Below are 247,585 nucleotides of genomic sequence, written 5' to 3'. Positions count from 1 at the left end.
CTATGAGAGGACGAAGAGCAAGAAAAAAGGAAAGAAGCACATATTACGTACAATGTTGACAACAGAACAGTTGAATGTACGTGCAAAATGTTTGAATTCAAATGTATTTTATGTTGTCATGCATTAAAGATACTTAATGAAGAGAAGATATACGAAATACCTGAGTCATATGTAATGCGAAGATGGATGAGACAAACAAATATTGAATTATTGGATACAAATAATGTCAGTCCATCGGGTGTTGATGAGAAGTGCCATATAGTCTCCCGTTACCAGCAACTATGTAGGTCACTTATGAATGTTGCAGATTTGACATCAAAAAGTGAAGAAGCCTATGTATGTATGAGAAAAGTGTCAAGGAAATTACTTAAAAAAGTGTAGTTAATTCATCATGAGTCTGTTGCAGCTCATGAAGACCAATATCAGAAAACGGGATCGAACAACGTAGGTGAAAATCACGCTTCCCTTGACCCTTATGATAAGTTGCACTGAATCGTCAACTTCATCTTCGACAGGCCAGGAGTAAACCTTGTAGATTATGATGAAAATATTCACCTAGCGAAGGGTATCAAAAGGAAACCTGCCGCTGATCACAGTCATTGAAGGACAAAGGGTGCACTGGAATTGGTTTGCAAGAAAATATGTAAGAAACAACCAACCCCTAAACAACCAAGCCTTCGCATAAATAGGTATGTAATACAGTATATTGTCTCTCATGTAAATTGTATTACGTGCAACTTATCAATATCTAACTTGTGTAATTTCCAGCATGCAGCAATACCCTACAAACGTACATTATAACGTTGGAACCTGCAATCCCCCCACCTGTTTGAGTGGAATGATGACATGAGTTTGACAAGTCTTTTGGTATGTAACAATTTTGGGAGGATGTTTGCATTTCTTATTGAATTTAATGTAATTCCTGATATTGTTCTGTTTAATGACAGGCTCGGTTCAATTCAAAAGTGAGCAACGCAACACAAGAATCGCGTGTGGATTCTTCAACTACAAAATAGTTGTAGCATTTAACTTTCATTAGTGTAAATCCTTGTAATATTTAGAATTCTATAATTCTCTGTTGTAAATCGATAATTCTTTGTCTTTTGGTATGTAACAATTTTGGGAGGATGTTTGCATTTCTTATTGAATTTAATGTAATTCCTGATATTGTTCTGTTTAATGACAAGCTCAGTTCAATTCAAAAGTGAGCAACGCAACACAAGAATCGCGTGTGGATTCTTCAACTACAAAATAGTTGTAGCATTTAACTTTCATTAGTGTAAATCGTTGTAATATTTAGAATTTTATAATTCTTTGTTGTAAATCGATAATTCTTTGTTGTAATGTTATAGTTTTTTGTTGTAATTCTACAATAAAAACCATACTACAAATACCATAAAACTCGTCCCTAGAAAACACATAATATCTTACAAATCGATGTACAACAATTACGCATAATATATTACAAATCGATATACGACAATTCAACATAATAGCTTACAAATCGATATTAACAAACAAAACAATATTTCACAAAAATCGACACTAGAAAATACTTAATATGTTACAAATCTATATACGGCAATTCAACATAATAAATAAGAATTTATATATCGATTTAAGATATTATTCTAGTTTTTAATATCGATTTATATGTTGATTCTTAACATCAATTTAAGATATTGTTTTGATTCTTAATATCGATTTCTATGTTGATTCTTAATATCTATTTTAAGCTATCAATAGAAATTTACATATCGATTTAAGATATTGTTTTGATTCTTAGTATTGATTTATATGTTGATTCCTAATATTGATTTAAGATATTGTTTTGATTCTTAATATCGATTTATATGTTGATTCTTAACATCGATTTTCAGATATTGATTCCTACATTATGGCAATCAGAAAAGCATTGGGTCATATACGTGTTGGATGTACGAAAACAAAAAATATGGTTATACAACTCCTTAGACTATAACATTGGTGTAGACTGTTACATTGTGCATTTGGTAATTTTCTATCTATAAGATTACCATATCTTCTTTCGTGTATAGAAATTACTTGCTTTTACATAAACCACATGTTGGATTTTTCAGAGACATGTTGGGTGTCGACATTCGCTCGTGGAGGCTTCACGTCGCAGAGGATGCACCTTTACAAAATAATGGCATCGATTGTGGCATCTTTATAATAAAGTATATTGAAGCAATATACTATGGATGAGTATCAGAATTCACCGTTGTATGTTGTACACTTAAACATGTTTTATTGTCCTATATTATTGCTGACTACATTTCTATATTGGTCTGACTTTCATTTTTTTTAGGGTGATATTCTTGGATTCCGCACAGAACTATGCAAAAAATTGATGGATTTTCTAATTGTGAAAGATACAAAACCCCATACTACAAGATTACCTAAAAAGTAATGAAGGATGCGAGACCCACAGAAATAAGAGGAAGTCATTTTAAACGTCTACCTGTTCTCAAGGATAACGTGAAGAGGGTTACGTTCTACTGCTGAGAGAGAGAGAGAGCAATTTTTGGTTCAACATTCAATTTTCCGAACATGACAAATTTGTTGTGTACAAACATTTGTAACACATTTTGTAGACTGTGTATACAAATTTTGTAAGACTGTGTACAAAATTCACATTGATCCATAAACCAAAATTATGCACCTGGCACACGTGTATTGAATACGCAAATTGCCACCTCAAGCACGCAAATCACAACAATGTCAATTCTGTAGGCACACGTTTCAAAATCATAATACAAATATCTTACAAATCGACACATCTTACAAATCGATATAATATTGCATAATATATTACAAATCGATTTTTAATATCGATTTATATTTTGATTCTTAATAACGATTTGTAAGCTATTAATAGGAATTTCCCTCTCGATTTTTATGATATTTTATCATCGCTTTGCAGATATTGCTTCCTAACACGATGTCTATTATAAATTTATAGGATATTATATTGATTTTTGTGAGATATTGTTTTGTTTGTTAATATCAATTTTTAATATATTATGTTGAATTTATATATCGATTTGTAAGATATTATATGTTTTCTAGTGTCAATTTATGAGATGTTGTTCTGTTTGTAAATATCGATTTGTAATATATTATGTTGAATTGCCATATATCGATTTGTAAGATGTTATGTATTTTCTAGTGTCGATTTGTGAGATTGTTTTGTTTGTTAATATCGATTTATAATATATTATGTTGAATTGTCGTATATTGATTTATAAGATATTGTGTTTTCTAGTGTCGATTTGTGAGATATTATTTTGATTTTTAATATTGATTTATAATATATTATGTTGAATTGTCGTATATAGATTTGGAAGATATTATGCTGAATTGTCGTAAATCGATTTGTAAGTTATCAAGCCAAAGAGAAGTGAAAATTCTTACCAGCTTTCTTAGAAATGGGAACTTCAGGATCATTAATTGATAAAATAGGGAAAGGTTTATCAGCGGGTTCAATCTTTGGCTTCTTAATGTTAGTCTGATTACTGTTTTTGTCAGCACACCCTCTCTTTTCTTGAGCAAATGAATGAGGTGAAACCACCTCCGCAACCCACCTTTTTTAGAACGGAGCTTCCTGATATGGCAGGCACAGAAGTGATGCTGATGGTAAACGCTTCATCTAGAAGTTCATATGCATACCGTCTTTGATTTATAAATAAACCTTTTGAAAACTTGTGAACTTTTATGCCAAGAAAAAATTGAAGCAACTCAAAATCTTTCATGTTGAACTCCTTACTTACTATGTCAACAAATTCTTGAAGAAAAGGTGAAATTGTTCCTTGTAAGAATGATATCATTAACATATAAAAGGAGAATAATGATTCCTTTGTTATTCTATCATATAAACTTCTTGAAATCAACAAAACCTAGTGGTTACTCGATAAACATTGTTTGATTTAAATTAGCCATAAAAATGTATTGTTGACATCAAGTTGTTGGATTTCACATTTATGAACCAAAGTCATGGTAAGCACTATTTTGATTGTAGTTGGTTTGATGACAGGAGAAAATGATTATGCAAAATCTATTCCTAGGATTTGATTGAAATCCCTTGCGACCAACCTTGTCTTTAAACATTCTAAATTTCTATCACTTTTGAGCTTGGTTTTATAGACCCACTTAGTGCCAATAATATTCATATTTGTTATCTTAGGTACAAGATTTCATATGTCATTTTGACTAAGAGCTTCCAATTCATCTTTCATGGTTTGAACTCATCTTAGGTGCTTCAAGCTTCCTTGGCAGTTCTAGGCTCAAGGGGAATAATTAAAGTCAAGAAGTACTTAAAATTGGGTTTGACAATCCTATCTTTTGACCAAGTAACCATTGAATGAGAGTTTTCAACAAGAGCACCATGATCACAGTGGTTGGAATGAATAGGATCAACATGATCCAAAAATTCAGGTTGTTGGTCCGACGTGTTTTCCTGATAAGCTTTTTTATCTAATTGAGAACCAGCATTAGAAAAAACATGAAAAACTAGTTGTTGATCAGATTGATCCTTATGAATCATGTCATGAGACATATTTTGAAAAGTTTGAGAATGATTCACAATATCATGGCAGTTATTCACTCTCGTATTATCTTGATCTTCCTAGGTGTCATTCACATTATTCTTGAATGCTTCTTCCTTGAAAAAATTAGATTGATCTCCATTTTCTCATTCTTTAAAGCCAACCACTTCTCTGTTATTGTGAACCTACAGGAAAAAGTTTCCTAGGATTCTTATAGGAAAAGATAGACTCATCAAAAACAATGTGTCTTTAGATGAAGACACATCTAATGGGAGAATAAAGATATCTATATCCCTTACATGTGTCATTATACCCCAAAAATACACATGGAACCGATTTTGGCTCAAATTTATTTTTGATGTAGTCCTTTAAAAATGAAAAACTCCTACACCCAAAAGTTTTTTGGTTGTTGTAATTAGGTATTTTTTGATATAGAATCTCAAAAAGAGACTTCATTTGAATGTTGGGAGAAGGTAGCCAGTTTATCAACCAACAAGCTATAGTGAAAGCTTCAACGCAAAACTGAGTAGGAACCCCACTAAGAAAGAACATAGTTAAACCAAATTCAGTGATGGTCTTGTGTTTTCTTTCGGCCATCCCATTTTGTTTGAGTCTTAGGACATGTTTTTTTATGAGGAATCCCATTTTCTTTGTCATGGATTTCAAATTCCCTACTATTATGTTCACCCCCTTCATTAGTTTGAAAGATTTTGATATTTTCTTCAAACTGATTTTTTATCAATTTATGAAGTTCCACAAATTTTGAAAAAAATATGATTTGTTGTGTTAACGAATAGATCCAAGAATATCAAGACATTTCATCTACAAAGACAACATAAAAAAAAATCATTGAAATGATTGGGGTTGGCCCTCACAAATCACAATGAACTTTTTCAAAGAGTTCATCGCATTGGTCTTCAACATGAATGAAAAGAAGTCTACACATCTTCCCCATTTGACAACTAACACACATAGATGTCTTGCTACCCATAGGGTTTATTGAAATAAATTTGCTTTTATTCAAAAGTCAATTGCTTGCATGTGGGGATGTCCAAGATGTTGGTGACATACCTCCTTATTGATTAAACGAAGTCTAGTGGAGAATAACACTTCCTTGGTTGCTAGACTAGATCTATAGAGTTCCTCTATTCTACAGCCTGTCATTATCACATTTATGTTGTCCTTGTCCTTAAAAAAAACCATTAGATGAGAACTCAACAATATATGGCATATTTGTGGTTAACTGACTAATAGAGATGAGATTTTATTTTCATTTCAAGAACGATAAGCATATTTTTCAAAACTAAAGACTTATCACCACATCTTAGGTTAGCCGACCCAACATATGTGTTGTCTAACTTACCTTCATCACCTATTATTATTTTTTCGGACCTTGAATACTTATGCAATTTATAGAGTTTACCTAGATCAAATATAACATGAGTAGACACAATTGAATCTCGGAAGCATGTGCGATCTTGACCTATTGAAACCTTTATTGCTGCTAGGGTTTGCAGAATATCGTCATCTTGAAAGGCCTAATTGTAAGATCTGCAAAATTTTCTGAAAACAACATTGTTTGCTTATAGTTGAAGTGTGTACTTTCGTATGTTATGACTATAGCACGTAATTAAGTATAAATTGACTATGCTTTGTATTTCGGTTCATTATGCGCGAGACCCGAAATCGCGTAAGTACACTATATGAGTAAGAAGAGCCCAATTCTGGATGAATTAATCTCTGAAAAATTAAGGGTAAGTTTATAATATATTTGTATGGTTTGTTCTAGAATTTGGTACCTATACGACGAAAAACTCCGTCAGTGCATGTGAATTACGAGAATTGCTTAACGATAGTACGCGAGTTGTAACAAGCATATTTCTTGCAAACGAAGAGAAATTTCTTTAAGAAGCTATGAATATTTTATGTCAATTAAGATTGTGAAAATGAGTACTTGATTTATTGAAGTCAATTTTATTTTTAAAGGCATTAAATGAGCATTTATTTTAAACAGTGCATTATCGATTTGGATTTGGATCAACTAGAGGTGGTCCAAACCCATGTGACGCCCCTCTAGTGGACGTTTTTGACCATGGTGGACCAGCTGGTCAATAGTTGACCAGCTGGGTGGTGGCATTCTTGCAAAAGAATGCATGGCTTGAAAAGGGAGGGCCACTATTGGCCATGCCCTTGATTCAAGACCTCATGATGAGGCTTGAGGCTTCATCATGTGGGGCGATTTTCCAAGAAGGAAGGCATGCGGCTGCGCCCCATGGCCTTTTGGTTATTGTTTTGAACATTTTCAAATAGCAAGAGACAGTTGGCTGGAAAGGGCGGCAACCTTGGGGCTCCCATTGCAATTTTTCAGAACTTTAATGGCATTTCAAAACCCCTTTTTAATGGCATTTTTGAAAAGAGTTTCAAATATTTCAAAAAGAAGATTTCTATTGGCCATGGAGGGGCGTGTTTCACCCCAGCCCTCCATCCTCTTTAAACAAATCCTAACCCTATGTTTTTAAAACCCTAAGTATTTAAGGCATGAAGGAAGAGAGAGAAAGCCCAAAAAGGGACGATTTTCCCTCTCTCCTCTCTTGCTCTCCTCTCTCTTCTTCTCCAAGTCGTGTAAGATAGTGAGAGTGGGTGCTAAGCACCACTTAAGTTGAAGCTCCACAACCCTAGCACCCTTTCCACCGTTTTTGAAAGCCTCGGAGGTGAGGTTTCGACCGTTTCTCCATTTGCTTATCTTCTTGTTTTCGTTAAAAAGGACATGTAGGTTGGTTCTTTCCTTCTTGATAGCATGAAATCAAATACCTAGTATGCATTGTTATGCATATAGGTTTTTCATTTGGTGGATTAGATGTATTGCATGTTTGGGCTACGATTTCTTTTGAATGAGCATCTTTTTCCCTTTTATCGTTTTAGAAGTTTGGATTCTCGTTTTCTTTATTTGACGATTTGGGGTTGGGTGTGGTCTGCTGTGTTGCAGCCACCACGCTTGGTGAAAGGGCCGACAATGACCCTGCCCCCTTTCCATTTTGTGGGTGCGAGCGATGGTTGGGCTCGCACATAGCCCAAACCCATCGTTTCTCTCTCTCTCTCTCTCTCGTTTTTGTCTCAGTCTGAACCAAGTTGGTTCAGACTGGACATTGGCTTCCCAGGTCTAAGCATGGGCTCAGACGAGCTGGGATGGCTTTCGTGTGCCCAGGACACGGCGAGTGCTAGCAGAGCACTCGGGTGGTTCTGGTGGCGTTGGCGCCCATGCACCATGCGCTGGCGCCCTTGGCACTGGCCCTCTTTTGGCAGGCGCTGGCTGCAGCGCCCTGCCCTTTCCTGTTTGGTGCGACCTGCACTTCTGCTAGTCTGAACACCTCTGTCCAGACCAGTGCACAGGACCCCCCGTGATGGACCCAGGCATGTACCAGGCTTGAGTGAATCGGCTGTTGCACCTGAACCAAATTTGGTTCAGGTGGCATGCTTGGCGTGCATGCGGGCAAGTCTGGACCAAATGTCCAGACTTGATGTTAGCATTCTGGCTCTTTGGAGTGGGTCCAGGTCTGTACCAGACCTGTAACCAACCCTATTGCACCTGAACCAATCTCGGTTCAGGTGGTGCGTCGTGGACGCGGACTTGAGCAAGTCTGGACCGAATGTCCAGACTTGCTGCCAAGTGTTTCGGGACCCCATGGTCCAGCTGTCTGGGGTCTGGACCTTGGTCCAGACCAGTGGCCTGTGTGGCCTGCATGGCAGCAACACCCAGTGAGGTTAGTGTGTAGTGACTACAGTTGTATTGTTGCATATACCCGTTCGGGCAAGTCTGGACCGAATGTCCAGACTTGCCACCGAGTCTTTAGGGACCCCATGGTCCAGCTGCATGGGTCTGGACCTTTGTCTAGACCAGTGGGCCGCTATATATTGTGTGGCTGCAACATTATCAACGAGGTTTGGGGAAGCATCACTCCCGAGTAGTGCGGTTGCGGCTCTTTGGCTGCGGAATGTGATTGGTGTGTTGCAGTTTTGGGGCCAAGGCATGGCCTTAGTTGCAACTGGTTTATGAGGCTGCTGCAGCAGTTTGGGGCAGCAAGTGGTCGGGTCCCACCCTTGTGGTTTCACGGTTTTTCGTGTAGTATAATTGTTTGGTTAGCCGCACATCTCAAATGCACAACAAAGTTGCCACATAATCTTTTTGCAAATGATCCTCCTTGACACCGCCATGGTAGCAAAAGGATATAGTTAGATATATATATTTATCATGCGTATGATGACATTCTGCTTATGTCGCGTACGTACATCATAGTTAGCACCTTACGCAATTATGTGGTTCACAAATATATAAAGCAAATTAACACTTATGAAATGATTTGATTCAATGAAAAACAAGGAAAGCCGCATGCTTATTGGCTCTTGCACGAAATCAGAATTATTAGAACACACTGGTTCGACAATTCGAACGCTACGTCTCTCTTTAAGTGTTTATGACACTTGGCAGTTTCACCTTCCCGATACACATGGCTCTTGTTATATAGTTATGGAAATTCTTGAATTTAAGAGTTAGCTTTGGGAAAAGGCACGTGACTATGACGGAGTATGTGTTAAACATGATAATAATTCGTGTATCCATGTCGTAGAACTTCTTGGCGAGTTATTTCGGGCTATAAACCCACCTCATGAGGCGAGCTCATTAATGATAACAACGTAATGTTATTCGCACTCTTCTTGCTAAAGTGCACCTCGTGCGTTGCATGTTCTAAAGAGGCTTTGCCTTAGTTAATCAGTTGACGAAGTGTTCTTTATTGCAAGTACGCTTGGTTCCTCTCTTTAAATAAACAAAATTGTATCACTGCAATACATGTATGCATACCCTGTTTGAGTTAGTTTACCGTAATTAAATGTTTCTAATTGTCTCATCATGATGCACCTTGTTTCATAATATTGCATTGCTTGTTTACGTACTTGCCGCAGAATGCACATGTATGTTCACACACACTTGTGTTTTACTTGCTTAACTCATTTAATTGCATTTAATTATAAAGCATGCTATCACTTGACTGTTGTCAATTATTGTTTCATACGTACTCTTTACTGCCTCTTACTTGCTTATGTTATGCTTGTTCAATTATTGCAAATAAATGATGATGCTATGAATTATTGCAAATGGATTGTCGTGGTTGATTTCTCACCAGCTCGCAAGAGTACTGACCCCGTATTATGGGGATACAAGTGTTGCTTCTAGGCGTGCGATGGAGTTCGATGTGCGGCAGAGGACTCAACCCACTCTTCTAAAACATCAAGGATCTTGGCAGAGTTTTTGTAAAAAAAGAATGGTTGTACTAATTGTAAAATGTAATAAATAAAAGTTCTTTCTTATCATTGTTGTTTCGCCCTGTGACCCGCCCAGAGTTTTTCACTTGTTTTCCCTTTTGGTACTTCCGCACTTGCGCAAATGTTTTTCAAAAAAAAAAGTTTACCCTAAAAATCCAAAAGATTTTTATTTTTCAAAGTCGGAAATTCTGGGGAGCCACACTAATTGAACCTATGCCAGCCATTAATGGTTTGATTTTACAGTTTGTTGCAGATTTGACAAATGACGCCCTTATCTTTGTTGGGTTTTGGTATGGATCTAGTCTGATTGTTTTTAGAATCGGGTTTTGATCCAATATTGTTATTGTTCCTTCTAGTCGACTACCCAGCTTACGTGAACTCACACTCTTTTAAGCTGAATTACTAATTTTTATTCGAGAACTGATTTTTTTTATTTTTCACTCATTGCCCTATGAAGGTAGAGTGATGATCGATGCCTTCTTCTTTAACATGAGTGTTGCATCTAGTCTCATGGTTTTGAAGCAATGCAACAACCTTATCATAAGGTTGTCTCGAGGGTTTGATCATGGCAGCCACAAATGATTCATATATTAAACCAAGACCATTTAACAACCAAAAGACTCCTGCGCTTGGATCGTCATGTTCGACATAGGGTACTCTCCATCAATGAATCCAACCATGTCTTGTCTCTCAATGAGTCCATGCATCTGAGTTTGTCACAACAGAAAATTTATATGGTTGAGTTTGATCGATATAAAATTGGCAACATTGAAATTGTAGGAGTATGGATACTTTGAGGCCATTGGAAACATGATACCACAACTACCAAGAATGGAGCTCTGATACCATAAAACAAGCACACCATAGAGAGAGAAAACACAAGTTTACGTGGTTTAGTGTATTTTTCACCTACGTTCATGGAACACCTTAAAATAACTCACCCCTGTACACGAGGTGTTGTATTATTTATAGTGTTATGTACACATTTGAGAAGAGGCCTCCCTTCCATAGAGTCTCCTTGATCATAGGAATTGCTTAAAATATTATTATATTTAGAGATGGTAAAAATATCTTCTTTGCTATTTTTTATTTTTTCCTCAGCTGAACTTTCCTTAACGTAGGGATGTTGAAAATCCTTTCTATCTTCATGAGGATCATTATGTGCATTAGGACCTTTATCGTTATCACTCACCTTTTTAGGTGGGAACTCTAATTCCCTCTCGTATCCATTCTATCTTTTCCCCCTTCACTCAGCCGATCAACCTTCTATCTCAATGATCTTTCAACCAATCACCTTACTGGAGCACTACCAACAGCTATTAAGCAAAATTCGACCATTCCTTGGTGAGATCTAACTTTCATAATTCTGATGTAGCTTGGTGAATTCAGACTTAGATGAGGTTATGAACATCTTCTGGTGTCCCTAGAAGCAATTCAATCATCTTTTCGTCAGTTGGACCACAAGGTTGTCTGATCAAGCTGAATTGAATCTAAGCACAAATTCACTATCGACTAGCTGTTCCAGACTATCTGGTGCATTTCCAGGTTTATATATATATATATATATATATATATATATATATATATATATATATATATATGAGAACTGAAAATATGAGAACTAATGTGTGAACCATAATTTTTATGAATTTTTTATTCTTTCTTCTTGAATCTAACCATGCGGATGTGATCTACATGCTTTGTTTTATAAGAACATGCTCTTGGATCATCTCTGATTTTGATGCATAAATACGACTTTTTTTGTAATAACCTAGTTTTTGTTTGATAATTATTAGAATTTTTTTATATATAATGTGTAATTTGTTTGATTTGGGTCTGGGATCCAGGTTTCCGATCCAAGATCCATAAAGGGGTCTATATATATATAATTAATATCATATATATTTATATGTATATTAGAAAAAAATACCAATCTAACTCTAGGATCCATAGTTGGATCCATTTGGACCCAACTTGTGGGTCCACATCACTTGACTGAGGCACGGACCCAACTCGGGGTTGGCTTCTGTGTCTCGGGTCCGAACCTGGGCCGCGCTCTGTGAAAAAAATTAAAATAAAAGGGGGTTCAACCGCTACAGAGCTGAACCCTATATTGGAAAGGGAAAAGTGTTAGGGTTCAAAACCCTAATGCTGTGCGAATCAGGGTGGGGTGCGAGGCCACCAGAGGGAAAGGGGGGAAAGCTTATACCCTCATTCCTTTTCGAGGGTCACCCTTCTTTAAATGGGGGTCCTGAACTCCTTCGCTTGCACCCTCTCGTTCTCCCTCTCAACTCCTTATCGCTCTCCCTCCCGATCGCCTCTTTGCGGCAACACTGTCGAGGCTCGACCGACCTCCCACTCGCAGCAACCGCCTCTAAAGCGCGAATTTTTGAGGTATGGGTTCTTTTGTTGTGAATGAGAACAAAGGCATGGATTTGTATTCCATGCGATTATTTGATAAAAATACATGGGGAAAGGAGTAAATCAAGAGATTTACCCTAATAAGAGTTTGATTACCATCTTTTTTGGAGTTTATTCATGAGAAAATGTATATTTACGTAATCATGATTGTGAATCTCCAAAACTGGACAGATTTGCTATGTTTAGGACATGCCTCATCCAGGTTTAATACATGTATATTCTTCATAATGGGGTGCGAGAATGGGTAGTTTTTTTTACCTTTGCAATTTAATTGTTGTGTGTACTCGTTCTTCAAAAGTCCCTTTTGTGTTCTTTAATTAATTTCTTTGGCTGATAGCAAGTTCGACAAATCCTGTATTGGAGTTATTATTTGGTTTTGAAATGTCAAACCAACTTCACAATCATACAATCATCATATTTGTGGATGTGTTGCCAAATATTCATCATTTATCTGTTGCTCTGTGTTGGTTTTATGAGTAAGAGCACTTACAAACTTGTCAAAAAGGCCATAATTTTTCTGAAATCTTTTGTTCTTACATCCATGCTGGAATCCATGAAAAGATCTCTGACCATGCTCGTGGCATAGTTGCCTTGCTTTACATTTACATCTGCTTCTGACAAATATGTTTAAGGTGTGGAGTGGTTCTGCTAAGAGCAAAATTTTGAATTGTAAGAATGATATAACTAACCAATAAAGTTGATTATTGTACAAGTTTTTAATCTTTTTATTTTTATTTTTTTCATGATCTTAATTATAATGGAAGAGACAATTAGAGGAAAACATGTATTATCAGTTGGGGATATTATATTTACAACATATACCATATGAGGTGATATATGAGTGGAATGTCCCTTGATAAGAAAATTGTCCCTTAAATTTTTAATCCATACTGAAATGTTGTTTGACACACTAAATGCATTAAAAGAACAAACCAAGTTACTCTGTTGTTCAGTTTTATGTGCATTGAGTTTCAAATGGTAATTTTGGGTTGAGTTCCTTTCTGGATTAAGATGTGGAAAACCAAAATGAGGTCTGGCCTGTTTGGCTACTCAGGATGTGAATGGGCTTTGCTGAATCTCGGTAAAACAACACTCAGTTAGTTGGGTTTTTGGAACATATGCAATCTATTCTCACCTGTGTGGTACTAACATGCTCCTCTTAGTGTCACATCAAGGGTGCTAACATTATGTTTAGGGTCTAATATTTGACTGAACCATACCTGTTTACTCAGGTTTTTGGTACATGGTAACATGAATCCATTTTAAAACATTTGTTTTTCAATAAACCATCTGAGAAAAAGTAATTATATTTTTCTGAGAATTCTGGCAACAAACTCAAGCTTTGTTGTTTCTTGGATGCTGGCCTGTCTGCCCTACAGGTTAATAAAAAAAATGCATTATATATATATATATATGTTAGTCCAGAATTGCACAGGTTACATTGATTTCTATACATATATACACTTGTGTTTAAGTGTTTAATTGATTGTTTAGTTGTATACATGATCATCGTTTATGCATCATGTCATGCCTATTTACAATGTGATCAAAATGCATATGCCATGTAAAGTTGTTAGGCATGCATCAATGTAATCAACATGGCAAAAATGTTATGAGTGCTACGATGATTTAGCTAAACATGTAATCGTCCTTGGTTGCCGTCGTATAAGCTGTTTCCAATGCTTAAACTGAATATTATATGTTGAGTTAAAATGTGTTAACACATGGTGGTTTACTTATACATGAGCATACAGGGAATTGATGTGGAATTACCTGTAAGTGACTGCATGATGTGTTCACAAGTTTGCTTAAAGTAAATTGTAAGTGAACAGTTGACATGAATCCAGGTATTAAATGAGATTGTGTTGGACATGAACTTTTGTACTAAATGAGAACATGCAATAGACTTAAACATGTACATTACATGAAAACATGCACTTACCACTATCATATGAATTGAATATAAACATGTGGAAATTTGCATATATGAATTTGCACATAAAAAGCATGTGATTTATTTCATATATGGCATGTTATGGTTTTTGCAGATGGTGCATCGATGGTCTAAATGAATAATCGTGGGTCAGGTGGACCTCGACCAGTGGTTTGCTCCTTTATTTATTTTAAACACATCGCAAAAAGCATATTAATAGCTTGCATTATATTGCATTGTTTTATGTGTTTTCACGGGCGGGAGTCCTGTGATGGCTCTCGCAGGGGTAGATGGGAGTTGTTGCCTTTGTTTGTATGCTGAATTTGTAAATTAAAGAAATGAGATAATAATAAATTAATAAAAATAAAAGAACAGTGTAATGTATTTTTTAAGATGTCTCGTTGAGAGTACAAGACTCTTGGAATTGTGGTTTTTGAAAAAACCAAAAGGATACAAAAACTTTGTGTGCATTATTGTTGCCTTTGAACCCGATATTGTGGTTCTTCTTCTTGCCATGGTTTTAGGGAGAGTCCGCCACTTTTTTGGGGGGTGGTGTGTAGACACTAACTGTTATTTTGATATACCAAGAAAGTAGCACATGTGGGCATGAAGGGTCCCTAGTGTTCTGACATTAGATATAGAGGTCTAATATTCTGAAGGTGATTCGGTAGAGGGCTAAGTTTGGAACCCAGTAATAAAATAACAGTTGTGTGCTAAGTTACCCTGTGAACCTTACTTGACCTCAGAAAATTTTACCCGTTTGATGTATCCGCGAACAACGGTAATTAAAAAGAGAAACTTAAATTGTATGTATTTAATTGGGCATGCATATGAAAAAGGAAACTTTAAGGAAAGATAATAAAGTGTTCATGATTATACATAAACTATGCATATTCCTGCTATACATTAGAAATGCATATTTTATTTGTTCCCTTAATTATTACATGTTGGTGAATGTGTGATGTTTAATTTCTAATGCATGTTAAATATCTTGTTTACTTAAGTTGTGATCCCTGCTATTACCTAAATGTTCCTTCATGCTTAGAAAATTGTTCATTGTTACCTGAATGCTAAATTAAACTATGTGATTGTCATAATCGTATTTCTCTGAATTATTACATAAAATTTTATTTGTATTCTTTATGCTCATTTATTTCATTAGAGGAATTTGTATGCAGAATTCTTCAGATTTCTTACACTCTCTATTTGTGATTTTTTGCAGCCGCTGAAGACCAGCGAAGCAACTAGCTTCTGGTAGAGTTACAAGTGTCACATTTTTGCTGGACAGTTCACAGAGGGACAACATGACTCCATTTTTTTCTTTATTTACTTTTATGTCATTAAAATAACTCTGATTTGTCCTTTATAATTAATGTTAGATACTCTTTCTTTCATGATTAATAAATAATGAGTTGCTATGATTTGGGATGATAAATGTAAGCTCTATTGTGGTTGATTGTTTTATCCAATTGGGAGTAGAACTGTAAAGGGCCCAGGTTTTTGGAAAGATTTTCGCAATGGTTTTAAAAAAAATCTGCATTTTCAAGAGGTATGAGTTGGGGTCGTTACATTTTTAAGGCTTTAAAATCAATGACTCATATTCTTCATAAATATTCAGGCATTCAAAAATCATATTTTTTCATAAAAAATACACGATCCAATGGTTGATTCCTAGCAAATTCATCATGCCAAGCGCATTCACATGGTTGGATTAGCACAAAAAGTGTTGGAAATACCCATATTTCCAGTTCTCATGTTTCAGTTCTCATATTCTAGTGATTATATATATAATCTAGATTTGCTATTATCTTTTCTTTTGACTACTAATTCAAATCTAACTAGATTGGATAAAGTCAAATTTAATAATGTTTATATCCAAATTAACTGAGTATGATCCATTTATGCTAGTATATCTTCTTTTTTTGGAAACCTTAATCCAAAAGAACAAGAACTCTCATATTGATTCCATGATAAAAAAAATAATATGAATTCTCAAAGAAAAGAAATGAGAAAGTTCCAGTTATCCAAATGCTAGAAATCTAGAGATTGAGAATTCTCCTTCTTGATAATTCTTTAGATTGAGAATTCACTTTTTCATGAGAATTCTCTTCCAAAGTATCCAAACACAAACCCTTTACTTCTAAAAACAAATTTGTTGCCTAAGGTAACTGGGGTAACTTAATAAATAATGTATGCATGTTGCCTAAAAGAGGCGTGGGTAGCATCGAGGCTTAAGTTTTGAGGCCCAACGCATGTAAGATCGTGTTTGGAATCAACTCGTTTTTACATTTTCTTCGTAAACTGATATGTTTTACCACTTTGGCAAATCCAGAAACATACAAGTCAGGTCCTAATTAATCAGATTTGAGACTTTAGTATGAGATTGACTCAGGCACAAATCTAGATCCAGACCCACTACTCAGAAGACAGATCGTGACCAGCCTGACCCGACTCATATCTAATTAATCCACTTGTATCCTGACAAAATATCTTCAACATTTATTTCAAATGAGCTGCTTTAAAAAGCATAAAGAAATAGGAGGCAACCTCAATCCCGGTTCGATTCAAGCAGGCGCTACACCCTTGAGTAAGCCTATGCCCAGCATAAACCCTGGGCACAAGGGTCCTTGCACCATCAGAGTTTTATGTCATCGGGACGATGACTATGCCTCTGTAGGGGTGTCAACTGGGCGGTTTTACCAGGACCAAAACTTATAGGGTCCGGGTATGGTGAAAAATAAGAAGACGCGATTAAGATCCGGGTCTGAACATGAAGGTCCAATTAATACATGAACCTGGTTATAGTTTGTGAAATTTTATACCATACCCAGGCCCGACCCTAGCTCCGATTAAGACCCTTAAATTTTCAATGTAAAAATGATAAAATATATTATTTTACTGGTCTGGTTCATGTAGTTTTTATTGGGTCCGGGTATGGTTTCTCTTTTGTAGACCCGAGTCCAGACCCGATACCATACCCAAAAATCTGGTCCAAGTCTGGTTTCACCTGGATCCGAACCAAACCCGACCGTTGACACCACTATGTCTATGTGCCTGGTGCGGTTTCTCCAGGTTATACATGAAAAAGAAAACCTAACGTGATAAGTTTTTTTTTTCAATTTACTCAATAATAAAATCCCTTATTTTTTATTCTTCTTTTATATTCTATTTGACAAAGAGTAGCCCCTGTTTATTTGGGATTATGGCCAAAAGTTTGAGAGGTATCCGGAATTTATTAAATGACTTTAAGGTTTAAAATTTAGCTCGAAGTACAGTGGGAAAAATGCAAATCTCACTATTTTAGATGGAGTAAGAAGCTTTAATTCTAGAATAGCATGCTACATTAGGGTCTAACGAGACAGATGGATGGTTATATATCACAATCATAACCAGATTCTCCTAGGTGCTATGCCCCAGTTTGCTTATTGAAAAAAACTCATTTTCCTTCAATTCCTAAGCTCATATCGTTATAAAGACCGGTTAATCAATGTGAAATAATATCGTCAAATGGTATTGGTGATGTTTAGATTACTAATTATGACTAAAGGGTTTGTTGAATTGAAGAAAGCCACTTTTTTGACTCATAAAATTTTGACACGTTATCGGCCGTTGCTTTTCAAAGTTCATGAAAGACCAGCATGCATATTATAATCACATGACCCCGAAACTCATATTTTGTTAAAACACTGTCTGTACTTTATCATATATGCAGAACTTTATTGAGAAAAGAACTGAAGACCTATAAAAAGATTAGTCTCTAGGTACACCTAGTGCACCCTATCATTACTATTTATTTACAACTTTAAACTTGAGATTTGCAATTTGCCAATAAGTTGGAAAACAGGTATCATGAAACTCATATTTTGTTAAAACACTGTCTGTACTTTATCATATATGCAGAACTTTATTGAGAAAAGAACTCAAGACCTATAAAAAGATTAGTCTCTAGGTACACCTCGTGCACCCTATCATTACTATTTATTTACAACTTTAAACTTGAGATTTGCAATTTGCCCATAAGAGTTGGAAAATAGGTATCATCGTCACTCTTGAGTGCAAAGCATTGTACTTTTTCAATTGTATGGCAGGCAATCTTTCAACATAATGAAGACATGGAAAAGGTTCCTTTGTTGTTTATAGCAAGCTTCCTTCTGAAACAAAAGTGAATAAACTCAAAGTGGAGGTTGTCACTACTTACATGATGGAAACTACCAGCTTGCTCAATATTCTTTAAGATGAGCACTGTCCCAGTTGCTTTTTCATTCCAGATGCTTCTTTCCATAGCAATTTAAAATTATATTCCTTTAGCATATGTCCGACAGTTGCATGATCACTGTTGTCAACATCATCAGACAAAATTTAGATTGCAATAAAAAGGAAGGTCATGAGCAAAGGTGACAGGGCAGAGAGCCCTTAATTAATTCAACCTAGAACGTCAACTTTCAAATATTAAAAGAAAATGAAAATGAAAAGGCAAGGTGATGTCTAACATTCTAGTATAGGAAAAGTGTTATTATATAGTTTATGTTTAAACAGAAGTTTTTTTTGAGGGAAAGATCAATTCACTAACGTAGTAATAAGCAATAAAGTGTTGAGGTATCATCCTGCTACAGAAATTTAACAGTAAGAACAAAGGAAGCTGAGGACAATCCTTCTTTTGATTTTACAGAGTTCCTTCAATGAAAACTCTGTTTTTCCCAATCCATCCCAAGTCTTGACCAGGCCATTTGTGTCACGCACGTTGCGTTATTTCCCATTTCAGTTGGTCCAGCAGTCTCGTGAGGTCACTGTGTCGGCCATTGACGATGCGCTGATTCCGTTCATGCCACAGCAACCTCCAAGCAATAAGTATCCAAAGCCTCCAAATAAATTTCCATCGTGACCCTTTGGAGGCCAAGTGATCTGCAACCAGCATACTCCTGGGAAAGTGAAAATCGTCTCAGGTCAAACACAGATCTCCCCATGCATAGTTGAGAAGTGCACGTACGAAGGAGCACTCCCAAAATAGATGGGCTAGTGATTATTGGTGATGGCAGCACAAGCTGCATCTGCTGGCCATTTGAATGCCGCAACGGTTGAAGCGCATCTCTGTGTCAACCCTCCCGTTCAGGATAAGCCTGCCCATGAGTGACCATCTTGGTGGAAGCCCATTTTTTTGGCAGCCAGCAAGGTGCCGGGTTGGCGAGCGCCCTGTAAAGAGAGGACGCAGCGCAAGCACCATCATTGGACAGAGACCACTTTACCCTGACTTCGCGCTGCACTAGCAAGAAATTCATAAGCAAGCTAATGAGAGTTGCCCATTGTTGGAAGGCCAACACAGGGTTGTCTTCTCAAGATGATATTGTTGGCTTATGCTTCACGAGTGCTAATTTAACACATACCAATAGACCCCATAGTCGATGCGAGGTACGGGTGCTCGGCATTCTCCTCAGCCTATCGATGCCCACAATGAGCTTAGGCCTTGAAGCCGATGGTGAGCAAGACCCTGAACACAAATGAAAATTATGAGAACACAGGCAATAGGCTTTCACCTGTGCTCAGATCATGTAGCCAAGCCTCATATTTATAGTGGAGGATAAAGGGGGGCGGGGGGAACTCATAATGTGAACCCCTTCACATTCTTGTAAACCCTACCCTACTAAATCCCACTAATAGTCCACTGACCCCTCATTAGTGTCAAACTGGGTCACACTATGGGTTAGACCCAAACTCAAATGTCCAACAAATATTCCAAGAATGATCCTAGACATCAATGACTGTACAATATTTTCAACGAACAACTTTGTAGAGGTCAGGAAATGTATCCTTTAAAATCTGATCACCCGACCATTTATCATGCTAGAAAAGAGTTGATTGACCATCCCCCCACCTCGATGGTAATGGCATGAGAAAAAATATCTATAATTGTGATCCATCCCTTCCAAATATTGGACCCGTCTCCACTTATGAAAGGTCATATTTTTCCTTAAACATCAATACTATGCTTTATATCCATTTTGTTAAGAGAGCTACGATAAATTCTTGCAAGTTATGTCTACCCAACCCGCCGATGTCAAGAGGTTGGGACAAGGTCCCCTAACCCACTTTTGCCTCTAAGAGGTCATCTAGTTTGCCATTTCATATGAATCGCTGAAAAGTGGTGTTTATATGCTTTTCCACCTTTGTTGGGATTTGAAGATTTGTAGAAAATGCATCACTGAGCATGATATATTAAAACAAACTAAATCGACTCTTCACATCTTCAACAAAAGTCATGATGCACATGATTGTGCCTTGTCTAGTACCAAGTCCTCTACTTGACTCCAATGAAGCTCCCACGAGACCCCTAAATGTAAGTGAAGGCCTAGGTTATAAAAACATGTTTTTCGTTGAAAAAACATGATCCAAGAGTCGATTCCCACTAAATCGATCATGCTAAACACATTTAACAATTAAGATATATTATAAAACACTTAAACCTATAGGGCATAATGATAAATGAGGCCTAATATGTTCAGTTCTCATATATATATTGACAAATCTGATCATATAGATGTGATCAACATGGTTGAAAATATATGAATAGACTCTTGTATCATTTTTTTTTTACGTGTACAAAGGATTTTTCAAGGTTCCAAAACTCATGGGTTTTGAAATTTTTGAAATTTTTCATCTTATAAAGTCTAAATTGCCACCAAAAAGTTAGAGACACATGTTTGCCAGTTCTATATATGCTATTTTCTTGTCTATGTTATTTTCTTGTCATCTGTACCAAAAATCTGAAAAAAACAAAACAAAAAAGACAAATTGAGATGTTAACTTTTCATTGTCACCAATATAATCTTGATTTGATAAGCGACTGAAAAAAAACATCATCTGAAAGATAGATTGTTCTTCATAAACATGCAAACAACCAACATAAGCAAGGATGAGGAGATCCACATAAAATATATACATACTTGAGAAATTTTGCATAAAATATAAGAAAATTTGAGAAAGTCTGTATATATTTTATGCAAACTTGAGGAAGTCTGCATATATTTTATGTGGACTTGACGTAGGACTTGAGAAAATCTACATAAAATATATGCGAACTTTCTCAAGTCCACATAAAATATATGAGAACTTAAGGAAGTCCGCATAAAATATATGCAGACTTCTTCATTTGTTCGAGCTTGATAGGATGTTCACAACTATTATTACACAAACTTTGTGAAGTCCGCAAAAAAAAATGTGTGTATCTCATTTTAAGTGAGTATGCGGTACCTAATGAACATAATGACATTTTTTGCAACTTCATGAGTTTTGCTCATTTGAAGGGTAAAAAAGATATTTCAAAGCTGGATATTTGTGATTTTGGGCAGAGGGAGAATATAAAAAATTGTTGGTCATTTCGAAAAATGTGTCAAATTACCCCTACAATACAATCTTTTTTCATTTTATTTGTATGGTTATATTTAAAAAATAAAGTTTAACATTTGCTATAGGAGCAATGAGAGGGAATGATGCAACAAAAATATTTTGCGTCATAAATACTTTTAAAATAAGTTAAACTAGTTTTAAATGTCTTTTTGAAGATTGTTAAAACATTAGATAGATAGATAAGAGCAACGCGAGGCAATGATGCACACAAATATTTTGCTTTATAAATTTTTTAAAATGACACAGGTTAAACTAGTTTTAAATGCCTTTTTGAAGATTGTTAAACCATTGTCACAATATGCCGACACAGAGAGAGAGAGAGAGAGAGAGAGAGAGAGAGAGAGAGAGAGAGAGAGAGTAGGAAACTACTTGCATGGGATCCTATAGCGATGTTAAAGAGAGAGATATTAGGAAACTGGTGTGTTTGACTGTGGTGGATAAAGTTATCACTAACGGCTTTTTCTCCTTGGAGAAAAAAAGAGAAAAAATCTCTCCCATTGCAAAAAAACAGGGAGTTTTATATTCTCTATTTGATAGCATGAGTGGGCTGCACACAAAAACCGTTCGATGCCATCAAATGCCCCCTTAAAAGTCTGCATGTTGGTAAATTTCAATCAATATGGTAGGATTTTCTTAATCTCTCTCTTAAACTTAATAATAGATTATTTATTTATCGAAGTCAACCAAATTATAGATAGTTTTTCAAGTTAGAGAGGAAGAGTGTGTGCACGCATGCGCATGTGCCCGTTCATAAGAATAGGTTGTTTCCTAGTAATAGTAATGGTACATTGCTTTAGGAGCATCTACTCCAACTAGAAGCTATGGGTATAGGTTGGATATTCTCAATCTGACCTCATAGGTGTATTCAATATAGTTTGGTTTATAAGAAAAATATCTTGAATCATGTTTCTTTGACATAAAAATACAAGATTTTCAGTTATGAAGTTTTGGTACATTGTGAACTATTGATTTTAGAAGATTATAAAAAACTTACATATGCATCACAATTAGATGTTCCAATATTTTTTTTCCATTAATAGATACATGTAGATCATATTTGTATGGTTTGATGAACAAAAAATTAAAAGTTATGATAAATTATGGTTTCTACTATGTGGGTATAGGTGTTCCTGCAACGCAGATACATATACACATGCCCGCCCGCCCACCAACAAACACGCGTAGTGCTTTTATTGTGTTACCCAATCACAATAACTTATAATAGAACACTTTTTGTTTATATAAATTTAATCAATAAATGCAAAAACTAACCATTGAATCTTGTTTAACAAGTTTTAATTACTAATTTTGTATGTTGCAGTTGACTCCAGCATTGATAATTTGAGGCATTTTAAACCATCCTCATTTTTATGACTCGTGAGCCTTTGATCTTTCACTATCTTGAAAGATGAATGTTACGGTGCACTTTAGATAATTAAACCACTAACAGAAATATATCTATATAGAGCCAGCATAAGAACAATAGTGTGCACCACTAACCACAATAAATTTTCTCATATGTGAGGCTACACTGTACTTTGTAGTAGAACGATTGGTTCATTCACATTTTTTTGATAGATATATCAAAAGTCCAATAAATCATGATTTACTTAGATGTCATATGCTTTTGATCAACGGTCTATAATATGCTAATTTTTTTTTAATTAAAATTATTTTTACATTGAAACCACTATATCCAAGACATAATTCTTTGTTATCTGTTAAAATGGTGGAGAGCAAAATATGGAAACAGTAAAATGAGAGACCGAGTACATTTTCCTTTTGATGATGATCACGTATGAAGAAGGATACATAGATGGGTACAACCTCAACTTCTCTTGATTCTAGCTAACTCTCCCTTGATATTAGGGAACAACCCTAGAATTATGTGAGGCATATCTTTACAACAATCAAGATAACTGTTACAATATTTTACAGCAACTCTTTACAAATTTACTCCTAATGTACGTAATTGACCACTCAAATTCAATATGGTAATTCCAACACTCCCCCTCAAGGCGGAGTGTGGGGATCCAACACGCCCAACTTGTTCTTCAGTTTCAATAATTGTTCACGCTCCCATGCTTTTGTGAAAACATCCACGCATTGCAATGAGGTGGCCACGAACTTAGTTTGGATCAATGCATTTTGGATCTTCTCATGAACAATATGGCAGTCAATCACAATGTGTTTGGTGCATCTGTGAAGAACAAGATTAGCAGCAATGTGAAGGTTGCCTGTGATTATCATAGAATAGAATCATGGGTTGTGAGTGATGAAATTCTGAGATCATTTAACAAATATTATACCAACGTTATAACCTCACAATTTGTGTCCATGAATCAATATTCTGCTTTCGTTGAGGATCTGAATATTGTTGTTTGTTTCTTGGGTTTTCATGATATTGGACTATGTCCTAGTGCAACCGTGCAATACCCTGATGTTGAGCGGTCTAGTCATTGGGTATGCGGACTAATTTGAATTACAGTAACCAAAAACTTGTAATTTACTAATTCAAGACAACATAATAACTTGGTCGAGAGTGCCTTTGAGATATCACAATAGGTGCAATGTTTCATTCATATATGGTTGGCGAGGCTAACTCATAAATTGGTTGAGTATGTGTATTGCAACTATGCCTGCGTGAGTCCATCTCAGCTGAGCCAACTCATGCTTAATTAGTCTAGGTCTAGATCACTTGTCTGACCTAGCCTTGTAGAGCCTGCACTTAATTGGAGTGTTGTCAGAGCCTCTGCTCGTCATAGGCAAGGGCTACCCATATTTGTTCATGTTTTTTCCCGAGCCTTGGTAGGGAATTACACTATCAATCTCGTTTCTTTTATAGGACCTATAAATGAATTACAACTAATCGTAAGCTACAAGCATGATATTAAAGATTTTGAGCTCCTGATGCAGTTGATCCCTACTTAGCGGAGGAGGAAAGTCGGACAAGAACCTCACAATTCTCTTATCTTATATTCGGATCTAGTTTTTTGATGAATATTTTTTCAAATAAAACCCATCTTTTTTTTCAAAATTTGAGGATCAACAATAATTGACCACCCATACTCAATATAGTAATTCCAACATTATCAGATTAATATTGAATACATCTGTGAGGTTAGAGTGATTGGATAAAGCTTACACTGTAATGAGAGAGAGAGAGAGAGAGAGAGAGAGAGAGAGAGAGAGCATTGTGGTATGTCAACTGATCAGTTATGACAGATTATGTGTATCCGAAAGGACTTGGGTTTGGGTATAATGAAATAGGTCCCATTATCTATTCGGGTTGGATTCACGGGGTTGACTAGTATATTGACCTGGATATGGTATGTGAAATTTCATATGAGGCTCAGGTCCAACTTGCAAGACCTGGACAGGTTTTGCCTATGCAAGATCCGGTTGGAACCGAACCTATACCTTACCAGCACATGAGGGTTGGATCTGGGACCATATGCGGTTGGGTACGGTGGATTTCTGATCTGTTGACAGCTTCTGGCCCACAACTCTTATATGCCAACTTGCACATAAAAATGTCAGTGAGGCTAGGCTTGAGCCAATGCCCCTACGGACTTTACCAATAACATTTATACCCATTAAAAAAAATGGTTAAAAAAACACGATGGAATTTGGATCATGCATATCTCATTCGGTTTGCCAATCTTTCCTTTCAAGTAAAGACCAGAAAGGCAAGATCCAATCATTTAATACGATTTAGTTCCACCTAGAAAAGTCCAAATTCGACTCCAATCCAAATCATTATAACTAATTGAATTTGGTTCCTAATTCAGTTAAACCCTATACCCTAATTGGATCTTAACCTGGATCCACCATGTTTCAACTCATTGCCAACCATAATAAGTACATGAACTCTATATATGCCAAAAGTAAAAGGGTTATTACCACGTAACATACTAATTATATATTTATTACTACAAAATTTTTTAAATTTCTGCTCGGGCTATGCTCCTTTCGTAGTGACTACTCGTGAATGTTACCAAGTTGACGGGACGTCACAAGTTCGAAACCTCGAGTGGCATCTCCTGTAACAAGGTCGAACCTGGAGTAATGAGTTTTTTCCTTAGATTATCCAAAAAAATAATAATTATGCAGGTGGACCGAGGATAGTTCACTAAAGACGGTATCAAACAAACCCTATAGTTTATGATATTTATGATGGTTGTTTTATTCAACTCATGATTGCATTATATTAAATAGAGATGCTGACAAGAAATGTGGGGATTAGAGAAAGGGACAGCTTTGGTGGGTTCATAAAAGAAACAGAAGAGGGTGGGCAGTGTGATTAGGAAAGAAGTTTACATGGTTACTCGGCATCCTTTTCTTTTGTAGACTCCTTTTTCTCATAAGAAAAGAGGCAAAGAGTGATGAAAAAGCATCCAATTTCTGCGGCCAATGCAAAGGGCTCATCTTCCCACGAACATTCTGCCTCTTTCTCTTCCTCCACTTATTCCAAATCTCCCTCTCTGTAATCGGACGGTCAGGAGCAATTGGTCACTGCATCCAAATTTGTGTTTTGAACCGTACCCTTTTGTTCTCTTAATCATGTTGATGACTGATGAGTCTCATTAGTTCGATTATTCCCTCCTCACTCTGAAACGAGTTTTTGTTTTTCTTCCTTCTTCAAAACTTCTTCCCTTTTGCAGAGGGAGAGAGAGAGAGAGCGACATACAGAATCACGCTCATAAGGAATTTTAGTTGTTCTTTCTCATTCTTATCCGGAAACTTTCTTCTTGTTTTGCTTATTTATCGAGAGAGAGAGAGAGAGAGAGAGAGAGAGAGAGAGAGAGAGAGAGAGAGAGAGATGGCTTGTGAAGAATGGGTGAAGGAGAAGGTGGGTTGGTTCAGATCTAGATTAACGTTGGTCGCCCTGATTCTGGGGCAGATTGTCGCCCTCCTCATCACCTCCACTGGTTTTGCGTCGTCGGAGCTAGCCAGAAGAGGTAAGCCTACTCTCTCTCTCTCAATTCTGTAATATGGATTAGATTTTTTTTTTCATGTGGGTTGTTGAAATACAAGGGATCAGTGCACCAACGTCGCAATCGTTTCTGAACTACGTGCTTCTGGGAGTAGTATACGGAGGCATTGCGCTTCATCGAAAGAAAGGACTCCATGTAATCGCTGCTTCTCCTTTTCTCCTTTATTTGCTTCCTGCCTCTCTCTTTCTTTCTCATTGGTTTAATGTGCAGAAGCTGAATTTGCCCATGCATGCCGTTGTGGTGTTATTACTTTTGATAGTAATATTAATGATTACTTTTAGAATTTTTGTTCCCAAATTTTTATGGGTATTGCCAGATTTTTGATGGAGAGATTGTTTGTCCTACTGAAATTATGGTGGTTGTCTCTTCAGGTGATCGTCTCAATTCAATGTCATATTGAACTCTGTATGTGTGTGTGGGCAGATTTATTTGCAGGCATCTGTGCATGCATGCATGCTTGTTGTTAATCTGTGTACGGTAAAACTTCCAGGTGAGCTTTTCCTATGCATTGTTTTTTATTGAGAAATAGCGGTAAAAATAAAAGAGCGAAAGAATTAAATATCAAAATGCTTAATAAGCAAAATATAGAAATTCTCCTTACTCTCTGGAAGTTTCCCTATATATATATATATATATATCAACAAGACATTTCTTAGGGTAATCTATAAAAAAGCTTTTTGCAGGAAGATATTGGCAATTAAAAAACTTAAGAAAATAAAAGAATTGTTTTTTATTACAGATGATTAAATGAATATATTAATATTATCTCCCAGTCTTTCCCTGACCATCTCAAATGACGTTCCTTGGCTTTTTATTTTATTTAGGGCTTCTACTAAACTTTGTCAGATATATTTATTCTTGAATGTGTTTTTTAGCCATCTAGAGGTCTATTTCATCTTGCAACCACATGTATTAACTTTTTATTGCTTCTCCCTCATTCAATAGTTTGCACTATATAATGGTGTAGTGCCTTGGAGCTTACTATTGCCCTTTGATTGAAGAGGAACCTACTTATTGGCACAGCATGGAGCTGGCTTGTGTTCACTTCATATATGCTGCTGCAATCCTATTAGCGGCTGCATACTTAGGACTGACTTTTTATTTAATCTACAGTATGTAAAATAGTTATCTTGATGAAGGTTAGATATTTGGAGTGCTCCTACAGTCCAGTTCTCACGTACATTATTAAAAAACTTCATTTGGTTCCTCACCATAAAAGATTGTGGATTTAGAAATACCTCCAGTAATGGTGTATGCATGATAAGTTTTGGGCATAATGGCAGTCATATTCGAAAAGACATGATTCTTTCATGAGAATTGAATCAAAGTCCAAATATAGGCTTGAGGGTTACCATATTTTGAGCAATTGGATCCTTTATTCTTTAGTCTTTAGAGGTATTTCAATTATACTTAATCTTGCTTAAACAAACTATTTGAGACTTTTAGCTAAAAGATGTCACATTTTTTTGTTAGGTTGTAGCACTAGTCTTTCCTTCTCCAGTTTGCATAGAATTGGATTGGATATAAATAACTGGACCCACTATAGTTGCAGTCTTGCACTATCCTGAAAGGATCTCAGGTTTGAGTCCTGTTGGGGCTATCCCTCAACTTGACTATTGAACAATCAAAATTTTACAGAGAATGTAAGGATTGCTGAGTTAAAGTAATTTGGTTATTTCACATGATTCATAGAATCTTCCTATTCTTGTTCATCAATTTGTTGGGTGATCAACTTGCTAACCACTTGGTGTCTTTTTGGCATAGTTTAAGTGTAATGAAATGGTCGTCTTCCACGAATGAACTTGAATCTCTTAAAAGAAAGTATCTAAAAGATACTTTAGACAAGACCCATAAAAGGGTATAGATGAAAAAACACTAAATAAATAACACACTTTATTTATGAGAACAAATGCTTACAAAGCATTGGAGATCATTGAATTACATAAGGGGATGCACCCCTATTTATACAAGAGAAAGGAGGAGAGCTCATAAGGAGCTCTCCTCTCTAGCCGTTGGAACTAGTCCAATGGCTAGAATTCTAGCCGTTGGACTAGTTCCAACGGCTAGAGCTTTGGTCAAGTTCCAACCGGAACTTGACCAAAACATTATTATCTAGTTCAATTTGAACTAGATTAAAAATAGAAAAAATATATAATAATAATATAATAATAATATATTATTATTATTATATAAATGTGTATTTTATATTTTAACAATCCCCCTCAAACTTACTGTACAAGAAGCGAAAGTTTGTCTAAGAGGAAGTGAAATCTGGGAGCTGGGAGAAGTTTGGTGAAGAAGTCTGCTAATTAGTATTCCAACGTAACATATGGCAGATCAATGGTTCCATGTAAGTACTCATCTCTGACATAGTGACAATCCATCTCAATGTATTTGGTGCGTTCATAGAAAGTCCAATTTCTTGCAATGTAGATTGCACTCTTGTTGTCACAACACATTCGTGAGGCTTGTGTTGCTTCAGCTCCCATATCAGCAAGCAGTCGCCTGAGCCAAACGACTTCCATTGTGGTGGTTGTCATGGCTCTATATTCAGCTTCAGTAGAGAAAAGAGAAACCTTCTGTTGCTTCTTGTACCTCCACGATATTAGAGATTCACCTAAAAACACACAGAAACCAGTGGTTAAGTGCTTATGATTATGATCAACTCCCCAATCAGCACGAATATAAGCCATTAAATCTAATGATGATGATGCAAACAAAAGGAGTTCTCGTGAGAGAGAGCTCTTTAAATATCTAATAATACGTAAAACCGCTCCCATGTGAACAGAAGTGGGAGCATGCTGAAACTGACTAGCTGTGTGTACAACATGTGCTATGTCTGGCCGAGTGATGGATAGATTGGAAAGTGCTCCAAAAAACTGTCTGAACGAAGTAGGATCATCAAGACGCTCTCCATCATCAATTTTCATTTTAACATTGACCACTTCTGGAGTGTCCACCTTTTTATCATCTGTAATACCAAACTTGAAAACAATGTCAAAAGCAAATTTAGATTGAGATATCAAATACCCTCGAGGGGAATAAGCAACTTCAATTCCTAAAAAATATCTCAATAATCTTAAGTCAGACATTTCAAAATGAGTTTTAAGAATAGTTTTGATATCGGCAACTCCCTGTTTGTCGCCTCCAGTGATGATCATATCATCCACATAAAAAAGAAGAATGATAATACCTGCATCAGATTTCTTAATAAACAAGGCAGTGTCAGTCAAGCAAGAATGAAATCTAATATCAATCATGACATGACTAAATCTGTCATACCAGGCTTTTGGTGTCTGTTTGAGGCCATAAAGGGCCTTCTCAAGGCGAAGAGTTTTACCATTAGAGATACTAATTCCTGACGGGGCTTCCATGTAAACTTCTTCAACGAGATTCCCATTTAAGAAAGCATTTTTGACATCCATTTGAAATATGAAACATTTTTTTATAGAAGCCAAAGCAATGAGAGTTCTAATAGTGGTCATATGGGCCACAGGGGCAAAGGTTTCTTCGTAGTCAATGCCATACTCTTGAGCATAACCTTTGGCTATTAGACGTGCCTTGTATCTTTTTAGGGTCCCATCACTTTTGATTTTGACTTTATAGACCCATCTACAGCCTATTGGTTTCTTTCCTAGGGGAATGTCTTGGATAGACCAAGTGTTGGCCTTTACTAATGCATCCAATTCTGTTTTCATGGCTTCAATCCACTCTTTATGATTTTTGGCTTCAGAATAGGCTGAAGGTTCAACATAGGATTGGATTAATGCTATAGCTGCCCTATATGTGGATGACAAAGATTCGTAGGAGACAAATTTTTCAGGAGGTCTAGAGATTCTAGAAGTCCTTCCAGTGGGGGCTTCATAAAACTTCTTTAATGCACATGGAGGATATTGCAGACCAAGTCGGTTTGGTCTTCGCTATTATTTTCAATAATAGGACTTTGATCATTGTCAAAAAGGAATATTCAGAAATATCCTTGGATTTTTCACTTTCAAAAAAACTTTCTTTTTCTAGAAAAGACACATTTCTTGTTACATATAATTTTTCATTTTGAAGTTCATATCATCTGTAGCCTTTTTGATTTTCAGCATATCCTAAGAAGGCACATGGGATTGCGCGAGGGGAGAATTTATCATTTCTGTTTGTAAATACAAAACATTTACAGCTAAAGACTCTTAGACTAAAGTAATCTGGAGCTAAATCATAAGGTTTTTTAATTGGTGAAATATTTTTTAAAGAGGAAGATGACATTCTATTAATGAGATAGCTGGCAGTTAGAGCGGTTTCAACCCAAAACCCTTTTGGAACTTGACTTGCAATCATCAAAGTCTGAGATGTTTTCATAATGTGTCGATGCTTGCGTTCCGCAAAACCATTTTGTTGTGGGGTGTGTGGACATGATCGTTGATGTGTAATGCCATATAAATCAAGATAGTCTTTGAATTCTCTAGACATAAATTCTCCCCTTGAATCTGTGCGAAAAATGAAAATATTACTTTGAAATTTGTTTGTAACTATCTTATAAAATATTTGAAACTGTGCAAAAACTTTGGATTTATGTTTAAGAAAATAAATCCAAGTGTGTCTAGAAAAGTCATCAACAAAGATGACATAATACACATAGCCACCTTTAGAGATAACTGGTGCGGGTCCCAAACACCCGAATGTATTAACTCAAGAGGTTTTGTAGAGACAAAAGTTCTACTAGAAAAATGTAATCTTTTCATTTTACCAAGAATGCAGTCTTTCCAAGCAAAATTTTTAGGATTACAAAATTTTCCCAAACTTGGGAAGTATTGGATTTTAAACATATGAGGATGGCCAAGTCTCTTGTTACATAACTTTGTTTCTAATTTCTGAACATTTAAACAAAATTCATTCTTGGGTAGTTCCAAAAAGTCTATGTAACACAGTCCTCCTTCTCTATGACCTTCCCCAATTAGCTTCCCTGACTGGCGATCTTGTATCCAGCAACCATCAGCAAACATCCGTAATTCAAATTTAATTTTGGGATGTATCTAACTCCTAGAATAATTTTTTTTTTGGATTTTTGAAAACTTTCAAAACATCTTACTCCTTTTATTTCAAGAGATGTTCCATCCGCTGTAAAAACCTTTGATATACTTGAGTTATTTTTAAGACATTCGGATAAACATTTAGCATTTGGGGTCATATGAAATAAGGCATCAGAATCTAAAAACCAAGGAAAGTTACTTGGACCGAACACAGTTGTGACTGCCTCTCCAGTTGAGGTCTCAATTGAAGAAGATACTCCTTTGAGAAGAGGTTGAAGAATCTCCATCAGTTGTGCCATGGAAATATGTGCATCTTGATCTTTTGACTCGGTTTCAACAGATGCAACCCTCTTTTCGTCTCTCCTTTTTAGCTTAGGACATTGAGGCCTATAGTGCCCCGGTTTATGACAGTGATACCAAATAACTTTTCTTTTGTCAAACTCACCATTCTGTCTCCCGAAATGAGGCGGCCTATAAGTACGAGTATGATTCTTTGGTCTAGACACAACTAGAATGAAATCATCATCAACTTTTTGAGTACTCTTTCTAAGTCGATTTTCCTCCATAGTTAGTTCTTCAATAGTATCCACAATTGTAGGAATTTTACCACGGTGAAGAAGAGTCGATTTGGTGGATTCAAACTCCGGCCTTAATCCATTCACAAACCGGTAAAAGTGTTCCATATCGAGTTATTTTTTGCGAAGCTCGATATCCTCAGCACAATGCTATTTTGACTCTAAAAGAGTCAATTCTTCTCAAAGTTCGGACAACTCATTATAATATTCACGAATAGATTTGTCACTTTGAGTTAATGTCCGAACTTTCTCTTGAAGATTGCACACATGTGCAATATCTTTAAGGGAATACATATTTTTAAGGTATTCCCATACCTTATCGTCATGTTCAAACTTAGCAAGGCTAAAACATTTTTTAATGTCAACGCTATTAATAAGCCATGACATTGTCTTTGCATGTTTCATCCTCTATTCTTTTCATTTTTTTTCATATGAGGCTAGAGCCTTATTTTTCTCCTTTTCCGTTAGAGGAACTTCTTTATCATCCTCTTTCTTGATGAGGGATAGTTTAGGTTCCGAATCTGAACGATCCACTATTCCCCATAAGCCTTTTCCCCATATGCGGTGCTTCATAATTGAAGCCCATATCACATAATTAGTGTCATTCAATTTTATGGGTATGATGGTGACCTTATCATTGTCATCCATCATTTAGCTAGGAGAAGAAATAGAGAGAATGGAGGAAGAAATACAATACAATACAATGTTGTTGCTCAAGTCCTCTCCAAATGAATCCTTGATAGTGAAGTGATAAAACACTCTTTTGGCAAGTGATGAAACACTCCTTTGTAAGAACAAGGTGATAACACACCTTTGCACAAGAAGCACAAAAATCGAGGCAAAAGTTTTTCAAGATCTAAGAATTCCGTAGCTCTGATACCGTGTAATGAAATGGTTGTCTTCCACGAATGAACTTGAATCTCTTAAAAGGAAGTATCTAAAAGATACTTTAGACAAGACCCATAAAAGGGTATAGATGAAAAAACACTAAATAAATAACACACTTTATTTATGAGAACAAATGCTTACAAAGCATTGGTGCACCCCTATTTATACAAGAGAAAGGAGGAGAGCTCATAAGGAGCTCTCCTCTCTAGCCATTGGAACTAGTCCAACGGCTAGAATTCTAGCTGTTGGACTAGTTCTAACGGCTAGAGCTTTGGTCAAAACATTATTATCTAGTTCAATTTGAACTAGATAAAAAACAGGATAAAAATATAAAAAATAAAAATATAAAAAATGTATACAAATTTATATAATAATAATATAATAATAATATTGTTATATAAATGTGTATTTTACATTTTAACATTAAGAACCTGATTTTGACCAATCGAGTTTATCAAATGAGTTTCAAGATATGTCTATTTCACTCAGTGAACCTTCAAGCTATTAGAGTACCTTCTATTTCAAGCTAAAAGGAATTATGGGAACTTCAAAAGTGACTTGAGCCTGATACTTTGAAGACTTGATATCATGAACAGCAACCTCATCCTGGAAAATATCTTGACCTTATGATAAATAATAGCTTTCCTTGTAAATCCTGTTACATTGGTGTTTCTTTAAAAAAAGTTATATATGTTAGGCTGATCTGTTTACCTTTTTTGCTACATGAGTTTTGTTCAGAAGATAAGTACATTGGATTGGCTTAATGTCGCTGTCCTTTTAAAGATGGCAAAAATTAAAAGTTACACATGGCACAGTTGGTACCTTGTGTGAAGTTCTTACATTTTGGTGGTCAAGGGAAGTTGTGGGGGAAGGGGAAAGAATGAAGGCACTATAAGAGATGAGATGTAAGATCTTAGAGGAAGATGGGTTAGAAGGGGAGCAAAAGAAAAAGCTACACGAGTAATATGTATAGTTGCCTTTCCTTTCGTTCACATAAATTAAAAAACATTGCATCACTAAAAAGACGACTATGCTCTTGCATGCATTGATTATTAACCAACAACAAAATAATGCAGTGAGGAGCTAATAATAATTTCTTGAAGAAAAGACAAACCTTATTAAAACTTTAATAAAAAGAAAAATGGTCAAGTAATGAGAGGTCACTCAAGCACAATGGAGAAAATGCCTAGCAAAACAAAGGTTAACAATTGTGACCCAAACCTATTTGGTCAGATCCAACCCAAGAGATTCCTTCATTTCCCCACTTATCCCTCCTGAGTAGTCATAGATAATGTTGTACTTTCCTATGTACTACTTCCGGTTCACATGATGTGTCCTCAAAAAGCCTTGTTTCCTCTCTTTCCAAATCAACCACCAGGTTTCAAACAGCCAGGTTTTGCCTTGCCTAATGCCACCTTTTGCTTCTTTTCCTTGCCCAAGCTACCAATATTAGCCCTCTAACAGACATGGTCTTCTGGCCTGTGATCTTCCAATTTGATCAAGCCAATTTGTGACAACCTTTTAAAAAATTTACAGCCAGCAAACATGTGTATGATATCCTCCCCTGCGCTCCTACATAAAGCACATATGCTGGCCATCTGAAATCCCCTCAACTGTAAAAAACTTTGGGTTGAGATTGGAGAGGTATTATTTTGACTGTACTAAGGAATATATTCTGGTTGAGATCCAAAGCTTAAAAATACATCATTCACAGCTTTTGGGGATATTTGGCTTCTGTTTAGCTTAGTGTATGGAGAGAGTTTTGTCAATGCTACTAGTAGGGTTCAGACTAGGGCAAGGTCCAACTGTCAGGACTGAATTTGTCAAGGACCTATCTTAAAGAAAACGCGACTCTTTAGTCCATCTGCTTAAGTCCGCATTTGTAATTCTGCACTGCCCCTGATCCATCCTACACCAAGTCTGAATTTTTCCAATGCTTGATTCACTTTTATCACTTTGCTCAATGTACATTAGGCTTAAAAAACCTTGGCTGGAGCTTCACCAGCAAACTGTCCATATGTTAAAAAGATAAGGCCTGATGAATGGTAGTCCATGTGTTAGGTTAACCATTTTCCTAAAACATGCATAGTCCATTCTGCTGGCCTAGCACATTCACACAGACTGGTGAGGTATTGTCTTGGGTAAAGAAATGGTTTGTTTTTTCTTTCTCTGTTTCTCATCTCAATAAGGCGATATTTCTTCGTCTTTCTTAAAAAAAGTCGTCTTATTCATCTCGCTTCATGGAGAAGTGCAATGTACACTCATGCAAATGAAGCTTCACTTCTAGTAGCTTTTTTTTTCTTCAAAAATATTTCACTTCAATTGCCTGACTGCCGTTTGCTTTTTTACATTTTCATCTGATTCTCATTTGTAGTTGTGTTCTGTCATTTTTTTTCTGTATCTTTGTTGTATTTTTTCCTTTTCCCTGTCTTACCTCTGCAATTAATAGATCACAGAAGCTTGAACGAACCTTTAGCAATCTCTTATATTTATATCTCGTGGATATCCTTCTTGTAACTGTTTATTAGTCTTGCTTTATGCTTGGTATGGTTTTCACTGTGATTTAACCTTTCTCTTGTCCATTTTCCTTTTATGCAGGCCAAATGGTATTGCTATTTAATGCTTGCATGTGTTGATGTTGAAGCTAATTACCTTGGTATGTGTGTCCGCATGTGCTTATGTACAGTTTTTAATGAATTTTTTTTCATATATCATAAGCTGATTGGCCATCTTTATATTTGAGAACTGGTTTAAGAAGCAGGTTGGACTTTTATGGTCATAGACTATGTCACATGGGTGCGGGTGCGGGTGCGGGGGGGTGCGGCAGGGGCAAAAATGTAAATATATATATATATATATATATCATGTATAGTGTATATGTATGAATGTATGGTAGCTGTTAAGGTCCATGACATTTATGCCCAACTTACTTTTTACCATTTTTTTATCTTATATGGTTGTCCCCAAAGATGAACGTGATGAGTTGTGGAGCCTGATTCATTGTTTTTGCACTTGCAGGAAGGGGGGGTCCGGGGGCTCCCCCTGGCGCGGGTCCCATTGCGCGGTCAGCGGGCGGGGGTCCAGGGGGGGCCACCCCTGGCGGGGGGGGGGTCCCAAAGATTTTTTTTAAAATTCCGCAGCCCATTTCATACGGCAAAAAAAATTAAAAAAAAAAAAATCCAAAAAAATGGACAAAAATGACCCTTGGTGCGGTCAACGCATCCAGTGTCGGGTTGACCGCACCCGCACCCGCGTCGAGTCGCGTCGACGCGGGTGCGGCACCCTGCTAGCCGAATCCCTGTGACATAGGTCATAGAAAATTGAGATTATGAGCTTGTTGCGAAGGAACTCACTCAAGATGAGTTTAAAGCAATTGTAGTTTTCTTTTTGGGGTCCATCCGTCTAGTGGGTAAATGAAACTCTAACCCAATCAAGAAAACCAGACCATACACCGTCATGTTTTTCTCGTAGATTCGCTCACAACCAGGCGGTCCTCTTTTAGAGGAAATAGCCAGCTGAAACTATTCCTGGCACAAGGCTGTCTAAATACTGAATACTGGCTCTTATATTTAATGGAAAAATAAGAAGTGATATGTAAGGGTGGGGAGAGAGCCCCCATGAAGCTCCACTTTTCTTGTTTCATAAGTAGCCACCCAGAGCATGACATATAACAGTGGTCAGAAACATTTCAAAGCAGCTCAAAATGGGTTTCATTTGACCCTACACCGTGTTTCTCCTTTTCTGCATCCTTTTTGTAAACTCTTTATACTTTTTCGTTTAAAATATTGATTTATTATGCCCTGTTAACCCTGTTTCTCCTGCTTGTAATTTTTGCTTTGTGGTTCTTCTCTTCTGTTTCTGAATGCTGTTATTTGATGCATTTTTCTAATGCAGTGGTGAAGGCATATCAGTATACATCTCTAACAAGTGTAATGCTGCTGGATTGCTGGACAATTCCTTGTGTCATATTCCTAACCTGGATGTTCCTGAAGGCTCGATATGGCCTAATGAAGTTTGCTGGTGTGGCTATTTGTGTTGTCGGACTTGTTATGGTCGTGTTTTCAGATGTCCATGCAAATGATAGAGCAAGTAATGACTAGATTGTTATGGATTAGTCTTCTTTTATCTTTCACAGCTGTTGATAATTGTTGCATATCCAATTATGTCTACACCTCTCTTGCATTCACATTGTTCTCTTAATGGAATAGTATTGGGAGCTTAGAATATCTTGGATCTAATTGGGGGTGGTGGGGGCGAACAGACAAGGGGTGAGGGAATTCATTTCAGATTCTGAGATCCCTGGATTCTGGGTGATCCAAGCATCTTGATTCCCCAGTTCTGAGGGGATTTGATACCCATATTTGAATGCATCAGGGATCTCGCATGGGGCCCACACTGAGATCCATCCATGGAATGTATCTGAGGCATCTATAATTTCAAGTGACCCACATAACTATTGCTATCCAAATCTTCTCTTTCTAAGTTGAACCATGTCTGAGTTGGAAGGTGTTGGTGTTATTCTATCCACCTATGTGCGTTCTCTTATTATAGATCTGTATAATTATTATTCCCTTAATTTTATAGATTTACGTTAGCTTTTTAAAATGTTAGTGGTGGAGGCAACACAATCTACCCATATGATGTGGCATAAATCTCTAGAATAAATACAAAAATTGAAGGAAAAATGGGGAAAACAAAATAGAAGTTGGGAACGATGAATATAAAAGGAATGAAAGTCTGCGGGAACATAGTATAATGAATTATGATGTGCAGAACAATGTATATCGAATCACAAGCTGGGTATTTAACATGTCTTCAACTATCCACTATGTATAGTGAATTATGAGGTGCAGAACAATGTTCATGAAATCATGAACTGAGTACGAAACATGTCCAGCTATCCACTATCATATAAGAACTGCTAGTTGCTGTGAAAATGTCTTCAAAGAGACTATGTGCACAAAGGCACTAGATTCTCAATATAAAATGTATGCACAAAGACACAAGATGAACACTCACAAAAGGCTGCAAATGTAGAAAGGCATAAAAATAAAGAGAACTTTTATTGAATAAGAGAGCTTTACCAAAAGCTTAAGCTTATAAAGGGGGAAATCACCTATTTATAATACATTGAGGATCCTTAGAGGGACTCCCTCATAAGAACTGCTAGTTGCTGTGAAAATGTCTTCAAAGAGACTATGTGCACAAAGGCACTAGATTCTCAATATAAAATGTATGCACAAAGACACAAGATGAACACTCACAAAAGGATGCAAGTGTAGAAAGGCATAAAAATAAAGAGAACTTTTATTGAATAAGAGAGAGCTTTACCAAAAGCTTAAGCTTATAAAGGGGGAAATCACCTATTTACAATACATTGAGGACCCTTAGAGGGACTCCCTCATATGGACATTGGAGCCCCTCCAACGATCATATTATTGACCGTTGGAGGGGCCCAACGTCTATATGATGTGGGGCCCTCCATGGCTAAATGCCAAAAAAGTAAAAAGAATAAAAAATAAAAATAAATAAATAAAGAAATACAAAAAAGAAAAACATTCAAAAGGAATATGCTTGAAAAGAGGAGAAGACTGTTTTACCCCTAGTGGGTATTACAATGAATTTATATATATATATATATATATATATATATATATATATATATATATATATATATAAATTACATTTTAACATCTCCCCTCAAACTTACGGTGTAATGACTAAAAGTTTGCCAAGAAGAAAATTGAATCTAGGGGAACAGAGTACCTTAGTAAAAAAGTCTGCCAGTTGATATTCTGATGTTATATAAGGTAGATCTATGACTTTCTTCAGATATTCTTCTCTAACATAGTGGCAGTCCATCTCGATATGCGTCGTGCGCTCATGAAAAGTGTGGTTCTTGGCAATGTATATTGCACTCTTATTATCGTAACACAACTTCGTGGGTCCTTGAACATGAACCTCCATATCTTCCAGCAGTCGTCGAATCCAAACTATCTCCATGGTCGTAGTTGTCATGAATCGGTATTCAGCCTCAGTAGATGACAAAGACGTTTTTTGTTGCTTCTTGCATCTCCAAGAAACTAATGATTCACCTAAGAACACACAAAAACCAGTGGTGGAATGACGGTTATTTGGATCACCTCTCTAATCAAAGTCAGTATAAGCAATTAAATTTAATTTAGAAGATGAAGATAAAAATACTTCCTTGTTTATGGACCCCTTCATATATCTGATAATTCGAAGGATGACACTCATATGAACTGATGTAGGAGTGTGCTGAAATTGACTTACAACATGTACAACATGAGAGATATCGGGTCTAGTGATGCTAAGATACATCAAAGATCCAACAAGTTGCCTGTAAGGGCAAGTTTAGTTTGAGACAAAAAATAACCCCTCTGAGAGTAGGCAACTTCAATGCTTAAAAATTTATCAGAAAACCTAAGTCTGACATTTCAAATCTTTCTATCAAGGTGGACTTGATACTCTTAATCCCTTTAGCATATCATCAACATAAATTAACAAGATTACAATTACTGCATTAGATTTCTTGACAAACAAGGCAGTGTCAGTATAACATGAAGAAAAACCATTTTCTATCATTAAATTATTAAACCGATCATATCAAGCCTTGGGAGCTTGTTTTAAACTATAGAGAGCTTTTTGTAGACGAAGAATTTTTCCTTTAAGAACATCCATACCTGGAGGAACATCGATATAGACTTCTTCATTTAGGTCTCCATTTAAAAATGCATTTTTAACATCCATTTGATATATATTTCATTTTTTAATGGAGACAATAGTAATAAGACACCTAATAGTGACCATACGCCTAATGGGAGCAAAAGTTTCATTGTAATCTATTCCATATTCTTGACTATACCCTTTAGCAACGAGACAAACTTTATATCTTTCAAGAGACCCGTCACTTTTAGTTTTGACCTTAAAAATCCTCCTACATCCTATTGTCTTCTTACTTTTAGGTAGATCTTGAAATTCTCAAGTTTTGGCTTTTCTAAGAGCTTTAAGTTCACTTTCCATCGCATCCCTCCATTCTACAATTTTCTTGGCTTCTTCAAAATTTTTAGGTTCCACATATGAATGAATAACACTAAGGCATGCTCTATGTTTAGGCGAGAAAGATTTGTAGGATATAAATCTAGAAGGAATTCTTCTCGCTCTTCTGGTCCTATGATGATTTATATTATTTGTGGAAGTAGGTTCACTAGATTCACTATACTTTTCAATTGCACTTCTAAAAGTGTTTCTATCTCTATGGGTATAGGTAGGGGTGGCAATCGGGTCGGGTTGGCGGGTCAGCATACCTCAACACGAACCCAACCCGTTTATTAAATGGGTCGACTGTGGCAAACACTAACCCGACCCATTTATTAAACAGGTAACCCGACACAACATGGTTAACCCGTTTAATAAACAGGTCGGGTCGGGTAAATGGGTTGGCGGGCTGGTTGGCGGGTCAGGTTCGTGTTAGCGGGCGGGTTAGCGGGTGGGTTGGTGGGTTGAGTAAACGGGTTGACCAGCCCGCCTAACCCGTTTATTAAACGGGTCAGTCGGGTTGGCATACCCCTAACACGAACCCGACCCGTTTAATAAACGGGTTAGGCGGGTCGACCCATTTACGACACGAACCCGTTTAAGTCAAACCCGCCTAAGAAACGGGTTGGCGGGTCGTGTCAGATTTTGCCACCCCCAGGTATAGGTAATAGGTTCATTGGATGTTCCTATTTCTGTAGGTTGTTCAAGAATTTGAAAATGAGAATTGTTGCTCTCTTGTATATTTTCATCATTACTAGGAACATCATATATCATTTCATCATCACTAGAAATATCATCATTTCTAGATAACAATTCAAACAAAAAAGAATAATCCATATTATCTCCAAGAGGTTTATATTCTTCAAAACCACTAATATTTTCTAAAAAGGTTACATTTCTAGAAACATACAGTTTCAGAATATCCAAGAAATGCACAAGGAATAGCTTTTGGTGAAAGTTTATTATTTTTATCGATAAGAACAAAACATTTGCAACCAAAAACTCTTAACCTATTGTAGTCGGGTTCTTTTTGATATATAATTTCAAAAGGTGAGATTTTATTTAATTTTTTTGAGGGAAGACGATTTATGAGTAAACGGATGCAAGAGCCGCCTCGGCCTAAAATCTTTTAAGAATTTTTTGAGAAATAAGCAAGGTTTTAGTGGTTTCAACTATGTGTTTATGTTTCTTTCGGCTAAATCATTTTATTAAGGTGTTTTGGGACACAATTTTTGATGAACAATTCCATTAATTTAAAGATAATTTTTAAATTCATTTAAAAGATATTCTCCTCCGGAGTCGGTTCTAAGGATCTTTAGGTTACTATTAAATTTATTCTTAATCATCATGTGGTATATCTTGAATGATGCAAACACCTCATGTTTATGCTTAAGAAAGTATATCCAACAATATTTAGAGTAGTCATAAAAAAATGACATAATAAAAGAATCCTCCTTTAGATATAACGGGTGCCGGTCCCCACACATCCGAATGCACAAGTTCAAAAGGTTTGGTTGTGAACATAGATCTTTGATCAAACGGCAAGCTTCTCATTTTTTCAAGAATACAATCATTACAAGTGAAATCTCTTTTACAAAGATCTTTGACAAAATGTAAATAAGAGAACTTGGTAATATTGGGATGCCCAAGACGTTTATGCAAAACATTTATATCTTTATGTTGGGCAATGTTACAAAAAGAGTGTTTTGGAATTTGAAGAAATTCCATGTAGTATAGATCTCCCTTCTTAGAGCATTCTCCAATCAACTTCCCAGACCGACGATCTTGTATCCAACATTTATTTGATGAGAATTTGACATCACACCCATAATCCGAGAGTTGAGAGACTGAAAACAAATTTAAATTTAATTCTGGTATAAATCTAATTTTGGGAATAAAAAATCCTTGATTTTTAAAATTTTCAATCCCTTTGATTTCAAGAGAAACACTATCCGCGGTTGAAACAAAAGAAAGAAATATATTTTTTGTGTATTCGGAAAGAGCAAAAGAATTTGGAGTCATATGAAAGGAGGCACCCGAATCTAAAAGTCAAGAAGTCTTACTGATGGGAGAGAAGGTTGACATGGCGACTCCGGAAATGGAACCCTTGAGAAGAGGTTAAAGAGCCTCCATAATTTGACTTAGCAACAACACTCCATTGTTGGAAGTAGATGGTCCCTCCTCCTTATGTGGTTGAAATGTTGTAGACATGGCCACCTTCTTCTTCCATTTTGGACAAATCAGTTTAATGTGCCCCGGTTCTTTGCAAAAATGACATGATTTTACTATAATCTCTTCCTTGGTATCTTCCATTTTGGCCACTATTTTGACCACCATCTTCTCTTGCTTCTTGATTTTGATTTTGAAATTTATTGAAGTGAGGAGGTTTATAAGTTTTCAGATTATTCTCCGATCTAAAAATGGCATAAGCTCCTTCATTCTCATCTTTGTTTGGAGGCATAGCAAGAACACTTGGATTGCTTTTACTCATTCCCAATCGAGTTTCTTCTTTACTTAGCTTAGTAAGAACATCTTCAAAATGTGGAGAAGTGAAAGAAGATAGAAGGGAAGATCTTATTTAGTCGAATTCGGGTCTAAGCCCATTCAAAAAATTAAAAAACCGATCTTCTTCCAATTGTTTGTGTCGAAGCTCAATGGCTTCTCCACTCCATTTTGGTTCAAGCATAGCAAGCTTATCTCAAATAGATGACACTTCGGCGAAATATTCTCTAATAGTCAATTCGCCTTGTTGAAGGGTCAAAGCCCTTTTTTGGTGATAATACCTGTAGGATAAATCTCTCGAGGTATACATCCTCTCAAGATATTCCCAAACTTGAGATACTTTTTTAAATTTCAAAATATCTGCTTTGATTCTAGGCTCAACCGAAGAAAAAATCCATAAGAGAATTTTGTAATTTTTTATTTTCCATTCTTCATGTTTTTTGTTATATTCTTCAAATGCTTTTGCTCTCTCCTCTCCGTCGAAAACTTTTATTTTTTCTTTTTCAACTATAGTGATTTTTTGCTCGGGTTCCGGAATCGTACCTTGGATGTAACCCCAAAGTCCCTTACCTTTGATGTGAGACTCATATTGCCGGCCCAAACATGATAGTTTGACCCATTGAGTTTGAAACCAAGAGAAAAGTGAAAGTCTTTTTCCGTCATTGAGGAGCTTTTATGAGAGACAAAAGAGTCTTCAAAAAATAGAACACTTACCACAACGGGTCTTCTTTAAGCTTACTTGATGTAGTGTGTCTCACTAGAAGTAGATTGCAAGAGCTTTCTACGCCAAAATACAAGAATGAAGTATGAGCACGATTTTTGAAGTGACCACCGTGATGATGCAATACACAAGCTCTGATACCATGTGAAAATGTCTTCAAAGAGACTATGTGCACAAATGCACTAGATTCTCTGTATGAAATGTGTGCACAAAGGCACTAGATTCTCAGTATGAAATGTGTGCACAAAGGCACAAGATGAACACTCACAAAAGGATACCAATGCACAAAGGCATAAAAATAAAGAGAACTTTTATTGAATAAGAGTGAGAGCTTTACCAAAAGCTTAAGCTTAGAAAGGGGGAAATCCCCTATTTATAATACATTGAGGACCCTTGGAGGGGCTCCCTCATATGGACGTTGGAGCCCCTCCAACGGTCATATTATTGACCGTTGGAGGGGCCCAACGTCTATATGATGTGGGCCCCTCCATGGCTAACAGCCAAAAAAGTAAAAAGAATAAAAAATAAAAAATAAAAAATAAAAACTAAAAAATAAAAAACACATTCAAAAGGAATATGCGTGAAAAGAGGAAAAAACTGTTTTACCCCTAGTGGGTATTACAATGAGTTATATATATATAGATACATAGACATATATATAAGATATATATGTATATGTATCTCTCTCTCTATATAGATTACATTTTAACAGTTGCAACACTTATAAGCCATCATGTATACTTTAGACTAGTTAATGAATGGCAAGTTAGCAACTAATACTTAATATTTCCTAAGTTTGAGTGTCTTAATTAACAAGCAAGTAAACATGTAAATACTGCAATGATCAAGTAATCTGTTTTTAAAGAAATAAAAGGATACACACAGTCATTGTTTGTTTGGTCAATTTTTGCAGGATGCCCTGTGTTTTAGACCAGGTCAATTGGACCTTTTCCACTATAGATTGGGAAGGATGACGTTTTGTTTCTAAGAACTTGGAAATCCAGTAGAAAAAAGATGCTGTACTGGAAAATACTTGGTTGGGTTGAGGGATGTCTTGCCTGTCACTTTGTTTACTTTTTCCATATATTATAATTTTGCTTTTCATCATATAAAGCCATATATCATGTACCCCATTGTTGAATACTTTGCATTAACTGTAGATAAAAAACTACATTCAAAATTATTCTGAAATTGATTCTCCGTGCGATTTTTGTTGCAGTATATTTCTAACAGCTACTTACCTTCAGATAATGCTCTGTGACAATGGATAATCTGATACCTGCTTTATTCATCTTTTATATGCACTCATAAATTCATTTATATCTCAGATATAAATCATATTGCTTCTGGAAGCAATCCAATGAATGGAGATGTGTTTGTTATGAACAATTTTGTTTTCATGTTAGCTGGTGTTGAACTATAGTATTTATACCTGTTTTCTCATATTAACTTTGGATTGGCCTTTCTTTGTAGTTTTATTTTTTTACTTATATTTTTATACCTGCTTTCTTCATCTTCCACATGTTAAACAGTTCATCTATGTCTAAAAGATTACCACTTTTTTGCTTTTAGGAGGAAGCAACCCAATCAAAGGAGATATGCTTGTCATAGGAGGTTCCATGCTTTATGGAATTAGCAATGTTAGTGAGGTATGTGATTTTTCTCATTGATTTAGTTGGCAGTTGCGATACAAATCCGTATCTTTCATATGTGCTTTTTGTTTCAAACATCATTACATGCATGGTTCTGTCAGTTTTTTCATTTTTGAATTCTAAGCAGCAACATTGGGTGTTTCAGTGAGGTATTCTAGAAATTTTAAATTTTAAGTTAATAGCATAACATATCTTTGGTCGAGGCATAGAAATCCTAGTGATATTGATGCAAACTTGATATCATGTATGTTTGAGACAAACTAGTAACGTAATATGAGAACAGAATGTACGTTGAAGAAATATATGTGATATTATAAATTCTTTGTGGCCTGTGCATCTGGAAGAAAGATCACCTCTGTACCATTGTTGTGGTAGAATGACGTTAAAGTATGGCAATCTTTAGCAGAATGTTTCATTAGTTGGATCTTTGCAGATCTTTATCTCACATATGTACAAAGCCATCTCAAGCATAGGAGAAGATACAAGCAAGAGAAGGATGAGAAGAGGAAACGTGAAACTTGAGATACAACATATAGGGGCCGACCCCCTTTGGTTACACAACTAAGCAAATCTGGACCAAAACAGCCCTCATACATTGACCACAAGTTGAAAGCTAAAATACAAAACTACCCCTAACTTACATAATAATACATAAGTGGGTATTACCCAACACTAATGATATATCACATTCCTTAACAACATAAAATGCTGTTATTTCTTTTCAGGATTTTTAAATTGAACAGCTTGAGTTTGGGCCCTAAAATGTCTTTGGCTATGACAATTTTCATACTTCTACTTTTATGACAGATAATTTGTCAGCGCTAAAGCCCTTAACATATATGTTGGTTACAAAAGCATCAAAGTTGTAGACATCATGTTTCATGATATTAGGGCTAGAGTGTTTTCTAGGAGTATGTCAAAACATCAGGCTGTGATGCTTAGGTGTGGGGAGGGGTCTTGACCATTGCAACAGGTTTCTGAAAAGTCGGAAAAAGATAATATTAATATCAAATAAAGATAGAAGAACATGAGCACCACAGTACAATCAGAGAAAGGGAAAAAGATCGAGGTCCCATAAAAGGCTTTAACCACTGAATGTCAGAGTTACCTCATTTCACTTTAATGTATAAGATAGCATCACTTGTAATTGACAAATGTATGTTAGAGATGCTGCTTCGATTTCCATTAAAGGTACGACAGTTCATCTCCTTCCAAATAGTCTACCAAGTTACCTGAAGCCAATATTGTAATGAAAAGAGGCGGAAGCATAAATAGAGCAAAAGGCACTCTTAAAGAGTGACCACAAGAGTCAAGAACACAAGCACTAAAAGTGCACACACAAAACTCTCAAAAGTGAAAATGACTTAAAGTCATAAGTTGGATATTATTGAAGAAGGAAAGAGAAGGGTGAAAAACCCATACATTTACAAGGGGGAGCCTCCTCTTTATATAGAGGAGGAGAGCATAAAGGAGGACCATAAAGGGGGCTCCCTTCTAGTCGTTGGGAGCCCCAACGGTCATAAATATGACTGTTGGGGTCCCAACGACTAGATAGGTGGGGCCCCTTATGGTCCTAAAAGTCAAAAACTGAAAAAGGAAAAAGTAAAAAGAAAAAGGGGAAAAAGAAAGGAAAAAGGAAAAAGGAAAAAGGTAAAAGTACAGGTGAAATTACCAAAACACCCTTATCGGGTTTTTGGTTTATACAAAACAGAAAAAGCTATATTATGTATATATATATATATATACACGTATATATATACGAATGTATATATATAAGTATATGTATATATATATATTTATATATACATAATTTAACATGCCCCCTCAATCTTTACGGGGAGAAGACCGAAAGTTTGCCAAGAAGAAACATGAATCGTGGAGTTGGGAGCGCCTTGGTGAAGAAGTCAGCCAGTTGATACTCTGAAGTGACATATGGCAATGTGATGGTTCCTTTGAGATATTCGTCTCGAACATAATAGCAATCCATTTCGATATGCTTGGTCCGCTCATGAAAGGTGTGATTGCTGGCAATGTATATCGCACTTTTGTTATCACAACAGAGCTTGGTGGGAGTGAAAATGAGAACGCCCATGTCACCAAGGAGACTTCTGAGCCACACAATTTCCATGGTTGTCATCGCCATAGCCTGATATTCAGCTTCAGTAGATGATAATGAGACCTTCTGCTGCTTCTTGCATCTCCACGAGATGAGAGATTCACCTAAAAAAATGCAAAGACCCGTAATTGAGATACGATCATTGGGATTTCCTCCCCAGTCAGCATCAGTAAAAACAGTTAATTCAAGGGATGAGGAAGAGGATAAGAAGAGTCCCTTGGAGATGGTATGTTTGATATATCGCACAATTCTCATTACGGCCGCCATATGAACCGAAGTAGGTGCATGCTGAAACTGGCTCGCTGCATGAACCGCATGAGCTATGTCTGGACGTGTGATGGATAGATAGGTGAGGGATCCGATTAATTGACGGTAGGAGGTTGGATCTTCAAGGAGAACACCATCTTCAAGTCTTAGTTTCGAATTGATAACTTCGGGAGTCTCAACTTTCTTTTCATCGGATATTCCTGATTTGATACAAATTTTTGCAGCTAATTTCATTTGAGATAAGATGTATCCACGCGCGGAATAAGCCACTTCAATTCCTAAAAAATATCTCAGAAAACCAAGATCAGACATATCAAAAGTATCTTTTAACATAGACTTAACATCATTTACTCCCTTTTTGTCATTCCCAGTGATGGTCATATCATCAACATACAGCAGAAGCATAATAATGGAGTCACCTGTCCTTTTAACAAAAAGAGCAGTGTCAGTATAGCAAGAAGAAAAACCTAAATTGATTAGTACATTACTAAACCTGTCATACCAAGCTTTAGGAGCTTGCTTAAGTCCATATAAGGCCTTTTTTAATTTCAAAATTTTTCCATCTAAATTCATACCTGGAGGCGGTTCCATATAAACTTCTTCATTTAAATTACCATTCAAAAAGGAATTTTTGACATCAAGTTGAAAGATTGACCATTTTTTAACAGAGGCTATAGCAATAAGGGCTCGAACACTAGTCATTCGAGCAACTGGGGCAAAAGTTTCATCATAATCTACCCCATACTTTTGGGCATATCCCTTGGTTACCAACCTAGCTTTATATCTTTCTAATGAACCATCACTCTTAGTTTTTACCTTAAAAACCCATCTACATCCAATGGGTTTCTTGCCATTGGGAGGATCAATGATTTCCCAAGTTTATGCCTTTTTAAGGGCATTAAGTTCAAGTTCCATAGCTTCATTCCAATGAGCATATTGTTTAGCATCATTGTAATGAGATGGTTCATGAAAGGAGTGAAGAGCAAGTAGGCATGCTCGAAAATTAGGAGAAAAAGAGTCATAAGAAACAAATCTATTTGGTATCTTGGGAATACGATTTGATTTTCTTTGAGCGGTCTCTTCGATCGACTCACTTTGAGAGAAATTTTCAAGGGCACAAGGTGGATTTCTTTCATTCCTTCTAGAGTAGACTTGTATTTGTCTTGAAACATTTTCTTCTAAGTTTTGATTATTATTTGGATGTTCAAAAAGATCTTCATTAAGAGGTTCACTAGGATCAACATGATCATCTATGATGTTTTCTTGAGGTAACAAGTCAAATAAGAAGGAATAGTCAATATTTTCATTTGGTTGGTGCGAAAAACCATTTTCTTCTTCGAGGAATGTGACATCTTTTGAGATATAAAGTTTATTCTTAAGCATTCGATATCCTTTTTGTTTTTCGCCATATCCTAAGAAAATACATTCAATAGCTCTAGGAGAAAGTTTATCATTTTTGCGAGTTAGAACAAAGCATTTACATCCAAAAATTCTTAATCTTTTATAATCGGGAGACATATTGTAAAGTTTTTCAAATGGAGAAAGATTTTTCAAAGAGGATGAGGGGGTTCTATTGATGAGATATGTGGAGGTTAGAACCGCTTCGGCTCAAAAGGATTTTGGGATATTTTTTGAAATCAATAACGTTCTTGTAGTTTCTATTATGTGCCTATGCTTTCTTTCCGCAAGACCATTTTGTTGCGGAGTGTTAGGACAAGAACGTTGATGACAAATTCCATTTTCTTTTAAATAGCTTTGAAAATCATTAGACATATATTCACCTCCTGAATCGGATCTAAGAATAGATAGATTTCCCAAAAATTGATTTTTAACCATTGCATGAAATTCTTTAAAGAAGGAGAAGACTTCGGATTTGCGACTTAGGAAGTATATTCACGTAAATCGAGTGAAGTCATCAATAAAGACCACATAACACGAAAAACCTCCTTTAGACAAAATAGGGGAGGGTCCCCACACATCGGAATGAACAAGCTCAAATGGCCGAGTGGTAAAGTAACTTCTTTGAGGAAATGGACTAGCTTTAGATTTCCCAAAAATGCAATCTTTACAAGTCATATGATTGTCTTTACAAGTATTGTTCAAAAACGGAAAAAGAGACATTTTTACAAAATTTGGATGACCAAGTCTCTCATGCCAAATTCCAATACTTTTGTCTTTTACAAGATTGCAAGATGACTTAGATGGAAGCGTCAAAAAGTCCATAAAATAGAGATCACCCATTCTATGGCCTTGCCCAATCAGCTTCCCTGACTGGAGATCCTGCACGGTGCAATCTTTAGGTGAGAAAGAGACTTGGCATCCATGATCGGTGATTTGGGAAACGGAAAAAAGATTTAAATTAATTTTTGGAACGATTCTAACTTTAGGAACAAAAAAGTTTTGAGAATTTTTTGAAGTCAAGTGTTCCAATACTTTCAATTTTCAATGATGTTCCATCGGCCGTTGAAACATAAGAGGACATGGGTTCGGAAAAAACATTTGAAAGAGAGTTTTTATGAGATGTCATATGAAAAGAAGCACCGGAGTCTAGTATCCACATACCTGGAGGTGATGAAGAGTAGGCGATGGCGGCTCCGGATGTTGAAGGAGAAGTCTTGAGAAGATGTTGGAGAACTTCGGAGATGTGATTTAGAGTTTCTTTGATATCTCCCTCTTTGGTACCTTCTTTCTTCTTTGGAGAATTTTCTCCAACTGCGGCTACCTTTCCTTTAAGTTTTGGACAAACCGGTCTAATGTGTCCCGGTTCATTACAATAATGGCATATTATTCCCTTTCTAGGCCCATTACTATTTTTGTTAAAATGGGGAGGTGAGAATTTTCTCCAACCGCGACTACCTTTCCTTTAAGTTTTGGACAAACCGGTCTAATGTGTCTCGGTTCATTACAATAATGACATATTATTCCCTTTCTAGGCCCATTACTATTTTTGTTAAAATGGGGAGGTCTATATGCTTTAACATTCGATCCGGGCCTAGTAACAGCTAACACTTCATCACTCTTAATGCTCAAGCCAAGTCGAGTTTCTTCTTGACATATCTCGGCAAGGGCATCTTCAATAGGTAGGGCTTTGCTTCTATGGAGAAGAGATGCCCTAACCTGTTCAAATTTCGGGCGAAGTCCACGAAGAAATTGAAAAAAGTGCTCCTTTTCAATTTGTTCCCTTCTTAACTCAATATCTTGTGGAGCTACCCATTTAGGCTCAAGAAGGGTAAGTTCATCCCAAAGAGGGGTTAGAGAGCTAAAATAGTCCCGGACACTCATATCCATTTGTTTGGTGGAACGGATTTTTTCTTGACAAAAAAATTGTCGAGCAAGATCCTTTTGGGTATTCATACCCTTAAGGAAAAACCAAGCCTCATTGGCCCTTCTAAATTTGACAATATTAGCACAATTTTTAAGGTCAACATTGTTCATAAACCATGCCAAAATTTTGGCATGGTTACTTTCCCAATCCTCAACTTTGGATTGATGGTCATTGATAACTTTGATGCGCTCATCGCCATCTAAAGCTTTTTCAATCTCATTTTCGATTTTAGTGAGAACAAGGGAGGGTTCGGGAGTAGTTCCCATAACAAAACCCCAAAGTTTCTTACCTCTTAGATGATTTTCCATAGCGGAGGCCCACATGAGATAGTTGGACCCATTTAGCTTAAAAGAAAGCTCCATTTTAGAGTCACGTTCCATCGGCACCAAATATACTTCCTTTCTTCAAAAACTTTGAGAGGCACGCGTCCCAAGATAGCAAAAGAGAAGCCCAATCACCAACCGAGCTCTGATACCATGTAATGAAAAGAGGCGGAAGCACAAATAAAGCAAAAGGCACTCTTAAAGAGTGACCACAAGAGTCAAGAACACAAGCACTAAAAGTGCACACAAAACTCTCAAAAGTGAAAATGACTTAAAGTCATAAGTTGGATATTATTGAAGAAGGAAAGAGAAGGGTGAAAAACCCATACATTTACAAGGGGGAGCCTCCTCTTTATATAGAGGAGGAGAGCATAAAGGAGGACCATAAAGGGGGCTCCCTTCTAGTCGTTGGGAGCCCCAACGACTAGATAGGTGGGGCCCCTTATGGTCCTAAAAGTCAAAAACTGAAAAAGGAAAAAGTAAAAAGAAAAAAGGGAAAAAGAAAGAAAAAAGGAAAAAGGTAAAAAGGAAAAAGTACAGGTGAAATTACCAAAACACCCTTATCGGGTTTTTGGTTTATACAAAACAGAAAAAAGCTATATTATGTATATATATATACATATATATACTTATATATATACGAATGTATATATATAAGTATATGTATATATATATTTATATATACATAATTTAACAAATATCCCTACTCATACCTCCATCTCTTGCTTTTCCTCAACAGGTCAGATCCTGAAAAGTCTTCATTGGGAGAGATCTCACTAAGGGCGTGTTTCTATACCCTGGTTATCAGAACTGGGTATTCTTTGAGAGCTATGCGTGCTTAAGATTTTCAAACACACCCTAGTAGAAATCTGCAGTTTGGGCCAAGACTATTCTTTGATTCTTTCAAAGAAACTGCATGACTGAAAAAGGTGAGTAATTGATTTCTCAACACTCTCAGACAAACAACATCTAGAAGGCTAGTTTCCTCTTCTCAAAAGGCATACCTAGGTACAGACTCATCGCTCCTGGAGGGGGGCTTGAAATGGTATTCTTTGGCACGACCTGCATATCTGGTTCAAACTACAATTGGAGATATGAGGCAACTGAAAACATGCAGTTTGACTTGCAACACCAGGAAGCACTGTTTTTTTTAAATCTTTGATGAGTTTAATTGATTCTAATGTTGCCATCAGCTGCGACCAATCGTTCAACTCAGCGTCTTTGAGCTTTTTGATGCCCCAGCCATTGGGTGGAGTGCAGCAGTCAACCAAGCGATTTGGAGATGTAAGATTGTAGAGTGCCAGATAAACACATATAGTTGTTCCTTATTGAGCCAAATGTCTATCCATGATCTTATAGAATCCCTGCTTCTAAGCCTTTATGTAACTAACCTGTAGATCTTATAAAAAGAGCAGTGTCAGTATAACATGATCTAAAACCAAGATCCAACATAGTCCTATTGAACCTATCATACCATGCTTGTGGGGCTTATTTAAGCCCATGCAATGCTTTACGAAGACGGAAAATTATACCCTTCTCATTACTCAAACCCTGAGGATCCATGTTTACATCAAATTGGTGTACGAGTCAATTCCTAATAGATGCTACCGCAACTAGAGTCCTTACAGTGGTCATTCGGGCCACTGGAGCAAAAGCTTCTTCGTAGTCTATACCTAGGAGTATCCTTTTGCAACTAACCTAGCTTTGTATCTTTTTAATGAACCATCACTCTTTGTCTTGATTTTAAACACCCACTTACATCCTATAATTATTTTTTTCTTTGGTAGTGGTTGTATTTCCCAAGTATTAACTTTATTTAAGGCATCTAGTTCTAAATTCATCAACCCATTCTTTTATGTTTGGCTTCCCTATAGTTTAAAGGTTAATGATATGAATGTATAGCTATAAGACGAGATTTATAATTTGGTGAATAAGATTCATAAGAAACAAGCATATTAGGTGTTTTAGAAATGCGTTCTGACTTCCTAAGACTAGGTTCTATTTCAAGTAATTAACTATATTTATCAAGCGCATAAGGATGATCCCCACCATCACGTCTAGAATAACATTGACTTTCACGAGTAGGTTCTCTATCAACACGTGGTATAACGACCCCAACCCATACCTGTTGAAAAGTGACAATATATATATATATATATATATTTAAAACAATTGCGAAAACATTCCCAGAGACCCGGGGCCTTTACAGTTGTAACACAACCACAAGGGATCTTATATTACCATCGTCTAAAACAAACCAACTTTATTAATTGAATTTATATAGTCTGAAGACATATGCAAAAGAATGTAAATAAAGCAAAATCATAGAGTCACACTATCCCAAGAAAAGTCTGTAAAGTAGTCGCGTAGTCCTCGTAGCTCCTCGCAAAAGCAAGTCCCTTCACTGGGCCTCAGAGAGTGTAAAAACAAAAAAATAGGGGTGTCAAAATTCAAAGATCCTGCATACAGGTCCTTCTAATGAATCAAATAAATTAAAAGAAAATAAATAAGAATCATGCAATATTTAAGAGGGATGCAATTATGACAAATTTATAATTCAAATAATCATTCAAGCAATAAGGAACAATTGCTAAACAAGAGGGTATAATTATTATCCATAGAGAACATCAATTAAGCAATAAAGACATTTATCATGTAATAAGGAGCAAATATCATGCAATCACCTATACATCACAAGTAAATGAACAAGTAAATATGTATGATCTAATGCATAATAGGAATATGTATGATTTCAATGCATATGCATGAATAATTTATTATCTTTTATGATAGTTTTCTTTTATAAGCATGTCACTATTAAATGCACACAAACTTTAGTTACTCTTTTTATTACTGTTGCCTGCAGATATTCAAAACGGGTAAAAATTTTTGAGGTCAAGTTAGGTTCCCAATTATAGCTTAACACACAATTTGTATTTTATTACTGAGTTTCACACTCAGCCCTCGACCGATATCAGGAATCAACACCATCTATCGAAACATTAAAAATCATATAATGTGGGGACATTATGGAAATACATCCAGTAATGCCACTTTTTTTAGTATACCAAAACAACAACTATGTCTATATACTACCCTCAGGCAAATTGGCGGAATCTCCCTAAAACCGTGGTCGGGAAAAGAACCTTCGGGTTCAGGGGCACAACAACGCACACGAAGTCTTAGTATCCTCACGGTTCTCCAAAACCATAATGTCCAGGATTCTTATACTATAGAAGGGACATCGAGAAAGCGTAGATTAATTCTTTTATCTTGTTATTAATTCAACATACAAAATTAATAACATTGGTTCGCAAATCAACATGCGAAACTCATCACAGGACCACAACCCGTGGCAACATGGAATAATGCAACTAGAACAAAGTTTGATTTTTGCCATGCACAAAAAATCTAAATAAAGAGCAATACATGATCAAGGCTCACACAACCTACGATGCATTCATATGCAAAAATCATAAATAGCATGCCACTATGCATTAATTTTACATGCTTTTTAATGCACAATCATGTATGCTAATTTAGAGATATGCATGAAACAACAATATTTATATGCATGTGTTCACGTAATCATGTCAAATACATGCTTTCATTCATGAATCATCTTAATTAAAACATGTGAACACTCATGCAATTATGTACATAAAGCAACTTTGCAATAATGTTGTGACTAAGCATGATATACTAAGTGCAAACATGTGAAAGTTTAATTTTTCTTGCATGCATAAGGCCATCTCTAATTTAATTAACTAATCTGAAAATTTACAAATCAAACTGAGTTCTATTCAAGCTATAACAGGTAGAAGCAATATGCATGATCAATTTTTTTTTGTTGAAAGATTATCTGCATACCCAACCAACTGGCACTCAGCTGGGATTCTAAAACCCACGCAGACACCCTGCACAGGCTGGACATGTGCAGGTCTGCCAGGGCCTGGCAGGCCAGCCGAGTCATGCCGGGTATGACTCGGCTGGGCTGCCAGCCAGCCCAACAATGTTTTTTTCAGAACCTTCCCAGCCGAGCCCACTCGGCAGGGCCCAACAGGCTCGGCAGGCCAGGCCAGCTGAACTTAGTTCAGCGGGGCTTGACAGGCCTGTCAGCACGTGGCCAGGTCTGGCCAGCCGAGCTGATTGGCTGGGCCAGACCAGCCCTTGCCTGACCGATTGGCTGGGCCTGGCGGGGCCGGACTTTGCCCAACCGAGCCCAACTCAGTTGGGCTGCCAGCCAGGCCAGCACAACTATATAAAAAAAATATTTCTAACATGCGAAAACCCACACATTTAATTTTGATTATGCATGCATATGCAAATGTATATACAAATCTCATCTCTCAAGTATACATAATTTCACTTAGTTTTGCATGCATGTACAGACTCATGTTTCAAGTGTGCATTTATATGCTTAATCATAAATTAAGAATATACACATGTTCAGATTTGCATAGATTCGTAAACCAATAAACCATGCTTATGCAGATAGTCAGTTAGGTATGCATGTACAAACAAATTCATTCTCATGAATATATGCATATACTTATTTTTACATCCATTTTTTTTCAAGATCTTACATGCACTAAATTTGGGCCAGATTTGCGCATGTTTACATGGCAAATCTGTCCCGATTTAGGGATCCACGACACATAATAGGGTATGTATATATACAAATACAAGCATTGATATATATATTTTTCCCAAAATAAACCTCAGAAAAGAGAAACATTAATCCTCTACTAGAGTAAATATTCAGGTAGGTTTACTCTTTTCCTATGGATTTTCACTAAAATCTTGCATGAAAATCCAATCCATGCTCTTTTTCTTATTCGAAACAAGAGAAAGACCCGTACCTTAAGCGTAGATCGAAAGAAAACTAAGGATCGATGGTTGAAAACACTGGACAACTGGAGATGAAACGATCTCCTTCTCTCTCTCTCTTTCTCTTGGAGTTGACATTTTTTTTTATCAATATAAAGGCTAAAAGGGGGGTGACCCCCCCCCCCCTCTCCAGCTCCTTCTAGAGAGAGCCTACACCTTAAGGACTCTCACTCTTTCTCATTTTTCCAAAATTTTAAAACTCTTTAAGTTGGCTTTTCAAAATTTTCTTTCTAATTCAATTAGACTTTCTCAAACCTTCTTTAGCTTTCTAAAGACCATTTAGGATTCTACTAAGGAGTCCTAATCAACTAACAAAAGCGAATTTCGGAATTAATTAAATTTAATTAATTAATTAATTAAATTTAATTAATTAATTAATTATTAATAATTAAATATCCAGAAACTTTCAGAGGGTACCTTATCCCTCTGGGAGTTTTTTTAACTCTAAATAACCTCAATTTAAATATAATAAGTGAATTTAAAGTTGGAATTTCATTGGGCATGGGTTTTGAATCTGGATCTGAATCTAAGATCCAAATCCATATCCAAAATCCAATCGGGTCTTGGGATGAATCAATTTCAGATTAATATGGGTCTTGGATAGAGTCTAGATCCATATTAATTTGGATCAAATACATTGGATCCAGTCCGATCCAAATCCAGACTGGGCTCGTCGAAGCGATCCTTTAAAAATGCGATTTTCGGATCAACCGTAACTCGAATTCAGAAAAATAAAATATCGTTACGCTCAAAATTTTGAAACGCATCCAACGATATATAACTCGAACTTTGCTTCTGAATTTTGCCCAAAAATAATCTGAATTTTGCTTGAATTTAAAGGTTGAAAATAAAACTTTTTCTCACGTTCTAAGTGGCTCGTTTAGGCCTTGTCGATGAGACTTGGGCCAAGCTCAGACTTAAAAGCCTCGACCTAAAATCAAGAATCTACCGATTTTTCCAAATTTTTGAAAAATCTCAAAATTACTAAGTATGAAAATATGCGATATTACATCCCTATCCCCTTAAAAGAATTTCGTCCACGAAATTAGAACGTACCGAATAGGTGTAGATAGTGGTGATGCATATCTGCCTCAGGCTCCCAAGTGCACTCGTCTAGTCTGTGATGTTGCCAGCGCACCTTCACGAAAGGGATCGTCCTACTACGAAGCATCTCCTAGCGATCCACAATCTTGACTGGCCTCATCTCTATCGTCAATTCAGGTTGCACCTCGATCACCTCATAGTGAATCACATGTGAGGGGTCAGGTACATACTTCATCAACATCGAGACATGAAAAACGTTGTGGATCAGCGAAAATTGAGGAAGAAGTGTCACGATATGCGGTCTCCCCAACCCGCTCAAGGATCTCAAAGGGTCCCACATACTGAGGACTCAACTTCTCCTTCTTCCCGAATCGGAAGACACTCTTCGTAGGAGAGATCCGTATGAACACGTGATCGCTTACGTCGGAACTGAGCTCCCTACGACATTGATCGGCATAGCTCTTTTCTCTGCTCTGCGCTGCAACTAACCTCTGTCGGATCAAACACACCTGGTTCACTTAATGCTGGATGATCTCTAGAGACTCCACTGCTCTCACTCCAACCTCATCCCAACATACATGGGATCTACATGGTCTACCATATAGAGCTTCGTACGGGGTTATACCAATACTGGCATGAAAGTTGTTATTGTTGATGCAACTTTTTCAATAAAGTATTTTTAAAAGATATTTTTCAGAAAAAGTGTCTGTGTAAACAATGCATCAAATCATAAAAACCGACTCACACTAGTGGTGAAGTCCGGGTCGAACTCAGAAAATGGGTTTAATCACTTTTGTACCCCACACAAGATGAATTTTGTTGCCTTTTAATAAAAATAAAAAGAGTAATTAACTAATTACAAGAGTTACCCTTTGTAGAGGGCTCAAAGAATAAAATGGCCTTATTACAACCCAATTAATTAAAATAGCCCTCTAGCCCCCAAAAAAATAAAAATAAGAAAAGTAAAAATTACATAGCTTCTTTTCCAAGCACTTTAGCCTTCTTCTCTTAATGCGTGCACAGTTCCTCACTATCGCGCTTTTGTCCCTCAATGTTGAGCCCTCCTGCAAGACACAAACACAAAACACACGAACTACTCGACTGCCTAATCTAGTGTTAGTTGCAAAATAACAACGGAAACAAAATCCAAAAATCAAGAATCTATATGTATCTAATCCTACAAAAAAAATCTAAAACTATATGCACTGCTTAAGGTCTATCAGACTATCAAGCATCAAATAATTAAGGAAAGACACACAAACTGGCCGCAATTGCAATCAGCAATACTTAATGATTTTGTGCAATAAATTTTTTAATTAAGTTACTGCTCAAACATGCAGCCCGGCTAACATAAACAAATCGGCTGTAGGCTGGCCGAATCTGATATGGATAATGCAAACAGCAGCCAACCCGATTTGTCTTTGAAAGCCCAAAAAATTTTCAGTTTCAATCTCGGCAAGCCCCGATTTGTTTCACCACTCTGTAATCACCTAAATCTTGCCCAGTCAGACTGTCCAGAATAATGGAATCAAGTCTGGACCATGCACACCGTGTGATCAGATTGTCAGTAAATCCAAGAAAAAAATTGCTTTATGCTGTTCAGCCTTGTTGGGTCTGACCTGACCTGATAGCTCACAGGTCGGCTCAGATCTACGGCAGTTTCACGCTGAATCAGCAATGCTGTGTGGGCCAGAATACAATACTTTTTGCACCAGTGATTGACTCAGTTATGAAAAAAATTGAGTTGTGATTTTTGGTCGTTGGATTGAGCACCGCTGGGCCTGGTTCGGGCCTGGTCAGGATCAGGCTGAACTGCGTGGGTCTGATTAAGGGACCCTGGCCAGATCTGCGTGCACACGCTGATCACGCCGGTCTAGTCAATGGAACTTGATTAGATCCTTGTGGCTGCGTGTTCTTTCAAAAAGAATAAAACTGAACTGACTAAAAAGAACAAACTATATGCTGACTAACTTTAATTTTTCTAAACTATATGCGACCTGTTACAATTGTGCAATATGCTATGCTGAAAAGAAATAAACCTAACCTAACCTACAGCACATGACTTATTATGCTAGATGCTAGATGATGCGTGAAACCGAACTCTATTTTAACTAGTTATGATGAATATGCAACGATCAAACTACGCTATATGCATTAACCTAATGTGAAGTGGGGAAGAAGAGACTTACCGAATGGCTCGCCTCCGACGGACGGGTTGAGAAGAAAAGCGGTCTTCCGTAGTGATCACATGCGGCTCCCCGACAAAAAAGAAAGAAGGTACCAGCGAAGAGATGGGCTAGAAAAGAGAAGAAAAGGGAGAAGGTAGAAGAGAAGAAGGCAAGAGGAATCGGTAGAGAGAGAGGGAGAAGAGGTAGAGGAGAGAGATAGGGGGCGTGAGCTTCAAGATGGGAAAGACGCCCCCCTCTTTCTCAAGCCTATTATTTATAACCCATAATTAGGGTTAATTAGATTTTTTAAGAAAAATTTCAAAAAGAGTCCACAAGGTTTTCTAAAATTTCAAAAGACTCCCTTTTCAAAAATTATTTTCTAACTTATTTAATTTTGCTAAAAGACTCAAAGAAGACTCTAATTTGCTCAATTTACAATTTTAATTGAAATCAATGAAACTACTAACAAACAAACATTTTTAATTATTTTTCACACGTAATCATGCATGTAAAGAGGTCGGGGTAGGCCTAGGAAGACTTGGATGGAGATGATAGGAAAGGATATGAATGCTTTGAACCTCACCGAGGACATGTCATTGGATAGAAATGATTGGAGGAGAAGGATTCTTGTGGAAGACTCAGAATGATTTTCTTTGTTGGTTCATATCGCCGACCCCAATTGTTTTGGGATGAAGGCGTAGTTGTTGTTGTTGTTTGTTGTTTGTAATCATGCATGTAAATATGTAAAAACTATGCATGATCAAATTCTCCTATGCTTATCGTTTGCTAGTCCTCGAGCAAACTGACTCTGAACAGAAAGCAAAGGACAAACTAAGCAAAAACCTAACTCACTTTCGTAGGAATCACGACTGCATTTAGCGCATGCAACAAGCCCTTTAAAACCTTGGGTTACCTCAGTAGACGAGTAAGGTCTCGTAAGGGTTTGTATTGATGCTACCCACAAACATCTCTATCATGTATGCATAAAGATTTAAATTTAAGAACATTAGGAAACTAAGGAGTTTGTTTTTACGAATATTTCATGTCATTACACTTTCAAGAAATATTTAGAGTCTTTATATGTCACTACACAGTAAAAATTTTTTCTTTTACTTTTTAAAGAAAAATTATAATCATTTATGCTTTATTCCCAGAAAGTCAAATAAACACATCTCATTGTTTATTTATCCTCACTTATATGTTTTCTGCACAGGTTTCTAAAAAATTATTCCTAAGCAGTGAACTTTATCTTTATACTCTTGATTTTCTTTCTTTTTCTTTTTTCAGTTTTTTCATTTTTTTTACACTTTTTCTTTCTTTTATTGAACACTATATCAGATTTCTAGTTTTTGCTACCCATATAACGAGTTTTGGGTCAGTGACTTCCAGGTCAGACGACCTTAGGGCACCAGATACAAAGTATCCCTTGAACTTAATTGCTCGAGTCACTAGACTTTCAATTTTCATAGTTTTACGTATAACTTGTTTCTTGTCATGTGCAATGTCAACATCTATTAGGCTCTCTATAAAGTCCATGTAACGGGCTTTCAAGCTACTTGCAATGTAGTGAATGTCCTGTCGTTTCTGTTTTTCTCACTCTTTTCGTGTCTTTGGCCAGTGGCTACTTGCACCTTCTCTTAATAAGAGTTCTCTTTCCCTAAGAAAAACGAAGAATTGGGAAATGTGACATACTTTTAGTGAAAGTGTATTTTGTTATGCCATGAGGAGAATCTTAGAAAATCCTAGATTCATAGTATCTGTCTCATTTATTAGTTAGTTTTGGTGTTTTCATTAGTTCATTTTGTTTTGCTTTAGGGTATTTATTGTTTTGTGTTTTATGATTAAAATTGATAATTTAGTGAGAAACCAATGTTTTTAGATAGAAAACTTGTTCTAGTGTTTTACCTGCACTATTGTATATTTCCCCCAAAAATATGTGCCTCCTTTCTTCCCTAATTGCTAGGCAATCTAAATTATCATTTTCCTTCATAGGCATAGAAAAAATGAAGTTGAAGAATTATGCCAGCCCAAATGTTTCTGGCTCTTTTTTTGCTCTTAAAGTTCAGGAACCTGTTGTGCTGATAAAAATCTATGGCATTGCAATTTCTCCATTTTTCATATTGTATTTCTTCATACCATCTGTCTGTCCTTTAGTTCTTTTCATTTTGGTGCTCTTTTCTACATTTGTCATTTTATCCTGCAATGGCAAAACTTTAGGTGAGTATGTAGTCATATTCCGGCAACTCTATGCCATTGCCTTGCTCAAGTATCTTGTATCGATTGTCCTGTACTCTTTGAACAATATATAAAACTGGCAATAAATTTGTAATGATGAAACATCCTTCTGATCTTTGTTTGTTGTCTATGCGTAATTTTCATTTTTATATATTTTTTGTCCAGGAGTTTCTGGTAAAAAATGCTGATAGGATTGAACTTATGGCAATGTTGGGAACCTTTGGAGCTCTGGTCAGTGCATGCCAAATGTATCCTGAATTTATTAAAACTTATTTTAATAACTTCTAATGATGTTTACTTTTTTCTAAGCAGCATTTGGATTTGCACATATGATAATTGTTATGCTATTATGTCTTAAATGGTGAATTGAATTTGCATATAAAATGATAATTGTTTTGTTATTATGTCTTGAACGGCTTTCATGTCTTATGACCGAATCTGCATGATATTAATGCAAGATACTGTTAGTATTGGACTTGCTGGAACACGACATCACATTTCTAAAACCTTATTTGTGCTACCATACTCAGAGACACTAATGCATGTTGGCCTGATTTCCTTTTCGTAAGAGTTTTTAAGTTTATGGTTGGTTGGTTGGCATTTGCATTTGTTTCGTAAAGATAATTGTTTTTTTGATGTGCCATTTCTCTTGGATGGTTGTAGTGTATTGCTAATTAGCCATCTTTAGGGCAAGTTCCATGAGAATTAGGATTCTTGGGATAAATGTCGAGGTTGCAGAAAATTTGAAGATTTTGTTTTACAACATTCACGGGTAGAAACACTACTGTATGCTTTGATAATTGCATTATATTTATTCTATTCTTGCCTGGAGCATCGAAATAGTTGCTGTATGCACTACTGAATTAGGAAAAAAATGAAAAAAAACATGCCCAGTATTCTTTCCACAAATGGGTCAGGAATGTAGAAACAGTCCTTTGCATGTGTAGAACTGCTTGATTCCTTGATGAATTAATAGGACCAGAGTTTCTCAGGGAAATTTTGATTGGGCGCTAGTAGGTGTTTGTTTGTCAATGACATAAAATTTGATTTATTGTTTATGATTTCGTGTTTCCACTTCATATTCAATGTTTTAATAGTTATTATTGTCATTTGCATTGAAATTCCTATTAAAGCTTTGATTTTTGCAGAGCATGTTTATCCATGTATTTAAGGAATTCACTGTGAGAACCAGATAGATATTTGATTATTAAACAAAATTGTTTGCACTAGAGTAGACATCTTACTGCAATCAGGAACCCCAGTCCTGAACTTATAAAATTGAAAGATCTCAGTTCATCATTTTTGTTCTTGTCGCGACTTGAATGAGGAGCACACGAACCGAGGCAGAGGAGAGAGAGAGAGAGAGAGAGAGAGAGAGAGAGAGAGAGAGAGAGAGAGAGAGAGAGAGAGAGAGAGAGCTCGTTCATATGATTAGGGCTAATCTCTATGTTAAATAGAGAGAGGCCAATGTAAAAATTTACACTCAAGTCCCTCATTAAACACTAAATATCAAATAACCTCTAGTTTAAGAAAACTTAAACTTAAAACCTCTTAATCTCAACACTCCCCCTCAAGTTGGAGCATAGATATCAATCATGCTCAACTTGTCACAACATTTTGAGAAATTTGGTCTAGCAAGAGGCTTTGTAAACATGTCTGCAACTTGGTCCTCCGACTTTAGATATTTGGTAGTGATATGACCAGATTGAACCATATCTCTTACATAGTGGCAATCAACCTCAATGTGCTTTGTTCTCTCATGAAAGACATGATTGTTCGCTATATATGTGGCAGCCTTGTTATCACACATCATGGTCATAGGAGAGGAAACCTTCACCTGAAGATCATAAAGAACGGTACAGACCCACATTAATTCAGAAGCTGTTTGGGCCATAGCCCTATATTCTGATTCTGCACTCGACCTAGAAACCACATTTTGCTTCTTACTTCTCCATGAAATTAAGTTGTCTCCCAAAAACACACAGAATCCTGTGGTAGATTTTCTATCCACTACAGATCCTGCATAGTCAGCATCAGAGTAGGCCACTATCTCCAGAGTTCCACTTTTTCTGAATAATAACCCTTTTCCAAGAGAAGATTTTAAATACCTGAGAATCATTATAGTTGCATTCCAATGTACCTCAGTTGGTTTATCCATAAATTGGCTAACTTTGCTTACTGCTAAAGCAATATCCGGCCTGGTCACAGTTACATAAAGTAGCTTTCCTACTAGTGAGCGATAACTTTTGCTATCAATCGGTTTTGACCCTTCTTCAAACAACTGAACTTTATGATCCATGAGAATATTTGCTGGTTTAGCTCTCAACATTCCAGTTTCCTTTAATAAGTCAAGAACATAATTCCGTTGAGACAAAACCATCCCTTCACGGCTCCTGGCAACTTCTATACCCAGAAAATATCTAAGTGAACCAAGGTCTTTTGTAACAAAGTGTTTTTGAAGATGAGCCTTTGTGGCTTCAATAGCTTTCACATCATCTCATGTAAGAATGATGTCATCCACATATACCACCATAACAACTATGCCTGAGTTAGTTTTCTTGATAAATAGTGTATGATCTGCCGCTGACCTATTAAAGCCAAAGTGTGACATCACTTCAAACAACTTTTGAAACCATGTACGCGGACTTTGTTTCAAGCCATAAATCACCTTTCTCAACCTACACACCTTCTGACACTCCCCCTCAACCTCGAATCTTGGAGGTTGTTGCATGTAAACTGTCTCAGATAGATCCCCATATAGAAATGCATTTTCACATCTAATTGACACAAGCTCCAACCATGATGAACAACTACTGAGAGAACAAGACGAATGGTGCCCATCCGTGCAACAGGAGAAAATTTTTCAAAGAAATCAATACCATAAGTCTGAGTATACCCTTTTGCTACTAATCTGGCCTTGTACCTTTCAATAGAACCATCCGATTTGTACTTTATGGTATATACCCATTTGCATCCAACAATGTCAGCATCCACTAGGGAATCAATTAGATCCCATGTATGCTTAGACAATAAAGCATCCATTTCTTCCTGCATAGCCAGCTTCCACCGGTTATCTAGCTCTGCCTGTTGATAGTTCAGAGGAATAGCTTCAACAGATAAGGCTGAAACAAAAGTCTTCATCTGATTTCCAATTCTAACATCAGAGACAAAATGAGATATGGGATATAAGGTACATTGTCGTGTCCCCTATCGTAGAGCGATAGGCCTGTTATCATCATCATGAAGATCACTATTGTCAGTAGTACTTACCTCAGGAGAAGAAGTGGATGGAGACACTTGCGGAGGTGAGGCTCTATGCACATATACCAATGGAGGATTATGAAATTGTGAAGAGGATGAAGTTTGGTTCGGTAATGGGGGCATAAATTCCAAAGGAAAATGAGGTATAGGTAATGGAAAAGACTCAGCTGGATCAACCTGCAGCGGGGAACCAGTACTAGAGTAATATGGAATGGATACCAAGAAAGATACATCCGCACTGACATACTCTCGGTGAGAAATAGGATCATAACATCGATATCCCTTTTGATTTTTTGGATAACCTATAAATATGCATTTTGTAGCTTGAGCAATTAATTTATCACGGTCAGGGCCAAGTTTGTGTACAAAACAAACACATCCAAATTTTTTTGGTGAGAAAGAAAAGAGTGGGGCATTAGGTTTTAGGATATGTAATGGAATTTGATCACCCACAGAAGATGAAGGCATGCGGTTGATCAGATAACAAGCAGTGCTAATCGCATCACCCCAATATAGCGCAGGAACATTGGATTGAATCATAAGGGTCCGGGCAACATCAAGCAGGTGCCAGTGTTTGCGCTCAGCCACCCCATTTTGTTGAGATGAATAGGCACATGTAGTTTGGGGTTGAATGCCATGATCTTGGTAAAATTGTAATAGAACTTTTGATTTAAACTCAAGAGCATTATCAGTGCGAACAATCTTGACAACAGATTCAAACTGAGTTTTTATTTCAAGAATTAAGGATTTGATTATACTTGGAACTTCAGATCGTTCTTTTATTAAAAATACCCACGACAACTTAGAAAAATCATCAACAATAACAAGATAATATCGACACTGAGTCCTAGTAGGAATCTTACTAGGACCCCATACATCTGCATGAAGAAGTTCAAAAACTTTATGACTAGACTGACTCTGACTCGAAGGGAACGAACTTCGATGATGCTTGCTCAACTGACATGCTTTACACTGAAATGATGTAGTAGAAGGAATTTGAGGAAAGACATAACGAAGCTTTGACAATGAAGGATGACCAAGACGACGATGCCACTGAACATGACTGTATGAGTGTTCCACTGCAGCATAAACCTTACCCACTGGATGATGTAGGTAGTAGACTCCATTTTCTTCATAGCCTCCACCAATCTTCTTCCCCGTCAGCAAATCCTGAAAATGACAACCCATCGGATCAAATATCACTCTACAGTTTAGTTCTTTTGTAAGACAACTATCAGAGAGTAAACTTTGAGGAAAGTTGGGAGCATGAAGAACATTTTTCAACTGTAAGGTGGAGGATATAGAAATATTTCCCTGACCAACAACTGGTGAGGAACTCCCATCGGCTAATAAGACTCCTCGATGAACAATAATATCCTTTAGATTTGAAAAAACAAGTGAATTTCCACACAAATGTCTGGATGCGCCAGAGTCAATAATCCACTTACTATCATTCAGATGAAGATGATTCCCTGTTGAGTAGGCAACACCGGCTGCAGGAGAGGTGGAACTCGAAGGTCGAAGAGCTATCAACTCATCATATTCTGTTCGACTGAGGGTGATACTGTCACTTGCAGAGGTATTATCATGTGCATTTATTGCCTCTAGTGTAGTAACATTTGCTTTTGGAGCATATGACTTTGATGAAGAAGAGGTTGGCCGACCATGCTTATCCCAGCAACGATCTTCTAAATGTCCAGATTTTCCATAGAATGTACATTGAAATTTTCCTATGCCTCCCATACCTCTCCCACGACCTCGTCCTCTGATATTCTGAATATTTTCACGCCCATAACCAGATGAGACAACTAGAGCAGATGACTGGGACACAGGATGAGATTGTGGAAGAGAGATCGCAAGTCTACTCAGACGATTGTATGCATGAGCAAGAGTAGGTACATCTGATCCAGTCAACATTTGGACTTTTGCAACAGAGAATTCTGAAGATAAACCTGTAAGAAACCGAGCAACCATAGTCTGTTCTTGATGATCCTTTTGCTTCGAACAACAAAGAGGCCTGTGAGCATTGAGTCTTTCAAACGCAGCTTTGACGGAGGCATAGTACTGGGCCAAGGTCTGATCTCCCTGCTGTAAATTATATATCTCCTGTTCAACTTGCAGGATACGACTCACATTAGTCTCTTGTGAGTACGTATCTCGAAGATTGTCCCACATCTGTTTGGCTGTATTATAGTAAATTAAACCATCTGCAATATAGGGTTTGAGACTATTCATGATCCATGACATAACGATGTCATTATCTTCGTCCCAAGTAACGTATTTTCCCACCTTTTCATTTGGTTCATCTTCCAACAAAATATGTTTTCTACGATGTCCAGATACTGACATCATAAAAGTTCTGGACCACCTGGCATAGTTGGTTTCATTCAACCTTACAGAGGAACTTATACTCCCCAATATGTTCAATTTTGGAATCACATTTTGAAGTTTCACCCATACTGAATATTTGATGCTATTGCAGCTGCCACAAAAAATCAGATTCACTCGCTTGAATATCATGTTTTATAATCACACGTCAGTCAAGTCCACGACTACACAAAGTTTGCCACACCTGAAATAAAAATCACAACATACTACAATTGACACAGAAAGAAGCGTGTTCCACAATCACGCATCAGCCAATACCACGACCTACTTGCACCTGACTATTCAACCCACGTCAGATACAATAGGTAAACACCTCAGAAATATAGATCTGAGAAAGCCAGAACAGTGTCCAACATGACGACTTGTTCATGGTCAGATTTTAGCACTTTCCACAAAGCAGGGAATCACGTCTGCTGCTTCCACGACACAGAAAAACATAGTAATAACATGCTGCTTCCACGACACACATGCTGCTAAAAAAAAATCCACGAAAAGCAGTTTGCCACGATAGTAGATAAAAGCTTCCAACAAAAAAAAACTTTCCACAAAGCAAGGAATCACGACTGCAGCTTCCACGACACAGAAATGAAAAAAAATTGATTAACAGGCTGCTACTATTGCACAAAACTCACGCCTGAGAAGAGAAAAAGCTTTCCACGACACATAAAAGCACGCCTGCTCTTCCGTAACTCCCAGCTGCAATCAATCTGTAGACCTGATTACAGATCTGTGTCATGACGTGAGTCAGACATCAAATCTGTGATCAGATCTATGTAATTATTGAGAAAAAAACCCCACACCTGTTTACGATTTGGTGTAGAACAGTCACATTTTCAGGCTCCAGAGATTCATGGCTCTGATACCATGTCGCGACTTGAATGAGGAGCACCCGAACCGAGGCAGAGGAGAGAGAGAGAGAGAGAGAGAGAGAGAGAGAGAGAGAGAGAGAGAGAGAGAGAGAGAGAGAGAGAGAGAGAACTCGTTCATATGATTAGGGCTAATCTCTATGTTAAATAGAGAGAGGCCAATGTAAAAATTTACACTCAAGTCCCTCATTAAACACTAAATATCAAATAACCTCTAGTTTAAGAAAACTTAAACTTAAAACCTCTTAATCTCAACAGTTCTCATTTGGAATATAGCGCATTTGAAATTTTGAATGTACTTGGAATTCGGAATGCCTGTGAAAGAAACAATCTGTGCATCATTGAGTTATTATTTCTTTTTATGTTTTTGCTCACTTTAATATGTTTAAATAAGCCTCTTTTTTTTTGTCACCAGTTGCTGACTCATTTTAGAATAATTTGTTTAAGCATGTGAAAATGATTTTTGTGGTTAGGTCTGTCAATAGGTTGGATTGTGGTTGTATAATGATGGCCCTTATTCTGATTGAAATTACAATTTAGGTCTGGATTTGGATCAGACTGACCATGTCACCGATCTAGGTTTTGAATCCTGAATTCAAATCTTTAATCAGATTCTCATTTTCAACCAAATCTGATTGAAAATTAGTTCTTTGAACAGGTGTCTAATAAGATCATATGGGTTCTGGAGTGCATTTTGTAACACAGATTGATGTTGTGGTTGAATTCTTTTTGCAAGTATTTCCAGTTAACCACAGGCACAAACATTGTAATGATATGAGTCCGGTCATATTGGTTCATATTGGGTACTTGATCCATTTAGACTGGATCAGGAGGTGGAGAAAAATGAAAACCAGAATTGAAGTCCAATTGGGTCTAAAAAACTTGAAATTATGATTAATCCATCCCTTTTGTCATCTTTAAACTTGAATCTGACCCTTTGATAACTCTATGTTTGGTGGATGGTGGACTACCTTGTCTTTCTTCTGAAGTGGATGCATGGATTTCCTGTTACCTATTGAACATATGTCACAACCATATGCTTATTGTAACTCTAGCTAGATTCCTAAAATAGTGTGGCTATGATTATCACTTGGAATCTTTGACCTCTCAAATAGAAGCATACTAGAGCGTCACGAACTGCAATCAATTCATTGGACTACTGGTGCTGTAAGTTTCTCTTTCTTGTTGCTCTTGCTAATTGTTTCCTTAGCTATTGATATATGGTGCTTTTCTCATGCTATTGCATTTATGATTCTACAAATGATCCTAAAACAACTTTAGTGTTATACTCATATAGTTACTAACAATTGCTATGTGAATTAGGCGACAACTAAAATTTCTAATATACTTAATAGCCAAAGCAAAACACAAGGGTGAATATCATGCATACTAAAACTAGATCATAGAAAATTAATTTATGAAAATGAGTTTAATCCATAAGCTTATGCTTCATTTTTTTTTCATCATCAATCACATCAAAAGGAGGGACAAAATCATAAAAATCATGTTCCCCTTCTTAGTCGAACTCTTTCAAGTTGGCATCCCAAAATGTGGTTGATCCATGCCAAGTCATGTTCCCCTTCTTAGTTGAGTTTTTTCATTGTCACAATGATGGATGCAAAATGAGTCTCAACAATCTTCAACAGGTTAAGATCAACATGCCTATTATAAATGACAAGTGCATGATGGTGATTGACAATCTTTTTCTAATTCTCAATCTACTAACTCATAAGCATGTGGATCTTGTTCCTCGCTTGGTGAGTTTCATATGATCTTGAGAGCCAAATTCAAACTATGTGCCAAACACAAAGTCAAAAAAGTGGGAAGATGTTTTCCAAACTAAACCTTGCACGGCTGCTTAGTGGAGCATTATTTGTGATGATTTGCACTATTGTTTCATCACCTACTTCCTATATCGTTTTTAAGAATAACCCTTTCAAATACTTGTCCTCCTTATATTCACCATATCCATCTATTATTTTTAAAAAAGTTTCCAGAGGGCTCTCGCCTTGAGGACAAGGCGGATTTGAGAGGGTGGATTGTTAGGAACTGTCCCAGATCCGATCCCGAGAAGCCGTTCTAGATCTAGATCTGTTCAAGAGACCCAATCTGATAGGTACTGAAGGATCCCCTTTCCTATTTTGATTCTTATTTTTGGTCTTTTATTTTTTTTAGGACTCTTAGGTCGACTCTATAAATAAGTATTATTATTCTTGATTAATTATGAATGAAATTAGTGGATTATTTTCCTTTGTGTTCTTCCTTTCTTTACCTATTTGTGTTTAAGATGCGCCCTTTTGTTGCCCTCTCAAAGCCCTTTTGTAGAATCCATTCCTTCTTAGGGCCAAGTTCTAACACCATCCATCAAAAACAATGAAAACTTCACCTTCTTCCCACAAAAACTTCTTGTATTCAAGTAGCTATTTGACATTCGCCCTCTACTTGGCAAGATTTTGTATGTATTCAAGTAACTAAATTACAATTTGCAAGTGGGGTAACCAAATCCTTCCAATAAGTATTCCTAGTTGCATTAGGTGCACGTTGGGTTGGATCATTCTGATTTACTTTCTCATTTGAATGAGAAAGTGAATCTGATTTGTATAAGCAGTCGAACATAAAGGGTTAAGTTGTGAGAAAGTGACTCTCATTTGCCTTTGCAAATGAGAGTCACTTTCTAATTTGCTTGAGATTCAAAATTACATGAGACCCCATGTGATTCTGAATCTCAAGCAAATTAGAAAGTGATTCTGAATCATGTTTGTTGAAAGGAGCAGCCGAACGTACCCTAAATGGGATTGAACTTGAAGAAAAGAACCTCCCTGTTTTTTATGCATTTCTTTCCATGTATGTTACATGATCATTGCATTGTTTTTTCTTAATTGTCACGTCCATATTTCTCTTTCTCTTTATAACTAGAAAGAGGTGTTGATCCCACTAGAGTTCATCATACTCTCTCTTATAAGCCACATCTTATTCCTTTCTAGCTGTTTGTGCAATGATTCATTGACTTGACAACATGCCTTAATGCCATGATTGTGAATTTCAGCAAATGCACTTTAAGTCTTGTGTATGACCCAGTGAATGAAACCTTCCATATGTTGCAAACAGACACTATGTTGGCACCACCTCCTATTGCTTTTCCCATCCTTATCACATGGGCGGCTATAGTGGTTGATAATCATCCAATGCAATAGAATCAACACAACTACTAGAGCTTGAAGCAAGACAAAAGCAACGCCTTTTCTTTTCTCTTTATCAATCATACTATTTAATTTTAATATATATATATATATATATTACAATACAAGTTTACATATTTACAAATTAAAATACATCTCAATATTTACAAGAAAAAAATATACAAAAGGGCTCTGATCTGGTAGACCTTGATCAGTCCCATGTCTGATAAAACCCCCAAGTGTATAGGTAAGCCTACATCAACCCTGTTCAAACCCAGTTCTGATCACACGGTATTAGGGTCTGATCTAACCTTGTTGAGAGAAAATTAGAGGGAGAGAGAGAGAGAGAGGTGGTGGTCTGGTGGCCCTACTCAGGCCCAATTTCTATTGTTTCTGGGCTTGAACAAGTGATTCAAGTCCAATTGGACCAAGGCCCTAGCATCTGATAAAACCCACAAGGAGAGAGAGAGAGAGAGAGAGAGAGAGAGAGAGAGAGAGAGAGAGAGAGAGAGAGAGAGAGAGAGAGAGAGAGTCCTGGAGGTCGCTGTTGGTAGGAAGGGACGTCATTGGTAATTAGTGGCCACAAGAAGGTTGCTACAGTGAGTAGGTAAGAAGGGAGGAAATTTAAAGCTACCTAGTGCAAATAAATGGTTTGGTGCATGTTGACCACACCCCACTACACGGAGTGCCATGCCCATGATGCACCCCTATTGACATGGGTGTGTTGGGTCTTCAGAAGCACCGCGTTATGTAGTTGTGATATTAGTGTCTTGGACATGTCTACAGTACAGTTTAATGTCATTATATTGACTTGGGAATTCATGTAATGAGAAATTTTCCACTGTGTATTTGTGAAGGCAGCTGTTGAGATAAAAATCATGATTTTGTTCATCTTCTGAACTCATATCACTGCTTTCTTTGTGTTCAGCTTACTCCATCATGGTTAACTTTTGTTTTCCACCAATCTTCTTGGTGTGCAGCCATTTTAGTTTTTTTGATGTCCTTATTCTTTGTGTATTGCATATTCATCTCCAAGTGAGATGATTAAGATAAAGAAGAAACATATCTGCACTCCAAGTTCTATCCCCATCTTTAACAATTGCCCATTAGTGGAACATCTTCAATTTTTGTACCACAATCACTTTCTTTTAACATTGTCATTTTGAATACCAATAAACTGCTTTTTCTTTTTGTGATTTTGAGTACCAAGTAAACTACTAATTTTTTGTTCTATGTACCTGGTACACTTCTTAGTGCTGTCTAAACAATTTCACCTAAACTGTTGTTCTTATACATTTCTTTCATTCCTCCTAAATATAGCCTTCAATGTTCATATATCTGTCAATTTTGGAAAAACATGTAATAGATGAATTCATGTGAACTTACTTTGATTCCATATTACCTTAAACTTACATTTCTTGACTATCATATTTTGTTGCAGGTGCTGCCCTTTGTTGGATTTGCTTTGGCAATGTTCTTATTTTACACTTTGGTCCCCATCTTGCTTAAGGTAGACTACAAGTTTTTGGAACTTATCGTCTATTCTACTTGGTACACAAACTGTGATATTATTCTTAGAATAAAACTATGTTGGAAAAATCACCTTTTTTTTTAAATTAGGTGACTTGTAGCATGTGGTTCAATGCCTCATGCAATCACATATGCAGGAAATTTTAGCCTTTGGATACTGACATTTTCTTGCTTCTGGCTGTTATCATTATCGAAAAAAGTTAAACTATACATCTTGCAATATGTGACATGAAAGTATCATGTTGCATCAAGGAAATAAGTAGTGCTTTTCAGGCCAAAGGAGATACTCCCTAATTGCATTCAGGATGTATGAATACCAAATGTTTCTAGACGTTATCTGTTAATATTTGTCACAGCATGATATTTGTATGACATTTATCAAAATAAAAGAATTCCTTAAATGTCTACATTCTCAAAATGTCATTAGTTTTAAGAAATGCAATATATTCATGAGATTATCTTGATATCAGCTGCAAACTTGTAAACAGCCAACCTTTTTGTTTTCACTTTTTTCCTTTTTAATTACACTCTAGGTATATTCCTGAGCAAACTATTTGTTTTTTTAATCAACTAAGACACTTTTTGTTAATAAATTTGAGAAACATTATTTGTGATGTGGGTCAGTTAAATTCACATACCTGTGAATTTTATGAGATTTTTCTTTATGATATGTACTTTTCTCATCTATCTTAACTTCAAGATTTAGATGAGGCCAAAGTTTAGATATTCTCTGCACCAACGTAGTTGAATTGAATAATATGCTTGTTTATGTGCTCAGTAAATGATTATGTTGGTTCTCTTGATTGATCTCTATCTATTGTATGACAATGATCATATTCTGCCTCATATCTGTTGCAAACATTTTTTTGGATGCTTAGCCAATGTATGATAAATGTTTTCATATGATCCTTATAAGGCCCACCCTTATATATCTGACCTGTCATTCTTTCAGCCTCATGATCATTGCATTTCTGTATGTTTAGCTAGTTTAATCTCTCTTTCTACTAGCCTTTTGAGCATGTTAGCTTTCATTTATGCTAAGAATCTAAAAAAAACCCATTTTTCACATGCGCGCAAATTTTCTTGTATTTTTACACACCTCTAATCTGATTACTTCAAGATCATGCCTTGACTAGAACTTTTGAGGAAACTACAGCCTTCTATTTATTTGAAAATATTTCCAAATTTTATTTGTCATCAGCATGTTTTTTGTTCATGCCTTTTATATAGTTACACAAAGAAGGATTTTCTTTGGTTTGATTGCATTTTATAGATTAGATGTCCTTACAATTGAACCTTTAGTTTGGATCTACTCGTACATTATAGACATGGAGACATATTTGTATACTTGAAAGCTGAAAATTCTTTGCCTGGCTGCTGCTAAGAATAAAACTGAATGGACTATGATTATTTTCAAATATAAAAAGTATATGGATGGAAGTTAGGCTTCATGAGCAGCAAAACAATGTTCAACAGTAGGAGGTGTTCAGTAACTTCAAAAATATGTTTCTTAATTTTCAGATCTGAAATACTGATTCAAGGTTATATATCTGGACAGTGGATACATGTTTTTTTATAGTGGTGTGGACCAATAAGCTTCCAAATGGCTAAGTTAATAGTAGAATCAATAGGATTTCAAATTAGTATCTGTGAAATCCTTAATTCAGCTCAAATGATGATGAAAACAGTAAGAATGCTCAGAATTTCAATTGCTTTGATGGAAGTGGTCACATAGACTGATGTATTGTACATATATTACTGTTTCAAACTCTAAAATTTTGATGTGGAATTAGAAATATGGAAGACTTCAGTCTCTGTAATCAAAATTGAAGGCCGTTAGTGATTGGGTCCGCAAAAATAAACATATATACTTATACACATAAATGGGCATGCAATGACTAAAATGTCCACTAAAAAGATTTTAGCATACATTTCTAACAACAATGTCTGCTTTTCCAAATCTTATATTTCCTCAAATCTGAATATATGGCTTATCCTTTCGGATGTCCAAAACATGAGGAAGTGAGTTTGTTACTGCCCATGCCACCCTGAGTTTCAATAATCAACTGCCATTTAAATAGTTAATCTTATGCAATTAATATCCAGATTAGAATCTACATTTGATTTCCAAATGCGCATCTAAGCTTCAATAATTCAAATGGCAATGGAATTGAATTTTCTTGCGAAAATTATTTGTCAAAGACTCAAAATGTCCTTTATCTTTTTTTCTTCCTGCTGCTTCTAAACAATATTTTTTTCTCCAGCATTAATCGAATTTTTCCTTCCAAATGTGACAGCCACTTTATTTCTAATATCATTAAGCAAATTCTTTATTTTTCTATTTTCATTATTTTCTGCAGAGTGCATGAATAGTTGATGGTAACTTTATCCTGATTTTAATGTGACACAAGCATCCTTCAGGTTAAAATAAAGAAATCTCTTGGATATATGAGATGTGAAATATTAATTATTCAACACTGTTTAGGTGTTTACCACCAGACTTCGCTTTGTTCTGCTGCTAATTTGTTTCTAGCTCCCTGATATTCAAACATGCATGTTCCAACATTGAGATTTTCCATGAACATTGTGGTACTCCTTTTTGAGCTGCCTTTACTACTATTGATAATAATTATCTCAGCCATAAGAACAATACATATATGACAAGGTGATTAACGCTGCATGCCAATCTTAAAAGTAATTCTGCATTTTGGCTAACTAGCTGAATATCTGTTAACTTTAAGGATCTTCATATTTGCTAATTGGTCAACCTCACTATTCACTAATGGCATCAGAGAAGTCTTATGACTGTCATTCTTGTCTGCAATGGATGGCCTTGTTGACATTAATGTAAAATAAGAGCTTTAATGTTTCTATTCTTGTTTTCTCATGCAGATAAGTGGAGCTACAATGCTAAACCTTTCTTTGCTGACATCAGATATGTGGGCTGTTCTAATTCGCATCCTTGCATATCATGAACGGGTTGGCTTCCACAAATGTTTATGTTTTAGTTTGAAATACATCAGATTAAAATATCGGTGGCCTATCTTTGACCATCTCATGAAATGATTCCCTGCAGGTTGACTGGATGTATTTCATTGCTTTCTTTATGGTTGTTGTTGGACTGGTAGTGTATTCATGGTATGCCGTCATCTGTTTTGATTATCATTCTTTCAAACACTTTCTGTTGCATATCGTTGGTGATTAGTGTGATGAGGATCGCGTTATGAAACAGGGCTTCTGGGAACAAAGATAAGGTAGCAGCAGATGATGGCCAAAGCAGCAATCTGCAATATAGTGGAAGAGGAGATGAGGAGGCTGTTCTTCAAAATGCAGAGAGTTGTGCACAACAACCTGCAGTTGGGATGTCTAAAAGATGATCACCACCGTCTATGATTCCTCTCGCAATGAGTTATCTCCATGGTTACACATAAAGTTGTAGAAGGTAATGACACTAGAAAGAAGTGAAAAACCAAAATAACATGGAGGAATAAAAAAACATGATTGTGCAAGTTCAGTCTTTGTGCTATGCTAAACTCCATGATCCTGTGTGTTTCTGCAGTAATGGTTGTGGAGTTCATGTATTTCTGTATCATTAGGCCCCGTTTGTTGCAAGGTGAAGGATGGGAAGGAGAAATCATACGAAGGGGCTCAATTTTCAGGGGACGTTTGTTCAGCCCCTAACCATGGGAAGCCACTTCCCTTGAAAAGGATGCTTTGAAAAATGATTCTCCGAGGTGTTGACCCCGTTTTGATAGAAAAAAAAAGGCCTTTTTGCATTTATTATGTAGGTTCCACTACATATTTCCCATGAAGATGTTTGCTTCACCCCCATGTATGAAAAGGGTCTCTTTCATGGGAAAGTGCATGAAACAAGCAGAATCTCAGGAAAATCATGCTGCCCTGTCATTTTCCCCTGAAACACCTTCCAAGGATGATGTGAACTGACTTCCATGGGAAACATGGGAAAAGCTGGGGCCTACAACTACCAGTGTGGATTTTTCTCTCTTTGTTTGGGTGTTTTTTCTACTAGGTTGAAAAAACCTGCAGCCAAACACGTCAGTTAGACTTTTTATATGAAAAGTGGGGTTGTTTCCTTGCGGCAAATCGGCCTAATATAGATGAGAGAACACAGTTTTCTTGGCAGCAAACACGAACTCAGCAATAGGTCTTGACATGTGCATGTGCTTTTTGCACCCCTAGCGTTGGTAAGTCAACCGTGGTGATCACAACTCAACCTGGTTTGACCTGGTAATGACTATGTTTGAGCTCCTAAAATAGGCTGATAGTTAACTTGAGCTTATTTCACGAGTCTGTTTTGTCTAACAAACAAGCTAAGCGTAAAGGTGTATAATAAGCTCAAGCGAAAATATTGGTTACCCTTCAGTTCCAAACCCATGAACCAAAAAAACGCTTTACTTTTATTAATTTTCTTGTTCCCTTTTGAATTGGATCCTTCATGTGTTCTACATGCTTGGTTGAGTACGGACTGGCCTTTACATGATTTTCCAGCATGTGTTCCAGAAAAGTTCAAAAAACAACAGCTTACAGTGTATCACAATTTCATTCTTTAAAAATTTTATGTTCATGTTAAAAGGTACAATAACAGGTTTGATTCTACTAAGTCCAACACATCTATGAGGCCAGATTTGTTTCACATCGTCTTCCCTTATCGGTTCCAACTAAAGTGTTTGGAACCCACGCATTTTTCTTAAAGATTGTAAAAATGAATGTATATTTTTGGCAGGATGCATATCTTATAATCATATGTATAAGACAATTAGAAGTTTAAATTCTTGAAAAATGACCGTATTGTCTTTATAAAATGGCATAATTTTGAAAATGCCTCAATTTTTTGAAATCCTTCTCCTTTAACGTTTTAGGATATGTTTACCCTTTGCACAAGCAAACTTGTTGATGTTCGTGCGATAGATATGTATGCTGTTTGAAGGTCACATCTCAATAAAAAAAAGATTTGCATGAACATTTGAAATTTGCATAAAGTATTTGCATGAACATTTGAAGCTCAAACATGTTAACTTGAATCACAACATAGGAGATTTGCATCTTAAATGCACTAATCTTTTAAGATTCATAAGCCTGATGTGATCCTTTTAGAATATAAAAGTTTGAGCTCGACAGGTTCATTCCATACATTTGCGGCAGTCTTAACATTTGCGTAAATGTCATTCGAACCTCCTTTAACTAAAAATTCGCTTAAAACAAGGATGTACGTCCTCAAATATATGTTAGACCTTCATAAATGTCTATTGCAAATGTTCTTAATGACGCATGTTTTCTTATTTGAGCTTGGCAGGTTTATGTCACACATTTGCGGACGTCACGACCTTTGTGCATATACCATGTGAACCTTCTTTAACTAAAAACTCGCATAAGGAATGAATGTATGTTTGCAAATGTGTGACTGCAATCGCAAATATGTATTGTCAATATCTTTACCTTCGCATGCTTTTTATCAAAAAATGATTGTACTATACAGTAAAAATAATAAAAATGTATCATATTGTATAACAAATTCGACATATTTTATGAAATGCCCTATAATTTGGGATATTGTCTTCATGTTGAAAATCGTAAATAGCTAGTGTTGAAATGTCCTTTTTACCCTTTGCATGCACAAAACTAATGAAGTTCATGCAATATATCACTTTGTTTGTTGGGTGCCGCAAACTCCCACTTCAAATAAGGTTTACATTTTTTTTTTTTGAAAAATGATTGTACTAACGGGTAATTTGATATGTTTTCGCATGCTCCTTCAGTCGATATTCTCCCCATGTCTAAAATCACAAATATCTAGATTGAAAAAGACATTTTTACCCTTCGCACATGCAAACTTTCCCTATATATGCAAACTTTCTCTCAAATATGTGATTTTTTATCTGAGTCCAACCCATTTGGGTGACCTAGTTTGACACCGTTAGTGGACCACATAATGGGGAGATAGCGGGTGGTAGTTACGTACGTAACTGCCTCTTTCCCCATTATATAAGGGGGTTGACTGCTACAAAGATGATGAGAGTTTCACTGCAAGTCTACCTAAATTTCACATAAAGATGACGTGGTATAGGGTCCTGCTCACCGTCGACCTAAGGTCTGGGCTCATCGTGGGCCCATAATCCATTGTTGGGGTTGTCCGGGATCGCTTCCTCTGTGACAGAGCAAAACCAGAGAAACTGTTATGTAAAACACAAGGGAGTGCGTAGTACCCATGGCTGCCTCAGGTACACAGCACTCCCCCTGTGTTTTACTATTTTACATAACTGTTTCTCTAGTTTTGCCCTGTTACAAGGGAGGTGATCCCGAACGACCCCAACAATTGCGAGCAGCAGAGAGGAAATTCTCATATATGTATCTCTCTAATCAGATATCAAAAACTTATGTTTTTATAGTTGTTGAAAAGCTAAGATACTAACCTGTAACTTTTATGTTTTTAATTAGAATAAAAAATCCTTTTAGGGTTCCCGTTTCTGAGTTCCTAAACTGAAATACGAGCATGCACTGAACCCTCTAGGATTGAGCATTTTTCATCTGTTCTATGCTATTTTATGGCCACTTGCACCAGGAATCCAAAAAAAAGAGGAAAAAAACAGATCGGAAAGTTATCTTTCCACTACGACCAAGATCACCTTGATTTGAAAAGTGTTTGGAGAGAAACATCATCTGAAAGATAAATTGTTCATCTTAAACATGAAAATACCGAACATAGGCGAGGATGGGGAAGTTCACATAAAATATAGTCGGGCTTGAGGAAGTCTACATAAAATATAAGTGAACTTCCTCAAGTCCTCATATATTTTATGCAGACTTCTGCATATATTTTATGTGGACTTTTTTATTTTGTTCAAGTTTAACAGGAAGTTCGCATATAATTTTATGTGAACTTCGTGAAGTCTGTAAAAAAATTCACCTGTGTTCGCAGAGAAGACTGACTCAGAGGCAACAGAGAACTAGATCCACAGAATTGAGAGAATCTTTCATTTACTCGAAGTCCCAGATGACCGCAAGGTCAATTTTGGGACATACCGACTAAAGAAGCCTGTGGAAATATGGTGGGAGATTGTCCATGAGGTTAAATTTAAGAGTACACCAGTGACTTGGGCGCAGTTCATAGAGGTATTTTACACAACTTATTTTCTGAAGCACGAGAGGAGTAAGAAGATGCATGAGTTTATGAACCTTCAACAAGGAGGCACGAGGTTAGCTGACTACATCACCAAATTCTGAAGTCTAAAACGATATTACCCAAATGTCTACACGATAGAGGAGGATCGAGCAACGAACTTCACCCATGGTCTGAAGTCAGCGTTGAGGACCAAGGTTTATACTTGAGGGTTGAAATCAATCAATGAAGCCATTGAGGTAGCCACATTGCTTGATAGTGACTAGGCAGAAACACATTGTAACATCCAAAAATTTTCAATGTTTAATAAATTCTGAAAATCAAGTCTATGAATTTTGAATCAATTAGATATGATTTGAAGTTTAAAAATCCTGATTTGAATAATTATTGGATCTAAACAATGATCTCAACTCATATATGAACTTTTGATAGATCCAAACAAAGAGTTTTTCAAAGTCCATAATTTAGGGACATACTCATAAATAATTAAATTGTCAAGGATAAAATGGTAATTTACCACTCTAAAGGCATATTCAAGTATATTCTCCAACTATAAAGGGGTAAAAAGGTAAATTTTATCAGTTTAAACTTGTTTTCCCACATTGTTGGAGTTCATTTTAGCTCAATTCAGCTAGAATTGAACTAACCCTAGTCAGTCAAGCTAAGATTTAGGTTGTTTAAGCTCTGGATTATTTCATCTTAGTTCAGTTGATTGTGATTTTAGCTCAAACCCAGTGTTTTGTTCACTACACTTAGTACACTCGTGTTACTTCACTCTGTAGTGAATTCCTTACCATTTTATTTGGAATTGTGTCTGCTTTTAATCGTCTGGTCTGTGAGTCTAGTTGAGATAGTGTCTTCTTAGTTCACCTGAGTTCAGAAACCTTAGAACCCCGTTCAAGTCAGTTCAAACCTTGTTTTTCTAAGTGTCATTCTTCACTCCACCTCACGCCTTTGCCCAGGAGGGCAAAATCGTCTATACTTGTGTTCATGTCTCAATCAGGGGTAGTTTGGTCAATTTCTAAGCCAGAGGCAATTTCCAGTCTGGACTCAGATCAATTCTTTTATCTGATATTATATCCAAGATCCAACACATGTTTCAATGTGGACATTGGATACTTGATCCGATCCAATGTTGGATCTGATGTCCAGTATCCATTTTTTATTTTGGACCTGGATCCTTTTGTTTAACTCACTCTGTTATCTATTTTCAGTGTCCATTTTGTCTTTAAAACTGAATCTCTACATTAGATATCCAGGATCCACCCATCAATCATTTACTATTCAGGATCCACTTTCTAATTTTATCTTTGATCCAAGATCTATTTTATCTGCCTTATCATATCCAAGATCCGTTTTTAAAAGCCTATCCTTGATCCAGGATCTGTCCAGCATTTTTGAGCATGAATCATGCTCATTGTCTGAGATCTAAATCCATTTGTCATTTGAAACTTTGAATCCAGATTTGAATTCAAATCTTTCTTCTCATTCAGTTTCAAATCTGTGTTAAAAAATTGATCTTTCTACATTTTAATTCAAATCTAGTGCTTTTGCATTTCAACATTTGATATTTTGAAATACATTTTTCAAAACAATATGCACTAGATCTAGATCCAGATTGAATTTTGATTTGAATTTTTGTTAGGTTTGAATCTCAAAACAGATCTTAGATCCAATCCAAAATAGATGGGGCCCACCTAGGTGGCATCACCTCTAGATTATTCTCCTCATTTTGTTTTCTTATTTTTGTTATTTTAGATAATTAGTTGATTTAGGATTTGGTTTTTGTTTTTTATCTCTTAATTTTATTCTTTTTGTTTTAACCTTTTATTATTTTATTTGTTTCACCAATCCAAATGTGGACCCCACTTAGATGGCGCCACACCTAGAGTCTTTTAATTCATTGTTACTTCTTTACTTTTTAGTGTTTTATTTAGGTTGGAAAATAAAAGTCAAAAATTGATCCAAATGTGGACTCTATTAAGGAGCAAATATGGGACCCACTAGAGAGTCTCTATCCTCTTCCAACTCTCTCTATAAAAGAGGCCAAAGGGAGGAGGGACGTCCAGCCAAGAAAAGCCAAGCAAGCAAGGTCTCTCTCTTCTTGATTTTCTTCTTCTCCTTCTTCTTCCATAGGTGTTGCCCCTCCCGTCTAGCTCTTCTTCTTTCTTCTTTGGTTGCAATAAAGGAAGAACAAGATCTAGGTAATCCCTTTTACTTTCTCCTTATTTTTCTTTTTATTTCATTATTTTATTTATTATATTTGCCACATTCTTTTTACAGCCACAAGAAGGTTGAGATTCAACTTCTCATAGGCCGAATCCCTCCTTCCCATCGGCTACAACAAAATATACCCCATGCTTTCATCATTCTTTTTATTATTTATGTGCATTATAAATTTAGATTTGCATCACTTTTGCATCCATGTAGAATCAGAAATAGTTAATGGTCAGTTTCTTTTTTTTATATATGGGTAGATTAGGTTTGATCTTGTTAATAGCCCATAATCTAAAATATTGATTCTGGTCTTCACGTTAGTATTGTTATTTCATGTATTTATCTTCATCCTTTCAAGCTAATTTTTTTATGAGATATACATTATGTCTACATGGGTCTGGTCAAGTTTCACTATTTTTCAACATCTTTTGCATGTTTTCAAAAATAAAAACCAAAACCTGTTTTCTGCACCATCAGGGCATTGTTCATAATCAGGGTCATCTTGTTAGAGTCATATCTCTCTAACCGAAGATGATTTTTCAAATTTGTAAAAAGGGACTTCTTTGTCTGCATGTCTAGTTTATTTCTGATGAATTTGATAATTTTTTAAATCTGTTTGCTATTTTGTTTTAGCCCAAAACTAAGACTGGTTACAGAATATCTTGTTCTACAACATGCTTTTTTTACTGTAACCTACTTCCACTTTTTAATTCAATACCTTTCACTGCGTACTTATTAATTTTTTTTTTATTGTATATAGTCTCTAGAGGTGTTAGGAGTCTCCATGCCAATTTCAGATTTGATAGAATACATGTATGTATAAAAATTTCAAATTTGATAAATGTATATGTATGCACAAAAAATTCAGATTTGATAGAATGCATAGGTGGAAAAATTTTTTAGATTTGATAATGTGCATGTATGCATAGAAATTTTAGAATTTATAATGTGCTTGTATGTAGAAAAATTTAATATGGTGTTGAAGTTTTAGATTTGATATAATGCTTATAAGCACAAAATTTTCAAAATTTATAATGTGCATATATGTATAAAATTTTTAGATTTGATATGGTGCTCATATGCATAAAAAATTCTGATTTAATATGGTACTCATATGCACAGAAATTTTAGATTTGATATGCTGCTCATATACACAAAAAATTTATATTTAATATGATGCTCATATGCACAAAAATTCCAGATTTTGATATGGTGCTCATAGGAAAAGAAATTTTAAATTTGATATGATGCTTATATGCACAAAAATTCTAGTTTTGATGTGGTGCTCATATGTACAGAAATTTCACATTATAGGTTAATGTTGGTGCTATGTTTATGAGAACAAAAATTCAGTTTATATTGATATGTATTGTGTCATGCTTATGTGCATAAAGAACCGAATTTGATGTATGTGGTTGTGCCATGCTTATAATACCACAAAATTTTTGACAATAATAAATAAAATAAATATGAATTTTATGTATAATTATGGCTTAAATTTTGTTTTTGATTTATCTTAACTTAATGAGATTTAATCCAACGATTTTGTCAATTTAATATGTAATTTAAGGTTGAATTCATACCTAAGTTTAATTAAAAGTGAAAGTGAAGTTCAACTTTATTTTAAAGGTATAATTCAATTCCAATTTGAATTTCAAAATGAATTTAACTTGGGTTTAGTTAGAATTTAATTAGTACTCAATTTAGTTTGATTGGATCTAAATTGAGCATTTAAAATAAATCAATTAAGATCCAGAATCCATAGGGTAAGTCTCCCCTCTACTAGGGCCTACTTGGATCCAATGGCCAAGTGGAAATAGATTTAAATTATGTCCAAATTTAAACAAATCAGAATGGGATTGGATTTAAATTATGTCTAAATTCTCACTCTCTCTTAGGTAGAATTCATGTAAAGTAACATGTAAAAGCTTAATAAATTACTAAGGTAAAATTATAATTTAAAATTTAAACTAATTACCGAGAGAATAAATTACCTACTGAGGTAAAAAGGAAAAAATGAGGAGATTTTTAGGAAGTTTATCCGCTCCCACATGACTTCAGAATGGGACCCACGTTGAGCATGGGGAAAACCTAGGTGGGGCAAATTCTAAAAGTATAGTAACTAATTTAAAAAAGGTGATCTAATCCCTAATTTAAGGGGATGTTATGGTTTGGATTTGAACTCTATCCCCTCTACACGATTTTGGAGAGATAAGTCCTTGTTCATGTAAATGCCGAGTGACATAATCTTAGGTAATATATTATATATATTAATTTAATTAAGGTATTGGATGGGATTCCTCAAAGAATATTCTCTTTGATATGGGGTTGGAGATAGACTCCAAAACCTCCACACAGTTTTGGAGAGAGATCCACATTAGATACAAGATTTAATGTGAGGGTGCCATGTGGCACACCTCCATAATATTAAGTAATTTAATTATTTGTTAATGTGCTTAATTATGAAGTGGTGTTAGATTAAAGAGTCTTTTGGAGATGGGCAGTAGAGATTGAAGTAGATATGAGGTTTAGGGTTTGAAACTCTATAAAATGAGAGTTTGAGAACCCCCTACACATTTTTTAAGATCTCACACTCTCTTTCCTCCTGGTCGACCCTCTCTCTATCTTCTTATTCTTCACACACCCTAGGGTAGAGACTCCATTAAAGCTCGAAGGTGGGAGTTATACCATCGCTTTGATGTATCGCGAGGATGATCTGTACTGTAGAAGATGAAGGATACATAGACTCGATGAATCTAAGGTAGGGTTTCAACACTATATTATTATTATTGGGTTGCGCAAATTTGTTTAAACTTTGATTTAGAATTTTGTGAATAATGATTTTAAATCAATAAATGGATGTTATGATTTAGTTTTGGTTGCATACCTGTAACCTACCTTGGATTGTTAACCAAATAAGGTTTTAGTTGTATTTTCATTTCTTACAATAAAGGTGAGGTTTAAAAAACCATCATATTTTAGAGTTAAAATTTTGAGGCGTTACAATGCTTATGTACACAGAAAATAAGATTTGATGTATGTGATTGTGTCATGCTTATATGCACAGAAAATTAGATTTGATATATGTGAATGTGTAATGCTTATATGAACAGAAAATCAGATTTAATGTATGTGATTGCGCAATGCTTGTGTACAAAAAATCAAATTTAAGGTATATGTTTTGTGTCATGTTTAGTTACACAGAAAATCAAATTTGATGCATATATTGATGCTATGGTTATGTACATAGAGAATATATTTATATATTATGCTTATAATGAATGATTGTTAAGCATGCCATTATATGTTGTCATGATAGTGGAAGGATTCATGATGTTAAGCACGATGCAACATGATATTATAAATTGTTATATAGTGCTATAAGACATGAAATAATGCATGCACTTGTGATGCTCATAAATGAGTTTGGGTTTGAGAAATCAATGTGATGCTGTAGTGCACATATGTATGTGTGACATGTGAATATATTATATTGTAAGGCCTGAAAAAATATGCATGTACATGGTATCGCTCTTGAATGAACAAGGAGTGATGAGAATCCATAGGGTTCTGAAAGTATACTAAATTATAAAAAATATATGTACACATAATTTATTGTTATCGTCTTCACAAGCGAGTTGCTCAATTAGTTTGAAGGCACCAGAGCATGATGAATGAGTTGAGATTAAGTTGAACTTAATAAAATATGTAACTACCTTAAATGGGTAGTATGATGTTCATGACGATGAAAAAAGTTACCCTAGAGGGGTACTTGGGCTACTGAGCCTTGAAATGCCTAATGATATTAGGCACATGTAATGAAATACATTGAACCATTTTAAAGATGACCCAATAACCTATTCACTTTAAGCTTAACCTAGAAAGAGTAGGTGGTACAAGCCCGAGTGACCAACATATAAATTTTTTTGAGAGCAAGGCGTCTTACCTAGTATTTTGTCCTTGAATGGTAGGGGCTTGAACTACCAATGTGTCCTAGGTGGTAGATCTCACGACTATTGCAGTACTATATGATGCATCCTAATTATAATATCGTGTATTTTTTGACTTAGTCGACTTTGAAGAAGAAAAGCAAAATTTGGGCAAATTTTAGATGTAAAATTTGAATTATATATTGTTAGATGAGTGTAAACACCCCAAATTTTCCACCTTCACTCACAAACACCTGCCTTCTGCCACTGTGACCCACTCTCTAAAGTCTTCAGAAGACCAGTTGATTGTCATCTGAACCAGGGTTATTTGGAGCCCAAATTTTGCACCAAATTCAAATATTTTATCTTGCAATCAAAATTCAATCTCTCTTTTGGCTCATATTCAATCATCAATTTTTGCCTTCGAACAAAAATGTTCAAATCTTTATCTCTGCCAGAGGTTCGGGACTTCAAATCCCTCATCCAGGGTTTGCCTTTTGCAATCATCTCATAACATTTCATATCATTTCATACCATTTCATGTCATTGCATCGCATTGGATGCCATTTTCGAGATTCAGCACTCTTGTTTTTTAAAATCTTTCAATCCAGATTTGATTTTAAAACTTTTATTTCAAAATCAATTTCAAACACCTGGGTTTTAGATCGATATTTTGCCTTTTGTCAAGCCCCAGAATCTTATATTTCAAAATATTTTCTTTAGAAAGCAATCTAGATTCATTTTAAACTCAATTTTAACTTATCTCAATTCTCAGATGAGACCCACCTAGGTGGTGTCGCTTCTGGATCCATTCTTTCATCCAAATTTCTCAAATTTCAGAGTTTTAGTGGGATCAAGACTCTGTCTTTTTACCTTTTTAAACCTCTTCAAATTTCTATTTTGATTTTAAATTTTGCATCATTTTTTTTATGTTTATCTCAAAGAAACATGAAAAAAGGCTTGTATCCGGATAAATCCAGTAATTTTTAGATATTACTGGATAAATCCTGAAAAGCTGACATATCTTTACTAACAAGTTTGCTAGTTTTGCAGAGACACTCAAAAATGTATTTTCTTTATTTTCCTTTTTTTTATTTCAATTTATTATTTATGTAAATTGTAATTATAAATTTGGAATAAGAATTTAATTTCCTGCTTAGCTTAGGTTGCATTGCATATAATTTATTCTTTTATAATATGATTTGTGTAATGGATGATGATTCATGCATATTCAAATCCACCATGGTCTACACGAATGGCACATGCACTAGCTTCTAAGGAGTTGATAAACTCGATGGGTTTCGTATTTGTGGCCATAGTCAGAATATGAATAAAACCCAGATTTATCATCTTTTTCCAAGCCACAAATGACCTACACTCTTAGGCATTTTAAAAAATCATAGCATATTTTCAAAGTTTTTCTAAATCTTTTCCCCTTTTAGAACCAAATGAGATATATTCAATGTATATTTGTGGTCATAGTCAGTAATATGTGCTAAATTTATTTCATCTAAATTCTACAAGGCAAAAAAAATCCTTTTTATCAATGTTTTTCCTCAAAAGTCTTCAAAAAATATTTTCTCAAATTGCATTAATACATCACGTAGGTTAGAGTGCATCACAAAAATAATTTCATAGGGCCACACACCCATCCCTTTTTCCAATTCTATTTCAGAAAAATTGATTTTCTAAAAAATTACCCAAGTTTCCTTCAGAAATCGATTTTCTAAAAAATACCAAGATTTCTTCAGAAATCGATTTTTCTTTTCTTTAAAAATGTTATTCAATGTGATTCACGATTTTCAAAGTGTTCCTTTTTCCAAGTATTTTCCAATTATTCCAAGCAAACATCATATTTTCAATATGCATTTTCTGAAATTCATAGCACATGCTTGATTCTTTCTGCATCTAGGAATAGAACAAATGATTTAGATAAGTTGAGCAAAGCAAAGCACATGATTGATCATTGGTTCGATTACTCTTGGTTATGGTGCCAAGAATGGTTGAACCTCATACCGACAGGCGAGTCTCATTCTTCGAAATTATCCTGCATTTTAAAACAGATGTGAGTTATTTTCAAAATCTTTTTCAAAGGTCAGTTTGACTTGCAAAAGTAAAATTTTGCAATGATAACAGGTTTGACGAACGAGATGGGACCTGTCATCATCTGATCAATCTTGTGCTTTGCTCTATTTAACTTATCAAAATTGTGTTTTACAATGTTAGCTTTATTTCATGTGAACCTAGGAGCCTAGAGTCAAACCCAGCTCACATGGATTGCATGTAGACTTAGGCATGGTTTGGTAGGACCGATTGAGGAGGCATTATTCATGATCACATAGACTTAGGTCTCATATAATCCTCCTCAATCTAGGAATTGATTGAAAACAATGTTTGCTTCTCATAATTTTTTCAAAATTTTACTTCTTTAGGTCATTAGAGCCTTCTGTTTTCTTACATGTTGATTATATTTAAAAAAATAACCCACCTACTTTTATCGGGCCACCACGTTGCTAGGCTTTCTTTTAGAACCATAGTTCGGGACAAAGCCTCACAACTGAGCCACCTATTTGGGTTGATCCCCCCCTTCCACATACCAAGGGTCATAGTCCAAAGTATATCGGCAGGCGCTCAAGGATGTTGAAAAACATGAGCCTAGAATAAGATAAATTCTATTATGCCATGTACATCGAGCTTCGACTCGAGTATATCAGCATAACATGATTGGACATAGATGATCTGAGCTTTAGAGTTAGGGTTAAGGTCCTACAACCATTTCAAAATTTATGCATCTAGAGTCAGCTTTTAAGGATTGTTGTATGTGCATACTACTGTGCAAGATGTGATTGAATGCATTTGTAGTCGTTTTCCTTTATTCCTTTTGTTTCCCTAGATTTTTCCATATTTTTTTTTAAAATACTAGCCGATTTTCAAAATACCCTATTTTCCTACATTTCCTTTTATTTTCTCAAACCCTGGACGATTTTCCCAAATCCTCTATTTTCTTTAAAACTCCAGGCGATTTCCTATCCTTCTGTTCCTCTGAATCTCAAATTTCTAGCTTTGTTTTTATCCTACCTGCAATTTTTCAAAAATCATGTATACTCTTCAAATCTTGTCCTTACTTATTCTTTATTTTTCAGTCTATTCTGATGGCATCCAGTCAGCTTGATTCAGTTTCCCCCGAAGGCCATATCTCTTATAAGGTGCGGCAAGGTCTCCATGATTATCGGACTCTGAACACCAGATCTTTCATTCCTCGGTGGTACTATTCTTGGCTCAAGAACTTCTCCCATATGTTCTCAGACCATCTGAGTGACTGCGGATTAGAACTGGCATCGACAGTAGGAGAGCAGATTATCAAGTGTAATTTGATTCAAGCTTTAGCAGAGCGGTGGAATCCATGCACCTGTACCTTCTGGTTCCCGTGTGGAGAGATGACTTTACTATTGGACAAGTTTTCAGAGATCATGGGTCTGCCTAAGCCTGCTGGTTAGCCTAAAGATCCATTAGAGCAACAATTCTTGATCAATGTCAAGGGACTCGACCCTCGAGATACTCTAGCTTGGATGACTGGATGCAAATCTTGGCTGCTGATAGAGGTCTATGAGACTCAGTGTGTTGACTTGTTCGAGCTATACAAACAGTATGGGACTTTTGAAGAAGTCGATTCCTTATCCCGAGCCGCGCGAGAGAGGATACAACATGCTGTGATTATGTGCACAGTGGGGCTAGCCTTCTTCCAGGACGGACAGAACTACATAGCTATCAGAACAATACAACTTTTGTGAAGATGGGGAAGTCGACAGACCAACCGTCTCTCCATCGCCATGGCCGCACTCGCCTTCTTGTATCATAGATTGACCCGCGTCACGCCCAAAAAATCAATTTTAGTGGAAGGGTGCATCTATGCATTGCAGTCTTGGTTCTTCCGGTACGTGCCAACTCGAGCCAGCTCATTCAGATCTAACAACAAAGAATCACTACCTACTTCCTGGTACAGATTCTTGATCGAGAACCTCCATGAAGAAGAAATCGTGCATGACTACTTCAACCATCAGGAGTCACCCCCTCGATATACTTATGCATATGGCAAGCGATTCAAGTTACTTTGACCATTCTTCTCTGTTTATTACCAGCTAGATCGATGTGTTAAGCAGTTCTCGTAGAGGTAGAAGCGCATCGAGGCTCAATTATTGTCAGGAATTGTGACAGAGTTTGATCTAAAGTCGGCTCAGTGGTCTGGAACATACTATTCTGCCAAACATAGCTGGGGTTCTTTTGTTACTCTCACTGTTTTTTATGGTCCTCAAGTGTCTTCTGACTACCATGAGTGGCGGCAGATTGTTTGTCCACCCCCTCTTTGTCAAGTCAATTATTAATAAAATCATCTTCCTTCAACAATTCTCATTTTATCGTGGTTTGATGACCTCGCCTAGGTAACAAGACACATTTTAGTTGTATATCAACACAATTGTCATGATTTCAGCGATGACCTGATCCCTGGTAATGGGATATTCTTCAAATCATTGATCTGATCCTCACCAAATATTTCCCTCTATCTGTCTTTATCCCAAATTGTTTTTCAGAGCCTAATAATCCCTCCTATTCTACAGAGAGCACTTATGACTCTATATGGTTCAGACAAGGTCCGACAAAAAAACCACACCCGTCCATCAAATCAATTATTCTTATGCATCCAAGCAAGAAATGTCAACTCCACGATCTGCCCGAAACTAAAGTCAGCAGGCCAACGATGACGTTGATCCTCATATGTATTCATTATTTTGAAAGATGATAAACAAGATGTTGACTGAGCAGGCAGAGGCTAATTCAGGCAAGATTCCCAGCAAAAAGAAGGTTAAGGGTCGGACAATGAAGAAGCATATGAAAATCTCAAAGAAACGAGTTCAGCACGAGGACACTTATGACGAATCCGAATCAGTAGCTGACTCCGATGAAGAGTGTGAGACTCAGCAAGCCTTTCAGAAATCGACTCAGGGGCAAGAGTCGGCCAACAAATCCAAGAATCAGTCTGTTGATGACCCCGCTCAGCCACAACTCAAAGATGTCATCAAAATGGTCAAGGATCTGCAGGCCCGTGACAAGGGCAAGAAGGTCTTCACAAGTGAAGACTTTTATGACGGTTTAGACGGGGATGACAGTCTCGTTTATCTCCCTAGGAAGTTCATCAAGTTCGATGGTTCTGGCGACCCTAAATCACATCTCGCCATATTTTTCGCCAAATGTGCCAAGTTCAAGCGAGATAATCGAGCTTTATTCATTTGCTTCCCTCGCAGTCTGGAGGGAACAACAGACAAATGATATTCTGAGCACATCAATCCAATCGAGCTGCGAGAGTTTGATAAGGTGGTCAACCTTTTTATTGAACAATTCTTATTCAATATTGAGTCCTTGCTCACATTGAATCATCTCTGCGGCCTAAAGCAGAAAGAAGACGAAAAGGTTAGAGACTTTATTCACAGATGGAGATCCACTTGCAATCGAATGAGGGATCCAATATTAGAAGGGCATGCATTGTCAGTGATCCTAAATAATTTCTCCCAACCTCTAAGAGGCCTGATCTCTACCTCCCCAGCGCGATCTTTTGTCGAATTAATAGAACGAGCCGAATGACTTGAGATGAGGATGGAGAATGGGGTCTATGAGGGCATTACCATTACAAGAAATAGTCAAGATGCCAAGAAGAAGACTCACTTCACTCTTTCTATCAATTCCTCTAAAAATAACAAAGGCAACAAGACTAATCGTGATAACAATTCAGAGAGATTCAAAGGACAAAAATGAAAGCTCTTCAACAATGATAAGCCTCTCCAATCTAGTCCCCAGCATAAACAAAAAGATTAGGAAAAACCAAAGCGTAAGGACTGAAGTACTGATCAAAAGTTCACCCCTCTGGACCAGACACTCGAGAGTGTTCTGGAACACATGCTCGTGAGAGATATGATCTGTTTGCCTAAAGTCGCTGATCTTCCGACAATTATGGGTAGATTCAAAGAACACTTCTGCAAATTTCATCGAGCAGTAGGGCACGACACTGAGCATTGTTTCATCCTGAAAAACATCGTCCAAGATTGCATAGACAAAAATCTCCTTGTTGAAGATGAAAAAGACACCAATCAACCATCTTGATCGAGCTTCTCCAAGAAACTGACAATGCCAATGCTCTCTCATCCTGCTTTTGTCGGGCCGATGTAGTCTCATTTCTTTTCTCGATTTGTCATTCTTTCTTTAATGCATCAGTAAAATTATCTATTTTCCTCGTAACTTGACACCATATTCTTTATATATTATTGCTCTTTCTCCTTATTTGCAACATATCTTTTTGCAAAGAGTAATCTCTTTTAGAGTGCCTCCCAAATCAATCAAGAAGCTCATTGTCAGTCTTTTCCTTGTTACCTTTAGAGAGCATTATTCAAACGTCAATTATTTATCCTTTTGTCCAACATCTTACTCCCTAGTTACACTGGGGCATATTTTTTGAAAATTTGTTTTAAGCTCAAAACGCCCTATAGGTAGGCAGGATCAAACAAAATCTTTCACTATTCATTTGCATTTAGTTGCATTCATGTGCATTAATTTGCATCAAATTCACCACCCATTCAGGATAAGTGGATAATCCTGAAAGCAGGCCACGTACATCTAACTATGATGGTCTATTCAAATCATGAATCCTCTCGAATTAAGAAGTTTTCATCAAGAATCTTTATTTTCTAAATTCAGCCTGCGAGTTGAATCCTTTGCAAAATCAATCTTTTTCAAATCCAATCTGTGGATCACACTATTTTATTGAGAACTATTTTCATTAATCCTGTTTTGAAACCTAGTCTTAGTATTGGGCCATTTTAAAAATTTGTTGATCTTAGATCGAACCCATTTAAAAAAAAAAACAGTCCTCGTACTGATTTTTTTCTTAAAATTGTTGTTCTTAGTGAATCGATATTGTTCTTAGTTGAACCGATGTTGTTCTTAGTTGAACCGATGTTGTTCTTAAGTGAACCTATGTTGTTCTCAATCGAACCGATGTTGTTCTTAGTTGAACCGATATTGTTCTTAATCAAACCGATGTTGTTCGTAATGAACCCATGATGTTCTTAATCAAACCGATGTTGTTCCTAGTAAACCTATGTTGTTCTTAATTGAACCGATGTTGTTCTCAATCAAACCGATGTTGTTCTTAGTTAAACCGATGTTGTTCTTAGTTAAACCGATGTTGTTCTTAATCGAACCGATGTTGTTCCTAATGAACCTATGTTGTTTTTAATCGAACTGAAGTTGTTCCTAGTGAACCTATGTTGTTCTTAATTGAACCAATGTTGTTCTTAATTGAACCTATGTTGTTCTTAGTTGAATCGATGTTGTTCTTAAGTGAACCGATGTTGTTCCTAGTGAACCTATGTTGTTCTTAATTGAACCTATGTTGTTCTTAAGCGAACCGATGTTGTTCCTAGTGAATCATTGTTCTTAAGTGAACCGATGTTGTTCTTAGTCGAACCGATGTTGTTCTTAAGTGAACCGATGTTGTTCTTAGTTGAACCAATGTTGTTCTTAAGTGAACCGATGTTGTTCCTAGTAAACCAATGTTGTTCCTACAGAACCAATGTTCTTACAGAATGAATGTTATTCCTATGAAACCAATGTGAATCCCCTTTTGAACCATCCCTTGTGATCCGGTCTTTCATTAAGATCCTAACTCAAACAATCAATCAAACCTCCAGGTCACCAATTTCATCAGTCAGACCTCTGGGTCGCCCATCTTATCTATCAAACCTTCAGGTCAATCAATTTTGTCAGGTAGATCTCCGGGTCACCAATTTTATCAAGCAAACCTTCAGGTTATCAACTCTATCAAAGTCAATCATTTTTTTGACCTTTGGGTCACATTTTCCAATCATGGTCGTCCAAGGTTCGACCTTCGTGTCGAACTCGTTCTTTTCGCATGCAATTTTGTTGGTTCGCTGAACCTCTTTTTAGGAAGAGTTTGAAGGGACTCGTGTTTCGCGAATAGTTTGTAAGACAATCTTTTTATTATCACACAAGGAACCCTATTTCTAGGGAGAGCTTCGACGAAAACTCGTTCTTCTTGTGACCCCCAAATATTTTTTGTTAGGCCATCTCGTCATTGAGGACCCTATTTCCAAGGAGTGCATGATGGACTCACTCTTCTATGATAATTTATTGATCTTATCCAATTGGCCACCTTTCCATAAGAGAAGCCTAGAGTTAGGGAGTTTTGACGAAAACTTAATTTCTCTTTGAAAGTTCATTTTGCAAACATCTTCTCTTCAGGGAAGAGGGGTATTTTTTTTACCCGTTCAGGTAAGGGTCAAGCCCGAGTCTCTCCTTTGGGGAAAGGAGAGGAGAATTTAGTCACGGATGTGTCAATTAAACCTCAAGCAATTTCTTTCACCAAGGATCTCAAGAAACATTTTGCCAATTTGTTATAAAAAATAGTTGTTGATCTCAAAAAAATTATTGCATAAAATTTTTACCTTAAATTACCTTCAGTGTTATTTCCAAAAGGACAAGACTTTTACGAAAAAAAGAAAGAAATTCAGTCTTTTTCTGTTGGTCGACCAAAAGCATGAAAAAAATCCTCGATATGACTAGCAAGGAAAATTCAATGAAGTTGAAAAGTCATAGGTGAATTGATATTGATGATAACATTATGGCACATTTTTAAAGACCATTCTTCTGGTAATAAGGCAGCAGAAATATTCTGGGTGATAAAAAAAAGAATTCGCTCAATCTCGATATCTTTTCAATCAATCAAGCTGCAATTAACTATCTGCAAAAGGGATCTCTCAATCATCGTCAAGTTGAAGACTGATAGATGAGTCAGACCCCTGGGGCCAAAGAAGACACAGATCATATCCAAGTTGAAGGAGTGTGTGACGTGTCCTTTTAGGAAAAATCAAAACATCGCCAAGTTAAAGGTTGATGCGATAAAATTTTTGCCAAAACCCAAGAGAGCTTATTTTTCATGTCTCAAAAGAGTATAAAAGATCATCAAGAGTTTTCAATCAAAGAGACAACATCATTAATATAATTCCTGGGACCAAAGAAGACTCGAAATATCTCCAAGTTGAAGGAGTATGTGACATGTCCTTCCATAAAAAATCAGAATATCACCAAGTTGAAGGCTGATGTGATAAAATTCTTGCCAAACCCCAGGAAGGTTCAATCTCCACATCTCAAAAGAGTGCAAAAAGATCATCATGGGTAAACCCCAGATATCAAACTGCCAAGAATCTTCTTTACCTGTGCGAAATTCTTTTATCAATATCATTTTTATAAATCACTTTTATGATACTAAGAACATCTTTCCTTTCTTTTCATATCAAGGAAATGGATAGCATCCTTGAAAAAACCCAACAACAATAATTTGATTTTGATTCTGAATTCTACGGAGTTACCCCAGTTGGAGGTAATACTCTAGGTAGAAGATGGAATATCTTTCGAACAAACGTGCTTACTTTCAATTATTTTTTAATCAACTACAATTTTTATCATTGTGACAATATTTTTAAGTTATCCTGACATGAAGTGAGAACTTAATGTCCATTTTGATATATCCTAGCATTGTTTTTATCCCTCTTTAGGACTTGATAACAGAAGTTTTCAAGATTCTTCCCTTCTTGTTTTAATATGAGCACCCAGGCTCTCAGATTCAGACACTTCCCTGTGTTCCCCACTGTCCCACCATAGACAATCCTGTTGTCCTATCATAGACAGTTTATTTTCGGTTCGAGGTCGAGCCACCATTTATATTTTTTTATAAAAGGTCATCAATTTCAAAAGTCATTCAGTCTCAGCAATGAGACACCCAAAATCAAACCCATTTTCAAGCTTCAGGGACCCCATTCTCTTCCTTTTGCAAACCCCTCTCAGATTTATTATGCAAAATCTGAAGGTTTCATCATGGTTTCTTCTTTGGAGGATTCCATTTTTTATCCTCTTTAGATCAAGGGTCAAGCCTGAACCTCGCTCTTCCACGAAGTATCTTTTGTCCCATCCAGGTTAAGGGCTAAGCCTGAGCCTCATTTAATAAGGTGAATTTTCTTCTCAGTTTTATTTTCCCCATTCAGGTCAAGGGTCAAGCCTAAGTCTCATTCCGCCGAGGTAAATTTTTTCTCCATTCTATTTTTCCCGTTCAGGTTAAGGTCCAAGCCTGAGCTTCATTCTGATGAGGTAAAATTTTTTCTTCATTCACCATCCCATATCTACTAACACCACCATAATCAATTCTTTTATACCCAGTCAGATTCTTCTAACTGGGGCATTTCTATAGTCCAAATTTGGTGTATTTTTTTTGCCACTAAGCTCGGCTTTCAACCAGCTTAGTAGCAAAGAGGGATATCTATAAACACCCCAAATTTTCTACCTTCACTCATAAACACCTGCCTCCTACCACTGAGACCAACTCTCTAAAGTCTTCAGAAGACCAGTTCGTTGTCATCTGAACCAGGGCTATTCAGAGCCCAAATTTTGCACTAAATTCAAATATTTCATATTGCAATCAAAATTCAATCTCTTTTGGCTCATATTCAATCATCAATTTTCGCCTTCGAACAAAAATGTTCAAATCATTATCTCTGCCAGGGGTTCAGGACTTCAAATCCCTCATCCAGGGTTGGCCTTTTGCAATCATCTCATAACATTTCATATCATTTCATATCATTTCATACCATTTCATGTCATTTCATGTCATCTCATGTCATTGCATGTCATTTTCGAGATCCAGCACTCTTGTTTTTCAAAATCTTTCAATCCAAATTTGATTTTAAAACTTTTATTTCAAAATTAATTTCAAACACCTGGGTTTTAGATCAATATTTTGCCTTTTGTCAACCCCCAGGATCTTATATTTCAAAATATTTTCTTTAGAAAGCAACCTGGATTCATTTTAAACTCAATTTTAACTGTTCTCAATTCTCAGATGAGACCCATCTAGGTGGTATCGCTTCTGGATCCCTTCTTTCATCTAAATTTCTCAAATTTCAGAGTTTTAGTGGGATCAAGACTCTATCTTTTTACCTTTTTAAACCTCTTCAAAATTCTATTTTGATTTTAAATCAGAAAAAGACTTATCCCTAGTTTATTTTCTTTAATTTGGCCAAAATCTCAGAGTTTCAGTGAGACTAGGACTCTATCCCAGAGTTTCAGTCGGACTAGGACTTTATCTCGATTTCATCATTTATTCTTGTTTTTCACTTGTTTTAAAAAACCTTCTCATCTGACTTTCAAAAGAGCCAAAATCTTAGAGTTTTAGTCGAACTAGGACTCTGTCTTTCATTTCTATTTTCACTTATTTTCAACAAAATTTGTCAAAATCTTTCATTTTAGTCAAAATTCTAGAGTTTCAGTCGGACTAGGTCTCTGTCTCAAAGTTTCAGTAAGATCAGGACTCTATTTTTTACCTCTATCTTTTACCCATTTTCAAGAAAACCTTTCAAAATCTTTCGAAAGAAGTCAAAATGCTAGAGTTTTAGTCGAATCAGGACTCTTTTCTAGAGTTTCGGTTGGATCAGGACTCTAACCCTGACTTCATTTTTTTGAGAAAATCTTTCAAAAACTTTTTTATTTATCTTCAAACAACCAAATTTCAAAATTTCAAGACTTCGTTGTAGAGTTCTAAAATTTTAGGACTCTGTTCCAGAGTCTCAGTCGGTTTAGAACTCTACTCTGATTTCATTTCCTACATTTACTTTCACTTATCTTTCGAAAATAGACCCAATTTCAAGAGTTCCAAAATTTTAGGACTCTGCCCCAGAGTTTCAATCGGTCCAGAACTCTACTATGATTTCATCCTTTTACTTTTATTTTACTTGTTTCTCGAAAACAGGTTCAATTCTAAGAGTTTCGAAATTCTGGGACTCTATCCTAGAGTCCCAACTGATTAGGACTCTGACTCTAGTCTCGTATTTTGTTCATTTTCACTAATCTCTGAGAAGATCTTTCAAAATCTCTTTGTTTGTCTTTCAAAAACACAAATTTAAGAGTTTCAAAATTTCAAGACTTTGTTCCAGAGTTTCAATTAGTTTAGGACTCTGTTTTCAAAACTTCTAATTCTCATCTGGTGATTTCAACTCCATTTCAAAACCCTTTTTAGTCTTTATTTTAACTTTTTCAAAACCCTAGGGTAGGGCCCACACAGTTGGTGTCACATCTGAAAGAGTTTTAATCCATTTAGGACTTTAGTTGATTTAGAACTTCGGTTTTATTTTTAAATTTTCTTTCAAAAGCTTTCCTTCTTAAAACCCTTTATTTCAAAAACTTGATTTTCAAATCAGTTTTCAACTTTCTTCAAGCGGGGCCCACCCTGTAGGGGTGCAAAACCCTAATTTTCAATTTCATTTTATTTTACATCTTTCATATTTAAAAAATACAAAAAATATTAGTTAGTTTAGATGTCCTTTTGAAGTTTCTGAAAAAAATCGTTTTAACCCCTTTATTTTCAAAGTTCTGAAATCGTTTTCTGAAAAACAAGTGGGGCCCACAGTAGGTGGCACCACATTTGAAGGTATTTTGGTTAACTTAGGATTAGTCAATGTCTTAATTAGGTTAGAAGTTTACAAGAGTCAAAATTGGTTTTTAAAAGTTCATTTTCACTTTAGTGTTTTAAATCTCATTTTTAACTTTTAAAATGTATGGTTTTAAAAAAACAAATGTGGGCCCACACATGTGCCACATTTGAGATTCTTTTAAGTCAATTAGCTTAATTAGCTAGAGTTGGAATAGATTAGGATTCTTAAAGAAAATCACCCCCCTCTTCTATCTTAAATAATTAAAGGAATTTCAAAAAATTCGAACTCTTTAATTAAGAGTTGGAAAATCCTATAAATAGGGGACTCTAAGGGGGGTCAACCCATACTTTTTCTCACCCTTTCCCTCTCTCAAATTTCGTGGTCCTCACTCCCTCAAGCATCTCCTTTCTCTATTGTTGCAGCTTCCCCAAGGTGAGTCCTTCTCCTTTTATCTTTCTTTCTTTTTTATGCTTTTTCACCAGTCGCCCCTTTATGCATGCATTTTTTTTATTTTTTTTGTTCAAACAACCATGTAAAATATTCAAGAAAGTGATCTACAGATCACCCATGATCATCTACACATTTTTGATCCATTGAAATCGTTGGTATAGTTTTCATTATGCTAAACGCTCGAAAAAGATCGAGATTCGACCGTTCAATGGTCGAATCTCTCTTTTAGAGGCTAAATCAAATCTCGATCGTGTTTTTCTCTATTTTTTTTTATTTTATCATACTTATGTTTATTTTATTCAGTCAAGCATCAAATCCAAATTCGTTATGTTATTTAAGACTTTTTCTTTATTATTTTCCATGTTTAGATTAGATTTATTCATGCTCTATCGATAATCTGTAAATCTCGATTCTGGGCACGCGGGAATGACATTATTTCATGCTCGTTTTTCTGTCAAAAAAACATATTTTTTTTAGGGTTGATCCATGCATTTATCAATGACCTTCCATAAAAAAATTGGATTATTTTGAGTTCTGTAACCATGCTAAAAAAATCGAAAACCGAACCATGATTCATGAACCGTAAAAACGCTATATGGAATCAAGAGCGGCTTATCGAGATGATATCTCCCTCATCGGAGATCTAATCGATGATCTGTAAGTTGCAGTGGGTTCGTCATAATGTCTATTATATCCTGTAAAATTTTCAGATTTTTTAATGGTTGATTTATATTTTTCCTCTGTCACAAACCATAATCTGTTTTACAGAGCTTGTTATACCTTGTTTAAACCCTAGATCAACTTGTGCAGATCGTATCTCCCTAACTGGAGATCCAATCGATGATCCAAAAAAGTAGTATCTTTATATGTATGTTCACTATCATCTGTGAAAATTTTATAATTTTTTAACACTGTTTGCTATACTTCCCTGCACTCGAAACCGGGCTTGTTTATTTTAATTCATTACATATAAGCCAAAATCAAACGTATATTGTCAGAATCATATCTCCTTAACCAGAGATGATTTTTCCAATCTATAATTTTTTTTGTTTATCTGTCTAGTATCTTTCTGTAAATGTTTATAAATTTCTATGGTGGTTTGATACCTGATTCGGGTCTGACACTGTAACAGGTACATGCTCGCGGGCAAAATTATATATTTTTAATATTTTATTCAATTTTTATATTAAAATAATATCAAAAATATATATTTTATTACACTTTAATTTTAAGGTTAATAGAAGTATCCATGTTAATTTTTACAGATTTTGGAATTCATTTGAGGCTTTATTTGATTGAATCACAAAAACAGGATGCCTGCAGAGTCCAAATTCGACTGAAACACGGGCAAAATTTGCTATTTTTATGATTTTTTGATTTTTTTAGGAAAAGTTTTATATTTTTAGGGCTTGATGATGTTTATAATCATTCTAGGGTGCTTCATACGCGATTTGATGTTTATTTGAATCCATATGATTTTTAAATCAAAAGTTTTACAAAAATCTTTTCTGAAAACCCTGATTTCAAGGCCATAGTCTTGTTTTCAGGGGCATTTGGGTCATTTTCCCCAAAATTCCAAATTTTAAAGTTGTTTATATTTACTATTTATTCAATTTTGCATCGTCTTTTATTATGTTTATCTAAGAAAAACATGAAAAAGGCTTATATCCGGATAAATCCAACAATTTTCAGATATTGCTGGATAAATCTCAAAAAACTGACATATCTTCACTAAAAAGTTTGCTAGTTTTGCAGGGATACTCAAGACTGTATTTTATTTATTTTTCTCTTCTTTATTTCAATTTAGTATTTATGTAAATTATAATTGTAAATTTGGAATAAAAATTTAATTTCCTGCTTAGCTTAGGCTGCATTGCATATAGTTTATTTTTTTATAATATGATTCGTGTGATGGATGATGATTCATGCTTATTAAAATCCACCATGATATACATGAATGGCATGTGCACTAGCTTCTAAAGAGTTGATAAACTCAGTGGGTTTCGTATTTGTGATCATAGTAAGAATATGAATAAAACTCAGATTTATCATCTTTTTCTAAGCCACAAATGGCCTACACTCTTAGGTATTTTAAAAAATCATAGCATATTTTCAAAGTTTTTCCAAATCTATTCTCCTTTTAGAACCAAATGAGATATATTCAATGCATATTTGTGGCCATAGTCAGGAATATGTGCTGAATTTATTTCATCTAAATTCTACAAGGCACAAAAATCCGTTTTATCAATGTTTTCCCTCAAAAGTCTTCAAAAAATATTTTCTCAAATTGCATTAATGCATCATGTAGGTTAGAGTGAATCATGAAAAGAATTTCATAGGGCCACACGCCCATCCCTTTTTCCAATTCCATTTCAGAAAAATTGATTTTCTAAAAAATTACCCAAGTTTTCTTCAGAAATTAATTTTCTCAAAAATACCAAGATTTCTTCAGAAATCGATTTTCCTTTTCTTCAGAAATGTTATCCAATGTGATTCATAATTTTCAAAGTGTTTCTTTTTCCAAGTATTTTTCAATTATTCCAAGCAAACATCATGTTTTCAATATGCATTTTCTGAAATTCATAGCACATGCCTGATTCTTTGTGCATCTAGGAATAGAACAAACGATTTAAATAAGTTGAGCAAAGCAAAGTACATGATTGATCCTTGGTTCGATTACCCTTGGTTATGGCACCAGGAATGGTTGAACCGACAGGCGAGTCCCATTCTTCAAAATTATTTTGCATTTTAAAACAGAGGTGAGTTATTTTCAAAAACATTTTCAAAGGTCAGTTTGACTTGTAAAATTAAAATTTTGCAATGATAACAATGCGTCTCAAAATTTTGAGTTCAACGGTAGTTTACTTTTTTGAATTCGGGCTATGGTTGACCTAAAAATCACTTTTTTTTCAAAAAAGGCTTGCCTTGACAAGCGAGGTCCGAATTTAGATCGAACTAGATCCAATGTATATGATCCAAATTAATATGGATATGGACTCTGTCCAAGACCTATATTAATTAGAAATTGATCCAGCCTAGGATCCAAATAGAATTTGGATCTTGAATCTGGATCCAAATCTAAAATCCATACCCAACAAAAATACAACTTTAAATTCAATATTTAGGTTTAAATTAAAGTTATTTAAAGTTAAAAAGACTCCTAGAGGGATAAAGTACCATTTGAAAGTTTTTTAATATTTAATTAGTGATAAATAAATAACTAATTATAATTAATTATGAATTTCAGAATTTGCTAACTAATTGGACTCTCTAGAAGAGTCCTTAATAGTTTAAGAAAGGTGTAGAGTAGAGAAATCTAGAAAGAAAGAAAATTACTTTATGAATTAGGAAAGAAGGTGGAAAAGTCAACAAATTTAGAATTTTAAAAAAATTGGAAAGAGGGTGGAGGACTCCCAAATGGGAAGTCCTCTCTCCAGCCCATTTAGAAGGAGATGAAAAAGACGGTGGCGTCACCCCCTGTTCCTTTATAAAGAGTCAAAAAAGAAAGAAAGAAAAAAAAGAAAGAGAAAGAGAGAGAGGAAAGAGAGAAAAGAGAGAGAAAGGAAGAAGGAAAAGAAGGAGAAGAAAGAAGGAAGAAGTGAAGATCCTCTTTTCCTTCAATCATCCAACGTTTTATCTATCTCGCTTTTCAAACGTCAAAAGGTACGGGTGTTCTCTTTTGATCCGGATGAGAAAAAGAGCCTAAATAAGCTTTAGGCAATATTTTTTTAGAAAACCCATGGATTTATTTCAGATTTATATCCTTTGATCCATGAAAATTGATGTATGCATGCTTAGAATATGTATGTTTAATTTCTACGCTAGTTTACATGCATATATTTATGTATATTTATATATATATATATATCCATATGTGAAACATATGTATATAGATATAAATTTGGACAGATCTGAACAAATCTGTCCCATGAATTAAGCAGATAGATCTGGCCATCGTGATGATGGGTAAATCTGCACCCCTGTCCATTTTATCCGTTCTGGACAGATTTGTCCACTGGACTAGCGGATGGATGTGGACAGGTTAGCAAGGGACTACGATTCTTGGAATCAAAATCTGAACCATGATAAAAAAATATATATGTCTATTTAAGGAAACAAAATTCAGACTTGATGTGATTGTTGTTCGGGATGGGACAGAAAACTGTCCAGTCTGATGCAGTCGGCTGAGACAGGACAGTCTGTTGTCCAGTCCCAGCCGTCTGTTCAGGTTGGGACTGGGTCCCTGATAAAAGAAAAAAAAGTTATATATATACAACAAAAAAATAAATAAAATAATTATTTTATTTTGCTGCTAGTTGGCCTAGTCAAGCCCTTGGTTCGGCTGGGCAGGTGGCTGGGTTTGGCCCCCAGCCGACCCAGTCAGTTGGGTGTGGTTCTGTAGTGCACAAACTCTGCCGACTAGGCTAAGTGTCTAAAAAAAAAGAACAATAATATATTTAAAAATATTTTCTTTTCTTTATTGGGCCCAATCAACTCTCTGGATCAGCTGGGCAATGGATCAGACCCAACCCAGCCGACTGGATCGGTTGGGGAGGGCCTGAGCCTCAACCGACTTGGTCTAGTTGGCCAGATTGCTATAAAAAAATAATAATAATATATAGATATATGTAAGTATGTGATATGTGCAGATTTACGTGTATGCCTAGTTTTGATCACATGTACAGATTTACATGCACTTTCAGACTTAGTTGCTCAAGAACATTGTGTATTGATTGCCATGATTTAGACTAAAATTACAAGTGTTGAATGATTTAAATGGAATCAGATTTAGCATGACAAATACACATAGTTATGACAGATTTTTCCACATGCAAAATGCCCATGTTAATTCTACATATGTACATGTTAAAAGTTTGGGTTTTATGTATGCAAAAAAATGAAATTATACATGCGTTAAATGCAGATTTTTATGACTGCACTTATACAAAATGTGCATGGTTATTTCCAGACTGTTAGACATGCTTTCATGAAATTAATTAAGTTTGTTTTGGTGCCTACCAATGTTGTCCTGCATGTGGGCAACATAGGTTGGACTCGGTAGGTACGTGAATTGTACCCCAACATGCCGAAGATGCTAAAAAGAATTATTGATGATGCATGGTAATGATAATTTTAAGGAAATGTTACATATGCATGTAGTGAGCACATGCAAATCTTGAAATTTATATTGTTTTTCATATGCATATTTGCATGATGTTTACATATTGAGCATGAGATGATTCATGAAAAGAAACATGTATTTTTGTATAATCATGTGAATATATGTATGTAAAATTTGTTATTCATATATATTCGCGTTTAGTATACATGAATATGCATTTGAAAGCATGTTAAAATAAGTGGCATGCTCATAATGGTTTTTGCATTTAGATGCATCGGTGGTCAAAAGTGGATCACTATAAGTCATGTGAGCCTTGAGCAGGTGTTGCTTCATGTTTAGTTTTCTTATACATTGCAAAAATCAACTTAATGATTCTTAAATTAATTACATTGTTTCATGTGCCACGGTTTATGGTCCCATGATGAGTTTCGCATGTTGATTTGCAAAACGCATGTTATGGTGTTTTGTATATTGATTTGCAAAATAAATGATTAAAATAAATTATTTTTTTAATAAAAAAAAGATAAAAATAAGAGAATAGTGTAATTCACGTTTTTTCTAGATGTCCCTTCTTTAGTGTGAGAATCCTGGACTACGGTTTTGGAGAACCGTGAGGATACTAAAACTTTGTGTGTGTTTGTGCCCCTGAACCCAATTAGGTGGTTCACCTCCCAGCCACCATTTTAGGAAGATTCTGCCACTTTGCTTGAGAGTGGTGTGTACATAACTATAGTTATTGGTATACCAAGAAAGTGACATCAGTGGATGTTGATTTTCCTGGTATTCTGATATTAGATGTTGATTTTTAATGTTTCAATGGATGGTGTTGATTCCTGATATCGGTTGAGGGCCAAGTGTGGAACCCAATAATAAAATACAAATTGTATGTTACGCTACAATTGGAACCTAACTTGACCTCGAGAATTGTTGTACCCATTTTGAGTATCCGCGGGTTATGATAATAAAAAGAAAAATAAAATTTGTGTGCATTTAATAGTGACATGCATATAAAAAAAATTTGATAAAAGATAATAAATAACTCATGCATATTTCTGTTATGCATTAGATCATCCATATTTACCTTTTCTCTTGTGTTATATTAATGCTTATGTGATAATTGTTCTCTAATGCATAATAATAATTATCTAAGGCATGAAAAATGTTTCTTATTGTTTAATAATTGTTCCTTATTACATGAATGATTAGTTAAATAATAATTTTATTGTAATTGTATCCCTCAAAAATATTGCATGAATCTTATTTATATTCTTTTTACATATTTGATTCATTAGAGGGACTCGTACGCAGAATCTATGATTCTGACACCCTTATTTTTGTATTTTTTATAGCCTCTGAGACCTAGTGATGGGACCTGCTTCTTTGGAAAGCTACGAGGGCTACACGACTGCTTGACAATTTTACTTAGGGATAGAGTAGCTCTACTTTTTTGTTTATTTATTTTTAGTTGCATATTGTTCTTAGACTCTATGATTTAATTAATGAAGTTGGTTTGTTTTCATTGATGATAATGTAAGATCCCTTGTGGTTGTGGATGTGTTATAATTGTAAAGATCCTAAATCTTTGAGAATGTTTCAGCAATTGTTTTAAAAAAAAAATAACTTTTTAATGGGTATGAGTTGGGGTTGTTACACTAATTGTTGTTGCCTCTGCGGAGTTTTATCCCAGTTACGGATTGCCTGCTTTGGATTATCGATTCAGTCAGTCACTTGAAAATTTAAAATACACAGCATAATAAACATCCCTTGTGATCTCTTCTGTCTCGATGTTGTTTCATGAGTACCCAATGACATTGTGTAATTAAGAGAAACAAAGATCTTATATTTGATCACATTTACTTTATGTTAAATATGTTCTAAATATGCAAACACTCAATATTGGATATTTGCATGATGTTTCGTGATATTAAATAATAATATGATATTGTTGAGAAATTCATTTGTAAGATTATAGACTAGTTTTAGTTAAAACTATTGTATTATGCTTATGTTTTGAATTTGGATGTTGGAAGCATACAATTTATAATTGCATATCATGGTTGTGTTATTTGGCAATTTGATGCATTATGCTATCGTGATGAAATGCATATGTCCTGAATGAATGAGGGTTTTATTGTATGCTTAGTATTGTACAAACATGCAATGTTACTGTACTTATCAGACTCATCAAGTCTGACCCTATATAAATCATTCAGTTGGTGAGTAGTTATGAAGAAGACGATGGCAGGATATGACGGTGAAGCCAAGAACCAAATCTTCTTTAGGATCCCAGAGACTTGACTTAGATCTTTACTAAGTTATTAAAATTGTTTATTTTAATTGACAACTGAGTGTTGACAAGAAGAGGCATGGTGACAGGTTTGCCACCAAGTATATTGTGCCTCTGTAGGAGCTCTAAGAGTTATTTTCTCTAAGATAGAAACAAGCCATCCTTGTCTTGAGAAACCTGAATTCCCAAAAATTATTGTAGTAGTCTCAAATCCTTAATGGCAAAGTGGTTGTTGAGAGTATGAAGAAGCTCCCGAAGCAGAGCTGCCTATCAAAATAATGTCATCCCCATAGACAAGCAAGTACATAAGTATAGATGAGTAAAAATATATAAAAATGAGCGGGATTTGAGCGAGAGGCTTGAAACCCAAATTGTAGCAAAAACATGCTAAGGCACTGGAACCATGCTCAAGGAGCTTACTTCAGACAATAAAGAGCTCGTTGAAGATGACAAACATGATTGGGAAACATAGGATCTTGAAAGCCTAGAGGTTGGGTCATATAGACCTCTTCCTGAAAATGGTCATGCAGAAAGACATTATGAACATCAAGTTGATGGATCTCCCAGCCATGGCTAACAACAATAGATAAAACTATACGAATTGAAGGCAAATTGATAACTGGGTTGAAGGTTTCAAAAAAATCAACTCTTTCAGTCCGAGTGAACCCCTTGGCAACTAAATGGACCTTATATTGTTTCAAAGAACCATCCTCTCTTCCTTTTACCTTGAAAATCCAGTTGCAGTCAACCACATGAGAAGTCTGATTAGCAAGAACAAGGGTCCAAGTGTGATTCTAAAGTAAAGCATGAAACTCATCGTTCATAGCAACATACCTCTGTGGGTCCTTGCTGGCTTGAGAAAAGGACTGAGGTTCTATATCAAACGAAAGTTCAGTGAGATAGGCAAGAGGTAACATATATTTGGTGAAGGTTTAGGCCTTGGGCTTTAAGGTCCCATCCTGAAAACGAGTGGTCATAGGGTGCATCTGCAACGAACCAGAGGATGGAAGGGGCGGGGGGGGGGGGGGTGTCCGAGGTTTGTAGGGACTGCACATGGTTCGCGTCAATAGAGGGCCCCACTAAAGCCGATGGGGCAAGCGGTCCAAAGGGAATAGGACTCAAGGGGTCAGAAGCAACCAAGGGAGGGGGTTGGGACAGATGCCCAGGTAGATGACAATGCGGTGAAGGAGTTAGAGGGCAGCACTGTAGAAGGCTGCATATGGGTATTGACCAAAGGTGAAACTTTAAATGAGAACTGAATCTCATGAAAGATAACATGCCAATTAATAAAAAAAATTGTTAGTTACAAGATTTAGGCAGTAGAAATCCCTGTGTTGGTTGGCATATCCCAAAAAAATACATAATTCAAATCTAAAATCAAGCTTGTGTTGGTGGTAAGGCCTTAACTATGGAAAACAAGCACACCAAAAAACTTGAAGTTCATTATAATCAATTTTGACGCGAAACAATAACTCTTCTGGACCCTGAAAACAGGTCACAGAGGAAGGCATGCAGTTTATCAAATAAACAACAATGGCAAAAGCATAGGGCCAGTGGTGATGCAAAACACTAGCTTGAGTTAAAAGAGACAGACATCTATTAATGATGTGTCGATGCTTTCTCTTAGTTGATCCATTTTGTTCATGCGTATGAGGACAGCAATTCAATCACCAATACAGTAGGAATCCAAATATTTTAACATAGACCAATCGGTATGTAAAAACTTGATTTTTCTGCCAATTAAATTTTTACCAAGACCTTAATTTTTATTAAAGATCCCCAAGACTTTAGATTTGTGTGTGAGCATGTATATCTATGTATATTTTGTATGTGCATTAAAGTGTGAAAGACCCACGGATTTTTCTGAGGAATTCAATGTTTATGTGATTGCGAGGTGTATACTTTCGTATGTTTACGAGGTTGTCGCACGCATAATTATATATAATTTGTATTATGCTTGATTTTCGATTCATAATGAGCGAGGTTCGAAATCACGTAAGTGAAACGTACAAAGCAATATGGGTATAATTCTCGATGAATTAACTTCTGAAAATTTAATGGTAAATTCACAATATACGTATTTAGTATATCCCCAAATTTGAGACCTAAATGATGAAAAAACATCGTCAGTGAATGTGAATTACTGAAAAATATATATTGATAGTATACGAGTCGTAACGAGAGCAATTCTCACAAACGATGAAAATTCTTCAAAAGAGCTTTGAAAATTATATGGTGATTGGGAATTTTAAAATGATAATACGTCATGGTAAATTTAATTCTTATTTAAAGAATAAATAAGCATTATATATATATATCATTTTGGGTTGGGTCCGACCAGGGGTGACCCAAACCCATGGGGCGACCCTCTAGTGGGACGTGTTTGGCCTTGGTGGACCAGTTGGTCAAGGGTTGACCAGCTGAGCGGTGGCATGGTTGTAAAAACCCAACTTCCCATTTGAATCATAGTCGTGGGTTGGCCAGGTGGGCGGCAATCCATGGCATTCTTGTAAGTACTCAAGTGCAACCAAAATGATGCACTTCCATTAGCTGAAAGGGGCGACAACTTGGGGGCTCCCCTTATAAATTTTCTAAACTTTCATGGCAATTACAAACTCTATTGGATGGCATTTTTGAAAGGGTTTTTGAATCATTTTAAATAGAGAAAAACGAATGGTGGAGTGGGCGGCTATGGGGGGCGTGATTCACCCCAGCCCTCCATCCATTTCAAACTAATCTTGGCCCTACGTTCTAAAACCCTAAGTATTTATGCTTTTTGAAGAAAGGAGGAGAGAGAAGGTTGGGCGATTTTGACTCCTCTCTCTCCTCTCTTGCTCTCCCCTCTCTCTTCATTCCCCCAATCGTGGGGCTCTTCCACCATTGAAGCAGTGCTCCTCCTTTGAGTTTAGGTGTAGTGGTGGGTACCAAACCGGGACTCCCTTCTACACCACGAGCTTGGGAGTGCGCCTCCCTCTCTTCCGATTTGGCACGCAACGAAGGTGAGCTTCCTTCTTACTTATCCATGTTTGTGGTTTCCGGATGAGCAAGCTTCCATGATTATTTCCTGCATTTTTGTGAGTTCTACGATTCCATTTTAGTATATGCATGTAACCGAGTGGTGGTATAAAGCTATCTTCTTTGTTCCTTGCTTTGCACTTTGATTTTGCTCCATTTTTTCCCTCTTTTGCTTGCTTTTGGGGTAGCCTACGGTTCTGCCATGCTATGGCAGCGAATCCGGGCTGCCATGGAGTTGTTCGGTTGGCAAGGAGGCCATGGACCAGCCCTATGCTCAACAACTTTACCCAGTCGGTCCATCCCTTTTTGGGTTTGGGTGCTGCTGGCCTGGGCTAGTCCAGGCCGAGCTATGTTGCACTGGCGTCATGTTCTTCCTCTACTTTTTCTTTGTCTGGCCATGGACGCCATGGCCTTGTTGTTATTTTGGGCAAGTCTGGACTGCTGGACGTGTCTAGCAAGCGTGACCCCAGGCCGACTACAACCGGGTCAACCCTGGTCACCTCCCTCTCTCCCTTTTTGTCTTGCGTGACCCACGATAGCGCCCCAACCTAGGTGGTTGTGGGTTTGGTTTGCTTTGACCTGGCACGGTCTGGACCAAAATCTGGTTCGGGCCTATCATAGGGACCCTAACCGAGCTAGGTTAGCCCTGGCGGTATGGTGTCGGTTTGGGGTTTGGGTGCAGTGGGTTGGCTCAGCCCAACTCCACTCCTCCTTTCCCTCTTTCGGTTTTGGGTCCAACGTGTTTGCTGGGTTGCGGGGCCCTACCACACCCTGTAGTAGGGTTATGGGCACCTAGTGCTGCCCCTCTCCCTTTCAGTCTTTGTGGACTGCCAGCACCAAGGGTGTCGAGGCAGTCCAGCCTGTCGCAGCCACACCCGCACCTGTGCTCGGGGCTTGTGCTGCAACAGAGCTTCCCCTCACTGCAATCGGGCCATGCTCAGTTGCAGGGCTGGCACTCCTTGAACCACTCCCGGTTCAGGCCTGCCAAGGGGTCGTAGTTTTCCCCTGGACTAAGCCCACTTGGTCCAGGTGGTTCGGGTCCCCACCATGGACCATTTGTTGTCGCTCTGCAGCTGAGCCTGCTGCCCTTTCTGGTTCAGCAAGGCTGCAGCTTTTTGGGCTGCATATGAGCGTAGGCAGCAGATTTCCGCTGCCCTGTCGAATCCTACTAATGATTGACTTGTAGCGATGTAGAATGAGGTGCACGGATATCAAAGCAAAATATATAAATGGAGGGCATCATGTATATTCACGTAGTGTGGTTTCACACTCTTGCACACATTTCCACTTTTGCGAGATAGAATGTATGTACTATACATAGTCTTTGCAAATGACGTCTTATCAAATGCGTAAAGAATGATAAAATATTATTGCATGAATAAGAAGCTTATCACGTTGTTGAATTGTAACATCTTGCTCGCATTGATGCGAATGTAGTGTTATTCTTATCGTACTTCACTTGCACATTGGCACGTCATAAATTGCTTATTGAAGCACATCATCATGGGTTTAAGTGTCGTAATGTTTCTAGTGATACGATGAATTAACTCATAGCACGTACACTATCGCACGCTCTAACACAAAGGCAAGTGCACAAATGAATGCTAGCATACTTTCGTAATTGTTATTGTGGACACACGCATCATTTTGAGCACTCAACGTGTCTTGTTTGTACAAGGGGACTAGAGGCACTTGGTATGATTATAATGGTCTTATGAGACTTCGTGAATGTTGTAACTCCTTGGTGAGTTTTGTGTGGGCGATGGCCCCACCTCGTGAGTCGAGCTCACTTATGTTAGAGATACATAGTTCATATACATCTCATGATTTGTTTCTAGAGACGCCTTATCTTGGCTAAATGTTTCTAGTTGTCTCATCATGATACACATTGCTTTGTATTGTTACATTGCTAGTTCTCGTACTTATCGCATGATGCACATGTATGTTCACACACACCTATGCTTTGCTTGCATAATTCGCTTAATTGCAATGGCTTATGTTTTAAAATCATGTTATTACTAGTAGTTATCACTTATGGCTCCGTTTTCAGTTTTGCTACTGTCTTTATACTTGCTTATGTTATACATGTGACATCATGGTGAATGAATGATAATGTTATGTGTTGCATGATAGATTTGCTTTCGATTTTCACAACTGGTATATTGTGATTGGTTTATCTCACCAGCTCGCAAGAGTACTAACCCCGTTTTATGGGGATACAGGTGTTTTGCTTCTCATGGTGCGATGAAGCTCGATGTGCAGCAGAGAACTGAACCCACACATCTAGAACGTCAAAGATCTTGACAGTATTGTCTTTGTAAAGGAAAAAGATGTACCATCTTGTAAACTGAGATAAATAAGATGTTTCATATTCTTGTTGTTTCTCTATGTGATTCACCCAGAGTTTTCCACTTGTTTTCTCTTTCTAATTTTTCGCTTTGCGCAATGCATTTAAAAAAAAAATTAACCCTAAAAAAAATCTTAAGGATTTTTCAAGTCGGGAATTTTGGGGCGTCACAAAGTGCATATAGTAACGATATCCACCATGAGAAACAATTGGAGATGGACCCCAAACATCAGAATAAATCACGTCTAATGGTCTTAAAATAACAATAGATGAGGTAGCGAAGGGAAGATTATGACTTTTTTCTTGCTGACAAGCCATACAAATATTATATAAAGTTTTATTGACATAAGGAAAACCATGGATATTCAAAATATATCTAACTAAATGGAAAGGGTGACCAAAACTAATGCCATCGATCTACTGTAAACTTTTCTCCAACCAACGCCTCTTTGTGATTGATACTAAGATTGAGCCTATAGAGTCCTTGATCAATCCTTTGATCAGAGTTCTCCTGATAGTTTGATCATTCACATAACAACCATTAGGGTGAAATTCAAATAAAACATTGTTATCCACAGTAAACTTTCTCACGAAAAGTAAATTCTAAGTTATTTTGAGAACATGCAAAATATTATCCAAGTGGAAGGAGGAATCTAAAGAACAAACATAAGATCCAGTGTATAAGATTTGCAAACATGTACCATTGTTGACTTTTACCCCATCACGACCATGGTATTCTGAATGTAACGACAAATTACTCAGATCGTTGGTGACATGGTGTGTTGCTCCTTAATCTGGGTACCAACTATCATCGATAAAGGTAGTCGACCCTATATGATATGCTTGTGGACTACCTTGAAAAAGCAGGCATACTGACTGCACTGTGGACCACCTTGAAAAAAGTAGGCATACTAACTGCATTGCCTGGCATTATGACTAAAGGTATCACATGCTTGACACACTACCTTATATGAAGGGCCACTTTCATTTCGGCGCTGGAAATTTTCAGCCCTCTGTTGATAGTTGGAACGACCTTGGGACCTAACACGACTCGTAGATCGATAGTTGTTGTTTCCTCTATAGTTTCTCTGATTTTGATAATTATTTTGATTTTTCTGGCCTTAAAACTGGGTGACATTAGCTGAAGAATTTATGGTCTCTTTGATTTCTTGATCTTTCATTTGAGTTTTCTCGCTAAGCAATAGACTGTGTAACTCAAACACAGTTATAGGATCTGACCGAGTGGTAATCGAGGTTTTAAAAGCTGCATATTCACCTAGAAGACTTCTGAGCAAGTACATAACCATCTCCTCTTTGGGAACATGACGAGAGGCTACGGCAAGCTGATGCAAAATTAATTTTGCTCGTTGAAAAAAAAACATCAATATTGTTTTTTGCTTTTTTAATGTCTTGCAATTTCCTTTTGAGTTGCATAATTTTGGCACGAGGGTGAGTAGCATATGATTTCTTCAAGGTCTACCATACTTCAAAGGAAGTTCTTAAACCAACCACTTGACAATCCACCGGTTCGGTTAGAGAAGAGATCAACCAACTCAAAAGTTGATCTTGCTTGAGCCATTTAACATAGTCTGGATTCAAGACAGCATTTGATCCATCTTTGAACTTTGTAGGCATGGATTTAGAACCATCCACATATTCCATAAGATCATACATGTTTAGAAGGAGAATAAGTTAAGATTTTCATAGCAGATAGTTGTCACTTGACAACTTGGTTGACAGAAAATACTGCAGGTTGGATGCAGAAGGGATCAAGGACATACCACTTCTTTGACCTTTGCTGGTTTTCTAAGTATCCTCCATCGCTAATTGATACAACAATGGTGGGGCAAAACACCCACCTTGCATGAAGAAGCTCTAATACCATGAAAGTGCATACACACATGCACAAGAAACACAAGTGATGTGGTTCAGCTGGTCAAGCCTACATCCACGGGTAAGCTCTCTCTCTCTCTCTCATCGATTTTCAAAGTGAGAAGGTTCCTTTATATAGAACTTTGAATGTACGTCATACGTATGAACAACTCTCTTACAAATAGGATCCTTTTCACAGGAGGATTCCTTGTCAATCAAGGAGACTTCTCTCTTAATGTTTTCTTTGTTTCCAATTTCATCTTTTTTCTTATTCTCTTGCTTGACTTGAGTAGATTTTTTGGAATTAGAGTCTCCTCAAATGTGTGAGTTTGTTTTCTTGTGGGAGAAGATTCTCCTAATGTGTGGATCCAATCCATCTTGGTTGGATTGGATTCAGCTCCTCTAATAGTTAGTAGCAAAAGGTTGCTCTCAAGAATATAATATAGACTATGATGAAACTTTTGTACTTGTTGATAGGATGACTTCTGTTAGAACTCTCATAGCAATTGCTACAGTAAAAAGTTGGGTTATTTATCAAATGGATGTAAAAAATGTCTTATTAAATGAAAAATTAAAAGAAAAAATTTATATGGATCAAACTCTTGGATTTGAGGTTCCATCTATAAAGGTTTTTCATCTTATAAAAACTTTGTCTGGTTTGAAACAAGCTCTTAAAGCATGGTATGATAGGTTTAGTTTTGTAATGATTAAACTTGGTCATAAATCTTGCTATATTGACACCGCTATATTCATTAAGAAATCTGACACATATATTGTTGTTTTGGTTCTCTATGTTAGTGGCATGATCACTAGATGAGATAAGCGGGCAGTTAGTTATAATAGAAGTGTTTTTAAAGTAAATTTTGAAATGACTGACCTTGGATTTTTTAGAATTTTTTTGGGAATTCAAGTAGCTTATCCTCTCCGTGAATATTTACTAACTCAAACTAAGTTTGCTATTGAAATTATTGACAAGTGAGAAAATTTTAATGAAAAGGGGGTGGACACTACAAAGGTTATCAATGCAAAGACGAAAATTGGTGATAAAACACCTCTGAAGGATCTCACTCCTTACCGCCAAATGATTGGAGTGCTTACATACTTAATTCATTATCTGACCTGATATATCTCATGCAATTTATATTGCAAGTCAGTTTCAACATTCTTTCACCATAATGCATATGAGTGTCATGATAAAGATTATTAAATACATACAAAATTTTGTTTTTAAATGAATTTTGTTATTTTCTACCTCATCTCTTGACTTGATTGCTTATTTTAATTCAGATTGAGAGAAAGATCATAATAATAGATACTCAACCATTGATTTTTATATTTTTGTAGATGATTCATTGGTGTCATGAAAGTGCAAGCAACAAAGAATGCCTCTATCATCAACAGAGGCAGAATATCATGTCATGGTGACTATGACATCAAAAATTGTGTGGTTGAGAAGATTGCTTGAAGATATATGAGTACTTACAAACACCTTCAAAATTGTATTATGACAACAAGAGCATTATCTATATAGCTGGCAACCATACATTTCATGAAAGAACTAAACACGTTGAGATGAATTGTTACTATGTTGTAAAGAATACTTTAACAAAATTATTATGTTATCATATGTTACTTTGGAATATCAGTTGGCCGACTTCTTCACCAAAGCGCTCTCTTCTCAATGGTTTCAATTTTTTCTTGACAAAGTTTCAGTGATATCACTGTAAGTTTGAGAAGTGTTAATATATATATATATATATATATATATATATATATATATATATATATATATATATATATATATATATATATTTTTTTTTTTTAAAACTAGTTGCACTTCTAGCCTTGCTGTTGTTGACTAGATGTTAGGCATGTCTAATAGCTAGTTTTGTCCTCTTCTTTCATGTGTATATAAATGGGTTCATTCTCATTGTAAAGTATGCTTGTCCCAAACATTTTAATAATAAAATTATTTATTTTTATTTGTATTTTTCTGCCCTTTAGTGGGCTGTGACTCTATTGCCTGTTGTGTTATATTTGCCTTATTAACCTTGTATTTGTACTCTTGTATTTTATGTTGCTCTTAGTAGCTTTTGTGTCGTGCACACTCTTCTTATATTTGATTACATCTCTCTTTCTCTCTCGTGTTCGAATCTTATGCTTCTTCATTCAAATACATTTCATTTTGATGATTTCTGTTTTTAGGCACGTAATCATCGGCTGTGTTGATTTTTTTAGATTGATTTCTTCTTTATTGACATTTTTTGTTCTCTCTCTCATTCAAATCATATACTTCTTTCTGCAAATTCGTTTCATTTTGATGATTTCTGTTTTTAGGTATGAAATTGTAGTTTTTGTGTTGATTTTGTATGCAAGATTTAAGATACACACCAAATGTTTGATGAAGTGCTTGTTAGAAACAATGTTTGTGGAATACTTTTATTTCAGGCTCCTATTAAAATGGTGGTGTTATGGAGACTCTACAGATGTTTCAAAGGATGTTGGACGAAGGTGTGAAGCCTAGTTCAATCACCATTGCAAATCTTCTATAATTTGTGCAACTGAAGCTTTTCTCCCTAGGCAAGGACATAGCATCAGCAATCGATCTGTTCAAAAATATGAAAAATGATGGCAAAACACTTGGGTGGCAGGTGGAGATATTCTAGAATTTCAAATAAATGACCAAACATGGGAAAAATTAAATTCTGACATTTTTATTAGATTTTTGGAGTGCATCCAAACACTACATTTTTATAGAAATTTAAAAAATCTAAAGTTTTAAAAACTCAGCAACAAAATTTAAAAATTAAATTTCTGGATTTCTATCCAAACATTAAAATAAGTCTGACATTGACCTGATTATCTACTGATTCAGATACAAAGGTAACTTAAACATCCATAAGCATTGATTGCTGTCAATCAAAGAAGAAAATTTCCACTAATTTTATCGTAAGCTTTCTTTACATTCATGGTGAGTTGAAGAATTATATTTAAAAAGGGAAAATTGGTACAAGCAGATTGCTGAGAGCAGTTATAACTACTAGTTATTTTGCTGTTGGCTTCATAAGTTCCATAAAAGATTGCAACCTTTAAGCATCAGAATGACCAAACATGCACCTCAAGCGAAGGGGGTAGGTTGTACCTATTCATAGACATGCAGGCGCTTTGGATTTCTACTCATTAGTACTTTGATGAGACATGATTGAATCATTTACAAGATCAAACGCAGGCAGAAGTCTAGCTTTCAAAATGAATTGACATCCCTGTACGCATCATTAGATGGCTTCAAGTTCTTCCGCTGACGCCGCGGAAATAGCATGCGCTGGATTTTCTTCTCAGCAGCACTTTCAGATGTGGCCTGCAATTAAGCATGAGAGACAGAAGAAGAGAAAGAAAAAAGTTTTGTAAGGCCAATGGATATCTAAAATATGAATTTGTGCGCCAGCTATAGCGTACACACCAGAAAACTTCACATCAGAAACTATACAAAATAATGGGTAAATATTGGCTACTAATGAAGGTACGAAACTAATGAGCTAGAAATCATAGGTGCAGGTTGTATTGACTCAATCTAACCACATAGATGTGTTCAACATGACTTGTTCGCTAAGGATCAAGCCTTGGATTATGCTTTTCTGATGTAAAAATCTGATCTTTTGAGTTACACATTGTGGGCCATTGATTTTTGGACCCTTTAAAAACCTAATTACTTGTCATAATCACATTATTCAAAACAAGTTTCTTACTAAACAAACCATGTAGATCACATCCAAACCATTTGATCTACAAAAAATTGGAATTTTTTGTAGAAAAAAGTGATTTCTACTCATTAGTTCCTTATCTTCATTAGTTGCCAATATTTACCTCTCCCCCCGACCTCCCCCCCCCCCCCCCCCCCCTAACATTTGATCTACAAAAAGTAGGAATTTTTTTTTTAAGAAAAGAGTGATTTCTACACATTAGTTCCTTACCTTCATTAGTAACCAATATTTACCCCAAAAGAATACTACCCCCCTACACACACACACACAAATGAAAACTCAAAAAGCAGCTGTGTAATGTGAAGCCTGAAGCCCACAACCATGAATAATACTATAAGACGGAAAGTAAATGAAGACTTTCTATTTAACAAACACTTACGGGCGTATTAAATGCAAAACGAAGTGTCTTGGTCTCAACTCCAGAATAAACTCGTACATCCAGACCAAGACGGTCAACACCAATTATATTAGCTCCCTACATCCAGAGAATGAAAAGGTCACCTTATGAGAGACATTAGTCCATGAGCTATGCAGAGTAACATGCAATAACTCTTTTACAACATAAAAGACAGAAAAATGCAAATCAGACGAGAATTTATTTCACAATCACAAAACCCAAATTTCATGCACAAAAGCAGCATCTCAGAGGCATTAATCCTTCTAATATAGCATTAGACCAAACTGCTGAGGTGTCAGACGTTTGAGGCTATAAGAAAATATCACCTCTAAGGTCCAATCAAACTAGTAGTTTCTGGTGGGATGTCCAACATTAAGACTGTGTTTGATGCCCCATCGCAACTTTTTCTCCCTCATTTTTGGGGGGAAGCTTCTGTAATGAAATAGCAGAAGATGCAAAGATAATGCCACTAAGGGCTTATGAAATCACAATCACAAGAGTGCACAAGCACTAACCTATGCCACTAAGGGCTTCCGAGATCTAAATCACAATGTGCACAAGCACAAGTCAATAGCCAACAAAGGCAACAAAGAAGATAAAAAGAATATATCTTTATTGAGTGAATGCTTGAGCTAGAAAGCTTAAAGGAATAGGGGGGAACACACCCCTGTATATACAAAATAAAGGAGAGAAGAGAGGGGAGGGGCATTGGGAGCTTCCAATAGAGTCATTGGGAGCTCCCAACGGTCATATTTCTGACTGTTGGGAGCCCCAATGACTATGGTCATTTTGACCATAGAGCCCCTAATGGCTCCACTAAATTACAAATAAAAAAATAAAATAAAACAGAAAAAATAAACAGTTTTATTACAACTGAAATGACTAAAATGCCCCTATAGGGCATTTACTTATATAACTATATGTATGTATATATTGGTATATATATACATGTATACATATATTTTAACATTCCCCTTCAAAGTTACGGTGAAAGATTCGAAAGTTTGTTAAGGAGAAAAATAAAATGAGGTGAGCTTTGGTGGAAAAATCCATAAGTTGGTATTCAAAGTTACGGTGAAAGAATCGAAAGTTTGTAAAGGAGAAAATAAAAAGAGGTGAGCTTTGGTGAAAAATTCATAAGCTAGTACTCTGATGTGACATACGACAACATAATAGTTCCTCTTAGATATTTATTGGAAGGTGTATTTGCTCGCAATGTAGATTGCGTTCTTATTATCACAACACAACTTCGAAGAGGTTGAGACGCTTACTCCCATATCTTTGAAAAGCCTTCGCAACCATACCAATTTCATTGTTGTAGTCATTGCGCGATATTCAGTTTCAATTGAGGACAAAGATATCTTTTGCTACTTCTTGTATCTCCACGAAATGAGAGAATCTCCTAAAAATACATAAAAACTTATAGTTGAGATTCTACCATTGGGATTTTCTCCTTAATCAGCATCAGTATAAGCAAGTAAATCTAGATAAGAAGATGAGGATAAGAAAATCCCTTTTGTTATGGTATTCTTGATGTATCTGATAATTTTTAACACAACACTCATGTACACAATGGTCAAAACATGCTTAAACTGATTGACAGGATGAATTGCATGAGATATATCTGGTCTGGTGATGGATAAGTAAGTGAGTGCCTCGATTAGTTGACGATAGGGTGTAGGATCTTCAAGGAGAGTCTCAACTTCAAACTTAGCATTAATCACTTCAGGGGTTTCTACTTTCTTGTCATCTGAAATGTTAGACTTAGTGCAAATGTCAGCAGCAAGCTTCATCTAAGACAAAATGTACCCTTTGGGAGTGTAGGCAACTTCAATGCTTAGGAAGTATCTCAAAAAACCCATCAGATATGTCCAATTTTTTTTTTAAACAATTTTAATATCACTAACTCCCTGTTTGTCGCTCCCAGTGATTATCATATCATCTACATAATGTAGAAGTATGACTACTTTAGTACATGTAATTTTAATAAAAGAAATAGTGTTAGTATAACAGGAATGAAAACCCAAAGAAGACATGCTACTACTAAATCTATCATATTAGGCCTTTGGAGTCTGTTTAAGACCATACAAGGCCTTCTTAAGCTTGAGATTTTTACCATTTTCAATAGTAAATCTCGGTGGAGGGTTCATATAGACCTTCTTATTTAATTACTCGTTAAGAAAAGCATTTTTTACATCAAGTTGATATATGGGTCATTTTTTAATGGATGCAACTACTATGAGGAACCTAACACTGGTCATCCTAACTATTGTTGCAAAGGTTTCCTCGTAATCAATTTCATATTCCTTGGAGTATCCTTTGGCGACTCACCTAACTTTATATCTTTCCAGGATCTCATCACTTTTGGTTTTAACCTTAAAAACACATCTACATCCTATAACTTTTTTTCTAAGGGTAATGAAATTACTTCCCAAGTTTTAGCGCTTTTGAGAGCATCTAATTCAACATTCATAGCTTCAACCCAATGTGGAAGACTTTTAGCTTCATTATAGCGTGAAGGTTCATAATAGGAATGTAAGGCTATTAAACATGCTCTATAATTTGGTGTCAAAAGTATCATATGATACAAACCTAATAGGTGTGATACTATGTGACATGGGTGCGGGTGCGGAGATTCAACACTTCCAAAAAACCCGGGTGCGGGGCTGTGGCAAGGGCAAAAATGTATATATATATATATATATATATATATATATATATATATATATATATATATATATATATATATATATAGGGGGTCCGGGGGTTCCCCCTGGTGCGGGTCCCGCTGCGCGGTCAGTGGGCGGGGGTCCAGGGGGCCGCCCCTGGCGGGGGATTATAGGGGGGCAGCGCCCCCTCCCCCAAGATTTTTTTTTTAAATTCTGCAGCCCATTTCATAGAGCAATTTTTTTTTAAAAAAAAATCCAAAAAAATGGACCGAAATGACCCTGGGTGCGGTCAACGCACCCAGGGTCGGGTTGACCGCACCCGCACCCGCGTCGATGCGGGTGCGGCACCCTGCTAGCCGAATCCCTGTTACATAGGTGAGATAGAGACCCGATTGGATCTCCTAAGTGAGGTTTCTTCTATAGAGGAATCATGTGTATACTTTGTAATGAAAATAGTGGAAGCACCAATAAACCAAAGAACTCTTTAAAAGAGTCAAGCAAAGAGCCAAGAACACAAGCACGTAAAGTGCATAAATAACCCGCTAAGGGGTAAAATGCCTAGAAGGCAAAATATATTGAAGAGAGAGATAAAGTGGGCTGAAAACCCTTACATTTACAAGAGGGAAAGCCCTCTATTTATAGGAGAGGAAAAAGGAATTGAGAGGGACCACAAGAGGGGCTCCCTTCTAGTCATTGGGAGCCCCAACGGTCATAAATGTGATCGTTGGGGCCCCAACGACTAGATGGGTGGGGCCCCTTGGTGGTCCTATTACATAAAGAAAAAAAAAGAAAAAACAAAAAAGGATAAAAAGAAAGTAAAAAAGAAAAACCTAAAAAAGGAAAAGAACATTGCAATTTACCAAAATACCCCTACCGGGTATTTGGATGTACAGAAAAAAAAAGATATATGTATATATATACTTATATATATATATATACACACACACACACATTTTAACACGCCTCCTCAAACTTTACGGGGAGAAGACCGAAAGTTTGCCAAGAAGAAACATAAAACGCGGAGTTGGAAGCGCTTTGGTGAAGAAGTTAGCCAACTGATATTCAAAAGTAACATATGGTAGTGTGATGGTTCCTCTGAGAAATTCGTCTCGAACATAGTAGCAATCCATTTCAATATGCTTGGTACGCTCGTGGAATGTATGATTGCTTACGATATAAATCGTGCTCTTGTTATCACAACACATCTTGGTGGAAGAAGAAATGAGGATGCCCATGTCACAGAGGAGACTTCTAAGCCACACAATTTCTATGGTTGTCATCGTCATGACCCGATATTCAGCTTCAGTGGATGATAGAGAAACTTTTTGCTGCTTTTTACATCTCCATGAAATGAGGGATTCACCTAAAAAAATGCAAAAACCAGTAGTTGAGATTCGATCATTGAGATTTCCCCCCGAATTTGCATCAGTATAAGCAGTTAATTCAAGAGATAAAGAAGAGGATAAGAAAAGTCCTTTGGAGATGGAGTTCTTGATATATCGCACAATTCGTTTCACGGCCGCCATGTGAACTATAGTAAGAGCATGCTGAAATTGACTTGCAGCATGAACCGCATGAGCAATATTCAGACGGGTGATGGATAATTAAGTAAGGGATCCAATCAATTGTCGATAGGGGGTAGGATCCTCAAGAAGAACGCCATCCTCAAGTCTCAACTTTGTATTTATAACTTCAAGAGTTTCAACTTTCTTTTCATCTAAAACTCCTGATTTTGTACAAATGTCTGCTGCTAATTTCATTTGAGATGGAATGTATCCTCGAGGAGAATACACAACTTTAATACCTAAAAAATATCTCAAAACCCCCAAATCAGACATATCAAAAGTTTTCTTTAACATAGACTTAACATCATTTACTCCCCTTTTGTTATTTTCAGTGATGATCATATCATCAACATACAAAAGTAGAATAACAATTGAGTCACCTGTTTTCTTAACAAAAAGAGCAGTGTCAGTATAACAAGAAATAAAACCCAAATTGATTAATACATTACTAAACTTGTCATACCAAGCTTTGGGAGCTTGCTTAAGGCCATATAATGCCTTTTTTAATTTCAAAATTTTACCATTTAAATTCATGCCAGGAGGTGGTTCCATATAAACTTCTTCACCCAGATCTCCATTTAAAAAGGCATTCTTGACGTCAAGTTGAAAAATGGATCATTTTTTAATAGAGGCTATTACAATAAGGGCTCGAACACTAGTCATTCGAGCAACAGGGGCAAAAGTCTCATCATAATCCACCTCATATTCTTGGGCATATCCTTTGGCTACTAATCGAGCCTTAAATCTTTCTAAAGAACCGTCACTTTTAGTTTTTACTTTGAAAACCCATCTACATCAAATGGGTTTCTTGCCATTAGGGGGATCAGTGATTTCCCAAGTGCATTAAGTTCAAGTTCCATGGGCATATTGTTTGACATCATTATAATGGGATGGTTCATGAAAAGAACGAAGAGCTAACAAACAAACTCAAAAATTTGGAGAGAAAGAATCATAAGATACAAATCTATTAGGTATTTTAGAAATACGATTTGATCTCCTTTGAGAGGATTCTTCTAACAATTTGTTTTGAGAGAATCTTTCAAGGGCACAAGGAAGATTATTTTCATTTCTTCTAGCATAAACTTGTGTATGGATTATTATATTTTCATTTAGGTTTTCATGTGGATCATGGTGTTCATCATTTTGAGGTTCAATATGATCCTCAATGGCAGCTACAGGGGGTTCAATAGTTTCAACATGATTGTCTATGCATTTCTTGAGGTAACAACAACAACTACACCTTCATCCCAAAACAATTGGGGTCGGCGATATGAACCAACAAAGAAAATCATTCTGGGTGTTCCACATGAATCCTTCTCCTCCAATCATTTCTATCCAATGCCATGTCCTCGGTGAGGTTCAAAGCATTCATATCCTTTCCTATCATTTCCATCCAAGTCTTCCTAGGCCTACCCCGACCTCTTTTAACTAATATATTTTTCCATTTCTCCATCCTTCTAACTGGAGCATCATTAGGCCTTCGCCGAATATGTCCAAACCACCGTAAACAATTCTCTCTCATCTTATTTTCAATGGGTGCAACGCCTACCTTCTTACGTATCTCCTCATTCCGAATCTTATCTTTTATTGTATTTCCACACATCCATCTAAGCATACACATCTCAGCTACACTCATTTTTTGAATATGATGTCTCTTGGCAGCCCAACATTCCGTACCATATAGTAAAGCAGGCCTAATAGTCGTCCTATAAAACTTTTCCTTCAACCGCAATGGCATTCTACGATCGCACAACACTCCAGTTGCACGTTTCTATTTTATCCACCCAACCTTTATCCTATGATTTACATCTCCATCAATTTCTCCATACTTTTGAATGATAGATCGCAAATATTTGAAACAATCATCCACCGATATTTCTTGCTCACCAAGCTTCACTGCACTCCCATCACTACTTCATTGCTTACTAAACCGACATTCCATATATTTTGTCTTACTCTTACTCAACTTAAAACCTCTTGCTTCCAATGTCTGTCTCCATAATTCTAACTTAGCATTAACCTCAGCTCTAGACTCATCAATCAAAACAATATCATCAGCAAACAACATACACCATGGCACATTTTCTTGAATTGATCTCGTAAGCTCATCCATCACTATAGCAAATAGGAAAGGGCTTAAAGCAGATCATTGATGTAACCCAACCATATATTTCTTGAGGTAACAAGTCAAACAAAAAAGAATAATCAATATTTTCATTTAGGTTATGCGAAAAGCCATTTTCTTCCTCTAGAAAAGGGACGTCTTTTGAGATATAAAGTTTGTTATTTAATAGGTCAAAACAGTGGTATCCTTTTTGTTTTTTGCCATATCCTAAGAAAATACATTCAATTGCCCTTGAAGAGAGTTTATTATTTTTGTGAGTTAGAACAAAACACTTGCATCCAAAAACTCTTAGTCTTTTATAGTCGGGAGACATATTGTAAAGTTTTTCGAACGGAGAAAGATTTTTCAAAGAAGACGAGGGTGTTCTATTAATTAAATATGTTAAAGTAAGAACAACTTCGGCCCAAAAGGATTTTGGAATATTTTTGGAAACTAATAGAGTTCTTGTTATCTCTATTATGTGTATATGCTTTCTTTCCACAAGACCATTTTGTTACGGAGTGTTTGAACAAGAACGTTGATGAAAAATTCTATTTTGTTTTAAATAGCTTTGAAAATCATTAAACATGTATTCACCTCTCGAGACAGATCTAAGAATGAACAGGTTTCCTAAAAATTGATTTTTAACCATTGCATGAAATTCTTTAAAAAAAGAGAAAACCTCATATTTACGGTTTAGGAAGTAAATCCATGTAAATCGAGTAAAATCGTCAACAAAGACAACGTAATAAGAGAAACCTCCTTTAGATACAACAGGATAGGGACCCCATACATCGGAATGAACAAGTTCGAACGGCCGTGTGGGAACATAATTTCTTTGAGAAAATGGAATAGCTTTAGATTTCTCAAAAATGCAATCTTTACAAGTTATGTGTTTGTCTTTACAAGTATTATCCCAAAAAGGGAAAAGAGGCATCTTTAAAAAGTTCGGATGACCAAGTCTCTTATGCCAAACTTCAATACTTTAGACATTTACAAAATTACAAAATGACTTGGATGGAAGGGTAAAAAAATCTATAAAATAAAGATTGCCCCTCCTATGGCCTTGCCCAATCAGCTTCCCTGACTGGAAATCCTGCACGGTGCAATCTTTAGGTGAGAAAGAGACTTGGCAACCATGACCGATAATTTGAGAGACCGAAAAAAGATTTAAGTTAACTTTTGGAACAACTCTTACTTTAGGAACAAAAAAGTTTTGAGAGGATTTCAAGTCAAGTGTTCCAATACTTTCAATTTTTAAAGATGTCCCATCGGCCATTAAAACATACGAAGATATAGGGTCGGAAAAAACATTCGAAAGAGAATTTTTATGAGATGCCATATGAAAGGAAGCACCGGAGTCAAGTATCCACATACCTGGAGGTGATGATAAATAGGCTATGGCGGCTCCAGAAGTGGATGTTAAAGAAGTCTTGAGAAGATGTTGGAGGACTTCGGAAATTTGGCAAAGAGTTTCTTTGATATCTCCTCCATTGATATTTTCTTCTTCCTTCTTTAGAGTGTTTTCTCCAACCACGGCCACATTTCCTTTAAGCTTTGGACAAACTGGCTTAATATGCCCCGGTTCATTACAATAGTGATAAATCACTCCCTTTCTATACCCATTATTTTTTGAAAAATGGGGTGGTCTATATGCTTTTACATTGTTTCCCGGCCTAGTAACGGCCAAAATTTCATCATTCTTAAGGCTTATGCCAAGACGAGTTTCCTCTTGGCATACTTCGGCAAGAGCATCTTCAATAGGTAAGGCTTTATTTCTATGAAGAGGAGATGTCCTGACTTGTTCAAACTCGGGTCTAAGCCCATGAAGAAATTGAAAGAAATGCTTCTTTTTTAATTTGTTCTCTTCTAAGGTCAATATCTTCCAGAGCCACCCACTTGGGCTCAAGAAGAGCGAGTTCATCCCAAAGAGGGGTTAAAGCACTAAAATAGTCACAGACACTCATGTCCGCTTGTCTAGTAGATTTAATCTTTTCTTGACAAAAAAATTGTCTAGCTAGATCTTTTTGGGTATACATACCCTTAAGGAAGAACCATGCTTCATTGGCTCTCCTAAACTTAGCAATGTTGGCACAATTTTTAATATCAACATTGTTCATGAACCATGCCAAAAGTTACTTTCCCAATCTTCTACCTTGGATTGGTGCTCATCAATGGCTTTGATGTGATCATCTTCATCTAGAGCCCTCTCAACACCTCCTTCAACTTTGGTGAGCTTTAAGGTGGGTTCAAGAGTGGTGCCCATCACAAAACCCCACAACTTTTTACCTCTTAGATGATTTTTCATAGCCGATGCCCACATAAGATAGTTTGCACCATTGAGTTTGAAGGAGAGCTCAACTATTGATTCATGCTCCATTGATGACGGAAAATATAGAATATGAAGAGCACTAAAGATCTTTCAAGAATATTGAAAATCCAATAGCTCTGATACCATGTAATGAAAATAGAGGAAGCACCAATAAACCAAAGAACTCCTTAAAAGAGTCAAGCAAAGAGCCAAGAACACAAGCACGTAAAGTGCACAAATAACCCGCTAAGGGGTAAAATGCCTAGAAGGCAAAATATATTGAAGAGAGAGAAAGTGGGCTGAAAACCCTTACATTTACAAGAGGGAAATCCCTCTATTTATAGGAGAGGAAAAGGGAATTGAGAGGGACCACAAGGGGGGCTCCCTTCTAGTCATTGGGAGCCCCAACGGTCATAAATGTGACTATTGGGGCCCCAACGACTAGATGGGTGGGGCTCCTTGGTGGTCCTATTACATAAAGAAAATAAAAAGAAAAAACAAAAACAAAAAAGGATAAAAAGAAAGAAAAAAAGAAAAACCTAAAAAAGGAAAAGTACATGGCAGTTTACCAAAATACCCCTATCGGGTATTTGGATGTACAGAAAAAAGAAAAAAGAAAAAAAGATATATGTATATATATACATATATGTATATATATATACACATTTTAACATATTTTTCTAAAGCACTTAGAGGATTTATTTGCTCACGCCGGGTATACACTTGTATTGGTTTATCAATAATATTATCATTACTTGATAGTGATTCGATAATTTCCACATTAGAATACCCATCATTATCACCATTATCACTTAAAGAATTATCATTCGAAGAAACATCACAAGAGGTTAATTATTTTTGTGGTAAGAGATCAAATAAGAAGTTATAGTCTACTTTCTCTTTTTCCTTAGTTTTCTCAAGTCCATTTTCATTTTCTAAAAAAATCACATCCTTAGAGACATAGAGTATGTTATTCTTGAAGTCAAAACATCTAAAACCTTTTTTGGTTTTCTCCATAACCCATGAAGACGCATTCAATGGCTTTTGGAGATAATTTATCTCTTTTATGCAAGAGGACATAACACTTGCAACCAAAAATTCTTAAACGTTTATAATTGGGGGTTCTTTCAAATAGTTTTTCATATAGAGAAACATTTTGTAGGGACGTTGAGGGCATACTATTTATGCAAGTTGATGTTAGAACAGCCTCAGCCCAAAAACTCTTTGAAACATCTTTAGAGATAAGTAGGGTTCTAGCGGTCTCCATAATATGTCTATGTTTTCTTTCGGCTAGCCCATTTTGTTAATGAGTTCTTGGACAAGATTTTGATGACAAATACTATTTTGTTTTAAATAATTTTAAAATTCATTGGATAGGTATTCACCACCCGAGTTGGATCTAAGGATGAAAATATTGCTTTGAAATTGATTTTTAATAATCATATAGAATTCTTTAAAGTAAGAAAATACATCGGATTTGACATTAAGAAAGTAAATTCATAAATATCTAGTGAAATCATCAATAAATGTAACATAATATGAATAAACTCTTTTTGATATGACCGGGAAAGACCCGCCATACATCAGAATGTACTAATTCAAAAGGTCTTTTTGAGACAAATGTTCTATTAGGAAAAGGGATAGCTTTCATTTTTCCAAACTACAATCCTTGCAAATTAAATCTTTTTTTATTACAAAAATTTTTTCCAAAAGGAAAAATATACATATTTAAATAGCTTGGATGTCAAAGTCTCTTATGCCAAGTTCCAATATCTTTATCTTGGACATGGTTACAAAAGCTTTTGAATGGAGATTTAAAGAATTCATGAAGTAGAGATATCCTTTCCTATGGCCTTGCCCAATCCACTTCCCAGACCGAAGATACTACACGAAGCAACCCTTAGATGAGGAGATTTCACATCTATAATCGGATACTTGAGAAACCGAAAAATATTTAAATTTAGTTTTAGAACTCTAATTTTTGGAACACAAAATTTTTGAGAAGAATCTAAGGTTCCAATACTTTTAATTTGCAAGGATGTTCCATCGAAGGTGGAAACATAGGAGGTCTTTAAATTAGTACATATATTGGATAGTCCATTTTCATGTGAAATATGAAAATAAGCTCCTGAATCAACGATCTAAAAGCACATACTTGGAGGAAAGGATGATGTTATCGCGGCCCCCAAAGTTAATGGAGATTTAAGTAGTTATTGGAGTGCCTCCAATAGTTGAGTAAGCGAAAAAGTATCTCATTTTTTAATAGATTTCTCTCTCTTTGGTATAGTCTCTTCAATGGAAGCTACTTTGTTTTTAGAGGTATCATTGAGTTTGGGACAATTAGGCCTTATGTGTCCCGATTCATGGCAATGGTGATAAATAGCTTTCCTATACCCACCATTATAGTTATTTTGCCTCCCAAAGTGTGGAGGCTTGAAAGTTTTTATATGGTTGTCGGGTTTAGAAATGGTCAAAACTTCATCTCCCCCTTTAACCATACCAAGACGAGTTTCTTCTTGGCATACTTTGGCAACCACATCTTCCAAAAAAAGAGGTTTAGATCTTATGGAAGAGAGAATATCTAACTTGCTCAAATTCGGGCCTAAGCCCATGTAAAAATTGAAAAAAAATGTTCTTTTTTCATTTGTTCTCTTCTTAGCTCCACGTCTTCACTAGCAACCCACTTGGGTTCAAGAAGAGATAATTCATCCTATAGTGGACCAAGGGCGTTAAAATAATCACGAACACTCATCTCACCTTGTTTGATGGTTTGTATCTTTTCTTGCAAGAAAATTTGTCATGCAAGGTCTTTTTGGGTATACATACCCTTCAAAAAAACCAAACCTCATTGGCTTTACGAAATTTGACAATGTTGGCACATATCTTGAGCTCAACATTGTTCATAAACCATGCAAAAATCTTGGCATGGTTATTTTTTCAATCCCTACCTTAGTTTGATGGTCTTGAATGGCTTTCATACGTGCAACACCTTCTAAGACTTTCTTTTGATCTCCTATTTTGGTGAGCTTGAGTTGCATTTCAATCAATGGAATAGTATTCCATATTTTTTATTGATCTTTTACTCTATTTTTTTATATTCTCCACGGACGCATATGTATATCTAACAAATATCAAGTTTGACCCCAGAGCTCTGGAATGATGCCCATCACATATCCCCAAAGCTTTTTTCCTTTGAGATTGTTTTTCATAGCGAATGCCCACACTATGTAATTTATGCCATTTAGCTTGACGAAGAGATCGATTTTTTGTTCATGCTCCATTTTTTTAAGAGAGGAAAAGAGTGAAGAATAGAAAGAGGAAATAGTGTGCAAGAGCACGTTTGAAGAAGTTTTTCCTCACTTTGAATCACCGCAAACACACGATCACTTTGCAAGAAGTTTTCCTCAATCACTTGATGGTACTTATACCATGTAAATGAAATAGTGGAAGATACAAAGATAATGCCACTAAGGGCTTAAAAGATCACAATCACAAGAGTGCACAAGCACTAACCAATGCCACTAAGGGCTTACAAGATCTAAATCACAATATCCACAAGCACAAGTCCAAGTATGACAACACAATAGCCAACAAAGGGCAATAAAGAATATATCTTTATTGAGTGTATGCTTGAGCTAGAAAGCATAAAGGAATAGGGGGGAACACACCCCTATATATACAAAATAAATGAGAGAAGAGAAGGGGCCATTGGGAGTTCCCAATAGAGTCGTTTGGAGCTCCCAACAGTCATATTTCTGACCGTTGGGAGCCCAACGACTCTGGTCATTTTGACCATAGGGCCCCTAATGGCTCCACTAAATTAGAAATAAAATAAAACAGAAAAAACAAACTGTTTAATTAACAGTTTTATTACAACTGAAATGGCTAAAATGTCCCTACAGGCATTTACCTATATAACTATATATATATATATGAATATATTTATGTATATATTGGTATATACATACATGTATACATATATTTTAACACTTTCCCCCAAAATGGTGGAAGAGCGGGGAGGAAGTTTCCCCGTGTTTGATGGGGGATTGTGGTCCCCACTGGAAAAGGGGGGGCTCAAACACACCCTAAAAATAGTCAAAGGCACACAGAAACAGAGCAGGTAAAAGGAGTTCGGAGCATTATCAAGAACATGGAAAAGGAGAAGAATTGCAAAACAAACTACAATTGACCTTTCTGTCTGATAATCATGATTCCATGCTGGAAAGAACATGTACATATTTAAGAGAGAATACAAATCAAAGTGACTGTTCTTGACATGGAAGAAATGTTGAAAAAACTGACGCTAAATTCATATCCATGCCAAAAAAAATTCATACCTCTACTTTCAAACCTTTCTTCTTTCGACAAAGAGTTTTTAGAGCAACACTACATTTTATTCCACAGTCATTAAACCGGTCTATGATTGCTGAAGCAGAATGTACAAGAAGATCAGGTTCAGCTTCTTGAAAATCTTGCAAACTAATCCCACACTGCCACCGAAGTACACAATGTGAGAACATCATTGAATGTAGAGGACCTAAACATGGAATAATCTGTCTAAGCTTGGTGCAGTTGTTTCAGTATAACAATCTAACAAAGGTGGCATGATTGGATATCACATGATAACACCAACTGAAGTTTGAGATACAACATTCCGTTGCACCTCCTTGCCGTGGCACTTTGAATAAACAGGAAAACAAACTCAATCAAAGAAAATTTTTAGACCTCATTCATATTCCTTGCATCTAATGTGAAAAAGTACTTGCCTGATTGCCATAGACACTAAAAAGCTGAATGTTGATAATCTCCAACTTGTAAAGTGTTGAGCTCAACCTAGAGCCACTGTCTCTCATATTCAACCTCAAGAAGTCACTATCTATGTGAAAATTTCAAACAAGGAGATCAGAAAATTTTCTTGCAAAGGCAATTTCTTTAGGAAAAGAAGAAACCAATTAACTAATGGCAATTCAAGATGTTACTGTCATAGTAAATTGCAGAATCATATGATATTAAGAAATTTACCAATTAAATCATAAGTTGAAGTCACTTGCTCCACTTCTTTATCTGATTCATCTGCATACAACAATTACGTTGTCAGGAATTGATTCTACATGTTTAATTTTTAACAAGCCATACTTGATAGTTGATACCCAGCAATTTGGTTACCTTGACTGCATTAGCAAGAAAACATAAATTACCTTTCCAATCCGATGAGTGCCCATCACTTTCTTCACTGTAAAAATATTTCCTTAAATAATATTCTTCATCTAACAGGGCAGGTCTTAAAAGTCCGACAATGGAAATCCCATTCAAGGGATGGTCCATCCTCTCCCTATACTTGCTATGGATTGCCTGCAAAATGGATAACAGCCTTCATTATCATAGAGATCACATGGTTAACCCTACTAAACAGAAGAGAATCAATGCAGCATCATATAACATGCGACTCCTGGTTTTTAGTTAATAAAAAAAAAACTTCTATAAAACTTGAAATTGAAAAGCTAAAAACTTTGGCATAATGTAAGATACATCCCTCATCTTGCAAAACATAGGAGTTTTTTCTCAGGCATTCTGGTACCAAAAATTGGAGCTACAAGCCTACGACTCTCAGTGCCATTGGGTCATTGACACCATTTGGGTGGTATATATGACCACATTAACCAGAATATTGGAGAATGAAGAATGAACATAGATAGTGAAATTTCACTCCTGGAGAGTGAAAACTATCATATTCCCCTTAAAAGTGGAGGACCAACAGGCCAAAAGGTGCGATTGATAAGATCCCTCACTGCAGTAAAAGTTGGTTTGCATGTTCAGAATATGGTATTCATTGTTGCTAATAAGGCACCTCATATCACAGTTCACTTGGGAATTTTCTGAAGCACTGCCAGGGTTTGAATATGCATAGAACTGAAAAAATATATTATATCAACAAGGAAAAGAATCTTTGCTAGATGGACTCTTAAGATTATTGCTCATGCAGTACAGATTCTAGAGATCCTTCTCAAGAAACACAGAATTGACACACTGGTAAGCATACTCAGATCGTGTGAGGATAATAAAAGAAAAAATTGGCAGGAAAAACTAACAGAATGACAATGCCCAATGGATGCAAATGCCTCAAAGGAAAAATATAATATCCTCATATATGCTTTTTGCTACTTTCACCTGAGAAAATAAGAGATAGGCACAAGATTAGAAAAGAGAGAGCAGAGGGCAATCACATGGCAGAAAGTGTAACGTCCCAATTTTTGAAACCGGAAATTAAAAAAAAAAAATCTTTGATGTAATAATGCAACGGACTCGTTCCAACCGTACCAAGTGGCCCGTCTGAGCGCAAGCGTGTCTTAGCCTACTACTACCAGATCTAGTACGGAACCTATAAGAAAACAAGTGAGAGATAGGTTTGCTTCACGCCTCACCTGCACAGGAAACAAAGAGAAAGAGAGAAGCACAAAACTGGGGCGGCAGGACTCGCATGACCTCCAAGCCCTAATTCTTATATAAACATAAGCAAGAATACAATGGGATGATATTACAACATTGCCATTAATGAAACATCATTCTGCGTGTTCTATTTAACGTGTGTATGGATTTGGATCCAGATCCATACGCATACTATATTTTAACACCCTTCCTCAAGTTGTACGTGGTTTTGAAGCATGTACAACTTGCTCTTCAATAGCCAAAATTGGCATCCTGTTAACCCTTTGGTAAACAAGTCTGCCACTTGATCTGTTGTTCGAACACGACGTAGTTCTATCTCCTTCATCTCGACTTTCTGCCGTATAAAATGTTGATCAATCTCAGTATGCTTCGTTCTGCTATGTTGAACAGGATTACACGCAATGTTTATTGCGCTTTGATTATCATATAGAAGAAATGATCGAATAATTGCCTCCCCAAGGTCACTCAATAAGTGTCTAATCCATGTAGCTTCTGTCGTGCCTGCAGCCATCGACCTGTATTCAGCCTCTGTACTTGATTGTGCCACTGCCTTTTGTTTTCTGCTGCTCAAGGACACTAAATTGTGTCCAATATATACACAATATCCAGAGACAGACCGTCTCTCATCTGGATCTCCTGCCCAATCTGCGTCTGTATAAGTGATGAGTTCATGCCCTTTATGTAGGTTATTGTTCTTGCGATAAACAAGTTTGTCTCCTATAGTTCCTTTTAAATAGCGTAGAATGCGCTTCACAACTTCCATATGACCTTCTGTTGGAGCATGCATAAACTGAGATACCTGATTGACAGCATAAACTATATCAGGTCTGGTAAAGGTCAAATATTGCAGCATCCCCACGAGGATTCTATACGTTGTAGGGTTGACACAAAGATGGCCATTTTCAGAGCTCAACCTTTGATGTAATACACTGGGAGTGCTGACTGGTTTGCAATTTGTCATCCCGACTCTTTCCAGAAGATCAAGAGTGTATTTTTGTTGCATGAGTGTCAATGTGTCCTGTTGTCTGTCAACTTCCACACCAAGGAAGTACCTCAACTCCCCTAAATCTTTCATCTTGAAAGTTTTCATTAAAAATCGCTTCATGTCTTGCACATGGTTATCTGAACTCTCAGTGATCACAATGTCATCAACATATATAAGAAGAATTATAACAATGTCTGTCTTTTGATAAATAAAGAGCGAGTGATCCAGAGAGCATCTTCTAAAACCATAGCCTTGGATTGCATAGAGAAACTTTCAAACCAAGAACGAGACGCCTGTTTCAACCCATACAGAGATTTCCTTAGTTTGCACACCTAGGCAGTAGGATCCTTCTCGGCATATCCAGGTGGTTGCTCCATATATATTTCCTCCTTTAAAGTTCCATGCAAGAATGCGTTTTTAACATCCATCTGGCTAAGCCTCCATCCTCGATCGACTGCTAGGGATATGATGACACGAATTGTACCCATTTTGACTACCGGACTAAAAGTCTCATTGTAATCTTCACCATATTGTTGTATGAACCCTCGAGCAACAAGTCGCGCCTTATATTTGTCAATACTACCTTCGGGTTTATACTTTGTTTTATAAACTCATTTTGAGCCAAAAACATTCTTTCCTTCCGGTCGAGGTACTATTTCCCAAGTCTGGCACTCATGAAGTGCTTTCATTTCTTCATTCATAGCTTTAGTCCAATGACGGGATTTAAGGGCTTGATTAAAACAAGTGGGTTCCTCCTGTTTTGTGAGTTGAAACATAAACAACTGGAAGTCAAGGGAAAATGTCTCATAATTCACCCATCGTTGAATAGGATGCCTAATGCGTGACAACCTTTGAGCCGGATCATTGACAATGCCTTCCACATTCCTCGACCCTGTATTTTTGTCCCTCCTAGTATATATTTGTCCAGAAAAGCGTTCTACTGGAGGTGGCTCAACTGGAGATGGTTCAACATGCATCTGTGAGTCATCCAACTCTCTACTTAAGCCGAAGGAAGGACAATTCGCCTGACATGATTCTCCTGTATTAGCAACAAGATATGCGCTCATCCATGGATCATATACCTCTAATTCTCAAGATGGCAACTCATCGGAGTCATTGATCTGAAAATTTTGTTCATCGAAAACAACATTCCTGGAGATCCTAATACGTTTTGTAGTAGGGTCATAACATCGATAGCCTTTGTATTCATCCGCATACCCAACAAATCTGCACTTGGTGGGCTTATCCTGAAACTTATTTCGCAGTGATGACACAGCTCATCATAAGAGGGATGTTGCCCAAATAAAGCATAATAGGGAGATTTTCGATCCAGAAGTGCCATAGAAAGGCGATTTATGACATGAACAGATGTGTGAAAAACTTCTGTCTAGAGACTAACAGACACATTGCTATCATGTAACATGCTCATCGCACTCTCGACAATATGCCTGTGTTTCCTCTCCACAACCCCATTTTGTTGAGGGGTATGAGGGCAAGAAACCTGTCGACTTATTCCTTTATCCCGAAGAAAGGCAATAAACTCGTTCGATGAATATTCTCCTCCACCATCACATTATAGATGCACAATATCACAGGAAAACTTGGTTTTGACCATCGAATGAAATTCCCGAAATATTTGGAAAACTTCATGCTTATGTTTCAAGAAATATATCCAAGTATAACGGGAATAAGAATCAACAAAGATAACATAGTAACGACTGTCAGAAAGAGAAGGAATAGGTGCAGGTCCCCAAACATCGGAACAAATAATCTCAAATGGCCTTGAAGCTCTTTTATTAATGATATGAAATGGAAGAACATGACTTTTGCAGAATTCACATGAGGAACATTTATTACTTTCTAAAAATGAACATAAACTAGACTCTGGAAGAAGACCATCAGATACAAGATTTTCAACAAAGCCCCGACTACAATGTCCCAAGCGACTGTGCCAAATGTCTGGCTTATTACAATGATATGATGAATTAAAAACTTTCAATGAAGGGAAAAACAAAGGCTCTGAAGGCGAAGACACTGAAGAATGCTTGGACGACTTCAACTGGAGAACTGGGACTGAAGACGAAGACACTGAGGGATGTGAAAGTATCTCCAACAAGATACTAATATCAAGACCTTAATATTCTTGATATTGAACCCACCACGAAAGCACAATAAGAACACTTTAGAACACTTGTGCACAAAAAGCACAACCCACAAATAACTCACAAATGCACAAAGGCATAAAATAATGGAATCAATTTATTGAGAACTTGGGCTTTGACTCAAAGCCATGGAGAAATACAAAGGGGAGAACCCCTATTTATAACACCACTAAAGGGGGCCTTGGAGGGGCTCCACCCATAGTCGTTGGAGCCCCTCCAATGGTCACAAATGTGACCGTTGGAGAGGGCCCAACGACTATGTTGGTGGGCCCCCCAAGGTACCTTTTAGGTACACATCCAAAAAGAAATAAAAAGAACAAAAAGAAAAATAAAAATAAAAGAAAAATAATTACAGTCACATCCGAAAAGTGAATGTGCGCAAAAATAGGGAAAAGACTAAACTACCCTTATGACAAAATAAATAGAAATATATATTTTATATATATATTTGAGTAGATACATATACATATATATTAATATATTTATATGTATTACCATATATATATAAAATATATATATTACATTATATGATTAATGTACATAATTTAACACCCCCCCTCAAACTTAGGGCAGGATGACCGAGAGTTTGCTAAGAAGGAAGTTGAAGCGCAGAGCACACAAGGCTTTAGTGAAGAAGTCTGCCAACTGATACTCGGACGTGACATATGGAAGGTCAATGATTCCTTGAAGATACGCCTCCCGAACATAGTGACAGTCCATCTCGATATGTTTAGTCCGCTCATGAAAAGTGTGATTTTTAGCAATATAAATCACACTTTTGTTGTCACAGCAAAGCTTGGTAGGCCCTTCAATTTTGATTCCCATATCTTCCAGCAACTGATGAATCCAAACAATTTCCATGGTAGTAGTTGCCATGGCATGATATTCAGCTTCAGTTGATGATAGAGATACCTTTTGCTGCTTCTTGCATCTCCATGAGATCAATGAGTCTCCTAAGAAAACACAAAAACCAGTGGTGGAGTGACGGTTATTTGGGTCACCTCCCCAATCAGAGTCAGTATAAGCAATTAATTTTAACTCAGAACAGGAAGACAAAAAAACTCCCTTATTAATAGTGTGCTTTAGGTATCTCACGACTTGCAAGATAGCACCCATGTGAACAGAAGTTGGTGCATGCTGAAATTGACTTGCCGTATGCACCGCATGTGAGATATCTGGTCTGGTGATACTTAGATACATCAACGAGCCTACTAGTTGCCTGTAGGGAGTAGGATCGGAGAGAGGAACACCATCATCAATCTTCATTTTTGCTCCTACTATAGCAGGAGTTTCACAAACTTTATCATCTGTAATACCTGACCTGTCAATAATCTCAGATGCAAGCTTAGTTTGAGACAAAAAATACCCTCTATGAGAGTATGCAACCTCAATACCCAGAAAATAAGTTAAGAAACCCAAATCAGACATTTCAAACTTATCCTTTAATATGGACTTTATGCTTTTAATCCCTTTAGAATCACTCCCAGTAATAAGCATGTCATCCACATATAGCAACAGAATAACAATCCCTGCATTAGACTTTCTAACAAACAAAGCAGTATCAGTAAAGCATGATGAAAAACCATTATCTAACATCACAGAGTTAAACCTATCATACCAAGCTTTGGGAGCTTGTTTTAAACCATACAGTGCTTTCCGAAGACGAAGCACTTTCCCTTTAGGATACTCCATTCCAGGAGGAGCATCCATATATACTTCTTCGTTTAGATCTCCGTTTAAAAACGCATTCTTAACATCCATCTGATAGATGTTCCATTTGTTTATTGAAGCAACAGTTATAAGACATCGGACGGGGACCATCCGAGCAACGGGGGCAAAAGTCTCCTCATAATCAATCCCATATTTTTGACCATACCCTTTTGCAACTAAGCGGGCCTTATATCTCTCAAGAGACCCATCACACTTAGTTTTGACTTTAAACACCCATCTACACCCTATTGCTTTCTTATCTTTAGGAAGGTCTTGAAACTCCCAGGTTTTTGCTTTCTTTAGGGCTTCAAGTTCATTGTTCATAGCAACTATCCATTCTGGGTATTTACGTGCTTCCTCAAAATCCCTAGGTTCTATGTACGAGTGAATGGCGCTTAGACATGCTCTATATTTTGGTGAAAAAGACTCATATGAGATGAACCTAGAAGGGGGTTTTCTTGATCTTTCGGTCCTACGAAGATTTCCTTCACTTGAAGGGGTAGACCCACTATCATATCTTTCGAGGGCACTTCTAAAAGTACTCCTATCTCTATGAGAGTAGGTTATAGGATCTCTATGTGGTTCTTCATTAATGGGTTGATCAGTATGAGTTTCAACATTTAGATTTGTTTCATCATCGCTAGTATCATCATCTTCAGTTAATAAATCAAACAGAAAAGAATAATCTATATTCTCATCATTAGTTTCAAGTTTTTCGAAACCACTAACATTTTCCAAGAAGCTTACATTTCTGGAAACATAAAGTTTATCACTCTTAACATCATAACAGCGAAAACCTTTATGAGTTTCAGAGTAACCAAGAAAGGCACAAGGAATGGCCTTAGGGGAGAGTTTGTCATTTTTATCAGTAAGGACAAAACATTTACATCCAAAAACCCTTAACCTGCTATAATCAGGTTCTTTTTCGTATAATTTTTCAAACGGGGAAATCTTATTCAAGTTTTTAGATGGAAGTCTATTTATGAGATAGACAGAGGTAAGAGCGGCCTCCGCCCAGAGTTTTTTCGGTATATTTTGAGAAATGAGCAAAGTTCGTGTGGTTTCAATAATATGCCTATGTTTCCGTTCAGCCAACCCATTTTGTTGAGGGGTTTTGGGACAAGATTTTTGATGAAGAATTCCATAGTTTTCAAGATAACTTTTAAACTCATTGGAAAGGTATTCGCCACCCGAATCGGTTCTAAAAATTTTCAAATTTCCATTGAATTGATTTAAAACCATCATATGAAATGTTTTGAAAGTTGAAAAAACTTCATATTTATGTTTAAGAAAATATATCCAACTAAACCTAGTGAAATCATCAACAAAGATAACATAGTACGAAAAACCTCCCTTGGATATCACCGGAGCTGGACCCCATACATCGGAGTGAACGATTTCAAAAGGTTTTGTTGTAAACATGGATCTTTGAGGAAAAGGAAGACTTCTCATTTTTCCAAGAATACATTCATTACAAACAAAATTTTCATTACAAAGATGCTTAACAAAAGGCAAATAAGAGATTTTAACAATGTTGGGATGACCAAATCTCTTATGCCATACATGAATATCTTTGTTTTGAGCAACATTACAAAATTGATTCTTGGGAATTTTAAGAAAATCAACATAGTAGAGGTCTCCTCTCCTAGAGCCTTCCCCAATCAATTTCCCGGACTGGCGATCCTGTATCCAACATTTATTAGAAGAGAACTTTATATCGCAACCATAGTCCGAGAGTTGAGAAACGGAAAGTAAATTTAAGTTTAGTTTTGGAATAAGACGAATTTTTGGGATAAAAAAATCTTGTTTTTCAAAATTACCCATTCCTTTAATTTCAAGAGGGGTTCCATCCGCGGTTGAGACAAAAGATGGAAGGCGATTTTCAGAATAATTAGAGAGAAAACAATGACTTGGAGTCATATGAAACGAAGCACCAGAATCAAGTAGCCAAGATGTCTTACCAAGAGAGGAAGAAGATGACATGGCGGCTCCAGAAGTGCCTCCTTTGAGAAGAGGTTGAAGAGCATCCATAATTTGATGAAGCGAAAGAGGTTCATTCGATGTTGAAGGCCGTTCCTCCGATTGGGATGCTAAAGCCGCGGCGAGGAATTTCTTCCATTTAGGACAATTGGGTTTGATATGTCCCGGTTCTTTACAAAAATGGCAAGTTAATTTGCTATAATCTCTCTTGCCATATCGATCATTTTGCCCTTGATTTTTGAAATGGGGTGGTTTGTAGGTCTTCAAATTATTACCGGGTCTTGACATGGCATTGACTACTTCATAGTCATTTTGAGAAGGTGTAGCAAGAATGCTTGGGTTATTTTTACTAATCCCTATACGTGTTTCCTCACCACTTAGCTTGGTGATGACATCTTCAATAGATGGGGAGGTAAAAGCCGATAGAAGGGAGGACCGAATTTGCTCAAATTCGGGTCTAAGACCATTTAAGAAGTTGAAGAAATGATCTTCCTCAAGTTGTTTGTGCCTTAACTCAATAGCTTCTCCACTCCATTTTGGTTCGAGCATGGCAAGCTCGTCCCAAATAGATGATAATTCGGCAAAATATTCCCGAATAGATAAATCATTTTGTTGAAGAGTCAAGGCTTTCTTTTGGAGGTAGTATTTGTGAGACAAGTCTCTTGAGGTATACATTTTTTCAAGGTATAACCAAGCTTCGGAGGCCCTTTTAAATTTGATGATGTTGGCATTGATTTTGGTTTCAACGGACGAAAAAATCCAAGACAATATTTTGAAGTTCTTCATTTCCCACTCATCATGCCTTTTGGAATATTCTTCTAAGGCCTTTTGTCTATCTTCTCCTTCAAGAATTTTGATTTCCCCTTTCTCTATAATAGAAAGCTTGGGTTCGGGTTCCGATATGGATCCTTGAACATAACCCCAAAGACCTTTCCCTTTGATGTGGGCTTCCATGTTGCCGGCCCAAACATGGTAGTTTGAACCACTAAGTTTAAAACCAAGAGAGAAGTGGGAGTCTTTTTCACCCATTATGGAGAAGAGAAGATGAAAAATAAAGCGTACCTTAACGAATTTTCAACCTTTTCTTGACAAAAGTTGCTTCTAAAATATTGCCCGGAGCAAGTGCTTTACTCAAAAACTTCACTAGCTTGAGGACACGATTTTCGAGGTGCTTCACAAGAGGCGAGATACACGATCTTCTTTCTTCCAACGAGGCTTTGATACCATGTGAAAGTATCTCCAACAAGATACTAATATCAAGACCTTAATATTCTTGATATTGAACCCACCACGAAAGCACAATAAGAACACTTTAGAACACTTGTGCACAAAAAGCACAACCCACAAATAACTCACAAATGCACAAAGGCATAAAATAATGGAATCAATTTATTGAGAACTTGGGCTTTGACTCAAAGCCACGGAGAAATACAAAGGGGAGAACCCCTATTTATAACACCACTAAAGGGGGCCTTAGAGGGGCTCCACCCATAGTCGTTGGAGCCCCTCCAACGGTCACAAATGTGACTGTTGGAGAGGGCCCAACGACTATGTTGGTGGGCCCCCAAGGTACCTTTTAGGTACACATCCAAAAAGAAATAAAAAGAACAAAAAGAAAAATAAAAATAAAAGAAAAATAATTACAGTCACATCCGAAAAGTGAATGTGCGCAAAAATAGGGAAAAGACTAAACTACCCTTATGACAAAATAAATAGAAATATATATTTTATATATATATTTGAGTAGATACATATACATATATATTAATATATGTATATGTATTACCATATATATATAAAATATATATATTACATTATATGATTAATGTACATAATTTAACAAGGGAATCTCCTTGAAGACGTACATGTTTCCTTGACGCTCCCCCTTAGCGAACGTCTCCTTCGTTCGTAGATCCTTAACATAAACAAAAGAGGGAGTAAATTCGACAGAAAAATTCATATCATCAATAAGTTTAGCTAAAAAAACAATGTTCTTTTTAATATTAGGGGCAAGGAGGACATCAGACAAATGAAGTGAGGACTTTGACATAGGGATATGTGCACTGACAGTATGACTAATGGAGTGATAAGTTCCATCTCCCGTAACTATACTACCTTTTTCAAAATAAGGCAATAAGTGAGATAACTTACCTGCATTACCCGTGACATGAGTGGCAGCACCAGAATCAACGTACCACTCGCCTTACTCATTTTGCTTGATCATCATATGTGACAATGCTGATAACAAAAGTTGTTGCACATCTGTAGATGACGCTTTCATGTCCACAGTAGAAGTTTTATTTTCAATTTTGTTTATTTTTCCTTTATTCTGCAGGTTAAACCAACAATCGGCTTTCACATGTCTTCTTTTGTTACATAAGAAACAAGTGAGCACTCTCCTCTGATTCCCTACATTAGAGACACCCGAAATATTAGGTGTAGGTAAGATACCACGCCCTCCCTGTCCAAAGCGGCCTCGGCCTCTGCCCCTTTGATGCCCTGCATTCCCTCGTCCAAAACCTACAGAAGTCTCCATAGACAAAACTGAATGAGAATGAGCTGATTCATTTCCTTCTGCCCTTTGTTTCATAATCATCTCATGCTGGAGAAGTTTCGCTTGAAGATCGTCAAAATTGGGCAAGTGAGGAAGACATGTCAAAGCTATGGTAAACATGTCAAAATCAGAGCCCAACCCATTAAGGAGTTGTTGTACTTTGTCTTTATCTGAAATAGCACTCCCAATAACAACCAATTGGTCAGTAATACGCTTTAAGCGGCCTATGTATTCCATAACTGTCATGGAGCCTTTCTTTAAACTTTGAAACTCATTCTTTAAATACATAACTCGGGCTTCTGATATCTGAGAGTATGTTTGAGAGAGCTTACTCCATAAATCTGTTGCAGTGCAATCATATGAAAGAGTAGCCAACACTTCTTGAGAGAGTGTTGACATAATATACGCAACCAAAGATTGATCCCGTTTTCTCCAAGTGGTATACTCCGGATTCTTAATAGATTTGGTAAATGCATCACCCCTTTCATCCTTGGTTTCCTGCAAAATAAGTTATGGTGGTACAGGAATGGAACCATCCAGATGTTCATCGAGATCCTGACTCCGTATAAACGGAAGTATTTGTCTCTTCCATGTTAAGAAATTAGAATGAGTAAGTTTTTCTGTAACAAGCTGATTTAAGAAACTTGCAGAAGGACTGGATGACGAGTATGAATCCATATCAATGGCAACAATGAATAGGCGAACAAAAAAGGATTGAAGAAAGCAAACTGAGTTGAGATCACTTAATCAATCAGCAGGGCTGCAATAAGAATATGTACTTGTGCAACCAATACCATGAAAGAGAATTCCTCTTTTTTTTTTTAGAACGAGAATGTAATCTGTTACAATCTGCCTATAGACGTTGCACAGAAAACTCTGATTTCACTGCTTTTTGAAAAAGATGGAAAACATCAAAACAAATTCGAGAAAATCTGATACGATGGTGAATGCTAGACTATGGCAATGAAAAATAAACAAAATAGTATGAATCAAGGAGTATTCACAGCACAGACTTAGGAAAATATTAACGCACGTTAAATAGAACACAGTAAGTGCAGTTGGGGATAAAGGAAGTGATATCAAAGAAGGAGATACAGTCAGATGATGATGTTGAAGATTTCAGAAGAAGTCGATGCCGATGTTGAAGAAGAAGAAGGACAGAGGAAGTCGATGCCGATGTTGAAGAAGAAGGAGATGCAGCCGATGTTGAAGAAGATATTGACAGACGATGTTGACATACAATGGTGAAGAAGAAGAGATGCCGATGTTGAAGAAGATATTGACAGACGATGTTGAAGAAAGAAGGAAGAGACGCAGCCGAAGAACAGGATGAAGGAGTCTTCACGGCTGCCTTTTCAGATCTCGTTGAATGTGTGGCTGGTAGGGTTACACAGCCGTGGCTCTGATACCATATAAGAAAACAAGTGAGAGATAGGTTTGCTTCATGCCTCACCTGCACAGGAAACAAAGAGAAAAAGAGAAGCACAAAACTGGGGCGGCAGGACTCGCACGACCTCCAAGCCCTAATTCTTATATAAACATAAGCAAGAATACAATGGGATGATATTACAACATTGCCATTAATGAAACATCATTCTGCGTGTTCTATTTAACGTGCGTATAGATCTGGATCCAGATCCATACACATACTATATTTTAACAGAACCGCCGTAAAAAAATCCAATTAAACCATTACATATAAGAAATTATTAAATCCAGTATTTCATCGTTGGTCTTGCCTTAACCGAATTTAGCTCTAAGAAGTCAGCTTGTGCATGCACCAGCGTTTAATAACTCCGTAGAACCAAGTTCGAAATTAAAGCATTCAAATGACAAAATCCTTAAATTATTACTTTTCAATAAATACAACGGAAACTCTTTTAAAATACGGTTCAAGCCTTGGGCGGGTTACAGACACAACACACGTATGAAACTAGAATAATTAAATCAAACCATGCATTTAATAAATCAAATACTAGTCTCAAACTTTATCAAAGTTGACAGGACTTAAGTAAATAAATATCAAAATATTAAGTCCCCTCGAAGCCATAAAGAACGGTGACCCTCTTGGCATCATCTCGAGCCCACGGTCATCACCCATCAACCTATTTATTACCTGAAATATTAAAAATAGAAGCATAAGTTCATAGCCTCAGTAGATAATCACCAAACACGTGAACACAAATATTCTAATCATATAAATAGGCATTGACACATTTTAAAAAATCATCAAAGTTATGTGACATCACAATATCAGAATTAAGCATAAATTACAATTACATAACTAATCATGTTTGCATTCATATTACCAGATAAACATGCTAGAATATATCATGCCAATGAAATAATAATTTTATACACAAACTAAAATAATACAATGATTTCATTCTGATTTCTTATGTGTCACTTTTTCTCATGCCCGAAGGTACACTCTCAAGTTCCTAACTTCGATTCATCCAAACCAATGAGGGGTATATTATGCCATGTATTTTATTAACCTCATTGAACTGAAAGAATCTGCAACCTCACCTCGAGGTCCCACTGAAACGGTTCGTAACCGACAGAACTCCCAGTGGTCCAGCGCGGAATCGATTCCTACTCTGCAGAGATTTTAAACCTACCACCTACGACTAGTCCGGGCCCCCTACGACTGGAGACAGGGGACCAAGAGATGCCACCGCTCTCCAAAACAAAAACAACGGTCCCCTGATCATGTGTACCACCACTTTCTCCAAAGTGGGCCCTAGTCCAAAGGACCTGTTTCGAATAGGTCATGGGTATTATCTAATTGTTACGATAATAAATTAAATCACATGTGCACACCGCATACACACCCGGGTTCACCAGCCCAATCTCCCACTGAAGATTCCATAAGCAAGTTTGTTTTTTATCCATCCACATCTCACAGTTTACACTGTGAGTCCGGCCTCCATGAGGCAATTATGTGATTATGTGCATGGATATATTTTTTGTCTCTAGTGCACCACAAGCACCCATAGGTTTCACCGAACACTTGCTCACATTGAGCCCCACACACATGCCCATATCAAACATCATTATCACCATGTCATATGATCACATGAATAAATAAAAGCTACAACTAGAGGCAATTCATGATCATGCTTAAACAAGCAACATGTGTAGCAATTCACTTTACATTGACCATGCCTTATAATATTTAATGTTCATCAACATGCATGTCATATGAATGATTATAAAACAAGGGTAACATGGAATACATTCAACTTGCATACATATCAGCTCAAATTTCAAGATAACATCCATAACCATGCTGCATAATATAAAATACATTCAAGATATCATACAAGGCCTCATGTGTAAATTCAGATCCCTGTTAACCCATTTTTGGAAAACCCACCAAAAATTTCAGAGACCAAATTACACCTTTCCAATTTTACTGGTAATGCCCTTATGTGTTGCGGAAACAGTTCAAGAAACAGATTTTAAAAATTCGTTGTACAAAAATCACAAAAATTCCTAGATTAAACCATGTTAAGGAAAAATATAAACCAGATCCTGTCATCTGCAAAAATTTATCCTGGTTTGAAAATTCTTTACAAAACTCTTTTTACAAGATCTTCTTATACTTATTACCTTTCTCCCAAATTTTTTTCAATTTATTTTGATCAGTTTTTATTAGGTATTTAAAACCAACAAAATCGTGGGTCGGAACAGTCCTGCAGACAGGGCAAAAAACTAGTGCTCTATTGCAAAGGACATTTCATTCTCACTACTGTTCCAAACAAAGCGATGCAAGAGTCTAAATTCAAGCCCTGGATGTGTAGAACACTCCAGTATTTTTATTTTAATTTATTGACTTCGTTTTCAATGAGTTATTGGTTTTTTTCTGAAACAGGTCGAGATAAAAAACGAGAGCAGAAAACTAAGATCCAAAATCATGCAAAATCCATCAAGAAATAACAAGATTAAAGGTAAAGATCCATACAATCATGACTTTTTGATGCTCTAATCATGTTTATATCATCATACAATAATTATTTGCTCGGATCCATGTTAATATTACTAAAACAAATAACATACATCATCTGAGAATCGTAAAACCATCAAGAAATAGCTCGAATAATGTTTCATCTATGCAAGAATCATAATAAACCCTAATCAATGAAAGCATGGATTCTTTATACATTAACATGAAGTTTAATCATGCTAAACATGAAATAATCCATCATATTGTTATTGGTTTTATATAAACTTTCTTTATCAAAAACAACAAAACCCTAAAAACATTTTTGCCAAAACCTTCATTAAAACGATCTTTCGCATACAAGAACATGGATTCAAGCATATAACAAATTTTTATATCATATAAAACCTATATTTCATCAATATAAACTAAGATTAACATATTAATCATATTAGAACAATAAGATCTAACAAAAATATTAAAGAACCTATCCCCAAATCATTTTTTTTTCTTTACAAGCCCGTAAATCATCCCGTTTAAAAAACCGTTTTTCTTTTTCTATTCTTTAATAACATAAATCTATCAAAACATATTCTCTAGATTGAAAATCAACCTTAGAGAGGTGTTTCAAGGTCTGATCCATTATTGGTTCAGATCTGAAAATCGTCCCACGCATATTTCATGCGTTTGAAAAAAATCGGTGTCTACGCGATTGATGTATATACCTTAATCGAGTTTTCAACTGTAGATCGGCCTTCGCTCTCCTTATTAGCACCTTAGAAGAGCTTCAATAACTGCTGGAAAAAGTCCAAGAAAGAAGAAAGAAGAAGATGGAAGAGAAAGAGAAATTAGAGAACTCTAATGAGAATAGGAGAGGGAGAGAGAACTAACATTGTTAATCCTTCTTATAAGGGCCTCTATTTATAAATAGGCTTAGACAAGAGTCTCATCTCTAATATAAGAAGTTAATATCTATTAATTTTATTTATTAATAAAAGAAGTAAATAAATTATGGGTCTTAATTCATTAGATTTCAAAATTACTTAAGCTATAAAAGAAAAGCGAGAATTTCTTACTCCGGCTTAGGCTCTAGTGATATGTTAGCCTACAGACCCAAAGACTTATCGGAATCCGACGTTTAAATAGTTGATTTGATAGCCCTTGAAATATAGATCATCGTGGTAGTGTTATATTTAATCATACGCATATAGATTGACAATAAAATTTAGTCGATGTCGAAAAACGGTAATTTTTGACTTATAATTAGGCATGAACTTCGGTCGATGATAAAACACTCAAATCAACACCAATTTGGGCACGTAGATAGTCGATTTTGATGCCCTCGCAATGAGAAACATCAGGGTCAACTCCGATTTAATAGGTGATCCACTGATCGGCCAAAATTTCTGTCAAAACGATAATGATGTTATTCAGAGCATTCGACGCTATGGGTTCAATCCAATAAGATTATATCCAAATCTAAATCCATAATCTAAAACATTTACTTTCATGTTTAGTCCACATTTTAACTTTTTCAATTATTTTTGAAATAATCTTCATAATTTGAGACAAAAGTTCATAATTAATCGAAATCAAGAATTCACAATTATAGTCATAAATACACCAATAATTCATCATTTATTCACTTTAATTATCAAGAAAAAATCTCGGGTTTTACAGTAAGAGTCCCAATCAATTTCTTTTGCAATATCATATTATGTTTTGTTGAGGAGGCAATTTGACCTCTCAAATATTTTACTATTTTACCCGTAATACATTGATTAAATCACAAATACATAGTATATAAGAAGATTTTAGCCAATCACACAAAAAATAAAATATTACAAGCATGCCACGGGACGTCCTGCATCTCTATATGTTGCAACCAGCATCATACCAAGCATTGTCTATGTCTGTTGAGAGGTCATCGTTGAAATTCCACTAGAGGGGGGGTGAATAGTGAAATACGATGCAAGTTGATATAATAAAAAATAAAGCAATAAGGCACAACACAATAAACACAGGATTTATACTGGTTCGGTCAAAACCCTGACCTACATCCAGTCCCCAAGCAAACCACTTGAGCTTTCCACTATAACATCCGAGTCACCGGATAAATAGTACAACACCCTCTTCCTCAGAGGTCTTCTTCTCTCAACAGAGAAGGGGCACACCCTCTTCCACAGAGGTCTTCTTCTCTCAACAGAGAAGGACAACACCCTCTTACACAGAGGTCTTCTTCTCTCAACAGAGAAGGGCAACACCCTCTTTCTCAGAGGTCTACTTCTTTCAACAAAGAAGGAATACAGTGAATAACAGAAAGTTACAATACTTCCTGTAGAACCTTCAGGATGATATGAATGCACGAATGAAGGATTCTAAGAATGTTTTGTTTGTCACTCAGAAGATACTCTTTGTCAAAGAGTTATTTTTGACTTTTTCTCTTTCTTTTCTCTTTCTTTTTCTAGGCTCTCTTTCAAATATCGAATAGGTATTTTTCTCGTTGTAAGCTCACTTGTCTATTCCATTCCCTTGTTTGAATAGTTCATTTGAGTGTGTTTATATAGCTTTAAAAAACTAGTCGTTGTCTTTTTGAAATCATAGCCTTTTTTGAGATGTGAAATGTCATGTCATTTCAAAAACCAAATTCGTGGATGTTTGAAAAAGTCTTCTTTCCATAAAAGTAAAATATGGGGTACAGTAGTCGCTGTAATAGTTTAGGTATTATATATTTTATGTAAAAAGTTTATTTCTTACAATAGTACATTGAACGTTGGATTGTAGGCTATTATGTAGTTTTGTCTTTATTCTAATTAATGATTTGAGGTACATAAGTACTTCTTTACTTTAAATGAGTGTAAGTACAATAAATGCTTTGAGATATTTATTTGTACATAGTCATGTCAAGTGTTTTCTTTATGTTGTATTTTTCAAAGTCTACAGAGAGAATGAAGGCTTTAAGAAAGTCGACATTCTTGAGATGGATATTAACAAAGATTTCTTACAGGAGGTATTTAATGCTATATAAAGAGAATGATGACTTTAAGTAAGTCGACATTCTATGGTTTTGTGAAAAGGTAACTAGAGTCTTTTTTAAAAACATATTATGTTTGTTTTCTTTGTGTAGCCGATTTCATGTTTTGTCTTTTTCCTATATTTGAAATCATTTCTTTAAAGAAGGTAACTAGAGTCTTTTCAAAACATATTATATTTGTTTTCCTTGTGTAGCCGATTTCATGTTTTGTCTTTTTCCTACTTTTAAAATCATTACTTTTCAAGTTGTCTTGTATATGATATAAGGTACAATTATTACATTTTGAAATCATGTCAAAATACCTTTTTCATAAAGGGTTGTAAGAAGATACAATTATTTGTTTTCAAAAAGGAGCTTTTTGAAACTATCGTATACTTTTATGAGATAGCTTTTATGAGTGAGTATGTAATATGCAATATGCATGCTTCTGAAGGTTCTGTTACATATGACTCTAAAGAAGAAAAGAATCTTCAACTTGAGGTAGCCGATCTCTTTAGATGGTCTTTAGGAGTGCATGGCTCAACAAGCTTTTTCTTCAAGGAGTATGATTGCACCATAGTTGTACTTGAACATGAGGTCTCCATCCTTTTTGAGTGAGATATCCTTGCATCAAATACTCGTTAGATATATGGCAAAGCATATCCAGTCATAATATAACATTTTTCAAGAAGACATATTATCATATCATATGAAATCAAATAAGACAGTGTATCATATTATGTGACATCAAAACAGAGTTTCTCAACATTCTCCCCCTTTTTGATGATGACAAAATATGCTCCCCCTGTCAAAAAGACATTATGCATAGAAATAATACTTATCATAATAATATTGAAAAATGTTAAATACGAGTATTTTTCTCCAATAATGGAGACAGGTTTTCTCTCCCCCTTTGTCATGGACAAAAAGGAAGGGATCAGAGTAAGTAGAGTTTATTACAGACAAAAATAATGTAAAGTTATTACAAACCGAATAAAGTTCAGTTAGTACAGTCCAAAAAAATAAGTTTACTCCGAAGGTGGAGAGGTTTGATGTGTAGGGGCGTCTAGATCCGGTTGTTGAGTTTGAAGAGTCTGCTGCAACGAGGCTTGATTTCGAAGTATGCGATCCTGACAGCGCTGGATGTCCATGAGTGCCGAGAAGTAATCAAAGTTGGATTGCAATTTGTTTAATAACATTAAATTGATTTTTGCGATGCATAAGAAAAAGCTAAACATGAAGCATCTCCTGTTCAAGGCCCATATGGCCTGCGGTGATCCACTTTTAACCACCTGCATCTAATGCAAAAAACATTGTGAGCATGCTACTTATGCTTTCATTTAACATGCTTCCAAAAACACATTCATACATACTAAACAAGAATGTACATGAATAACAAATTTTACATCTCATGCTTAATATGCGAATATGCACGTGTAAAACAACATCACTTTCAGGATTTGCACATGCCCACAACATGCATATGTGAGGAACATTGCATTGAAAATATTGATCATGCATAATCAATCAATCATAAGCATGCAAAACCAAATTTTTTTACATGCGTGAAGTCTAATCCTTCATTACGAGGAAATCTGAAAATGAGTGCGCCAAACTGAACTTCCATCAAACTCAAAACAAAGGAATTACTATGCAAGATTAGAATATTTATCATGTACAAATCTGAACCTCAGCTACACAAATTCTGAACATTTGATTATGCATGAACCTAAGCATTGGTCATGTAAATCTGCATCACCACATATATAAAGGAATCCAATGCATGTATATGGAAATCTGAATGTTTTACATGCATAAATCAAGAAATAACATGTACATAATTGCATGTTATCATAAGCAAAAAATCTGATTATTTAAACCAGCAAAAACCTTCTTCATGTATATATATATATATATATATATATATATATATATATATATATATATAAAGCATGCTCAACCGAACAGAGTATGGTGGGCCTATAAGACTGCACACACATGCCCAGCCGAACCCAGGTCGGCTGGACCTGACAGGCTCCTACACCTGCCCAGCCGAACCCAAGTCAGCAGGGTCCTGGCAGGCTTGAGCCTGCCCAACCGAACCTGAATCGGCTGGGCCGTCTGCCAAACAAAACTAATTTTTTTTTATTTAAATCTAACCAAACTGAGCCCAGCCGATCCCAGTCGGCTGAAACTCAGATTCTGCCCAACCGAACCCAGTCGGCTGAAACTCAGATTCAGCCTACAAAACTTTGCCCAGCCGACTCCTGGTTCGGCTGGGTCTGACAGGCTCCATGCCTGCCAGGCCCTGCTATAGTACAAAATATATATATATATATACACATATATATATATATATGTGTATATATATATATATATATTATTTTATTACAAGGACTAGACAGCAGTCTGTCCTGTCCCGTAGAAAAACTATCAAGCCCTTTTAAAAAGAAACATATTCCCTTCTTCTTCTTCTTTTTTGACAGGCACTCAGCCCCAGCCGACTGTGTCGGCTGGGACTGGACAACACGTTGTTCTGTCCCAGCCGACTGTGTCAGCATATAACCAACCCAAGATATGAGCCAACACAGTAAGCAGTTCATGAAACTTAAAAGTGCACAACATTTAATAATGTGAGCAAGATATCTTTAGTTTCGATATTAGTTGGACTGTAAGTACGCACATACGCGAAACGTAGAAACAGACGAGACTGATCCGGGGGTTAATTATGTCATATATTTTTGATAACTCGGATAGCTGACTGAGTCTGCTCCTAAGGGGATCGTCAGTGACCAAGAGAGGATTCCCCAAAGGCCACTCGTTCAAATGATGCATCCAACTTCTGCAGAAGTGCCTGAAGCTACCTTTTGTAGCCCATTTTCCCCTAACTCCGATGACTGAGAAAGCCGAGTCTTTTGCCCGTAATAGCCATTAATGGCCTGTCCATTAGAGTTTTTGTACCATCCATCATCTCTCTTGATGAACCGTGGTGAACGGGCACGATGGAGATTTCTTAACCGCTACCCCGTTCTACATGCTCTGGTTCATTAGACCCACTCGAGCATCTAGCCTGTGAAGGTGCATAGTCACCATTTTGTAAATTTCAACATTTGTGCCCATTGCATGATGTGAGGTTTCATCGACCTCACGAGCTACTTATCGTAGTGCAACTCATCGTCCCTGTCCAAAGGTACGACTACGATGGTAGATAAGGGTTACTCAAAAGTACGCCACCTCAGAGATTGCAAGTCCGTGCATGTCTGTACTCGCGAGAAAAATCCAAAATCCCCATAGGAAAACATTTTCTCAAGATCGAGGCACCAGTACCCAATTTCGCATTTTGTCGAAAAGAACGAACATTAGTATGTGTGTTCGCATACCCTTGCAAGGTTTGCCCTAGAAGAATCGCAAGAGGAAAATCCTCGTATCATGTGTAGCAGCTCAAAACAGTAGTAACCGAACACAAAAACATAATAGCATCGTCTAACGAATATCATGCAGCGAGAACAAAAGGTAAGACAAAAAGTACAAGCAGGAACGTAAATATAAGCAGGAGAAGACTCAAGAGTAAAGCCTAGGCGCATAAAGCGCGGCGGAAAACAAAATACAGAAAAACAAAGACAGAAAAAGGAAAAAAAGCTTTGACACATAAAGCGTGGCGACAAGAGTCAAGTAAATGCAGAAAAGTAAAGATAGAAGTAAAAGCAGAAAATAAGCCTGTGCACATCAAGCGTGACGACGATAGAAATGTAAAGACAGAATGTGAGAAAAAATAAATACAGAAAGTAAGCCTGGGCACATAAAGCACGACGGCAACAGAAAGGAATTGCAGAAAAATCAATAAGATAAGGATTGTGAAACCGTGTCCTTGAGGTAAAAATGCACGTATATACTTATACGTATACATATATACATGTCCTTCATTTCTTTTCCATTTTTTTAATTATCCTTCATTTATTTTAGCATTTTGTTCGTTCATAGTGCTTTTTGCATAACTTGCCCCTACCTTGGGGGGTTGCTGTTTTGCGTACAGCTGCGAGCGTAAGTGAGGATGGGCTCGGGCCACGAGGTGCAAGTGTGCTCCATTGTGCAATCTGCAAAGGTACAACATATTAGTACGCAAAAAGTAAAATAAAAGAAGAAAGGGCAGGGACGCCTGTCGATTCAAAAAGGAAGGGAAGGGGCAGGGGCTATGTCCCTGCCCGTTGCCTGTCCTGTAGAAAGGAGCAGGGGCAGGGGACACGCCCCAGCCGAACTGCTGCAGAAAAAGCGGCAGGGGTGAGGCCCCTACCAGAAAACTAAGGGCGGCAGGGGCAAGAGGGGCCTTACCCCAATCGGCGTGACCAAGATGATGGAAGGGGCTTTGCGCTTGTCTGAGGGTCCAAACGACAGGGGCCTCGCCTCTGCCTGAGCAACTAAGAGAAGGCAGGGGCGAAGCCCCTACCTGACGAGGTCCGAAGAGGGGGGGGGAAGGTGCAGAGACAGGGGGCACACCCCTGTCTGCCGTGAAAAAAGAGGGACAAGGTCTAAGCCCCTGCCTGCAGGCGGCAGGGGCGTCGCCCCTGCCCATATGCCGGAGAAATCGGACGGTAGGGGCGAAGCCCCTGTCTGACCAGGTGCGGGGAGGCAGGGCGAATGCCTGCCGATCTCAGGGAGAAGAAACAAGGGAAGGGGAGTCAGGGGTGGGCTCGACAACCTGGCCGAGCCCAGCCCAAACCCAAGCGCTGGGGTGGGCTCGACAACCAAGTCGAGCCCAGTCAGAGCCAGCAGAGCCCGGGGCTGGGGTGGGGGAGAAAAGGGAGGTCGGAGGGCCAATGCCCTCCAGTCGGTGCCAAAAGGGAGAAAAAACAGGGAGGGGGCCGAGCCCCTCCCCTGTCAAACGAGAAGAGAGAGAAAGCAATGGGGGTGGGCTTGCCTGAGCCCGACCCAGAGCAAGCGAGGGGGAGGGCAGTGGCGCCCTCCCATCTGCCGCACATAGTCAGAGAAGTCGAAGAAGTAGAAGAAAAAGAAGAAGACACAGGGAGAGGGGGGTTACCTGAGGATCGTCGGCGTTGGGAGATGGCGTACGGGTGGTGTTGGCGTCGGCTGTCGAAATACGACGAGCGGGAGGGAGAAAGGAATGTCAGGGGCTATCGGCGCTAGGTGGCCGGGAAACGGGAGAGAAAAGGGAGGGTCGAGCAACGGTGGCACAAGGTCGCCGACGGCGGTGGTCGACGGCAGCCTGTCGGTGCTTGGACGGGAGAGGAGAGAGGGAGAGGCTGTGCGGGGGAGGAGGGCAACACAGAGAGAGGGGGAGGGTTTCTCGAATGAGAAACCCTACCCCACGCTTGCTTTAAGTAAGCACCGGGGGGGTATCCCGTTCGGGTCCGGGTCGGGTCCAGACCCGACCTGAGTCCGACCCCTTTCTTTTTTTTTCTTTTTTTGAAAATCCTGGGTTTTGCAGTTGAAGCAGAAAGTGAAATCTCGATGATGATCAAGACTTTGTAAAGAAATTTGCGAGTTGTAGCTTGTAGCAAATGTAAGTCAATGAAATAACACCATTAAGATATTCATTTTGCACATAATGTAGTGACAATCCAATTCGCTATGCTTTGTGTGCTCTTGAAATGTATGATTACTAACAATATAAATAGCACCCTTATCATCTCAAAATAATGGTGAGCATTGAGGCAAGAAGACACCCATACCCATAGAAAAAGGTCTCAAATATACTAATTCTCAGTTAGTATGCAGGCCATTGCATTGCATTTAGTTTCAGCGGAGAAAAAAATACCCTTCCTTTCTCTTCTTACATCTTCATGAGATGAGGGAATCCCAAGAACACACAATATCCTATAGTGGAATGTTTATTTGTTACATCCCAAATTAACAATTGTGCAAGCACAGATATTGAGAAAGGGTGAAGAGAAGAAAAGCAATCCAGAGATAGAATTTTTAGTGTATCACAATATATAAAGCATAGCAGTTAAGTATGCTAAAATCAACTAACATATACCGCACGAGACATCAAGTTGTGAGTGACTGTCAAGTATGCAGTCCCACTAACTGATCGTATGGAGTGAGATCAACCAATAAAAAACTATCTGAAACTCCTATTTTTTGCATTTAAAAATTCTCAGGCATAAATAATTTTTTCATTAGAAATGCATGATCTAAAATAATAGCAGATGTAAATTTCAAGTGTGAAAGGAAATATCATCATGACAAATAACCAATTCCTGTCCCAAGAAAGTGTCAAAGAAATCTCAAGTTAGTCATCTCAAATCATACTTAAAGTTGATTTTTGATGTATCTAATACCTTGTCACTTTCAGACATAGTCATCTCATCACTAGAGAAGATTACAGTACATCATAGGAAATGATCTGACAAACATGGCAATGTCAATATAACATAATCTAAGTCCAACCCTGAACATGGGTATCATCGAATGTATCTTGCTATGTTTGAAGAGCTTGCTTGAGCCCATTTGATGCTTTGCAAAAGTGCAAGATAAAACCACAAGGGACTTTCAAACCAAGTGGTGGGGAACCATGCATATTTCCATTCAAAAATGCATTTGATACAATGGCACCAAGTGGTAGATCCATGTATACTTCTTAATGGAAATCTATTTTGAGACACCTTTTTAATGTCCAATTGATACAATGGACACTTTTTAACATATGCAACTATAATGAGTGCTCTAATAATAGTCATTCAAGCCACATGAATGAAGATCCCTTCGAGATCAGTTCCATACTTTTGAGCAAATCCTTTCATTACAAGTTTGTCCTTGTAACAGTCCTATCAGATTTTGTCTTTACCTTCAAAACCCATCTACTCCAATTGTTTTCTTTCTCAAAGGAAGCATTTGAATCTCCCATTTTGTCACTCTTTAAAGTGCATAAGTTCCATAGATATGACGTGTTCCTAGTATAACATAGGATTAAAGAAAAAGTGAAGAACAACAAAATAAGATTTATATTTAGTTACAAAAGAGTCATAAATTACAAAACGACTTGGAGGAAGTAAGATTCTAATAAAGTGTTAAGTACTGGATGAATTATAATCAGTCACTCAAGGATCAGATGGGAGTGCTACCTGTACAAAGAATTATCATTGTGCACATATATATCCAAAGCCAATTGAGAATATCTACCATTACCCATAGAACACTAAACTAGTTGACCTCCAAAGGAGGATTCTTGACTGCCCAAATTAATGTCCAATTCAAACTCAACGTCAGCAACGATATTCTCATAATCATTTTTAAACAAAATAATCAGATATACTATTACATAGTCTCCTTAGACTTGAAATAGCATTCATTCTTAGAAAACTAAACGTAATGAGAGACAAACAACTATCACAAGATGGATCATAACACCAATGTCCTTTCCACTTTTTAGCGTAACAAAGAAAAGCCATGCTATAGGCTATAGCCTTTTAAGGATCACAAATCCAAGAATTTGAGGTCTTCTTAATATCCCAAATCTAGATTTTGTGTGGATTTGAGATTGGGAGTTTGTGCTACCTTAGATCACATGTAGGTTCCACCTCGAACTCCTCCAGTCAAATTTGAGCTCCAAGGTAATTAAATGCCTCTTTGAGTTTTAGATTGAAACCTAAACGTTGATGTGATTGATCTTCTTCCGCTTGTAATCCATTTTGCATTTATTGTCACTGTTTTGCTGCACCAATGAACTCATCAAAGTCATCAACAACATGGAGATTCAGATGTGGGTGGGCACTTAGATGAAGAATTAAGAAATGGCTAGACTTAGTTGGCATATCCAATATATACATCACATATGATTCAAAGGATGCATCCTTTAGAAAATAGAGGCCCACTTGTTCTTGGCTAAACCATGCTGTCCAGCATTCTTAGACCAATAGATGTCTTGTCCAGACCCTATGGCATGCCCTTGGCATGTCACCAAGAATTAAACCTTCAAATGATTTGAAAATTAAGAAACAGCACCTTGTAAAGAAGATGCATATTTTAACATGAGATTCTAGAAGCCAACTAAGTAACGCCCAGTGTTATTAAAAACGCGCCTCAAGGCGCAAAAAGCGCGCCTCGCCTCAAGGCGAGGGGCTTTGTGCCTTGAGGCGCAGGCATAAGGCGCAAAAGCCCTGAGGCGCACGCCTCATACGCCTTGAGGCGTACGCCTCAGAGCGAGGCGCGCCTCAAGGTGAGGCGTACGCGCCTCAAGGTGAGGCTTTTAATAACACTGGTTTTGTCCTATTGAATTTTCTCTCCAACTTTTTCTAACTTTTATGCAGTGGGAGTCCAACTCAAACACCAATCTTTTGCAAGTTGTATGAAAACAGTAAACCCCCTTATGAAATTAAGAACTAAGTGGGTAATTAACTTTATCCTATGTCATTAGCAAATTATACTCTCCAACAGCTAGCATATGCCATCTGAATCTCTCTATATATAATCCATAGATACATGCCTATGTAAGAAGGAAATTATATAATTGATTTTCATGCCCACTTTTCCCCTTCAATAAAGTGATCACTTATATGTTCATCATATCCACATTCACCTTTTTACACAGAATTAATACCAGGATTCTCTTATCGATCTATTATTATCTCCACTCCAAAGTGCTCCCTGTGGTGTGTCTGTTCATATGTGCTTTGTGAGAATCTTTGTATAGGTTTAATCGTTCAACTTTAATTAGTTTGTCCTGGAATTTACTATTCAAGTCATAAGCAATAAGTTAGATTCACTTTTAGTAAGATTAGAAGTGTAGTAGACTATTATACAAGAATTTAAAGATGGGCCAACAATAGGCCAATTTTCTGCTCAGACTTAAATCTTATTCTACAAAAATAATGGATATATAGGTATATATATAGAAACATCATCCCTAGGATTAGTTAAATAACTAGATCTTAGAAAAGGGTGTCACGTTAATGAAAGTGTCACGGTTGTTTCACTGCAGTTTATACAACTGTAACAGTTGAACTGTTCTTGCTTTCTCAATAGCATCCACACTGGGAGTGTTGTATTTTGCACGCTGTCTCATAAAAAGATGCAAATCACAGTTGGATCAGTAAAGAGAACCATAGTTTCACTGGTTACTTAGCTTATAGAAACGTAGTTTTCAACACATAATTTGACAAGTATAACTAATTCAGGAATCAAATCCAATAGTCTAACTTCAAGCACATGGTATAGGTTTGGGAATATATAGGATTCTGGCTAATTGTATTGGTTCGCTTCTTATGTCATAAAAAAATATCAGATCTCTTTTCATGTTGGGGATCCCTCTCATGTCTTCTTTACCCTTTTACTTTACTTTATTTAGAGTTTCCATTCATTGGCCAGAACACTGTGTGCACATGCAAACAAACTTATTTTATGGCATAATAATGTAAATGCTCTTGATACTAAGTATTTAATCAATTTTATCAATCTTTAATTATTCCACAATACAATAACTAAGTTGTTTGTGGCTAAATTTACTTCTACTGCCATGGTTTGATGTTAGGTGTATGATATACTGTCATGGTTTGATGTTAGGTTTTATACGTTAATCTCATATTTTTTAGAATAATCTCATATATTTTAATTTCTTTTAGTTAATCTCATATATTTTCCAGTTATGTAATCAATTTTTTAGTTACTTTTATATGTTAATCTCATATTTTTTAGAATAATCTCATATATTTTAACTTTTATAGGTTAATCCCATATATTTTAACTTTTGTAGGCTAATCTCATATATTTTTTAGTTATGTAATCAGGTTTTAGTTACTTTTATATGTTAATCTTATATTTTTTAGTACTTATTTGACATTTTCTATTTCTTATTGGTTGTCAATTTCATCAATAACGCATTTCTTTATTTATTTGTATTTTTAGATATTTTTTTATAATTTTTTAAAAGTTTTCAAAAAAATTTTTTGAGGCTTACGCTTTACGCCTCAAGGCTTATGCCTCGCCTCGGTTTTTGGTTGAGCGCCTCGCTACGCCTCAACGCTTTTCACAACACTGGTAACGCCCCAAAATTTTAACCAAAAATTTTGGCCATTTTTTTTAATGCACAATTTAATGTGAGGTCTTATCTATGGCATTATCTTAATCGAACTACGCTCTAAGGAGTCAGTTTGTGCGCAAGCACTAGCATTTAATAGCTCTTTAGAACCATGTTCGAAAAAAAGACGAGCAAGGACAAGTCCATATAAGGTATTGTTTTACTGAACTAAGCTCTAGGGAATCAGCTTGTGTGCAAGTGCAAACATTTAATAGCTCTATAGAATTTAGTTCAAAAAATAGACTACCCAATACAAAACATCAAAATACAATGAAATATTTCTATTTAGCCTTTGGTTACGAATCTTGGGCGGGTCAAAGTTATTTTTAACACATCGTGGGACTGGATCCTAATTCTTTGGACTTGGGTCCACTTCCACTTCGTAATTTGGTTCCACTAAAAGAATCTGAATTCAAAACATAACATATGACTCATAAGTCATAAATTCAAATCATCATCTAAACAAACATATTGTTTAATTCTAAATTTAAACAACATAATCCTATTACATCGAATTAAAATAAACAATTTTAATGACTTAGTAAAAATCTAAGTATAGTCTTCCCAGGACCCTAAAAAGTGTGGTTCTTGGCACCACCGTCGCATTCTGCCATCGCTCGTACAACAACTACTTATCACCTAAATGATTTATATAAGGTCAGACTCATCGAGTCTGGTAGGTACAATAACATTGCATGTTGCATAGATCTAAGCATACATAAACCATTAATCATTCAGGATACATGCATTTCATCGAGATAAGCATGATACATCAAAGTACATAATCAGGATATACGACTATCAATTGCATGCTTCCAAGTTCAAACATAAGCATGATAACACAGTTTTGACTAAACTAATTCGTAATCTCATGCATGGATCTCTTACCAATTTCATATTGTCATTCCATGTCATGCAACATCATGCAAATATCCATAATTATGTGTTACACAATTCGGGCATGCTTTCAATACAAATTAGTTGTGATCAAATACCAGGTCTTTGTTTTTCTTGCTTAACACTCACATCGGGTACTCGTGAATCCGCCGAGACAGAAGAGACCACAACGGGTATTTGTTATTTTATATATTTTCATTTCTCGTGTGTTTAACTGTTCGATATCCAAAGCAGAAGGTCTGTAACCGGGAGGTATCCCGCAGTAGCTAGCAACAATTAGGATGCACCCTGAACTTCTGCAGAAAGTATGAATCTACCACCTAGGACACATTGCTAGCCCGATCTCCTATACCCTCAAGGACTGGAGACCATGTGAGATTCCTCACTCTCACAAAAACGTTAATAATGAGATCACACAGGGGTTGTACCACCTACCCTCTCCAAGGTAAGCCTGAAAATAAACGGATCCTTAGGCCATGTTCATTACTAGGAGTCATATTTATTTCATTACATGTGTCTTATTTTATTAGGCAATTCAGGGCTAAATAGCCCAAGTACCCCTCCAGGGTAACCTTTAGTTATGTATTGTTCTTAGGTTTAACTTGATCCCAACCTATTCATGCTTGCTCTGGCGCCTTCAGCCCAAGTGAGCATTCGCTGGTGAAGGCGATCATCAAATTACGTGTGCATGTATTTATTTTTATAATTTGGTGCACTAATTTCACCCCATGGATTCTCATCAATCCCCTTGCTCGTTCTAGAGTGAAATAACGTACATACATGTTTTTCACATGCCTTACAGTACAATATAATCACATGCCACACGTATATGTGCAAGTTTGCAACACATTGGTTCCTTTGAACCCAAGCTCAATCATGAGCATTTTAAATGCATATTTTTTCATGCCTTAAGTATAATAAAATTATATGTCATACATATATGTGTGCAATATTGCACCTCATTGCTTCCTTAGAACTCAAACTCATTTATGAGCATTGTACATGCATGTTTTTCATGACTTACAGTACCATATAATTATATGTCACACATGCATACGTGCAATACTGAGCTACATTCGTTCCTATGAACCCAAGTTCATTCATGAGCATCACATGTGCACACATGTATTTCATACTTTATAGTAATTATATAGCATCATGTTGCATCTCAACATATCATGTAGCATATAAACATCATGCTTAACATTATCATGATAATATCTAAACATAGCATCAACATAAGCATCAAATTTGATTTTTTGTGCACCTCAACATGACACAAATCACATAGCATTAAAATAGATTTTCAATGCACATAAGCATGACACGATTTACATATATAAAATCAGATTTTCTGTGCATATAATCATGACACAATTCACATACAACAAATCAGATTTTATGTGCACATAAGCATTACACCACCACAAATTTAAACATTTCTGTGCATATGAGCACCATATAAATTCATAATTTTTTTTGCATACAAGTACAAATTCAAATATGAAATTTATATGCACATGAGCACATTTTCAAATATAAAAATTTCGTGCACATGAATACCAACTCAAATCTGAAATTTATACACATGAGCACCAATTAAAATTTGAAAATTCTGTGCATAAGAGCACCAACTCAAATCTGAAATTTACGTGTACATGAACAACAATTCAAATATGAAAATTTTGTATATATGAATACCAACTCAAATCTAAAATTTATGTGCACATGAGCACCAATTCAAATTTGAAAATTTTGTGCACATTAGCATCAACTCAAATATGAAATTTGTGCACATGAGCACCAATTAAAATATGAAAATTTTGTACATACATGCACCAACTCAAATATGAAATTTATATATACATGGGCATCAATTCAAATCTGAAAATTTTGTTGATATGAGCACCAACTCAAATCTGAAAATTTTGTTGATATGAGCACCAACTCAAATCTGAAATTTATGTGCACATAAACACCAATTCAAATCTGAAAATTTTATGCATATGAGCACCAACTTAAATCTGAAATTTATATGCACATGAATACCAATTCAAATCTGAAAATTTTGTGCACATGAATATCAACTCAAATCTAAAATTTATGTGCACATGAACACCAATTCAAATATAAAAATTTTGTGCATATGAGTACCAACTCAAATATGAAATTTAATCACTCACATGCATTATATCAAATCTGAAATTTTTGTGCACATAAGTACATTATCAAAATTGATTTTTTTATCATTCACATGCATTCTATCAAATCTGAAATTTCTTTGCAAGCATGTATATTATCAAATCTGAAATTTCGGCACATACAAGCACACTCTTAAATCCAAAATTTTGGTGCACAAATGCATATCAAATCTGAAATTAAACACCATGTTAATTTCAAATTTGCATAATTATAATTCCAAAAACATGGTTAATTTCATACGTGCATGGAACATTATTTCAATGCCCAATTAATTTCATATTTGCATAACAACATGATTATAACCAATGTATAAATTCAGTTATGCATAAAAATACATTTTTAATGCATGTATAAATTCAAATTTGGATAGAAACACATTTCTAATGCATGTATAAATTCAGATTTGCATAGAAACTCATTTCTAATATATATATAAATTCATAATTGCATAGAAACACATTTATAATGCATGTATAAATTCATATTTGCACAGAAATACCTTTCTAATGCATGTATAAATTCAAATTTACATAGAACATGACTCTAACATGTATATACAATTCAAATTTGAGGAAAACCCCAATTCTAACACATGAATTAATTCTAATTTTCATGAAACATCATTCCAATATACATTTAAAATTCGGACTAACATAATCCATAATTCTAACATGCATATAGAATCCGAATTTCAGAAAAAAAAACCCAATTCTAATACATGAATTAATTCTAATTTTTATGAAACAATATTCCAATATGCATTTAAAATTCAGATTAAAACAATCCCTAGAATTCGAATTTGAGAAAAGCCTCAATTCTTAACACATAAATTAATTCCAATTTTCATGAAACATCATTCTAATATTATTTTAAATTAGAATTAGCATAATCCTTAATTCTAACATGCATATAGAATCAAAATTTGGGGAAAACCTCAATTACTACACATAAATCGATTCTAATTTTCATGAATTATCAGTCTAACGTGCAATTAAAACTTAGATTTATACAAAAACATAATTCTAACATGCATTTAGAATCCAAATTTAGCATGCTTTAGAACTCTACAATCATAAAAGGTAAGAGTATTCCCTACCTCTTATTTGTAGAAATTGAATTCTCAAGAAAACCAAGAGAGAATTCTCAAATTTTGTGAAAGAGAGAGCCTCCTCCTATAAATTCGTGAATGAGACCTCTAAAAACCGTGTAAGTGAGGAATGAGGGAGAGCTCCTTCTCCAAACCAAAAATGAGAGAGAGTGTGAGCTTCTACTCCAAAACCGAAATTAAGAGTGGGAGAGCTCCTTCTTCAAAATCGACTCTGAGTGTGGGAGAGCTCATTGTTCTCCAAAACGCCAATGAGGGAGAGATGAGTGAGGGAGGGCTTCCTTCTTCAAAACGTGAGTGTGAGGGAGGAATGAGAGAGCTCCAAAATCGTGAATAAGGATATGCCTTGAGAGATGAGATAAAATTGAGATGAGAGATGAGAGGCTAGAAATAGGTAAAATTAGGGTTAGGGTTTGGCAGAACCATAGAGAGGAGTGTGCAACTCGACAATTGGAAGAGACTAGAGGGGATAGTGGTGGCGGCTAGAGAGAGTGGAGAGGAGAAGAAGCTTCCTTTCCACATGGGATGCCCTAATTAGTGATCCCCGATCCACTTGCTTCACTAACCTCCCACTTGCTCTACTAGGATTATGCGCCCTCCCACTTGGGTCTCCTCCAAAGTGGATCCAACCCAATCCTCATGGGTCGACCCACACTTGGGTCCCCATCTAGGTCCAATACTACTACTTAGACCCAATTTAATATTTTTAATGGTTATTAAAAACCCTAATTAATTTTAAAAAAATGCAAATTAATTATAAATTATAATTTAAATACCATCTAAGTTTAAAATTAAATCCCAATTTACATATAACTCTAACTACATGTTAATCCAATTACAATTAGCAATTAAATGCCAATTTAATTAAAATCAACAATTAAATGTCAAAAAAATTAAATGCAATTTAAATATCAATTAAAATTGCAAACCATATTTGGGGCAAAAATTCCACTTTTACTTATCAATAATCATGGAAAATTCATAAAAATCACGGATTTTATAATATAAGTCTATGATGCACCACTCACCACTGTTCGGCTGAAAGATGGATCTCTATGGAAGGGCTTGGACATCCCACAAGCTACTTAATGCTTTATGGGCAAGACTCGATGATCACTGTGGTGGAACAGGAATAAAAAGTATTTTAGAGACATTGAGATGGTCTAGCATGCTATCCATCTTCAGATCCTCATAGAGATGCTAATGTGTGCTTGTTTTAAGATCAGGTTGCAACCAAATTAGATTGGCTTTTGTAGTTTGGCTCCTTATCTGACTTAATCTTCATGGATTTTTCTTTGATTTTGTGGTACTTAACCATGAGAAAAAAAATCTAAATTAAGCACAGTAGCCCGGTGTCTATTAATTAACATGGTCAATCATAAAAATCACACCTTCGTCAGATGTCTTGCAAAATACATTGGATGAACCCAGTGCATGGTATCTGGGTATCCCCACTCAGTTGAAGACCCTGATATATTGATCTCATCAATCTGCAAAGAAAAGGTGTAGATAAGTATGCTTCCTGAAAACCAATCAAGTGCTGCAGCATAAGAGGAAAGACGTGAAAAACAGTTTCCAAACCTCTTCATGATCATCATCTTCAAAATATATTTCATCAACACTCCCAGTATCCAGGGATTCATAATGATCATTGATCAATCTCCTATTAGCTTTATAAATTGGCACATCCAGGCCAATCAAAACATTCTGAATGAAAAGAATCAATAAATTAAGATGTAAAATGTGATCAAGCTTATGTTTCTTTTCGAAAGTTTAAAATAGCAGCTTTGTAAGAACAGATATGGTACTTACCACAGGATTGCTAGCTTCATGATCTTGCATCATGTTTTCATCATCATAAATTTCAAAGTACATATCTGCAAACGAAAAAAAAATCAGTTAACAGTGATACTTATGTGTGTGTGTGTGCAGATGTGAGAATGTGTTCGTTTGAATTTATTCATTTATATTGTGCAACCAGACCTCCATAATCATCAATTACATATTGATATTCAGCCCATGAGGCATGGCCATGTGGCTCACGGTGAACCATGCCGGGAAATACCAACAATGCCCTGTTATTAGCCTACAACCACAATCATAAACTGCTGAGTACATAAAAATGAAGCTTCAATCATAAATATGTGATAACATTCATCCAGGTTGAATATTTACCTCAACAGCAGTTCTAGCTATTTCAGCATCTGTAAGCATCTTGTCCTTCCTTTTGTGGTCTTTCAGTTCTTCAAGAGGATGGTAGCCTATATCTCTCCCATAGTTAGAGGCATCAGGTACAGAATCTGAGTAATCTGCAGCAACCCACACTTTTGAAAGAGACATATCATGTTCTGGTGACATGAAGTGAGACAGGGTTCCACCATATAATGGATTTTTGCATCTGAAGCTGGGTAATAAAGAACCTTTGGTTAAGACATAAGTCAATAATACAAGCTAAAAGTACAATGCTAAAACAAAGCACCCACATATCATCAGTTTTTTCACAAAAATAGATCATGAAAATCACACTTCTTAATGAAAGTTCCAATGAGATATTAGAAAAGGAAAGTTGCTGGTGCAGAAAGGGAAACAATAAATCTCTGATTCACAGCTTCTGACCACCCATTTAAGTTCTCTAGTAGCTTTTCATAAGGCAGATTTATTGAGAATTTCACTGCACAGTATAATGAGAAAAGGCATTTTCATTTTCCAACAAGTCAAGATCTACAAGTATAATGAGCTTGAAAAATCAATCTTATTAGGGGAACAAGCATAAATCAACAAAAAAGAAGTAAATAATAGAACTAAGCTTATTATAATCTTTGTATCATGTGCCTAACACACTTGATAAAGAATGGACACGCAGAAGAATGACTGCAGTGCCGTATCATGCAATTTCAGTAAAGTCACTTAGTGGCATGCATTACCTTATTCTGTCTTTCATTCAAACCCTAGTCGAACAATGAATGTAACCATAGCTGAAGACATGCCTTATAATGACAACAATGATGATGACAATGATGATGATGTATACAACCATATTCCATGAAATATAAACATCAAATATGCACTTGAACTATCTAATATAAGAAGCTGAGATGTAGAGCCATCTTTGCTGAGCAATGGAAAACAAAAAGCTTCTTTAGCAATCAAGTAGGTATTCAACCTTAGCCATAGAGCAAGAGAAAAAAAGATACATACAGCCGTATACATGCCAAATACAGGGAACGATTTATATTGCTTAATGTCCTTGATAGCAGAAGTTCCCTAGATGCATCTCTACCTCCAACACGTTATACATAGAGCCCATCATCCAAATTAAAAACTTCAAATAACAATATTGAAAGAAATTATTCCCTGTAATTAACATGAAATATGACTTGTTTCCTTGAGCAGTCCGGATTGTCGTCCTGATGACAATGTAGCTTCTGCTTTTACTCAAGTGATTGCTTTGATGAGTCTATGTTCAAGCGAAGACAGACGATTCTTCAAGATTTTAATACCAGGTGAGCTCGTGCCTAATGAGAAATGATTTTTAGAAAAGATAAATGTATGAAGGAACCAATCCATGTCAATAAAGTTTTCTTAGTTAGCTATCAGTGCACCTATGTCACATGGATACGGCTGCATATAGGGGGATATGGCCATTCTAATGAAGTTTTCAATATGATGTATAAAAGGGAACACGACACGAGAGCCAAAATGTTGTATCCGTGCGACATAGCAGTGTGCACAGCATTTATCATGATATTTTCGGATCACTGCACTGGAGAGGCAGATCATGCCCTTCATAGGACCCGGAAGCTACAGTCGTGTGTTCAACTGTTCATCCTTTTCCATGAAGTTGGCCAAGGCTTCAGAGTTTTGTAACTTTATCAACTGCATCTTCATCATGTACAATTTTCAACTGGGATTCATAAGATCATTTAAAACAATTATTAGCTACCACCAAATGAATAAGCACGGATTTATGGCCAACTTTCACCAAATGGAATTAAATGGATATGCTAAAAATCCTAGCGTCCCACTCAAAGAAACAACTGCTACATTCAACATGGAGTATTAAAAAGATAGCAAAGAGAACAAATCATAACTCTATACCTTATGCTACAATGATCAGAAATCCTTCTACAGTTCCTACGAATACTTCTCTGGTTTTCATAAGGGGATTTAGTCCAAGCACTCACTGACCCAGTTGCCATTGAACAGTACACACCCTCTGAGTGGCAATATTGACAATGGGATGAGCCGCTTCCACCTGAAAACGCAATCAGAAAGGCAAAAGAAATACACTATCAAGAATCTCCAAACATTTTTAATAATAAAAACGATAAAATTGAAAGGGAAAAAATAAGAGAAGTGGATCATGCAGAAAACCATGAAATGGTCAAGATCCTTGATTCTTGGATAATTATGGAAAATGGATATTCAAGAAATTCGGACACACGACCATAAAAAAACCAATAAACCTCCAAAGATCAAGTATTTCCATGCCCAGGATGTGATCCAATAAGAAGTAAAAAGATGGCAAAATCAAGAAAACAAGTTGGGGCTTTCTCTTAGGATCAATCTAAGATCACCGACGTATGAACTGATAAAAGAAGAAAGGAAACCAAATTTCCAGAAAAGGGCAGACAGGACAAAAAAGAAATCCAACTCTAAGAAACTCCATTCTTTCCCCACTTTTTCCCAATTGGGTTCCTCTCAAAAATGCCTTCCACAACAGACTTGCGTCTCTACTCACCAAGAAAAAACGATGGTGATGGAAAATTCGTGCAGAGACCAACCGCCATGAGAAGCAGAATCAAAAGGAAGCAGAAGTTCTGTGAGAGAGACGATTCATTGGTTTCACAACAGAGATGGTGAACCCTCCCACGTTCGTTACGGAGATCGGTGGACCCAAACGGGTCGGATCCTGATATATCGAAATCCGTATTATTCGGATCTGGTTCCGCGGTTCGGATGTAAGCGGGTAGGATCTGGTTTGTATTCGACGTTTCATTAACAAAAATCGCGATATATTGAAGATACTTTTTCTGTCAGGAGAGTAACATTATATATAAAAATATAATAATATATGCATTAAATAAAACGTAAATAATATAAAAATGTTATAATTTTTTTTATCGAGTTATTACCACGACCACCACAAAAAATGTAACATTATTAAAATAGGTCATATATCGAATATGTTGCAATATTTTTCAAAAATATCGTTGTTATTTGTTACATAGTTATGACTGAATTTGGCTTGGTTGGTTGGAACCAGCGTTATCCGACCCAAATTTGGATTTGGATATGGGTCAGTAGAGTCTAAAAGAGATCAGATCCAGTTGGGGGTCTTACTGGACCTGATCAAAGATTACTGGATACTGGCATAAAGCAGGGGCATTCCAAACCTTACCAACGGTATTCGGGTTGGTACGATAATGGATCTAAACCTGACACATTGAGCCCCACACCGGCACTTTGAATGCGTAGTACTTTGCATATGTCTGATCACGTATGTGGACACACCAGATATGGATCCTCCATTTTAAAATTGAACCCCAGCTTATGATGGGGACCACTTTTCACTAAAGTGCAGAATGGTTTATAAAACATGTAATAGGAGCCAATAGTGGGGTGCACGTGCTATGCACGTGAGATAGAGTAGGGAATGAATGGTTGATATGGTAAGGGTGTAAACGGATTGAATATAGTCTGCATCATAGTTGATCCAGATTCGAATTTTAGGCAGTATGCCCAAATCCCTAGAATTGGAATGGACTCAATGCAGTAGATTTCAATCCAAAACAAAAATTTCATTCAAGATGTGGTAAGAATATGCTGAAAACATGAATTTTTACATGGAAAATGCACACGGCTAAATTTTGATCCGGATCCTAACATAGATTCAACATAAAATACTGAACAGAATTTGAGAATCAATCTGAAAGTGCGCACCCATATAAGTCTGAATCTGATCAGAAAACACATTTGTGATTTAAAAAACTAATAATATATCCAAAAATAATGAACTGCATTCAGACTAGAAGATCCATTTGCACCCCTAGATAATGGAGAGGGGGTTGTGGTTGTGTTTGGCACAAAGGATGATAATAATGAAGGATGTTGAGTTATAATGCCAGGTGAGGGCAATAACTGATCAAATATCAAAATGCATGGCGGTGCAGTTAGGGAATTGTAACACAATATGCTTAAAAAATAAAACAAAGATCTATAAGATCTATGTTTAACACGACGTCCCTACACCTTAATCTATATGTTTTACGGACACCCCATTTTGGCTGTGTATCCTTTGGTCACACGATCAGAGGCTAACACGTATGGATATTATTTTAATATAATTTAACAACTTAATCTTTTTTTTTTTGACAGAGAAACTGGGGTTAGACAGACCCATAATAGGGATGGCAGTGGATTGGGGGAAAATGGAGCTCCACCCCGTCTCGCCCTGTTTGAACCGGGGATGAATGACATGAAATGGGGATAAAGGTCGGGATGGAGGTTTAAATCAAAACCCATGCGGGGATGGACTTACGCTTTCCCCCGTCCCTGTCCCCCGTCTTGCCCTACCCCACCCCATCCCCGTCTTGCCCCGCCCCGCCCCATCCCGTCCCCGATCCTTCTTTAGGGATGGCAGTGGACCGAGAAAAAATGGAGCCCCGCCTCGTTTGGACCGAGGATAGAGGACATGAAACGGGGATGGAGAGCAAGATTTTGAGAAGGGGAGGGGGTGGAGACCTTGTCCCTCGCCCCGGTCCACTGCCATCCCTACCCCATAAGTTATACAACCATACCATTTGGGGTTTGAACTTGCAGCCTCCTAACACAAGGTGAAGTGAACTAACTGCTCATGACTGACAAGCGGAGCCCCCATTGGTATCAGAGAGCTTTCTTACAAGCATCTCAAGAAGAAGTCTGACTATTGGGGGAACCAACTCTGTACTCACAAGCTGATGCCCAGTGTAGGCCCTGTGGGTGAGGATCCTAGCCATGGAATTTTTGTTTTTTAAATTGCAATTTGCCTGTCATACCTGCATGGCATGTCAGATTATACCTATATCTTTGTAGCATAATCCAATTCCCCTAATTGCATTAAAGCAAGCTTACTAGGTCAAGTTGGGATAAGTCAATAATCTCCATTTTTTTATACAACTCTAAGCTTGTCGCTTTGGCTATCTGGTCAAATTGATTATCCATAAACATTGTTTTTGCTAAAATATAGAGGCCCACAACGTGCAATTAACAGCAAACTAGCTTTTCTTATATCTTTGGGTTCATTGGGATTCAACACCATTTGATCCTGTTATTCAAGAATTAACTAATCTTATTGGCTATTTACAAAAGATTGCCCCACTCCCGGTTACTAGCGTGACTGCCTACTTTTCCTTGATGCATTCTAGGCTTTCTTTGAGAGCCTTAATCGAAAAAAATGTTGCAGTTTCTCCCAGTCCTCCCACGCTCTCTGCTGTTTAGGAAGAACTTTGCAGCCAAAACAAAGAATGTACTGTTGTTGCATTTTCCCAAATGCCTTGCAAATTTTGAAATTCGTTCGATGTTCAATTTTGACCTTTTACCTTTAGCACGTGAGAATGTCTTTCAATTTTTGTGTGTTACATCGCATTGCTCTCTTGTAACTCCGCATGTGTATAACTGTTTAGTTATAGACTGTCGGTCCCAAGCCCGGATAAAGGAGGAGGGTTGCGGTAGGCCTGTGACAGCCAACATAAAAACTTTGTCATACCCTATGAATATGAACCAATATGAGAATTTCGTTGGGGCGTTCCCTACTGAGCGACGCGTTGTACTCTATAGGCCCGAAGGCAGTGATAAATGGGCAAGGGTTGCTAGGTCGTCGCCCGAAAGCGACGCGTCACACCGGCGCCCGGGTGTGGTGTCAAATAGGCAAGGGTTCCCTCACTTTGTTGGACGGGTGGGGGTAAAGAAGTTAGTCCAAGACCATAAAATTAGGTTAGCCACTTGGAACATAGGGTCTTTAACTGGTAAGTTGGTAGAGTTAGTAGATGTTATGTGTAGGAGAAAGATTGATATTTTATGTCTACAAGAGACCAAATGGGTAGGTGAGAAAACAAAAGTGATAGAACCTTGGGGATATAAGATTTAGTATACAGAAATAAATAGGAATAGGAATGGAGTAGGGATTGTTATGAGTCATGAGTTTATAGATAATATAGTTGAGGTCTGTAGGAAGGGTGATAGGATTTTACTTATTAAATTAGTATTAGGTATAGATATTATTAATATTATTAGTGTTTATGCACCTCAAGTAGGTTTAGATGATTCTACTAAGCATCAATTTTGGGAAGATTTAGATGGAGTAGTACAAGAGATATATTATGGAGAAAGGCTTTTCATCGGCGGTGACCTTAATGGGCATGTAGGCATTAGTAGGGATGGATTTGATAGTATCCATGGAGGCTATGGTATAGGAGAAAGAAACGATAGTGGAAAAAGGATTTTAGATTTTGGTTTGTCCTATGATATGATCTTAGCAAACACTTGGTTTAGGAAGAGGGAGTCTCACCTAGTAACATTTAAAAGTGGGGTTAATACGAGTCAAATAGATTTTTTCCTACTTAGAAAGAAAGATAGGGGTTGTTGCATCGATTGTAAGGTTATACCGGGAGAAAGTGTAGCTACACAACATAGAGTCTTAATTTTAGATCTTAGAATTAGACAATGCCGCAAAAGGGATAGACATAGGATAGATCCTAGAATTAAGTGGTGGGCACTGAAAGGAGCTAAACAAGGAATGTTTGTAGAGCGGGTTGTTAAGGAAGTTGATTGGTGTCTCGAGGAGGATTCAGAATCTATGTGGAATAAGATAGCGGGTGGCATGAGAAAGGTGGCTAAGGAGGTATTGGGTGAGTCTAAAGGCGGTGCAACGCTAGGTAAGGATACATCGTGGTGGAACGAGGATGTCAAATTAGCTATTAAGGTTAAAAGAGAGTGTTATAGAAATCTAAGTAAAAGTCGTGATAATGAGAATTTGGAGAAGTATACGATAGCAAAGAAGAAAGCTAAAAAAGTAGTTTGGAACGCGAGGGATAAGGTATATAAGGAGGTTTATGACAAGTTGGATACCAAAGATGGTGAGAAGGATATTTATAGGATTGCAAAAATGAGAGATGGGAAATTGAGGGATCTGGGTATGGTTAGATGTATCAAAGATGAAACGCAAAGGGTTTTAGTCAAAGATGAGGAGATTAAGGAGAGATGGAAAGGTTATTTTGATAAGCTATTTAATGAAAGTCATGCTCAGGATCTTGGAGACTTTTCCATTCCTTTTCATGAAATGAATCGTGACTTCATGCGCAAGATTCAAAAGAAAGAAATTGCAGAGGCTTTGAAGAAAATGAAATCAAGAAGGGCAGTTGGCTCAGATGGTATACCTATCGAGGATTGGAAATGCTTGGGAGAGAAAGGTTTAGAATGGTTGACAAATCTTTTTAACAAGATTTGGCGGACAAATAAGATGCCTAATGAGTGGAGGAAGAGTACTTTGGTGCCTCTATATAAGAATAAGGGTGATATACAAGATTGCACAAACTATCGTGGTATAAAACTCATGAGTCATACTATGAAACTTTGGGAGAGGGTGATTGAGTCTAGGTTGAGGAAGGTTGTCATGATATCGGAGAATCAATTTGGTTTTGTGCCTGAAAGATCTACTATGGAAGCTATACATCTTCTTAGACAACTTATTGAGAGAAATAGAGAGAGGAACAAAGATTTGCATATGGTTTTTATTGATTTGGAGAAGGCTTACGATAGAGTACCTAGGGACGTTCTCTGGTGGACAATGATGAAGAAAGGTGTTTCTCTCAAGTACATTAGTATAATTAAAGATATGTATGAAGGAGTAGTAACCAATGTCCGCACTTGTGGAGGGGTGACAACCAATTTTCCTATAACGGTTGGGTTACATCAAGGATCTGCTTTAAGCCCTTCCTATTTGCTATAGTGATGGATGAGCTTACGAGATCAATTCAAGAAAATGTGTTGTGGTGTATGTTGTTTGCTGATGATATTGTTTTGATTGATGAGTCTAGAGCTGGGGTTAATGCTAAGTTAGAATTATGGAGACAGACATTGGAAGCAAGAGGTTTTAAGTTGAGTAAGAGTAAGACAGAATACATGGAATGTTGATTTAGTAAGCAACGAAATAGAGATGGGAGTGTAGTGAAGCTTGGTGAGCAAGAAATACCGGTGGATGATTCTTTCAAATATTTGGGATCTATCATTCAAAAGTATGGAGAAATTGATGGAGATGTAAATCATAGGATAAAGGTTGGGTGGATGAAATGGAAGAGTGCAACTGGAGTGTTGTGCGATCGTAGAATGCCATTGCGGTTGAAGGGAAAGTTTTATAGGACGACTATTAGGCCCGCTTTACTATATGGTACAGAATGTTGGGCTGCCAAGAGACATCATATTCAAAAAATGAGTGTAGCTGAGATGCGTATGCTGAGATGGATGTGTGGAAATACAATAAAAGATAAGATTCGAAACGAGGAGATACGTAAGAAGGTAGGCGTTGCACCCATTGAAAATAAGATGAGAGAGAATCGTTTACGATGGTTTGGACATATTCGGCGAAGGCCTAATGATGCTCCAGTTAGAAGGATGGAGAAATGGAAAAATATATTAGTTAAAAGAGGTCGGGGTAGGCCTAGGAAGACATGGATGGAGGTGATAGGAAAGGATATGAATGCTTTGAACCTCACCGAGGACATGGCATTGGATAGAAATGAATGGAGGAGAAGGATTCATGTGGAAGACCCAGAATGATTTTCTTTGTTGGTTCATATCGCTGACCCCAATTGTTTTGGGATGAAGGCGTAGTTGTTGTTGTTGTTGTTGTACATCGCATTGCTCTCTTGTCTCGCTAAATCTCACTAAAAACTAAATTTGCATGATATTTTCGTAGGATTTTGCATAAATAGTATGAATATCGCGACACTGCTTGCGAAAATCCGTTACTTGCAAATTTTGTCAAGAGTTTCGTATTGGTGGTTGTGAAAGTTTGTCTTTCGATGCCAAATTCATAAAAATTTTATGGAATTCATAGACTTTCGCATGCTATCGACTTATAGTGATGCGAAATTCTATTTTAATGTGTGAATTTATGTGTGTATATATATGTGATTAGAGTGTGAATTTTGTCAAGAGTTTTGCGTTCATTGTCGCAAAAGTTTACTTTCGATGCAGAATTCCTAGAAAGTTTGTTGTAATCAAGGACTTTAGCATGATGTCGACTTTAAGCAATGCAAGATTGTGTTTTAGCATGTGAATTTACTTGTATATATATATAGTCGTTTGGAGTACGGATTTCATTAAGAGTTTCACATTGGTGGTTGCAAAATTTTTGAAATGTTTGTGGGGTTTCTGAAATGAGCAAAAATCGTGAAGTTTTGAATGAAGTTGATGCATAGCATCCAAATCATCCCAATACTTGCTTGGAGCTGAAGGAGAATCCGTTATTGACAACATGATTAAGGGAAAGTATACTCAAGAAGATCCAAACCAAATTCGACCAATTTGAGTCCAATTGGATCTTTGGGGTATTTTGATAATTTTATGTGTGATAATTTTCTGAGATTTTTGTTATGTATATATCAGAAAATCACTTTTGTTACTTGGTTCCAATTATATGAATTTTTTGAACTACATAAATACTTTTGTATTTTTATTTTTATAGAAGTCGGTTTCTACGAATCCGGATTGATCTAGTATCTGTTAAGATATTTTTGTAGTACTAAAGTGTGTATGGGGTATCTGAGTAGATTTTATTTTGATTCAGATTCATATCCAAAGACCTATAAATTCAAATTGAAGAGGCCCCAATCCAAGCCATGTAAAACTTCCTCATTGGCATAAGATGGAGGTGGCCTTTTAAGAGGTCAATCCATGGCAAGCCACCTCAAGTTAATTCCTATTAGGCCAACTAGAGTTGCTGCCCAAGTGAGTCCTCTCTTTTATCCTAGTAGCTTCTCATTAGTTAGCAAAGAGGAGAATAAGATAAGCCCCTTTAAGACTCGTCTTTCATTGGCTCCAAAAGAGGTGGCTTCTCATGTGAGCCAATAAGAGCCAAGGGAGGTCTTCTTCACCCTTTGAAAGGAATCCCAAAAAGCGTCCAAGGGACTTTTGCTTATACTTTGAACTTTTGAAATTTTTTGAAAGGAAAATATTGAGTGAACCCAAAGGGATGTTTGGTCCATTGTGAGATTGCGAGTGAGAGCTGGAGTTGTCTTAGTGCGTGCATTATGGAGCTTAAAGTGAACCAAACCTTTGATGCTACTTCAACTTGTGCTTGAACTTGTGTTGGCTTCATTCTTGGAGACACCCAACCTTGTTGTGAATTGTTACTGCCATTGTTCAGACTGTGTAGAGGGCTGAACCTAGTAAATACTATTAGAATCAAAACCAGAATCATGATATAAATCAGATTTTCATATAACATGATATGCAAATAAAACATTTGATTCACATCGTAACAGGGTTCAAGCATGTCATATACGGTTTTAAACCAAAATCCAGACACGATAAAAAGATCAAACATATACATTGAACAGAAAAAGAACAACAAATAAAACATGTTATTATTCTGCGGAAAGCTAAGGCGTATAAGAATACTCACCTTAGAGAAGATTCGCCACCACATACGGTGCAAAAAGGGTCTGGCGTCCTTCCCCCAGGATACAATAGCCTCGATGATCTAAACCGGTCCACTCCAATGGTAGATCGTCCTTCGAAGACAACCTCAACGAATGGATGTTGCAGAACTTTCCTTTTAGGGGAACACCCACAGGGAAAACCGAGAGAGAGATATAGCAGGGAGAGAGAAAACAAAAAACACAAGAGTCATAGGCATCTTCGTCTTTAAAACCCCAACCCTCTAACCACGTTTTATAACCCTTGAATGGTTATAGAATGTGTAAGATACCCGTTACAAAATACGAAGTGACGTGACCCGATAACGGAACGATCCATTATCCATTTCTCTTAACCCATTATTTAATTCAAATAGAAACAGTAATGCAGGACAAAAAGAACATTGGACTTAGAATGGATATGGCCCTAAAGAGCCAATTACCCAAACCCAAACCCGAACCAGGACCCGGCCTGACTCGGCTCAGTGCGGCGGGCGGGCGCGCGCGCACGCGCATGTGTGGTAGCCATCCCATTTTCTTGTTCTATGGAACAAGTGTTATAATCTCCATGTAGGTTATAAAGCCCACAACCTTTTTGAGATTCTTCAATATGGGATTATTCCACATCATCAAAGTCCAAAAAATACTTCATAAAAGAGTGGTCCCCATTTGTTTTATTTATTTGAATTTCCGCCTCATCTCTTCCTACATCCAACATTCCCCCACAAATTAAAAGAATAAAAATAGAAGGAAACAAATATGCAAGATGAAGTAATCTGCAGCATGACATATCATGCTTTCAGTAATGGTACCTTCCGGTTTGAACCACTGCCTTAGTTGACTAACTTTACCCCCACAGGAACGAAGTGAACTAAAGTCTTGAACTTGAACCTTTGATGTAGGAGTGTCCGTTAGCAACAACACGATAAAGGTTATGGTTGTAATCTTTAGGGGCGGCGCGTTAATGGCCATGCGCTCGAATACTGTTTTATGAGTGACTTCAGGAATAACCCAATTCCTTAAACTGCGGCCACACAGTTACACTCACATAGGTGGGCTTCTCCAGAGATGCACTGCTAACATCTCGCCTAGAAGGCTTTGAAATCATTCATAGTTTTAACTCTTCCTTAACTTACAGCTGCAGCACCTTTCCAGAGTAATCAGGGGAAAAGACACAGATACATAATATCACATTAAGAAGGTGCTATCCAGTTCACCCTACAGCTTGTTATTACCACATTGAACCTACTTTGTGAGATCTCCACTCTGATAGGTTGGGTTGCCACTATAGATGAATTACTAATGGGTTTCAGTCTCATCCCCTCTCTGAATTTCAGAACTAATGACTTATCTAATCCTTTTGTTAATGGATCAGCTGTGTTCTCTTTGGATCCAACATAGTCCACAACAACCACTAACTGAGACACTAGTTCCCTTACAGATTTTATTCTGACTTGTATGTGTCTTCTCTATTTTTTATTATATTTTATGCTTTTGATCTTTGCAATGGTGACCATATTGTCATAATGCACAGATATTGCAGGAATTGGTTTGCTCATTAAAGGAAGTTCGTCTAAAAGTCCCTTTAACCATTCAACTTCTATTCCTGTAATATCTAAAGCATAGAGCTCAACCTCAAAAGTAGACAGTGACAAGATAGTCTGTTTTACTGATCTCCAGGCGACTGCGCCGCCACCCAAGGTAAATATATACCCTGTTATGCCATAACTCTCAGAGTTCATGGCAATCCAACTCTCATCACTATATCTCTCAAGAATGACAGAGAATCTCTTGTAATGCAAACTCAAGGAAATAGTTTCTTTCAGGTACCTAAGTACCCTGTCCAATGCCTTCCAATGAATGCGATTTGGACAACTTGTGTATCTACTTAATTTTGTCACTGAAAATGAAATATCCAGTCTCGTGCAATTTGCAAGATACATCAAACTTTCAATAATCTGGGAATACCTTAATTAAGACACAGGAAGACCAGTCATATTCTTATAAAGAGGAGTAGAAAAGTCATATGGAGTTGCTATAGATCTTCTTTGGTTATAGTCAAATTTCTCAAGTATTTTCTCAACAAAGTGAGATTGAGAAGTAGCTATCTCCTCAGCTGAACGAGTCAGCTTTAAGCCTAAGATCACATTTGCAATACACATATCCTTTATATCGAATTTACTACTAAGAAACGACTTCGACTCATTCACAATTCCCATATTGGAACCAAACAAAAAAATATCATCTACATACAGGCATAAAATGATACATGCATCACTTTTAACTTTGCAATAAACACATTTATTAGATTCATTGATAACAAAGTCAAATGATAAAATAACTTCATCAAACTTCTCATGCCAATGTTTAGGGGCTTGTTTTAGTCCATATAATGACTTAACAAGTCTACAAACTTTATTTTCATTACCAGGAACCACAAAACCCTTAGATTGATCCATATAGATCTCTTCTTTAAGATTGCCATGCAAAAAGCAGTCTTCACATCCATTTGATGGACTGAGAAATCGTAAATAGATGTCAGTGCAATAAACACCCTAATTATGGTCATTCGAGTAACTGGAGAATAAGTGTCAAAATAATCTATTCCTTCCTTTTGTTTGAACCCCTTGGCAACCAGTCTCGTCTTATACTTATCAATAGATCCATCTGGTTTTAACTTCTTCTTAAAGATCCATTTGCACCCAATAGTGGAGCTACCACGAGGGAGGTCAACCAGTTTCCAAGTGTCATTAGAGACAATGGAGTCTATTTAACTCTTTATGGCTTCTTTCTAATGCTTTGCTTCATGTGAAGCCATTGTATCTCGAAAAGTGAGAGGATCATCCTCGATCAGGTAAGTGATATAACTACTTTCCAAATCCTTGGTAATACGTGGTCTCTTGCTCTTTCTTGGTTCAACCACTTTCTCAGACTTAATTGATCTAGAGTAGGAACAAGATGACTCAACCCCACATCTATCATCCTTTCTACATGTTCGAGAATGAAACCAGAAGTTAAAAGTCTATCTAAAGAAGAAAGATTCAGAGGTACACCAACTTTCATTGAAAATACACCCTCAAAGAATGTAGTTTCTCGAAGCTCAACAATAGAGTTTACATCTATGCTAGATATCTTAGACTTAATTACTAAGAACTTATAGGCATAGATGTTCCCTACATAACCCAAAAAGACAACATCTACAGTTTTAGGACCCAGCTTCTTCCTGTTGTGCTCTGGGACAAGTACCTTTGCAAGACACCCCCACACTTTGAGGTATTTTAAGCTAAATTTTCTATTTCTCTAGAGTTCAAATGGGCTACTATCCTTATGCTTCTAGGGAACTCCATTTAGAATATGACATGCCATATTCAGGGCATCCCCCCACATATAGGTAGGTAAACCAGAACTCCCAAGTAGGGCATTTATCATGTCAGTTAGGGTTCTATTCTTTCTTTCTACAATCCCATTAGATTGAGGAGAATATGGAGCGGTAAACTCATGAACTATGCCAACAGATTTGCAATATTCATCAAGTTTGTTAGAGGTATATTCTCCCCCTCTATCAGACCTTAATCTTTACGTTTTCTACCAGTTTGTGTTTATGCTTCATTCTTAAAAATAAGAAACTTATCAAAAGCTTCATCTTTTGATTTTAGCAGATACACATAACAATATTTAGAGCCATTATCTATAAAAGTGATAAAATATTTTTTATGATTTCTAGTTAACACTTCATTAAACTCACAGATATCTGTGTGCACTAGATCCAATATTTCAGAATCTCTAACAATTGTATGAAATGGTTTCTTACTTTGTTTTGCTTATACACAAATCTTACATTTTTTAGTTTTATTTATGGAATGTTCAGGAATCATCTTCAAGTTCATCATGCATTTTACAGAATTAAAATTCACATGACCCAATCTTTTATGCCATAAATCAGATGATTTTATATTATACGCAACATTAGACAATAAATCAAAAGAAACACCATTCTCTAATTTATCACTGCAAATATATTCAACACGAAGTTTAAATAAACCATCATCTAAATACCCCTTGCCAATAAAGGTTCTAGAATGAACCATCGCCTTTGGTTCAAGATCCAACAAAAGATATCAACATTGGTTCAAAAGATGATCCGAAAATCCTCAAAATTGGCTCAAGCCTAAATGCAGATGAGAAAAAAAGACTTATCCATTTTCTTAAGCAGCACCAAGAAGTCTTTGCCTAGACTTACGAGGATATGCCAAAATTGGATTCAAAATTGGTTGAGCATCGCCTCAAGTTGAAACCAGATTCTAGGCCAATCAAGAAGAAACTAAGGAATTGGATCCTCGAGTTGAGCAACAAGTTGAGGAAGGAATTGAAGATTTGCTAAAGGCAAAGTTTATTCGTACCATTGATTATCCAGATTGGTTGGCAAATATCATGGTAGTTCCTAAAAAGAATGACAAAGTCCGAATCTGCATAGATTTTAAAGATCTCAATAAGGCTACCCCAAAGAATGATTATCCGCTCCCCAATATTGATCTTCTGGTTGATAGCACGGTGGGCCATGCCATGTTTTCTTTCATGGATGGATATTCAAGCTATAATTAAATCAAATTGATCGCTCGCGACCAATCAAAAACTTCCTTCACCACGCCATGGGGAACCTTTTGCTATATAGTCATGTCGTTTGGGCTTAAAAATGCTAAAGCAACCTATCAGAGAGCAATGACATTCATTTTTCATGATCAAATGCATAAGAACATGGATGTTTATATGGATGATGTCCTGGTAAAATCTAAAGGAGAGAATCATTTTGATGCTCTTGCTCAAGTCTTTGAAAGACTCATTCTCTATAAACTAAGGCTCAACCCTCAGAAATGTGTCTTCAGAGTGGAGTCAGGTAAACTGCTTGGCTTCATGATCAGTAAGAAAAGAATAAAGGTGGATCCTGCTAAAGCAAAAGCAATTATTGACATGCCACCTCCAACCAATCTCAAAGAGCTGTGAAGCCTTTAGGGGCATATTCAGTCTATTTGACGGTTCATCTCTAATTTGGCAATGAGATGTGAACCTTTTAATTATTTGTTGAGAAAATGAGTAAAATTTGAATGGGGATTAAAATGTCAACTTTCATTTGATCGCATCAAATAATATCTCCTTAATCCACCCATTTTGAAGCCACCAGAATTGAGAAAGCCACTTCTCTTGTATATTTTAGTAAATTAAGTTGCTTGCGGTGGATTTCTGGTGCAATATGAAGAAGGCAATCAAATAGAACATGCTATTTATTATGTGAGCAAAACTTTCATTAATTATGAAAAGAAATATTCTCCAATGGAAAAGACATGCCTAGCTCTGGTATGGATGTGTCAGAAGCTGAGACACTATTTGTTGGCGTCAGAAGTCAAAATTTTATCAAAGCTCAATCCTCTCAAATATATTCTTGAACAACCATTTTCACTGGACGAATTGCTAAATAGAAAGTTCTTCTAATGCAATATGATTTAGAATGTGTTTCTCAAAAGTCAATAAAAGGCCAAGCTATCGCAGATCAGTTGGCATATTTTCTCCTGACATAAGAGATCAAGGCGAAAGATGATTTTCCTGATGATTGTATCTACAATGTTCGACAGTTCTCAGTTTGAAACCTATTCTTTGATGGCTCTAAGAATATGTCTGGCACAGAGATCAAAATATTGTTGATTACACCAGAAAAAGAAATGATCCCTTATTCTCTCAAGCTTGGTTTCCAATGTACTCACAACATAGCCGAGTATGAAGCTCTAATACAAGGCCTCAATTTTTTGCAAAGCCTCAATATCAAAAGAGTGCATGCCTTTGGTGATTCACTCCTTGTCGTCAGTCAGGTTAAACATTGAGTGGCAAGTAAAAGATAAAAAATTGATCCCTTATCAGAAAATTGTCATAGCTCTTAGGGACAACTTCGAAGAGTTTCAGCTCAATCATATCAAGAGGGAATACAACCAAATAGCCGGCAGTTTAGCCAGCCTGAGCTCCATTTTATCCTTTAAAGACAGTGAATCCTGTCGTTCTTTTAAAGTTAGTAGGCTTGATCAACCTGCATTCATTTTATCTGAGCAAATAAATCAAGTTGAGCAAAAGAAGAAGCCTTGGTATCAAGATATCAAGATTTTTATTGAAACTGGTGATTTTTTGCCAGGAATGCCAAGAAGGGAACATCGAGCAGTTCAATGCATGTTGGCCTGATATTTCGTTCTTGCCGATGTTCTCTATCGTCGTGGATTCAGTGCTGAGTATGCCAGATGCTTAGACAATGATGAAGCCATGAAAATTATTCAAGAATCACATGAAGGTATTTGCAGTGGCCATGTCGGTTACTAAATTCTTATCAAACAAATCATCCGGGCAGGATATTATTGGAAAACTATGCAGCAAGTCTGCTATTGTTTTATGAAGAAATGTGCCAAATGCCAGATGCATGCACTTTTATTCATGCGCTGACCGCATATTTACAATCAGTTCTATCCCCTTAGCCGTTCTCTATGTGGGCTTTCAATGTGGTGAGTCCAATTACTCCTCTTACATCCAATGATCATAAATATTTTCTTGTCGCTACAAAATATTTTACTAAATGGGTCAAAACTATCACACTACGTATAGTAAAAGGCCGCCATGTGGTTTCTTTCATTCACAAAAATATTCTCTACCGTTTCGGCATACCATATGACATTGTGTCAGATAATGGTAGTCATTTTAAGAATGAGAGGATGAAAATTTTCTGTTCAAAATTCAGAAATCACCATCATTTTTCAGCTCCTTACTATCCTCAAGGAAATGGTCAAGCAGAAGCTACCAACAAAATTCTGATTCGTATTTTGGAAAGGACTGTGGAAACAGACCATGATTGACATGAGAAGATTCATGATGCACTTTGAGCATACCAAACTACCATTTGAACTCCGACCAATGCCACTTTTTCAGAGCTCATTTATGGGACTGAGGTGATTTTACCTCTCCATATTCAAAAACCTGCTCTTAAATTTGCCTCAGTTTTAGAATTGCCACTTGATCAGTACCAGCAACAGAGATTGATACAACTCGATTTACTGGATGAAAGAAGGCTCAAGGTAGCTGAACATGTTCAATCTTATCATCAAAGGGTAGCCCGACAGTATGCTAAGTCAGTCATTGAAAGAAAATTTCGAGTTAATGGCCTGGTTCTCAGATCAACAACTCATCTCAAGTATCGCCCGCGTGAAAAATGGTCACCCAATTGGGAAGGTCCCTATGTGGTCAAGGAAGCACTTCCTCGCAATGCATATCGTCTGATCAATGCAGATGAGGTGGAATTGTCAGATCATATCAATGCTTTACATTTGAAGAAGTTTTATACCTAAAAAGTCGATTCTATCTTTTGTATTCTTTAAAGAGCCCTCTCAATAATGAGGATCTTCTATTATCCTTTCTTCTAATATTCTTCTCCCATTACACTCGGGCATTTTTTTTATTATCTTATGCAGGAAAAATCAAATCAATTCTTCTATCATCGATTCTCTTCAAATTCCTTTTTTTTTCTCCCCATTCAGGACAAGGGGCAATCCTGAAACATTACTTTCACCCGTAACATCCTGTGGATATACAGAATTGAGAGGGTTTTTCACCAGAAATTTTTGTTATCTCTTTTCTCCCCATTTAGGATAAGGGGCAATCCTAAAACATTACTTTCACCCGTAACATCCAGTGGATATAAATGATTGAGAGGGTTTTTCACCAAAAATTTTTGTTATCGCTTTTCTCCCCATTCAGAATAAGGGGTAATCCTGAAACATTACTTTCACTCGTAACATCCTGTGGATATACAAGATTGAGAGGGTTTTTCACCAGAATTTTTTGTTATCTCTTTTCTGCCCATTTAGGATAAGGGGATAATCCTGAAAGCAAGCCACATATAGTTAACTATACTGGTCTATTGAATTAAAATTTTTTCATCAAGAATCTTTATTTTCCAAATTCAGCCGGCAAAACCCAGTCCTCGCGCTGCTTATTTCTCAAAAAATTTGATCATAGATTGAACCCATTTACAAAAACCAGTCATCGTACTGATTATTTTTCAAAAACTCAATCTTAGATCAAACCCACCTTTCAAGGCCAGTCCTCGTACAGATCTCTTTTTCTCAAAATTATTGGTTTTAGGTTGAATCCCTTCTTGAACTAATTTCTTTTTCAAAATTGTGATTCTTAGGTTGAATTCCTTTTTGAATCAATTTCTTCCTCAAAAACATGATCTCTAGGTTAAATCCTTTCTGATCCGGTCTTTCATTAAGATCCTAGCTTAATCAATCATTTTTAGATCTTCAAGTCAACCAATTTCTGCAATCAAACCTTTGGGTTACAATCTTGTCAAATGTTAGTCCTCCTAAATTCAACTTTTAAAGTTGATCTATTTTTTCTAGAAAGTTTCGAGTTCAGACTCAAACTTTCTTTCAAAAATCCAAGCTTCTAAATTGGACTTTCTTCAAAGGTTTCAACTTTCGCTGGTCAATAAATCAAAGGTTTCAATTTTTGCTGGTCAGTAAATCAAAGGTTTCAGCTCTCACTTGTCAGTAAATCAAAGGTTTCAACTCTCGCTGGTCAGTAAATCAAAGGTTCTAGCTCTCGCTGGTCAGTAAATCAAAGGTACCAGTCCAGCTCTCCCTGATCAGTAAATCAAAGGTTCCAGCTCTTGCTGGTCAGTAAATCAAAGGTTCCAGTTTGCACTGGTTGGAATTACCAAAATCAAGTTTTTACTGGTCAGAATTACCAAAATCCAGTTTTTACTGGTCGGGATTACCAAAATCCAGTTTTTATTGGTCGAGATTATCAAAATCCAGTTTTCACTGGTCGAGATTTCCAAAATCTAATTTCTACATTATTTCTTCCAAATTTTAGCCAAAGGTCCCATCAGATTCGATGTTGAATAATTGTTTCATAAAAGATTCCCAAACATTTTGCCAGTTTATTGAAATTAATCATTGATTTCAATATTTTACTACACAAAAGAATCACCTCAGATTACCTCTAGTATTCGTTCAAAAAAGGTGAATCTTTTTGCGAAGAAAGATAAAATTCAAATCTTTTTCCTGTTGATCAACCAAAAGGATGTAAGAAATATCCTTGGTATGATTAGCAAAGAAATATTTGATGATGTTGAAAAGCCAGAAGCGAATTTATATTGATCATAGCTATGGTACATTTTAAAAGACGATCCTTCTGGCAAGAAAGCAATGGAAATATTTTGAACAATTTCTCAATAAAGCAAGTATAATTGATTATCTGCAAAAGGTTGAATATCGTCAAGTTGAAGACTAATATATGAGTTAGACCCCTGGGGATAAATAAGGTTCGAATCATCTCCGAGTTGAAGGAGTATGTGACGTATCCTTCCAAGGAAAGTTTTGATTTTCGCCAAGTTGAAGGCTGATGCAACGAACCTCCCGATCAACCCTAAAAGATATTTGATTCATACTATTAAAAAGATTTAAATTAAAAGAGACATTTTTATCAATTTCTGGGGCCAAGGAAGACCCTGATCATCTCCAAGATGAAGGAGTGTGAAGTGTTCTTCTAGGGAAAATCAGAACATCTCCAAGTTGAATGCTGATGAGATGAAATTCTCGCCAAACCACAACAGAGAATTCAATTTCTTGTCTCAAAAAGTGCAAAAAGTATCTCAGATATCAAACTGCCAAAATTGCTAAGAATCATTTTTTCTTATGCAAAATTCTTTTACCAATATCTTTTCACTACTTGTTTTTATGAAATTAAGAATATTTCTTCTCTCTTCATATCAAGGAAATGGATAGCTTCCTTGAAGAAAATCAACAACGTTAAAAGTTGAATTTGACTCTTAAATCCATGGAGTTAACCTTGTTGGAGGAAATACTCTAGGTAAAAAAAGAAATATCTTTTGCACATACGTGCACATTTTCAAGCATTTAAATCAATTATAATTTCATCTTATTGGATTTTTTTTTTGGCTATCCAAACATGAAATAAATACTCAATGTCTATTTTGATGCAACCTATCATTATTTACCTCTTCAAAAAAAGAGTTGCCTTATTCATTTTCCCAATTGCTCTGGTAACATCATATTTCTTTCTCTTTCAGGCTAAGGGTTAAACCTGAACCTCATTTTCGAGATATTTTTGTCCCATCCAGGTCAAGGGCTAAACCTGAATTCTTCTGCATTTCAAAAGCTTATTTTGCCTCAATCTGTGAGACATCTTCTATATTTTCCCCTTTTCAAAAGCTTTAAGGATTATATTTCTACAACCTCACTTCGTGAGGAACATTTCTCAAGCCAGTTTTATTTCTTCTAAATTTTGTGTGCTTTGTCTTTGCCACTAAACTCGGCTTTCAATCAGCTTAGCAACAAAGAGGGCATCTGTAAAGACCTCAAATTTTCCAAGTTCCAAAAATTATCCATTCTGACCTTGGGTCCCACCTTCTGAGCCATCCATAAGGGCAATTAGGTCAATTTCTAATCATTTCTCGGATTCACTTCCATGTTGAAGATCCAAAATCCAATTTCATTTTTTATACTAGACCCAACCTCGGATCCAGATCAGACATCCAAATCCAATTTGGAGCCCGATTCTTCTATTTTCAATCCAAATCCAAAAATCCAAATCAATTTTTTGTATGGTTCAAGTATTTTCATTTAGATCCAATCTCTATTTGGATCAATTCCTCTCATTTTTCCTCAGTTTGAGATCCAAACTCGATCTTTACTCAAAATCTCATATCCATATCCGTTTTTAAAATTCAATTTTTAAAATTAGTTCTTCTATTTCAAAAGCTCTCCTTTGCAAAATCCTCAAAAAATTCAAAATCAATATTTTTACAAAATCTTTCAAAACTCCATCTGGATCTCGCCTCCTAAGTCACTTGCATTTTTATAATATTTTAGATTTTCTTTTGAAAACTAAAAAAAAAGACAAAATCTCAGAAAGCTTTTTAAAAAAATGGCTTTAGGTCAAATAAAAGAGGATTTTCGAAAAATCTTTGCAACTAACCCCTTTTTTTAAAAAAAATGTAAAACTTAGAAGGGGCATTTCTGAAAATTTTAAAACTACCCTCTCCTTTATAAACCCATGTAAAGGAGAGAAAAAGGGGTGGATATTTTTTTCAAAAGAGAGGAATACAAACTCTTCCCTCTCCCTTCTAATTTTCTTTTCCCTCCTCTTTCCTTCCTCTTTTCCTCCCTTCTTTTTCTTCTCTTTCCCCTTCTCTCTCTTCTTATCCTTTTCACTTCTCTTTCTCATGGATAAAGAAGATCGACCGACAGGAGCATAAGGAAGAAGAGATCCCTCTCTTCTCTTCTCGATTTGATCAAATCTAAAATTGGTAAGTATTTCTTCTTCTTCTACTTCTTCCCTTTTCTCCTCTTCTTTCCTCTTCTTTCTCCCTCTCATTGGACGATCTGAGATTTCTCTTCTCTGTTTTTTTTCTTTTACTGTTGCATCTTCGCATAAACATTCTCTTAATTCATCACATTCTCATCGATTAAGCATCTGCATTCATCGATCATCACCTTATTTTGTTTCATGTTAACACTGCATTGATCTATTACTCAGTATTAATTCATTTCATTTCATTTTTTTATGACATCGGATTCATTTCTGCATTACCTATGCATATTCATTCATTGCCTCATTCCGGCAGATTTGAACATCTGCTTTGTTCTGCTGTGAATGCATCTTTTAAATTACCGTGAAATCAGATATGCTTTGTTCTGCTAAGAATGCATCTTTTGAATTATCATGAAATCAGATATGCTTTGTTCTGCTGTAAATGCATCTTTTGAATTATTGTGAAATTGGATATGCTTTGTTCTGCTGTGAATGCATCTTTTGATTTGTCATAGAATCAGATCTGCTTTGTTCTACCATGAATCTCCTTATCTGATCTGCCATGAAAGATCAACTAGTCTGATTTTGCCATGAAGACACATTTAAATTGATGTGAAAACCTCTCTTGTGTGGATCTCCTATGAAACTAGATTGCATCTGTCGTGAATTCAGATCAGTGTGTGTTCTACTGAACTATGAAATCACAATATGCTTTGCCATAAAATCCCTTTTCTGTGCATTTCACCCTTCTTAACTCTATATTGCATTATATTATCTACATCACATATCGTATTTTACAATTTCTTTTGCATCTGATTTTCATCTCTTACATCTTCATTACATTTTAGTTAATCGCATATCCTCTGTTGCCTTTTTCTTGATCTGCATCGTTGCATATCATCTTGTTCTGTATTTCATTCATCATCTGTGCATTTGATTAGCATCACCATCTCCTGATTCAACATCCTTCGTTCACTTGCGTATGCATTTTCATTTCATCCTCATATGCATTTCATTTGTGCTTTAGCATCTTAGCATTACAACATAAGTATTTGCATCCTCATTCTATTTAGCATTACATTCATCAGATCTACACAATTTAATCCTAATTCATCTTCTCATTTCGTCAGCATTCCAGCATCTTCATCTTAATTACATCAATTTCCTTTTTCAGCACAGCAATTGCACTGATTTCCTACACTTTGTTTTGATTTCTGGTTATGTGCATCGAACCCAATCCGCACCTTCTGCAACTTTCTTTGATTTCATTATCTGCATCCCTTGTTTGAGTTAATCATTATACATCACCTTTGCATTTGATTATCATCTTCATCCTGCATCATATTTGGTCTAGTGTCATTTCTCCACTCTGCATATGTGTGTTCATCTTGTTCATCACATTTCCTGTAGTTACATTTGCTGCATTCATTTCATTTCCTGTTTCACCAGCATTGCATCTTCATCTGCCATTGCATTCCGCTGGCATCCCATCTATTCACTGAATCTTACAACACCTTGGCACTACATTACAACATTCATTCCATCTCCCATCTCATAACATCTTCAACACCTTCGCATTTCTTGTTTCATTGCATTTCTATACTTTATCACTGCATCTTTGCATTTCCCATTTCACAGCATTTTTATACTTTTATTATAGCATCTTTGCATTTCCTGTTTCATAGCATCCTTACATTTTATTATAAACATCTTTACATTCCACTTGCATCTTTGCATTTCGTTTTAGCATATGCATTTCATATTAGCATATACATATGCATTGGATTTTAGCATATGCACATGCATTTCATCTTTAGCATATGCATTGCATTTTAGCATGTACATATGCATTTCATCCTATGCATTTTACATATTATTCATATTATATTTCTTTCATTTTACTCTGTAATTTCATGTATTATACTCAATCTTTTATTTCTTGCCATTTAGTAGTTCTTAATCATAATTTTCATCTTCTTTCCATCTTTCATTTCTTGTATTTCGTATGTTTGTTGCTTTGTGTGTTTCATGTTTTGTAGGAAAGCACATAAGACCTTGGTCCTGCCTTTATATTAGAAAACTTCAATATTCAGTTTAAATTTGGGGTTTTAATAATTTTATTTAATGGGAATTTCTATTTTTGTACATAGATTAGAATGATTGAGCATGTAGTTGCATTTCGAATCTTCATAGTTGACTATAGCATTTTATTTTTATTTTTCAAAAGGGCACTATGGTGAAACACGAATGGCACACACACCATTCTAATAAGAGGTAAGTAACCCTAAGTGGACAATTCACATTTGTGGTCATAGCCAGAATACGAACAATACTTAGGATTTTTAACTTTTATGGAATAAAATTTGACCTACACTTTAGGTCCTTTTAGAAAAACATCATATTTTTTTAAAATAAATTCCTTTTTTTCCCTCTATCAAAATTTAAAATATAAATTAATTTGAGATACATTTGTGGCCATAGTCATGAATGTATTAAAAATTAATTTTTTTTTAAATTTTGTAAAGATACAAAAATATTATTTTAAAATAAATTCTTTTTTTTCTTATTAAATGCATTCATCATAAAATTACATGATTTCATTATTTCTCATTTTCAAATTATTTTAATATCTCAAATTTCAAAATATTCCAAATAATTTTTGAAATTCATTTCAAAAACTTATTTTCAAAATAAACTTAAATTTATCCTGAATTTCAATTTCAAATTCAAAAATCTAATTTCAAATTCTAATTTCAATTTTGAAATCCAATTTCAAAGTTTACTTTTAAACTCCAAATTTTAATTTCTAAATTCATTTTTAAATTTTAATTCTAAAGTCCAATTTCAATTCCAAATTTCAATTTCTAAATTCATTTCCAATTTCAAAGTAAAATTTAAATTTCAAAATCTAACCTCAAATTCCAATTTTCAAAATTTAAGTTCAATTTCAAATCTCAATTTCAATATCAATTCTAATTTCAATTTTTATTTCAATTTCAATTTTCATTTTCCATTTTCAAATTTCAAGTTTCAATTTCCATTTCAAATTTTACTTCAAATAGTTTTCTAAAGTCATTTCAAAACATTTATAAACATTTTTCAAAGTGTATTTTCAATTCAATTTCAAAATTCATTTGGAATCATAATTTTGAAATATTTTCTAAGTATTTTCAAATCAAAATGATTTTAAAGCATACATCATATTTTAAATCTTCATTTTTCAGTGTTCTTAACACAAGCATGATTCAATATGCATTTAGGATTTTAAAATAATTTCTTATGTCAAATTTAGGAAAAGCAAAATGCATTGATTCAATTCTTCGTTTGATTACCCCTGGTAAAGTCGCCAGGAATGGTCAAACCTCGTACCGACGAGCGAGTATCTATTTCCTATCTTTTCAAAAATGGAGGCGAGTTATTTTCTAAAAAGATTTTTCACTCAAAAATATTGAAATGTGAAAGGATCCCGCTCAAGGGAAAATTGTGCATAGATAACAGTTGATGATAGCGATTCACGTGACAACGATTTGATGACAGTTACAACGCTGTGAAGCGATTTCAATTTTAATCGCTAAATGAATAGCGATTTGAATACACAAATCGCCATCGCAATCACGCAACAATGTAAATGTCACACACACACATTTCAATATCATAATACAAATATCTTACAAATCGACACTAGAAAACACATAATATGTTACAAATCGATATACATATCACATAATATATTACAAATTGATACAAAAAATCAGCATAATATCTTACAAATTGATATTAACAAACAAAACAATATCTCACAAATCGATAGTATGTTACTACAACCGCGATTTGCGTTATACTATTCAAATATTTTCTATACAAAGGAAAATTGTTATGGCCGACATATACATCATTGCTTAAATCGCATAAATCGTCAACCAGAATCCAGGTCTCACAAGGCATATCGATTTTTGATAATGAACGAGATATGGAATAATGTTTATTGTTAAAGCTCAAACGTTACAATGATATGTACTTATGAAGGGTGTGATTTCTACATCGATTTGTATGTTTGAAGCAGTGATTTGTATGTTTAAAGCAGGATTGATTTATATGTTTGATGAAATAACAATTTATACTTATTGATGATAGCGATTCACGTAACAACTATTTAATTATAGGTACGAAGCTTTGAAGCAATTTTTATACAAATCGCTAAATATGCAACGATTGGAACACACAAATAGCCATCTCATGTCGCTACAATGTTAATTTCTCATGCACAATTTTCAATTACATACTATAATATCTAATAAATCGATATTAGAAAGCACTTAATATTTTATAAATCGGTACATATATCCCACAATATATTATTATACCTAACCCTATACCCTAAACACTAAACCCTAATCCTAAACCCATAATATATTACTAAACCCTAAACCCTAATGCCTAAACCCTAACCCTAAACCCTTAATATATTACTAAACCCTAAACCCTAAACCTAAACCCTAAACCCTAACCCTAACCCTAAACCCTAAACCCTAAACCCTTAATATCTTACTAAACCGTAATGCTAAACCTTAAACCCTTAATATATTACTAAACCCTAAACCCTCGATTTATATGTTGATTATGTATATCGATTTATAAGTTGTCAACAGGAATTTCCATATCGATTTGTATGATATTTGATCATCGATTTGCATGATACTATGACAATATTTTCCTAACAAAGGCAAATTGACTAAACATTACAACAATTTTTAAGATATCATAAGAAATTGCCATATCGATTTAGGATATTATTTTGATTCTTAATAACGATTTAAGATATTGTTTTGATTTTAAATATCAATTTTTAAGATATCAATACGAATTTCCAAATCGATTTAAGATATTGTTCTGAATCTTTATATCGATTTCTATGCTGATTCTTAATATCAATTTAAAATATTATTTTGATTCTAAATATCGATTTTAAAGATATCAATACAAATTTCTAAATCAATTTAAGATATTGTTTTGAGTCTTAATATCGATTTCTATGCTGATTCTTGATATCGATTTAAGATATTGTTTTGATTCTTAATATTGATTTCTATTCTGATTCTGTATATCGATTTATAAGCTATCAACAGGAATTTTCATATCGATTTGTGGCCAACAAAGACATCATTGCGTGAACTGCCTAAAATGTGAATCACTTAAGGTATATGTTATTTTATTATAAAATCTTTGGCAGGTCCCATAAGCATTAAATTCTTCTGCTATAAAAGGAGATCCTCACAATATTACCCCATAAATGTTCCACAAAAAATCTAACGCTTCATCTTCTTTCACCGGAGCACCCTTTGTCATCTCAGTGAGTTTTTGCGTTGTGTAGGTTACCAATGGCTTACATTCGTAAGAGAAGAAACACTTCATCGTTAGAGGGAAAATCTCTTGACAAAATCGGCGAACAATATGCTTTGTATGAGCAATTAGAAGTGTACTACAAAATAATGATGATTGAGAATGATAAAGAAAGGGAGCAATTGCTGGTAAAGTATAGAGCGAAGCCTAATCCGTCAGATATTGAAGATGATAATCCAACAAAGAATGATGAGGAAGAAGTACAAATGAAAAAGAAGAAGAATGATGATGAAGAAAAGCAAAAGGAAAGGAAATAGGAGGATAATGAAAAAAAGCAAAGGAAATTGAGGCAAAAGAAGGAGGAGGTGGACGATTGGGAAAAGCAAAGGAAGAATAAGGAGAAGGAGTAAGAGAAGCGAAGGCAAAAGGAGCAGGAGGAGGAGAGGGAAAGACAAAGGAAGAATAAAGAGAAGGAGGAAGAGAAGCAAAGGTAGAAGGAGGAGGAGGAGAGGGAAAATCAAAAGAAAAATAAGGAGGAGGAAGAAAAGCGAAGGCAAAAGAAGGAAGAGAAGGAGGAGAAGGAAAAGCAAAGGAAGAATAAAGAGAAGCGAAGGCAATTGAAGAAGAGAAAAAAGAAGGACGAGAAGCAAAGACAATTGAAAAAGGAGGAGAAGGAAGAGAAGCAAAGACAATTGAAGAACAAGGAAGAGAAAAGGAAAAGGAAGCAGATTCGGGATGAGAAAGAGAAGGAAAAGCAAAGGAAGGAGAAGGAGGACGAGGAAGAGAAGGAAAGACAAAGGAAGGAGAAAGGGGACGAGGAAGAGAAAGAAAGAAGTAGGAGGAGGAAGAGAAGGAAAGGAAAAGGAAAAAGCAGAGGATGGACGCGAAAGAGCGAAGGAAGGAAGAAGTACAAAAGTAGAGGAAGGAAGAAGATGTAGAGGAGAAAAGTTTGACCAAGGTACGTTAATCGCTACTGGATGTCGTGATGTACTGTTGTAGGTATTATTATATATAGTGATTACTCTCTATAGCGATTACTATGAATAACGATTACTCTGTGTAGCGATTACTGTTACATTGATTACTATGAATAGCGATTACTCTGTGTAGCGATTACTATTATAGTGATTACTATGTATAACGATTACTATGTATAGCGATTACTGCAATAGCGATTACTATGTATAGTGATTAATTGTGATTTGATATTTTGTGTTACAGGCAGGTCAGAAGAGAAGTAGAGCAACATGTGAAAAGCTGAAAGGGCGGTGCCAGTGGCCTACAGTTCTGTTGTGGTATATAAAGCTGAGTGAATATCAGAAGGACCGATTACAAAAGATGCACTTCGGCAGCCTTTTGGACCAACATTATTTTGAAAATTATTGAAACACCATGACCCACCTGGTCAATAAGTGAAACTATAAGACGAACATGTTTCAGTTTAGGGTTTTTGAGATGATAATGACCCTAAAAGATATGGCACGGATTACGGGTCTTAAGTGCCACAGAAGTGTTGTCCTAAGATAGGATTCAAACTATAACCCAAGGGACAATTACACGAGCCTTCTAGGAATGTCGATGGAGGAATGCCATGAGTGTATTTCTGATGGAAGCAATTCCTCATCGATGAAAGTTTATTTTTTCTGTAATAAATGGGAAGGTTGGTCCGCTGCATGTGTATCTGAAGCAACTGACCAAGAGTTGCGCAACTTCCTTCTTTATTTTTTTGGACTTACTTTATTTTCTGGTTGTTCTGGTTTGAGAATAAGTTACTTGTGACTGCAGTTCCTGAAAGACTTAGATAAAGTCGACAACTGGGCATGGGGTGCTGCTATGCTCACACACTTATACAGTCAACTTTCTCGTGCGAGTAAGGGTATGAAAACCATCGAGGGTTTTGGCCATTTGTTCAGGTATTTGTTTATTACATATTTAGTACTTATAGACTAAGCTCGTTGAAGATTGTAGTCTTACTAATATATTGTTTTTGTAGGCCTGGACGTAGGAGCATATTGTCGCCTTGCGTCTTCAGTGTGGCTCTGTGGTTTTCCTAAGATCGGCCAGTGGGCTTCAATAAATGTCAAGGAGGAAAATGTTGAGTTCATTTTAGATGAACTGCAATTAAATGAGGTAAATGGTTTAAAATTATTGTAATGTTTAGCATTCTTAAGTAATCATCGCTTTAGGATTTTGTTTTTCTTAGTACAAATGATTTTCTCCTTAGCATCTAACTTTTATTAACGTAAATCGCTGTAATGTTTAGCATTCTTAAGTAATTATCTTTTTAGGATTTTGTCTTCCTTAGTATAAATTGTTATCTCCTTAACATCTAACTTTCATTAGCGTAAATCGTTATAATGTTTAGCATCCTTAAGTAATCATCACTTTAGGATGTTGTCTTCTTTAGTATAAATCATTATCTCCTTAGCATCTAACTTTTATTAGTGTAAATTGTTATAATGATTAGCATTCTTAAGTAATCATCGCTTTAAGATTTTGTTTTCTTTAGTACAAATCGTTATCTCCTTAGCATCTAACTTTCATTAGCGTAAATCATTATAATGTTTAGCATTCTTAAGTAATCATCACTTTAGGATGTTGTCTTCCTTAGTACAAATCGTTATCACATTCAACATTTTGCATGAATAATTATGTATATATCTAAACCACAATCTCGATTATACAGGTTGTTTGGAGACCGTATGGAGATGGGGAGGACGAGGATGAAGAGGTTGTTGTTGTGGCTGCGAGACTATTTGTCTGCGATATTTGGCTCTTTAGCAAATGTGAAGCCGAGTTGCAGCATGGTAGTCGAGTACTCCTACAAGCTGGCTTGGGACAGTCGGTAACAAAAGTGTCTGTGCTATTGAGAAAGAAGATAAATAGTGGTGGGGCCAGGAACATGAATTGGCATGAACGCTTTAGGAAATAATTGGATAGCTGGAACATAGGAGGTGCTCGTGCCATACCATATGATTATAAAGAACGATAATATGACCCAAACTATTTCAAACAATATTGGCAATCCATGCGTCTAAATCGACAGATTGAGGAGAAGCAACCTGAAAGTAAGGATACTCTTGTCCCCAATCATGTCGTTTTCCAGCATAGACGTAACGTCCATAGTGTCCCTTTGGCACTTTCTGCGATTCCCTTTGTTGCAGTACACGATAAGGAGAAAACACAACTCCTAAAGGAAAATGTATTGTCCGACAAAAGGTTAGTGATGCTAGAGAGGGAGAATAAGGAGTTACGGAAGGACGTGCAAAATTTGAGAAGACCAATTGGGTCATTGGTTGAGATGATTACCAGTGGGTTTAATAAGATCAAGGGAACAAAAAGGCCATCGAATAAAGAGACTCCACCAAGGCAAAGAAAGAGACGATTTGTATGTCCATCTGAGTCATCAAGTGCGAGTGAATAAACATATGTGGTTTGTGTATCCCAATAATTCTATGTTGTAATTCTATCATTCTTTATTGTAATTATATAATTCTTTCTTTAATAAGTGTAACACAGAAGTGACACTAAAAAATTGACAAGAATACATAAACTTAGGTTTGTAATTATATAATTCTTTCATGATTTATACTTACGTTTGCTAAATCATATAGCAATCACTGGCTTAGGGTTTATTATGTATCACGATTCTTGTGATAGTGATTACTCTGTATAGCGATTATGAAGTTAGCATGATTTGTACTTACGTTTGCTAAATTGTATAGTGATCACTGGTTTAGGGTTTATTATTTATAGTGTTTCCTGTGATAGCGATTACTTAGTATAGTGATTACTCAGTATAGCGATTATGCAGTTACCATGATTTATACTTACGTTTGCTAAATTGTATAGCGATTACTGGTTTACGGTTTATTATTTATAGCATTTCCTGTGATAGCAATTAATAGGCATAGCAATTATGAAGGTACCATGAATTATACTTACGTTTGCTAAATCGTATAGCGATTAATAGTTTTGAGTTTATTATGTATAGCGATTACTAGGTATAGAGATTATGAAGTTACCACGATTTGTACGTAGGTTTGCTCAACCGTTAAGCAATTTCTGGTTTAGGGTTTATTATTTATAGAGTTTCCTTTAAGTGCAAGGAACGTCGCATAAGATTAGTTTAGGGTTTAGGGTCTAGAGTTTAGGTAAACGTCATTTGACACACTACTGATGTTATGCGATGTGTCATTCATTTACACGTAGTAATGTCATTTCAATGATATTAGCAAATGAAACGACGTCTTTTAATTAATGTGAAATGTAATTTATTTATTTATTATAATCTTTGGGCATGATTTTTGAAAATAGGCAGGACATTAAATGATGTGAAATGAAACGTCACTTAACTTTGGTAGTGTGTTTCGTAAGAAACACAAGACGTTTCCTTTAAGAGCAAAGAACATGCAACGTTTCAGTTAACCACCGCCATCACAAAAACTGTATTGATGTCGAAGGACGCTGTGATTCAGTCGACCATCCACAAAAAAGGGTACCTTCAATTCCTTTAACCTGCTTCATCTTTTTTATGTCGTTTACAGTTCACTTACTAAATATAATGCAACCGTTCCTTTGCTGAATATTCAGCTAATTTCAGTTCAACATCCACAAAACAAGGTGCCAGAAAACTCAACAAAGTGCTCGAAGAGAACATCGACCGGATGCGAGATGAATTTGTAGAATGACACACTATCAGTAATTTTGTATGTATGAAACCACTATCAAATATACATTTATATATGTCGTGGTCATGTATATTATTAACAAGTGTCTATTTGTTGTAAACAGACTATACACAATTTCGTCATGTATATTCAAAGCAAGGGATTATCCATGTCAGTTCGCGTCGTCACCCCTCATTTTATGGTATATCGGTTATCTTATATGTTTATTTTCTTTTTTGATTTACTAATGTACATGCATGTTTTAAACTTACTATTATTACTGTTTCGTTCAACAGGGTATCGTTCGCCGAATGCCATACGCGGTTGGATTTCTAGATGGACTACAATACTGGGGTGACGATTACCAAATGGCAGACTTTTCGTCAAGTGAAAAGGTTTGTGACCATATCGATTTGCAAGATATTAAATCTATTTAAGATCATGTTTTGATTCTTAATATCGATTTTTAAGCTATCAATAGAAATTTGCATATGGATTTAATATATTGTTTTGATTCTTAATATCGATTTCTATGTTGATTCTAAATATCAATTTAAGATTTTGTTTTGATTCTTAATATCGATTTAAGATATTATTTTGATTCTAAATATCGATTTTTAAGATATCAATATGAATTTTCAAATCGATTTAAGATATTGTTTTGAATCTTAATATTGATTTCTATGTTGATTCTTGATATCGATTTAAGATATTGTTTTGATTCTTAATATCGATTTCTATGTTGATTCTTAATATCTATTTTAAGCTATCAATAGGAATTTACATATCGATTTAAGATATTGTTCTAATTCTTAATATCGATTTATATGTTGATTCCTAATATCAATTTAAATTTGAACTGGAACTGAGCCACTTGAACTCATGGTGAACTCAAGTTAGACTCAGAAGAATAGGATTGACTGGGAATAACTGACTCGAAAATAATTGATTAGAATTCAAGCTAGAAATGAGCTCATTTCTCAAAAAATGAACCAATTTTAGCCGAAATGGTCAGAAATGAACAATATTTGCTCATTATGAGCTCAAGGGAGCTAGAAATGACTGACATTCTAACTATTCTGAACTAAAAAAATGAGCTTGACTGGGTCTAACTAATAGGGATCTAAGCTGACCTAAGGGTAAAATGAGAGTTTTACTGACAAAAGGGGAGAAATCATACCTAAACTAGACTGGACCTAGGGGTTAGACTCCTAAGGGGAATTGGCATCTGTTGAAAGGGGATGTCTAACAATGAATGAGGAAAATTTAGAGTATTTACAGATGCCCCTCTTTGCTAGTTCAAAACAGTTTAACCCAGTTAAACCTCATTTTTCAGTGTCGCTTCCTGCCCTGCAGGGTCAAAATCATTTCTCAGATCATTTCATAACATTTCATATCATTTCATGTCATTTCATTGTGTTTCATGTCAGTGCATGTCATTCTTGAGATCCAACACTCTCGTTTTCAAAATATCAAATCCAGACTCGATTTTAAAACCTTTCTTTTGAAATTAATTTTAAAAAACTGGGTTTTAAATTGATATTTTCCATTTGGCCAACCCCAAGGGCTTTACATTCCTTATTTCAAAAATATTTTCCTTAGAAAAATGATCTGGATTCATTTTAAACCTATTTTTTAATTCAATTTCTAATTTTTACAACTTTCTTCAAGTGGGGCCCAACCTGCAGGGGGCACCAAACCCTAATTTTTCCATCTTTATTCAATTTCACATTTTGCCTATCTCAAAAATACAAAAATTTCATAAGTGTAGGTGCCTTTTTAAAGCTTTTAGAAAATCTTGTTTTTAACCCCTTTATTTTTCACCTTTTTAAAATCGTTTTTGAAAAATCAAATGGGGCCCACACTAGGTGGCACCACATTCGAAGGTGTTTAGGTTTAGTTAGTGTTTTACTTAAGTTAGAAGTTTGAAAAGTAAAAGTTTATTTGATTTTAAAATTCCATCTTTATTTTAGTATTTTAACCATTGTTTTTAAACCTTTACTTATGATTTTAAAAACCAAATGTGGGCCTACATTAGATGGTGCCACATTTGAGATTTTTTAGAGTTTAATTAGGAGTCGATTAGGTTTAATTAGATTAATTAGTTAGTGTTTTGATTAGGTTAGCACTCTCTAAGGAAAAATCGCCCCCTACTAGTTTGAATTTTTTAGAACTCTTTTAAGTAAATCCAACTCTTAATTAAGAGTTCTAAAAAAATCTATAAAAAGGACCTCTAGGTGTCGAACCCCACATCTGATCCCTCTCAGCCCTCTCTTTAGCTCTTCCTCTCCTCAAGTCCAGCAGCCTCCATTGCAGCCCAAGGTAAGGTCCTCTTCTCTTCTTTTTATTAATTTTTATTTATTTTTTCATCAAAAACACCATTGTTACGCCCTTCTATGCATATTTTTTCTTTTTTTTCATTCAAGAAACGATGCTCACAGTTCAAGAAGATGATACACTGATCATCTAAGGTGTTTTACACATTTTTGTTCTATTAAAAACATTTAGATCATATTTATTTTGCTAAATGCCCGAAAAAGATTGAGATTTGACCTTTCTATAGGTTGGATCCTTCTTTTAATGGCTAAATCAAAATTCGATCCATGCTCTAATGTTTTTTTGGTTTCTTTCATGTTGTGTTTATGTTATTTTCATCATCTATATGTTCAAGCATGATCAAGAGCCCTTGATCTCATATTTTTATGGTTTTTACATGCATAAATCGGAATATAGCATGATTGGGGGTTTTATTTCTGAGATATGCAATTTTTTGGTCATCTGATAATGATGTTATTTTGACTATTTATGTTCATAGTTTAAATCCAAAATTTTTATGGTAGAATCATGCATATGTGTACTGTTTCCAATAAAAAAATCAGATTTTTTGATCTCTGTAAACCTATTTTCAAAAATCAAACCCGAAGTCTATTTTTTGAACCGTAAAAACGCTGTGTAAATCCAGGGTCATCTTGTCGGAGGCATATCTCCCTAATTGGAGATCTCTTTTCTAATCCGTAAAAAGCAAAGTCCTTGTATGCATGTATAGTTTATTTTATGAAATTTGTATAATTTTTCAGTCGTTTACTATCCTTTTTTTACCCGAAACCAAACCCTGTTTCTCCTAAATCGTCAGGCCTATTTAAACCCTTGGCCATCTTGACAGAGAGATTTCTCCCTAACCAAAGATGATCTCTCTGATCCGTAAAAAGAGTTATTTTTGTCTAAATCTCTAGTTTATTATGTGTGATTTTCATAATTTTTTATGGTAGATTGCTATTTTATTTTAGTTAAAAATCAGGGTCTATATTTCTATAATTGTCAGTCATTACCTAGAGTCAAAGCCAACTTGTGCGAGCAATTTCTCCCTAACCAAAGATTGTATCGATGATCCGTAAAAAGCCATGTATTCATCTACATGTCTAATATTTTCTGTGAAAGTTTTGAATTTTTTTATTCTGTTTGGATACCTTTCTTTAAACTGAAATCGAGGTCTATCTGTCCTGAACCGTTATATATTAGCCAGAATCTAGTTCAACTTGTCAGAACAATTCCTCCATAACCGAAGATTATATTCCAGATCTGTAAACATGATTATTTTTATTCATATGTCTAGTTTCTCACTGTTAAATTTTATAAATTTTCATTATTATTTGATATGTCATTCTGGTCTAACACCGTGATAGGTATGAAACAACATGCAAAACAATATATTTTTTTAGCTTTTTATTTAATATTTATTGCTTAAATAATTCCAAAATTATATTTTTTTATTGCATCTTATTTTTAGGGTTATTAAAAGTATCCATGTCTATTTTTTATGAATTTTGAAATTCATTTGATGTGTTATTTAGTTATATCATAAAAATAGGATGCCCGCAGAGTTCTGATTCAACCGAAACACGGATAAATTTTATTGTTTTTACATATTTCATTAATTTTGTTCATTATTTTTATATTTTTAGAGTTTGATCATATTCATTATCATATCAGGGTGCTTTCCACCCAATTTGGCATTGTTTTGAATCCGTTTGATCCCCAAATTAAGCGTATTACAAAAATCTTTTCTGAAAACCCTGGTTTTAACCTTGTTTTGCAATAAATGTCAATCTTCAAGGGTATTTTAGTCAATTTTCTCTAAATTCTGAATTTCAAAGTTGTTTATTTTTATTATTTATTTAGTTATGCATCATCCATTATGTTTTTTAGTTGGTTTTATTTTAAGAAAGCATGAAAAAAGGCTTATATCCGGATAAATCCCTTAATTTTCAGATATTGTTTGATAAATCCAAAAAAGCCAACATATTTCTACTAACAAGTTTGCTAATTTTGCAGGAAGGTTCAAGATTATATTTTCCTTTATTTTCATTTTCATTTTCTTTAATTTATTATTGATGTAAATTATAATATTGGAATAAAAATTTACTTTCCTACTTAGCTTATGATGCATTCACATATAGTTCGATTCTGATATATAACTGCTATGTTTGATCATTCATGTATATTTTAAATTCATAATGGTCTATACGAATGGCACATGCACTCTCTTCTAAGGAGTTAATAAAGTCAGTAGAGTTCGTATTTGTGGCCATAGTCAGAATACGAACGATACCCATATTTATCATCTTCTTTTAAGTTACAAACATCCTACACTCTTGGGCTATCTTCAGAAACCATTGCATATTTTCTAAAGCTTTTCCAAATATTTTTCCTTTTAGAATCAAATGTGATATATTCAATACATATTCATGTCCATAGTCAGGAATATGTAGCGAGTTTATTTTATCTAAATTTATAAGGCACATAAATCCTTTTACAAATAATTTTCTCAAGTTCTTCAAAAAATGTTTTCACAAATGACATTCATGCATCATCTAGGTTAGATTGCATCATGAAAAGAGTTTACAGGGCCACACGCCCATCCCTTTGATCTATTTCACAAATCAATTTCATTTCAGAAAAATCAGTTTTCTCAAAGATATTCTGAGTCTTTTCCTCAAAATCGATTTTCAAGGTTTTTCCCTTTTCCAAATAATTTTCTAAGTCCAAATTCACGATTTTTCAAGTTTCCTTTTCTTCAAAAGTGTTTTCCTAACCCTGACAGACGATTTTCAAAGTGTCCCATTTTCCAAGTATTTCTAAGATATTCCAAGCATACATCATGTTTTCAGTCAAATTTTTTTAAAGTTTATAGCACATGCCTGATTCTTTATGCATTTAGGAAATAGAATATCGATTTAGACAGTTAAGCAAAGCAAAACACATGATTGATCCTTGGTTCGATTATCCCTGGTTATGGCGACAAAAATATTTGAACCTCGTACCGACAAGCAAGTCCCAATCTCTCAATTTTCTCATATTTTTAAAATGGAGGTGAGTTATTTTCAAAACTTTTTCAAAAGGTTAGTTTGACTTGCAAAAGTAAAATTTTACATTGATCACAGGTATGGCAACCGAGATGGAACCTGTCTTCGTTTGATTAACCTAGTGCTTTGCTCTATTCAACTTATCAAAATCGTGTTCTATAATGTCAGCTCTATTTTATGTGAACCTAGGAGCCTAGAATCAAAACACAGTTGACATAAAAGCATATAGACTTAAGCATGGATTGGTAGGACCAATTTCATACTCACATAGACTTAGGTCTCATACAATCCTCCTCAATCTAGGATCTGATTGAAAACATTGTTTGCTTCTTAAAATTTTTCAAAACTCTACTTCTTTAGGTCATTAGAGCTTTCTATTTTTTTGCATGTTGATCATTTTTCAAAAACAACCCCACCTACTTTTACCTGGCCATCACGTTGCTGGGCTTTCTTCCAGAACCATAGTTCGAGACAAAGCCTCACAACTGAGCCACCTATTTGGGTTGAACCCCCTGCCACGTACTAAGGGCCATAGTCCAAAGTATATCGGCAAATGCTCAAGGATGTTGGAAAACATGAGCCTAGAACCAGAGAAAATATTTTTATGCCACGTACATCAAGCCTCGGCTCAAGTACATCGACATAACATGATTGGACACAGATGATCTGCGCCTTAGAGTTAGGATTAAGGTCCTATAACTATTTCAAAATTTATGCATTTAGAGTCAGCCTTTTAGGGAATGTTGTATGCACATATTAGTTTGTGCAGGATGTGTAAATGTATCTTCGCTATTTTCCCTTTAATTTTCTTGTATTACCTTACATTCTATTTTATTTTTACAAAGATTTTATCAAAACCCTTGATGATTTTTTCTTCAAAACTCTGGGCGATTTTTCTTTTCCTTCTGTTCCTTTGGATCTCGAATTTCCAGCCTTATTTTGATCCTGCCTGCAATTTTTTTAAAAAAAACATGTATTTTTCTCCTGGATTTCAATCCTGTTATCTGTTTTCAAATTTCTTCACCTTATTTTTCTCATATTTTCCAATGAATTTCCTGATCATTGTAGTGGAAAATTATCTGCCCACCTTCCCTTTTAGGCTTACCTTAGTTGCATACTTCCTTCATCGAAGTAACAATGTAATTATCGCAATTTCAGTGATGACCCAATCCCTGGTAATGGGATATCCTTTAAAAATTGTCAACCTGATCTTGTCAGATTTTCCTCTTATCCTTTTCATTCAAATTGTTGTTCTAAAAATTTTCCCTCATTCTGATCATTCTCTTTGTCCTACAGAGAGTATCCGCATTGTTGAATGGTTCAGACCAGATTAGGCAAGAAGACTGCACCAGATCAACGCATCAGTGATATCAGCAGCAGCGAAGAAAAGATGAGTTCCCCAAGTTCAGCCAGAGGACAAGGTCAACAAGGCAGTGATGACATCGATCCTGCCATGTATGATCTATTCCAGAAGATGATGACCAAGATGAAGTCAGTGCAAGCTGAGGCTAGCTCAGGAAAGGTGTCATCCAAGAAGAAGACTAAGGGCAAAACCATCAGGAAACACATCAAAATCGCCTAGAAGAAGGTTCAGCATGATAGCGTTTCGGAAGAGGTAGATTCAGTGTAAGAAGATTCTAAAGAAGAACAAGAACTGTTCATTCAAGAGCCTGAACCCATTAACCAATTGAAGATTCAGACCCCAGCAATCGAGGATCCGGTTCAGCTGCAACTTAAGGAGATGACCCGTATGGTCAAAGACCTGCAGTCCTGCAACAAGGGCAAGAAAACCTACACGAGTGAAGACTTCTATGATGGCCTTAAAGGGGATTATAGTCTGGAAGATCTCCCGTGCAAATTTATCAAATTCGATGGGACTGGCAATCCCAAGGCTCACTTGGCCATGTTCTTTGCAGAATGCAATCGATTCAAGAAAGACAATCAAGTTTTGTTCATATGCTTTTCGCGCAGCTTGGAAGGCACAACAACCAAATGGTACTCTGAGCATATTAATCCAATCGAGCTATGAGAGTTCGATAAGATGGTTAACTTGTTTATCGAACAGTTCTTATTCAATACGGAGGCCTTGCTCACATTGAACCATCTCTACAGCTTGAGGCAGAAAGAAGGCGAAAATGCCAGAGACTTCATTCACAGATGAAGACCCATCTGCAATCAAATGAGGAATCTGATATCAGAGGAACATGCATTGTCAGTTATTCTGAATAATTTCTCACAACCCCTGAGGGGCCTGATCTTTACCTCCCCATCGCGGTCTTTTATCGAATTGATAGAACGGGCCGAATGACTCAAAATAGGGATAGAAAATGGTGTATATGAGAGCCTCACGCTCTCAAAGAATAGCCCAGATGCCAAGGGGAAAGTGCGATCCACTTGCGCAACCAACACCACATGCCAAAACAATAGCAGCAGCATGAAAGGCAAAAGGGGTGATGCCCTCAAGTATGATAATAAGCCTTCTAGCTCTCCACAGAAACCAAGCACTCGAGACAAGATAAAACGCGATGATTGGGGTTATGATGGTGAGTTCACTCCTTTAGATCAACCGCTCAATAAAATTCTTGAATACCTGCTCGCAAAAGATATGATCAAACTTCCAAGGGTTGCCGATCTTCCAATCACCCTAGGAAAATGTAAAGATCGTTTCTACAAGTTCCACCGAGCAATGGGGCATGATACTGAACGTTGCTTTGTCTTGAAAAATATTATTCAAGACTGTATCGACAAAAAGCTTCTTGTGGTAGATGAAGAAGAGGACAAAGCTGCCAGTTCATCAACGCCTTAAGAGAGATAGGACCAATACTCTCTCATTTCTTTCAGTTTGCTTTTGTCATTTTGTAGGGATGACGTGGTCCCATTTCTTTCCTTAATAAAATTATCAATCTTCCTCATAGCTTGGCGCCATCTTCTTTATTTTCTCCTTCTCTACAAAATATCTTTTTGTGAGGAGTGACCTCTTTCAGAGTACCTCCCAAATCAATCAAGAAGTCTATTACATTCAGAGAGCGTTCATCAACATCAATTATCCTTCTTCTTCTTCTGCTATTACATTGGGGCATCTTTTGAAAATTTATTTTCAAATGTCTTGTATGCAGGCAGGATCAATCAAAATCTTTCACCATCCTTCATCATCTTTCATTATCAAGCATTGTCTTTCAATTTGCTTGATCTGCATTCATTTGCATTGATCGACCCTTTATTTGCCTAATCTGCATTCATCGACGTCCATTTGCATCGATTTGCATCCTTTTGCATTGAATCAATTCCCATTCAGGATAAGGGATAAATCTTGAGTCTCTGGCAGTCATTTATGACAATTCCTTGTGAGAGTGAAGTTGAAGATTCCCACCACAATCTTCAAATATCTTCAAAGCGTGGGCTTTTTTCTAAACCCAATTTCACACTGGTCCTTCAAAATCTAGTTTAACACTGGTCCTTCAAAATCCAGTCTTCTACACTGATCCTTCAAAATCCAGTTTAGCATTGGTCCTTCCAAACCCAGTTTAGAATTGGTCCTTCCAAACCCAGTTTAGCAGTGGTCCTTTTACCAAACCCAATTTAGCACTGGTCATTTCACTAAATCCAACTTTGCGTTGGTCCTTTTATAAAATTTAGCTTTGCATTGGTCATTTTACCAAATCCAGCTTTGCGTTGGTCCTTTTACCAAATCCATCTTTGCATTGGTCCTTTTACCAAATCCATCTTTGTGTTGGTCCTTTCACTAAATCCATCTTTGCGTTGGTTTTTTCACCCAATCCAGCCAGGCGCTGGTCTTTTACCAAACCCAGTTGTCGTGCTGGTCCTCTCACCAAATCCGATCCTATGCTGGTCTTTCCAAATTTCAATTTTTGAGTTGATCTTTTATCAAATACCAAGTATTTTTCAAGGAAAATCCAGTCATGGATATGTCAATCGGATGTCAAGTACTTTCTTTCACCAAGGATTCTAAGAACATTTTGCCAATTTGCTATTAAAAAATAGTTGTTAATCTCAACCGTTTATTACATAAAGAATTACCTCAAATTACCTTCAGTATTTCTTCTAAAATGACAAAGCTTTTGCAAAGAAAGACTCAAAATTCAAGCTTTTCTGTTGGTCGACCAAAAGGATGAAAGAAAAATATTTGATATGACCAGTAAAGGAAAATTCAATGATATTGAAAAGTTGTAAGTGAATTGATATTGATCATAGCTATGGCACATTTTTAAAGACCATTCTTTTGGCAATAAGGCAACAAAAATATCTTGGGTGATAAAAAAGAATTCATTCAATCTCAATATCTCTTCAATCATTCAAGTTACAATTAATTATTTGCAAAAAGGGATCTCTCAATCATCTTTAAGTTGAAGAGTGATGGATGAGTTAGACTCTCGGGGCCAAAGGAGACTCGGATCATCTCCAAGTTGAAGGAGTATGTGATGTGTCCTTCCAAGAAAAGTTTAAATCATCGCCAAGTTGAAGGTTGATGCGATGAACCTCCTGACAATCCCTAAAAGATATTTGATCAATGCTATCATCAAGAGATTTCCAACCAAAGAGACCATATTATAAATTCAATTCTTGGGATAAAAAAAGATTCAGATTATCTCCAAGTTGAAGGAGTATGTGACGTGTCATTCTAGGAAAAATCAGAACATTACCAAGTTGAAGGGTGATGTGATGAAATTCTTACCAAATCCCAAGAGAACTCACTTTTCATGTCTCAAAAGAATGCAAAAGGTTATCAAGAGATTCCAACCAAAGAGACCATGTTATCAATATAATTCCTGAGACCAAAGAAGACTTGGATCATCTCCAAGTTGAAGGAAAATGTAACATGCCCTTCCAGGGAAAATCAGAACATCACCAAGTTGAAGGCTGATGCGATGAAATTCTCGTCCAATCCCAAGAAAGTTCAATTTTTATGTCTTAAAAGAGTGCAAAAAGATCACCATGGGTAAACTCCAGATATCAAACTGCCAAGAATTTTCTTTATTTATGTAAAATTCTTTTATCAATATCCTTTTATAAATTGCTTTTATGATACTAAGAGTATCTTTCCTTTCTTTTCATATCAAGGAAATGGATAACTTCCTTGAAGAAACCTAACAACAATAAATTGATTTTGATTCTGAATTCTACGGAGTTAGCCCAATTGGAGGTAATACTCTAGGTAGGAGAGGGAATATATTTTCGTACAAATGTGCTTATTTTTCAATCATTTTGAATCAACTACAATTTTTTTAATCTTATTGGCAATCTTTTCAAGCTATTCCGACGTGAAGTGAGAGCTTGATATACATTTTGACATCCTGGCGTTGCTGTTATCCCTCTTTAGGACTTGATAATAGGAGTTTTCAAGATCCTTCCCTTCTTTTTAATCTGAGCGCCTAGGCTCTCAGATTCACACACTTTTCTGTGTTCCCTCCTGTCTCGCCATAGACAGTTCATTTTTTTTGTTCAAGGTCGAGCCACTATTTATTTTTTGCAAAAAATCATCTCTTAAAAGCTATTCAGTCTCAGCAATGAGGTGCCCAAGATCAATCCCTTTTCAAAGCTTTAGGGAACCCCATTTTCTTTCTTTTGCAAACCCCTCTAGGATTTATTGTGCGAAATCTGAAGGTTCCATCATGGTTTCTTCTTTCAAGGATTCCATTTATCCCGTTCAGGTTAAGGGTCAAGCCTGAACCTCATTCTTCCATGAGGTATCTTTTTCCCATTTAGGTTAAGGGTCAAGCCTGAACCTCATTCTTTCATGAGGTATTTTTCCATTCAGGTTAAGGGTCAAGTCTGAACCTCGTTCTTCCATGAGGTATCTTTTTCCCGTTCAGATTAAGGGTCAAGACTGAACCTCATTCTTCCATGAGGTATTTTCCCATTCAGGTTAAGTGTCAAGCCTGAACTTCGTTCTTCTGTGACGTATTTCCTGTTCAGGTTAAGGGTCAAGCCTGAACTTCATTCTTCCATGAGGTATCATTCCCGTTCAGGTTAAGGGTTAAGTCTGAACCTCATTTTTCTATGAGGTATTTTTCCCCTTCAGGATAAGGGTTAAACCTAAACCATCTTTTGTAAAAAGGCCATCTTTCAAAAGCAATTTAGCCTCAGTCATGAGGTGCCCAAGATCACTCCCTTTTCCAAAGCTTTTAGGGAACCCCATCTTCATTGCCTTCTTTGCAGCCCCTCATTTCTATGAAGTGTTGTTTGTGTGGATTCCTCAATCTTTTCTCTCAAGGATTCTACTTTAGCCCCCCGTTCAGGTAAGGGTTAAACCTGAGCCTCCTCCATGAGGTATCTTCTTCCTATTCAGGTAAGGATCAAGCCTGAGCCTCATTCCGATGAGGTGAATCTTCTTCTTTATTCGCCATTTCATATCTATCATTATCATCAAAGCAAATTCTTTCATACCCAGTCAGATCTTTCTAGCTGGGGCATTTTATAGCTTAAATTTGGTGTGTTTTTCTTTGCCACTAAGCTCAGCTTTCAACAGACTTAGTAGCAAAGAGGGGCATCTATAAACATCCCAATTTTTTCTCATTTATTCTCAAACACCTCCTTTCAACAGATGCCAATTCTCCTTAGGAGTCTAACCCCTAGGTCCAGTCTAGTTTAGGTGTCATTTTACCCCATTTGTTAATAAAATTTTTATTTTACCCTAAGGTCAACTTAGATCATTGTCAGTTAGACCCAGTCAAGCTCCTTTTTTTAGTTCAGAATAGTTAAAATGTTAGTCATTTCTAGCTCCCCTGAGCTCATAATGAGCAAATATTATTCATTTATGACCATTTCGGCTAAAATTGGTTCATTTCTTGAGAAATGAACTCATTTCTAGCTTGAATTTCAGTCAATTATTTCTGAGTCAGTTATTCCCAGTCAATCCTATTTCCTTGAGTCTAACTTGAGCTCACTAGGAGTTCAAGTGGCTCGATTCTAGTTCAAATCCATTTTCCACAGTCTTGGAGTCCATTTTAGCTCATTTTGGCTTATTTTAGCTGAAATTGAGCTAAGTCTTGTCAGTCTAGCTAGTGTTTGAGCTCTGAATTTACTTCATCTCAGTATAACTGACCTTCATTCCAGCTTAAACACAGTGCATTCCTACAACCCACTTCACTCCAGTGTTCATTTGTCACCATTTCTATAAGCATTGAACCATTTCTCAATCATTCAGTGTAGGAGTTTAGTTGAGTTAGTGTCCTTTTAGTTCCTCTGAGTTTAGAAACCCTAAAAATTAGTTCAATCTAGTTTAAACCAGTTAAACCTTATTTTTCAGTGTCACTCCCTGCCCTGCAGGGGCAAAATCATTTCTCAGATCATTTTTGTTAAATATCATTTTTATCATTTTCAAAGTTGGTACGAGTGCCACTCTAGGCTCAGATTGATTCTTTTCCTGAAATTTTAGTTATATCCGAGACCCAATTCATATTTGGATCAGATCCAATGTCGGATTTGATATCCAACCATCAATTTTCATCCCCGGATAGGCATTTTCAATTCTTCGTCTCTGCCAGGGTCTGGGACTTCAAATCCCTCATCCTGGGTTTGTATTTGGCATATCATTTCATATTATTTCATAACATTTCATATTATTTCATGTCATTTCATTGCATTTCATGTCAGTGCATGTCATTCTCGAGATCCAGTACTCTCGTTTTCAAAATATCAAATGCAGACTCGATTTTAAAACCTTTCTTTCAAAATTAATTTCAAAAACCTGGGTTTTAAATCTACATTTTCTATTTGGACAACCCCAAGGGCTTTACATTCCTTATTTTAAAACATTTTCCTTAGAAAAATGATCTGGATTCATTTTAAACCTGATTTTTAATTCAATTTCCATTTTTTACAACTTTCTTCAAGTGGGGCCCACCCTGCAGGGGGCACCAAACCCTAATTTTTCCATCTTTATTCAATTTCATGTTTTGCCTATCTCAAAAATACAAAAATTTCATAAGTGTAGGTGTCTTTTTAAAGCTTTTAGAAAATCTTGTTTTTAACCCCTTTATTTTCCGTCTTTTAAATTTTTTTTTGAAAAATCAAATGGGGCCCACACTAGTTGGCACCACATTTGAATGTGTTTAGGTTTAGTTAGTGTTTTACTTAAGTTAGAAGTTTGAAAAGTAAAAGTTTATTTGATTTTAAAACTCCGTCTTTATTTTAGTATTTTAACCATTGTTTTTAAACCTTTACTTATGGTTCTAAAAACCAAATGTGGGCCTACATTAGATGGCACTACATTTGAGATTTTTTAGAGTTTAATTAGGAGTCAATTTGGTTTAATTAGATTAATTAGTTAGTGTTTTGATTAGGTTAGCACTCTCTAAGGAAAAATCGCCCCCCTCTAGTTTGGATTTTTTAGAACTCTTTTAAGTAAATCCAACTCTTAATTAAGAGTTCTAAAAAAATCTATAAAAAAGACCTCTAGGTGTCGAACCCCACATCTGATCCCTCTCATCTCTCTCAGCCCTCTCTCTAGCTTTTCCTCTCCTCAAGTCTGGCAGCCTCCATTACAGCCCAAGGTAAGGTATTCTTCTCTTCTTTTTATTAATTTTTATTTATTTTTCCATCAAAAACACCATTGCCGCCCCCTTCTATGCATATTTTTTTCTTCTTTTTTGTTCAAGAAACCATGCTCATGGTTCAAAAAAGATGATCCACTGATCATCTAAGGTGTTTTACACATTTTTGTTTCATTAAAAATGTTTAAATCATATTTATTTTGCTAAAAGCCCGAAAAAGATCAAGATTCAACCTTTCTATAGATCAAATCCCTCTTTTAATGGCTAAATCAAAATTGGATCCATGCTCTAATGTTTTTTTTTGTTTCTTTCATGCTGTGTTTATGTTATTTTCAGCATCTACATGTTCAAGCATGATAAAGAGCCCTTGATCTCATATTTTTATGGTTTTTACATGCATAAATCGGAATATAGCATGATTAGGGGTTTTATTTCTAAGATATACAATTCTGGTCGTATGATAATGATGTTATTTCGCCTATTTATGTTTAGAGTTTAAATCAAAACCTTTTATGGTAGAATTATGCATATGTGTACGGTTTCCAATAAAAAAATCAGATTTTTTTATCTCTGTAAATCTATTTTCAAAAATCAAACCCAAAGCCTATTTTCTGAACCATGAAAACGTTGTATAAATCTAGGGTCATCTTGTCGGTGGCATATCTCCCTAACCGAAGATTGCTTTTCCAATCCGCAAAAGGCAGCGTCTTCATATGCATGTATATTTTATTCTGTGAAATTTTTATAATTTTTCATGGTCATTTACCATCCTATTTTAACTCGAAACCGAACCCTGTTTCTCCTAAATTGTCAGGCATGTTTAAACCCTTGGCCATCTTGCGGGAGAGATCTCTCCCTAACCAAAGATGATCTCTCTGATCCGTATAAAGAGTTGTTTTCGTCTGAATCTCTAGTTTATTATGCGTGATTTTCATAAATTTATATGGTAGAATGCTATTTTATTTCAGTTAAAAATCAGGGTCTGTGTTTTTGCAACTGTTAGTCATTACCTAGAGTCAAAGCCAACTTGCATGAGCAATTTCTCCCTAACCGGAGATCGTATCGACAATTCATAAAAAAACATATCTTTATCTATATGTCTACTATCTTATGTGAAAGTTTCATAATTTTTTAATTCTGTTTTGCTATCTTTTTTTAAACCAAAATCGGGGTCTGTCTGTCTTGAACCGTTATATATTAGCCAGAATCTAGTTCAACTTGTCAGAACAATTCCTCCCTAACCAAAGATTATATTCCAGATCTGTAAAAAAAATTATTTTTATTTTGATGTCTACTTTTTCTCTGTTAAATTTCATAATTTTTCATTATTATTTGATATGTTATTCTGGTCTGACACTGTGATAGATATGAAATAGCAGGTAAAACAAAATATTTTTTCTCTTTTTATTTAATATTTATTGCTTAAATAATTCCAAAAATATATTTTTCGATTGTATCTTATTTTTAGGGTTATTAGAAGTGTTCATGTCTATTTTTATGAATTTTGGAATTCGTTTGATGTGTTATTTAGTTATATCATAAAAACAGGATGCCCGCAAAGTTCTGATTCAACCGGAACACGGGCAAATTTTATTGTTTTTACATATTTCATTAATTTCATCCAATATTTTCATATTTGTAGAGTTTGATCATATTCATTATCATATCAGGGTGATCTCCACCCTATTTGGCATTGTTTTGAATCCGTTTAATCCTCGGATTAAGCGTATTATAAAAATCTTTTCTGAAAACCCTATTTTGCAATAAATGTCAATCTTCAAGGGTATTTTAGTTAATTTTCTCCAAATTCTGAATTTTAAAGTTATTTATTTTTATTATTTATTCAGTTATGCATCATTAATTATGTTGTTTAGTTGGTTTTATTTCAGGGAAGCATAAAAAAAGGCTTATATCCGGATAAATCCCTCAATTTCTAGATATTGTTGGATAAATTCAGAAAAGTCGATATATTTCTACTAACAAGTTTTCTAATTTTGCAGAGAGGTTCAAGATTAGATTTTTCTTTATTTTCTTTTTCCTTTTCTTTGATTTATTATTGATGTAAATTGTAATATTAGAATAAGAATTTACTTTCCTGCTTAGCTTAGGATGCATTTGCATATAGTTCGATTCTGATATATAACTGCTATGTTTGATCATTCATGCATATTTTAAATTCACAATAGTCTACACGAATGAAACGTGCACTCGCTTCTAAGAAGTTAATAAAGTTAATAGAGTTCGTATTTGTGACCATAGTCAGAATACGAACGATACTCACATTTATAATCTTCTTTTAAGTTACAAACAACCTACACTCTTAGGCTATCTTCAGAAACCATTGTATATTTTCTAAAGCTTTTCCAAATATTTTTCCTTTTAGAATCAAATGGAATATATTCAATACATATTTGTGGCCATAGTTGGGAATATGTAGCGAGTTCATTTCATCTAAATTCTATAAGGCACATAAATCCTTTTACAAATAATTTTCTCAAGTTCTTCAAAAAATGTTTTCACAAATGACATTCATGCATCATCTAGGTTAGATTGTATCATGAAAAGAGTTTACAGGGCCACACTCCCATCCCTTTGATCTATTTCACAAATCAATTCTATTTCAGAAAAATCGATTTTCTCAAAGATATTCTGAGTCTTTTCCTCAAAATTGATTTTCAAGGTTTTCCCTTTTCTAAATAATTTTCTAAGTCCAAATTCACGATTTTTCAAGTTTTCTTTTCTTCAAAAGTGTTTTCCCAACCTTGACACACGATTTTCAAAGTGTCCCCCTTTCCAACTATTTCCAAGATATTCCAAGCATACATCATGTTTTCAGTAAAAAAATTTCAAAGTTCATAGCACATGCCTGATTCTTTGTGCATTTAGAAAATAGAATATCGATTTAGACAATTGAGCAAAGCAAAGCAAAGCACATGATTGATCCTTGGTTCGATTACCTCTGGTTATGGTGCCAGGAATGGTTGAACCTCATACCGACAGGCGAGTCCCAATCTCTCAATTTTCTCATATTTTTAAAACAGAGGCGAGTTATTTTCAAAACTTTTTCAAAAGGTTAGTTTGACTTGCAAAAGTAAAATTTTGCAATGATAACAGTGCACCAATTTCCGCACAGGCACAATGAACGTTTTATTTGTCAACAGAAAGATGAGATTGAATATTTTTCATGTTGCGATGGTCTCCAGAGGCGATGAGACATCTTTTGAGGTCGATCTCATTGAGAACCTCATAGAAGCGGAGCATGTTTGGACGTTATAAACACCCCAAAATTTTCAAATCCACTCTGAACATTTTCTCCACAGATGCCAAACCTCTGCATGGCAATATCGAGTCTCACCCCTAGGATTAACCCCAGTCTAGAGATCAGTCTACCCTCGTTTTGACAATAAAATTACCATCTTACCCCTGAGTCACCTTTACCCCTTTTATCTGTCCAACTTAACCAAGCTCATTCTAAGTTCAGAAAAGTTAGAATGTTAGTCATTTCTAGCTCCTCTAAGCTCATGATGAGCAGTGTCAGTCCATTTCAGCTAAAATCAGTTCATTTCTCATGAAATAAGCTCATTTTTAGCTTGAATTTCAGCCAAACTATCTCTGAGTTAACCAAGCTCATTAGATCCCATCTCACTGAGTATAATATAAGTTCACCAGAAGTTTGAATGATCCAGTTCCAGTTCAAAGTCACTCTTTCACACTCGGACCTTCATTTTAGCTCATTTTAGCTTATTTGAGCTCAATACAGCCCAGACCGAGCTGACTCCAGCTGGTTGAGTTAGTATTTTAGCTTCGAATTTAGCTTATCTAAGTATAACTGGCTTCAGATTCAGTTCATTCCAATCCAATCTTGTTCAAATTAGTTCAGACCAGTCTAGTATCATGTTTCTGCTCCTGCAGGGCGAAGACCCAAAAAAATAAAATTATCTGGGACAATTTTTCCAACAATTTTTGAACTGGGACAGACCCCAAATTCAGACTCAGATCAATTCTTTCATCCAATATTTTATCAATATCTGAGATCCACTCCATTTTAATTTGGATATTGGATCCAATGGTTGATCTGGTGTCTAATTTCTTCCCGGACTTGGATTTTTCATCTGATTCATTCAAAAATCCATATCCAGAGTCCAATTCATTCTTTAAACCTGGAATATCTCTTCAAATATCTAGATCCAATTAAACCATTTCAGTCTGGATCTACCTTCTGATCCATTCAGAAGTTTAGTTTAATCAAATTCTGAACTCAGATTAATCTAACATCTGAGATTCAATTTCACTTCTAGGATTCTGATTCAAATCTAGATCCAATTTCATTCTCTGAACTGGATCCAAATCCAAAATCCCAATTTTATTATAAATTTGGGGTTTTTAAAACTTTGGATCCAAATCCTTTTCAAAACTCAATTTTTATCCTAAATTCAAAATCAATCTTTCGATTTTCAAATTCAAATCCACCATTTTGCAAAAATCTTTTGAAAAATACCCTAGATCCAGTTCAAAATTCAGTTTAGATTTTGAACTGTCAAAATGGGTCCAAATTCAGTATCAAAATTCAATTTTTATTCAAAATCAATTTGGGGATTTCAAATTCAAAATCAAAATCCAATTTTTATCCCCAAATCCAAAAATAAACCTTTGAATTTAAAAAATCTCTTAAAAAATACACTGGATCCAATTCAAAATTCAGTTTGGATTTTGAAATATCAAAATGGATCCGGATCTAGTTTCAAAATCTAATTTTTATTCAAGATCAATTTGGGGAATTCAAATTTAAAATCAAAATCAAAATTTTATCCCTAATTTCAAGATAATCTTTTAAATTTTAGAAACCAAAATCAATATTTTTGCAAAAAATCTCAAAAAATCAATCTGGATCCAGTTTTCAGCAAAATTGGATTTTATAAATCAAGATTGGATTTTTGAAATCCAATTATTTCTAAATTCTTTTTTTATTTCTCATATTTCATTTGCCTTTTTATCTTAATTTCAAAATCCGAAAATCAAAAATGTTGTTTTCAAAGAGGGGCGCCACTTGATATTTTCAAAACCAAAAAATAAAAATCAATTTTTAACAAAACCTTTAAAAAACCCTTGCTTTTAAAAACCCACATGAGCATCACTGACAAGTGATGCCATGTGTCAAAATTTTCAAATAAGACCTACTTTGTCCATCTATAAAACAAAAAAAAAGACACACATGGGCACCCTCTCGCAAGAGGGTGCCATGTGTCAAAAGATTTCACAAAGGGCTATTTTGCCCATTTACAAAGTTGGAAAAGACCCACATGGGGTTGGCGCCAACCCCATGTGAGCCCCCTTTGCCACATGGGCACCCATGTGCAAGATGGGTGCCATGTGTCAAAGACTTTATGAAATGACATTTATGCCCATTTGAAAAAAAAGAAATGCCCACATGGGCTTGTCATCTCCTTCTTGAGATTTTTTAGTCTCATATCTATCATTTCGCAAAATCCATCCCCATTCTCAAACTATAAATAGACCCCTTGGGGGTCTCTCTTCTCATAAGTTGAAAAGTTGAGAAATTGAGAGAACAAAAAAAAAGTTCTCTCTTTCCCTTATTTTCTCCTCTCTCTCTCTCTCCTTCCTTTTCCCTTTGAGGTTGATGAGTTTTTCAAAGAAGAAAACTCTCCTCATTTGCATTCGTGGCTCAAGCTTGGAGTGGTGGCTGGAGCAAAGAAGAAGAAGCTCAAGGTAGGCCCTCTCTCTCCCTTTCTTTTGATTTTCTTTCTTTTATTTTTCTTTTTTTTTTCAATTTCTCAAAAATAGCCCCCCCCCCTTCTTCCCTTCTTTCTTCTAGTTTCTTTCAATTTCGTGTAATAACAATGCAGATCTAGTTTAATTCCATGTAAATTTCTATTTTCTATATTTTGATCCATTCAAATTGCTATTTATATTGTGTATTTTTATTTTAGCTATTTAGAATTAGGATTTGATCTTCAATAGATCAAATACTACATTCTATGGGCCAAATCAATTTTAATTTATTGCCCTAATACTTTTAATTTCATCTTAGATGCTTTCATTTATATTTTTACATCATTTTCATTATCATCTATGATCTAGAACAATAGATCTCATGGTTGATCATTAGATCAAACCACTTATGAGATTCTATCCCATTCAATTATGTTGAGATGATATTTTCAATTCTGGTCTATTTTTGCTCTCATCATTTTGCATATAATTAGGTTTTATTTTGATCTTATTTTTTTACCTCATCTCTATCAATGTGTTTTCGTGATCTACACCAAAAATCAGATAAATCTGAGTTACTTTGGTCCCTCACAAAAATCGAGATTCAAACCCTGCTATTTAGCCTCGTCCAAATTTTCCCTGAAATTAGATCAACTTGTTGAAGTGATTTCTCCCTAACTAGAGATGATTTTTTTTAAATATGTAAAAAGGAAGATCTCCAGCATTGAGTTTAGTTTCTTTATGTAAAATTTTATCAATTTATATGGTGTTTTGATATCTAGTTTTAGCCAAAAACCGCAACCCTATTATACTGTATCACTTTTAGTTTTTAGTTTTTAACTCATTTTGTTAGAGTCATATCTTCCTAATGGGAGATTATTTTTGAGGTCTGTAAAAAGGATCCTCTTCATCGCCGAGTTTTGCTCTGTAAAATTTCATTCATTTCTATAGAGTATTTCTATTTATTTTATATTTTAAGCTGAAATGTTGTCTGCTTGCAATCACAGACATTATTCCAACTTAAAACCAACTTGTTGCATTCATATCTCCCTAATGGAAGATCATTTTTTAGAAATGTAAAAAAGAGTTTTCTCCTTAGAATGTCTAGTTTATTCACACAAAGTTTCATAAATTTTTATTAACTTTTCATTTATCATTCAGGTCAAAAACCATAAACTTGCTGATTTTTCATTCACAGGCTTTATCAGGTTTGTTACCAACTTGATCAGATTGAATCTCTCCAATGGAAGATCATTTTCTAGATCTGTAAATTGAAGATTTTTCCTTTACATGTCTAGTTTATCTCCATAAATTCTCAGTAATTTCTAAGAAGTTTTCATATCTGATTCTCATCAAAGTCGGAACAATGTCATTTGCCATTTTAAGCATTTTTTTAAATTCTTTTTCAACTTGTTCTGATGTGTCATCTTTAATGAAAACTCATTTTCAAAATCTGTAAAAAGGGTTTTATTTTATTTTAAGTCTAGTTTATCCACATAAAATTTCATAATTTTTTTGATATGTTTATGGATTTTGCCTTTATTTTTGGGGCATAAAAAGGCTAAATTATAGAATTTTCTTCAATTTTTTAATAATTAAAAAAATTCATAAATGCCTACATTTATTTCTAACATGTTTGTTTATTTTTCAGGATTTTTATTTTCTTTCTTTTCAATTAATGTAATTCATTCAAGGTTTGTAATAATTGAATTAATGAGAAATTTACTTTATGCTTAGTTTAGAATGAATGAGCATATTAGTTTAATTTTCTTCATTTTAATTTATTGCATTTTTTTCTTAAAGACACTATGAAAACATGAATGACACGTATACTATTTAATAAAGGATAAATAATGCTAAGTAAAGTTCATATTCAAGGCCATAGTCGGAATATAAATAATACTTAGAATTATCATTCTTTATTAAAATACAAAAATCGACTTACACACTTAAGTCAATTTAAAAAATCATCATATTTTACAAAAATACATTTTTCCTTTATTAGAATCCAAAATAAAGATTAATTCATAATATATTCATGGCCAAAGTCATAAATATATGAAAATTTAATCGTGTTTCAATTCTATAAAGGCACAAAATTAATTTCATTCTTTATTGAAATTTAAATAAAGATTAAATTAGAATATTTAGTTGCCATAGTCATGAATATATTAAAATTTAATCTTGTTTTAATTCTAATAAAAGAATGAAATTTGCTTTTTAAATTCAATTTCAAACAAATTCTTTTAATGCATTCATCATTTAAGATAGAATTGCATCATTTTTAATTATTTCAAGTTATTTTTAAAATCTCCAAGTGATTTTCAAAATAATTTTTAAAACCATTTTTATTTCTAAACTCAAAGTCATTTTTTGATTTCCATTCATAAATCCAGACTTATTTTTTAATTTCAATTTCAATTTCAATTTTATTTAATTTTAAATTCTATTTCAAATCTCCATTTTTTATTTTCAAATTTCAATCTTATTCTCCTTTTCCATTTTCGAAATTCTAATTTCAATTTCACTTTTTATTTCAAATATTAACTTTAAAATTCCTATTCAAATTTCAAATATTGATTTTATTTCAATTTTAAAATCAATTTCAATTCTCCATTTTTGAATTTTAAATTCCAAATTTCAAATTTCATTTTTTTTAATTTCAATTTTCCATGTTCTTTCAAAATTTAATATCAATTTTAATTTTCTATTTTTGTTCAAATTTCCAATTCTAAATTTTGAATTCCATTTTCAATTTCAATTTCAATTTTCTATTTCATTCAAATTTCAAATTCTAAAATTTGAATTTCATTTTCAAATTCAAATGTCAATTTCAAAATTTTCTATTTTTCAAATTTCAATTCTTAATTTCATTTCAATTCTCAAATTTTATTTCAAATTAAATTTCAAATTTCATTTTAAATTTCCAATTCTAAATTCTAATTTCATTTCCAAAATTTCAATTTCAATTTCTAATTCTCAACTTAATTTTCAAATTCGATTACATTTTTAATTTCAGATTTCAATTCTTTAATTTTAAATTCAAAGTTCAATTTTAATTTCCAACTTTAAATCTAATTCTGATTTTCAATTTCAATTCTAAAAAGCAATTTAAAAATTCCAAGTTTGATTCTGATTTCAATTCTAAATTCAAAAATCAACTCCAAATTCAATTTTCCATCAATTCAAATTTCAAATTTCAAATTTCAAATTTCTTAACTTTGAATTCAATTTCAAACTTTTAACTCAGATTCATTTCAAATTCCAATTTCTCAAGGCAAAATTGATTTCTGAACTTCAAAGTCATTCCTTAAAGGATATTTTTAAATTTATTTCAAAAATCACTTGGAAAATTATAAATTTTTGAAATCCTTTCCAAAGCGTACACATTTTCAAAGTTCCAAATCATAGCACTAGCCTGATTCAATGTGCATTTAGGACTTAGAATAATTTCTTAGATAAATCTAGGCAAAAGCAAAGGCATAAATTTGATCCTTGGTTCGATTACCCCTTGTAAATGCGCATTTTGTTTCAAAGTCCCCAACTACAACGACCATCTGGATCAAGCCATAGGAGATTGCACATGGGCCCTTCATATAGGACTTTCTGTATCTAATCCAATATTCCAACATAAACAAGAAAAGTGTTGTGAATAGTGCCTTTTGCAGAAATTTAACTTATGGCATGATATGCTAGTATATTTATGGATATAAGTTGATGCTTTACAACAAAATATGCTATAGCAATGCACAGGAATTTGCAAGATGCTGGTAAAAAGGGGAATATAACAATGAGTATAGGAGATGAACCAGATACGTTGGATGGTGGTTCGAAGCTGGTTACTTAAGCATTTAAATGGGATGTCTCATGAACTAAAAGGAGACTTACCAGGTGAGATATCCCCATTTTCCCACAAAGTCCTGTATGAATCTCGTACCAATGAGCGAATCCCATCTCCCCATTTTCCCACAAATTTCAAAATGAAAGCGAGTAATTTCAAAATATCTTTACAAAAGGTAAAGTGAGACCATGCGAGAGTTTTTCTCTTTCTTTTCCTAAAAAGGAACAAAAGAATTTTTTTTGCAACGATCACCATTTTGGCGACCGTGATGGGACTCATCTTTGTCTGGTCGAATTCAAGCCTTTGCCTTGTTTAAATTTTGTCTAAGTCATTATTTAATAAATGTTAGCTTCATTTTCATGCAAAACTTAGGAGCCTAGACTCTGACCCAGCTGACATAATGCATATAGGCTTAAGCATGGTTTGGTAGGACCAAATTGAGGAGATTTATTCATGTTCACTTAGACTTAGGTCTGAAATACAACCCTCCTTAATCTAGGGATTGAATGCAAACAATGTGTGCAAGTGTGTGATCATTGCAAAATTTTTCCTCTTGTGTTCCTCTTTTCCTTTCTAGCCTCTATTCCCTTTTTGAAGGGGAATAAAAGATAAAAAAGAAGAGAGAAAAGAAAGAAGAGAGAGGAACTCTTTTGCAAAGGTCTCACTTGACCTTAATTTTGAAAATATTTTAAAAAATTACTCGCCTCCATATTTTGAAAATTTGTGGGAAAATAAAGAAGCGGGATTCGCTCGTCGGTACGAGGTTCAACTGTTCTTAAAGCCTTTACCAGGGGTAATTGAACCAAGGATCGAACTTATGCCTTTTCTTTGCCTAAATATTATCTAAGAAATTATTCTAAGTGTAGAATGCACAAAGAATCATGCTTATGCAATGCAAATGCAAAGATATATGCTTTTGAGAAAATAATTTAAAAATTTTGGGATTTTTAAAGTGATTTTGAAATAAATTTGAGAATATGGTGAAAAAAATAATTTTTGAAAGTTGGAAAAGTTAGATTTTGAATCTAACTTAAGACTTGAAATAGACCTGGAAGATTTGAAATTCTAAGTCTTGGAATAGTCAAAGATTTGAAAATAGCTCTTAGATTTAAAGAAATAAAGAGAAAAAGGAGAATTTGGAACTGAGGTAGAATTTGAAGTAAATGAGTTTTCAAAGTTAAAGTGAACTTTGAATTTAAATTGATTTTCAAGAATTGATTTTGAAAAGGGATCTTTGGTTTTGAATTTTGAATTCAGAACCTGAAATAGGAATTTTTGATTTGGGAATTGAATTTAGACTTGGAGAAAGTAAATTTTAAAATAGAGTTGGAGTTGGAATCCGGATTTGAAAATCAATGTGAGATTTGGAAGTGTAATTGAGTTTGAAATTTGAAATCAAATTGGGAAATGGGATTGGATTTGAAAATCTGAATCCAAGATGGAATCGGATTTGAAATCTAGAATCCTAGATGGAATTGGATTTGAAATATGGAATCCTAGATGGAATTGGATCCAAAATCTGGAATCCAAGATGGAATTTGGATTTTAAGTCTGGATCCAATATGGAATTGGATTTTAAATCTGGAATCCAATAGGGAATTGAGTTTGAAGTCTGGAGTCCTAGATGGAATAGGATTTTAAATCTGGAATCCAAGATGGAATTGGATTTGAAATCTGGAATCCTAGATGAAATTGGATTTTGCAATCTGGAATCCTAGATGGAATTGGATCTGAAATCTGGAATCCAAGATGGAATTGGATTCGAAATCTGAAATCCAAGATGGAATTGGATTTGAAATCTGGAATCCAAGATGGAATTGGATCTGGAATCCAAGATGAAATTTTGAAAATTGGATTTGGATTCAAGAAATCCAGATAGATCTTGAAGATGGATTTGGATTTTGGGAATCTAGATTGAATTTGATTGTGGAAGTGGATTTGAGAAATCCAAGTGGAATTAAAAAATGTGGAGTTGGATTTGAGAAATCCTGATTCAATTTGGAAAATGGACTTGGATTTAGCACTAATCTTAATCTCAAAATGATTTGAAGATTAAAACTCAGAAGATTTCAAAAGAACTTGGGGATTTGAGAATTTGAAGTGAAGAATAGAAAACTTAAAATCAGGAGATGAACTTCAAAGTTGAATTAAACTTTGAAATTTGATTTGAATTGATTGGATCCTGAACTTGAAAATGAATTTGGAATTACAAAGTTGAATTAAACTCTGAAATATGACCAAGTTTGGAAATTGAATTTTGAATTTAGATTTGAACCGGAAATTTCAAAGTTAAATTGAACTTTGAAATTAGAATATTTGAATTTTGAATTTTGAAAAATAGAATTGAGAATAGGAAGATGAATTTGAATAAGAATTGAAGATTGATTTGAGAAATAAAGAAGATATTTGAAGAATTATCTCAAAGTTACTCGGATTTTGAAGAAAATTTAAAATAATTTAAAATAATTTAAAATAATTTAAAAAATATGATGTAATCTTATCCTAAATGATGAATGAATTTAAAGAATTTTGAAAATTTATATATTGAAAAACATATTTCATTCTTTAAGTGAATTAAAATAAGATTGAAAATATAATACATCTCTGACTATGGTCATAAAATGTATTATAAGACAATCTATATTTAAATTCAAATAAAGAATAAAACACATTTTTGTGCCTTTATAGAGTTTGAAATGAAATTAACTCTCAATATATCCTGACTATGGCCATTGATATATGTTTTAAGTTAATTTCAACTTAAACTCTAATAAAGGAGGAAAAATTCAGAAAATATGATGATTTTTTAAAGAGATTCAGTGTGGATCCAATGTTATTCCATAAAAGATGAAAACCCTAAGTTTTGTTCACATTTTGACTATGGCCATAAATGCAAATTGTCAACTTAGGATTTAATCACTTTTTATTAGAATGGTACACGTGCCATTTGTGTTCCCATTTATGAATTTTTGGAATAAAGAGAGAATTGATATGAAACAAGCATTTCTAGAAAGTATGCATGCTCATACATTCTAATCTAGGATTGGAAACATAAATATTCTCATTAATATCTAGCTATTACAACCTTGAATTGAATTTAAAATTACAAAAGCTTCTAATTTAAGAAAGATGAATTTTAATACTTTAATCTCTCCTGCAAAATAAAGTTAGTAGGGCAAGGGTGCAACATAAGAAAGGTAATGGAAAATCTTATATCAAAAACCTATAGGCTCATGACTAATGATGGGATATATGCATATGTACATGAGTGACAATAACATAGCCGCAAAAAGGGGATTGTGATATTGAAAATACAAATGATATGTAATGGGTGTTATATGAAGTCACAACTGGTGACAACAAGTAGTGGACAGAGTGTGTTAAGTGATGTACATGATAATGTTCAGAGATATAATCAATTATAAAATGGTTATGCCTTGAGCCAACAAATGCATATACAATGAAAGGGTGAATTCCTGCGATAGGATGTGAGTGGCTGTAGCAGGAAGGTGGGCTGGAGTGCAAATGCAATGACAGTGGGTGCTGTGTTTGGGGTGAGAAAGATGGTTGTAGAATGCTGTGATGGATTGGAAATGCATGAAGATGCTGTTGCAAATGCTAGAAGTGGTGAGGTGCATGCTAGTTGTAGAGGAAACATGTGAAAAGATGAAATGAAGTTATAACAGAGTGTTGCTGTAATAGTGTAGTGGAAATGTAAGCATGCAGGTGGGGAAAGTGTTGAACACAGGTGGGCGAATGATGCTGGGTGAGGTAGCAAGTGCTGGGCAATAGGTGAAGATGAAGGTAGGGGAACTGGAAATAACTGGGTTTTGTAGTATTGGTAGTAAAAATTGAAGTGAGTGTGGTTGCTACTACTGAAGAATGAAGATGTAGAAAGGCATGGAAGATGATGGCAGTTGGGAGCTGATAGGGTGTTAAAGTTCTGGTATGATGTGTAGAGTGAATGTTTGGTGTGGATTTATTGCTGTATTTTCAGCAAAAGGGTGAATGTGTGCTGCCAATGTGTTGGGGGTGATTGTGACAGCAATGATGATATGTGCTGGTGTACAGGTGAAAGGTAATGCTATGTGCATACACTGTGTATTTGTGAAGGTGTTACTAACAGTGTAGCTGTGATAAGCAACAGTGGGGAGGAAGTGCAGAAGGTGAGTGTGAAGGGACGATGAATGAAGTAGATGCTGTGGAAATATGGTGGAGGTGATGATGTAACCAAATGACAACAGATAAAAATTACAAAATTGAATTGAAACCCAACATACGTGCATATTTCCTATGCACCCCCTTTTTTTTTAACATGGAAAAGAAATGAGCAAAATTTAGCCTTCACTCTAAAGAAAGCTAGCTGCACCTCTGTTGCAAACTACAACATCACATAAGGAACGGATGAACATTAGCTCAAGACTCTTGTCACTAGCCAAACTTTTTAGAAGGAACCAATCAAATAACATATAAAGGAACATAAAATGCAGGTAATGAAAACTTACATGACAATACAACATAAAAACATTAATCTCAAATAAAATTCTTTTTTTTTTTAGTAAACCTCAAATATATCATGACAGAAATGTTACTCTAAAGGTGTACCTTCATGGATTGTATTTTCCCATACTGTTGCCTCATATATTTCGCATCTAGCTCATGTTGACACCATCAAGCATGATTTCAGTAAAATATTTCCCAGTCTTATATCTAGAATAAACTCAAGAAGATCAACCAGATCTCAAGCCCATGAGATCCCTGGTACAATTATCTTTTCCCTGGTTATGAGCCACTTATAGTAACCACTTGATGACAATTAAAACATCCCATCACGAGCTGGTGAGCTCTGGAAATAAGAACGAGATCATTAGCATGATTGAGTTGTGCTGCAAAATGCGTAGCCTGCACCACAAGGGGGGTATTCCTCAACTACAACGACCATCTGGATCAAGCCATAGGAGATTGCACATGGGCCCTTCATACAGGACTTTTTGTATCTAATACAATACTCCAACATAAATAGGAAAACCTGATTCTCAAATAAGAGTTGTGAGGGGCTGGTGCAGTGAAAAGTGTTGTGAATAGTGCCTTTTGTAGAAATTTAACTTATGGCATGATATGCTAGTATATTTATGGATATAAGTTGATGCTTTACAACAAAATATGCTATAGCAATGCACAGGAATTTACAAGATGCTGGTAAAGAGGGGAATATAATAGTGAGTATAGGAGATTAACCAGATACGTTGGATGGTGGTTCAGAGATGGTTACTTAAGCATTTAATTGGGATGCCTCATGAACTAAAAGGAGACTTACTAGGTGAGATATCTCATCAAACTTAGCATAAATAAGAATACACGGAACTGTAATGCCAGAAATGAAAGGCGTATATGAAATAGCAGAAGTAAGAGACTAAGTGCTAAAACAGCAGATAGCAGGAACGAATGATATTAGCAAATATACTAAATCCATGAAATGAAGGGAATGTGATACCTGTGATGAACATCCAATTAGATCGGATGAAACTAAACACAACTATGGCAGATGGTGCATCATGATACAGTTAAAATAAAGAAAATATCATGAACAACAAGGAATGAGATGCCATCAAAACAAGAAATCAAATATAAACAAGTAATCAGAGTAGAACAAGAAGTCAGAACCGAAGAGCCTAGCTTAGTGAGGAAAGATGTCTGGTCTCCTGCCATAGTGGGTGTCAAACCGAACATCGTGTATGATGGAAGCACATATATGAAATACAATAGAAGGGGAATGCATACAAGCCTGGAGCGATGGACAATCATGTATGATGGGACTACCCAGAACAGGGGTGCATTAAGAAAGAAAGGAAAAAAAAAAGTAAACTAAATCAGAACGCAACATGTTACTCAGGGATGCATAAAGCTCTATGAATGCAGGGAGAACATGACATATTGATGAAGATATTACAAGAGATAAATATTGAACCAAAGCATGCATTTATGCTATGACAAAGCATAAACACATGCTTACAGTGAAATGTCAAGAAATGAAGGTTACAACCAAGCATAAACATCTGTTGTGCATGGTGCATGAAAGGGGAAAATCAAATAAAATCAATAAGGAAACACAGAAAATAACAATAGTAAGTGGAATTAACGACAAATCAAAAGGGATCCCAAAATAAATGGTAAACTAAAAGTTTAAAGAAATGAGAAACACAGACTCATACCACAGCAAGGCATGGTCGTGAATTGTAATGAAGATTCAGGGGATTTAAAATTGTAAAGATGCCCCATACACCACAGACGATTTAATTTAACAGGAGATTTAATGAGAAAGCAATAGAAACACTGAGACCAAATCGCAGATCAAAAGACAATCAAGATAAAAACAAAAATTCAAAAATCGCAGGAAAAGAAAGGAGAAAAAAAAGAAAAAATAACAGTGAAAGAGTGTTGGAATGAGGTCATTTTGTTAATGTCGCACAGAGGCAAATCAATTTGTTATAAGCAAATCAATATTACCATGGGTGCTTCGATGGGGCAAAAAGAAAAATCGAGAGAAGATCAGAAAACAAAAGAGAGGAGAGAAGAGGCTCTTACCTTGTTTGCAGAGGATCTTGATCTTTTTCAAATGATAGAAGATTCGACACCTTGAGGGATCACTCTTCAACTCTTGCAGAGGAAGCCTTAGAGAGAGGAAGGAGAAATGGAGGAGAGGCGTCGAGAAACGGATGCGAGAATGATCGATGCTCTGAGATGTAATGGATGTCGGGCGAACAATGGATTCAGACGGGTGGAGAGGTGAACATCCGATGATCCTCCCCCCCCTCTCGATGCATGTTTATATAGAAAGGATAAGAAGGATCGAGAAGAGGGGCGATCGAAGGGTGGTTTGTGAAGGAAGAGGCGGGAGAAGCGGTGGTCCCTTCGATCCCCTGCGATGTTTTTTCAAGAAAAAAAAACCGTTACCAATTTTGCAACAGAGTCCTTCCATTTTTAGAATTTTTTCAAAACGATGGTTGTTTTCAAAAGGTTTTTCTAAAAGAGGTTTTAATAAAGACAATTTTCAAAAGAAGGGTTTCTAAAACAATTCTTTCATTTTTTCTTTTTCTGTTTTAATTTTTTTGTACTTTTTCTTTGTATTTTCTGTATTTTTATGTGTTTTTGAAAATAAAACTTCAAAACTATGAGAAAATGAAGGATTTTAAACTATTTTTGCAAAAAATTGAAAATATTTACAAAAGAAGGGTTTTCTAAGAATTCAGAGTTAATCTTTGAAAATTTCTTCAGAAAATGGGCTTAGATCTAGATTTTGAAGAAATATTCAAGTTTTTGGACCTCGAATCGAGAAATATAGGACAGTGGATCCAAACGGATACCGGATGGACTGTCTGAGCCATTCAGAAATTATTTTTGGATTTTTTATAAATTTGATTTAAAAATTGGATAATGGGGCTCAGAATTGAATTTTGATATTGGACCCGGATCCGAAATTGAGTCAGATATATAAAATGGATTTGGATTTCAGTGAATCTGAGAAATAACTGGAATTTTGATCAAAACTGACTCAATTACTCCGAAAATGGGGGCCAAGAGCAAAAATGAGATTTTTACAAAATTTTGGAATTTTTGGGGTGTTCACAGATGCCCCTCTTTGCTACTAAGCCGGTTGAAAGCCGAGCTTAGTGGCAAAGAAAACACTCCAAATTTTGAAAAATGCCCTAGTCAGCAAACCTAAATTGGGTGTGGAAGAATTCATTTTGAAAACATTATTCTCAGGTTTAGCACTTTATCCTGAATGGCTTTGGGGAATGACAAAATCCTCGAAAATGAAATAACTAGACGACAGGAAAAATGAGAAAATCATGATGGGACTTTGGGATGAAGATCCTGGAATGGTGAAGATAGAAATTTTGATCATGTCTCATGGGTGAGACAAGATAAGCTTTTTGAATGAATCATGTTTAGCCCTTAACCTAGATGGGATGACGATATATCAAGATGAATTTCACGTTTTACCCTTACCTGAATGGGAAAGGAGTACATGAAGACTTTGATGGGACATTTTTATGAAAAATGCCTCGTGAGATAAAGCTCAAATATGATCCTTTCCTGGATGGATATACAAAGAGCATGGAGTCTTTGATGGGTAAAACCATGTTGGGACTGGGAGAACTACCTCATTGAAACGAGGAACCTCGTCAGAACGAGGCTCAGGTTTAACCCAAACCTGAACGGATGATACGTCGTGGAAAAATAAGGTTCAGGCTTAACCCTTAACCTGAAAGGGACGATACCTCGAAGAGCGAGGTTCAGGCTTAACCCTTATCCTAAAAGGGATGATACCTCGAGGAGCGAGGTTCAGGCTTAACCCTTATCCTGAAAGGGATGACCATACAAAATCCTCAAATAAAGAAACCATGATGGGACCTTCGGAGTTTAGATGAACAAATCCGAGAAGGGTCTGCAAAAGGATAAAAAATGGGGGTCCCTAAGCTGGAAAAGGGATTGATCTTGGGCATCTCATTGCTGAGACTGAAATAGCTCTTAAAACAGATGACTTTTTGCAGAAACAGTTCAGGTTTAACCCTTATCCTGAGAGGGTAAAATATCTCAAGAAGCGAAGCAACTCTTTTTGAAAATGTAAATAACTCTAGGTTGCATCAAAAATAGATATTGAGCATTTATTTCATTTTTGAATAGCTAGAAAATTTTGCCAATAAGATAAAATTGTAGTTGATTCAAATGCTTGAAAAATGTGCATGCATGTGCAAAAGACATTCCTTCTTCACCTAGAGTATTTCCTCCAATGAGGTTAACTCCCTGGATTCTAGAGTAAGATTCAAATTTTAATGTTATTGAGTTTCTTCAAGGAAGCTATCCATTTCTTTGATATGAACAGAAAAAGAAATATTCTCAATTTCATAAAAGCAAGCAGTGAAAATATATTGATAAAAGAATTTTGCATAAGAAAAGATGATTTCTGGCAATTATGCCAGTTCAATAACTGACTTTTACTCACGATGATCTTTTTGCACTCTTTTTGAGTCATTGAGTTGTCTTGGGTTTTTGGCGAGGAGTTTATTACATCATCCTTCATTTTGGAGATGTCCTGACTTTTTTTTTTTTCTGGGAAGGGTACGTCACAAACTCCTTTATCTTGGAGATCCTCCGATCCTTCTTTGTCTCAGGAATTATACTGATGATATTAGCTCATTGGTCAAAAATCTTTTAGATGATAGCAGAAATCAAATATCTTTTAGGGTTTGTCGGGAGGTTCATCACATTCGCCTTCATCTTGACGGTGATCTGAACTTTCCCTGGAAGGATCCGTCACAAACTCCTTCATCTTGGAGATGATCCAAATTTTCTTTGGCTCGGGGGTCTAAACTCATCCACCAGCCTTCAACTCGACGATGATTAAGAGATCCCTTTTGCAGATATTTGATTGCAGCTTAAATGACTGAGGAGATATGGATTGAGTGGATTCTTTTATCGCTCAGGATATTTCCACTGCTTGATTGCCAGAAAGTCGTCTTTAAACATGCGCCATAGCCATTATCAATATCAATTTGCTTTCGGCTTTTCAATATCATTAAAATTTCTTTGCTAATCATACCAAGGATATTTCTTTCATAATTTTGGTTGATCAACAGGGAAAAAATTGAATTGTATCCCTTTTCGCAAAAAGTTTCACCTTTTTGGAAAGAATACTAGAGGTAATTTGAGATGATTCTTTAGTCCAATAAAATGTTGGAATCAACAAATGTTTTTAGCAAATTGGCAAAGTTTTCAAGAATCCTTTGTGAAATAATCACTCAATATAAATTTTGATAGGACTTTGAGCTGAAATTTGGAATAAATAATATGAAAATGAGGTTTTATTAAAAACATCGGCTCAATAGAGACTCAACCTAAGAGCCGCAAAGAATATATTGGATCAGTAGAGATTCATCCTACAGACAGAATTTTTGAAGAATGAGATTGATTCTAAAGGAATCCAACCTAAGAATCTTGGTTCAATCAAGAATAACATGGGTTTGCTGAAAACAGTATCAGTTCAATTAAGAACGACTATCAGTTCGCTGGAAACACTATCAGTTCAACGAAGAACGACTATCAGTTCCTTGAGACCACTATCAGTTCAATCAAGAACGACTATCAGTTTAATGAAGAACGACTATCAGTTCCTGGGGGAACACTATAAGTTCAGTGATGAACGACTATCAGTTCCTTGAGAACACTATCAATTCAACGAATAACGACTATCAGTTCTTGGGGGAACTATTATCGTCGCAAATTTTTTTTCCCATCTTCCCTTCCTTGCGGAAGAGAGAGGAAAATGCTTTCGCGATTCAAACTTGACCGGATTTTGGAAATTGTTTTGAAATACTCGCCTCCGTTTTGAAAATTGCGGGAAAATCAATGGGATGGGGCTCGACCTGTCGGTACGAGGTTCGACCGTTCCTGCCACCTTTAACAGGGGTAATCGAACAAAGGACCAAAATTGTGCTTGACTTAGTGAAATTATCGAAATTGTGTTCTATCCTAAATGCACAGAGAATTCAGGCATGTGCAATGAGATTTGGTAAAATATAAGTTGGAAAACTAAGATGTATGCTTAGAAAACATTTGGAGTTGAAAAGCATTTCTCGGGAAATAAATCTCTCAGGAAACTCAGACGAAGAAGATTTGAAATCTCGGGAAAGTTTATAAAGATTTGGAAAATCTTAAAGAAATGAGAATCTTGAGAAAAAATGAACACTTGAAAAGGGAAAACACTTGTCAGGAAAATTTGGACTTTGAGAATTTTCTTAGGAAAATGATGGAAAATTTATAAGAAAACTCATTGGAGAAGGAAATTCAAAACTTAGGAAATTGAAATCCTGAGAATCTTGTCTTTGAAATATCTGAAAATCAACTTTGATTCTTGAGAAAGATGAGAAATTCATTTTGAAAATGAATCTTTAAGAAAATAACAGTTTCAGGGAAAATCACGGGAAAACTTTTGACTTGGGAAATCCAATCTTCGAGAATCTTCATGGTTTCTTGAGGAATCGATTTTTCAAAGAATGAAATTTTCTTGAGAAAATCATGAGAAAAACAGATGATGCAGATGATTTGAATAAATGAATGCACTTTGAAAAGATTTCTGAAAAATTTGTTGGAAAAATGTGGATTAAGCCAAAGTAAATCCTTCACATATTCTGACTATGGCCATGAATATGTTCAGAGTTTATTTGAGTTAATTCACAATATTCTGAAAACATTGGAAATATGATGTGCATTTTTAAGATAGCCTAAGAGTGTAGGCTCAGTGTGACTAGTAGAAAGATGATGGATCTGGGTCTCGTCCATATTACGACTACGGTCGTAAATATAGACTCCACCGAGTTCATCAACTCTCTAAGAGTTGGTGCACGTGCCATTCGTGTTCATCCACGGTGAATTTTGAAAATTGAGATATATGCATCATAGAATCAGGATATTACTGAATCAAACTATATGAGATGCAGCCTAATCTAAGCAGTAAAAGTAAATATTATTCCAAGTTTAATTGTTACATCACTGACATAAAGCAAAAAAAAAAAAAAATATGTATATACAGAGTTAAAAGAATCAGCTTCCTCCAAATTTCCCTGCAAAATGAGAATTAGTACAAGATAACCAAGAAAATGGGTATATATATATATAATATATACAACGAAGATATATATATATATATCAAAATGCTAAAATTGGTGCTAAATGACATGTAACAATGGAGGTGTATTTATATGAGAAAATAGATACATGGATGCTCATATATGGAAATAAGTGCACATGAAGGGATATATATATATAAGTATATATATAAATATAAATATATATATATAAATATATATATATATATATAAATATATATATATATATATATATACATGTATATATATATATGTAAATATACATATATATATATATATAGATATAGATATATATATATAATGAGAAAATGCACATAAGAATTGAAATTTTATATATAATGGGTAAAATAAGAAAATACAGGGTATATACAGTTTCTGTAAGTGATTTTACAAAGCTGTAATTCCCAAATTATAACATATTTTGCAGTAGAATTGGGTATCGAGATTCCCTATACACCAATAACAAAGCATGCCAAATATGATCCATAAATCATGAATGGATATTGATATATCCGTTCATGAATATGGCCGATTATCAAGACTGCACATCTGCAGAAAAGATGATGGGTTAAATGCATAACAATTGAATTGCCTTACGAATACCTCAATCTTGCGAGCACTAACGCGTAGGAATCATAGTGATTAAGAATCAATATGTTTAACTAATCACTTTTATGCTGGAAAGGTAGTTGTTGTAAAACCTTCTTACAAAACCAAATGCATGACCATCAATTCATAGGAATTCCCAATCACCCAATCCATAATGCAGCATTACATCAAACCATGATAACTCTCTATATTCACACTAAACCTTTGCTGGGAATTATGAACAAGTGTAGCCATTCATCTTCAATAACATCAGATGCAGCAAATGCAACCACTTAGTAAGAATTTTCTATCCATTCAACATTAGCAAATGACATTCAGCTGGAACTTAAACATTCATAAGTCGTCTATTGCAGGAAATGAAATATTCCAGCCAAGCCATTCACAACTGACATTCAAAAATAGTTGGCGAACAGGAATAGATTGAAAATCAGATATTCATTTTTACTGAAAACGAGCACCACGATCACACAGCCAAAACGACTGATTGTCAATGATTTCTAGCAGATTTCTCACGGTTTTGAATGAAAACCACTGATTTCCAATGATGCCCAGTCATAGCTCATCAAAACAGAAATTTTAGCATGGATCTAAACAAAGCATGATCTCATAACTCAGGCAGTAATGTCCAGACATAGCTTCATCAAATAAGAATTTTAGCATTAAGCTAAACAAAGAATGGAGAAACGAAAATAATACAGGAAAATTGAATACAAAATACAATAAAGTATTAAATAAAGAAACAAGAATTTAATGAATTCAAAACAAAGGAAATTAGAACTACAGAAAATCAGACAATGAGTCAAAACAGGAAATAGAAAGTTATGAGAATAAAAGAAAAAACAGAAAACAGGAAAATCGGAATTGAAAACAGGGAATCACGAATAAAAAAAAATGCACGATAACAGAATTATAACTCTAATATTGAATCTATAACATGCTAAAAACAGGAATCCGATGAACAAAAATTAAATAGAAGAAGAAGAGGAAGATGATGAATCCCAAGAAGAAGAAGAAAAAGACGGTGAATCTTACAATGGGGCTGGAGGGATTAGAAAAGAGGGCAGTCTCCTGCGTTTTTGCTGGATGGAGTTTCAATGGGGCTGGAGATCGATGGGGAGCAACTTGGCTGGAGTTTCCTCTGCTGATGATCTGAAGAAAGGGGAGCCTCCCGCTGGCTGGACTGAAGGTGGATGGTCTTCACGCTGGACCTCCTACTGGCTGGGCTGAAGTGAATGGTCTTCACGCTGGACCTCCTGCTGGCTAGGCTGAAGTGGGGATGGACAACAATCGGCGTCTTGCTGGATGGTTGAGGAAGGATGGCAGCAGTCGTTGGCTGCCTATGCTGATAGGCTGAAGGAGATCTAGGAACCGTTGGAGGTGGATGGACAGCAGCTGCTGGTAGGTTGAAGAAGGATGGCAGCAGCCGTTGGATGGGCAGCCTCACATTTTGAGAAGAAGAATCCTGCAAAACAGAAAAAAAGAATCAATCGGCTGCCTCTACTTCCTCCCCTCTTTGGCTGTAGGAAAAATCTTTTTTCCTCTTTGGTCTCTCCTCCCCTCTTTCGATCAATAGCCCCCCTTTTTAAAAACTTTCAGCCCTTTGAAAAAAAAAATGCAGCCCCCTTTCATGAGGTTCCGTTACCTCTTTTGAAAAATTTTCAAACTGAAACTTCAATGCTGCCATTTTCAAAAGGGGCGCACCTTATGTTTTTCAAAAAAATTGTGTTTCATTTACCTAAGTTTTAGGTAAGATGATTTTTTTTGGAAAGTATGGCTGTGGCACCGTTTTGGGACTGTTTCTTTAAAAAAATGAAAAATAAAAAAAAATAAAAAATAAAAGGAAAAAAATAAATGGGAAATGCCACCTCAACCAATTTTTTTAAAAATTCTTTTTGAAAATAAAGTTTTATTTTGTTTTAGCAAATCTTTTATTTTCAAGTGGGGTGCCACATGTGTGTGGGCCCACTAACTAAAAAAAAAATACATAACATTAAGAAATTAAATAGAAGAATTTACAAATTGGGGCGATCTCCGTGTGGGTCCCGCTTGAAAATAAGAACTTACCTGGGAATCTGAGTATGATGCTAGTTCAAATGCGGGTTCCCGCTCCATTTATTTTAAAAAATAAAGACAGAAGAAATAAACTTCTTTTTTTTTGGAATTTTTATAACACGAGATAAAACTTTTTTTATTTTCAAGAATTTGGAAAAATTGGTTTTTCAGGGCAAAAATATGGATAAAGTAAATGTAAAAAAATAAATTATAAAGAGATTTAAAATCTTTTTGCAAAAAGTTTTGAGATAAAATCTTTAAAATCAATATCCAAATATCCAGATTGTTTTCCTTGAGAAAAACTTTTGTAATTCAAAGTCCTGGGGGTAAAATGGGAAAGATTGGCAATTTTGAAATCCCAGGGTTTTAAAAATCAATTTTAAAAAGTTTAAAAATCAAATCTGGATTGATAATTTTGAAAATCAGGAGTTCTGGATCTCAAAATGACATGCTATGCAGTGAAATGATATGAAATGTTCATGCAATGCTATGTAAAGACATGTTCTATGAAATGTTATTCTGAATCTAGAATTGGAAATTCTAACTTCTTTGCAGTTTGAAGATGTCTCTGAACCTAAATATAGAAATTTTGAGGTTCAAGAATAAAATTTTAGACTTTCTGTAAGGTTCAATCTCAGAAACTGACCATTTTGCCCTTCATTGCTTCCAGAGAACTGAAATGTGCCGATTGAGGGAGATGTCAGGGAGGTGAGTGAAAATTAGGAGTGTTTACATATGCCCCTCTTTGCTACTAAGCCGACTTATGGTCGAGCTTAGTGGCAAAGAAAACACACCAAATTTGGGCTATATATAAAAAAATGCCCCAGTTAGAAGGATCTGACTGAGTATGAAGAAATTAGCTCGAGGAGGATGGTAGATATGAAATGGAGAACAAAAAGAAAATAAATTTGCTCTGTGAGAGCGAAGTTCAGGTTTTTGCCCTTATCCTGGATGAGACAAAAAATGCTTCGTATGGAACGAAGCTCAGGTTTGACCCTTAACCTGATTGGGGATTGAAATATCTCATAGAAATGAGACTCAGGTTTATACCCTTAACCTGATCGGGCGGAAAATGGAATACCTCTTCAACGGAGGCTCAGGTTTATACCCTTATCCTGATCGGGTGGAAGATGAAATACCTCTTTGAATGAGGCTCAGGTTTGTACCCTTATCCTGATCGAGCGGAAAATGGAATACCTCATCAAAGGAGGCTCAGGTTTGTACCCTTATCCTGATCGGGCGGAAAATGGAATACCTCATCAAAGGAGGCTCAGGTTTGTACCCTTATCGTGATTGGGCGGAAAATGAAATATTTGGAAGGTGAATAAGACAACTTTTCTTGAAGAGGAATGAGGTGATGGAAATGGAATTGTAAGAGGCAATCTTGAAAGATGATCAAGACGATCCGGTGAATTTTTCATCAGTGTGAAATATAAATATAGTAAGGAGTAAGACGACATCTTTTGACCACGCAAAAGATGGATATGGCAATCTTTTGACGAGAATAAGGTAACTCTTTCGGCAACGCGAAAGACATACAAGGCAAACTCTTTCAGAGAAGAGTAAGGCAACTCTTTTGACAACGCAAAAGATGAATAAGGCAATTTTCCAACGAAGAATAAGGCAATTCTTTCGGCAATGCGAAAGACAGACAAGGCAAACTCTTTCAGAGAATAGTAAGGCAACTCTTTTGACAACGCAAAAGATGAATAAGGCAATCTTTTCAGAGAGAAGGCTAATCTTTCAACAATGCGAAAGATGATAAAGGAAAATCTCTCGAAGGGGTCAAGATGCATCAATATGGACATCAAGCTCTCACTTAACGCCAGGATAGCTAGAAAATATTATCAAAATGTTGAAAATCTTGTTGTTGATTCAAAGTATTTGAAATTGATGCACATTGTTGCAAAATTATCCTTCCTTTTCTACCTGAAGTATTACCTCCAAACGAGATTGACTTTATAGAATCAAGATTTGGAATCCAAATTGCTTGCGATTGACCTTCTTCAAAGAAGTTATCAATTTCCTTGCTATGAACAGGAAAGAGAGAATTTAATATTATGAAAGCAATTGATGAAAGGATATTGATAATAGAATTTCACGAATTTAAAGAAGATTTTTGATAGATTTGACAGTTTGATATCCTGGGAGCCTCTCTCATGATAATCTTTCTGCACTCTTTTGGCTCTCTTGGATTTTTGCTACATTCTCCTTCATTTTGGAGATATTCTGACTTTTTCTCTCTTTCTTTTTCCTCTCTTGCTCTCTTTTGGGAAGGGTACGTCACAAACTCCTTCAACTTGAAGATGTTTCGATCCTTCTTTGACGATATTGGCTCATGGGTTTGAGATCTTTGGATGATAGCTGAAATTAAATATCTTTTAGGGATTGTCGGAAGGCTCATCGCATCTGCCTTCATCTCGACAGTGCTTTGGACTTTCTTTGGAAGGATTCGTCACAAACTTCGTCATCTTGGAGATGTTTCAAATCCTCTTTGGCCCCGGGGGTCTACTCGCTTAATTTGCCTTCATCTTGACGACAAGTGAGAGATCCCTTTTGCGGATATTTAATTGCAGCTTAGGTGATTTTGAGGAGACAGGGCTTGGATGAATTCTCTCTTTTCTAATGCTCAGGATATTTCCACTGCCTCATTTTCACAAGAATGGTCTTTAAAAATATGTCATTGACTGCGATCAATATCAATCATCTATGGCTTTGCAAAACATTGAATCTTCTTTTCTGACCATATCGAGGATTTATCCTTCATCCTTTTGGTTGGTCAATAAAAAGAATTTGAGTTTTGCATCCCTTTTCGCAAAAGCTTCACTCTTTTGGAAGTAATACTGAAGGTGAACTGAGGTAAAGATTCATGTAATAAAGATTCTGAAATCAACAAATAATTTGATTGACAAATTGACAAAGTTTTTTTGAAATCCTGGGTGAAAGAGTGCGTTGGAGGTCCGGCTTAACGCATCCGTGATGAAAATTATTCTCTCCTTTCCCCAAAGGAGGCGACTATCAGTTCACTGGGAACAATATCAGTTCAATTAAGAACGACCATCTTTAGGAATAAAATCAACTCAATTAAGAACGATCATCGGTTCACTGAGAACTATATCAGTTCAATTAAGAACAACCATCGCTGGGAATGATATCAGTTCAATGAAGAACGACCATCAGTTTATTTGGAACACTATCAGTTCAATGAAGAACGACTATCAGTTCACTTGGAACACTATCAGTTCAATGAAGAACGACTATCAGTTCACTTGGAACACTATCAGTTCGATGAAGAACGACTATCAGTTGACTTAGAACACTATCAGTTTAATGAAGAACGACTATCAGTTCACTTGGAACACTATCAGTTTAATGAAGAACGACTATCAGTTCGATGAAGAACGACTATCAGTTCACTTGAAACACTATCAGTTCAATGAAGAACGACTATTAGTTCACTTGAAACACTATCAGTTCAATGAAGAACGACTATCAGTTCGCTTGGAACACTATCAGTTCAATGAAAAATGACTATCAGTTTACTTGGAACACTATCAGTTCACTTGGAACACTATCAGTTCGATGAAGAACGACTATCAGTTCACTTGGGAACACTATCAGTTCAATGAAGATCAGGGACCATTATAGAGAGTTGGATTGCTTCTATGAACGGTTTCAGGATTATCCCCTTATCCTGAACGGGGAATGGAAATTGGATGACTTGGCGGTCGAAATTGAGAATTTTGGTAATTTGAAAATTGAAAATTGGATGACCCGGAGGTCGAAATTGAAGAATTATGGAAAATGATTCAGGTTTTATCCCTTAACCTGAAGGGGAATTTTGATGTAAATTTAATGCAAATGAATGAGTGCAAATGAATGAGTGCAAATGAATGCAAAATTAATGCAAATGAGTGCATATATATGCAAAATGATAGATTGGTTTATCGTGCCTGCATACAGGATGTTTTGAGGTAAAGATAAATTTTCAAAAAAATACCCCAGTGTAACTAGGGAGGAAAATTTGGAATAAAAGAAGGATAATTGATGAATAAGGCGACAAGCTTCTTGACTGATAGACGTTCTCAAGATTATTCCTCACAAGAGATACATTGTGAAAAGGAAGAAGAAGCAAATAAGATAGCGCCAAGCTATTAATAATAAAAAAAAAATGATGACTTTATTGATGCTTTAAAATCAAGGAAAGAGAATGGGATTACATTATTCTTTTGAAAAAGCAAGATGAGAAATGGGAAATTGTTGGCATTGTCATCTTCTAGAATGATTGTGAAAAAATCTTAGTCAGGATGACTAGTCCTCCTTTTCATCTTCAACGAGGAGCTTCTTGTCAATGCAGTCTTGAACAATGTTCTTAAGGACGAAGCAATTTTCTGTATCGTGTCCTACTGCTCGATGAAACTTGCAAAATTGTTCTTTAAATCTGCCCATAATTGCTGGAGGATCATCGACTTTAGGCAACCAGACAAGGTCTTTCTCAAGCATATACTCGAGGATACTCTCGAGTGTCTGATCCAGAGGGGTGAATTCTCGATCAGTTCTCCAGTCCTTGCGCTTTAATTTTTCCTGATCTTTCTTTTGATGCTGAGGGCTGAATTAAAGAGGTTTATCACTGTTGATGTCCTTCCCTTTTTGCCTTTTGATTTTCTCCAAACTGTTGCCATGATCATTCTTGTTGCCTTTGCTATTATTGAAAGACTTAGCCGCAAAAGTGAAGTGAGCCTTCTTTTTGGCATCTTGACTGTTTCTTGCAATGATAATGCCTTCATAGACCCCGTTCTCTATTCTCATCTCGAGCCATTCAGCTCGTTCAATGAGTTCAATGAAAGACTTGGATGGTGAGGTAAAAATTAATCCTCTTAGAGGTTGCAAAAAATTATTGAGGATCAATGATAAAGCATGCCTTTCTGATATAGGATCCCTTATTTTGTTGCAGGTCTCTCTCCATCTGCGAATGAAGTCCCTGGCTTTTTCACTATCTCCCTGCTTCAGATTACAGAGGTGATTTAGCATTGGTAGCGCTTCAGTATTGAACAAGAATCGTTCAATGAACAAATTCACAACTTTGACGAACTCTTTCAGTTCTATAGGATTGATATGTTCCGCGTACCATTTGGCCGTGACTCCTTCCAGGCTACGGAGAAAGCATAGAAATAGTGCTTTGTTATCTCTCTTGAACCTTGAGCACTCAGCAAAGAACGTGGCGAGATGGGCTTTGGGATCACCAGAAATGTCGAACTTGATGAATTTGCGGGGCAAATTTTCCAGATCTTCATCTCCTTCTAGGCCATCATAGAAGTCCTCGCTGGTGAAGACTTTCTTGCCCTTGTTGCGAGCTTGCAGGTCTTTAACAACTCTGGCCATTTCTTTGAACTGTGTCTGCAAGAGCTTTTCTGCAACTTGACCTTTTGATTTGCGACTCCTCCTTTGTTTTTGGCTATGTTTCTGAAATGCCGGAGGTACCTCATATTCTTCCTCAGTGTCTTCCGCTGATTCTGATTCATCTAAAATTTTCTCTGGCTGAACTTGCTTCTTGGAAGTCTTCTTATCCTTGTGCCCGTGGAACTTCTCTCTGAATGTATTCTTTTCTGAACTGGTCCTGGGCTGCTCGTTCATCATTTTGGTCATCATTTTCTGGAACATGGCATACATCTGTGGGTCTATGCCATCCTCCTTTTGCTGCTGATCTTGACTTCCGGGGGGATCCATTTCTCCTTCTGAGGCTGAGGAGTGCTGTGATGATGTTGTTTTTCTTCCTGACCTTGTTCGAACCATCAAATGTTGTGGATGTTCTGTGCAGGATGAAGTCTTGATTAGACTCTGAGGGAATTTTGGATTGGGAGGAAAATGATTATTGACGATATGGTAAACAATTGGAAGAATATCCCATTACTAGGGATGTAGTCGCCGCTGAAATCACGACAATTGTGTTGTCATTCTTTGTAAGAGAAATAACAACGAAAAATGTGCCTTGTTACCTAGGTGAGGTCGTCAACCACGAGGAAAACACCATTTTTGAAGGAAAGAGATATCTCTTGAAAAACAATCCGCAAACAGATTTAAAATAAGGAGAAGGCAAGTGGGTAAACAATTTCCACTGCAATAATCAAGGTATGCATGAGGAAAATAAGGTGAAGAATTTTACAAATAGACAAAAGAATTGAAAATCCAATAAGAGAAAACACATGATTCTGGAAAATTGCAGGCAGGATAAAAATGCAACTGGAAATTCGAGATCCAGTAGGATGGAAGAATGAAAAAATTGCCTGGAGTTTTGAAAGAAATTGGATATTTGGGAAAATCATCCAGGGTTTGAGAAAATAAAGGGAAAGGATGAGAAGATGGGTATTTGAAAATATTTTAGGAAAAATGTAAGAAAATAGAGGTAATATACGAACAATCACATCATGCACAAACATTCATGCACATACAGCACTCCCTAAAAGGCTGACTCTAGATGCATCATTTTGAAAACAACTGTAGGACCCTAATCCTAACTCTAGGTTCAGATCATCTTTGTCCAATCCAGTTATGCCGATATACCCGAATCAAAATCTGAAGTACGTGGCATATAATTTCAACTCCGGTTCTAAGGTAAGGTTTTCCAACATCCTTGAGCGCCTACCAATATACTTCAGACTGTGGCCCACGGTACGTGGTAGGGGGGTGTTAACCCAAATAATTGGCCCAGTTGTGAGGCTCTATCCCGAACTAGGGTTTTGGAAGAGAGCCCAACAACGTGAAGACCGGGTAATGATAGGTAATGGAGGTTTTGAAAAATATGATCACATGCAAGAAATAGATGGCTCTAAATCCTAGAAAGATAGATTTTGAAAATCTTTGAAGAAGCATACATTGTTTGCATTCAGATCCTAAATTAAGGAGAGTTATATTTAGACCTAAGTCTATGTGAACATGAAAATATCTCCTCAATCTGGTCCTACCAAACCATGCCTAGGCTATATGCAGTCAATGTCAGCTAGGTCAGAATCTAGGCTCCTAGGTTCGCATGATATCAAAGCAAAAAGAGCTGACATTTTGCGAACACAATTTCGATAATTGAACTAAGTCAAACACAATTTTGATCAGACAAGGACAAGTCCCATCACGGCCGCCAAACCTGTTATCGTCGCAAATTTTTGTGTTCTATCCTAAATACAGAGAGAATTCAGGCATGTGCTATGAGATTTGGTAAAATATAAGTTGGAAAACTATGATGTATGCTTAGAAAACATTTGGAGTTGAAAAGCATTTCTCGGGAAATAAATCTCTCAGGAAACTCAGACGAAGAAGATTTGAAATCTCGGGAAAGTTTATAAAGATTTGGAAAATCTTAAAGAAATGAGAATCTTGAGAAAATGGAAAGAATTCTTGAGAAAAAATGAACACTTGAAAAGGGAAAACACTTGTCAGGAAAATTCGGACTTTGAGAATTTTCTTAGGAAAATGATGAAAAATTTATAAGAAAACTCATTGGAGAAGGAAATTCAAAACTTAGGAAATTGAAATCCTGAGAATCTTGTCTTTGAAATATCTGAAAATCAACTTTGATTCTTGAGAAAGATGAGAAATTTATTTTGAAAACGAATCTTTAAGAAAATAACAGTTTCAGGGAAAATCACGGGAAAACTTTTGACTTGGGAAATCCAATCTTCGAGAATCATCATAGTTTCTTGAGGAATCGATTTTTCAAAGAATGAAATTTTCTTGAGAAAATCATGAGAAAAACAGATGATGCAGATGATTTGAATGAATGAATGCACTTTGAGAAGATTTCTGAAAAAATTGTTGGAAAAATGTGGATTAAGCCAAAGTAAATCCTTCACATATTATGACTATGGCCATGAATATGTTCAGAGTTTATTTGAGTTATTTCAGAATATTCTGAAAACATTGGAAATATGATGTGCATTTTTAAGATAGCCTAAGAGTGTAGGCTGAGTGTGACTAGTAGAAAGATGATGGATCTGGGTCTCGTCCATATTCCGACTACGGCCGTAAATATGGACTCCACCGAGTTCATTAACTCTCTAAGAGTTGGTGCACGTGCCATTCGTGTTCATCAATGGTGAATTTTGAAAATTGAGATATATGCATCATAGAATCAGGATATTACTGAAATCAAACTATATGAGATGCAGCCTAATCTAAGCAGTAAAAGTAAATATTATTTTAAGTTTGATTGTTACATCACTGAGATAAAGCAAAAAAAAAAAAAAATGTATATACAGAGTTAAAAGAATCAGCTTCCTCCAAATTTCCCTGCAAAATGAGAATTAGTACAAGATAACCAAGAAAATGGGTATATATAATATATACAATGCAGATATATATATATATATATATATATATATATATATATATATATATATATATATATATATATATATATATATATATATATATATATATATATCAAAATGCTAAAATTGGTGCTAAATGACATGTAACAATGGAGGTGTATTTATATGAGAAAATAGATACATGGATTCTCATATATGGAAATAAGTGCACATGAAGGGATATATATATATATATATATATATATATATATATATATATATATATATATATATATATATATATATAAGTATATATATATAGATATATATATACATATAATGAGAAAATGCACATAAGAATTGAAATTTTATATATAATGGGTAAAATAAGAAAATACAGGGTATATATAGTTTCTGTAAGTGATTTTACAAAGCTGTAATTCCCAAATTATAACATATTTTGCAGTAGAATTGGGTATGGAGCTTCCCTATACACCAATAACAAAGCATGCCAAATATGATCCATAAATCATGAATGGATATTGATATATCCGTTCATGAATATGGCCGATTATCAAGACTGCACATATGCAGAAAAGATGATGGGTTAAATGCATAACAATTGAATTGCCTTACGAATACCTCAATCTTGCGAGCACTAACGCGTAGGAATCATAGTGATTAATAATCAATATGTTTAACTAATCACTTTTATGCTGGAAAGGTAGTTGTTGTAAAACCTTCTTACAAAACCAAATGCATGACCATCAATTCATAGGAATTCCCAATCACCCAATCCATAATGCAACATTACATCAAACCATGATAACTCTCTATATTCACACTAAACCTTTGCTGAGAATTATGAACAGGTGTAGCCATTCATCTTCAATAACATCAGATGCAGCAAAGGCAACCACTCAGTAAGAATTTTCTATCCATTCAACATTAGCAAATGACATTCAACTGGAACTTAAACATTCATAAGTCGTCTATTGCAGGAAATGAAATATTCCAGCTAAGCCATTCACAATTGACATTCAAAAATAGTTGGCGAACAAGAATAGATTGAAAATTAGATATTCATTTTTACTAAAAATGAGCACCACGATCACAGCCAAAACGACTGATTGTCAATGATTTCTAGCAGATTTCTCACGGTTTTGAATGAAAACCACTGATTTCCAATGATGCCCAGTCATAGCTCATCAAAACAGAAATTTTAGCATGGAGCTAAACAAAGCATGATCTCATAACTCAGGCAGTGATGTCCAGACATAGCTTCATCAAACAAGAATTTTAGCATTAAGCTAAACAAAGAATGGAGAAACGAGAATAATACATGAAAATTGAATATAAAATACAATAAAGTATTAAATAAAGAAACACGAATTTAATGAATTCAAAACAAAGGAAATTAGAACTACAGGAAATCAGACAATGAGTCAAAACAGGAAATAGAAAGTTATGAGAATAAAAAAAAAACAGAAAACAGGAAAATCGGAATTGAAAACAGGGAATCACGAATAAAAAAAAATGCACGATAACAGAATTATAACTCTAATATTGAATCTATAACATGCTGAGAACAGGAATCCGATGAACAAAAATTAAATAGAAGAAGAAGAGGAAGATGATGAATCCCAAGAAGAAGAAGAAAAAGACGGTGAATCTTACAATGGGGCTGGAGGGATTAGAAAAGAGGGCAGTCTCCTGCGTTTTTGCTGGATGGAGTTTCAATGGGGCTGGAGATCGATGGGGAGCAACTTGGCTGGAGTTTCCTCTGCTGATGATCTGAAGAAAGGGGAGCCTCCTGCTGGCTGGACTGAAGGTGGATGGTCTTCACGCTGGACCTCCTGCTGGCTGGGCTGAAGTGAATGGTCTTCACGCTGGACCTCCTGCTGGCTAGGCTGAAGTGGGGATGGACAACAATCAGCGTCTTGCTGGATGGTTGAGGAAGGATGGCAGCAGCCGTTGGCTGCCTATGCTGATAGGCTGAAGGAGATCTAGGAACCATTGGAGGTGGATGGACAGCAGCTGCTGGTAGGTTGAAGAAGGATGGCAGCAGCCGTTGGATGGGCAACCTCACATTTTGAGAAGAAGAATCCTGCAAAACAGAAAAAAAGAATCAATCGGCTGCCTCTACTTCCTCCCCTCTTTGGCTGTAGGAAAAATCTTTTTTCCTCTTTGGTCTCTCCCCCCCCTCTTTCGATCAATAGCCCCCCTTTTTAAAAACTTTCAGCCCTTTGAAAAAAAAACACAGCCCCCTTTCATGAGGTTCCGTTACCTCTTTTGAAAAATTTTCAAACTGAAACTTCAATGCTGCCATTTTCAAAAGGGGCGCACCTTATGTTTTTCAAAAAAATTGTGTTTCATTTACCTAAGTTTTAGGTAAGATGATTTTTTTTTGGAAAGTATGGCTGTGGCGCCGTTTTGGGACTGTTTCTTTTAAAAAATGAAAAATAAAAAAATAAAAAATAAAAGGAAAAAAATAAATGGGAGATGCCACCTCAACCATTTTTTTTTAAATTCTTTTTGAAAATAAAGTTTTGTTTTGTTTTAGCAAATCTTTTATTTTCAAGTGGGGTGCCACATGTGTGTGGGCCCACTAACTAAAAAAAAAATGCATAACATTAAGAAATTAAATAGAAGAATTTGCAAATTGGGGCGATCTCTGGGTGGGTCCCGCTTGAAAATAAGAACTTACCTGGAAATCTGAGTATGATGCTAGTTCAAATGCGGGTCCCGCTCCATTTATTTTAAAAAATAAAGATAGAAGAAATAAACTTCTTCTGTTTTGGAATTTTTATAACACGAGATAAAACTTTTTTTATTTTCAAGAATTCAGAAAAATTGGTTTTTAAGGGCAAAAATATGGATAAAGTAAATGTAAAAAAATAAATTGTAAAGAGATTTAAAATCTTTTTGCAATAAGTTTTGAGATAAAATGTTTAAAATCAATATCCAAATATCCAGATTGTTTTCCTTGAGAAAAACTTTTGTAATTCAAAGTCCTGGGGTAAAATGGGAAAGATTGGCAATTTTGAAATCCCAGGGTTTTAAAAATCAATTTTAAAAAGTTTAAAAATCAATTTTAAAAAGTTTAAAAATCAAATCTGGATTGACAATTTTGAAAATCAGGAGTTCTGGATCTCAAAATGACACGCTGTGCAGTGAAATGATATGAAATGTTCATGCAATGCTATGCAAAGACATGTTCTATGAAATGTTATTCTGAATCTAGAATTGGAAATTCTAGCTTCTTTGCAGTTTGAAGATGTCTCTGAACCTAAATATAGAAATTTTGAGGTTCAAGAATGAAATTTTAGACTTTCTGCAAGGTTCAATCTCAGAAACTGACCATTTTGCCCTTCATTGCTTCCGGAGAACTGAATTGTGCTGATTGAGGGAGATGTCATAGAGGTGAGTGAAAATTCGAGGTGTTTACAAGAACACTATTAGTTCAGTGACGAACGACTATCAGTTCCTTGAGAACACTATCAGTTTAACGGAGAACGACTATCAGTTCCTGGGGGAACACTATCAGTTCAATGACGAACGACTATCAGTTCTTTGAAAACACTATCAGTTCAACGGAGAATGACTATCAGTTCAGGGGAACACTATTAGTTCAATGACGAACGACTATCAGTTCCTTGAGAACACTATCAGTTCAAGGGAGAACGACTATCAGTTCCTGGGGGAACACTATCAGTTCAGTGATGAATGACTATCAGTTCCTTGAGAACACTGTCAGTTAAATGGAGAACGACTATCAGTTCTTGGGGGAACACTATCAGTTCAATGACGAACGACTATCAGTTCAACAGAGAACAACTATCCGTTCCTGAGAAATACTATCAGTTTAGTGATGAACGACTATCAGTTTCTTGAGAACACTATCAGTTCAATGGAGAACGACTATCAGTTCCTGGGGAAAACACTATCAGTTTAGTGAAGAACAACTATCAGTTCCTTGAGAACACTATCAGTTCAACAAAGAACGACTATCAGTTCCTGGGAGAAACACTATCAGTTCAGTAAT

The 247,585-nt window shown here is 35.8% G+C and overlaps 2 protein-coding genes across 6 annotated transcripts; one reads left to right on the top strand and one right to left on the bottom strand.

Moving 5' to 3' along the window:
• The first annotated feature begins 26,040 nt into the window (after positions 1-26,040).
• LOC149843157 (solute carrier family 35 protein (DUF914)) lies at positions 26,041-116,245 on the top strand. Of its 5 annotated transcripts, none has more exons than XR_016430851.1 (12): positions 26,041-26,600; positions 26,677-26,771; positions 35,716-35,773; positions 37,012-37,206; positions 44,972-45,048; positions 61,585-61,667; positions 69,050-69,101; positions 72,555-72,623; positions 75,536-75,622; positions 75,720-75,781; positions 75,876-76,085; positions 116,017-116,245. XR_016430851.1 is itself a non-coding variant. In XM_089999624.1 (11 exons), exons 1-11 carry the CDS (start codon positions 26,462-26,464, stop codon positions 76,018-76,020), a joined length of 1,062 nt encoding a protein of 353 aa, XP_089855750.1. In that variant the 5' UTR covers positions 26,041-26,461; the 3' UTR covers positions 76,021-76,148. The 5 variants fall into 5 exon arrangements, 3 of the variants coding, with proteins under 3 accessions (XP_089855750.1, XP_089855751.1, XP_089855752.1); XR_016430852.1 differs by lacking the exon at positions 116,017-116,245 and adding an exon at positions 105,397-105,466; XM_089999624.1 differs by lacking the exon at positions 116,017-116,245 and having other exon boundaries at positions 75,876-76,148.
• A 210-nt stretch (positions 116,246-116,455) lies between these two features.
• On the bottom strand, positions 116,456-168,256 carry LOC149843156 (Pentatricopeptide repeat (PPR) superfamily protein). Its single transcript, XM_089999623.1, has 13 exons — positions 168,151-168,256; positions 167,508-167,664; positions 165,585-165,813; positions 165,393-165,495; positions 165,222-165,286; positions 164,991-165,116; positions 164,801-164,899; positions 131,574-131,727; positions 131,398-131,448; positions 131,142-131,251; positions 130,713-130,865; positions 117,709-117,804; positions 116,456-116,926 (listed from the first exon to the last, which is right to left on the bottom strand). The coding sequence occupies exons 1-13, from the start codon at positions 168,197-168,199 to the stop codon at positions 116,813-116,815; spliced, it is 1,506 nt and encodes a 501-aa protein (XP_089855749.1). The 5' UTR covers positions 168,200-168,256; the 3' UTR covers positions 116,456-116,812.
• Between the last annotated feature and the right edge of the window lie 79,329 nt (positions 168,257-247,585).

Source organism: Nuphar pumila, chromosome 3 (genome assembly GCF_984573655.1).
Source record: "Nuphar pumila chromosome 3, dmNupPumi1.hap1.1, whole genome shotgun sequence".
NCBI lineage: Eukaryota > Viridiplantae > Streptophyta > Magnoliopsida > Nymphaeales > Nymphaeaceae > Nuphar > Nuphar pumila.
The sequence above is the reverse complement of the archived record's forward strand: the minus strand, read 5'-3'. Positions and strand labels throughout refer to the sequence as shown.

Coding starts and splice junctions, on each gene's coding strand:
- LOC149843157 (XM_089999624.1), top strand. CDS start 26,462: ATGGCTTGTGAAGAATGGGTGAAGGAGAAGGTGGGTTGGTTCAGATCT. Junction 37,207..44,971: donor CCATGCAAATGATAGAGCAA/GTAATGACTAGA, acceptor TTTTGCTTTTAG/GAGGAAGCAACCCAATCAAA. Junction 75,623..75,719: donor TCCTTGCATATCATGAACGG/GTTGGCTTCCAC, acceptor GATTCCCTGCAG/GTTGACTGGATGTATTTCAT.
- LOC149843156 (XM_089999623.1), bottom strand. CDS start 168,199: ATGGCGGTTGGTCTCTGCACGAATTTTCCATCACCATCGTTTTTTCTT. Junction 165,814..167,507: donor TCTGATCATTGTAGCATAAG/GTATAGAGTTAT, acceptor TTTATTACCCAG/CTTCAGATGCAAAAATCCAT. Junction 131,252..131,397: donor TTCAACTTATGATTTAATTG/GTAAATTTCTTA, acceptor ATTTTCACATAG/ATAGTGACTTCTTGAGGTTG.